Here is a 288,358-nt window from a genome sequence, read left to right on the forward strand (position 1 = left end):
CCATGACGTCACGTGATGAGATGGACCGTTCCGTACCACGACACAATTGGTGGAAATAAGTGCTCGAGTTTAACCCCGTCAGGAAATATCCCTCTCGATCAGGGCGTCCCCACACAGCTAAACCGCCATCATTCATCATCACCTGTTTATCGTTCCTCTTTTTTATTCTCTTTGTTGTAAATTTGTTTTTCCTCTTTATCCATTTATATTTCCTCACATTATTCTACCAAAGTTTACTTTTCCGTTCGTTCTTTTAACATTTTTTACTTTTCGCCCCCTGCGTCCCATTTTTAACATCAACCTTTTTTCCACTTTCCTTTATTTTTCCTTCCCTCCTCTTTCATTCGGTTTTTTTCCCCTATCTCCCGTAGGTTTGTTCGTTCTCGTTGTCATTCGCTGGGCATTCGTTCGTTCGTTCTTGCCGTGTTTTGAATCCGGCATGCGGCGATCTCCTTCCGCTCGTGTGGCGGGCCCCATGTTTGTTGTTTTGACCTGGTTGTCCGGCGTGCGGCCCATGTCGGACGATGTCCTTTTCCACATCAAATGGCCCGGACACACGACGACCCTGGTAGGAGCCGAGGGCGGTTCCGCGTCTCGATCGATTGCTCTTGTGTGTCGTTCTCTGTGGAAGTGGTAATTCTTTGACACGTGAATGAATGAATGAATTATTTATTCGGTAAAAACAGCACGGCGGGATATCGAAGGAGTACGAGGATTCAAGCAGAAAATATGGGAGAATTTATGATAACAATTATATGAAGATAACAAACAGATTCATAGAATAAGAGGTAAACAAGCACAACATTTTTTTAAAAGAAGGATAACCTCAAAAAGGCGAGTACAACCCGAAAAGTGATTAGATCCCTAAAAGGCAATTACATCCCCAAAAAGGCGATTGCATCCCCCAGAAAGGCGATTATATCCACAAAAGGCGATCACATCCCAAAAAGGCGATTATATCTCTTAAAAAGGTGATTACAACCCCAAAAAAGGCAATTACATCCCCAGAAAGGCGATTATATCCCTAAAAAGGTGATTACAACTCCAAAAAGGCAATTACATCCCCCAGAAAGGCGATTAGATCCCTAAAAAGGTGATTACAACCCCCAAAAAGGCAATTACATCCCCAGAAAGGCGATTAGATCCCTAAAAAGGTGATTACAACCCCAAAAAAGGCAATTACATCCCCAGAAAGGCGATTATATCCCTAAAAAGGTGATTACAACCCCCAAAAAGGCAATTACATCCCCAGAAAGGCGATTATATCCTGAAAAAGGTGATTACAACTCCAAAAAGGCAATTACATCCCCAGAAAGGCGATTGGATCCCTAAAAAGGCGATTAGATCCCTAAAAAGGCGATTAGTTCCCCAAAAGGCAATTACATCCCCAGAAAGGCGACGATATCCCTAAAAGGCGATGAGATCCCTAAAAAGGCGATTAGTTCCCTAAAAGGCAATTACATCCCCAGAAAGGCGATTATATCCCTAAAAAGGTGATTACAACTCCAAAAAGGCAATTACATCCCCAGAAAGGCGATTAGATCCCTAAAAAGGTGATTACAACCCCCAAAAAGGCAATTACATCCCCAGAAAGGCGATTAGATCCCTAAAAAGGTGATTACAACCCCAAAAAAGGCAATTACATCCCCAGAAAGGCGATTATATCCCTAAAAAGGTGATTACAACTCCAAAAAGGCAATTACATCCCCAGAAAGGCGATTAGATCCCTAAAAAGGTGATTACAACCCCCAAAAAGGCAATTACATCCCCAGAAAGGCGATTAGATCCCTAAAAAGGTGATTACAACCCCAAAAAAGGCAATTACATCCCCAGAAAGGCGATTATATCCCTAAAAAGGTGATTACAACTCCAAAAAGGCAATTACATCCCCAGAAAGGCGATTAGATCCCTAAAAAGGTGATTACAACCCCCAAAAAGGCAATTACATCCCCAGAAAGGCGATTAGATCCCTAAAAAGGTGATTACAACCCCAAAAAAGGCAATTACATCCCAGAAAGGCGATTATATCCCTAAAAAGGTGATTACAACCCCCAAAAAGGCAATTACATCCCCAGAAAGGCGATTATATCCTGAAAAAGGTGATTACAACTCCAAAAAGGCAATTACATCCCCAGAAAGGCGATTGGATCCCTAAAAAGGCGATTAGATCCCTAAAAAGGCGATTAGTTCCCCAAAAGGCAATTACATCCCCAGAAAGGCGACGATATCCCTAAAAGGCGATGAGATCCCTAAAAAGGCGATTAGTTCCCTAAAAGGCAATTACATCCCCAGAAAGGCGACTATATCCTGAAAAGGCGATTAGATCCCTAAAAAGGCGATTAGTTCCCTAAAAGGCTATTACATCCCCAGAAAGGCGATTATATCCCTAAAAGGCGATCACAACCCCCAAAAAGGTGATTATATCCCTAAAAAGGTGATTCCAACACCAGAAAGGCGATTATATCCCTAAAAAGGTGATTACAACTCCAAAAAGGCGATTATATCCCCAGAAAGGTGATTACACCCCCAAAAAGGCAATTGCATCCCCAGAAAGGCGATTAGATCCCCAGAAAGGTGATTACAACTCCAAAAAGGAAATTACATCCCCAGAAAGGTGATTACAACCCCAAAAAGGCGATTATATGCCCAGAAAGGTGATTACAACCCCAAAAAGGCGATTATATCCCCAGAAAGGTGATTACAACCCCAAAAAGGCGATTATATCCCCAGAAAGGTGATTACAACCCCAAAAAGGCGATTATATCCCCAGAAAGGTGATTACAACCCCAAAAAGGCGATTATATCCCCAGAAAGGTGATTACAACCCCAAAAAGGCGATTATATCCCCAGAAAGGTGATTACAACCCCAAAAAGGCGATTATATCCCCAGAAAGTTGATTACAACCCCAAAAAGGCAATTATATCCCCAGAAAGTTGATTGCAACCCCAAAAAGGCAATTATATCCCCAGAAAGGTGATTACAACCCCAAAAAGGCAATTGTATCCCCAGAAAGGTGATTACAACCCCAAAAAGGCGATTATATCCCCAGAAAGGTGATTACAACCCCAAAAAGGCAATTATATCCCCAGAAAGGTGATTACAACCCCAAAAAGGCGATTATATGCCCAGAAAGGTGATTACAACCCCAAAAAGGCGATTATATGCCCAGAAAGGTGATTACAACCCCCAAAAGGCGATTATATGCCCAGAAAGGTGATTACAACCCCAAAAAGGCGATTATATCCCCAGAAAGGTGATTACAACCCCAAAAAGGCGATTATATCCCCAGAAAGGTGATTACAACCCCAAAAAGGCGATTATATCCCCAGAAAGGTGATTACAACCCCAAAAAGGCGATTATATCCCCAGAAAGGTGATTGCAACCCCAAAAAGGCGATTATATGCCCAGAAAGGTGATTACAACCCCAAAAAGGCGATTATATCCCCAGAAAGGTGATTACAACCCCAAAAAGGCGATTATATCCCCAGAAAGTTTATTACAACCCCAAAAAGGCAATTATATCCCCAGAAAGGTGATTACAACCCCAAAAAGGCGATTATATGCCCAGAAAGGTGATTACAACCCCAAAAAGGCAATTATATCCCCAGAAAGGTGATTACAACCCCAAAAAGGCGATTATATCCCCAGAAAGGTGATTACAACCCCAAAAAGGCAATTATATCCCCAGAAAGGTGATTACAACCCCAAAAAGGCGATTATATCCCCAGAAAGGTGATTACAACCCCAAAAAGGCAATTATATCCCCAGAAAGGTGATTACAACCCCAAAAAGGCGATTATATCCCCAGAAAGTTGATTACAATCCCAAAAAGGCAATTATATCCCCAGAAAGGTGATAACAACCCCAAAAAGGCAATTATATCCCCAGAAAGTTGATTACAACCCCAAAAAGGCGATTATATCCCCAGAAAGTTGATTACAACCCCAAAAAGGCAATTATATCCCCAGAAAGGTGATTACAACCCCAAAAAGGCAATTATATCCCCAGAAAGGTGATTACAACCCCAAAAAGGCGATTATATCCCCAGAAAGTTGATTACAACCCCAAAAAGGCAATTATATCCCCAGAAAGGTGATTACAACCCCAAAAAGGCAATTATATCCCCAGAAAGGTGATTACAACCCCAAAAAGGCGATTATATCCCCAGAAAGGTGATTACAACTCCAAAAAGGCGATTATATGCCCAGAAAGGTGATTACAACCCCAAAAAGGCAATTATATCCCCAGAAAGGTGATTACAACCCCAAAAAGGCGATTATATCCCCAGAAAGTTGATTACAACCCCAAAAAGGCAACTATATCCCCAGAAAGGTGATTACAACCCCAAAAAGGCAATTATATCCCCAGAAAGGTGATTACAACCCCAAAAAGGCGATTATATGCCCAGAAAGGTGATTACAACCCCAAAAAGGCGATTATATCCCCAGAAAGGTGATTACAACTCCAAAAAGGCGATTATATCCCCAGAAAGGTGATTACAACCCCAAAAAGGCGATTATATGCCCAGAAAGGTGATTACAACCCCAAAAAGGCGATTATATCCCCAGAAAGGTGATTACAACCCCAAAAAGGCGATTATATCCCCAGAAAGGTGATTACAACCCCAAAAAGGCGATTATATCCCCAGAAAGGTGATTACAACCCCAAAAAGGCGATTATATCCCCAGAAAGTTGATTACAACCCCAAAAAGGCAATTATATCCCCAGAAAGTTGATTGCAACCCCAAAAAGGCAATTATATCCCCAGAAAGGTGATTACAACCCCAAAAAGGCAATTGTATCCCCAGAAAGGTGATTACAACCCCAAAAAGGCGATTATATCCCCAGAAAGGTGATTACAACCCCAAAAAGGCAATTATATCCCCAGAAAGGTGATTACAACCCCAAAAAGGCGATTATATGCCCAGAAAGGTGATTACAACCCCAAAAAGGCGATTATATGCCCAGAAAGGTGATTACAACCCCAAAAAGGCGATTATATGCCCAGAAAGGTCATTACAACCCCCAAAAGGCGATTATATGCCCAGAAAGGTGATTACAACCCCAAAAAGGCGATTATATCCCCAGAAAGGTGATTACAACCCCAAAAAGGCGATTATATCCCCAGAAAGGTGACTACAACCCCAAAAAGGCGATTATATCCCCAGAAAGGTGATTACAACCCCAAAAAGGCGATTATATCCCCAGAAAGGTGATTGCAACCCCAAAAAGGCGATTATATGCCCAGAAAGGTGATTACAACCCCAAAAAGGCGATTATATCCCCAGAAAGGTGATTACAACCCCAAAAAGGCGATTATATCCCCAGAAAGTTTATTACAACCCCAAAAAGGCAATTATATCCCCAGAAAGGTGATTACAACCCCAAAAAGGCGATTATATGCCCAGAAAGGTAATTACAACCCCAAAAAGGCAATTATATCCCCAGAAAGGTGATTACAACCCCAAAAAGGCGATTATATCCCCAGAAAGGTGATTACAACCCCAAAAAGGCAATTATATCCCCAGAAAGGTGATTACAACCCCAAAAAGGCGATTATATCCCCAGAAAGGTGATTACAACCCCAAAAAGGCAATTATATCCCCAGAAAGGTGATTACAACCCCAAAAAGGCGATTATATCCCCAGAAAGTTGATTACAACTCCAAAAAGGCAATTATATCCCCAGAAAGTTGATTACAACCCCAAAAAGGCAATTGCATCCCCAGAAAGGCGATTAGATCCCTAAAAAGGTGATTACAATCCCAGAAAGGCAATTATATCCCTAAAAGGCGATTGCAACCCCCAAAAAGGCGATTATATCCCTAAAAAGGTGATTACAACACCAGAAAGGCAATTACATCCCCAGAAAGGTGATTACACACCCAGAAAGGCGATTAGATCCCTAAAAAGGTGATTACAACCCCAAAAAGGCAATTATATCCCCAGAAAGTTGATTACAACTCCAAAAAGGCGATTATATCCCCAGAAAGTTGATTACAACCCCAAAAAGGCAATTATATCCCCAGAAAGTTGATTACAACCCCAAAAAGGCGATTAGATACCTAAAAAGTTGATTACAACCCCAAAAAGGCAATTATATCCCCAGAAAGTTCATTACAACTCCAAAAAGGCAATTATATCCCCAGAAAGTTGATTACAACCCCAAAAAGGCAATTATATCCCCAGAAAGGTGAGTACAACCCCAAAAAGGCGATTATATGCCCAGAAAGGTGATTACAACCCCAAAAAGGCGATTATATCCCCAGAAAGTTGATTACAACCCCAAAAAGGCAATTATATCCCCAGAAAGGTGATTACAACCCCAAAAAGGCGATTATATGCCCAGAAAGTTGATTACAACCCCAGAAAGGCGATTAGATCCCTAAAAAGGTGATTACAACCCCAAAAAGGCAATTATATCCCCAGAAAGTTGATTACAACTCCAAAAAGGCAATTATATCCCCAGAAAGTTGATTACAACCCCAAAAAGGCAATTATATCCCCAGAAAGGTGATTACAACCCCAAAAAGGCAATTATATCCCCAGAAAGGTGATTACAACCCCAAAAAGGTGATTATATCCCCAGAAAGTTGATTACAACCCCAAAAAGGCAATTATATCCCCAGAAAGGTGATGACAACTCCAAAAAGGCGATTATATCCCCAGAAAGGTGATTACAACCCCAAAAAGGCGATTATATCCCCAGAAAGGTGATTACAACCCCAAAAAGGCGATTATATGCCCAGAAAGGTGATTACAACCCCAAAAAGGCGATATGCCCAGAAAGGTGATGAAAACCCCAAAAAGGCGATTATATGCCCAGAAAGGTGATTAGAACTCCAGAAAGGCGATTATATCCCCAGAAAGGTGATTACAACCCCAAAAAGGCGATTATATCCCCAGAAAGGTGATTACAACCCCAAAAAGGCGATTATATGCCCAGAAAGGTGATTACAACCCCAAAAAGGCGATTATATCCCCAGAAAGGTGATTACAACCCAAAAAAGGCGATTATATCCCCAGAAAGTTGATTACAACCCCAAAAAGGCAATTATATCCCAGAAAGGTGATTACAACCCCAAAAAGGCAATTATATCCCCAGAAAGGTGATTACAACCCCAAAAAGGCGATTATATCCCCAGAAAGGTGATTACAACCCCAAAAAGGCAATTACATTCCCAGAAAGGTGATTATATCCCCAAAAAGGTGATTACAACTCGAAAAAGGCAATTACATCCCCAGAAAGGCGATGAGATCCCTAAAAAGGCGATTAGATCCCTAAAAAGGCGATTAGATCCTTAAAAAGGCAATTAGATCCCTAAAAAGGCGATTAGATCCCTAAAAAGGCGATTAGTTCCCCAAAAGGCAATTACATCCCCAGAAAGACGATTATATCTCTAAAAGGCGATTACAACCCCCAAAAAGGCGATTAGATCCCTAAAAAGGCGATTAGTTCCCAAAAAGGCAATTGCATCCCCAGAAAGGCGATTATATCCCTAAAAGGCGATTTTTTTTTGTTTGTTTTTTGTTTTTTGTATACATAATCGAGGCTCCTGAAAGAGCTATCATTGATCACAAAAACAAATCAAACAGACAAACAAACAAAGTGGATAAAAAGGGGAGCTGCAGACAAGATGGGGAGAGAAGGGGAAGCACATAAACACAACATTTGTGAAGGGCATCGGGAATGTGTGGGAGGGAGAGGGCTTGGGGGGAGGCGGCGTGGGAAGGGGGGGGGGGGTTGGAGAAGAATAAACACAAGGACTTCCAGGAAAGAAGTTGGTATTTCAAAAAAGAGGATTTGGGGTGAAATTAGCAGGGTAGAACAGATCAAGGTTTTGGATGGGTGAAGATAAGAGATGGTGGTGAACAGCTGTTTTAAAGACCTGGAGGGAAGAGTGGGATTGAAGGGAGTGGGGGAGTTTGTTCCAGAGGTGGGAGAAAAGAGGAATGAAAGAGTGAAGGTGAGCAAAGAGTCTTGATTTTGGCAGTTTATCCATAAGAGGGTTGCAGGCAGATCTTGTGCGACCTTTAGGAATATTTGGGGGACAGAGCCCGGAGAGAGCTGGGGGAGCAAGGCCGGAGAGGAGTCGGTGGAAGACAGAAAGACCACCGACCTGCCTGCGGTGAGTAAGTGAAAGGCCCTCGGAGGTAGCTTAATCACGGGAGATTCCAATGATCCTGAACGCTTTGGTTTCAACAGCGTGAAGACGAGCTAGGTGTGAGGCAGGAGCACCAGCCCAGAGGAGAGAGCAGTATTCCATTGAGCTGTGGATGAAAGCCTTGTATGTGGTGAGATTCCTAAAAAGATTCCTAAAAAGGTGATTAGTTCCCTAAAAGGCAATTACATCCCCAGAAAGGTGGTTATATCCCTAAAAGGCGATCACAACCCCCAAAAAGGTGATTATATCCCTAAAAAGGTGATTACAACACCAGAAAGGCGATTATATCCCTGAAAAGGTGATTACAACTCCAAAAAGGCGATTATATCCCCAGAAAGGTGATTACACCCCCAAAAAGGCAATTGCATCCCCAGAAAGGCGATTAGATCCCCAGAAAGGTGATTACAACTCCAAAAAGGAAACTACATCCCCAGAAAGGTGATTACAACCCCTAAAAGGCGATTACAACCCCTAAAAGGCGATTGCAACCCCAGAAAAGGCGATTAGATCCCTAAAAAGGCGATTAGTTCCTTAAAAGGCAATTACATCCCCAGAAAGGCGATTATATCGCTAAAAAGGCGATTAGTTCCCTAAAAGGCAATTACATCCCCAGAAAGGCGATTATATCCCTAAAAGGCGATCACAACCCCAAAAAAGGCGATTATATCCCTAAAATGGTGATTACAACATCAGAAAGGCGATTATATCCCTAAAAAGGTGATTACAACTCCAAAAAGGCGATTATATCCCCAGAAAGGTGATTACACCCCCAAAAAGGCAATTACATCCCCAGAAAGGTGATTAGATCCCCAGAAAGGTGATTACAACTCCAAAAAGGCTATTAGATCTCTAAAAAGGTGATTACACCCCCAAAACGGCAATTACATCCCCAAAAGGCGATTACAACTCCAAAAAGGCGATTAGATCCCTAAAAAGGTGATTACAACCCCAAAAAGGCAATTACATACCCAGAAAGGCGATTAGATCCCCAAAAAGGCAATTACGTCCCCAAAAAGGCAATTATATCCCCAGAAAGGTGATCACAACTCCAAAAAGGCGATTATATCCCCAAAAAGGCAATTACATCCCCAAAAAGGCAATTATATCCCCAGAAAGGTGATCACAACTCCAAAAAGGCGATTATATCCCCAGAATGTTGATTACAACCGCCAAAAGGCGATTATATCCCCAGAAAGTTGATTACAACCCCCAAAAGGCAATTACATCCCCAGAAAGGCGATTAGATCCCTAAAAAGGTGATTACAACCCCAAAAAGGCAATTACATCCCCAGAAAGGCGATTATATCCCTAAAAAGGTGATTAAAATCCCAGAAAGGCAATTATATCCCTAAAAGGCGATTACAACCCCCAAAAAGGCAATTATATCCCTAAAAGGCGATTATATCCCTAAAAAGGTGATTACAACACCAGAAAGGCAATTATATCCCTAAAAAGGTGATTACAATCCCAAAAAGGCGATTAGATCCCTAAAAAGGTGATTACAATCCCAAAAAGGCGATTATATCCCTAAAAAGGTGATTACAATCCCAGAAAGGCGATTAGATCCCTAAAAAGGTGATTACAATACCAGAAAGGCAATTATATCCCTAAAAAGGCGATTAGATCCCTAAAAAGGCGATTAGATCCTTAAAAAGGCAATTAGATCCCTAAAAAGGCGATTAGATCCCTAAAAAGGCGATTAGTTCCCCAAAAGGCAATTACATCCCCAGAAAGACGATTATATCTCTAAAAGGCGATTACAACCCCCAAAAAGGCGATTAGATCCCTAAAAAGGCGATTAGTTCCCAAAAAGGCAATTGCATCCCCAGAAAGGCGATTATATCCCTAAAAGGCGATTTTTTTTTGTTTGTTTTTTGTTTTTTGTATACATAATCGAGGCTCCTGAAAGAGCTATCATTGATCACAAAAACAAATCAAACAGACAAACAAACAAAGTGGATAAAAAGGGGAGCTGCAGACAAGATGGGGAGAGAAGGGGAAGCACATAAACACAACATTTGTGAAGGGCATCGGGAATGTGTGGGAGGGAGAGGGCTTGGGGGGAGGCGGCGTGGGAAGGGGGGGGGGGGGTTGGAGAAGAATAAACACAAGGACTTCCAGGAAAGAAGTTGGTATTTCAAAAAAGAGGATTTGGGGTGAAATTAGCAGGGTAGAACAGATCAAGGTTTTGGATGGGTGAAGATAAGAGATGGTGGTGAACAGCTGTTTTAAAGACCTGGAGGGAAGAGTGGGATTGAAGGGAGTGGGGGAGTTTGTTCCAGAGGTGGGAGAAAAGAGGAATGAAAGAGTGAAGGTGAGCAAAGAGTCTTGATTTTGGCAGTTTATCCATAAGAGGGTTGCAGGCAGATCTTGTGCGACCTTTAGGAATATTTGGGGGACAGAGCCCGGAGAGAGCTGGGGGAGCAAGGCCGGAGAGGAGTCGGTGGAAGACAGAAAGACCACCGACCTGCCTGCGGTGAGTAAGTGAAAGGCCCTCGGAGGTAGCTTAATCACGGGAGATTCCAATGATCCTGAACGCTTTGGTTTCAACAGCGTGAAGACGAGCTAGGTGTGAGGCAGGAGCACCAGCCCAGAGGAGAGAGCAGTATTCCATTGAGCTGTGGATGAAAGCCTTGTATGTGGTGAGATTCCTAAAAAGATTCCTAAAAAGGTGATTAGTTCCCTAAAAGGCAATTACATCCCCAGAAAGGTGGTTATATCCCTAAAAGGCGATCACAACCCCCAAAAAGGTGATTATATCCCTAAAAAGGTGATTACAACACCAGAAAGGCGATTATATCCCTGAAAAGGTGATTACAACTCCAAAAAGGCGATTATATCCCCAGAAAGGTGATTACACCCCCAAAAAGGCAATTGCATCCCCAGAAAGGCGATTAGATCCCCAGAAAGGTGATTACAACTCCAAAAAGGAAACTACATCCCCAGAAAGGTGATTACAACCCCTAAAAGGCGATTACAACCCCTAAAAGGCGATTGCAACCCCAGAAAAGGCGATTAGATCCCTAAAAAGGCGATTAGTTCCTTAAAAGGCAATTACATCCCCAGAAAGGCGATTATATCGCTAAAAAGGCGATTAGTTCCCTAAAAGGCAATTACATCCCCAGAAAGGCGATTATATCCCTAAAAGGCGATCACAACCCCAAAAAAGGCGATTATATCCCTAAAATGGTGATTACAACATCAGAAAGGCGATTATATCCCTAAAAAGGTGATTACAACTCCAAAAAGGCGATTATATCCCCAGAAAGGTGATTACACCCCCAAAAAGGCAATTACATCCCCAGAAAGGTGATTAGATCCCCAGAAAGGTGATTACAACTCCAAAAAGGCTATTAGATCTCTAAAAAGGTGATTACACCCCCAAAACGGCAATTACATCCCCAAAAGGCGATTACAACTCCAAAAAGGCGATTAGATCCCTAAAAAGGTGATTACAACCCCAAAAAGGCAATTACATACCCAGAAAGGCGATTAGATCCCCAAAAAGGCAATTACGTCCCCAAAAAGGCAATTATATCCCCAGAAAGGTGATCACAACTCCAAAAAGGCGATTATATCCCCAAAAAGGCAATTACATCCCCAAAAAGGCAATTATATCCCCAGAAAGGTGATCACAACTCCAAAAAGGCGATTATATCCCCAGAATGTTGATTACAACCGCCAAAAGGCGATTATATCCCCAGAAAGTTGATTACAACCCCCAAAAGGCAATTACATCCCCAGAAAGGCGATTAGATCCCTAAAAAGGTGATTACAACCCCAAAAAGGCAATTACATCCCCAGAAAGGCGATTATATCCCTAAAAAGGTGATTAAAATCCCAGAAAGGCAATTATATCCCTAAAAGGCGATTACAACCCCCAAAAAGGCAATTATATCCCTAAAAGGCGATTATATCCCTAAAAAGGTGATTACAACACCAGAAAGGCAATTACATCCCCAGAAAGGTGATTACACCCCCAGAAAGGCGATTAGATCCCTAAAAAGGTGATTACAACCCCAAAAAGGCAATTATATCCCTAAAAAGGTGATTACAATCCCAAAAAGGCGATTAGATCCCTAAAAAGGTGATTACAATCCCAAAAAGGCGATTATATCCCTAAAAAGGTGATTACAATCCCAGAAAGGCGATTAGATCCCTAAAAAGGTGATTACAATACCAGAAAGGCAATTATATCCCTAAAAAGGTGATTACAATCCCAGAAAGGCGATTATATCCCTAAAAAGGTGATTACAATCCCAGAAAGGCGATTCTATCCCTAAAAAGGTGATTACAACCCCAAAAAGGCAATTATATCCCTAAAAAGGTGATTACAATCCCAGAAAGGCAATTATATCCCTAAAAAGGTGATTACAATCCCAGAAAGGCAATTATATCCCTAAAAAGGTGATTACAATCCCAGAAAGGCAATTATATCCCTAAAAAGGTGATTACAATCCCAGAAAGGCAATTATATCCCTAAAAAGGTGATTACAATCCCAGAAAGGCAATTATATCCCTAAAAAGGTGATTACAATCCCAGAAAGGCGATTCTATCCCTAAAAAGGTGATTACAACACCAGAAAGGCAATTATATCCCTAAAAAGGTGATTACAACACCAGAAAGGCAATTATATCCCTAAAAAGGTGATTACAATCCCAGAAAGGCAATTATATCCCTAAAAAGGTGATTACAATACCAGAAAGGCAATTATATCCCTAAAAAGGTGATTACAATCCCAGAAAGGCGATTATATCCCTAAAAAGGTGATTACAATCCCAGAAAGGCGATTCTATCCCTAAAAAGGTGATTACAACCCCAAAAAGGCAATTATATCCCTAAAAAGGTGATTACAATCCCAGAAAGGCAATTATATCCCTAAAAAGGTGATTACAATCCCAGAAAGGCAATTATATCCCTAAAAAGGTGATTACAATCCCAGAAAGGCAATTATATCCCTAAAAAGGTGATTACAATCCCAGAAAGGCAATTATATCCCTAAAAAGGTGATTACAATCCCAGAAAGGCAATTATATCCCTAAAAAGGTGATTACAATCCCAGAAAGGCGATTCTATCCCTAAAAAGGTGATTACAACCCCAAAAAGGCGATTATATCCCTAAAAAGGTGATTACAACACCAGAAAGGCAATTATATCCCTAAAAAGGTGATTACAATCCCAGAAAGGCAATTATATCCCTAAAAAGGTGATTACAATCCCAAAAAGGCGATTAGATCCCTAAAAAGGTGATTACAATCCCAAAAAGGCGATTAGATCCCTAAAAAGGTGATTACAATCCCAAAAAGGCGATTATATCCCTAAAAAGGTGATTACAATCCCAGAAAGGCGATTATATCCCTAAAAAGGTGATTACAACACCAGAAAGGCAATTATATCCCTAAAAAGGTGATTACAACACCAGAAAGGCAATTATATCCCTAAAAAGGTGATTACAATCCCAAAAAGGCGATTATATCCCTAAAAAGGTGATTACAATCCCAGAAAGGCGATTATATCCCTAAAAAGGTGATTACAACACCAGAAAGGCAATTATATCCCTAAAAAGGTGATTACAATCCCAAAAAGGCAATTATATCCCTAAAAAGGTGATTACAATCCCAAAAAGGCGATTAGATCCCTAAAAAGGTGATTACAACCCCAAAAAGGCGATTAGATCCCTAAAAAGGTGATTACAACCCCAAAAAGGTGATTAGATCCCTAAAAAGGTGATTACAACCCCAAAAAGGCGATTATATCCCTAAAAAGGTGATTACAATCCCAGAAAGGCGATTATATCCCTAAAAAGGTGATTACAATCCCAAAAAGGCGATTAGATCCCTAAAAAGGTGATTACAACCCCAAAAAGGCAATTATATCCCTAAAAAGGTGATTACAATCCCAAAAAGGCGATTAGATCCCTAAAAAGGTGATTACAACCCCAAAAAGGCGATTATATCCCTAAAAAGGTGATTACAATCCCAGAAAGGCGATTATATCCCTAAAAAGGTGATTGCAACACCAGAAAGGCAATTATATCCCTAAAAAGGTGATTACAATCCCAAAAAGGCTATTAGATCCCTAAAAAGGTGATTACAACCCCAAAAAGGCAATTATATCCCTAAAAAGGTGATTACAATCCCAGAAAGGCGATTAGATCCCTAAAAAGGTGATTACAACCCCAGAAAGGCAATTATATCCCTAAAAAGGTGATTACAATCCCAAAAAGGCGATTACATCCCTAAAAAGGTGATTACAACCCCAAAAAGGCGATTTAACCCCCAAAAAGGCAATTGCATCCCCAGAAAGGCGATTAGATCCCTAAAAAGGTGATTACATCCACAGAAAAGCAATTGCATCCCCAGAAAGGTGATTACACCCGAGAAAGGCGATTAAATCCCCAGAAAGGCGATTAAATCCCCAGAAAGGTGATTACATCCCCAGAAAGGTGATTACATCCCTGACTAGAATGTCGCTCGCCGGAGCACACACTTCCACCAGGCCGAACAGTTTACATTTTGTATCCCAATGATAGACCGAATTTGGGTCTGGAACAACCAAAACGTAATCAATTCTTCCTTCTTACACACCTGAACTGTCCACCAAGTTTAGTCCGAATCCGCCCATAATTTTTTGCGATATCCTGCTCACACACAAACAAACAAACAGACAGACAAGGGTGAAAACATAACCAACCTCCGTCCACCTTCAGTGGTGGAGGTAACTAGAGAGATGATAGAACATGAAACCCTGCACGGTGTTGCAGTACAATATATACTTCAATTATAATAAAATAATGATTTGAAAGATAGTTAAAAATATTCCGGAAGTTTGGCGCTATTGAAGCAGTCTTCTACACCCTTTTAAACCACCCTATACAACATGTCCAAGTACTGCGAAACTGGATGTTCTTGGAAGTATTGTGAATGTGATTTGTGTTTTACAGTATTCAGGCGTTTAATTCAGTTTAAATTAAGGTTTCAATTGGTTTAAAGTTGTATAAATAAACTAATTCCGGATTTTACTGCCGTTTTACCCAGAGTATATTACATCATCCTATCTAACAAGTCACATTCGTCATTTCCCCGTGCGCGAAACTGAAGGCAGGGTTAAGCAATTGGTTCAGGTACCTCCGTCCATCTGCCTGATCAGTTTACTCGAAAATACCACCTGTCGCTTTCCCCACCGGGAATACTTAAAGGGATGGAGGGTTGAGAGAGAACGTTGGAGAGGGAGGGGGGGGGGGGGGGAAGAAGAGAGCGGGGCAAGGGAGGGTCAGGGGGAGAGAGAGGAGGGAAGAGAGAGGGGGGAAGAGAGAGGGGGTGGTGAGAGAGATTAGATTAGAGTAGAGGAGAGGAAAGTAATTCTGGCAGATATAACGTCCAGTTTAACGTCTGCCTGAGGAACAGCACACACGTTGATGAATCACCCTGCCTGTGAAACACTGGGTCGATAGTTTATAACTGGGTTGGGATTCAAACCCAGGCTAGACATTTTAGAGCGAGTGTGCGTACTTCTCGGCCAACCTGCCATGTTGTGGGGGAATCGTTGCTTTCTAGCCACTGAATGAATGAATGAATGAATGAATGATCGTTTTAAGGCCATTTTCCCCGCTAAAGCGGGGGTTAGCCTTGCGGGCCCCGTGACAATCATGGTTCCCTGTTTGAGGCAATGTTTTTATGGCCGGATGCCCTTCCTGACGCCAACCCTTGGTCACGCTCTTACGATGCGCAGGGATACGGTGTACCTATTCCAAACCGGGGTACACACCGGGATCATTCATCCAAGCAAGCTGGTACTCAATTTGCCGACCTTGGAAGGATGACAGGCTGAGTCAACCCCCCTGGCGTTAATTCAGTGATCGACCTGGATTCGAACTCAGGATCCTCGGATCCCAAGCCGGCACCCTAACCGCTAAGCCAACACCAACTAAGCCAACCCCGCCCCACCGAAAACATTTTTCAATTCTCTCCTGAACTTGTAGTTCACTTGTACCGTTGCTTACTTTACTCATTCTAATCCTCTAATTTATTTTGCCTCCTTAACTCCGGGGATGTCCCCACAGAGAACCGAGCTGCGGTGACCACGCCCACTGCTCGCACCATGGGAGCCTTCGCCTGCTTAATTATTTTTGTTGCACTCAATCAAAGGGAGGCGTAGAGCGCCCCTCCCTTTATATAAGGGATCTTTTCTCTGTATGCAACTTTAACATGAGGACTGAAAACACTTACATTTGTGGGGGTAGAGGATGAAATACAATAGTACAGGCAGGCTCATATAGTATTAGCATGGACCGTGGACGCGTAGGAGACATCTCGATGTATTGAGTTGGGAAACTGGAGCTTAAGATTGTTATGTGTCTTCACACGGGGGGTGAAGCTGTGTTAAGTCGATAGGGGTTAAGGTTAGTTTCCCCCCAGTCTGTGATTGCCTCCTGTGGCTTTTCCCGACGTTTTTTTTTTTACAACTACAACAAGGTCGGCCATTAGAACCTCAGTTACAACAACTACAATAACAACTAGGAGCCAGATCAGAATCCGGATCTTCACCAGAATCTAATAATTTCATCCTTGTCACATCCGCTACCTTTGTCACGTGTCACATACACGTGTCACATACACGGCTATGAAAAGCTACCTGGCGTCAGGAAGGGCATCCGGCCATAAAAACATTGCCTCAAACAGGGAACCATGATTGTCATGGGGCCCGCAAGGCTAACCCCTGCTCTAGCGGGGAAAATGGCCTTAAAACGATCATTCATTCATTCATTCACATCCGCTACCTCTCTGCCAAAATTTGTCCGAATCCATCCACACTTTTTGAGGTATGTTGTTCACAAACAAATGGACAAACAGAAAGACAGACTGGTGAAAACATTACCTCCATCCACCTTTGGTGGCGGAGGTAACTGTAACATACTGTGCTTTATGGTATTCAGCAGACATACCTGATCGGGAGCAAGGTTGGGCTTCCGGGAAGGGGCAGGGTGGGGTAGCGGGAGATCGGGTGTGATGGCGGCAGGCTTGTAACGCAACTGTTGAACGGTGATTAAACATTTTGCCTTTACTGGACTGGCCATCACGTGATACACTTCAGTAACAATCGTCCCCTGCAAGCAGGTAGAGCGGTTCGCCAAGTAAACCCTGCCCCACCAACCGAGTAAGGAAAAAGGCCACGCCCCCAGAGTGGTACGGGGGTGTGGAAAAGCCAAACCGGCAGGCTACGCCCCGAGCTTCGTCATTGGTCAAGTAAGACCATGGGGTCATTCGACGGAGCTCGGGCATTGGACAGAGTGACGTCAGAGAGAAGGTTCGAGCAGGAGAGAGGAAGAAGAGTCCCACGCTCTCTCGGTCTCGGCTTTTATGCTGGCTCTTCTGGCTCGGTGCGCTGGTGCTGAGAGAGAGAGCGGTGTGGACTTTTTGCGATCGTGAGGACGAGGTGTTGGTGGCGGTTTGTGGGGCTCTTGGCGCTTCAGACAGAGTGGGGACCGAAAGAGGACCACCCACACAAATGACCTCACGTACCTGGTGCTGTGGAGAGCGACTCCGCACCATTGTTGGCGTGTTTCCTGCGCAAGCGGCTTCGGGCCACTTTGTACTGCCGACTTCATTCAACGATTTCGTTGAGCAAACTGAGTGCCGGCCACCAGAGAAAACAATTTATTTTATTTTATCATTCCCCTGTTGTGTATTTGTGTTTGAGGGAGACGGCTCAAATTAGGATTTAGTTTTACCTTACCTTTCATTTTCACTACTTTCGTATTGCATTTATTTTCATTCAATTCTTGTGTTGCATTTTATTTGCCGTGTGTGTTTATTTGTTCGTGGGTCCGATAATGAACCCGTGTGGCTTCCGTCCAGGTAAGCAACCCCGTTGCCTTCTGTCCCGTGCACGCAATAAAAACCACCGCCATAATTTCGGCTACGTGCCTCGGAATTAAAAACGCTGGGTAATTCGTCACCCAGTGGTCTTAACCGCTCAGCGACAGCACAATACGTTTCTCGGCTTTTACTGGACTAAATCGGCTGCAAATTTCAGAAGTAAATGCTTTGTACATCGAGGCAATATGTTCCAAATTTCAGCAACGTCTGTTTCCGCATTCTTGAGTTTTATTTAGAAAACCCTTGAAATCAAGTTGGTGTCTGGCCGTCCGTCCGTCCGTCCGCCCAAAATGTGTTGGCGCTCTTATCTCAAAGGCTATACATTGAAACAAGCTGAAACTTGGAATATACATTGGCCAATAAGTCGAGTTAATGGATTTCTAAACAAATTCAAAATCTGTGCTCAATTATGGGTCTATGAGGGTGGGGGTGTGTGACCCCCCCCCCCCCCAAAATAGTTATTTGCTCTCTTCTCTGAAACTATACACACGATGTTGCTGAAACTTGGCCACAGGCTTCATATCTGATGCCTAATGAAGGTGTATTGACCACATCAAAATCTGCACTCAATAAGGGGGCGAAGGGAGGGGGGATTTGACCCCCCCAAAATAGCTATTTGCTCTCTTCTCCGAAACTACACACACAATTTTTGATGAAACTTGGCTATAAGCTTCATATCTGATGCATAACGAAGGTGTATTGACCGCGCATCAAAATATGCGCTCATTGTGGGGGTCTATGGGGGTTTTGAACCTTTCCCCCCCCCCCCCCCCCACCCCAAAAATAGGTATTTGCTCTCTTCTCCGAAACTACACACACGATTTTGATGAATCTTGGCTATACGCTTCATATCTGATGCCTAACGAAGGTGTACTATATATAAATACAGATATATACCCACTTTTTACCTCTTATTACAACAAAATGATAATGTGTTGGCCAAATGGCCTCATGGATAAAGCATCAGACTCCCAAGCTGGGGATTGTGGGTTCGAATCCCATCTGAGTTGAATAATGTTTTTTCCCCTTACTTTTTCAAATATTTTACATTATCTTGAATAAAGTAGAAAGAACGAAGAACCTACCTGTAGAAGGAAGTAGAGGACGGGGAAGACCGAGAAAGACTTGGCTAAAGGTGGTGGAAGAAGAAATGCGGGCAAGGGGGTTAACAAGGAGAGATGCAGAAAATAGGGCAAAATGGAGAAGATTGTCATGGGGCCCGCAAGGCTAACCCCCGCTCTAGCAGGGAAAATGGCCTTAAAATGCCTGTTGTTGTGTTGTTGTATCTTGAATAAAGTCTTGTACGATGAACAAATGCATTTTGTTCATATTTAAAATGTATCTTGGGAAAAAATACCAGGGCATAGAAAAGCCCCTTTACATAGTATGTGCCACGTGGCAAACTATAGAAAAAAGGGATTTTTGGGGGAAATGCCAGGGGCAAAAAAGGCCCCTTTATATGGTATGTGCCATGTGGCAAACAAAAGAAAAGACGGGACATTATTGGGAAAAATGCCAGGGGACAGAGAAAAGACCCCTTTATATGGTATGTGCCATGTGGCGAAATACAGAAAAGATGGGACATTCCATTGCTAGTAGAAAATGCCAAAGAATAGAAAATAAGGGACATTCAAAAAATCTCGTGTACATGCCGGACTAACCTTGTGTTCTTAGGAGGAACCAAGTAATGCTCTATAAAAGTTCATATAAAGCGCCAATTTGATTCATCGAGCTGCATGAAGAATCAATCATTTATGTTGGAAATCAGCCAACATTACCGCTTTCCACAAAAAATGTGCAAAAACTGATCCTTGCAACTACAGACCAATCAGCCTGCTCCCAATCATCAGCAACGTCATAGAATCCATTATTGCTTCGGATATCAAATCCTTCCTCTTCTCCAATGGCTTGATCTCCGATCATCAATTTGGATTCAGACCAGGTCACTCTATTCTGGACATGCTGATTCTGCTGTCTCAACAATGGATGGAGGTCCTCAATGCCAAACAGGAAATCAGAGCTGTCTCCCTTGACATATCACGTGCCTTCGATGCGGTCTGGCACCCCGCTCTGCTCACCAAACACTCCTCCTATGGTATCCTTGGAAATCTCCACGCATGGCTTGTGGACTTCCTCTCTGGTCGTAGTCAACATGTGGCCCTGAATGGATTTCTCTCATCTCCCCTTCCTGTTCAGGCTGGAGTTCCCCAAGGCAGTGTTCTGGGCCCTGTGCTTTTTCTGGTCTTCATAAATGATCTCTCCGACTCTCTGGAAAATCCTCTCTATCTATTTGCTGATGACTACACTCTCTGCCACTCCATACCTCATCCCTCAGATTGGCAGTCTGCAGCCTCCTCACTCTCTGCAGACCTGGACAAAATCAAAGACTGGTCAAACAAGTGGAACATGTCTTTCAATCCTGTCAAATTTCACACTCTCACAATGTCTCTCTGAAAAGACAGTCTGGACAACCCTCCCATCTACTTTCTCAACAATCTTCTCCAAGAAGTTCTGTCACTCAAGCTCTTGGGTCTCACAATCTGACATGATCTTTCTTGGGAAAACCACATTTCCAAGCTGGCCTCCAAAGCCAGTCGCCATCTGGGCAACCTCCGTTGTGTGAAGTCCTTCCTTGGCACACCTGAGCTCCTCACCACATACAAGGCTTTCATCCGCAGCTCAATGGAATACTGCTCTCCCCTCTGGGCTGGTGCTCCTGCCTCACACCTAGCTCGGCTTCACGCTATTGAAACCAAAGCTTTCAGAATCATTGGAATCTCCTGAAATGAAGCTAACTCTGAGGACCTTTCACTCACTCACTCACTCACTCACTCACTCACTCACCGCAGGCAGGTTGGTGGTCTTTGTCTTCTACCGACTCCTCTCTGGCCTAGCTCTCCCAGCTCTGTCTGGGCTCTGTCCCCCAAATACCCAAATGTCCTGCAGGTCGCACAAGATCTGCCAGCAACCCTCTTCTGGTGAAACTGCCAAAATCAAGACTCTCTATTCACCTTCACTCTTTCATTCCTCTTTTCTTCCGCCTCTGGAACAAACTCCCTCACTCTCTTCAATCCCACTCCTCCCTCCAGGTCTTTAAAACAGCTGTTCACCACCATCTCTTATCTTCCCCCATCCAAAACCTTGATCTCTTCTACCCCCTCCTCCCCCTAAGCCCCCTCCCTCCCACCGATCTCCCGATGTCTCTGCTCTCAAATGTTGTACTTGTGTGCTTCCCCCTCTCCCCATCTTGTCTCCCGTTCCCTTTATTATGTCCTTTGTGTCCGTTTGTATTTTTGTCATTAATGTTAGCTCTTACACGAGCCTCGATCTTGTATACAAAAAAAAAAAACTTAATGTACTTAACTTTTTAACCCCGAGGGGGGTGGTGCGGGACAGGAGGGGGGAGAGGGAGGAGGAAGGGGGAGGGTGTGAGAGGTGAGGGGAGAGGGAGGGGAAAGATATACTACATATACATATTTGGGGGGGGGGGGGGGGTGGCTTTGATACGCCCCTCCGTTTTGGGGAAGGGCGGATGAGAAGGAGAATTTTTTTTTACTCTTGGGTCATTCCATGTCAAATCATCAAAGAATCTGCCGTCATCTCTCAGATTTTTGTAAAACTTTGGGAACCAATTGGGACCCATGAAAAACAGTTAGAACTCAAATATTTTTGCTAACAGCCTCTTAATTAGTGAGATACAGGTTAACGAACTTTGGACTAATTAGCGCGATGTCGCAAATTCAAATGGCCATATCTCTAAAAGTATAACACCTAGAGAGCTGGTTTTGGTGTCATTTTAAAGGTATTTTCATGCCCTATAAATTTGTCTGGGCAACATTTTCCTACCTCAAATCACAAAAAAGTTATCACAAAATATAAACTTCAATCGTGAATCCAAAAAAAATGTATCCTTCAAATTTCCTCAAAGTCATCCCAGATGTACCTTATGATGTCAAGAAGCTTCCACATAAGTTTTGTGATGGGCACTCCAATAGTTTCTGAGATATGAGCAATAATGTACATGTACGTATGGCATATAGGTTCAAAAATCAGCATTTGTAATGTATTATACAATCATTCTAACCTAGCCATGACAGGGAACACAGGGAACAACCATCAATTGCTTTGAAGTATCATATACTTTCATTTTCAACTGGGCCTGAGGGGAATTCTCATCTGGGGAATTCCAACTGGGATTTCCCATGTGGGTAAGTCGAGGTGATGCAACTTTCACAGTCTAAGATCCCCAGGGAAAGTCCAAGTTGGCTTAGTGTAATGCTTAGGCCTGCCACCAACAGAAATTGGCAGTTCACTTCTGAAGGAGCTGCAGAAAAATGACGACTGCCAAGGAAAAGTTCATCTTGAAGCAGAAATCCTGCTGCAATCCCTTTGGAGCTCATGAAAAACCAAAGTCGTCTGGCTTGAGAGCTGTTAGCCAAAAAGCCATAGCCGCTCATCCAAGCCTCAAACTGCAAAGTGCACAGAAAATCTGTACCCAGTGTCGTAAGAAACTGGCAAAAAGACAACCAGGTGTGGTAGAGACTCAGAGTGAAATACCATTACCAGTGACCAGCAGCGCTATTAGCAGTAGTGAGGACAATGATGGTGGAGGTGAATCACCAATACCAGGCAGTTCAGGGGAGTTTGAATTTCATTCTCCTGAAATGGAACTGAATACACTGAATGAGTCTTTGGGATTGATTAGAGAATCACCTATTCCAAAAAAGAGACTTGCTGCAGATAAATATGTGAAATCCAAAACCAAGAAAATCGGTGACACTGGTTAGTGAACCTAAGTCAGGTTAGTGAACACTGTGTACTTGAACTCACTTATTGATTGTATAATACATTACAAATGCTTATTTTCGAACCTATATGCCATACGTACATGTACATTATTGCTCATATCTCAGAAACTATTGGAGTGCCCATCACAAAATTTATGTGGAAGCTTCTTGACATCATAAGGTACCTCTGGGATGAATGTGAGGAAATTTGAAGGATACATTTTTTGGGGATTCACAATTGAAGTTTATATTTTGTGATAACTTTTTTGTGGTTGGAGGTAGGAAAATGTTGCCCAGACAAATTCATAGGGCATGAAAATACCTTTAAAATGACACCAAAACCAGCTCTCTAGGTGTTATACTTTTAGAGATATGGCCATTTGAATTCGCGACGTCGCGCTAATTAGTCCAAAGTTCGTTAGTCTGTATCTCACTAATTAAGAGGCTGTTAGCAAAAATATTTGAGTTCTTGCCGTTTTTCATGGGTCCCAATTGGTTCCCAAAGTTTTACAAAAATCTGAGAGATGACGGCAGATTCTTTGATGATTTGACATGGAATGGCTGTCTTGTAAAGAGTGCTTCATAACCTCAGTGTTGTCCAGATCAAAAAGAAAGTTGTAATACCCTCTGCCACCATCACCAGGGGGCATTACTTTGTACACATTTACATAGATTATAATCTACGCCCCTCTTCCGGTCCCCCACACCCCTGAATGAGGCCGCGGCCACATAGCTTATGTTACTCCCCAGACAAAGTTGTATTTGTATTTGTACCCCGAGTAAAGTATTGTTACAGACGTGGCTTGGATGTTATTTACCGAGCGGTTTTATGGTATGACCACGTCTGCACAAGTTACCCGATTGTGCCCGAACGTTGACGAAGTCGCGCGATGCTGGCTCAATAAGAAAAAGAAGACACCCGGCTGGATCACAATAACACAATACGACACCAGGGGTTCAGTTCTCAAGACCTCCGGAGGAGGTTATATTAAGGCGGAAGGTTAGATTACAACTACAAGAGGGACAGCATAGAAAGACAAGCACTTAGACACACTCTTATATTAACCCCAACAGACGACAGATAAACGGGACAAAATGCTGACTCACACGGGGATTGATGGCAAGGAAAGGCAGGCAGTCGATGGCTCAAGGTGCACTCTTGGCTCAAGGCAGAATCGACTCGGTCCGGTCCAGAGATGCGGGGAGGTCGCAGCGCTCGGATGGCGTCTTGTCTGCTCAAGCTGGGGGCGCATCTGACTCAGCGCTCGCAGGTGGCTTTCCTTCTCCAAGCTGGGTGCGCATCTCACTCAGCGCTCGCAGGTGGCTTTCCTTCTCCAAGCTGGGTGCGCATCTGACTCACATCCGGCGCGGGGCCGCGTATATCCGGCGGGGAGTGACACGCCCTCGGCTCGTTAGCTCCGCCTCGTGGAATCGGCACGTTGCTTCTCATTGGGTGCGTGCGGGGGGTTTACCAGGCTCCGCCCTTGACGAGGAGCTGACAAGGAGCCCCTTCGTGGTAACCCCGTGGAGCGCATGGTCTGGAGCTAATCGAGCCGGTGTGAGGACGCATCCTCCCCCGCTCCGCCGCCATCTCCTCTGTTGTTGTTGTAATTGTTGGGGAAGAAGATGGAAGGAGGTATGGGAAAGGTCCTAAACTCACTACTGATGCCATATAATCACATTCTGGTGCAACGAAGAGTCATAATTAATGGAGACGAGGCCTTAACTGACATAGAATAAGAATAACTAGGAAGATGTCCGAAAGTTGTCTACGTGTGGTGCGGTGGACCTGGGCACGACATTTAATGGGGGAAGAAGGGGAAGGTCGGCTCTACTGATTGTTATTTACATGCAATGGGACTAGGGAATGGGGGATTGGGGAAAGTTGGGGAGTATTGGAGAAAATAGGGGAATATTTACAAGCGGATATGGAGGCCAAATTCCATATTCGCAACATTGCACCCTTCTCTACCCTCGGGGCGTCCCGACCCGATAAATTTTTACCTACTTTAGTGTGGCACGCAATGTAGTTCCCTCTACTATTAACTCTACCCTGAGTGCGACAGTTTTACAGATATTCACAAATGAGTAAATATGTCCCCCTGCGACGTTGCACCCTTCTCCTCACAGAAACACACCCACAGGATAACCGAATCCGGAAAGAATCCTCAAACTAAACATACAGCCGGTAGGGAGCATTATTTACAAGACTACGCTGCTATTTACACTACGATCCAGGACCTGTTTTTGGAGGAACACATGCAGATGTTATGCATAGAGAGAGAGCGCGCTTGCCAACATCGATACACCAACCCACGAGTGCTCTGTGGCCGACGGCCTTTAATAACGTGCAGAGCACCCTTCCCGAGCATCAAAAGCACCACCCCACCACCAATCGGTGCAGTCACCATTGTTCATTGGAATAAAAATAAATTCGACAACCCCTAACCCTGCAGGTGTCTCTTGCTCTTCTTGTGGTGCACTTGGTGGTAACTAAAAGTGGTTCACCTGTATGGCATAGGTGCCACGTTGACCCATAGGTCCATCCCCGGGTGGTGCTTGGCCGCAAACGAACTGCGGTCCATTGTGGGTGGCCACAAACATTGCGGTCCATATGGTGTATCGATCCCGGCAGCAAACAGCGAAAGTGCAGGCCCACAACTGCGCAGCCAGCACCTCTCTCTCCTCTCTCTCTACCCCAAAGCCAGATCCTCGGAGGTGGGAGACAAAAGAAGAAACAAGTGAGTAAGGTGGTAAGGGCGCAAAAGTGCACGCAATATAAGGTAATGCACACTGGGGGCACATGGGAACCAGGTGAGACAGGTACGTTCCTATCGTACGCCCCCCCCCCCCCCACCAGGTAACCTACATGGCCCCTCCCTTACCCCTTACTGTATCCACACAACACAACACTACCCATAAACATCTACTTTACAAATCAACAAACATCCCTACTGTCTTCCCCGTTCCTCCCATAAACCAAATTCGTCTTCTCTCCCTCCTAACCAATCAAATTTGCCATTTTCAACTCTCATCAAAATTTGCCATCTCCAACTCAACATCAAAATTTGCCATTACCAATTCATCATCAGTCCCTCCTAGGGAGGGAGAGATGGAATCACCCCAATGTCTCATCCACGTCGTGATGCGTCTCACAAATCCACAGCAATTTCATTTCCTGCAACAAAACAAAGAAAACACAGGTGTGGAGTCATCATCATCACCACAGGCAAGTGGCTGCGTATGGTGCGACAGGTTCTTCAATCCTAACTATTTCCTAAATGATTTTAACAACTTTACACTACCCGGGGTCTTTCTCCGGCCAAACCATTGGCCCTCTTACACTATGGGTTCTAAAAACCAATTCCCATTGGCCAAACTGTGGTGCTTTTCAATTTGGGGTCTCACTCCCCCGATTCATCTCCCGGTGCCCTCGCACAATTTCTGGGCTGCGGCGTGTACCTCTCCCAGTGGGTCTACCCACCTGCACACCTCCACCACTGCAGTTGCCTCCGAGCTTACCTGCTCCTTTCCCTAACCTAACTACCTGGGGAAGGCCCTCTGGCACTCTCCCCACTCGGTGCCCTCTCTGGCACTGGGCTACCCGGGTCCGTCCTCCGGATCCTCGGGCCCCATCCACAACTCTACCGGCTCCCAGAGCCCACCTGCGGCCTCACCTGGCCGACATCCTCACAGTGGTGGAGTGCTCAACCAACTACACACACTAACAGGCTACACGCCCAGCCATTTCCACAACACTAATGCACCCATTCACAACACCATTCTGCAACCGCACCACAAATGCCAATATCCAACCACAATTTACCTGCACCCTCTACCTAACACTTACACTACCCGCCCCGGGTACTCGTGAAAGGGGTCCACTCTTCCCCCATCCACACCTTCGCACCATGCACACCACTCCGTACCACTTACTCCAACTCTCTCCACACACCTGTACTTGCACACCTGTGCTCTCACACTTGGTGCCACCTGCACCCTTCTCTCCCCAAGCGCATTCGCGCTGATCCACACACTCACGACTCATACACTGCTCCACACACCTGTCCAATTGCACACCTGTGCAATCACACCTGTTCCATCCTCACACACACGGCATCATCTCAGCTAACTACTCCCTTCTGAAACTTGCGCTTCCCAGTCGTCCCTTTAAACTATTGCGCTCCCACGTCATTATCATCCACACTAATCTACCTGCGTCCCCACTACAGGTATCAGTCACTAACTAACCTTAACGTTACCTAAGGTCATCTTCTCTAGATCCCTACACACAATATCCTAACCCACCCGGGCTAGTTTTCACTGCCATACACCCCATAAGCTATTGCTCCTTTGCCCCCACATGGGAAGGATGGTGGATTTGCCATCCCACCACATCGGGGGTCTCTCACTACCAATTTTGCACATCAAATTGCAACAAATTAAAAATTTGCCAATCATCTGCCAATCACTGTACCATTACCAATCATCACTCTGCCAATCCTTTGCCAATCATCAAATTTTGCTTTTCTCTAATTTTGGGTCCAAAACACTAACCTCATCACCCAGTCGACTCACTAATACCTCTCGGTGCGCCAATTCCTGTCCAAAGCCCGGCTTCGTAAAGCCAAACAATGGATGCTGGTTGTTTTGTGCCAGCGGCTGGATGCGTCCGGCACTCGGTGCAGGGACGGGGGCTTACCCGTGCCGAGATCCCACGCACCACCTCGGCGTGGAGCCATCCAATGCCCCGATCTCGACCTGCCGGCACGTCTCACCAAAAAGTGGTCGCCATGACGACCCTTTCTATCGGGCTGCCAGCTCCGCCTAGTGGAGCCTGGACGCGGCCGTTCAAAGCGAGGCCCGGCACGCACCGAGGGCCCGATTCGGCTATAAGTCGTTCTAAACTCTACCCCGTCTAACGTCGATGCTTCACCTGCATGCTTACATCCCGCAGCCCGTTCCTTGCTCACACATCCAGCTGTGCCCATGCTCCTCGTACCCTTCCTTACACACCCAGGTACCCTCATTCCACTCACAGCCTTGGTCACACACCTGACCACCGAACACTTTGGCACACATTCGTCGCTCGCACACCTCACCAATACACCGCTTCGCACCCCCTCCTCGGTCACCTCCTCTGTGACAATCACAGGTGTGCCCTCATTCGCACACCCAACCACGTGCCTCACCACCAACTCCAGCGTGCATTCCCACTCACGCTCTACCATTCCAGGTGTGCATCCTTCCATCCCAGGTGTACATCCTCGCTCACCTGTCACAACTAACTCACGCTCCATGTCACTCTCACTACTTTCACCTCCATTCCTGACAGCGCACTCACCCTTACTCTTGACAGCACACTCTTTCCCCATGCACCTGTCCGTCACACACCTTTCTCGCGCACACTCTCCCGTTACACCCTCTGTAACACTCACCACAGGTGGACACTCTTCCTTACTTCTGACAGCGCACTCTTTCCTCATGCACCTGTCTGTCACACACCTTTCTCGCGCACACTCCTGCGCACACTCTCCCGTCACACCCTCTGTAACACTCACCACACCACGCTTCCATGTGCTCCCTCGCACACGCGCTACGACCGACTCACTCTCGCCAGCACACTCACTCCTTGGCACGCACTTTTTCCTCACACACCCCAGAGTCGGACTTTCTTGCACACCTCCATTTTCGCACACCAGACCTGTCGCACACTTCACCAACGGCCTCTCACGAACACCCGGGTCTATCTCGACCCCCAAGCTTATTAAATCCCCTGGCGCATCATACGCACGACCATATTGGTCACCACTTACACCGGGTCCTCTTCCTCTTCGCTTCTCCTCCATCACCTGCGAATCCCTCATCCGGTTAATGAGCACATCACGATCCAAACACAGACTTTGGACCAATTCTTTTATCTCCTCTTTTATCTCTTTGTTATCCCCTCTCCGTCGCTTCTTAATTTCGCTCACCCCTTCTTCCACTTCTTCTAATTTGTGCCTCACCTCTTTTATTCCCCGGTACGTCTCCTCAAGCTCATCCTCTAAGGCTACCTTGACCGTTTCCATGTGCGTCCTCACCTGCCGGTCCTTCGTCTCCATTACCTCTATCACCTCGTCCAACCTCGTTGTCAGTCCCTCACGTACCATCTGACATTCCCTCTTCGTCGCTACCAAGTCATCTTTTAGTTCTTTCTGTGTCGCCTTTAAACCTCCTAATACCGCAGTGTTCCTTTGAACCTGCTCCGTTAGTCCTTTTTGTCCCTCCGTCAGCTGTTCCACCTCCTGCGTCAGGACCTCTATGCCCCCTTGTAACTTTACAGTCCCCTTTCTCACCTCCTTCTCCATGTGCTCCTTACAGTGCCTCACCTCCTCGCGCACTCCTCCGACCTCCTCACTCACTCCTCTTCTGATCTCCTCTCCCATCACTTGCATCTCCTGCCCAGATGCCACCCTCATCTGCTCCATTTCCTCCCTGTGAGCATCCAGTTTGGTTTCTACCCCCATTCTGACCCCCTCTATCTGCTGCTCCATTTGTTTAACTTCCCTTTCCGCTTGGTCCCTCATGTCCCTCAATTTGCCTTCCATACTGTTTTCTAACCCCTCTAACCCATTTTTCACTCCCTCTATCTGATTCTCCTGGGCAGCCATTCTATTTTCTACCCCCGTTAACCCATGTTTCACCTCTTTTATCCCGTTGTCTAACCCCTCAAAATTATTGTCTAACTTCCCAATTTTCTTGTCTAACTCCTCAAAATTATTGTCTAACTTCTCAATTTTCTTGTCTAACTCCTCAAAATTATTGTCTAACTTCTCACCGGTACCCCTCATTTGGCCCTCTAATCGCCCACTATCAACCCTCATTTGCTCACTCTGAGCATCCATCCGGTTCCCCATTACCCCCATTTGGTCCTCCAATCGCTCACCCTGAGCATCCATCCGGTTCCCCATTACCCCCAATTGGTTACTCTGCAGTTTGAGGGACGCCTGCATTTGCGCCATAAATTGCTCCATGAGGACCTGCATCTGGGCCATCCCTCCCACTTGTGCAGCGGGTGCGGCCGCCGTAGCTATGTGCGAGGCGCCATTTCGCGCGTCTGCTACCCCCGCTGTTTCGCTCTCCTCATGTCCCTCATTTTGGTCCTGGACCGACCCTGCTTCACTCTCCCCTACCGGACCCCAGCCGTCTTGATCCGCCATAGCGCGACTTGCAAAATTCGAGTTTCGTAAAACAAATACAAATTTCGCCGTTATAATTTCGCGCGGGAAACGCGCTCCGAATCGATTCTACTTGTTACCAATTTGGGCCTAATAAATTTAGTCCCGGGTTCGAATTCCACTCCTCGACACCAATTGTTACCGTACTAACACAATTGGTGTCCAAAATTTGGGCTAAATAAATTTAGTCCCAGGTTCGAATCCAACTCCTGACAACCAATTGTTACAGACGTGGCTTGGATGTTATTTACCGAGCGGTTTTATGGTATGACCACGTCTGCACAAGTTACCCGATTGTGCCCGAACGTTGACGAAGTCGCGCGATGCTGGCTCAATAAGAAAAAGAAGACACCCGGCTGGATCACAATAACACAATACGACACCAGGGGTTCAGTTCTCAAGACCTCCGGAGGAGGTTATATTAAGGCGGAAGGTTAGATTACAACTACAAGAGGGACAGCATAGAAAGACAAGCACTTAGACACACTCTTATATTAACCCCAACAGACGACAGATAAACGGGACAAAATGCTGACTCACACGGGGATTGATGGCAAGGAAAGGCAGGCAGTCGATGGCTCAAGGTGCACTCTTGGCTCAAGGCAGAATCGACTCGGTCCGGTCCAGAGATGCGGGGAGGTCGCAGCGCTCGGATGGCGTCTTGTCTGCTCAAGCTGGGGGCGCATCTGACTCAGCGCTCGCAGGTGGCTTTCCTTCTCCAAGCTGGGTGCGCATCTCACTCAGCGCTCGCAGGTGGCTTTCCTTCTCCAAGCTGGGTGCGCATCTGACTCACATCCGGCGCGGGGCCGCGTATATCCGGCGGGGAGTGACACGCCCTCGGCTCGTTAGCTCCGCCTCGTGGAATCGGCACGTTGCTTCTCATTGGGTGCGTGCGGGGGGTTTACCAGGCTCCGCCCTTGACGAGGAGCTGACAAGGAGCCCCTTCGTGGTAACCCCGTGGAGCGCATGGTCTGGAGCTAATCGAGCCGGTGTGAGGACGCATCCTCCCCCGCTCCGCCGCCATCTCCTCTGTTGTTGTTGTAATTGTTGGGGAAGAAGATGGAAGGAGGTATGGGAAAGGTCCTAAACTCACTACTGATGCCATATAATCACATTCTGGTGCAACGAAGAGTCATAATTAATGGAGACGAGGCCTTAACTGACATAGAATAAGAATAACTAGGAAGATGTCCGAAAGTTGTCTACGTGTGGTGCGGTGGACCTGGGCACGACATTTAATGGGGGAAGAAGGGGAAGGTCGGCTCTACTGATTGTTATTTACATGCAATGGGACTAGGGAATGGGGGATTGGGGAAAGTTGGGGAGTATTGGAGAAAATAGGGGAATATTTACAAGCGGATATGGAGGCCAAATTCCATATTCGCAACAGTATATATAAGCGTTTATATCAGGAGCGGCGTTGCTCAAGCAAAAAAGAAACTGACATCTATCTATAATTCCAGTAATCTCTGTGTGTATGTATGTATGTATGTATGTATGTATGTATGTATGTATGTATGTATGTATGTATGTCTGTGACCGCTGTTTCTCGACAACCACGGGTCCGATATACTTTAAACTTGCCAGGTATATTGCTGGGGACCCGAGGATGTGCCTTTTCAAGGTTTCATATTAATCGGACAAGTAGTTACCGAGCTATGTCCAAAAAACGATTCAACCAATCAGAGAGCAGTGAGCTATCACGTGTGCCGAACGTGGCGAACAGACTCTGCCTCGGACGGCACATTTGAGAGCGTATTCATTTATTTCACGTTGGCAAACTATGTTGCCGCTATGTTGGCGTTAAACTATGTTTTAAAACTAATTAAAACTAATTTGCGATTCTTTCGCTTTCCTGCGCGTTTGTGCACGCTATGGCGATTTCTTTACCAAACTCCGCAAGCCGTTCGCTTTGGACCAAACCATTTCATGTAAATAGAGGGGGGGGATTGTCACCGTACTCGCAAGCCGTTCGCTTTGGACCAAACCATTTCATGTAAATAGAGGGGGGGGGATATAATTTTAGATATAGATATAGTACGGGCACGTCCTAGTATCTATAATGCCAGTAATCTCTGTGTGTATGTTTGTTTGTCTGTGACCGCTGTTTCTCGACAACCACGGGTCCGATATACTTGAAACTTGCCAGGTATATTGCTGGGGACCCGAGGATGTGCCTTTTCAAGGTTTCATATTAATCGGACAAGTAGTTAGCGAGCTATGTCCAAAAAACGATTCAACCAATCAGAGAGCAGCGAGCTATCACGTGTGCCGAACGTGGCGAACAGACTCTGCCTCGGACGGCACATTTGAGAGCGTATTCATTTATTTCACGTTGGCAAACTATGTTGGCGTTAAACTATGTTTTAAAACTAATTTGCGATTCTTTCGCTTTCCTGCGCGTTTGTGCACGCTATGGCGATTTCTTTACCAAACTCTGCAAGCCGTTCGCTTTGGACCAAACCATTTCATGTAAATAGAGGGGGGGGGGGGGGGATTGTCACCGTACTCGCAAGCCGTTCGCTTTGGACCAAACCATTTCATGTAAATAGAGGGGGGGGATTGTCACCGTACTCGCAAGCCGTTCGCTTTGGACCAAACCATTTCATGTAAATAGAGGGGGGGGGGATATAATTTTAGATATATATATAGTACGGGCATGCCCTAGTCTATCTATAATTCCAGTAATCTCTGTGTGTGTGTGTGTGTGTGTATGTGTGTATGTCTGTGTGTTTGTCTGTGACCGCTGTTTCTCGACAACCACGGGTCCGATATACTTGAAACTTGCCAGGTATATTGCTGGGGACCCGAGGATGTGCCTTTTCAAGGTTTCATATTAATCGGACAAGTAGTTACCGAGCTATGTCCAAAAAACGATTCAACCAATCAGAGAGCAGCGAGCTATCACGTGTGCCGAACGTGCCGAACAGACTCTGCCTCGGACGGCACATTTGAGAGCGTATTCATTTATTTCACGTTGGCAAACTATGTTGGCGTTAAACTATGTTTTAAAACTAATTAAAACTAATTTGCGATTCTTTCGCTTTCCTGCGCGTTTGTGCACGCTATGGCGATTTCTTTACCAAACTCCGCAAGCCGTTCGCTTTGGACCAAACCATTTCATGTAAATAGAGGGGGGGGGATTGTCACCGTACTCGCAAGCCGTTCGCTTTGGACCAAACCATTTCATGTAAATAGAGGGGGGGGATTATCACCGTACTCGCAAGCCGTTCGCTTTGGACCAAACCATTTCATGTAAATAGAGGGGGGGGGATATAATTTTAGATATATATATAGTACGGGCATGCCCTAGTCTATCTATAATGCCAGTAATCTCTGTGTGTCTGTGACCGCTGTTTCTCGACAACCACGGGTCCGATATACTTGAAACTTGCCAGGTATATTGCTGGGGACCCGAGGATGTGCCTTTTCAAGGTTTCATATTAATCGGACAAGTAGTTAGCGAGCTATGTCCAAAAAACGATTCAACCAATCAGAGAGCAGCGAGCTATCACGAGTGCCGAACGTGGCGAACAGACTCTGCCTCGGACGGCACATTTGAGAGCGTATTCATTTATTTCACGTTGGCAAACTATGTTGGCGTTAAACTATGTTTTAAAACTAATTAAAACTACTTTGCGATTCTTTCGCTTTCCTGCGCGTTTGTGCACGCTATGGCGATTTCTTTACCAAACTCCGCAAGCCGTTCGCTTTGGACCAAACCATTTCATGTAAATAGAGGGGGGGGATTGTCACCGTACTCGCAAGCCGTTCGCTTTGGACCAAACCATTTCATGTAAATAGAGGGGGGGGGGGTTGTCACCGTACTCGCAAGCCGTTCGCTTTGGACCAAACCATTTCATGTAAATAGAGGGGGGGGGGGGATTGTCACCGTACTCGCAAGCCGTTCGCTTTGGCTTTGCGAATGGACCAAACCATTTCATGTAAATAGAGGGGGGGGGATATAATTTTAGATATATATATAGTACGGGCATGCCCTAGTCTATCTATAATTCCAGTAATCTCTGTGTGTATGTATGTCTGTATGTTTGTCTGTGACCGCTGTTTCTCGACAACCACGGGTCCGATATACTTTAAACTTGCCAGGTATATTGCTGGGGACCCGAGGATGTGCCTTTTCAAGGTTTCATATTAATCGGACAAGTAGTTACCGAGCTATGGCGATTTCTTTACCAAACTCCGCAAGCCGTTCGCTTTGGACCAAACCATTTCATGTAAATAGAGGGGGGGGGATTGTCACCGTACTCGCAAGCCGTTCGCTTTGGACCAAACCATTTCATGTAAATAGAGGGGGGGGATTGTCACCGTACTCGCAAGCCGTTCGCTTTGGCTTTGCGAATGGACCAAACCATTTCATGTAAATAGAGGGGGGGGGATATAATTTTAGATATATATATAGTACGGGCATGCCCTAGTATTTGAAATGAGGGCAAATATTCTGGAAAAGAACTAACATCCAAATCAGAATCCATCACAAATGTCAAATCATCATTTTAACTTTTTGTTGAATATCTGCTGCTGAATGTGCCGTTCATCGCATTTCTGAGCTAAGTATGATGACGTTCAGGAAGAAGAAGAAGAAGGCTGACTACCAACTTCGTACACTTCCGGAATTGTTTTATTATTTGTATTCAAATGTTTGCGAATTGTTTTTAAAAAAATTTATGTAAATGTGTACTTGTATATAATTATAACTGTCATTAATCAAAAAGGTTTAGGCACTATAGAGCAATAAATAAAAAAAATCCAAAAAACGAACCTTTTTTCAACATTTTCTTTTTGGTGTATAACACTCCTAGGCACTCACTGATGAACCTCTGAAAGTTTGACGAAGATCCGTTCAGCTATCTCTGAGAGAAATGGCGACACACACACACACAGACAGACAGACAGACAAATAGCTCTCTTATATCGTAGATTCAATTCGTCGATTTCGTATTTACTGATTAATCAATTCATTATTTTTATTTTTTCGATTAATGACTTATTTAATTAATTTTCAAAAAGTCCAGCTTCGGATGAAACACTGCTGGTTGCGGTATGTTATTAGCCAATTGATCAATTAATTATTTTACGATCATTGTTTATTGATTTTAATTATGCAATTAATCAATCAATTGTTGAACACCTCTCCCTGGAGGAGGTTATTTATTTATTTGGCATGGGGGCGGTGTACTTTGAATCTGTACCTATTTGTCCTTTGATGTGGATAAATGCTGAAGAGAATTGCATTTCTGTGTGTTTCAGCCACTGTCCGGTTCTCTGTACCGGGACGAGGACACGATGATCATGACCACGGCCGATAACGAGCAGTACAAATGTTTGTTACCGTCGGAATCGGCTCAAGGGGTGAGAAGGTCTCTTCACACTGCTTACGATAGCTGTCATTGTTGGTAACCATGGTGACCATGGTGGTAATTGAGCTTTTTTTTCTTCTTTTTTTTGGATACAGAATCGAGGCTCGTGAAAGAGCTAACATTTATCAAACAAACAAATCAAACAGACAAACAAAATATATAAAAAGAGGGAGCGGTAGACAAGATGGGGAGAGAAGGGGAAGCACACAAACACAACATTTGAGAGCAGGGACATCAGGAGATGTGTGGGAGGGAGAGGGCTTGGGGGGAGGAGGCAAGGGAAGGGGGAGCGTATTCCAATGAGCTGCGGATGAAAGCCTTGTATGTGGTGAAGAGCTCAGGTGTGCCAAGGAAGGACTTCGCACGACGGAGAATGCCCAGTCGGCGACTGGCTTTGGAGGCCAGATTTGAAATGTGGTTTTTCCAGGAAAGATCATGGCAGATAGTGAGACCCCAAAGCTTGAGTGACAGAACTTCTTGGAGAGTATTATTCAGAAAATGGATGGGAGGGTTGTCCAGTCGATCTTTTCAGAGAGACATCGTAAGAGTGTGAGATTTGTCAGGATTGAAAGACATGTTCCACTTGTTTGCCCAGTCTGTGATTTTGTCCAGGTCTGCAGAGAGTGAGGAGGCTGCAGACTGCCGATCTGAGGGATGAGGAATGGAGCGACAGAGAGTAGCGTCATCAGCAAAGAGATAGAGAGGATTTTCAAGAGAGTCAGAGAGATCATTGATGAAGACCAGAAAAAGCACAGGGCCCAGAACACTGCCTTGGGGAACTCCAGCCTGAACAGGAAGAGGACATGAGAGAAACCCATTCAGGGCCACACGTTGACGACGACTGGAGAGGAAGTCCGCCAGCCATGCATGGAGATTTCCATGGAAACCAAAGGAGGAGAGTTTGGTGAGCAGAGCGGGGTGCCAGCCCGTATCGAAGGCACGTGATATGTCAAGGGAGACAGCTCTAATTTCCTGTTTGGCATTGAGGACCTCCATCCATTGTTGAGAAAGCAGAAGCAGCATGTCCAGAGTAGAGTGACCTGGTCTGAAACCAAATTGATGATCAGAGATCAAGCCATTGGAGAAGAGGAAAGATTTCATATCTGAAGCAATGATGGATTCCATGACTTTGCTGATAATTGGGAGAAGGCTGATTGGTCTGTAGTTGCTAGGACCTGTTTTTGCACATTTTTTGTGCAAGGCGGTGACGTTGGCTGATTTCCAAGCAGATGGCAGATGACCTTGAGCAAAAGAGAGGGTGAAGAGAACAGAGAGAGGGAGTGAAAGAGTGGAAGAACAGGATTTTAGGACCTGTGGGCTGATGCCGTCAGGTCCAGTTGCAGAATCAGAGTCGAGGGTTGACAGAAACTTTTCCACCTTGTCAGGAGGAAAGGACACAGAGTCCAGGAGCAGCTGTGTACGACTGGGTACGGTGGGTACAGAGAGGGATGGGTTAGGGACACAAGATTTAGAGGCAAACACAAAGTTGAGGCATTCAGCTTTTTCACGTGCGGAGTCAGCTGTGTAGCCATTTGAGATGAGGGAGGGGATGGAGGGGGAACAAACACTAGAAACAGATTTGACCAGACGCCACCAGGATTTGGAAGAGGGGAGACAGATAAGAGAGTTCGGTCTTGAGAACGGAGAGATATTGTTTCCTGGCTCTCCTGAGGGTGGACACACACTTGTTTCGGGCTTTGTGAAAGGAAATGAGATTTCCTTCCATTGGATTTGCTTTCCAGGAGACGAAGGCAAGTTGTTGCTGGGAAACAGCCTCACCACAAGATTCCATGTACCATGGATGGGAGGAAGGGTATGACAACTGAAGATGAGATGGGATAAATCTGTGCATGAGAGAGAGCAATTTACTTGGGAAGAATTCCCAGGATGAGTTGATGTCAGAGGCGGTAGAGATGGGAGACCAGTCCAGATGATTGATAGCTGCTTGAAGACCGTGCCAGTTGGCCTGAGTGAAATGCCAGAAATGCTGCTGATAAAGATGAAGGCACAGCAATAAATGGCTCTGGCACATTTGCACTATATACATAGCTCATATATATATACGTATATACACATATCATACATATATATATATATATATATATATATATATATATACACATATCATACATATATATGTATGTATGTATATATATATATATATATATATATATATATATATATATATATATATATATATATATATATATATATATACACATACATACATATATATATATATATATATATATATATATATATATATATATATATATATATATATATACAGTGGTACCTCGGCTTACGAGTTTAATCCGTTCCGTGACGGAGCTCGTAAGCCAAATCGCTCGTAAGTCAAAGCAAATTTTCCCATTCAAATGCATTGAAATGCTATTAATCCGTTCCAGCCTCAAAAAAAAAACACCAATTTTTTTTGTTAGGTGCTTTTAAATAACAAAAATGTACTTTATAAATAACAAATAATGTATAAACAAGCACGACCTCGTATATACTGTACATAATACAAGAGAATGTAAAGAAATAAACTGGACCTCTATCCATGAAGATATGGAGAAGTTGTTGTTTGTGTGGTTGAAGGAGAAGCAGCTCGCAGGAGATACCGTGACCGAGAGCATCATGTGTTTGAAAAGATTGAAACTCGGATATCGAGCACGGACCACGAGGTGTTTTTTCTTTTTTCTTAATCTCGGTTTCAGTGAACTTTTGCTCTGTGCTCACGTGTACTGTACCTGTACCTGTAATGGTACGTCAGAGGATGGCACCTGTTGTCATCATATTAAGTGCAAGATGTTCTGCATCGTAAGTTGGTACACCGTGGTCTTTCGGCGGTGTTTAAGCCGGCCGTCTTGGCTTCTGTCACCATTGGCATTGAGTCTTTCGATGTAGGTAGGTCGTTGTGTGCCGGTGCCTTGGCCGAATTCCTTCATTGCTGCATTGTTAGCTCACCTGGTTTTTTATACCACATCTTTGGTTATCGGACCAGCGAATGACGTCATCTCCAAAGTATGGCTTATTCTCACTTGTCTTGGACGATCTTCTACTTCTAGCCTTCCACCGTGCATTTGGTGTCCACTGTACTTACTGTACAGTGCCTGGTAAAATTGATGTAATGGGTTTTTGACCGTCAACGCCATGAACCGTCATGAACCGTCAACGCCATGAACCGCTAACACTCAAAAGCCCATTTATCGCGCCTTATAAAGCAAAACGCAAACCGAAAGCCATGCCTCTCAAGCGAGGCGTGCTTCCGTGGTCACGTGATCCACAGGTGTAGCTCATTATACCCGCACGCGCGACACGCTTTGGCGGTCACGTGACCAGCCACTCTGGAGGCGGGGATCCCCGCCGATGACGTCACCGGCTGGAGCAAGGAGATTCCTCGCTAATGTATTTCGACGATTGCGTGTTTTATATCCAAGCAGAGATGCTTTCACGGCAAGATAACCACGTGACCGGAACCGGAAGCCACAACCGGAAAATTCAAAAAAATAAATTTTTTGAGCTCGTACATCGGATCTCGGCTCGTATCCCAAAGCAACAAACCGCCCGAGCGACGGCTCGTATCCCGAAAAACTCGTACGTTGGGGCACTCGTAAGCCGAGGTACCACTGTACATACATACATACATACATATATATATATATATATATATATATACACATATACAGTGAAACCTTGACTTACGAGTGCACCAACTTCCGAGTTTTCAGAGATACGAGCCGTCGCTCGGTCGATTTTTTGCTTTGTGATGCGAGCCGAGATCTGAGTTACGAGTGAGCGAGCTTACGCCACCCGCCACTAGGTGGCCCAGCGAGCGTTCAGTTCACGTGGTTATCTTGCCGTGCAAGCATCCCTGCCGTATCGCTGTTGCTTTGTTTTCGCATTTTGTTTATTTTGGAAAATTTCTTAGTTTTAACCATGGGTCCTAAGAAATTGAGTGCCAAAAATTTCAGAGTTTATTGAAAAGAAACACCCTGAAAAAGTTGCAACAGGTCGTGCGTTGGCGCTGTGTAACGACACTTGCCTCACTCATTTTCGAAACATTTTGAAAGGGAGGAAGAAACAAACCTCCTTGGACAGGTTTTTATTGAAACGCCCTGCAAGTGAAAGCGAGGAAAGTGTGGCGAAAAAGGCAAAAGTTATCTCCTCCACCTCCGCCAGCATCTTCGTCTGATCTTCAAGGTAAATACACTTAATAAAACCAGTTTATTTCTTTACATTCTCTTTTATTATGTACAGTATATACGAGGTCGTGCTTGTTTATACATTATTTGTTATTTATAAAGTACATTTTTCTTATTTAAAAACACGTAACAAAAAAAATTGGTGTGGTTTTTGGGGGGCTGCAACGGATTAATAGCATTTCAATTCATTTTAATGGGGAAATTTAATTTGAGAAACGAGCAAATTGAGTTACGAGCTCGGTCACAGAACGAATTAAACTCGTAAGTCAAGGTTTCACTGTGTATATATATATATATATATATATATATATATATATATATATATATATATATATATACAGTATATATATATATATCATATATATACACAGCTATATATATAGCCCCGGTGTGTACCCCGGTTTAGAATAGGTACACCGTATCCCTGCGTGTCGTAAGAGGCGACTAAAAGGGTTGGCTTCAGGAAGGGCATCCGGCCATAAAAACATTGCCTCAAAAAAAAAAGAGAACCATGACAATTACAACTACATATGGGCAGGGTACAGCCCGAAGTACCCCATGGGGGACCCCATTCCCTCTCGTCAAAACTCAAGGTGGGGAACCCGATCAAAGCAAGGGTGGAAATCACTCCATTTATGACGACGAAACGTCTGATGCCCGACGTGGAGATCGGTTCCTGAGATTTGGGACATGGAATGTAGAGACAATGACAGGGAGATCAGGAGAAGTGGTGGAAGTATTGGTCAGAAGAAGAGTGGACATATGTTGTGTGCAGGAGACGAGATGGAAGGGAACTGGTGTAAGAATGGTGAAGGGTAGGCAGGGACAGAAATACAAGTTTGTGTGGCAAGGGTGCCCGGAGGGCGTTAATGGTGTTGGTGTCCTGTTTTTTGAGGAGTTTGTGGACAGTGTGGTGAGTGTGACTAGAGTGAGTGATCGGTTGATGATGGTGAAAATGATGATTGGAAAGCTCTTGGTGAACGTCATCTCGGGATATGCTCCGCAGGTTGGTCGGAGCGATGAAGAGAAGGACAAGTTCTGGTGTGCGATAGAGAAGCTGATGGAAAACGTGAAAGATGAGGAAGTTGTTGTGGTAGGAGGAGACCTAAATGGACATGTGGGAAGGAGTATGGACGGTTTTGAGGGAGTTCATGGGAGTTACGGATATGGTGTGAGAAAAGGAGAAGGTGAAAAGATTTTGGAGTTTGCTGATGGAGGTGATTTGTTGATTTGTAATACTCCATAAAGAGGATAATAAGCTTGTTACATACACGTCAGGTGGATCGACGACGACCGTTGACTACCTGCTGGTGCGTAGGCGAGATAGGGGGCACCTCCGGGACACAAAGGTGATCCCGCGCGAGGCTGTTTCACAGCACCACTTAGTTGTCTGCGACATAAGGGTGAAAGGTGCGAGGAGAGCCCGGCGTGTGAAGTACCAACCGAGAATGAAGGTGTGGAGGTTGAAAGAGGTGACAGTGAGGGAGGCATTAAAAGAGAGGCTGAGTATGGTAGAGGGTGATGTGGTTGAGCTTGAAATTGGTTGGATGTCAATGAAAGATAGTCTGTTGGGAGCCGTTGGTGAGGTATGTGGATGGACAAAAGGACCACCGAGGCACTCGGAAACATTGTGGTGGGATGATGAAGTTGGAAAGAGGATTGACGAGAAGAGGGAGAAGTTCAATTAGTGGCAGAAGGCGACGGGTACGGGGGCAGAAAAGGCAGAGCATGAAAGTTGTAAGGCAGCCAAGAAGGCTGCAAAGAAAGAGGTCGCAAAGGCGCAGGAGGCATGTAGGAAAATGTTCGGAGAACGCTTGGATTCGGAAGAGGGTCAGAGAGCGGTATTCAAGATTGCAAAGCAGATAGCGAAAGAGAGGTGTGATGTGATGGGGGTGAGTTGCTTGAAGGATGAAGTGGGACAAATCGTTGTGGACCCATATGGAATTAAAGGAAGATGGAAGAGATATATGGAAATGCTGTTGAATGCAGAGAATGAATGGGATGGCAACATCGAGAGTAACCCAGTTTTAGGACCAGCAGAGAAGATAACTGAGAAGGAAGTTGAGGAAGCGATAAAAGCAATGAAGGGTAGAAAAGCGGGAGGGCCGACGGGAGTTGTGGGAGATATGTTGAAGGCAGCGGGAAGTTGGGGGGTGAAGAGAATGACAGAGATCTGTAATCTGGTGGAGAAAGAAGGCCGCATTCCAGTGGATTGGGAACTGAGTACCCTCGTCCCTCGATACAAGCGGAAAGGTGACCCTCTAGACTGTGGCTCATATCGAGTGATAAATTTATTGGAACATGGAATGAAGGTATTTGGAAAGGGTGTTGGAGAGGAGGACAAGGAAGAAAGTGAAGATCGACGAAATGCAGTTTGGATTTATGCCAGGAAGAGGAACGACAGACGTGCTTTTTATTGTAAGGCAGTTGCAGGAGAAGTACATGGAGAAGAGGAAGAAGTTGTTTCTTGGGTTTGTTGATCTGGAGAAAGCATTCGATAGGGTTCCACGCAAAGTAGTGACATGGGCATCGAGGAAGTTAGGAGTGGAGGAATGGTTGATCAGAGTAGTGATGGCAATGTACGAGAGAGCGCGCATAGCTGTAAGGATGAAGGACGGGAACAGTGGTGAGTTTGAGGTGAAGGTGGGAGTGCATCAGGGGTCGATACTAAGTCCACTACTATTTGTAGCTGTGATGGAGGTGCTGGCTCGGAACGTAAAGGAGGGTTTACCGTGGGAGTTGTTGTATGCAGATGATCTGGTGTTGATTGCGGAAAGTATGGATGGACTGAAGGAGAAGATGAACAAGTGGAAGGAATGTATAGAGACAAAAGGTCTGAAGGTGAATATCGGAAAGACGAAGGTGATGGCAAGTGGAAAAGCATGTGGTGAGGTGGAAAGAACTGGGAAGTGGCCATGTGCTGTGTGCAGGAAGGGTGTCGGAGTGTGCTCCATTCAATGTACAATGTGCGCTGAGTGGGTTCATCAAAAATGTCGTGGTTTGAGAGGGTCATTAACCAGTGTGGCAGCTACATTCAAGTGTAAGGTGTGCACAGAGGGAGCTGCAGATGGAAGAAATTTTGAGTTGGATCTTGGAGATGGCGTGAAGCTGGAAGGTGTGAAAACATTTTGCTACCTAGGAGACATGCTGAATGGAGAAGGTGGATCAGACTTGGCAACAGTTGCTCGAGTGAGATGTGCATGGAAGAAGTTTTGGGAACGGAGTGGCGTGCTGACGAGGAGGGGAGTGTCGTTGAAGCTGAAGGGAAAGGTGTATGCTGCATGTGTGAGAAGTGTTATGATTTATGGGAGCAAGACATGGGTAATGAACGTAGAGCAGCAACAAAGGCTGGAAAGGGTGGAAATGTGAATGGTTCGGTGGATGTGCGGAGTATCGTTGAGAGAGAGAGGAAGACAAATGATGAATTGCGAAGGATGATGGGAATAGAGCTTGTGATGGATGCTGTGAAGAGAACAGGTTGAGATGGTTTGGTCATGTGTTGAGGAAGGATGAAAGTGACTGGTTGAGAAGAGTGATGGAAATGAATGTAGAAGGAAGTAGAGGACGGGGAAGACCGAGAAAGACTTGGCTAAAGATGGTGGAAGAAGAAATGCGGGCAAGGGGGTTAACAAGTGGAGATGCAGAAAATAGGGCAAAATGGAGAAGATTGTCATGGGGCCCGCAAGGCTAACCTCCGCTCTAGCAGGGAAAATGGCCTTAAAATGCCTGTTGTTGTTGTTGTTGTTGTATATATACATAGCTATATATACATAGCTCATACGTACACATAAAGCTCTTTCTAACCACTGACTCAGGAACTGATATGAATGCTGAGTGCTTTCTCGGTGTGCAAGAAAGCTGAAATTTCATATAATGATGTAACCCGAAGCGAATATACCAAGATAAATCACAAAACCATCGTCCCAGTTCATTAGGGTTAAAAACACGAACAAACGCCATCTGATGGATGATAACACCGACAATTTGCACCAAACTCCTTTCCATCATTTCCCTGCCTGAGTGTGTGCTTGGTTCCAAGACAGATTAGGAGTCCAGGCTTTATTTTGGCACACATTTGAGGATGGTCCTGATTTGTGGCCTGCAGGATGGTGTCAACGAGATGGCGGATGAAACACCAGACCCAGAAAAACTTCTTGAGCCCTTATTCAGACAGAACAGCTGTTCCTATCGGGTAAGTTTTCATATTTTATACTCTGGGGAATGATTGCATGTGGAAAATTACTTTCCAGGGTCTCGCAAACAATCTTGTTGGAATGTGGCTTTTGCGATCGTCTTTGCAGATTGAACCTTATTGGACATACGAGGTGTGTCACAAACGGCATATCAGACAGTACCACGAGGAAAAAGAGTTTGGCTTGGTGGGTTTTCACTTGATTTCACAAAGTAATTCATTTTAAATCTTTCAATATATCACATGTACATTAATAATATAATAATGTGGTGCGGGAGCACACACGTTGAACAAAGGTAGGCCACAACGCTTTGGTTATTATCGAGCTCTTTATTACTTGCTCACTCATCCGCACTAACGTGCGCGCGGCAGCGAGCCCGCGTATATATCTCCAGGCCACGCCCTACCTGGGGCGTGGCCGCCACCCGCTGGTGCGCGGAATTATGTCTCTGCGCCAGCGAGCCATCGTGTCCGGCCACACGCGCCCCCCCCCAGAATTCCCGCGCACCTGAAGGGTCAGTTTGCGGGGGCAACCGGATGACCCGGCCGAAGCGCCCACGGGCGGCTGGCTGCGTCTGGGATGCCGGGATGCCATCGGGGATGCCTCCGGCGGCATCTGGGATGGGTGCAGGACAGGGGGGTGGCGTGACGGCGGGGTTGGGCGGAGCCGGGGGTCGGGGGGTGGTCCAAGTCGAGGTGGGCCGGCTTGAGGCGGTCCACGGAGACGCGGTCCGGAGCACCGCCGATGTCCAGGGTGAAATGCTTCGCCCCGGTCTCCAGCACGCGGAAGGGCCCGTCGTACGGGGGCCGCAGCGGTGTCCGGTGGGCGTCGTGGCGGACGAAAACGTACTCTGCCGTGCGAAGCTCCGGGGCGACGTGCGTTGGCGGGCAACCGTGGTGCGCCGTCGGCACCGGGGCGAACCTCTGGGCGGTCTCCTGCAGAGCGGAGCGCTGCTGCGCCGCGGTCCATGGTGCTGTGGAGTCGGGGAGGAACTCGCCCGGCACCCGCAGCGGTTGTCCGAAGACCAGCTCCGCCGCGGATGCACGCAGGTCGTCCTTGGGCGCCGTCCTGAGGCCAAGCAGGACCCAGGGGAGACTGTCGACCCAGCCGCCGTCGCGGAGGCTGGCCTGGAGCGTGGCCTTCATGGCACGATGGAAACGCTCGCACAGGCCGTTGGCCTGTGGGTGGTAGGCCGTGGTGCGATGCAGCTGGACGCCGAGCCCCTGCGCCACCGCCCCCCAGAGCTCCAAGGTGAACTGGGGGCCGCGGTCAGACGAGATGTCCGAGGGGGCGCCAAAACGGGCAACCCAAGTGGCGATGAATGCCTGCGTGACGTCCGCCGCCGTCGTTGCTGCCAAAGGCACGGCCTCCGGCCACCGGGTGGTGCGGTCCACCATGGTGAGGACGTGGGTGAAACCCCGCGAGGGGGGCAGATGTCCCACCAAGTCCACGTGAACGTGGTCGAACCGACGTTCGGGCACCGTAAACGGGGCCAGCGGGGCCCGGTTGTGGCGGTGGACCTTCGCGCGCTGGCATCCGAGGCACGTCCTGGCCCAATCCCGGACGGCCTTTCGGAGGCCATGCCAGACGAACTTGTCGGCGACCAGCTTTTGGGAGGCCTTCGTGCCCGGGTGGGACAGGCCGTGGATGGCGTCAAAAACCCGGCGCTGCCAGCCAGCGGGCACGATGGGGCGAGGCCGGCCGAGGGAGACGTCGCACAAGAGGGCCGCGCCCGCACCGTCGAACGGTACCTCGGCGACGCGGAGGCCCGTGACGGTGGTCCGAAAAGCCTGGACGGCGGGGTCGGCGGACTGGTCCGCTGCCATCCGGGCATAGTCGATCCCGAGGTGGACCGCGTGGGCGAGGGCCCGGGAAAGGCAATCCACCACTGGGTTGTCCTTCCCCGCGACGTGCCGGATGTCCGTCGTGTACTCGGACACGGCCGAGAGGTGACGCTGCTGCCGGGCCGACCACGGCTCGGTGACCTTGGCCATCACGAAAACCAGGGGCTTATGGTCGACGAAGGCCGCGAACGGGCGGCCCTCGAGCAGATGGCGGAAGTGCCGGACCGCCAGGTGGAGCCCGAGCAGCTCGCGGTCGAAGGTACTGTACCGCCGTTCGTGCGGGCGGAGCTGCCGGCTAAAGAACGCCAGCGGCTGCCAAGCCCCCTTCACCCATTGCTCGTGCACCGCACCCACCGCTTAGTCTGACGCGTCGGTGGTGAGGGCGATCGGTGCATCGGGCGCCGGGTGCGCGAGCATGGTGGCGTTAGCCAAGGCGAGCTTCGCGCCCGCGAACGCCGCGTCCATCGGCTCGGTCCAGGCAACGTCGCCTTTGCCCGGCTTCCCCCGGAGGGCCTCGTGCAGGGGGCGCAGGAGCTGGGCGATGCAGGGCAGGAAACGGTGATAGAAGTTCACCATGCCCAGGAACTCCTGGAGCCCCTTAATGGTGCGGGGGCGCGGAAAACCCCTGACCGCCTCCACCTTGGCCGGCAAGGGGATGGCCCCGTGCCTGGTGACGCGGTGCCCCAAAAAGTCGATCTCGGTGACGCCGAACCGGCACTTGGCGGGGTTGACGATCAGGCCATGCCGGTTCAGGCGTGAAGAGCGTGCGGAGATGGCGGAAGTGCTCCTCACGGGACGCGCTTGCGACGAGGATGTCGTCCAGGTAGATGTAAACGAAATCCAAGTCGCGCAAGACGCTGTCCATCAGCCGCTGGAACGCCTGGGCAGCATTCTTCAACCCGAAGGGCATCCGCCAAACCTACGCCGTGCTCGGAAGGATCCGAACCACATGCGCCGTGCGCGGCGCCGGGACCCACGACGGCCGTGCTATATGCCGGCCACGCGTCATGGGCTGCGAAGTACTTGTCCGCCTCCCTGGCCAGGGCCCGCGGTTCCGTAATGGTCGACCCTGCCAACGCGAGCCGTACCTGTACAGGCAGCGCGCGGAGGAAGAGAGCACGGAACAGGAAATCCGTGCGGCTGTCGCCGAGCAGGGATAGCATGTAATCCATGTGGGCGGACGGGCGTGTGTCGCCGAGGGCAGGAAGGTCCAAAAGACGGTCGGCGCGGTCGGCCTCTGGGAGGACAAACGTATCGAGGAGCAGCTGCTTGAGCGCCGCGTACTTGCCCTCGTCCGGCGGGTGCCGGAGGAAGGACACGACGTGCGCGGCCGTGCCGGAGCCAAGGGCAGCGACCACGTAGAAGTACCTCGTGTCGTCCGCCGTGACGCCCCGGAGCTGGAATTGGGCCTCGGCTTGAAGAAACCAGGTGTCGGCCTGCGCTTCCCAGAACTCCAGTAGCTTGATCGCGACCGCGTTGATGGCCATTGCGCGTTCGGCGGTTCAACTACGGTTGAACCAGTCGGAGGTCACCAGTGTGGTGCGGGAGCACACACGTTGAACAAAGGTAGGCCACAACGCTTTGGTTATTATCGAGCTCTTTATTACTTGCTCACTCATCTGCACTAACGTGTGCGCGGCAGCGAGCCCGTGTATATATCTCCAGGCCACGCCCTACTTGGGGCGTGGCCGCCACCCGCTGGTGCGCGGAATTATGTGTCTGCGCCAGCAAGCCATCGTGTCCGCCACAATAACATAGGTTCCCTCACAACAGAACTTCAATGCACCAGGAAGCCATAAAGCCCATCAAAGTCTGTGCTATGGTTGTCAACCTATGGTTGTTTGTCCGTGCTCTTTCCTTTTAAATGCTGAGCGTCAAGCAAGGTAGCAGCACGTAAATCATTTTAAAAGTCTTTGGTATGACTCGGCTGGGGTTCGACCCGCCGACCCTCCCAGACTCAGAGCAGACACGAACCATTACGCCACCTAGTCTTGTGTTGGCTTAAGATATTAGGGTCTTGAGTTTGAGCCCCTGTCGTGCCTTTAAATAACACTAGGTGGGTTTAACATGCACGTCTGGAAACATATATAAAGAAATCAGTTGCCAGAACTGACAGGGGATAATCAACAACAACAACAGCAATAACAACCATCTCTTTCACCACCTTAAATGTCCATAAGGTCCATAAAACAATACAGTATCTTACTTCCGTTAACCTTCTTCAAACTCACCACTCTTGCTTGGAGGTTACTGTCTCTTGTTGCTCTCTCACCTTCCCCTCTCCCCTATCTTCTCCCTGCCCTTCTCCTCCCCCCCCGCCCCCCCCACCATTCTACTCCCCCTGCTTCTTCTCCCCCTGCCCTTCTCCTCCCCCACCGCTCTTACCTCCCCCGCCCTTACCCCTCCCCACCACCCCACCCTATGCCTACCCGCACCCTTATCCCTCCCCCGCCCTTATCCTACCCCCACCCTTATCTCACCCCGCCCTTATCCCACCCTCCCCGCCTTTACCCCTCCCCCACCTTTATCCCTCCCCCACCTTTATCCCTACCCCGTCCTTTTTCTCCCCCCGCCCTCTTTCTCCCCCCACCCTTATCCTATCCCCACCCTTATCCTACCCCACCCTTTTCCCACCACCCCCCCCCCCCTGCCCTTATCCTACCTTATCCTACCCTCAACCTCCCCCACCCTTCTCCTCCCACCGCCCTTATCCTACTCCCTCCCCCCCCCCCCCCCGCCCTTATCCTATCCCCACCCCTATCCTACCCTACCCTTTTCCCAGATCCTACCTTATCCTATCCCCGCCCTTATCCTACCCCCGCCCTTATCCTCCTCCAGCCCTTCTCCTCCGCGCCCTTACCCTCCCTGGCCCTTCTCCTCCCCCAGCCCTTCTCCTCACCCCGCCCTTCTCCTCACCCCGCCCTTCTCTTTCCCAGCCCTTCTCCTCCCTCTGCCCTTTTCCTCCCCCAGCTCTTCTCCTCCCACCCACATCTCTCACCTTCAATTTTCTCATTCATTTTCCATGCTGTTTTTACTGATTGTTTCCCCATCACCTCATCACAAGGACGTTGCACTTCTATCCTTTGTCAAATTGTTCTTCCACAAGTTTCAACTTTGAATTAAAAAGAAGATATCTGCATACTTTTCATGAATTGGGAAAATGGACAAATAAACACAGTATATGAGTCAAATGCAGATTCTACCCATGGTCAACAGCTCCATTGCAATGGGGAAATTCCAATGAACTACCAATCTGTGACAGCGATTTAATATGACGGGTTTACACTGGCTCAAAAATGAAATGCTAAATCTATTTTTAAAAAGTAAGTTGGTGACGCACGGCAGTTCCTCCACAGTGAGGAATTGATTGATATCTTGCAAGTGCTATTTTCAAACGGAAACCCACATTGTGAGTATTTGACCAAACCTTAGCCCAACTTCCCCTTTAGTTGAGTATTGTTCTTACACATCTAGAACAAGGTACCTCGCACCCCCTGGTGGACATGCCATTTAAACTGCAAATCAGAACTTGGACGAAAAACAATTGGAGGTGGACATCCATTCAAGAGTTATTGGAACCGAGACACCATTTATTTTATTTTATTAACAAAAACAGCTTCCTTCCCTTATTCCTTGTTCAACCATTAAGAACATCTCATAATCACTTATCAATTGTAAAGTTATTCCTGTCATTCGAAACGCACGTCCTGAGCTTTCTTCCTTGAGATCTCGATGAAGAAATATTGATAAACTGCGTCGAGCTGGAGCAGTATTCCAGTTTGATGGAGTACTGCTCTCCACCTTGGGCTGACTCCCCTGCCTCACAATTTGCTCAGCCTGATGCCATGGAAACAAAGGCCTTCAAGATTATTGGAATCTCCCACCCACACTGAAGCTGAGTCTATGGGCCTCTCACTTTCCTAATCGCAGACAGGAGGATAGGGTTCTACATTAACTCCATCAATACAAACACTGCTCATTCTTCTGGTACATTCTTTGAAGAATTGTCCCTTTTTTCTGCATATCTCTGCATGTGACTGCTTTTCCCCTGGGTGTGTGAAATATGTTCCATTAAAGGGAAGTAGTACCGATACTCTTACACCAATACACCATGATCTTTTATTAGTCCCATACCGGTGTACACCGGAGGGGACTATGGGTTTGTACTCCGTCCCTCCATCTGTCAGTATGTCCGTCCGTCACGCAAAGAACAGTTTTCCGGACTTATTTTCTAAACTCTTAATGCTCATGATTTCAAACTTGGTACATGGTTTCCTCATGATAAGTTACAGATCAAATTCGAACTTCACGACGTTTCGATCATTTTTGACAAAGTTATGGCACTTTGAACTTTGGTAATTTCCCCAACAGTTTTCCGGACGACAGACTGCCGGTAGGGGACATGTATTGCAGCGCAATACTCAGAATGCTTGTTAATTTGTACATGCATGTGAGAAATTGTATGAGGTAGTTGTGATATATTTAATTGTGCATTCTTGCACATCGTTTTTTGTCTGTAGAAAATCACAGTGCAGGAATACTATTTGGGGTATTTTGGCAAAGGTGGTTTGGAGTCCACACAAGGTGAGTATATCCCTTTCATTTTCAATTTTCAACACTCATAAACATGGCCCACTGATACAAAATAAACGAGAACGGCACTCGGTAGAGCGCACACCGCTGCCAGGCTAAACAGTTTACGTTTTGTATCCCACTGATAGACCGGATCCGGATCTGGACCTGAACAAAAATCGAATCGGCTTGTTCTTGTCATCTTGTTGACAGTCAGATACCTAACGGCCGTTCATTGAGGTCATGCGCTCCCCTCCTTATTTTTTTTTCTTTTAGAGAATAACCATTCCTTGGTGTTACGGAGATTCTAAGCATATCAGGATTGCTTAAGCATCCCAGCCTGAATCTTAAGCTCATTTCGCCTGCTACATTACAACATTTTGGGGAAAGCTATTTTGAATGTACACATATTGTATGCAAATGCTTGGATATTATGAATTTCCCTTTCAGTGCTATCTAAAAGATATAGTTTTATCAAGCTTCACATGTCTTTTTAAGGTTTGTGCTTGTCATCCATGTTTCGCTTTTCTATAGGACAAGAGGCAGAGAGTAAAGACACATATTTTGGCAAGCAAAGTTCAAAAAACAAAGAAGACCAGGAAGTGAGTATCCCAAGAAGTCTATAAAAAAATAACAAACACGAAAGGATAACTCAGGCGTTAGACCAAAATGCCCACCCACCCTTTCCCATCTCCAGCAATATTCCCTATTTTATGTTGCACACGGTAATACATTACTCCCTCTTCCACATGAACTTTGCTTTGACAGGGAGACGAGATGAAAATATTCCATTGAGAGCTACAGTACATGTTGGCTACGAGAGTGAGGAAACTCACTAACTTAAGAGTGGAGTTGGCCTTGGATGCAGTAGGCAGAAAGTTTGGAGAGAAAGGTGGGATGCCACACTATCGGAACATCGAGATGGAAGGATTTGATTTCAACTGTGATGATGACCTTGCTGATGATTGGAAGGAAGCTAATAGGTTTATAAGTCTGTAATTAAGGAGATCGGCTTTTTTTTTTCTTTTTCTTTTTTTGTATACTGAATCGAGGCTCGTGAAAGAGGTAACATTTATTTCACAAACAAATCAACCAGGCAAACAAGATATATAAAAAGAGGGAGCGGAAGACAAGATGGGGAGAGAAGGGGAAGCACACAAACATAACATTTGAGAGCAGGGAGATGTGTGGGAGGGAGAGGGCTTGGGGGGAGGAGGCGTGGGAAGGGGGGTGGGGGGGGAGAAGTATAAAACACAAGGACACCAAGGACTTCCAGGACAGAAGTTGGTATTTCAAAAAAGTGGATTTGGGGTGAAATTAGCGGGGGTAGAAAAGATCAAGGTTTTGGATGGGGGAAGATAAGAGATGGTGGTGAACAGCTGTTTTAAAGACCTGGATGGTGGAGTGGGATTGAAGAGAGTGAGGGAGTTTGTTCCAGAGGTGGGCGAAAAGAGGAATGAAGGAGTGAAGGTGAGCAGAGAGTCTTGATTTTGGCAGTTTAACCATAAGAGGGTTGCAGGCAGATCTTGTGCGACCTGTAGGAATATTTGGGGGACAGAGCCCAGAGAGAGCTGGGGGGGGGGGGGGGCAAGGCCAGAGAGGAGTCGGTAGAAGACGGAAAGACCACCAACCTGCCTGCGGTGAGTGAGTGAAAGGCCCTTGGAGTTAGCTTCATCGCAGGAGATTTTTGCACCTTTTATGCAATGCAGTGATGTTGGCTGACTTCCAAGCAGATGGAAAATGACCTCGGGCAAATGATAGCATCCATAGGACAGGGAGAGGATGTGCAAGAACGGCAGAGAAGGTTTTTAGGACACGTGAGCTGATGCCATCCAGTCCTGGTGCAGGATCAGTTGAGGGTTTCCAGCAACTTCTCCACCTTATCAGGTGCTAAATCCACCGAGTTCAGGAGCAGTTGGATGCGACTGGGTAGGGTGGATACAAAGCAGAGCGTGAGGGTTTGGGGACAAAATATTTGAATTGCAAACACAGAATTGACGCATTCGGCCTTCTCACGAGCAGTCGGCTGTGATGCCATTTGAAGATGCTCATTTTTACAAGAGAGGAAAGGGATTGGAAGGGGAGTATTCTCCAGAGACAGGCTTAACAAGGTGCCACCAGGTTTTAGAGGAGGGAGACACGTTTGAAAGTTCAATCTTGAGGTTGGACAGATGTTTTATGGCTCTCCTGAAAGTGGGCACACTTTCCATGGGCTTGGCAGAATAATCTGATGTGCAAAATTCTCATTGTCCCTTTGAATTTTTTTTCTTTTCCAAGGAAACTGGGCCATTGCAATTATTGGATTATCCCCTCCAGGTCTTGATGGCAAAATAAATATTGCATTGCAGTGTATGTCCACACTGCTGATTACTGGAAAGCCGAACATCCCTCTTTGTGCTTTTTTCGTTGATTATTAGCATTGCCATTGCTCTGAAATTCTTTCTTGTTTTCATTTTGTTTCAGGTTGCTACAAAAAACATTGATGGGCAGCAAATGCCCTACTTCCCATTGGAGTTTGGAGAGGGAACAGCATGCAGCCTGCGTGGAAATACGCCACGCCGTGCCATCGTTATGTATGTGTGCCACCCAGGTGCACGTCACGAAGTGTTATCAGTGGCCGAAGTGACGAGTTGTGAATATGAAGTTGTGGTCTTAACACCATTTCTTTGCCGCCACCCAAAGTACAGGTATGCCAGAAATATCAGTTCCATATTGTTTAATAATCTCACCATGCAAGTTCACTTCTAAAAGTTTATAGATACTGTAGCAGTAGAGTCGTAAGGACCAAGTTGCTTTGCCATGTTAAGTTAATGAAGTTATTTTTACAGTGCCTTCAGAAAGTATTCACACCCCTTGACTTTTTTCACATTTTGTTGTGTTGCAGCCTCATTTAAAATGGATTAAATTTAAATTTTTTGTCACTGATCTACACATAATACCCCATAATGTCAAAGTGAAAAAATGTTTTTGAATTTTTTTACAAATGAATTGAAAATGAAATACAGAACATTAACACAAGTATTCAACCCCCTGAGTCAACACTTTGTAGAAGGGCCTTTGGCAGTGATCACAGCCTCGAATCCTCTTGGGTATATCTGTATCATCTTTGCACATCTGGATTTGCGGAGTTTCTCCCATTCTTCCTTGCAGATTTGCTCAAGCTCTGTCAAATTGAATCGGGAGTGTCGGTGAACAGCAATCTTCAAGCCTTTCCACAGATTCGCAATGGGATTCAAGTATGGAATTTGGCTGGGCCACTCAAGGACTTGCACGTTCTTGTTGTGAAGCCATTCCAGTGTTGCTTTGGCTGTATGCTTTGGGTCATTGTCCTGTTGGAATGTAAATCTTCACCGCAGACTAACCTCTTTTGCACTCTGAAGCTGGTTCTCCTCAATGATTTGCCTGTATTTGGCTCCATTCATTGTTCCCCCTATGCTTACAAGTCTCCCAGTCCTTGCTGCTGAAAAGCATCCCCATAGAATGATGCTCCCACCACCTGCTTCACAGTAGGGACGGTGTTAGACTGTTAGATGGCTGATGACCCGAGCTCGTTTCTCCCAGACGTAGAGCTTTGCTTTGCATTCAGGCAAAAGTGTTCAGTTTTCGTCTCATCAGAACACAGGATATTTTGCCTCATGCTCTCAGAATCATTTACATGCGTTTTTTGCAAACTCCAGGCATGCTGTCATGTGCCTTTTCTCAGGAGTGGCTTTTGTCTGGCCACTCTCCCATAAAGCCTAGATTTGTGGAGGACTGCAGAGAGTGTTGTCCTTCTGGCAGGTTCTCCCATCTCAGCCAAGGAACTTTGTAGTTCTGCCAGAGTGGTTATTGGGTTCTTGGTCACCTCCCTGAAAGTGACCAAGGTCCTTCTTGCCCGGTTGCTCAGTTTGTTTGGATGGTCAGCTCTAGGAAGAGTCTGGATAGTTCCATATTCTTTCCATTTCCTAATGATGGAGCTCACTGTGCTCTTGGGAACCTTCAACGCTCTAGAAATTGTTTATACCCATCCCCAGATCTATGCCTCCTCACAATTCTATCTCGGAGTTCTACGGACAGTTCCTTGAACTTCATGGTAGAGTTTCTGCTCTGTCATGCACTGTCTACTGCGGGACCTTATATAGAAAGGTGTGTTTGTTTCTAAATAATGTCCAATCCATCGAATTTGCCACAGGTGGACTCCAATCAAGTTGTAGAGACATCTCAAGGATGATCAAAGGACATTTGATGCACCTGAGCTCAATTTGGAGTGTCATAGCAAAGGGGTGAATACTTGTTGACTCAAGACATTTTCGCTTTTCATTTTTAATTATTTTGTGAAACTTTCCTGGTATTTATCAAGGAAACAAAAGACATATCAAGTCCATCTTATTACCTCCGGCACCAGAGGTGGACAGAGGTTAAGTTTTCACCTGTCTGTCTGTCTGTTGGGACTTTGTAGTTCTGCTGTCTGTGAGCGGGATAGGATATCTCAAAAAATTATCGACGGATTCAGCCAAAATTTGGTGGGCAAGTTGAGTGTGTGACAAGGACGAATTGATTAGATTTTGGTGAAGATCCGAATCCGGATACTAGAAATTTTAAGTGATTCTCCACCATTGAGAGAGGTAGGGCCAAAAACAATATATAGCATGATCTCTCAAAAAGTTATGGATGGATTTGGACGAAACTTGGTGGACAGGTTGGGTGTGTGACGAGGACTAATTGTTTCTTTTTTTTCTTAAGATTTGGATGCAGGTCGGGTCTATCAGTGGGATACAAAACGTAATACTTTTTTTTTTTATGTAGAAGTCTCCAGGCACAGACTATGTCGTCCTCATCGAAGCCAGGCCTAAATAAAAGAGCTGCATTGATGAAAAAGTAAAGAAGGAGAGAATAGTCTTACAGTTTTTGAGAAAGCAGAAAATCTGCTTTTTGAAAAGGGGAAGATCATAAGTGTTTGGAAAGACATGTGAAGGTAAAGAGTTCCAGAGTTTGGCAGTGGAGGGGAAGAAACAAACATCATAACGGCCCACCCTTGAGTTGCCAATGGCCACAATAATCATGAGATGTAGTGGCTTGTCGAGTAATCCGTGGTCTCGCTAATGGCGGAGGTATACAGGCAGCAAGTTCTTGGGAGCAGAAACCGAAGTAATATCTGTAGAAAAGAGAAAGAGAGCCAACTTTTGCGACGTAATTTGAGCGGGTCAAGTTTTGAGTTCAGATTGGGAGAGTTGATAAGTCGAATTACTTTTAATTCAATTCTGTCCAGTAAGTATGTGGAACTATAACCTCCCTAGATGTGAAAGTTGTACTCTATACAAGGCCAAATCAATCCTTTATATAGTTGAAGCAATTGTTGAGAGGAGAATCTTCGACATCTGAACAGGACTCCTAGTTTCTTCGAGGCAGATTTAGCTATTTGTGTAATGTGTGAATTCCCGGATAAATTTGAAGTTAGGGTAATACCTAGTAGGTTTATTGTATCACATGGTGTAATTGTGGCGCTTTCAAAGGGGATTGAAGAGTTGAGAGGAGTTTTAGAGAGAGAGATGGAAAGAAATTTAGTTTTAGAAGCATTAAACTTAACCTGATTACATTTGCCCCACTGGGAAATCTTGTCCAAATCCGAATTTAAAGAGGTGGTTGTGATAAAGCGAGATGCAGATCGATTGAGGGAAGATGGGGCAGATGGGAAAAACATGGAGGAATGCAACGTTGTCATCAGTATATGAGTGCATTTGGTTATTTGTAGAAGAAAGAAAGTCATTGATAAAAAGAAGGAAAAGTGTTGGAGACAGAACAGAACCCTGAAGAACACCGCTGTTGATAGGGAAGGAGGGAGATGTTGAGCCATGGACAATTACGGAGATGGAGCGGTCGGAGAGAAAGCTCGATATGAGAGAGCAGAGCGAAGGAGGAGAGCCGAAAGAGGGAAGCTTGGATATCAGACCCCGATGCCAAACTCTGTCAAAGGCTTTTGAGATATCAAGGCCTACAACAAAGGATTCCCCAAAGTCTCTCAGAGTAAAGGCCCAGACATTCGTAATGTAAGAAAGGATATCACTGGTAGATTCTGCCTTATGAAAGCCATATTGATGGTCATATAGAAGACTGTGGGATTCAAGATGCTTGAGGAAATGGGAATTGAGAAGACATTCAAAGACTTTGGAAATAGTAGAAGTCAGAGCAATAGGATGGTAGTTGGAAGGGTTTGAACGATCACCCTTCTTTAAAATAGGCTGCACTAAGGCATGTTTTCAGGAAAGAGGGAAAGTTTGGGTTTTTAAACAAAAACGAAACAAACGAGCAAGCACAGGTGCAAGTTCTGAAGCACACTCCTTCAAGACACAAGGAGGAATGCCATCTTGTCCATATATGCCTTGCTTGTGTCCAGAGAGAGGAGTACCTTTTTGACTGCATGGAAAGAGATTATAGGGAGGGGCATAGGATTGGTAAGGGGTGAATCAGAGGGAGATGGAATGTTGGAGTCATCCAGAGTGGAATTAGAGGAGAAAAGAGAACCAAAAAGAGTTGCTTTGTCAGTCAGAGAGACAGCAATAGTATAATCGGAACGGAACAGTGAAGGAAATGTAGAGCGACAGAAGTTGTTGGAGATACTTTTAGCTAATGACCAGAAAGATCTATTCGTGGAAGAAGATGAGAGGTTGTCACATTTCTTTTGGATAAAGGAATGCTTCGCCTCACGAATAACATGTTTGCAATGATTTCTAGCATATATGAAGGCTGAATGTGAGTCGGAGGAAGAAGAGTTTTTCCATGTCCGATATGCCGCATCTCGTGCACTAATGGCCGCAGAGCAGGAATTATTGAACCACGAGTTGGTAGGAGAGGTAAACCTGAAAGAGAAGGGGATATAAGCCCTCATTCCTGCAACAATAACCTCAGCTATACGTTCAGCAGAGATAGAGGCATCGGCTGAGGAGAGGCAGTAGTCTTTCCAGGAAAAGTCAGAAAAGAAGTTTCGTAAACCAGTCCAGTCAGCGCTATTGAAATGCCAATACTGGCGTTTAGTCGGAGCAGTCACGAAGGAGTGGTGGTAAGTAAAGTAATATTTACACGATTGTTGTCAGAAGAACCAATTGGAGGTGAAATTGTGTAGTTGTATCGCACCGGATTAGAGGTAAAGAACAAATCCAAAGTATTGGCCGAGTGGTCATGACGATCTGGAATATGGGTAGGGTGGGTGATAATTTGTTCCAAATCATTGAGAATGGAAAATGTAAGAGCTTCAACTCCCCCAACATCTGTGTGGGATGATTTCAACCACTCTCTGTGGTGTACATTGAAGTCTCCTAAATAGAGGAATTCTGCTTGAGGGTGTTTGGATGTCATAGTCTCATGGCAGGAATTAAGATAGTGTTACATATTTATGTGAATGTATGTGAATTACCATTCAGGTCTTTGCTTATCCATGTGTAGTAGATTAAGGGTTGTTGTGGTTGGAGGGTCAGGAGCCCTTCTGAAAAGTGTCCGGAAACGGAAGTGACCGGAAACGGAAGAAGAAAAGACACGAGGAAGAAAAGCGACGAGTATTCTTCTTCCTCGCCCGCTCTGACGAAAGGTGGGATCGACCTTGCGCTGCGTGGAAAAGCGGCGTTCCGAAGCCCGTCTGGCGAGAGGAGTTACCGGGACGTGTACCTACCCGGTGGAGACGTCAAGTTGACGTGGGGCCGTGCATCGACCCCGCGTCTGGCACCGTTCGCGGCACCGTCTAAACAGACGCGTACGGGTCGCACGTTGGGGCCTAACACGCCTTGCAAGCGGCGTGGGGCTTTTGGCTTGCTTTACCGTACCCGCTTCGCGTGGCCACGAGGGGCTGCAGCCGCGGTGCCTGGTACGATACCTGCCCGGTGGAAACACGTCCACCCGGGGTTCGTTCAACCGCCCGAGTGCGGCGACGCCGACCAGCATCTTGGTCAGGAGGGGCCCAGAGACATTGTGAGGGGCAGAGACCAAAAGGGGGTCGTGAGTACAGAAGTGGACACACATATATAAGATGGCCATCTTAATCATATAGGGAATTGATTGTAGATTGGGAATTGTTGATGGTTGTTTGTTGTTGATTGCTCGGGGAATATCCGTGATTGTATCATTGAAATCGTATGATATCCTTACCCTGGAAATATATCATTGAACATCAGTTTCTCTTGGGTGGAATTCATAGGGATTGCGTTGCGAAAGCGCATATATAATACTACTTTCTGGCGAAGGTCCTCTCACGGTCCGGGGGTCACCGAGACCAGGTAGTCACCGAGGGGACCACGTAACAGAATTGGGGGCTCGTCCAAATTACGATTTGCGGATTTGCAATTGGGTCTACGTCCGGGATCTAAAAGTGTATTTGTATAAAATAATAAAATAATATTTTTATTAATTAAAATTTATTAATTAAGTATTAATTGGTAAATTTTTGGGGAAATTGGGGTAAAGTCTTGGGTGAAGGTTAACAGGTGTTAACGATAGTCACCATGGCGTTTGTGGCACAGAACTTTGCGGTAACACCGAGTGAGGCACAGTTCCGAGCGTTACTAAAGTCGGACCTCTTGAAATTGGCCAAACATTTTAACTTGGAGGTCCGAACTAATTTGAGGAAGGCAGAGTTGCAGGCCACGGTGATACAATCTATGGTGGGATTAGGAACATGGGACGAGTTAGCCTGGGAGTGGCTACCCGAAGAACCAGAAGACGTTGAGCTCCGGAAACTGGAGTTGCAATTACGGAGCCAGGAACGGATCAAAGAAGAAGAAAGGAAAGCAGAAAAGGAAAGAGCAGAAGAAGAAAGGAAAGCAGAAAAGGAAAGATCAGAAGAGGAAAGGAAAGCAGAAGAGAGGAGAGAAGAGAAGCAAGCAGAGGAAAGGAGAGTGGAACGAGAACTCCAGGAAAGGTTAGAAGGGAGAAAAGCAGAGGAGAGGAGAGCTGCAAGGGACCTCGAAGCAGAGGAGAGAAAAGCGGAAAGGGAATTAAAGGAACGTGACATGGAGCTTCAGCAAGAAATCAAATTCAAGGAGCTGGAGTTAATGAGAGAACGGGGAGAGGCACCACCCTTGCTGACGGGGTCGACACCTAACCAGAAAACCTGGGATGTGGGCAGACATGTGAGGCTGGTTCCACCGTTCAGTGAAAAGGAAGTCGCGAAATTTTTTCCACACTTTGAGAAAGTGGCTCGACAATTAAACTGGCCGGAGGAGGCCTGGACCATACTCGTGCAAAGTGTGCTGGTGGGAAAAGCTCAAGAGATTTATTCGGCGCTACCAATGGACCAATGTGCAGATTATGAGGTACTGAAGAAACACATCCTCAAAGCCTATGAGTTGGTTCCGGAAGCTTACAGGCAAAAATTCAGGAATGCCAGGAAGAGGGAGAGTGAGACCCATGTGGAATTTGCCAGAGTGAAAGAAAACATGTTTGATCGGTGGTGTGAGTCAAAAGGAGTCGGGAAAGACTTCGAAACATTGCGTGACTTGATCCTGGTGGAGGAATTTCAGCAGTGTGTCCACGAGGACATCAAAGTGTACCTGCAGGAAAAGAAAGTACCAAAGTTGTGGGACGCAGCCACCATGGCAGATGATTATGCCTTAACCCACCGAATAGGGGTCCACGAACCTAACTCCTCGCCTAGATCTCCGCAGGGGAGGTGGGGAACAACAGGTGCGGAGAACGACCATACATGGCGGTGGCCTCGAGAGGATTATGGGGACAACGCGGATACCCCACCTGTTCGAAATCAGAGGGATGCGGGCCCAAGACAAACTTATATTTGGGGGGGCCCGAGGCAGACCACAAGTTTTTCCTCCGGGCCCACTTGCGATTTTTGCAAGAAACCGGGACACTTGATGTCCAGTTGTTACCGCATGAAAAGGGAAGACCCAGAGCGGAGTCCGACTATTACGACTCCAAATGCAATGGCCATTGTGAGAAATCGCCATCAAAAGGGTTACCAACCATTTATTTCAGAGGGGTTTGTGTCACTGGATGGAGCCTCGACTAACCGGAGACCGGTTAGGATATTGAGGGACACAGGAGCACATCAATCTTTAATGCTTGAAGGCATTTTGCCATGGTCCGAGGAGACGGCAACGGGGGATAGTGTTCGTTTACAGGGGATCGGGGGCGGTGTTAGTGCTCCACTTCATGTCATCCATTTGGAGTCCGATTTGGTGTCAGGACCGGTCACCGTCGGTTTACAAGCCACGCTTCCTGTAGAGGGTGTATCTGTGGTTATAGGGAATGATTTGGCCGGGGGTCAAGTTTATGGTAACCTGAGGGTTGGTAAAGAGCCCAGCAAGGAAAATAACACCACACCAGCTCGGGATGGCGACAAAAGTACCAAGTTATTTGTAGGGGGACTGAACTTCAAAACAGAGGAAGAAGTTCTGACCTCTGTCTTCAACAGATATGGGCCGCTGGTGGAAGTGCGGTTGGTAAGAGACAGGGAAACGCAACAGTCAAGAGGGTTCGGCTTTGTCACGTTTGCAAGCACAAAAGACGCCAGAGAGGCAGAGAAGAATTGGAATGGCAAGGATTTGGAGGGTCGGACCATAACAGTAGGGAAGGCATTTCGTAGGCGTCGAGAGGTCTACAGGAGAGGACCACTGGGCGGTAGTTTTGGTGGTGGCCGCAATCAATATTATTATGGAGGCTCCCTGAGTTACGGCAGCTCCCGAAGGAAGGATTGTCAAAGTAGTGGCCGAGAAGGAGACCGCTATTCATGGGACTACAGTGACAAGCGGTCCCACCATAATTATTAGGGAAGTTCTGAAAAGCTGAAGCACTGAATGCGGCGGAGCCGCCGAGCCAAGATTCCTACACGGATTAACCGTGAACGCCACGTTCCTAAAGGCGTCCATGTAGTGAACTTTCATGCACGGACTAACCGTGAACTCCACGTTCCTCAAGGCGCCCATGTAGAGAACTTTCCTGCACGGACTAACCGTGAACTTCACGTTCCTAAAGGCATCCATGTAGTGAATACTCGGCTTGGACTCCCGGAAAAAGTGCTATCGAGTTGCTTAACTTTGGATCTTTGATCAACCCCTTAACCTTCATTCACAAGAAACTGACAGTCAAAGTCAGAGGGTCATGAGATGGAGTTTGGCTTGGTAGGAGTCCAACGGGAAATTGAACATGTAAAGGGCAGGGACAATGTCGTTGCTCGTGCTTTGTCCAGAGTGAATTACCTTTGAAAATCTCTGGGGGTTTTGTGAATTTTGTGGCTTTATTTTTGAGTTGTGATAATTGTTGCCCAGGGGAACTGATGATTTGAGGGTTGAGTTACCTGGTTTGTTTATCCAAATTGGCCGGCAAAGAAAGTTTTCGCTGGGTTCGAACTTTCTTTCTTGAAGGGGGGGGAGTGTTACATATTTATGTGAATGTATGTGAATTACCATTCAGGTCTTTGCTTATCCATGTGTAGTAGATTAAGGGTTGTTGTGGTTGGAGGGTCAGGAGCCCTTCTGAAAAGTGTCCGGAAACGGAAGTGACCGGAAACGGAAGAAGAAAAGACACGAGGAAGAAAAGCGACGAGTATTCTTCTTCCTCGCCCCGCTCCGACGAAAGGTGGGATCGACCTTGCGCTGCGTGGAAAAGCGGCGTTCCGAAGCCCGTCTGGCGAGAGGAGTTACCGGGACGTGTACCTACCCGGTGGAGACGTCAAGTTGACGTGGGGCCGTGCATCGACCCCGCGTCTGGCACCGTTCGCGGCACCGTCTAAACAGACGCGTACGGGTCGCACGTTGGGGCCTAACACGCCTTGCAAGCGGCGTGGGGCTTTTGGCTTGCTTTACCGTACCCACTTCGCGTGGCCACGAGGGGCTGCAGCCGCGGTGCCTGGTACGATACCTGCCCGGTGGAAACACGTCCACCCGGGGTTCGTTCAACCGCCCGAGTGCGGCGACGCCGACCAGCATCTTGGTCAGGAGGGGCCCAGAGACATTGTGAGGGGCAGAGACCAAAAGGGGGTCGTGAGTACAGAAGTGGACACACATATATAAGATGGCCATCTTAATCATATGGGGAATTGATTGTGGATTGGGAATTGTTGATGGTTGTTTGTTGTTGATTGCTCGGGGAATATCCGTGATTGTATCATTGAAATCGTATGATATCCTTACCCTGAAAATATATCATTGAACATCAGTTTCTCTTGGGTGGAATTCATAGGGATTGCGTTGCGAAAGCGCATATATAATACTACTTTCTGGCGAAGGTCCTCTCACGGTCCGGGGGTCACCGAGACCAGGTAGTCACCGAGGGGACCACGTAACAATAGTCATAGAAAGCTGTGAAGTTTGTGGATTTGGGAGAGCAGTAAGTGAAACAGGGAAAAACAGTGATGGTCGGGAGACAAATCTTGAGCCAGGTGACATCAAAGTTTGGAGATTCGTGGTCCGCAAGGCATACAGCAGGCGTGTTGATGTTGGAGTGGACACACAATCCTCCTTTGAAGCGGAATCGTGAGTGAAGGTTGTAGTTTGAAATGCTAAAGGAGTTAAGAAGAACATCGTGTGACAATTGGGTCTCTGAGAGAAGCAATATATTAGGAGAGTAACTTGCAAGATGATATTCAACAGAGGAAAGATTTGAAGAAAGACCACGAATGTTGGTGAAATGAATTGAAAAAGAGTCACGTTCATTCAACAGGCAAGGGTCTTGGGAGGGACCGATACTACTACTGCCTGAGCCCCCCCCCCCTCCCCCCCTCTCGTTCATAGCAGAGACAGGCAGGTCACCGGAGATTCTTCGCACCCCATAGTGCCGGGAACTAGAGGCCATTAACTTTTCAGACTTTTTCATATTTAGTTGGACAATGTGAGGAAATGAGAGGAAAGAGAATTAAAGAAGAGAGGATGTAAAGGTGAGGAGTGAAAATGAGTAAGACAAGTGTTTGAAGAAAAGTGTATGATGTCTGTTTGCAAGAGAGAGAGATTGAAGCTAGCCCGGTAGCTATAGTTTGAGTGAGACAGAAAGAAAATTCAGTAATCCTGACATGGAGAGTGTAAGATGGTTCTGGGCACCACTTTAACGCTCCTAAGTTACTGAAGTTAAGTTACTGAAGGAACCGGTCCAACCGGATGAGTGTTTTTTTGGAGACACCATCTCCTTACTGGATGGCCGTTGGCTCCCAGAGGAAGCTCATCCGCCCTTTGACAGGTATTGTTTTTAGTCCTGTGAGGTGTCACTGTCACCCTCCCCACTGGCGAGCCAGTGAGGGTAGCCAGTTTATTCGCCGACTGCCCGACAAAATGTTCTTCCTGGTGGAGCTATTGAGTGTCGTTCTAGTTTGTCATGTGGACAGAGGTTCCGCTCTGACTTTTTGACCACAGAGTGGTACTCAACTGGGACCGTGACCCTAAGTTTGGTCCACGCAACCATTGTATTTTGGATGGATGGATGTATTGTAGATCCTGTTTCTTTCATAAATGTCCTTTCCCAAACAAACCCAGTTCTCGCTGTTCCACCTTCAATGTAAATCGTTTGTTCCTAATATGTTGTTGGTATGTTTTACTAACCCGAACCATGGGACCCCTAATGTTGAATTACTAACCCAAACCTTAGAACATGTGATCAGGGTTGGTTCAGCTGTTATCAACCTTTGGAGATGAAGGAAAGTGGATACTGCAGATTTATATATGAACAATAACATTGCCAGCAGCTTCAGCAGTTAACTGATATTTCATATCATCAATAGATTATTGTACACCGCCACTCCATATTCCATCTCCAAGCGCTGCACAACGTCATCATCAGGCGTACTCTGTTTTCACTCTATTTGTTTTCTTGCTTTCTAGTTTGTTTGGCCGGGCAATATCTCAGCCATCCTTTGAGCTAGGAAGCTGAAATGTGGGCACAATAGTGAGCACGTGCTTTGGCAAAAAACATATTTTCACCCTGCGCTCGCAAAGCAAAAAGCAGGGTTAAGCATTTGGTTGCCTCCGTCTGTGTGGCGTACGTGCGCGTCTGCATTTTAAAAATTATTTTCTCAGCAACCGTTGATCCGATTGACACAAAATTTTCACCACAGGAGTGCCTCCACCTATAGAATCTTTTTATTCATATGTATGACATCATAGATTACGTGGTGCGAACCACAACTTGGAAACCCGCTCAATGGAAAAAAATGAAACATGGCTCTTTGTCAGGTAATCCCCATGGTGAATAAGATATGTTGATGATGTCATCTGTGCCTTCATTATTACATCTTAATTCGACAAGTACAACACTTCATCCGATCAGTGTGAATCTTTTTTCTCTGCAATTGTTGGTCCGATTGACACGAAATTTTAACCGTAGGAGCGCCTCCTCCTGTGTCATTTTTCGTGAAAATTATGCTGTCATAGGTCACGTGGTACCGGTGCCATATTAGAAAAACTTTACACCTCTATAACTCCGAAACCGCTTCATGAAAAAATTGAAATGTGCCTCATTTTAAAGAACTCCGCATGGGGAATAGGTGTTGTTAACGATGACGTTGCCTTTAGGTCATTGGTGCCTTAATTATGATGTCACAATTTGACAGGGACAACGCTTAGTCTGATCAGTTTGAAATTTCTTGTGCGTGACCTACGCAACACATATATTAGAGAATGTAAATTTATGATGTCATCGCTCACATGGTCTCGCAGCCGTATTGGTCTGGCAGCCATAGAAAAAACCTCTTCAAAAACAGAAGAGTTGGCTCCCACCATGTTGACTGTGGCGCCCACCATGTTGCCAGCATTGCATGGCATAGATATTGTGAAAAAAGCCATATTTTATGACTATCTTGTTTGACTTTGATGAAGATACCTTTACTTGCTTCATTTCATTGAATGGACAGGTTCAAGCCAGCACCTGTAAATGACATCCATTGCCAATCCCTACAAGGCTCACCGGCCCGACCCAAAAGCTTGGATGCGCTCCTGGAGAAGGAGGAAGAGGTAAGTGAAAGTGGAAGTGGCTGTTTGTGTTAGCCACTCCCCCTCAAGTGAACTGCGATCACAGTAGTATTACCAAAAAAAAATTCTGAAAGCAAAAAAGGTTCCAAATAAATTTTACACAAGCTAGGATAAATCAAGAAAATAAAGGGAGGATGTTATTTGTGCTTGACCGGTAGGGAGGGAGAGGTGGTGGAAGGGAGGGAGAGGTGGTGGAAGGGAGAGAGGGAAGGTGTGAAATGGTGGAGTGCTTACTACCAAGTTATAGTTTCTTCTCACTCATTGTGCCTTTTAAAGCACAATGAGAATGGCTCACACCCTCTACCACACCCAATTTTCCTCAGGCCATTTTGTACCCATTTTCACATTGGCAACTTTGGCAAGGGGGAGTGTGTTGAAGCATCAAAGCCTACAGCTTTGCTTCTTGCACAATCAGTCATCTGCCTTCCATACTGCATAATTATCCTGCATCATATGGACTGTTAAGATAAATATTGATAAACATAAGAACATAAGATAAACATTGCAGCCATTAGGATACTACCAAATGCTTGCGATCCTCAAACTCCCAGCAGTGTTTGTCACACATGCGAATGTGAAATTATTTAAGGTTGAAAAATCAAACCATCCAAGGATGCCCTGTTCAAAGTGTTCATCCCTGGGCTCATCATCTTTGAGTTGATTACAAATTGATCTTTTGCTCTGCTTTTTGATGTACGGTATTGCTATTGCGAGAGGAACTCATTTTATTTTAATTGTTGTTTGGCTGTTTTCTTCATTAACTTTTTCCTCTTTGTGTATACTTCTCCATTACACCCAATGAGGTGGGGTTTTCTTTTCCATATGTCATGATCTTGTGGGAATGCTCTGGGAATGCAGAACAAGCGGTCACCCAATCCTCAGTTCCCAGGCGAGTCTCATGTACCAAGCCACAGGCCCTCAAGCAGTCCAATTGCAGGGCAGAAACAGCAGGTTGTGGGCACTCCGCTTATCTCATCACTCACGGATCAACAGCTCGTCCGCGCCTTCCTTGATGGCTCACACTGTGTCCGTGGGGTAAGCTGTGCACATCATCATTAGTCGTAAAGGATGTAATTATACGACCATTAGGATTCTCATCACTGTGAAGCCTCCTCGCTAATATGATCAGATGTGTGTGTATATATATATATATATATATATATATATATATATATATATATATATATATATATATATTGTTACGGATTCGGGGGTCGGCGCTCCCCTTATCAAGGGGGAGTTAATCCCCTTGTCTTTTAAGCTGGCCGTCCCCCAATCCTGGAAATTATGACGCTCCTCCCGGTCGGAATTAGCGAGGGTGATTGGTCAATGAAGTCCCAAATACCTACGTACTAACCCCGACCGCGAGCAGGGAAATAACTCCCGCTCGAACCACGGATAAGATGGAATATTGCCGAGCAGTTAGCATTCCGCGATCCGAGCCGTTAACAAATGACTAAACCCGATCCTGAGCGGTTTCCAAATCGTGCCACAGGTATACAATTGAAAGAAAGGACGGAGGCGATCGAATAAGAGGAAACCAGAGTAAGGGAAGAACAAAGAGTGGGTTTATTAATTATTTACAAGACCCAAAGAAGAGGAAACGAAAGCATGTACAAGGAAGAAGAAGAAACGAAAGGACACAGGGCAAGCTTATCTATACAGTCTTACTTACAACCCCGGACAAACAGACAGACTCACATGGGATGGCAGCTGGTAGGGGGGGAAGGTCCAGGCAGATGGTTCCAGGCGATGGGATCTGGCTCCGGTCCAGGCTCCGGGTCCACGGGCGAAGAACGGTAGGCAGCTTCGCGTATCGTTGGCGCGCGACCGGACCTTACATATGCGAGGGGCTGGAATGCTGCGTGCGTATAGCGTGCCGAACGCTCTCTCTCTCCCGATCAATCAAGGTCCGTATCAAACGGCAGTTCGTATCAAACGATGGTTCCAAGCGATCCTCTGCGCAGTGTTCTTATCATCCGCTGGCTCCGCGCTGTTCTGTACAATAAGCAAGGAGTCCGTGGTGCAGTTCCTTCAATAGCAACGGTCGCCTGCACAGTTTGTTTCATCCGCCGTCTCCGCGTTGTTCTGAAAGCAGTCCTCGCGCTTGCGCTTATATAACGCGCTTTGAAATCAATGCGCGCTTCATAGAGACACGCCCGCCAGTGAGCTCACCTCAGCCCTGGTTGGATAGCAAGGGCTCACCGGCTCCGCCCTTGACGGCTCGTTGACAGGGCCACGCCTCGTTCTTGGCGCTCCACCTCCTTCTTCTCCAAGCTTGACCGTGTGCGTAATGGCGTTTGGAGCGAGGCAGCGAACGCTGCTGGGCGAGCAGAGGCGCGTAACACAATTTGGAGAGAGAGGCTGGCAAAATGGACGGAATGGGGCCTATCTTATTTAATTAATGCAACGCAGATGCAACTATTGGGAACACCGCCTTAACTAGACACATACTAAGGAAATAACTGACAGTGCAATGGTGTCCTACGTGTTGCATATGGACTAACTATGGGTGCGACCTTTGACCTTTTAAATGATGGAATATTTACAAGAAGTGATTATTTATTTACAAAGTGAGGGGTTCTCAAAACTGCAACAATATATATATGTATATGTATATATATATATATATATATATATATATATATATATATATATATATATATATATATACACACATATATATATATATATTGTTGCGGTTTTAGAACCCACACTTGTGTAAATATGACATCATTAAAAGGTTAAAGGTTGCACCCCATAGCTAGGCCACAAGCAACACGTAGGTCACCATAGGACTTCAGTTATTTCATTAGTATGTGTATAGGTAAGGCCATGTTTCCAATAGTTGAATCTGTGTTGTGTCAATCAAATAAGAAGTAGGCCCATTCCGTTCATTTTGGCAGCCTCCCTCTCCAAGCGATGCCATTACGCACCCTCCAGTCTGCCCATGGCCCCTCCCAAATTGGTATGCTCCTCGGCCAGTAGCAGCAACCGTAGCTGCTCGCAACCTCGCTGTGCTTCCGCCCAAACGCCGCCATAAGCCACGAGGTAAGGCCCGAGAAAGGGGGCGGAGCGCCAGGAAGAAGGTGTGGCCACGTCAACCCACCATCAAGGCGTGGCCGGTAAGCGATAACTAGCCAACCAGGGTGAAGTGACATCGCCGGCAGGCGTGGCTTTGGGGTTCGCGGAGTGATCGCTTGGTTGAGTTATAAAAGCGAACGCAAAGCCCTTTTACAGGACTCACTCGCTGGTGCTGTTTGAAGGACTTACTGGGAAACGCGTGTTGCAAAAGGACGGATGAGATATACGGCGCGCTTGATTGGTTGTGAGAGACTTGCCAGAGGACTGCGCGTAGGACTGTCGTGATTGCAAAAACACTTACTGCGTGAGAGAGCTCGCCTTCACTTACTTACTGGGAGAACGCGTGTTGCATTGAAAGAACTGACTGATGGGAGAGAGTGCTGATGGTGACAGAACTTACCTGAGATTGATGCAGTGGCGCTGATGAAAGGAGGACCTTATCAAAGGAGTACATTGGAGAGGGGGCGTTTGGCGCCTTTGTATAGTGCACATATTACGTATGCAGCGTACCAGCTTCCCCCCGTTATAATAATTGTCCGGTCGCGTTCAACTACACGCGGAGCTGCCTGCCGGGTTTCGTCCGCTGGATCGGAGCTTGGACTGGAGCCGACTGGAGCCTGGACCGGAGCCTGGACCCCATCGCCGGACCTTCCACCCTACCATCTACAATCCCCGTGTGAGTGTGTACGTTTGTCCTGCATATTAAGAATAAGACTGTCTAAGACTGCTCTGTGTTCTTCTTCTTCCTCTTCCTATCCTGTACATTCTTTCGTTTCCTTTTCTCCTTCTTGTACAAATTGTAAATAAATTACTTGTTCTTCCTGGTTTTCCTTTTATCCGATCGCATTAGTCTTTTCTTCCATTGGGTAAACGTGGCACGATAGGAACCGCTTATAATTGGGTTTAGTCCCATTGTTAACGGCTCGGATCGCGGATCGCTATCCGCTCGGCGTTTCCACCAATATCCGTGGTTCGAGCGGGAGTTATCTCCTTGCTTTACGGCCGGTGGTAGTACTTAGGTAATTGGACTAAGACTCGACCAACAACCCTATTTACCAACGACCGGAAGGAACGTTATAACCCCCAGGACTCGGGTCGGCCAGATAAAAAGACAAGGGGATTAACCCCCCCTTGATAAGGGGAGAGCCGACGTCCGAGATCCGCAACAATATATATAATTAAATTGCAACCTCTCATCCACATGGGTTTCATAGTGACGATCTCCTCCTGTGTCTGAATTTGCTTGTTTACCCCTTTAACTAGGGTGTTGGTTGGTGGAAGCACGAGTTCTGTTACGGAAGGCATGTCCACCAGTTTCACGAGGTAAACGTCGATGTGAACTTGATTAACCCCCTACTCCTTTCCCCCCGAATTTGATGATGCAATCTGCTGTCTTAGCCAAAGTGATGGGTTATCAATTGAAGGGTACTGGGTGGATAATCTCTTGGATTGGGTTATCTCTTGAAGGAAAAAGATGGATTCAAGAACGTCATCGCAGTTGGAACTTGGAATCTTGAACAGCACAAGGAGTGGGTACAGAAGAATAACCCTCGGACGGTGCTCCACCGACCCGATGGTAGCACGAAAATCAGGTGTGGAACTGTCTTATAGTTTATCACTATCTTACTATAATTCACCAAATGTCTGTCTGTCTGTCTGTTCCCAGGTACTGCAAAAACGGCTGAACTGATCGCAACTAAATTTTGGGTGGGTAGTCCTGGGACCCCCTGGAGTAAAATAGGCTATATTGTTTTTCCAAATTTTTTCCAATTTTCCAATTTTTCCAATTTCCAATTTTCCAGTTTTTCCAAACACGATGGAATAATATTTAGCGATATGAACAGTGATGTGGCTTTTATTGAAATTCTACAAATACTGTTTAGATTTTGATGATTTGCGTGTGATATGATTTAACGGATGTTTATTTAAATCGTTTGAAATAAAAAAGCCTTCAATTTCTGATATTTTGCCTTTGCATTTGGACCTCCCAATTGAAGCCTCGCCCGTTGGGCGGGTACCGTTGCTAGTAAAGATAATTCACTTTTGCTCTAATTTGAATCACTTTTGCACTAATGTAACTTACTTCTATCGAAATAAATCTTATAAACACCATCCCAAAATCATCATTGATTCAGATTGGCCTGTTTGTTGCTTCCATAATGACGCTGGAATTCCAGGTTCAAATCTGGTATATCTACGGTAATCTGCCCAATGTATCCATATTAATTTTGTTGATGTCTTCTCATTTCCGCCTGCATGTGATTTATATACAAGCCCCTCCATGAACCTTGTCTTGCACATTCAGATATCTTTAAAAAAAACTGTCCATTCAAAAGCCATACAATGTTAGTATCATTGCAGTACTTGTGACAAACCACCCAGAAGTGTCTACTTTGCCCTATTTGTAAAATAACAAAGACGACTAAGTCGTGAAAACACAACTATGGAGCAGGAAATAGAGGCCACTACCAGCCTCAATAATTTTTAATTTATGCCTCCGCAGCCAAAGACATTATGTGTTCGGTTTGTCCGTCCGTCCTTGCATGCGTAGCAGATTATCGTTAGTGTGATGACTTGTGAACCACTGAAGGGATTTTGACCAAACTTGGTACAAGTATATGCTATGTTGCAAAGATTAAGTTATTCGATTTTACGTTCAAAAGGTCAAAGGTCTATGGTCATGTGACCTGTAATTGAAAATCCTGTTACCACGTTAGCTTTTGAACCACAGACGGAATTTTCAACCAAACGTGGAACAAATATGGAATGTGATACAAAGATGAATTGATTCAATTTTCGGTTCAACAGGTCAAATGTCTCTCCTCTCTCTCTCTCTCTCTCTCTCTCTCTCTCTCTCTCTCTCTCTCTCTCTCTCTCTCTCTCTCTCTCTCTCTCTCACTCTCTCTCTCTCTCACTCTCTCTCACTCTCACTCTCACTCTCTCTCATTTTTAATTTCACCTTTCAATTGAAATTTTAAAAAATCGTCCTTGTCACACACCTATCCTGTCCACCAAGCTTCGTCCGAATCCATCCATAACTTTTTGAGATACCGTGCTCACAGACAAACAAACAGACGGAAGTAACTATTGGACTAATGTTTCACAAGCATTGGAGTGCGCTGTCCCATCCTTTGCAGATGACGTTAAGCTGGGTTTCTCTGCTATCACACTGTATCTTCCCCTTGCCAAGTTACTGCGAAGAGCAATGACAAACCATCCATTGTATTCACAGCCTTTGTATAGATGTAGAGTAAAATATAGCAGATCCTGTCTGTTTTGGCAATCAGGCATTCATGCTTATGAATCTCATGAGGCTGGGGTTAGCCTCTACCGTTCTCGAAGGGATGGGAGAGGCACTATTATGGTGTGCGTGTGCATGTTCATTTAGTATCCCCTACGACCTCTGGCAAAGTTCAGCAAAGTTGCCAAATTTAACCGCAACATATTTACATCTAATTTACAGGGTGTTTCAAAAAGATTGATACAACTTTGACTTCCTGCCATTTCTTTGTTTTTTGTCCTATACCGTTTTCCTTTGCACGGTTTGGTGGTTTTATCGTGCTATTTGTTCCCTGAGATTTCTAGCTCCGTAGCTCAACTTTGCCATTGACAAAGGAGCAGAAGACAAAAGTGGTGGCTCTGTGGTATGAGACTAAATCATATGTAGACACCCGCCGGAGGTTCTGCCGGGAATACGACCCCAGAACACATGATGGACCCACAAATTGTGCCATTGAACGTATTGTGAAACATTTTGAGCACAAGTGTACAGTGCACAACTAGAGCAAGGGCAACAGTGGCAGGCCAGCATCAGTAACCAAGAGCCAAGCCAACTTCGACGCCGTGCGGGATTCTGCAGTGGACAGTCCAAAGAAGTCCCACCGCCGGCGCTCCCAGGAGCTCCGCATCAAACCAACATCAGTCTGGTGTATCCTCACTAAGGAACTAAAGCTTTTCCCATACATCATCTCTATTAGGAATAAACTGAGTCAAGATGACATGAGGAGACTTGATTTGTGCAATTGGCTCAGTGACACCCAAACTGGATCAACCTGATGTGGTTCAGTGATGAAGCCCATTTCCACTTGAATGGTGCCATCAAAAACCACAACAACATTTTCTGGGGGGCAGAACCACCTGAGGAGATCACTGAGAGGTACATGAAAAAACCGAAGGTCACATGCTTCTGCGCCAGCACACATCGAGAACGTCAATTACAAGAATTTTGCGTAAATGCCAATTTCAGACCTTGGGCTCTCACTAACTCTAGCAGTGACTTACTACAATAGCAATCAGTGATATAAAATACCATTTTTCTGGTCTTCATCAATGATCTCTCTGACTCTCTTGAAAATCCTCTCTTATCTCTTTGCTGATGACTCCACTCTCTGCCGCTCCATTCCTCATCCCTCAGATCGGCAGTCTGCAGCCTCCTCACTCTCTGCAGACCTGGACAAAATCACAGACTGGGCAAACAAGTGGAACATGTCTTTCAATCCTGACAAATCTCACACTCTTACGATGTCTCTCCGAAAAGACCGACTGGACAACCCTCCCATCTACTTTCTGAATAATCCTCTCCAAGAAGTTCTGTCACTCAAGCTTTTGGGTCTCACTATCTGCCATGATCTTTCCTGGGAAAACCACATTTCCAAGCTGGCCTCCAAAGCCAGTCGCCGACTGGGCATCCTCCGTCGTGCGAAGTCCTTCCTTGGCACACCTGAGCTCCTCACCACATACAAGGCTTTCATCCGCAGCTCAATGGAATACTGCTCTCCCCTCTGGGCTGGTGCTCCTGCCTCACACCTAGCTCGTCTTCACGCTGTTGAAACCAAAGCGTTCAGACTCATTGGAATCTCCCGCGATGACGCTATCTTCGAGGGCCTTTCACTTACTCACCGCAGGCAGGTTGGTGGTCTTTCCGTCTTCTACCGACTCCTCTCCGGCCTTGCTCCCCCAGCTCTCTCTGGGCTCCGTCCCCCAAATATTCCTGCAGGTCGCACAAGATCTGCATGCAACCCTCTTATGGTTAAACTGCCAAAATCAAGACTCTCTGCTCACCTTCACTCCTTCATTCCTCTTTTATCCCGCCTCTGGAACAAACTCCCTCACTCTCTTCAATCCCACTCCTCCCTCCAGGTCTTTAAAACGGCTGTTCACCACCATCTCTGATCTTCCCCAATCAAAACCTTGATCTTTTCTACCCCTGCTAATTTCACCCCAAATCCACTTTTTTGAGGTGACTTTTGTCTTCTTTCCTGGAAGTCCTTGGTGTCCTTACGTTTTATACCTATCCTGCCTCCCCCCAGGCCCTCTGCCTCCCACACATCTCCCGATGTCCCTGCCCTCAAATGTTGTGTTTGTGTGCTTCCTCCCCTTCTCTCCCCATGTTGTCGACCGCTCCCATTTTTATATACTTTGTTTACTTGTTTGTTTGATTTGTCTGTTTGATAAATGTTAGCTCTTTCATGAGCCTCGACTCTGTATACAAAAAATAAAAATAAAAAAAATACCATGTCATAACCTTTCAAGAAATGTTTGGTTCACGTTCCTGAGGTTTCTGTTTCTTTGTAAATAAACGTTTAAAGTTGTATCACTCTTTTTAAAACACCCTGTAGATGATGTTGTACAGGGGGTCCTCGCTATACGTCCAAGATACGTTCCAGAAAATTTAGACTTATAACGAAATGACAGATAGTGGGGAGTTTTTCCCCCTTAAATAATTAGTGTAATTAAGGGGGGATGCGTTCCAACACTTAGTTTACGTCTTAAGCAACACCACCCAACAACAAGCCTAACAATGAAAATTAAAATAGTTTGAAACACACAAAAAATAGGGAAAAAAATACAATACATTAAACAATTTTTAAAACCGAAACATCTTTTTATCTCACTATTAAATCACTATTTTTGTAATGATAATTTAGTAGTAGTAGAGATGTCTAATCTCTCATTGTCTCTGTTACGCTGCCTGCATCAGTCCTTCGCCCTCTAAATTATCCTTCCCACTAAGTCACGTACAGGTTCCCTCAGCGGACCCACGCTCCCGTGTTTGTGCCAGCACACACGCTCGTGACGCGACCCTCTGCGGTGTCCACACAGGACCTCACAGAGAGCTTCAGCGGTCGTCACTCCCACTTTGACCTTGCCTGCAGCACGACCGTCGTAGACATTCTTTAAAATAGGTCAAGCAGTCGTCGGCGGCAAACCAAGATAGCGTGTGATATCAGCTGGTCCTGTTAAGCCACATTTACCGTATTCAATTTTTAGCCTTCCCACCCATGAACCTTGATCCTCGTTTGATAAAATTGGATCAAAATTCACACAAACCTATCACATTCCTTCAGAAGAAGCCAATTTTGATGTGATGGGTAAATTTGTAGTTTCCTTTTGCTTCACTTGCTGGCCTGTTGTCTGTCTCCAGGAGCGTCTCGCATTTTTATGGGAATGGAGATGCGTGCGACTTGACGGGAAGTGCGAGAAAGGTGGTGGTGAAACTGAAGTAAGGTTGCTCTTAGGCCATAATGATCGATACATTATCTGATGCACATTTTCACTGCACACCTCGCTATCTGACGTTCTCAAATGATTTCATCGTTAGTAATATTCACCGGAAACGCTTGAAACTTTATTCCGGGCTGTTAAAATGCACATATTCTTGGCAAGATAATCTTGCATTGCACTTATGGAGTTAAGGGATCTGATGATGATTGAAGAAAACTTTTTTGGAGGGGGGTGGAGGTGGGTGGGGTGGGGGCAGAAGGCGATGATAGTAGTAGTACACCCTATGCTAAATCTTGTCATTGTTTTTTATATACATTTTTAATATTTAATATACATGTATAAAGTTCTTACTGCATGGATGGATGAGGAGCTGCTTAAAAGTTTTGTTTAATCTCAGAGAGGCCTAATGAAACCCAACTAATAGTGATGCCTTTGTAAGCAAATTATTGATTAGTCATGGCAGGCATCTGTAGGCCTTTCAAGGCACTCCAATTCTGGGCATTTACAATTTACTAAGTCTATCACCATGGAGTTTTACCTTTGTGTGTAAACAAATGCTCTTTGCACACTTGGTTCTGTGTTAGCGACGGTATCCTCCACAAGGTGGTGTCGATTCTGCAGCAGATTGATACTTGGTTGTGATGGAGTGCGGCGTTAACAAGGCGACCCGGTGGTTTGACTTAACCAGATTTGGTGCAAAACTGTTCGTTTCATTTCCCCCACAGATGCAAAGAGTCTGTGTCGCCGCATGCAGTGACGATCTACATGTTTGAACCGGAGCCTTGTCGCTACATCTTGGTGGTGAGTTTGATGAGCATCTTCGTATTTGTGAAATGTGCGGAGTGTACTCCTTGATGTTTGAATTATTCGGTGGAAATCATTTTTGTATATCCATTGGTTTATCCAAGCCCGGTGTTGGCTTAGTGGTTAGGGTGCAGGCTTGGGATCCTAGGATCCTGAGTTTGAATCCCGGTCGATCGCTGAATTAACACCAGGGGGGTTGACTCAGCCTGTCATCCTTCCGAGGTCGGCAAATTGAGTACCAGCTTGCTGGGATGAATGATCCTGGTGTGTACCCCGGTTAGAATAGGTACACCGTATCCCTGCGCATCGTAAGAGGCGACCAAGGGTTGGCGTCAGGAAAGGCATCCGGCCATAAAACCATTGCCTCAAACAGGGAACCATGATTGTCATGGGGCCCGCAAGGCTAACCCCCGCTCTAGCGGGGAAAATGGCCTTAAAACGATCATTCATTCATTCATTCATTCACTGGTTTCAAAACTCTCGAAGAAAATTGTAAAAAGAAAGTGTGCACAAACAGGGATATGGATAGAGCAGGGTAATGCGACGGTTATACCCCATCGGCTGACATGGTATCATGATGGTGTGTACCACCTTAAAACCTAACCAAAAGTGAAAATTGACAAAGGCAAGTCATTTATTTATTTATCCCAGTGAAAGGTAGGGCCTGTTGTCATTCACAATGGCCTCCATGTACAAGGGAAGAGTCGACCACAATGAGTGAATTGGCGTCACATATCGATCAAACCAGGTGGGTAGTTAGATATCTCATCCTACAGGTTGTTAATGAGACAGCTGAGTTATTTTATTTTTTTAAACAGGTCAAGACTCATAGAATAGCTAAATGACAAGGGGCAGCAGCTTAGACTGACAGTGAGGCAGAGGGGAACAGACGGACAAAAAAAATCAATCTACAGATGCCATACAGTACATGAAGGGGAATGGTGGGGAGGAAAAGGAATTTGGAGCTCAGACAGAAGAGGAGGTGTGGGCAGGGGGGAGAATAGATAGATGTGGAAAGCAGGGCATCCGTTCCACAGACAACAAGAGGAAGCAGGATGAAGGAATGGAGGAGGAAGCAGCATGAAGGAATGGAGGTTACTTTCCACATTCCCACTCCCACACCTTTTGATACTGGCCCATTATCTGAATGTCATTGTCCACACCTGTACTTGCTTGCACCTGGCTCGATTATCAAAAAAATCCTACTGGTACAATTTGCTGCTCATTTTAAAACCCAAACCTGGCCTAATTTAATTTTGGTGAAATATGCTAACGTAGAAAGTTTAACTACTTCCTTGTTTGCGAACTTGGTAGTGCATTAGTAACGGCTCAAGCTGTCATGTCGGTCGATTGTGTTCGGTCCTGAAAATTTCTTCTGTTGTTGCTCTTGATCTGAATGTTATTGGGAGGTAGGGAGCATTAGCGAGAATAAAGGTAAGGTAATTGGGCTAGATGGGATACCTATTGAAGTGTGGAAGGTGAAGAGGGTGTTCACATCTTACTGCAGCTGTTCAGGAACATTTGTGAACAAGAATAAATGCCGAATGAGTGGAGAGAAAGTATTGTAACGGTCGCCGGTATCGGACCAATATCCTGATGAACCAAGGTAGACTGCCGGGTGAACTCGAGGTAGAATCTGCCACCCGCACGATACCCCAATTTAGCCAGGGACCATCTGAAGAGACTATACGTCATCTGCCGGGAAAAGCCAAACCATCTTTACTTCGGTTTTCGGCAGACAGAAAACTCTAACAATGATCTGTCGCTACAACCGGTCCTCGTTGAATAAGATGGGCCAAGCGATTGAAATCAAGATGAACCAGCTGTAGATTTAAGATGGCTTCATAATGTGGTTGGCGCCAAACTCCAAATGGTCGCTTGTTTTATGCATGCCGGATTTATGATGCCAAACAAACGAACCACGTACAGCTAAAGTCACAGGTGATGAGAACACGTTTTACTAGAGCGAAGTTGATAGCGCGCCATCGCAAATCCCCACACCTCACACCTAAATTTAACTTGAAAGATGGCAAAAGTTCCACCAGGAAGGAGCCAATTTCAATTTTTGAGTTAAATAAATTTTTCCGTTTCGACCCCTGTGACCAAAGGTCCCCGCCCCATGGGGCATGAACCGGGAGTCAAATACAAAAAATGTTACATATTGTTATGTAGGTGGGGTAGAGATACTTTAGACCAGGTAGATTTGTGTAGGTAACATGCTCCGGCTGTCGTGAAGAAGAAGAACCACCACCATGTAATAAGTAGAGGACCTGTTTAGCCCAGATGTCGGATTAAGGTGTTTCTTCATCCCCATTACGAGTAATGGGGCATGTTAACTAGTTATAGGGATTATGTCGTTCCCTATGTGATTGATCCTTTGCCCCTTATGGCACCGCAATAGACACTAGTGAGAATGGCCATTAAAGCACATTAAATAATAATAATAAAACCAAACTGAAGCCAGTTCTGAGCACTGCCGATGGGACGGCAACCAACTACATCACCCCAAAGGTCGAGCAGGCCGAGAGCCACGCTGAGAAGGACAGTGGTTGGGCGGGAGTTAACCAACGGGAAGGCCGGGGTAGGAAGGGACTCGCTGATTGGTGAAGGAAGGCCGAGGAGGAAGCAGCGCACTGATTGGCAAGGTACGACCAATGACGTCAGAAGGTGGACTGCGCGCTGATTGGTGGAGAGCTGAGCCTGTGTTGTTGGACTGCGCTGATTGGAGGAGAAGCACCGAGGACGTCACAACCCAATGAATAAAGAAACTCTCAAACCGGCATTTTCCCTCTTGCTCCATTTGCCTTCTGGCTCCATTTTCCCTCTGGCTCCATTGTCGCTCTTGCCCTCCTGGCTTTCTTCTCCCTTTTGTTCTGGACCTCGGGAACGATTGTGCTTGGACCGACTATGTCGAAGACGCCACCGGGAGATGTGCAGAGGCAACAGGAAGAGCCGCGGCCCGGGAACTGCGGTTCTCGTGCGGACGACGCTTGGAGGGGCGTGGCGTGTCCCTGGACAGTAGTGGTCCAGTCATCACTTCGTGTTTTACAGTGTGACAGTATCTTGTCCACAAGGTTATATGTTCTAACACAGCTACAGGCATCGTAATCAACACGAATTTTGCTCGTTGCAACTTTGTTCCCACAGAATAAGCAGTCTGTTGCACTATCGTACGGTCCACTCAAGAGGCGTCGTGCACTTCTCTTGACAGATGTGGTTTGATCTAACTTAGCTTTCTTAGGTTTCTCAATGTTCCTTTTGTTTACGTAATTCATACGGCAAGACCTGTGCACTCCAGTTCCAGCTGCTACACTGCTACAGTGATGTACTTGCCCTGTTTATGCCATCAGCTCCTTTCCTACCAATGTCGACTCTGTCTTCACTCCGTAACTCCTTCTGGTACAAGGGGCAGTTGGTTGCTTGCTCCGCACTTATTTTCACGACCTGAAACAAAAAAGAGGAAGTTTTAGCATCAATGATGTCATGATGTCACATGGGATAGTTTTGTTAGCATCAGGAATTATAAATGTACTGAAATAATGATATGTAGAGATACTTTTTTACACTTAACCCTCTGAGTCATTATTTTTACGATGAAATTGTGATTTTTTTTTTGGGCATTATTTTATTTATAACCCTCGCCAGAAGAGAGGGTATTGCATTTGAGTCAGTTTGTGTGTTTGTCTGTTTGTTTGTCCGCACAGAATAAATATGATTTTCTCTGCAACCGTTGGTCGATTGACAGGAAATTTTCACCATAGGTGCAACTCCACCTGTAAAATCTTTTAATGATAATTATGACGTAATAGGTCACGTGGTTCGGCCGCCATCCTGGAAAAATCGAAAACTTTGCACCTCTATATCTCGGAAAGTGCTGAATAGAAAAAATTGAGATGGCTCATTGTAAAGAACTCTCCATGGAGAATAAAATATGTTAATGATGATGTCATCGGTGCCTCCATTATGACGTCATAATTCGACAAGTACAAAACTTCATCCGATCAAGATGAAATTTCTTGAGCATAATCGAGGAATAAATTAGTTTAGAAAAAAAAATAATGATGACGTCATCGGTCACGTGGTTCGGCCGCCATATTGTTTTAACACAAAAGCCTTAAAAACCACTGAAAATACATCCTGGCGCGGGTTTGCAATCTTTTTGCGAGGCGAGGCATTGCTCTTTTTCTTGTTTAGGATGTATTCAGCTCACTGAAAGTCATATTACTCCCCAAGATTTTAACCTCAAAGGGTTAAAGTGCTTGGAAAGTGTTCAAGTCACCAGATATGAGTAGATATCAGACATGTTCTAACATTGTCTGCCATATTTTTCTAACCTCATATCTAGACCCTTTCTGATAGTCCTTTTTTGGCAACTTTTAATATGTTGTTCTGTAGACCTAATAGAAAAGAAAAATACCATAAAACGTTTTCCTGCAATTTATTTGGGGTATGTGGCAATTTTTCCATATTTTGACTCTGCTATATGGTACAGGGAAGTAGATTGAGATGGTATGAGAAGGGATGAGGAGTATGTGGGCAGAAGGATGATGAGTATGATAACACCTGGAAAGAGACGGCATGGCTGACCAAAGAGATGGAGTGATTATGTGGAAGCGGACATGAAGGAGAAAGGTGTGGATAAAGAATGAGTATACGATCGGCCCAAATGGTGGAGCAGGATCCGTGTCAGCGGCCCCACTTGAACTGCGTTAATAATGCTGCAAGAAGAAGAAGAAGTTATTCTTCATCTTGATGTGTATTGCTTTGAGATGCCAGTTTCTCTGCACACTTTCATCCACTAACCATAATCCCCTTTTGCAACACCTTCCAAAACCCGAAAGTACTTTTTTTGGCAACAGTGATGATTTCGACTTGGTCCGTCAGCACAGGCAGATACATCATCTCCAAGGGGCCACCTTGTTATGTTTTTCGCAAAAGCTGTGTCCTCCCTAGGAGGAATGTCCTCCTCCCCATGGATTGTGGGGATTGTCCGTAATCTAACCTTTTTACCTGTAACGTGTCGTAGGTTTACTAGAGCTCCGCATTGCTTTTGTGGTTCTTGTTGGGGCCGATTTTTGAAATGTGCACCCATTGGTTGGACAGCTGTCGGACCCCACCCACATTTATCGCTTGAATCCACCCAGCATGGCCATGGCCGCCATCCTGGTTTTCTGGTGGGCCTGTAGGCCTCTGCTGGTTTTCTTGTGTTAGATTTCCATTGGCTTTGTTTGGGTCGATATAATCGTGAGGATGGTGATAGGCATAAGAGGTGTCGAGTTAATTTTTTAATAGCACATGAAATGTGTTTCCCAACATTCGGAGTGGACACTGCAATGTTGTCGGTGTTTTGTATACAGCCTGTGGCTGCTGGTCACAGAAGTGCAGCTGTGCCACTGATGCAGCGTCCCAGGTACCTGTAAGCTGGTACTCATTGTGCCGACCTCAGAAGGATGACAGACTGAGTCGACCCACGTGGTGTTATTTCAGTTCAGTGGCCCTAGTTCTCAGGCTAGCAACCTTAATTGTAAAGCCAACACCAGGCTTGGACGCTCTAATCCTTAGACCACAGAGTCTAGTTCTTTGTCGGTCTTGCATTTTTACTCACAATCCAGTAGTGACCTCTTTTTTTTTTTTTTGTATACAAGATATCATCAATCGCAAAAAACAAAAAACAATAACGGACACACAAAACATAAGATAAAGGGAGCGGGAGACGAGATGGGAAGAGAGAGGGAAGCACACAAGTACAACAGCAGAGGACAGGGACATCGGGAGATCTGTGGGAGGGAGAGGGCTTGGAGGGAGGAGGCGTGGGAAGGGAGGGGGGACCTGGCAATTCCCCTGAGACTTGCTTGACTTTCTGAAGATTAAAATCAAAATTTATAATACTACTGCCTCAGCTGGATTTTAATCCACAACATCCACGACCCCAGTCAAGCATCCTCACTAATAGACCTCCCACCCTTGTACAAAAATACTTTGCACAACATGAACAACATACGACCTTGTTTACAGAGACATCAAGTGGCTTTGTTTGCACTCATTCTACCATTACTAACCGTATGTATTTGATGTTGCGTCTCCGTTGTGAGTGCGCAATGATTTGCGCAATGAGTGCGCAATGAGTGCGCAATGTGAGTGCGCAATGTGAGTGCGCAGGGTATCGGTGATTTCAGCACTCAGCCAATGCAAACGATTCCTGGCATGACCCATTGGGGACTCATGTGTTTCAGTCCAAGAACCCTTGTGGGGACGAGCCAGAATCTGCAGGCATTTGTAATGAGTGCCCAGGCCCATGTATCAATCATTGGCTGGAGAAGGGATTGAACAAGTCAAATCCCTCGGCACCGTTCCTCATAAGGCAAAAATATCGTCCATTCATATGACACACACCTGTCGTGCGTTCACCTCGTTTCACGTCTCGTCTGTAGACGTGAGGTCTTGGGCCGGCGGTGAGTGCCAGAAGCACTTGGCTATTCTAATCTGTAAGGCCTGTTCTGTCATGCACCTCGTGGTTCACCTGGAAACGTGAACACCCCATTGGTGACACAAATATGCAGACGTCGCGAGAGTGAGACATTATTTTGCATTTTATTACATGAAAAGTTTTTTAAAGTAAAGGATTCTATGAAAGTACAGATTGATTTCATCAGTTCCTACTTATGCAAGCCTGTTTTTGTGCAAAGGTGGAATCTTCTCTTCTCTGTTCAATCCTGGACACTTCCGATGAGAACGGACTCCTGTCATTGCCCCAGTGACGCGACGTGTGGGCACAACCTCGCGGGCAGCTTCTTTTTTTTTTTACACCTGGTACGACATTGGATGATGGAAACTCCGAGGGCGGAAGCACGTTGGCTTCAGGAAATGCTCTCACTGTTGCAATTGCTGATGAGATGATCACCGCAAATGCTGAACATTCTGATGGTGAATGAGGTTTGATGTTGGTTTAATTTAAATATTTGTGCCACTCTTCCTCAAATCAGATCACAAGTTGTTTCTGGTTTGTTTTGAATGATTTTGACCGCATTGCTCCTTCTTCTTCTTCTTCTTCTTCTTCTTCTTCTTCCACATAAAACACTGGTAAGAGAGAATTCTATTTTACAACTGTGCACCAAGTTGTGCGTAATCTTTGTTCACTACCCTACACTTTCGACTTCTCTCCTTCCTTTCTACCTTCTGCACACCTCAACCCATTCAAGCATGAATTTTTCAATCGTGCTAATAATCAGTTTTGTGATGAGAACACAGCAACAACTAGAACGACACTCGGTAGGGCGCACACCTCCACCAGGCTGAACAGTTTCCGTTTTGTATCCCACCGATAGGTGAGATCTGGATTCGGACCTGAACCAAAATCGAATCGGCTTGTTCTTGTCACCTACCCAACTCATTCACCAAGTTTTGTCCGAATCCGTCCATGCACGAGTATTTTTGACATATCGTGCTATATTTTATATGTCTCAATGGTGAAGAATCACTTAAAAAATTATACTATCTGGATCCAGATCTTCACCAGAATGGAATTAATTTGTCCTGGTCATACACCTTTCTCCACTAACTTTCGTCCGAATCCGTGCATAACTTTTTGAGATACCCTGCTCGTAGACAAACAAACAGGCAGCAGGGGTGGAAACATAACCTTCGGTGGTAGAGATTATTATAATGTTCCTTGAAATACAAGTCAGAAAAAAACATGTCGGGATGGAATTCTGGAAGAAAAAAAACAATCAAACAAGGAAGGAACGAACAACACCATAATCTTTTAACCAATTGTCATGACGAGGTCTTTTCACATTTTCCGTCTCAATTCCATAACAAATAAAATGCACAATTACACAAACCCACACTACAAATGTACAAATCCCTCTCACACATCTTAATACATCTTAATCTTAATACAAAGACATCTTAATACAATTATTGCTATTGCCACAGTCACCTATGACAAAAATGTCAAAAGATGTCGTGATGGCAGTTTTAGCTGCGTTGGGATTCAAACCCAGGATAGAGAGCTTAGAGGCGAATGTGCATCATTCGACACCACCCTGCTAGCCCTCATTGTGCATCATTCTAGGCCACCCTGCTAGCCCTCATTGTGCATCATTCTAGGCCACCCTGCTAGCCCTCATTGTGCATCATTCTAGGCCACCCTGCCAACCCTCATTGTGCATCATTCTAGGCCACCCTGCTAGCCCTCATTGTGCATCATTCTAGGCCACCCTGCTAGCCCTCATTGTCCATCATTCTAGACCACCCTGCTAGCCCTCATTGTGCATCATTCGACACCACCCTGCTAGCCCTCATTGTGCATCATTCTAGGCCACCCTGCTAGCCCTCATTGTGCATCATTCTAGGCCACCCTGCTAGCCCTCATTGTGCATCATTCTAGGCCACCCTGCTAGCCCTCATTGTCCATCATTCTAGACCACCCTGCTAGCCCTCATTGTGCATCATTCTGGACCATCCTGCTCATCCTCATTGTGCATCATTCTAGACCATCCTGCTCGTCCTCATTGTGCATCATTCTAGACCATCCTGCTCGCCCTCATTGTCCATCATTCTAGGCCACCCTGCTCGTCCTCATTGTGCATCATTCTAGACCACCCTGCTAGCCCTCATTGTGCATCATTCTAGGCCACCCTGCTAGCCCTCATTGTGCATCATTCGACACCACCCTGCTAGCCCTCATTGTGCATCATTCTAGACCATCCTTGCAGCCCTCATTGTGCATCATTCTAGACCATCCTTGCAGCACCCATTGTGCATCATTCTAGACCATCATTGCAGCCCTCATTGTGCATCATTCTCGACCACCCTGCTAGCCCTCATTGTGCATCATTCTAAACCATCCTGCTCGGCCTCATTGTGCATCATTCTAGACCATCATTGCAGCCCTCATTGTGCATCATTCTCGACCACCCTGCTAGCCCTCATTGTGCATCATTCTAAACCATCCTGCTCGGCCTCATTGTGCATCATTCTCGACCATCCTGCTAGCCCTCATTGTGCATCATTCTAGACCATCCTTGCAGCCCTCATTGTGCATCATTCTAGACCATCCTTGCAGCACCCATTGTGCATCATTCTAGACCATCATTGCAGCCCTCATTGTGCATCATTCTCGACCACCCTGCTAGCCCTCATTGTGCATCATTCTAAACCATCCTGCTCGCCCTCATTGTGCATCATTCTCGACCATCCTGCTCGTCCTCATTGTGCATCATTCTAGACCACCCTGCTAGCCCTCATTGTGCATCATTCTGGACCATCCTGCTCATCCTCATTGTGCATCATTCTAGACCACCCTGCTAGCCCTCATTGTGCATCATTCTAGACCATCCTGTTAGCCCTCATTGTGCATCATTCTAGACCACCCTGCTAGCCCTCATTGTGCATCATTCTAGACCACCCTGCTAGCCCTCATTGTGCATCATTCTAGACCACCCTGCTAGCCCTCATTGTGCATCATTCTCGACCATCCTGCTAGCCCTCATTGTGCATCATTCTAGACCATCCTGCTCATCCTCATTGTGCATCATTCTAGACCATCCTGTTAGCCCTCATTGTGCATCATTCTAGACCATTATTGCAGCCCTCATTGTGCATCATTCTAGACCATCCTGTTAGCCCTCATTGTGCATCATTCTCGACCATCCTGCTAGTCCTCATTGCATTGTGCATCATTCTAGACCATCCTGCTCATCCTCATTGTGCATCATTCTAGACCATCCTGTTAGCCCTCATTGTCCATCATTCTCGACCATCCTGCTAGGCCTCATTGTGCATCATTCTGGACCATCCTGCTCATCCTCATTGTGCATCATTCGAGACCACCCTGCTAGCCCTCATTGTGCATCATTCTAGACCATCCTTGCAGCCCTCATTGTGCATCATTCTAGACCATCCTTGCAGCCCTCATTGTGCATCATTCTAGACCATCCTTGCAGCCCTCATTGTGCATCATTTTAGACCATCCTTGCAGCCCTCATTGTGCATCATTCTAGACCACCCTGCTAGCCCTCATTGTGCATCATTCTAGACCATCCTTGCAGCCCTCATTGTGCATCATTCTAGACCATCCTTGCAGCCCTCATTGTGCATCATTCTAGACCATCCTTGCAGCTCTCATTGTGCATCATTCTAGACCATCATTGCAGCCCTCATTGTGCATCATTCTAGACCACCCTGCTAGTCCTCATTGTGCATCATTCTAGACCATCATTGCAGCCCTCATTGTGCATCATTCTAGACCACCCTGCTAGCCCTCATTGTGCATCATTCTAGACCATCCTTGCAGCCCTCATTGTGCATCATTCTAGACCATCATTGCAGCCCTCATTGTGCATCATTCTAGACCACCCTGCTAGCCCTCATTGTGCATCATTCTGGACCATCCTTGCAGCCCTCATTGTGCATCATTCTAGACCATCATTGCAGCCCTCATTGTGCATCATTCTAGACCATCCTTGCAGCCCTCATTGTGCATCATTCTAGACTATCCTTGCAGCCCTCATTGTGCATCATTCTAGACCATCATTGCAGCCCTCATTGTGCATCATTCTAGACCATCATTGCAGCCCTCATTGTGCATCATTCTAGACCATCATTGCAGCCCTCATTGTGCATCATTCTAGACCACCCTGCTAGCCCTCATTGTGCATCATTCTAGACCATCATTGCAGCCCTCATTGTGCATCATTCTAGACCATCATTGCAGCCCTCATTGTGCATCATTCTAGACCATCATTGCAGCCCTCATTGTGCATCATTCTAGACCACCCTGCTAGCCCTCATTGTGCATCATTCTAGACTATCCTTGCAGCCCTCATTGTGCATCATTCTAGACCATCATTGCAGCCCTCATTGTGCATCATTCTAGACCATCATTGCAGCCCTCATTGTGCATCATTCTAGACCATCCTTGCAGCCCTCATTGTGCATCATTCTAGACCATCCTTGCAGCCCTCATTGTGCATCATTCTAGACCATCCTTGCAGCCCTCATTGTGCATCATTCTAGACCATCATTGCAGCCCTCATTGTGCATCATTCTAGACCACCCTGCTAGTCCTCATTGTGCATCATTCTAGACCATCATTGCAGCCCTCATTGTGCATCATTCTAGACCACCCTGCTAGCCCTCATTGTGCATCATTCTAGACCATCCTTGCAGCCCTCATTGTGCATCATTCTAGACCATCATTGCAGCCCTCATTGTGCATCATTCTAGACCACCCTGCTAGCCCTCATTGTGCATCATTCTAGACCATCCTTGCAGCCCTCATTGTGCATCATTCTAGACCATCATTGCAGCCCTCATTGTGCATCATTCTAGACCATCCTTGCAGTCCTCATTGTGCATCATTCTAGACTATCCTTGCAGCCCTCATTGTGCATCATTCTAGACCATCATTGCAGCCCTCATTGTGCATCATTCTAGACCATCATTGCAGCCCTCATTGTGCATCATTCTCGACCATCATTGCAGCCCTCATTGTGCATCATTCTAGACCATCATTGCAGCCCTCATTGTGCATCATTCTCGACCATCATTGCAGCCCTCATTGCGCATCATTCTAGACCATCATTGCAGCCCTCATTGTGCATCATTCTCGACCATCATTGCAGCCCTCATTGTGCATCATTCTCGACCATCATTGCAGCCCTCATTGTGCATCATTCTCGACCATCATTGCAGCCCTCATTGTGCATCATTCTCGACCATCATTGCAGCCCTCATTGTGCATCATTCTAGACCGTCATTGCAGCCCTCATTGCGCATCATTCTAGACCGTCATTGCAGCCCTCATTGTGCATCATTCTAGACCATCCTTGCAGCCCTCATTGTGCATCATTCTCGACCATCATTGCAGCCCTCATTGTGCTCGGATGTCTCCTGAAATTGATGAGACAAGAAGTACAATTCAGCGATTTTGCGATCTCCAGATTTGGTACTTTAACGATGAATTGTTAGTTCTGAAAACACTCAAGAATTAAAACTATAACTTTTAAAGACATGACTTTACTCTATGATTTCACTCTGTCGTAGTTTTTCACTGTATCATTTTGTACACATTTCATGGGGCGGCCATTTTTCCCCGTATCATCCCTACATATGGAGTACTACTGTACTCCATGATAAAGCAGGTTTTTTATTGCTTGACGTGACAATTGCATCCCATAGGGTCCCCGGCATGTGCTGTACACATAATGGAATCGTAGACATGGCTTCAACAGACATGGCTCCAACAGACGGCACTCAAACGGAAGGTACCGTTTTGAGTGACTTTCAGATAGTTTTTTTTTTTTTCTACCGAGTGTATAAAAACATTTAGCTCGATATTCTTCAATTAAGACATTTGCAATGCAGGTCTGTTTGCCTTTCTTGAGCCGACATGAAAGGATCCAAGTTGAGTGAAGAAACCCCGTTCTGTTGTGCAAATTTGCAGTGTCCGTCTGATGACATGTTTAGGTTTTGAGTGAACACAAACGTTACAAAAACTTCTCAATCGATGGTAGAATCTCGATTTGGGGAATCTCGACTCATGTTTCGATTCAGGGCTCATGTCACTTATTTTCTAAGGAAACAGATGAGGCTCATGGTAAAAAAAAAAAAAATGGACCATCCACAAAGCCGGAAGAGGGGCGGAGCTTGGATTACATGTCGGCACTTCCGCGTCGGGAATCGAACCAATTGCATTTTGCATTAAGTATTTGTATTCCGTATGCAGAATGGAAAAATTAATATACGAAGGTTCAACAATCACCAAACGGCTACATTGAGTGTAAGTGGTCACCACACGATCCTGTACGACCTCAAACAAGGAAATTAGGCCATTTGGCCCATCATTGCCGTGCCGCACTCTCGGGTTAATTTTTGCTGCAGTTTTCTGAAACATCAATTTTCTTGATGGTTCATTAACGTCTAAATAACCCAAGCCTTGATCAGGTGACACAACTCTGTACATTCAAACTATTCAATGCACTTGCTAAACTTTTACTTCTTTCCTTTACTTCAGATACCACACAAAAACGTACATGAACATTAACATACATGTTACTTGACAATACCCATCCTTTGAGATAAGACCCACACAGCCTGATATTGATCTAGTAAACCATATTTTGTCTACCTAGTCGAGGCTCGTGGAAGAGCTAGTAATACTATACTGAACGGACCATGATGTAAGATTGCAAAAGTAACAGCAGAGAGGGGGACCCCAACAGCAGAGTATTGGGGGCAGGAAAGGACAAGATAAATACATAAGGAAGCTCACAGGAGGGAAGAAATGGAAATTTGGAAGGGGTGTGGTAGAAAAGATCATGGTTTTGGATTTGGGACGATCTGAGATGGTGGTGAACAGCTGTCCAGTGAACCATTTTTTTGTCTATAATATGTCAAAATTCTAATTATCCAGAAACTGACAGGCTCCCACCTTCATGGGATTTGCGTATGCCCGAGAATACATCAGGAATTCCTCAAAAAGGCTGTAAATCCAAATTTTTCCAAAGGAGCAACCCTCCCCTCCACCTCCCACTCCCGCCTCCACACTTTCAAGGACTCGCCGTTTCTATATTGCTGAATAGACCACGATTGTTTACGGAGGTGGTGGTGTGGGGGCGCTCGATTAAACGCCGGGTTTCATGGTTCCAAAAACTTATTGGTTGCAACTGACATGAGTGGAGAACTGGAATTTCGAGGAAGCAAATTTTTCAATTTTTTCCACCAAGGATTATTCAAGTATTTTCTACCTGGCAATACCTGTCAAGGGCAGATCAAGAATTTTTTTCGGGGGAATTCACTTGAGGTTAAGATGTTCACAGATCACAAAATCTACCACCGAGCCTTATTCAAATAAATGTATTCGTCTTTTATTTTTTCACTTGACAATATTTAGCTGAAAGAGAGATAGTGTCCTCAATAGTGATGAATGTAATTTTGTGCCGGACTACTGAGTGAAATGACAGTTTACTATTTGTACGTCGTTAAGTCTTGTAGTCCACTAGCTCTACTTAAGGATGTCCAGAAGCTCCATTCTCCATAGATTTTGCCTTACAACGTCATCAAGGATGCCATTTGTATCTAAATTCACACCATAGTGAATGTACGTTCGTAGCAGTCCATTCATCCGATCTTCACACATTGTTGTCTGCAGACGGCTCAGTGTTCTAAAAGACCGCTCACACTCGCACAATGTTAGTGGAGATGCATCAGGCAGTGGATGCTGGGGAAGAATGATCCGTCTGTCTATTTGAGGGATTCTGCTGCTGTGTTTGGGACCTCTGATGCTGACTTGCCTTCAACTTTATCTGCCAGTTGTTCACCTATGTAACAACTGTTATTGGTGATTGCAGGTCGTATTGGTAGAGATCCATCCGTTCACTGATAACTTCTGTGTCTATTGTCCCAAACGAGCAGATCACAGACTGAATGAGGTGCAGTGCCTGAGTGACCTGGCTTGTGCGCTTGGTTAAGCGGGTCTGTAGTTCAATGAGCAGGTCCTAAGTCACTGGCCAGAGACAGCAGTGGCAGAAGTATCATTGGAGGAGAGGCAACAGATGTGGAGATCTGTTGACGAAGACGATGGTTCCGGGAGCTATTCAGTTTTCAGGGCCGGAAAATATAGCTGGGACTCTGAAGGTTGCGTAGAGGTTGAATTTGTAGCATGTGGCTCGTTTGCCTTCTTGTTGGTGTTTTTGTCCAAAGAGGTAGCTGGCCTGCAATATGCAAAATCAATGCACGTCTTACTTTGAGGAAGCAATTTTTGTTAGTTTGTTACACTATTCAACACACCAAGTGGAAACTCTGCTTTCGTTTGTGATAGACGAGTTGTAAATGATTGATCCATGGATGTTATGAATATTTACATTTGGTAACAAAGAAAATATCTGAAAGTTTGGCTTATCTTGTGAAGTAGTTCAGGGTTGTAGTGTGCTTTGCAGTAGGAGACGATCCAGAAAATGTTGCCTTTTGCTTTGGAGCGAAATCTGGACACTGCGTCTTGGAAATTAACACAGAGCTAGCGACGAAAAGTAGCATGGCTCGGATTAACAGCTGTGTGAAAGCAAAAGACATGCGTGATTGTTGATTGTCCAATGATATCTCGCACGACAATCACATGACAGATGAGAACAGCACTTGGTAGAGCGCATACCTCTGCCAGGCTGAACGGTTTATGTTTTTTATGGGCCAGATCTGGCCCACTAATAGGCCAGATCTGGATCTGGACCTGAACCAGAATCTAATTGGCTTATTCTTGTCACTTAACCAACTCGTCAACCTAGTTTTTTCACAACTCGTCCACAACTTTTTGAAATGTCATGCCACGCACTATATAGTTTTTGACCCTATCTCTCAATGTTGAAGAATCACTTTGAAAAAAACAAAAAAAAATTCTCGTATCTGGATTTGGATTTGGATCTTCACCAAAATGGAATCGATTTGTCCTTGTCACACACCCAACCCGTCCACCAACTTTCCTCGGAATCCATCCATAACTTTTGAGATATCATTCCATATGGTATCATTCCATTCGGGAACTGAGTGGCGTGCTGATGATGAGGGGAGTGTCGTTGAAGCTGAAGGGAAAGGTGTATGCTGCATGTGTGAGAAGTGTTATGATTTATGGGAGCGAGACATGGGTAATGAACGTAGAGCAGCAACGGAGGTTGGAAAGGGTGGAAATGCAAATGGTTCGACGGATGTGCGGAGTATCGTTGAGAGAGAGAGGAAGACAAATGATGAATTGCGAAAGATGATGGGAATAGAGCCTGTGATTGATGCTGTGAAGAGGAACAGGTTGAGATGGTTTGGTCATGTATTGAGGAAGGATGAAAGTGACTGGTTGAGAAGAGTGATGGAAGTTAATGTAGAAGGAAGTAGAGGACGGGGAAGACCGAGAAAGACTTGGCTAAAGATGGTGGAAGAAGAAATGCGGGCAAGGGGGTTAACAAGGAGAGATGCAGAAAATAGGGCAAAATGGAGAAGATTGTCATGGGGACCGCAAGGCTAACCCCCGCTCTAGCAGGGAAAATGGCCTTTAAAATGCATGTTGTTGTATTCCATATGTCGTTTTTGCGCGTTCCCTCGATGGTGAAGAATCACTTAAAAATTCTCAGATCTGGATCCGGATCCGGATCTTCACCAAAATTTAATCAATTCGTCCTTGTCACACACGTAACCTGCCCACCAGATTTCATCCAAATCCCTCAATAACATTTTAAGATATCCTGCATACAAACAAACTGACAGGGGTGAAAACATAACCTCCGTCCATTGCAGATCGTAGGTGCAGAAGGGGGAATGGGGGGTTGACGTACACCTAGCGTACCCCTCCTCCCCCCTTGATCTTCCCCTGCTGGTATAAAATCTTGTATATTGCATGTACCAAACTATATACAGAGGTATTAACAGCAGTAAGTGCGATGCCGAAGTGATGGAAACACTAAAGCATTTAAGGAATAAAGGTAGGAAGTGCATCATGTAAATCCCACCACCAAGCCCCCTCCCTCCTCAACCACCATCCCACCCCACTTTGGTAGTTGTGTTTCATCTTGTGTCTTACTCATCATATATTCCAATTGTATATGCACTCCAATACAACAACAACGACAACTTTGCAACGTCAATTGAGATCCTACGTTGGATGGAGAAATCTGTAATCACATGAGTTAGAAAAAAACGGCAACCAATGGGGGACCGTAGATTGATTTATTTTCTTTCATTTCCACTTATGAAACGTAATGAATATATTTGGTTTTGTTGCTTATTTTACAAGGTCTTGTACATTAATGTGAAAGTTATTGTGATTATATATAACCAGCACATTGGAGAAAGTAATATATTTGTTGTGATTTTATAAATATAAATTTTGCTTTCATTGCTTTGACATTATTATTCATGAATGAAGAGATGACGTCATAAATAAACAGTTGTGCATTTTTATGTGTTGTGTGTGTATAAGATAATGATTTTACTTTTTGTGGATAATTTAGACTCTTATAAGACTGAAGTGATTGGGAAAAAGGGCAATGGACTGACAATAGCGCAAGAGATGGATGCCACAAATAAGGGAATGAAGAAACGGGAAGAGAAAAGGAGTTGTAATGAGGGAAGATTGCAGGTAGAGAATGGGGCACATGTGACGTAATATAGAGGTATACTACCAACCTGAAGCCCTTGAGGGGGTGAGATTGAGTAGCCACAGCTCGACGGTTCCACAAATGGGAGAAAAGTGGAACAAGAATTGAGATGAGCTTAAGCCTGGATTTTTGGAAGTTTAATTTGGAGGGGGTTACCTTAAGAATGCATCCTCGAGTTGTTGGGAAAGGTGGAAGGCTGAAACAGAATATGGAGCTCGACCAAAGGAAGAGGCAGAAAAAGACAGAGAGACCACCAACTTGCCTGCAGCAAACCTTGTGCTTTGGCCTCCTTGCAGGATATTCCAATAATGTTGAGAGATTCAGATTCCACAAAATCTAGGAGAGAATCCAGTCTGGTGCCTGGACTCCAAAATCTAAATGTGTAGTATGGTGACGCTTCAATTTGGCACCAGGGGCGCAAGTCCGATCTGGTGGAACTTAGGAATAAACTTTTAAAGTTGTGAACTGATGATAAAATGGAACCATGCCATTGAGAAATTTGTTCCCGACTGTCTAAATCAAGTGAGCCAAGCTCCCTGTCTAAATGGGTCACTGTTCATATAGAATTTTACTCGGTCTATATGCAGGTCTGCACAGTCAGCTGATGTGGTTCAACAGAAAGAAAACAAAAATGGCAGATCTCAAGCTGGCTCTATCCCAAATACGTGACTTTTGAAAGGACGTATGAATCCTAAACGAGGCCTTTTATACATGCGCTGACCTCTATGTGTCTGTTTGCAGCAACACGGTTCTGCTCGCTGGGTACTTTTGACCTGTCATTGCGAGTGCAAAATGTGTGATTAAAACTGAGAAAAATCCGTGAATGAGAGGAATTGGGTTTGTACCATTTCCTGTTCATTGAAACTAGCAAAGGCAGTGGATATAACACACACACACACACACACGCACGCACGCACGCACGCACGCACGCACACACACACACACACACACACTGATGCAAAATAATTTCACCAATAGATGCAAAATTCTAGTATAATTTGTGGTTCGGCCACCATATTTGTTTTAACACAAAAGCGTTAAAAACCACTGAAAACACGTCCTGGCGAGGGTCTGCAATCTCTGCTCTTTCTTAGTTTCTCTGGTAGCCCCATGGAACCAAACAAAATGTATAAATATATGTATTTATAACGGCACTCACAATCCATACAGTTCCCACTCCCAAACATGATTAATAGTCATTATCATCATTTTAAACTTGCTCTGTGCATTGACAAGCCCCAGACATGACCTTCCCATCGATGTTAAGAAGCAACTAAACCAGATATGGTGTCTCCCTCTGGGAAGTCTACCTGGATGTTGGGAAGGATGGCATCATCTTTTGTATTGCAGATGTCCATTCAATATGTCACCAAGCCTGCCATGTTCACATTGGCTATGTGCACCAACGCCGGATGGCAGTCACCAAGCCTGCCACGTTCACACGAGGTAATCAAAGTCCACTCGCTGACAGAAATTATTCGGGAGGTAAGGTAGAATAGAACACGCCCGGCCACACGCCTTTCAATTCATGGGTTCATGCTGTTGGGAGTTTTTTTGCAGTGTGGACCACAAGATATAAACTTTTTGGACAAGTTGATTAGAAAATTCACCAAATCCTTCGTTGAGCAGAGGCACACCCTTTTCTCACGGATGTGTTTCCAAGTATTTCATCTTATTTTAGAAGCTTTGTGAGCCATTTAATGTTACAATCCTTATCTGGCAAGCACGACATTCAGCTGCCCCGGTGAGTTTTGTTGCTCGGGGTTTCCGTGCATGCGCACCGAGCATTCTGGGTTAGGGCTATTGTAAACGGTGTTTTGCTGTGTCTTATTTTTTGCAGATAATGCTAGTGGAATGGGTGCCGCGCCCCATTATGTGCGGTGTATCAGGCGATGTTGATGCCTTCGGTATACGCACTTGTTCGTTTCATGAATTCCGTGTGTTTTTTTTTTTTTTGGTCGATAAGGTTTCGAACTGTGATGTTTAGCACCAAATTAAAAACTACTTTTTTAAGTGCAATGAAATATTCGCAAAATATCACGGGAAGGGAATGTTGGTTCGGCCAAAGGCCAAAGCACGTGGGTGTATTTTTAATTGTCTGCATGCAACAAAGCGCACATTTCTTCCTCTTGTTCATGAACTTCTTCTTCTTCTTCTTCTTCGCAGAGACTTCTAACAGGTATTATCGCACTGTTATTGGTATTATTATTATTATTAAGTGCGCCTCCCGTCGCTTTGTGGAAGGATTTAATCAAAAGGCAGCACGTTGTAAAAAGTATCTTTTATAACATGTAATTGTGATTGTTGTTGTTGTTTGCGTGATGCTTCCGTGTACTTTTACATATTTTCTATTCCTTGGACAAGTATGTATTTCCTTTTGCATTTTTCTTCCGTCTCCTTGGAAAGGATTCCTGCTTTGGTATAACTAGGACGTGCCCGTACGTGGGTGCCCGTTCCGTGGCCAAAAAAAAAAAAAAAACAATTTCCAAATTTAAATCAAGTGTACCTCCCTGTCTTTGCTAGCCATGACATTCGATGCCATTGACCATTGCCACTCCTACGCCACGGTGAGGCGACAGGGTAGGATTTGTAGGAGACCTGAAAGTGCAGTGTCAGTATGTATTCCATGTTCGAATTGTATTAGTTTTAAAATAGTTAAAAAAAAAAAAGGTTTGCAAAGCATATCAGCAAATTGAAACAGAATTGAAACAGAGCAGAATTCGTTATTATTATTATATCTATTACTACAAATTATTACAAATTATTACATTACAAATGTTATTCGTTAATGTTAATTCCCTGCCATCACCCTCTGCCATCACCCTCTGCCATCACCCTCTGCCATCACCCGCTGCCATCACCCTCTGCCATCACCCTCTGCCATCACCCTCTGCCATCACCCTCTGCCATCACCCTCTGCCATCACCCTCTGCCATCACCCTCTGCCATCACCCTCTGCCATCACCCTCTGCCATCACCCTTCCATCACCCTGCCATCACCCTCCCATCACCCTGCCATCACCCTGCCATCACCCAGCCCCATCACCCTGCCCCATCACCCTGCCCCATCACCCTCCCATCTCCCCCCCATCACCCTCCCATCACCCTCCCATCACCCTGCCATCTCCCTCCCACCACCCTCTGCCACCACCCTTTGCCATCACCCTCTGCCATCACCCTCTGCAATCACCCTCTGCTATCACCCTCTGCCATCACCGTCCCATCACCCAGCCATCACCCTCCCATCACCCTGCCATCACCCTCCCATCACCCTCCCATCACCCTGCCATCTCCCCCCCACCACCCTCTGCCACCACCCTCTGCCATCACCCTGCCATCACCCTGCCACAGCACCCTGCCACATCACCCTCCCATCTTCCCCCCATCACCCTCCCATCACTCTCCCATCACCCTCTGCCATCACCCTCTGCCATCACCCTCCCATCACCCTGCCATCACCCTCCCAACACCCTGCCATCACCCTCCCATCACCCTCCCATCACCCTGCCATCTCCCCCCCACCACCCTCTGCCACCACCCTCTGCCATCACCCTGCCATCACCCTGCCACAGCACCCTGCCACATCACCCTCCCATCTTCCCCCCATCACCCTCCCATCACTCTCCCATCACCCTCTGCCATCACCCTCTGCCATCACCCTCCCATCACCCAGCCATCACCCTCCCATCACCCTGCCATCATCCTCCCATCACCCTGCCCCATCACCCTCCCATCTCCCTCCCAAACAAAGAATAATAAAAATTGTCTACATGTACATTGTACACACCTTTATGTCGTTAGCACCACTTCATAAGGCACCACGTACGGGCTTCTTCTTTGTTTCCTCGTCCTGGGCAAGAATGCGGAGGCTGCTGGAACTGCCAACCCTAGAGGTCGCCACGTAGAACTGGCAATGGCTGAAGAAGGCCCTTGGGCAGAAGATCCCAACATGGTGTAGCGACTGCCAAAAGAAGTTGTGCACTTATTTTGATGAAATCTTTTCGTAACAATTTTTCTTCAAGTAATAAATAAATAATAAGAATTGTCCACATGTACACACCTGTATGTCGTTAGCAGCTCTTCATAAACAACATTGCTGAGGAAACGGCACTTCTCCAGGAGATCCTCACATGGTGTACAACTGGCAAAAGAAGTAGTGCACTTATTTTGATGAAATCTTTTCGTAACAATTTTTCCTCAAGCAAAAAATAAAAAATAAGAATTGTCCACATGTACACACCTGTATGTCGTTAGCAGCTCTTCATAAACAACATTGCTGAGGAAACGGCACTTCTCCAGGAGATCCTCACATGGTGTACAACTGGCAAAAGAAGTAGTGCACTTATTTTGATGAAATCTTTTCGTAACAATTTTTCCTCAAGCAAAAAATAAAAAATAAGAATTGTCCACATGTACACACCTGTATGTCGTTAGCAGCTCTTCATAAACAACATAGCTGAGGAAACGGCACTTCCCCAGGAGATCCTCACATGGTGTACAACTGGCAAAAGAAGTAGTGCACTTATTTTGATGAAATCTTTTCGTAACAATTTTTCCTCAAGCAAAAAATAAAAAATAAGAATTGTCCACATGTACACACCTGTATGTCGTTAGCAGCTCTTCATAAACAACATAGCTGAGGAAACGGCACTTCCCCAGGAGATCCTCACATGGTGTACAACTGGCAAAAGAAGTAGTGCACTTATTTTGATGAAATCTTTTCGTAACAATTTTTCCTCAAGCAAAAAAGAAAAAATAAGAATTGTCCACATGTACACACCTGTATGTCGTTAGCAGCTCTTCATAAACAACATAGCTGAGGAAACGGCACTTCTCCAGGAGATCCTCACATGGTGTACAACTGCCAAAAGAAGTTGTGCACTTATTTTGATGAATTCTTTGCGAAACAATGTTTCTTCAATCAATAAATAAATAATAAGAATTGTCCACATGTACACACCTGTATGTCGTTAGCAGCTCTTCATAAACAACATTGCTGAGGAAACGGCACTTCTCCAGGAGATCCTCACATGGTGTACAACTGCCAAAAGAAGTTGTGCACTTATTTTGATGAATTCTTTGCGAAACAATGTTTCTTCAATCAATAAATAAATAATAAGAATTGTCCACATGTACACACCTGTATGTCGTTAGCAGCTCTTCATAAACAACATTGGTGAGGAAACGGCACCTCTCCAGGAGATCCCAACATGGTGTACGACTGCCAAAAGAAGTTGTGCACTATTTTTGAAGAATTCGTTCGAAACAATTGTTCTTCAATAAATAAATAATAATAAAAATTGCCTACATGGCCATTGTACACACCTTTATCTCGTTAGCACCTCTTCATAAACAACGTTGCTGAGGAAACGGCGCTTCTTCTTTGTTTCCTCGTCCAGGGCAAGAATGCGGAGGCTGCTGGATCTGCCAACCCTACTGGCCGCCACGTAGAACTGACCATGGCTGAAGAAGTCTCGTGAGCAGAAGATCCCAACATGGTGTAGCGACTGTCCTTGGGATTTATTCACAGTCATGGCAAAGCAGGGTCGTACCGGAAACTGCCGACGCCGCAGAGTGAACGGGAACATGTTGTCAGATGGACTCAAGGTTATGCGTGGAATGAGCAATGTGCGTCCAGAATTGACACCCATCACAGATTGTGCAACCAACAGATTTGGAAGGATCTGAAGTATGATGTACCTTGAGCCATTGCAGTGCCCGCTCTGCTGGTCGAAGTTTCGCAGCAGCATGATGACCATACCCACCTTGAGAGAGATACGATGTGGCGGCATACCAGATGGACAGAGGGTGTTCAGGAACTCAGGCGGATACAAATGATCACCCTCAGATTCCGCTGTATCGACGCTACAGCAAACATGTTCCTCCCCTGGAAATATGGTCGTCATGTAGGCATTTACCTGATCGACTTCAGAATTGGTCGGACATAGTATAACACGCTCGCAAAGCCACTTGGGGTTGCTAATGTTGTTATGCAAGTCTTCGTACACCCAAGTGACAATATCCTGAAGTTTTTCACCAGGAAGAATGAGCGGTTCCCTGAGCTCAATAGCAAATTCACCCTCTTCTGGATTGACAGGAATCTTCCCTTCACCCAGATCCAGCAGGAATTTTGCAAAAGCAGATTCGTCCTGTTGTTCTCCAGCACCCTGCATGATCCTCATGTTTACTCTGAGACGAAGAATCTGCACTTTTCTCCACAGGTATGAGCTCTTGAAGCACCTTCCAACTATGTCAATACGGCTACCGTGTGGCACAACAGTAAGGATTTGCCTCCAGTCACCACTGAAAACCATTGCGATGCCGCCAAATGGTTCCTCGGAGCCCCGAAGCCACTGGAATGTTCGATCTGCTGCTTCCAATGCGCGACGATCCATCATTGAAACCTCATCCACCACCATCAGATTAGTCATGCGTATGAGTGCTGCAGTGGTGTCATTTTCACTGATGTTGCAAGTGGACTCATCAGTGAGAATGAGAGGACACTTGGTCCTACTATGGAAGGTGGCCCCTTTAGGCAGCAGCGTAGCTGCAATACCACTTGCAGCAGTTGCAAGAGCCACTTTGCCCATTGCGCGCACTTTGTTGAGTATATGAGACAATGTGAAGGTTTTCCCAGTCCCACCACTTGCATCAACAGCAAGCATGCAGCCATGTCCGTGTTCCACACTCCACATCACTGTATCGACAACAACGCGCTGCTCGTCATTAAGAAGGCACTCTGTTTGAGCGATGTGAGCCTCAAGTTCTCCTATATTGTGCACTGTTTCGTGCTCGATGACGCGCGGAATGCGAGACTGGAAATGAACTGGGTCAGGCTCAGGAAGGCCAAAGGTCCTACTGAGCGAAAAGCCGTGGCACTCAACTTTGTTCCTCAGCTCTAGTAGCACTGCACTCACAATGCGTCCATTTGGAACATTCACACCTGCAGCACGCATGAAGTCCTCGCACAGCACATACTTGTGCCTTTCCCAGAACTGCACGTGGTTGCCTCTGAGAACGAATATGAGCATGTTGGCAAATACTTCGCGGACTGCAGGGCCAAAAGCAATATTTGCAGCCTCTTCCATAACAGAATCCACCTCCTGGTCATTGTCAACGATGCCATATGCAATGCAGGCTGCCAGATAGGTCTCCATGACCCTACCACCAACACGACGGAGATCCAGAAAGCATGTGGGGCCAGGCACGCGGTACAGTAGCATGCGGAGATAGTACAACTCGGCAGTATGGGAGTTGACGGGAATAATGGGGAGCCGCCCAACCGTATCAGCCTTACGGTTATCCTGGAAACTCAGCCTTCTCTTCCGCAATTGAAACCTTTTCCTCAAGTAGGTGAAGTGCTGGAATACATCTGGATATAGAACATGACGCATGTGTGGATGGAGATTCATGGCTTCGAAAAAGGCGGTGAGGGTTGTTGCAGGGGGTCCTGACTCTGCCACGTTCTGTATGGCACCTTCGTCAGTGAACGTGATCACCTGCTCATCCTGTAGATGGAGTGCCAGCATCTCGACTGGTGGGTATTTGCGTTGAATGGGGAAATCGTATATGCGCCAGTATCCCTCAGATGCGGTGATGTAACGCCCTAGTTCGTAGCGTGCCACTTCATCATGTCGTAATGCCTCTCGCATCCTCTCATGAGGCTCTAGTCTGACCAGGCACTGGTCCGGGCCCTTTTCAAGGTATTTGTACAGGTACTTGACACAGGTGACAGCACAGACGATCTCAAGGTTGATGTGAGCATCGTACCTGAGGACAATATATGGATTGTAAGGCACAACCCATGCATTGTTAACTAATACGTTAGCACCGCCTCGTATTGTCTTCATGATGGGATCACCAGGTGCTGCTTCTGCCCGTCTTCTGTACAGGGGATAGGAGTCATCAGAGAAGCTTGTCGTTTGACGTAGGGCTTTGGGATAGTCCTTTGTGCACTTCCGGTCTGCCATGCAAGGGCTCAAGATGTTCCATTCCCCACAGGGGCCGTGAATCATGTGTGATGTCACAATACGGTGTAGTTCCGGATTTGTGAGGCTGTCAGGAATCTCAGCAGAGACCACGCGATCGACATCTGCAGGTGTTCTGGGCTTGTCGCGAGGTACCACGGTCAGGAGCATGTGTATATGGGGAAGGTGACGCTTTTGCGTTTCCTTCACCATCACGTAAGCGTCCACATGCCCCAAGATGTCATGCTTGAGGAGGTCTGCGAGGAGTGCTTCCACCTTCATATGAAACACCCGGGCGATGATATCAGGTCTTGCATTGGGTGGCTGACCCTCAAAAACCGATGCTTTAATTTCTGGCCACTTTGGGTTGCAGGTGAAAGTTAGGAAAAAGTCTGGTTTTCCCTTGACTCGGACTAAAGCCATTGCATCCTGAAACTCTTTGGCATACCAACGTGGCGACCCATAAATTGACGGAGGCAGAATGGTGAGGCGTCCAGGTAGCACCTCAGCATCACTGTTTAACGCATCAACGATGATCTTATACTTTTCTGCCTTAATTGACTTCTGGTTGCAGCGAATCCAAGTGAGACGGTGTGACTCAATTTTTGCCATCATGTCGCATACGTACTGCTGTGTCAACCTTCCACCACGAAGCAGTAGATTGAAGTGATGAGTAGGATCACGTACTTGTAGATGGTAGCGGTAGAAAGTTGTTGGCGTAGTCCCTGCCAACTCAGTGTGGTACCCCTGAGAGCCGCAGGGTAGCAGAAGTATGTATGATAGTGGGTCATACGCTGGATGCATGGCGTCTATTGTCTGTAAACCTCCTCCCCTGAGGTGAACAGCGACTGCCAGCCTTCCAAACTGCTCAGTTGTCATAGCCCCTGGAGCAATGACAGCCACATCGCTGTCTGCTGAGGGAAGGTTGACGGTACCATGATGAAGGTCTCGGCGCCGCGTGCGACCTGTTAACACAATATTCAGTTCATTGGCGCTATCATTATGAACCACATACTCAATGGCTGATTTGAATTGCTGGACGTATGGGTTGCACTCATGAATGGCCTGTTGTGCTCTTAGCAAAAACTGTTCATTCAGGCCACTGTTCGAGGTGTGGGCACGACGATAATCCAGCTCATGGGCTGGATCGTGAAAGTAGATCTGAGCAAAGCGTGGGGTACAACCCAGATCGGCAAGAGGAGCACCAATGTAATGGTAAACCTTACCTTGTATGCGCACTCCAGGATTGAAGCCAGGCATACGTATCTCTCGGACACCGATACTTGCCATTGCCAGCGCGTTGTTGTACTGTTTCGCGTGCTTCACAAAGTCCTGGTTAAGGAAAAGGTTTTTAATAGCATCTGGAGGTTGTGATGGAATTGAACCGGGTTTTGGATTCGTAGGATCATGCATAAGAACGACCTTGCCGTGGTTGCAGCAAAATCCTCTTCTCTCCTCATGCCACACCAAAGCAGCACAATGCGAGCATTTAGGGCATTGAAATATTGAGGTCCTGCTCAACGCGTGCCTGTACTCACCATGAAGGACCTCTCGGAAGAAATGATAAATAAAATGTTGTTGTTCGAACCGCTACATTAAAGTTTTGTGTTCCGCTTCTTCTTCCTCAAACCCAAAGATAAGGCCTTGCTTTTAAAAGAGGCATGCAATGCACACTGATCCCTATACTAACTGGATAGGAAGGGAAGCTCATTTTTTGAAGCCATTTGTCCGCCATCTTTGCTCCCCCACGATTCCCCAAAACGAATGTCATTTACCGATGTAATGTGATTCCTCTTCTTCATTAAAATCGACCGCTGCGGTTGTTATAACCGGAAGCAGCGTACGATGGCATTTCATCAATCCTGTAATAATGCTTTTTCAACCCTGGAACGGATTAAAATCAATTCGGAATGGATTAAAATAAAGTGGGAAGGGGGAATTTTCGTAGGAAATAAATTAAATTAATGGGTAAATAAATTAAATTATATATTAAATTGTGGCGGACACAAGCAAGGTACACGAATTCAGCGCACCAGCAGGTGGCGCGAACGTCCAGGCGGGGAACTGGATTGCATGCCCCGCCTATCAACCGACCGGCCACGCCCGGGGACGAGGCGTGGCCTCGGCACATATATGCGGGCTCTAAGCTCGGGCCCGCTCAGTGCTGCAGTTCGAGCTTTCATAATAAAGACTCTTGGTTTTATCAAACGTGTTGTGGCCTACCTCTTCGGCAAGCAAGTTGTGTGCGCAGCACCACACTTCACTGGTGACCCCGATTGGTTCAGCCGTTGCTGACCACCGAACGCGCCATGGCCAACAACGCCGTCGCGGTAAAACTCCCAGAGTTTTGGGAAGCACAGGCCGATGTGTGGTTCGTGCAGGCCGAAGCGCAATTCCAGCTTCGAGGCATAACGGCGGACGAGACCCGTTACTACCACGTGGTCGCCTCCCTCGGGCCCGGCACTGCCGCCCGGGTCGTGTCCATCCTGTGGCACCCGCCGGCCGACCACAAGTACGGGGCGCTCAAACGTCTCCTCATCGCCACGTTCGGCCTCACGGAGATCGAACGGGCCGACCGCCTCCTGGACCTTCCCGAACTCGGCGACACACGACCATCCGTGCGGATGGATTATATGCTGTCGCTGCTGGGTGACCAAGCCCCGGATTTTTTATTTCGGGCGCTTTTCCTACGCCAGCTACCTCTACAGGTACGTCTCGCGCTGGCCGGTTCCAACATAAAGGAACCCCGTGCCCTGGCCGTAGAGGCCGACAAGTTCTTCACGGCTTGCGACACGCGGGCGAGTTACGGTGCGGCCGTCGTGGTTCCCGAGGCAGATGCTACAGCGTCCCTCGTGGCCGCTGCCACGCCCCGACCACCACCGCCACCACCACCGCCGCCGAGAAAACCGCCGCCGCCCCCGCCGCCACAAGCCTGGTGCTATTTCCATGCCAGGTTCGGCCACAAGGCGAAGAAGTGTTGCCCGCCGTGCTCGTTTGGCAGGTCGGGAAACGACCAAGCCGGCGCTCGGTAGCGGCCCTGAGCGTCGGCCATTCCGGGGCAGCCTCCTCTTTATCACGGACACCTTGTACGGGCGCCGTTTCCTCTGCGATACAGGAGCGCAGGTAAGCGTCATCCCAGCCTACACGTCCGACAAGCGAACCGCAGGCCTGGGCCCCGCTTTGCTTGCCGCCAACGGTACACCCATCCGCACGTTCGGGAAGCGCTGCCTCTCCCTGCGGTTCGGAGGGCAGCGCTTTCAATGGTCGTTCGTGACCGCTAGCGTGCCCATGGCATTGCTCAGTGCGGACTTCCTATGTGCGCACGGATTGTTGGTCGACGTAAAGCGCAGAAACCTTTAGCTTGCTCGCTTGTTCGCTGAGCAGCTCGTTGAGCGGCTCACTGAGCGGCTCACCGAGCGGCTTGCCAAGCGGCTTGCTGGACGGTTCCGTCCCGGTGAGTTTGGTTTGTACGCTTCGGGCAGCGGACGACTTTACCCGCCTCCTCGCCAGTTTCCTGGCCCTCACGCGGCCCACCTTTTCAGCAGTGGCCGTTAAGCATGGGGTGGAGCATCACATCCCCACTGTCGGGCCGCCGGTCTATGCCCGGGCACGCCGGCTCGAGCCCACGAAGCTCGCGGTGGCGAAAGCGGAGTTCGCCACGCTGGAGCGGCTGGGGATCGTGCGGCGCTCCAACAGCACGTGGGCTTCCCCGCTGCACATCGTGCCGAAGCCCGGCGGGGGATGGCGGCCGTGCGGGGACTACCGCCGGCTCAACGATGCCACCACCCCCGACCGCTACCCAGTCCCACACATTCAGGACTTTTCCACCCGGTTGGCCAACACGACCGTGTTTTCTAAGGTGGACCTCATCCGGGGCTACCATCAGGTCCCCGTCCAACCGGACGATGTCCCGAAGACGGCCGTCGACACCCCTTTCGGCCTCTTCGAATTTCTAAGGATGCCCTTCGGGTTGAAGAATGCGGCTCAGGCGTTCCAGCGGCTCAGGCGTTCCAGCGGCTTATGGATAGCGTCTTGCGCGACTTACCTTTCCTGTTCGTCTACCTGGACGACATCCTAGTCGCGAGCGCGTCCCGGTAGGAGCACCTGCTCCACCTCCGCACGCTTTTCGAACGCCTGGGCCAGCATGGCCGAATCATCAACCCTGCCAAGTGCCGTTTCGGTGTCACCACCATCGACTTCTTGGGGCACTGCATCACCGAGCACGGGGCCGTCCCTTTACCGGCCAAGGTGGAGGCGGTCAGGGATTTCCCGTGACCCCGCACGATCAAGGGGCTCCAGGAGTTCCTGGGCATGGTAAACTTTTACCACCGCTTCGTGCCCCACGTCGCCCAGCTCCTCCGCCCCTTGCACGAGGCCCTCCGGGGCAAGCCGGGCAAAGGTGACATCGCATGGTCGGAACCGATGGCCGCGGCGTTCGCGGGCGCAAAACTGGCTCTGGCTGACGCCACCATGCTGGCGCACCCGGCGCCCGACGCACCGATCGCCGTCACCACCGACGTGTCGGATTACGCGGTGGGCGCGGTGCATGAGCAATGGGTGCGTGGCGCTTGGTAACCGCTGGCGTTTTTCAGCCGGCAGCTTCGCCCGCACGAACGCCGGTACAGCACCTTCGACCGCAAGTTGCTCGGACTCCACCTGGCGGTCCGACACTTCCGCCATCTGCTGGAGGGCCGCCCGTTCACGGCCTTCGTTGACCACAAGCCCCTTGTGTTCGCGATGGCCAAGGTTGCCGAGCCATGGTCGGCACGGCAGCAGCGCCACCTCTCTGCCGTGTCCGAGTACACGACGGACATCTGTCACATGGCGGGTAAGGACAACCCCGTGGCGGATTGCCTTTCCCGGTCCGTCGTGCACGCGGTCCACCTCGGGGTCGACTATGCCCGGATGGCGGAGGCCCAGACCGCCGACCCCGGCATCCAGCCCTTGCGGACCGCCGTCACGGGCCTCCGCGTCACCGAGGTGCCGTTCGACGCCGCGGGCACGGCCCTCCTATGCGACGTCTCCCTCGGCCGGCCTCGCCCCATCGTGCACGCTGGCTGGCAGCGCCCCGTTTTCGACGCCATCCACGGCCTGTCCCACCCTGGCGCGAGGGCATCCCAGAAACTCGTCGGGGCAAATTTGGTCTGGCATGGCCTCCGGAAGGACGTCCGCGACTGGGCCAGGACGTGCCTCGCGTGCCAGTGCGCAAAAGTCCACCGCCACACCCAGGCACCGTTGGCCCCGTTTACGGTGCCCGAGCGGCGGTTCGACCACGTGCACGTCGACTTGGTGGGACCTCTGCTTCCCTCGCGAGGGTTCACCCACCTCCTCACCATGGTCGACTGCACCACACGGTGGCCGGAGGCCAACCCATTGGCGGCGACGTCTGCGGCTGAGGTGGCGCAAGCCTTTATCGCCACTTGGGTTGCCCGGTTCGGTGCCCCCTCGGACATCTCGTCCGACCGCGGCCCCCAGTTCACCTCGGAGCTCTGGGCCGCGGTAGCGCAAGGACTCGGGGTGAAGCTACACCACACCACGGCCTACCAGGCCAATGGCCTGTGTGAGCGCTTTCATCGCTCCATGAAGGCCGCGCTCCGGGCCAGCCTCTGCGACGGCGGCTGGGTCGACAGACTCCCCTGGGTCCTGCTGGGCCTCAGGATGGCGCCCAAGGACGACCTGCGCACGTCCTCGGCGGAGCTGGTCTTCGGGCAACCACTGCGGGTACCGGGTGAACATATCCCCGACTCCACGGCTCCTTGGTCCGCGGCACAACAGCGCTCCGCCCTTCAGGAGACCTCCCGGAGGTTCTCCCCAGTGCCAACGGCACACCACGGTTGCCCGCCTTCCCACGTCGCCCCGGAGCTTCGCATGGCAAAGTACGTGTTCATCCGGCACGACGCCCACCGGGCACCGCTGCGGCCCCCGTACGACGGGCCCTTCCGCGTGTTGGAGGCCGGGGACAAGTTTTTCACGGTCGACATCGGCGGTGCCCCGGATCGCATTTCCGTGGGCCGCCTCAAGCCGGCCCACCTCGATCCGGACCACCCCCCCGCCAGCGGCTCTACCTCCGTGTCGAGGCTGCCCCCCGGCGGTCGGACCCCCGGCACCCCCGCCAGCAGCTCTGCCTCCGCGTCGAGGCCGCCCCCCGGCGGTCGGACCCCCGGCGCCCCCCAGCCCTGCCGTCCCGCCACCCCCCAGACCGGCACCCATCACCAGGGGGCGTTTCGGCCGGGTCATCCGGCTTCCCCGCAAACTCACCCTTCAGGTGCGCGGGAATTCTGGGGGGGCGCGTGTGGCGGACACAAGCAAGGTACACGAATTCAGCGCACCAGCAGGTGGCGCGAACGTCCAGGCGGGGGAACTGGAATGCATGCCCCGCCTATCGACCGACCGGCCACGCCCGGGGACAAGGCGTGGCCTCGGCACATATATGCGGGCTCTAAGCTCGGGCCCGTTCAGTGCTGCAGTTCGAGCTTTCATAATAAAGACTTGGTTTTATCAAACGCGTTGTGGCCTACCTCTTTGGCAAGCAAGTTGTGTGCGCAGCCCACCCACACCCCTCCCCCCAAGCACACACCCCTCCAAACACACACACACACACACCACACACCCCCCCCCCACTTACACACACGCATCCCTCCACCCCCACACACACAAACATCCCCCCTACACACACACACACACACACACACACACACACACCCCACATACACACACACACACACACACACACAAGCACACACACACACACACATACACACACACACACACACACATATATACACACACATCCACACACCCACACACAAACACCCCCACACACGCACACACATATGCACACAAACGCACATCCCCTTCCCCCCCCCCCCCCCACCCCCTAAGACACATCCCCACCCACACATCACCCCACCCCCACCCCCAACACACACACACACACACATACACATACACACACACACACACACACACACACACACACACACACACACACACTCCCATACCCCTCCCCACACACAAACACCCCCACACCCCTCCCCCCATACCCACACCCCTCCACACAAACACACATCCCCCCACCCCATCCATTAAAAATATATTTTCGTTTAATTAACGATATCTGCCACCCGTGGAAGAACGTCATGCCGTGGCATGACATCATCTGTGGTCCGTGCCGTATGTCAACGTAAGAACGAAGTATCCCGTCGATCGAACTTGGTCAAATTTTTCATGATTGTCACCAAATTTGTTGTGGTATTTTGTTAACTCATCCGAGGCAATACGACAATCGAAATCCGATTTGAAATCGGAGCAAAATTGACGCCGCAAGATCTGCCTGCACACATGGATATTTTGCCTGAGGAAGAATTCACTTTGGAAATGCGATCCATTTAAAATGTTAGATTTTGAATAATTTCGTCATTTTCAATCGGATTTCCACTAAATAAAGTTCACCATTGCTTGCAGATACCTCTCTTTCTCCTTAAAATTGAAGACAGGATGAACTTCAGAGCGAGAAATAAGCCAATACGGCGGAGAGTTTTACAATGTTATTTTCCAATGTAAATGACAATATCGTGTAGTTTTACGAAAATTCATCTGAATTTGTCCAGATTTGTTGCATTGGAATGTTAACACCCTCTAGCGACTGCCAAATCCGAAGACAATTTAATTTCGAGCTACCCTTAGCTCGTGAGGTGGTTATGTCACATGGCCTGGTCCAAAAGAAAATGGCGGTTCTTCTTCTTCACGCAATAACAACTTCTAGCTTCCAGACCGTACATCCAATCATCTTGAAATTTTGCAGGCTTGTTCCGCTTGATGAGAGCTACATTGCATTCAAAATTCAAGTCGATCCCTCCAGTGGTTCAAGAGTTACAAGCTTTTTAAAATTTAACTTCCATTATTTATTGCGGCCAAACCATGTGACTTATCAAAACGTCTCAAGTAACATTGAAACATCCCCCCATGAGGAACATTTCTGTAAAGTTTCCACTCGATATCTCCACAAATTATGGAGGTGATACCATTTCTAGTTTGAGCTTTAAAACGTCATAACTCTGAAACCATGTGTCGGATGACGTCGTGCTCGCTGACTTTTTTGTTCGTCATGGGTATGCGAATATGCCTGCCAAGTTTGGGCTTGATCCGTTCAGCCGTTGCGGAGAAAAAGGGGTTTTTGTGTTTTTTCACGAAAAACAAGATGGCGGCCGAACCATGTGACGTATGACTTCGAAATTTTTTGCATTCTGAGTTTTTTTTAACTAAGCATTTGGGAAAAAAATCCCATTTTCGGGAGAGAAAATTTTTTGTTTGACGAATTCTAACCTCTTAACGTTAGCATTTTTTATATACTCGATACACATGTATTTTGTTCCCATTGAAGAGTTCTTTAGAATGAGCCATCCCTCAAATTTTTCCATTGAGCCGTTTCGGAGATACAGAGGGGCAAATTTGAATGTGTTTTACAAGATGGCGCCCATACCTCGTGACCTATGACGTCATAATTAGCATTAAAAAATTCTAGGAGCCAAGACGATCATTTGATGAAAATTTCCTGTCAATCCGACCAGCGGTTGCTGAGAACATTAATTATGAAGTTTTCGGAGGTGCAAAATAGGGCGGAAGAATAATAAGAAAAACTCTAGCAGTAATAATAGGTTACTCTCCATTTCATGGAGAGTAAATCTAATTAAATGTTCTTTAAAAATTTTAAGAATAGGAACTAGGACTGCGTTTACTTTTTCATGGCTGATAATATAACATGGGTCTGCAAAATAAATTGGGATGTGAATACTTGTACACGTACCATATTTGTGGTTGAGTGTTGGTTTTGTATTGTTTTGTTTTTTCATTCAACATGGCACAATATTCTTACTGAAGTGAGTACCATTGAAAATAAATTGCATCCATTTATCAAAGAATCAGAATCAGAAGAGTATAGTGAAAACAAACTTCTGAGTTATACTTCTGGGCAGAGAAACATGATGGTCATAGTAAATATTTTTGTTATTCTCCTCCAAGATATGTCAGAATATTGCCAAATTATGATAAATTATAATTACAGAATATAAAATAGCAACATGTGTACACTGTATCATGTGTGTTCTATCATCTCACTGGTGCTTGAACAAAATCAGTTTGGACATCTGCTTCCTGACTTTCTCTCCAGTGATGGCTTCCGTCTCCTTTTTCCCAAGATGAAAGAGTTTGATTCGACAATAACAAGAAGCTGCTATCTTCACGAGGTTGTGAATATGATTACCTTCCACTGCAGTTTCAAACTTGTGTGAGTGCAGTTCAGGAAATAAGTCCGTATGAACAGTATTGCTCATAACAGCCATGGATACTGCAGCTGAAATTCCGGATCCTCGAGGAAGATTCCCATTTGTCGTCTTCAGTCGTCGTTGAAAACGTTCCTCTGTTTCCAAGCATGTGGCAATGATGCTTGATGCTTTCTGGAGGCCCCTGACCCCGTGGTCTTTCATCCTCAAGAAATTATGGCAACTACCATCTGAAGTAGTAAGTGCTATCGCACAAGACATGCAGTCGATTCTCTTCTTCATCTTGCGACTACCTAGCCAGTGATGTAGCCAACAGCCGCCTCTTTGTATTGTGAAACTGTTTCGAAGTTTGGCGTGTCAGCGTAGTCATGGTCATCTTGTGATAGTTGTCTGTCGATGATGTCATATTTGCGTGCAATGTTGATTGTCGATTGTGTAATGTTCTGAACTGGAAGAATGTCAGTGTGATGATCTAAGAGGGAACAGTTTCCAGTACCATTTTTTACATGATGTCGCATTAGGAGGCGCTTGGAGGTCGACTGAAATTGACGAGGCGTAGGATTGTTGTTAAATCCTCCACATGAACGTACTGCTGCGAAGAAAAGTTCCAGATGGTCTTGACTGAATTTGTACGTCAGTAGATACTTCATGGGGGCATCCGCACTGTCTACAAGTTCTGAGAACAATTTTCTCATGCTTTCCATACTCGCCACAAAGCCGATGAAGGCAGTCCTCCTCGGCCCTTGATACATTGGAGTCCCAGCGCCAGCTTTCAAACCAAGAAGGAATTTACTTGTGCGTTGAAGGATACCCTGCCACCTGTCCTTGTTCGTCTTCCTCATGGGTGCCTTGAAAGCATTAGCAAGAGGGTTGCGACTGTTAAGAACATCAAATGCACTATCTACAAGCCTGAGAAATTCAACAGTTGTTTCACAACCTCTGAACCGAGGCAGTTTCAGCTCGCTATTACAATATTCAAGGGCATCTTCAACGCCGGCACTGAAAACTTGGGCAGCAAGATTAACTCTCATCTTCTGCTTCTTCCACTGCATGTGGGCGTTTCTGAGCTTATTTCCAAGTCTCAGTCCTTCTGCGTCCTGAAGCTTGTTGAGTTCCTCGATGTACTGCCATCTTACAGTCTTTCCATCGTGGGTCTTGAACAGTCCTCCATCTGCAAATGAGTTACGAATGAGCTTCAGCATATGGCATACATCAAGAATTACATTAATTATCTGTGTACTATCAGCTGAATGGGGAAAGGACGGGTCCATGCCATTGACGTTCACATTTGCTCCCAAATGGCGCATCATTGTGAAGTGACAGGAAGGTCCATCACAGGTGAGTGAGACTGCACGAACACCTACATCATGCAGCTTGTGAAGACACTGCTGGATCAAATTTTCCCACTCTTCTCCACTCATTCCATTGATGAGGAAGTAGCCAAGGGTGATCTTCCATGATTCGTCCACTGATACTGCCATTAACACTAATGCATCTTTGGCTACTGGTGTTGTGTCATCAGACTTGCCAGTCCCAATGTCGACATATCCATGGAATTGTCCATTTGCATATTCGACATGCTTTCGTACGGCCATTTCATCCAACATCACAGCGCGCACAGTCTCTTTTCCTTTAGCTTGATTGTCCTTAGCCCGTGCGTCAAGAGCAGCAAATGTTGGTTTGGTGAAGCCTGGTTGGCCATCTACACCACTATACCATGCTCTAATTTGACGAGGATGTGGCAAAGCCAGTTCGAATGTCTCTCCAACATATTAACATGTTAATCGTTTTTCTCTTCTTTGCCCGTGCTCATCCCGGTTCGTACATCCATACGCTGTACAGGACGGCATCTTTCCTCACAGCAACTTGCTGTCTAAAGTCAATTTGAATCGAATGTTTTGTTGAAATTTCGATGAAATTATTTTATAAAATATAGCAGGCATTGTCTTTTGATAAAGACAATGAACGGGCGCAGATTTTCTGGGGGAACCAATATGGCGACGAATCTACTTCCGGTGACCTCACAGAATGGACCGATTAGCGTTGATTTTTTGTCGAGCCTCCAATCCAGTTAGTATAGAGATCAGTGGCACTGCACTGCACCACTGCACTGCACCACTGCACTGCACTGCACCACTGCACTGCACTGCACCACTGCACTGCACATGTGGTCAAAGTAACGAATTTTTGTTCCAACTAAATCGATTATTAGCCCCTTTCTTTAACCTAGTTGCGTCCATGGTTGTAACGAACTTGTCCCATTAAAGTGTTACTATTGCCAACCCATGGTTGTTTGTCCGTTCTCCTTTTAAATACTGAGCGTGAAGCAAGGAAGCAGCACGTCGGTACCATTTTTAAAAGGTCTTGGTGTCATGGTGTGACTTGGTCAGAGTTCGAGAGAGTGGACGCCCTAATCATGACACCACCAAGTGTGGTGAAGCGGGATTCGAACCGGCAATCGGACAATCCAAGCACGCACGCTATAACCCACAAACCACCACTCTAAACTACAACAACTGCACGACAACTAGAGGGATAAACCTGGGAAGACCAGAGTTGCGGGATTCCGGAGTTTATTATTTATTAATCCTCCCTCACCTGTTGTTCAAGGCTGGCATTGTTATTACCTCGCGCGTGCGCCAAGTGAAAAGCAAGCGGGGTTAAGCAATCGGGCGCGTACTTATGTGTCTGCATTTTGTTAAGAGCGTGCGTACACTTACGTCAAAAACCGTTCAATGGAGGAAATTTAAACTTCATCATTTACCAGATGTTACATGAGCATTTGATACAGCGCATATTGAGGGAACATCGAAAACCGTTCAACGGAGGAAGTTGAAACTTTACTACATGTTACATGACCATTTGATATAGCGCATATTGAGCCTACATCAAAAACCGTTCAACGGAGGAAATTAAAATTTTACCACATGTTACATGAGCATTTGATACAGCGCATATTGAGGGAACATTGAAAACCGTTCAACGGAGGAAATTTAAATTTTTTTACCACATGTTACATGAGCATTTGATACAGCGCATATTCAGCGTACATCAAAAACCGATCAATGGAGGAAATTTAAACTTTACCACATGTTGCATGAGCATTTGATACAACGCATATTGCGGGAACATCGAAAACCGTTCAACGGAGGAAGTTGAAACTTTACTACGTGTTACATGACCATTTGATATCGCGCATATTGAGCGTACATGGAAAACCGTTTAAAACCCACCTTTAGAGGCCATTTTTCCCCGCAAGCGGGGGTTAGCCTTTTTCGGGAACCGTGGTTGTTGTTGTTTTTTGGTCCCCTTTTTGAAGCAATGTTTTACGGCCGGATGCCCTTCCTGACGCCAACCCTTTTTGCCGCCTTTTACGACAAACAGGGAATTACCAGTGAACTGGTACTCAATTTGCCAACCTCGGAAGGATGACAGGCTGAGTCAACCCCCCTGGCGTTAATTCAGCGATCGACCGGGATTCGAACCCAGGATCCTAGGATCCTAAGCCGGCACCCGAGCCGCTAGCCCAACACCAGTGGAAAACCGTTTAACGAAGGAAATTCAAACTTTTCCACCCTTTTCAGCCTTTTCAGCATTTCCACCCTTTCCAGCCTTCATTGCTGCTCTACGTTCATTACCCATGTCTCGCTCCCATAAATCATAACACCTCTCACACATGCAGCATACACCTTTCCCTTCAGCTTCAACGACACTCCCCTCCTCATCAGCACGCCACTCAGTTCCCGAAACTTCTTCCATACACATCTCACTCTAGCAACCGTTGCCGAGTCTGATCCACCTTCTCCATTCAGCATGTCTCCTAGGCAACAAAATGTTTTCACACCTTCCAGCTTCACGCCGTCTCCAAGATCCAACTCAACATTTCCTCCGCCTGCAGCTCCCTCTGTGCACACCTTACACTTGAATGTAGCTGCCACACTGGTTAGTGGTTAATGACCCTCTCAGACCACTACATTTTTGATGAACCCACTCAGCGCACATTGTACATTGAATTGAGTTCACTCCGACACCCTTCCTGCACACAGCACATGGCCACTTCCCAGTTCTTTCCACCTCACCACATGCTTTACCACTTGCCATCACCTTTGTTTTTCCGATATTCACCTTCAGACCTTTCGTCTCCATACATTGCTTCCACTTGTTCATCTTCTCCTTCAGTCCATCCATACTTTCTGCAATCAACACCAGATCATCTGCATACAACAACTCCCACGGTAAACCCTCCTTTACGTTCCGAGCCAGCACCTCCATCACAGCTACAAATAGTAGTGGACTTAGTATCGACCCCTGATGCACTCCCACCTTCACCTCAAACTCACCACTGTTCCCATCCTTCATCCTTACAGCTATGCGCGCTCTCTCGTACATTGCCATCACTACTCTCATCAACCATTCCTCCACTCCTAACTTCCTCAATGCCCATGTCACTACTTCACGTGGAACCCTATCGAATGCTTTCTCCAGATCAACAAACCCAAGAAACAACTTCTTCCTCTACTCCATGTACTTCTCCTGCAACTGCCTCACAAGAAAAAGCGCGTCTGTCGTTCCTCTTCCTGGCATAAATCCAAACTGCATTTCGTCAATTCTCACTTTCTTCCTTATCCTCCTCTCCAACACCCTTTCCAATACCTTCATTCCATGCTCCAATAACTTTATCGCTCGATACGAGCCACAGTCCAGAGGGTCACCTTTCCCCTTGTATAAAGGGACGAGGGTACGCAGTTCCTAATCCACTGGAATGCAGCCTTCTTTCACCACCAGATTGCAGATCTCTGTCATTCTCTTCACACCCCAATTTCCCGCTGCCTTCAACATATCTCCCACAACTCCCGACGGCCCTTCCGCTTTTCTACTCTTCATTGCTTTAATCGCTTCCTCAACTTCCTTCTCGGTTATCTTCTCTGCCGGTCCTAAAACTTGGTTACCCTCTATGTTGCCATCCCATTCATTCTCTGCATTCAACAGTATTTCCATATATCTCTTCCATCTTCCTTTAATTCCATCTGGGTCCACAACGATTTGTCCCACTTTATCCTTCAAGCAACTCACCCCCATCACATCACACCTCTCTTTCGCTATCTGCTTTGCAATCCTGAATACCGCTCTCTGACCCTCTTCCAAATCCAAGCGTTCTCCGAACATTTTCCGACCTGCCTCCTGCGCCTTTGCTACCTCTTTCTTTGCAGCCTTCTTGGCTGCCTTATAACTTTCATGCTCTTTCTTTTCTGCCCCCGTACCCTTCGCCTTCTGCCACTCCTTGAACTTCTTCCTCTTCTCGTCAATCTTCTTTCCAACTTCATCATCCCACCACCATGTTTCCGAGTGCCTCGGTGGTCCTTTTGTCCATCCACATACCTCACCAACGGCTCCCAACAGACTTTCTTTCATTGACATCCGACCACTTTCAAGCTCAACCACATCACCCTCTACCATACTCAGCCTCTCTTTTAATGCCTCTCTCACTGTCACCTCTTTCAACCTCCACACCTTCATTCTCGGTTGGTACTTCACCGCCGAGCGCTCCTCGCACCTTTCAACCTTATGTCGCAGACAACCAAGTGGTGCTGTGAAACAGCCTCCTCCCCCGGGTGCTGTGAAAGTGGTGCTGTGAAACAGCCTCCTCTCTTTTAATGCCTCTCTCACTGTCACCTCTTTCAACCTCCACACCTTCATTCTCGGTTGGTACTTCACCGCCGAGCGCTCCTCGCACCTTTCAACCTTATGTCGCAGACAACCAAGTGGTGCTGTGAAACAGCCTCCTCCCCCGGGATCACCTTTGTGTCCCGGAAGTGCCCCCTATCTCGCCTACGCACCATCAGGTAGTCAACGGTTGTCGTCGACCCACCTGACGTGTATGTAACAAGCTTATTATCCTCTTTCTGGAACTGAGTATTACAAATCAACAAATCAGCTCCATCAGCGCATGTTGAGGGAATATCGAAAACCATTCAACAGAGGAAATTGAAACTTTACCACATGTTGCATGAGCATTTGTATACAGCGCATATTGAGGGAACATCGAAAACTGTTCAACGGAGGAAATTGAAACTTTACTACATGTTACATGAGCATTTGATATGGCGCATATTGAGGGTACATCGAAAACCGTTTAAAGAAGGAAATTCAAACTTTACCATTTACCAGATGTTACATGACCATTTGATATAATGCATATTGAGCCTACATCAAAAACCGTTCAATGGAGGAAATTGAAACTTTACCACATGTTACATGACCATTTGATATTGCGCACATTGAGGGTACATCGAAAACCGTTAAACCGAGGAAATTGAAACTTTACCACATGTTACATGACCATTTTATATAGCGCATATTCAGCGTACATGGAAAACCGTTCAATAGAGGAAATTGAAACGACCACATGTTGCATGAGCATTTGTATACAGCGCATATTGAGGGGACATCGAAAACCGTTCAACGGAAGAAATTTAAACTTTACTACATGTTACATGAGCATTTGATGTGGTGCATATTGAGGGTACATCAAAAACCGTTCAACAGAGGAAATTGAAACTTTACTACACGTTACATGACCATTTGATATAGCGCATATTGAGCGTACATCAAAAACCGTTTGAAGAAGGAAATTCAAACTTTACCATTTACCAGATGTTACATGACCATTTGATATGGCGCATATTGAGCCTACATCAAAAACTGTTTAACAGAGGAAATTGATACTTTACCACATGTTACATGACTATTTGATATCGCGCATATTGAGCCTACATCGAAAACCTTTCAACCGAGTTAATTGAAACTTTTCCACATGTTACTTGACCATTTGATATAGCGCATATTGCGTGTACATAAAAAAAAACGTTTAAAGGAGGAAATTGAAATTTTACCACGTTACATGACCATTTGATCTAGTGCATATTGAGGGTACATCGAAAACCGTTCAATGGAGGAAATTGAAACCTTACCACATGTTACATGACCATTTGATATAACGCATATTGAGCCTACATTGAAAACCGTTTGACGAAGTTAATTGAAACTTTACCACATGTTACATGACCATTTGATATTGCGCATATTGAGCGTACATTGAAAGCCATTCAACTGATGATATTGAAACTTTACCACATGTTACATGACCATTTGATATTGCGCATATTGAGCGTACATTGAAAGCCATTCAACTGATGATATTGAAACTTTACCACATGTTACATGACCATTTGATATTGCGCATATTGAGCGTACATTGAAAGCCATTCAACTGATGATATTGAAACTTTGCCACATGTTACATGACCATTTGATATGGCGCATATTGAGCCTACATCAAAAACTGTTTAACAGAGGAAATTGATACTTTACCACATGTTACATGACTATTTGATATCGCGCATATTGAGCCTACATCGAAAACCTTTCAACGGAGTTAATTGAAACTTTTCCACATGTTACTTGACCATTTGATATAGCGCATATTGCGTGTACATCAAAAAAAACGTTTAAAGGAGGAAATTAAAATTTTACCACGTTACATGACCATTTGATCTAGTGCATATTGAGGGTACATCGAAAACCGTTCAATGGAGGAAATTGAAACCTTACCACATGTTACATGACCATTTGATATTGCGCATATTGAGCGTACATTGAAAGCCATTCAACTGATGATATTGAAACTTTACCACATGTTACATGACCATTTGATATTGCGCATATTGAGCGTACATTGAAAGCCATTCAACTGATGATATTGAAACTTTACCACATGTTACATGACCATTTGATATTGCGCATATTGAGCGTACATTGAAAGCCATTCAACTGATGATATTGAAACTTTACCACATGTTACATGACCATTTGATATTGCGCATATTGAGTGTACATTGAAAGCCATTCAACTGATGATATTGAAACTTTACCACATGTTACATGACCATTTGATATTGCGCATATTGAGTGTACATTGAAAGCCATTCAATTGATGATATTGAAACTTTACCACATGTTACATGACCATTTGATATTGCGCATATTGAGTGTACATTGAAAGCCATTCAACTGATGATATTGAAACTTTACCACATGTTACATGACCATTTGATATTGCGCATATTGAGCGTACATTGAAAGCCATTCAACTGATGATATTGAAACTTTACCACATGTTACATGACCATTTGATATTGCGCATATTGAGTGTACATTGAAAGCCATTCAACTGATGATATTGAAACTTTGCCACATGTTACATGACCATTTGATATAGCGCATATTGCGTGTACATCAAAAAAAAAAGTTCAACGGAGAAAATTGAAATTTTACCACATGTTACATGACCATTTGATATAGTGATTATTGAGTGTGCATCGAAAACTGTGTGAATTAGAATCATTGTAATCGCCTCAGCCTTTATTGTGCTCGGGTGGTGAAAAAGTGAAGAAGAAGTACAATTTCACTCAATCTCCCAATTTATACTTTAGGGATTCATTCTGGCGTCTTTACCAGCCGCGGGGATTCTTCTTCCTCTTTTTAACTTCAATAAAACCGAAGCTCCACAAGTCGTCCAATGGGATGTTTTTGTTATTTTATTGTTGCCAAACCTCAGGAATTTTTCAAGATATCAGATTGAAACTTATACATCTTATTTATATGTGAAGGTAGTATATGTATATAAAATGTGGTCAAAAGACAAGGTCAATGCCATCCAAAACATGTAAAATACCTATTTGGCGGCAATTAGAAAATGTATCAACCAAATTTGTTATTCACAACATTCCATGATGTAAAATACTTGATTGGTGACATTTTCAGAATTGCCAAATTGTTGTTGCCATGGTAGCTATATTAATTAGCATTTCCTAAGTGTCGGGCTCTGCACGACGTCTTTGTTGTTTGTGTTTTTTGCGTTTTTAAAGGGGCTGTATATGATATTGCGGATAAACATCCGTTGACGAATCACGTTGAGTTCTCGCGGCCGCGGTTTTCCAAACGCGCACATGGATTCCGGGATAGTTGTGCAAAGTGTTTGTGCATCCACGATCCACGTACACGGTCAAGGTGGTCCGGGGTGGTCCTAGGTGATCCAGGGTGGTCCGAGGTGCTCCGGTGTGGTCCGGGGTGGTCCGGTGTGATCCAGGGTGGTCCGAGGTGGTCCTGGGTGGTCCTGGGTGGTCCGAGGTGATCCGGGGTGGTCCGCGTCCTGAGAGCGCCGCGAAGCGAACGTTTGGTTTCTATGTGTGTATAAAGTGCGGTGCGTTGTTATGCGGTGCTCTTTAATGTGGTGTGGTCCCATGTGGTGTGGTCCCATGTGGTGTGGTCCCATGTGGTGTGAAGCGTTGCAGTGTGATGCGGTGTGGTGGTGTGAAGCGTTGCAGTGTGGTGGTGTGTGATGCGGTGTGGTGGTGTGTGATGCGGTGTGGTGGTGTGAAGCGTTGCAGTGTGATGCGGTGTGGTGGTGTGAAGCGTTGCAGTGTGATGCGGTGTGGTGGTGTGTGATGCGGTGTACTGGTGTGTGATGCGGTGTGGTTGTGTGAAGCGTTGCAGTGTGATGCGGTGTGGTGGTGTGTGATGCGGTGTAGTGGTGTGTGATGCGGTGTGGTGGTGTGTGATGCGGTGTGGTGGTGTGTGATGCGGTGTGGTGGTGTGAAGCGTTGCAGTGTGATGCGGTGTGGTGGTGTGTGATGCGGTGTGGTGGTGTGCGGGAGGAAAAGGCTGTGTGGTTGACGGACTCTTCACTTTGAATAAAATGTGGATGAACGGATCGGTTTGTCAGCACAGACGATATTATAACACGTATTAAATTGTCCTACAGTGCAGTGTAATATAATAGCGGTTGAGGGGATTAAGAATGCAGTGTGTGGTTGTGTGATGGATTTAAGAGTGTGGTTGTGTTGAGGCTTTGGAGTGTGGTTGTGTGGTGGATTTAAGAGTGTGGTTGTGTTGAGGATTTGGAGTGTGTTTGTGTGGTGGATTTAAGAGTTCAGAGTGTGGTGGATTTTAGAATGTGGTTTTGTGGTGGATGTGGTGGAGTTGGATGTTGTGTGGTGGAGTGTAGAGTGGGGTTGATTTAAGAATGTGGTTGTGTGACGGATTAAAAGCGCGAAGTGTGGTTGTGTGGTGGATTTAAGAGTGTGGTTGTGTGGTGGATTTAAGAATGTGGTTGTGTGACAGATTAAAACCGTGAAGTGTGGTTGTGTGGTGGATTTATGTGTGGTTTGTGGTGGATTAAGAATGTGGTTGTGTGGTGGATTTAAGAGTGCAGAGTGGGGTTGATTTAAGAATGTGGTTGTGTGACAGATTAAAAGCACGATGTATGGTGGTTTAAGAATGTGGTTGTGTGATGGATTTAAGAGTGCAGAGTGGGGTTGATTTAAGAATGTGGTTGTGTGATGGATTTAAGAGTGCAGAGTGGGGTTGATTTAAGAATGTGGTTGTGTGATGGATTTAAGAGTGCAGAGTGGGGTTGATTTAAGAATGTGGTTGTGTGACAGATTAAAAGCACGATGTATGGTGGTTTAAGAATGTGGTTGTGTGATGGATTTAAGAGTGCAGAGCGTGGTTGTGTGGTGGATTTAAGAATGTGGTTGTGTGGTGGATTTAAGAGTGTGGTTGTGTGGTGGATTTAAGAGTGCAGAGTGTGGTTGTGTGGTAGATTAAGAATGTGGATGTGTTGTGGATTTAAGAGTGCAAAGTGTGGTGGATTTAAGAGTGTGGTTGTGTGGTGGATTAAGAGCGCACAGTGTGGTTGTGTGGTGGATTTAAGAATGTGGTTATGTGGTGGATTAAGAGCGCACAGTGTGGTTGTGTGGTGGATTTAAGAATGCAGAGGGTGGTGGATTTAAGAATGTGGTTGTGTGACGGATTAAGAGTGCACAGTGTGGGTATGTGGTTGATGTAAGAATGTGGTTGTGTGGTGGATTTAAGAATGTGGTTGTGTGACGGATTTAGAGTGCACAGTGTGGTTGTGTGGTTGATGTAAGAATGTGGTTGTGTGGTGGATTTAATAATGTGGTTGTGTGACGGATTTAGAGTGCACAGTGTGGTTGTGTGGTTGATGTAAGAATGTGGTTGTGTGGTGGATTTAAGAATGTGGTTGTGTGACGGATTAAGAGTGCACAGTGTGGTTGTGTGGTTAATGTAAGAATGTGGTTGTGTGGTGGATTTAAGAATGTGGTTGTGTGACGGATTTAGAGTGCACAGTGTGGTTGTGTAGTGGATTAAGAATGTGGTTGTGTGACGGATTAAGTGTACAGTGTGGTTGTGTGGTGGATTTAAGAATGTGGTTGTGTGACGGATTAAGAGTGCACAGTGTGGTTGTGTGGTTGATGTAAGAATGTGGTTGTGTGGTGGATTTAAGAATGTGGTTGTGTGACGGATTAAGTGTACAGTGTGGTTGTGTGGTGGATTTAAGAATGTGGTTGTGTGACAGATAAAGAGTGCACAGTGTGGTTGTGTGGTGGATTTAAGAATGTGGTTGTGTGACGGATTTAGAGTGCACAGTGTGGTTGTGTAGTGGATTAAGAATGTGGTTGTGTGACGGATTAAGTGTACAGTGTGGTTGTGTGGTGGATTTAAGAATGTGATTGTGTGACGGATAAAGAGTGCACAGTGTGGTTGTGTGGTGGATTTAAGAGTGCAGAGTGCAGAATGTGGTTGTGAGAGCAGATGTTCATTGTTGTTGTTATTGTTGTTGTTGTGCTTGATCCGAACACGCGGCTTCGCTGCAGCAGTGCGCGCGTTCGCGGCCTCTCCGGCCTGAACTGGTTGCAACCGGTTCGGGAGTTTGGCGCTCAAGAGAATCATCGCTCGGTCTGTCCACGCAACTCGAACGCGTCCGACGCTGCAGACACGGTCCACAAGGCTCCGATACGTGGCCCCACGACCCTTTATTATTCCCAACGTTGTGGTAGAAGGTCGGAGTTCTGTCGCCTTACGGGATTGTGTTTACCATTGGCGTTCGCTGCCCGGGCTGCTGCTGGATGAAGCGGAGCCCTTGGTGTGGCGCATCATAGGTCGCCTCAAACCTCAAGGCACGTGGAGGACGCGGCAAAGAACGAGGGGACGACGACGAGGTGGCGGTGGTGGTGGTTGCAGCGGTTGCGGTAGTGAAAGTTCGGTCTGGCTCGCTGTTCGGGTTTATTCGACGGACCGCTTGAGGTGAGTGAGGCCTTCACGTGAGTGAGCTAACAACTACCACAACAACCAGCGTGTGATGCGTGCCCTTACCCTGAGTGGTCGCGCCTTTGAAGACCCTCTTATTGGGGTCGCGCCTCAAACGACCCTCTTAATAGGGTCGGGCCTCTAACGACCCTCTTATTAGGGTCACGCCTTTGAAGACCCTCTTATTAGGGTCGGGCCTCTAACGACCCTCTTAATAGGGTCGGGCCTCTAACGACCCTCTTAATAGGGTCGGGCCTCTAACGACCCTCTTAATAGGGTCGGGCTTCTAACGACCCTCTTAATAGGGTCGGGCCTCTAACGACCCTCTTATTATATTAATATTAGGGTCGCACCTCAACAACCCTCTTATTAGGGTCACACCTCAACAACCCTCTTATTAGGGTCGCACCTCCAACAACCCTCTTATTAGGGTCGCACCTCCAACAACCCTCTTATTAGGGTCGCACCTCTAACAACCCTCTTAGTAGGGTCGCACCTCCAACAACCCTCTTATTAGGGTCGCACCTCCAACAACCCTCTTATTAGGGTCGCACCTCTAACAACCCTCTTATTTAGGGTCACACCTCTAACAACCCTCTTATTTAGGGTCACACCTCTAACAACCCTCTTATTTAGGGTCACACCTCTAACAACCCTCTTATTTAGGGTCACACCTCCAACAACCCTCTTATTTAGGGTCACACCTCTAACAACCCTCTTATTTAGGGTCACACCTCTAACAACCCTCTTATTTAGGGTCACACCTCCAACAACCCTCTTATTAGAGTCGCACCTCTAACAACCCTCTTATTAGGGTCGCACCTCTAACAACCCTCTTATTAGGGTCGCACCTCAAACGACCCTCTTATTAGAGTCGCACTTCTAACGACCCTCTTATTACATTAGGGTCGCACCTCTAACGACCCTATTAGGGTCGCACCTCTAACGACCCTCTTATTAGGGTCGCACCTGTAACGACCCTCTTATTAGAGTCGCACCTCTAACGACCCTCTTATTAGAGTCGCACTTATAACGACCCTCTTATTAGGGTCGTCATATCCAACCCCTGTCGGCCCGGCACACAACACGCGGGAAGTGAAAAAGACAAACCTCAGATTAACCACGAAGAAACCGCCACGTTCAAAAGTTTGAATGATATTTGAACATTTGATGTTGTAAATACTAAATGAACCCCGATAGGAAGTGGTTGTATCGTCTTGGATGAGAAATATAAGGATTTTCATTGTGAAGGTTTCGGAGTTTAGGACAAGAAAATCATTTTGGAGCAAATTTGAGGCGGATGGGGAAGACGTGCTGTGCATGCATGGATTGGCTCATGGGGATGAGCATGCATGGATTGGCTCATGAGTATGAGGGGTGCATAGATTGGCTCACGGGGATGAGGCGTGCATGGATTGGCTCACGGGGGTGAGGGGTGCATAGATTGGCTCACGGGGATGAGGCGTGCATGGATTGGCTCACGGGGATGAGGCGTGCATGGATTGGCTCACGGGGATGAGCGTGCATGGATTGGCTCACGGGGATGAGGCGTGCATGGATTGGCTCACGGGGATGAGCGTGCATGGATTGGCTCATGAGGATGAGCTTGCATGGATTGGCTTATGGGGATGAGCTTGCATGGATTGGCTCATGAGTATGAGCTTGCATGGATTGGCTCATGGGGATGAGCATGCATGGATTGGCTCATGGGGATGAGCTTGCATGGATTGGCTCATGGGGATGAGCGTGCATGGATTGGCTCATGGGGATGAGCATGCATGGATTGGCTTATGGGGATGAGCTTGCATGGATTGGCTCATGAGTATGAGGGGTGCATAGATTGGCTCACTGGGATGAGCGTGCATGGATTGGCTCACGGGGATGAGCGTGCATGGATTGGCTCATGGGGATGAGCATGCATGGATTGGCTTATGGGGATGAGCTTGCATGGATTGGCTCATGAGTATGAGGGGTGCATAGATTGGCTCACTGGGATGAGCGTGCATGGATTGGCTCACGGGGATGAGCGTGCATGGATTGGCTCATGAGGATGAGTGGTGCATCGATTGGCTCATGGGGATGAGGCGTGCATGGATTGGCTCACGGGGATGAGCGTGCATGGATTGGCTCACAGGGATGAGCATGCATGGATTGGCTTATGGGGATGAGCTTGCATGGATTGGCTCATGAGTATGAGGGGTGCATATATTGGCTCACGGGGATGAGGCGTGCATGGATTGGCTCGGGGATGAGCGTGCATGGATTGGCTCACGGGGATGAGCGTGCATGGATTGGCTCACGGGGATGAGCGTACATGGATTGGCTCACGGGGATGAGCGTGCATGGATTGGCTCACGGGGATGAGCGTGCATGGATTGGCTCACGGGGATGAGCGTGCATGGATTGGTTCACGGGGATGAGGAGTGCATGGATTGGTTCACGGGGATTAGGCGTGCATGGATTGGCTCACGAGGATGAGGCGTGTATGGATTGGTTCACGGGGATGAGCGTGCATGCTGTCTTGAGGAAGTTGAGCGTGTGCGTGCATCCATGCATGGAGATGCGTGTTATTCGTGCGTGCTGGCTTGGACGTGCGTGCATGCTAGCTTGGACATGCGTGCATGAGGATGCATGCGTGCTGGCTTGGACGTGCGTGCATGAGGATGCGTGCGTGCTGGCTTGGACGTGCGTGCATGAGGATGCGTGCGTGCTGCCTTGGACGTGCGTGCATGAGGATGCGTGCGTGCTGGCTTGGACGTGCGTGCATGAGGATGCGTGCGTGCTGGCTTGGACGTGCGTGCATGAGGATGCATACGTGCTGGCTTGGACGTGCGTGCATGAGGATGCGTGCGTGCTGGCTTGGACATGCGTGCATGAGGATGCGTGCGTGCTGGCTTGGACATGCGTGCATGAGGATGTGTGCGTGTTGGCTTGGACTTGCGTGCTGGCTTGGACGTGCGTGCATGAGGATGCCTGCGTACATGAGGATGCGTGCATGCTGGCTTGGACATGCGTGCGTGCTGGCTTGGACGTGCGTGCGTGCTGGCTTGGACGTGCGTGCGTGTTGGCTTGGACATGCGTGCGTGCTGGCTTGGACGTGCGTGCGTGCTGGCTTGGACGTGCATACATGAGGATGCGTGCATACTGACTTGGACGTGCGTGCATGAGGATGCGTGCGTGCTGGCTTGGACATGCGTGCATGAGGATGCGTGCGTGCTGGCGTGGACATGCGTGCATGAGGATGCGTGCGTGCTGGCTTGGACGTGCGTGCATGAGGATGCATACGTGCTGGCTTGGACGTGCGTGCATGAGGATGCGTGCGTGCTGGCTTGGACATGCGTGCGTGCTGGCTTGGACGTGCGTGCGTGCTGGCTTGGACATGCGTGCGTGCTGGCTTGGACATGCGTGCGTGCTGGCTTGGACGTGCGTGCGTGCTGGCTTGGACGTGCGTGCTGGCTTGGACGTGCGTGCATGAGGATGCATGCATGCTGGCTTGGACGTGCGTGCATGAGGATGCGTGCGTGCTGGCTTGCATGCCTGGAGTCATACATGGTGGGTGGCTTGCATGCCTGGAGTCGTACATGGTGGGCGGCTTGCATGCCTGGAATCATACATGGTGGGTGGCTTGCATGCCTGGAGTCGTACATGGTGGGCGGCTTGCATGCCTGGAATCATACATGGTGGGTGGCTTGCATGCCTGGAATCATACATGGTGGGTGGCTTGCATGCCTGGAGTCGTACATGGTGGGCGGCTTGCATGCCTGGAGTCGTACATGGTGGGTGGCTTGCATGCCTGGAGTTGTACATGGTGGGCGGCTTGCATGCCTGGAGTCGTACATGGTGGGTGGCTTGCATGCCTGGAGTCGTACATGGTGGGTGGCTTGCATGCCTGGAGTCGTACATGGTGGGTGGCTTGCATGCCTGGAGTCGTGCATGGTGGGTGGCTTGCATGCCTGGAGTCGTACATGGTGGGTGGCTTGCATGCCTGGAGTCGTACATGGTGGGTGGCTTGCATGCCTGGAGTCGTACATGGTGGATGGCTTGCATGCCTGGAGTCGTACATGGTGGGCGGCCTGCATGCCTGGAGTTGTACATGGTGGGCGGCTTGCATGCCTGGAGTTGTACATGGTGGGCGGCTTGCATGCCTGCAGTTATACATGGTGGGTGGCTTGCATGCCTGGAGTCGTACATGGTGGGTGGCTTGCATGCCTGGAGTCGTACATGGTGGGCGGCTTGCATGCCTGGAGTTGTACATGGTGGGTGGCTTGCATGCCTGGAGTCGTACATGATGGGTGGCTTGCATGCCTGGAGTCGTACATGATGGGTGGCTTGCATGCCTGGAGTTGTACATGGTGGGTGGCTTGCATGCCTGGAGTTATACATGGTGGGTGGCTTGCATGCCTGGTGTTATACATGGTGGGTGGCTTGCATGCCTGGAGTCGTACATGATGGGTGGCTTGCATGCCTGGAGTTGTACATGGTGGGCGGCTTGCATGCCTGGAGTTGTACATGGTGGGTGGCTTGCATGCCTGGAGTTGTACATGGTGGGTGGCTTGCATGCCTGGAGTTGTACATGGTGGGTGGCTTGCATGCCTGGAGTTGTACATGGTGGGCGGCTTGCATGCCTGGAGTCGTACATGGTGGATGGCTTGCATGCCTGGAGTTGTACATGGGGGGTGGCTTGCATGCCTGGAGTTGTACATGGTGGGTGGCTTGCATGCCTGGAGTCGTACATGGTGGATGGCTTGCATGCCTGGAGTTGTACATGGGGGGTGGCTTGCATGCCTGGAGTTGTACATGGTGGGTGGCTTGCATGCCTGGAATTGTACATGGTGGGTGGCTTGCATGCCTGGAGTTGTACATGATGGGTGGCTTGCATGCCTGGAGTTGTACATGATGGGTGGCTTGCATGCCTGGAGTTGTACATGGTGGGTGGCTTGCATGCCTGGAGTTGTACATGGTGGGTGGCTTGCATGCCTGGAGTTGTACATGGTGGGTGGCTTGCATGCCTGGAGTTGTACATGGTGGGTGGCTTGCATGCCTGGAGTTGTACATGGTGGGTGGCTTGCATGCCTGGAGTTGTACATGGTGGGTGGCTTGCATGCCTGGAGTTGTACATGGTGGGTGGCTTGCATGCCTGGAGTTGTACATGGTGGGTGGCTTGCATGCCTGGAGTTTTACATGGTGGGCGGCTTGCATGCCTGGAGTTGTACATGGTGGGTGGCTTGCATGCCTGGAGTTGTACATGGTGGGCGGCTTGCATGCCTGGAGTCATATGTGCCCTTTTCTCTTTTCTTGCTCATGCTCCCTCGCCACGTGGTACAGCTTTCTCTTTCTGTTATTGTCTCGTCATCCCCGGGATCATCCCTCGTCAATATTCCTTCAGGTCACACAAGATCTGCCAGCAACCCTCTTATGGTTAAACTGCCAAAGTCTAGGCTCTCTGCTCACCTTCACTCTTTCATTCCCCTTTTCTCCCGCCTCTGGAACAAACTCCCCCACTCCCTTCAATCCCACTCCTCCCTCCAGGTCTTTAAAACAGCTGTTCACCACCATCTCTTATCTTCCCCGATCGAAAACCTTGATCTTTTCTACCCCCGGTAATTCACCCCAGAGTCCTTGCAGTGTTCATATGTTTTATTCCTCTCCCACCTCCCCCCAAGTCCTCCCGATGTCCCTGCTCTCAAATGTTGTGTTTGTGTCCTTCCCCCTCTTCCCCCTCTCTTTTGTGTCCTTCCCCCTCTCTCCCCATCTTGTCTGCCGCTCCCCTTGTTTTTTGTGTTTTGTGTGTCGGTTTGTCTTTTTGTGTGATTAATGTTAGCTCTTTCACGAGCCTCGATCTTGTATAAAAAAAAAACCAAAAAAAACCCACTAAGTGAAAAGTGGGGTTAAGCAATTTGTTCACTTGTGTCTGTCTGTCTGCCCATCTACATCCGTCAGCTATTGATTGATGGACAGCTTGATTGAAATTTATATTTTGAACACGAATCGGAAAACAAACCTGCAGTTTAAGAGTACCAGACTGAATTTGTCCAATCGCACATGCGTGGAGTGAGATGTTTTTTTTTTATTTCCTATGTGTGCCTGTCTGGCTGATAAACTCATAGTCGACAATAATACACTACTCACAATAAGTTAGGGATATTGTGGGAGTGAGTTTATTTTTTTTATAGGGGTTAGGGTTAGGGTATTGAAATCAAGAATGCTGTGTTTTTTCACACATTAATAACCATTATATTAGGACCAACAACTTTTTTCAACATAATTAATACACAAAATCAACCACACCGAAGAACCTGCCAATATCCCTAACTTATTGTGAGTAGTGTACATGCTTTCCCGTTTCCCAATCGTCCATCTCCGACACCCCAGTTTCATTATTATTCCGACGAGTCCAAAAGATCAATTTTCTCGTGCTGCCGTCAAGTGAAGGGGGACGCAAGATGAAGCAATCCCGTTAAGTCGGCTTCGTGAAGACTTTTGTATTACAGAAGAACCGTGATAAAGACACAAACTGGATGTTTTTACAGTTTTATTTACATAGATGATACACACTGCAAAGTTCAGGGCTGAGGTTTTTTTTTTTGGTTTTTTTTCTTCACCATTGAGAAATTGGGGCAAAACGATATTTCGCATGATGTTTCAAAAAGTTGAGGATGGATTATGGCAAAACTTGGTGGATGAGTTGGCTAAGTGACAAGAACAAACCAATTAGATTTTGGTTCAGGTCCGGATCCAGATCCGGTCTATCAGTGGGATACAAAACGTAAACTGTTCAGTCTGGCTATCTAACTATCTAAGTGTGCTATCTAACTAGTGTCGTTGTCGTTTATTAAAGTGTTGATCCAGAGAATGTGATTTAAAAAAAAAAAATTCGACTGCTTACCAAAAATGTAAAATGTACCAAAATGTAGCCACAATTAAAAGTCATTTTTAGGGTCAGAAATGGCTAAGGATGGACCCTCTAGGGATCTCCGACATCTGGGGCCAGCCCCAGTACCCAATAACTCCAGCCTGTAGTGGTAGCACCCGAGACCAGCAATATTTAATTTAGACCTGCAAATAAACATACTGTCGCGTGACTACCCTGTGTGGTGAACATCTTAGGGTAGCACGGATGACCAAACGAGCTGTTACTCCGAGGCGTTCAGTTCAAATGGCGGAGAATACGCGTGGGGAAACAAGAGGAAGGGGGAGAAACCAGAGCGCTTACCTTCACGGATCCCACTGGCAGTCCTCAAAGCTGCAATAAATCAACTCAAACCGAGACGTGTTTAAAATATACAAGAAAATGCCGGCTTCATTAAGAAATACCGGTAACTACAGGGTCCGGCTGGGAGATGTGACGATTTTCAGAAAACTCGTACACAGTTATTTTTAGTCGAATTTCAATTTTTATTTTTTTTAAAGACAACATATATAATGCCATGTAATACACTGTAACAAAGACATTTAAAAAATGTAATTCATGTTTGAATTGGGTATAACAATGCAAGTGGGGGGTCTAGCGCATGCGTGATGGCTGTTGGTTACTCGTTAGGCGCCATTTCAGTAGCCATGGAGCTGTGGACGATTGAACATCGCGTCTTTGTTGTTGAGACGTTTATTCAAACGGGTAGTTCGGTGGTGCTTACACAGCGCAGATTTCGTACTCACTTCAATGTTGGTCGACGTGGCGCCGTTCCGTCTCAAAACACAATATTGAAGTGGGTAAAAAACTTCAGGACAACTGGATCTGTGAGGCCGGGAGCAGCTCGGGGAGGTGATCGAACCGTTAGGACCCCGGAAAACATTGAAAGGGTTCGACAAGCTGTGGAGGCCAGCCCTCGTCGGTCAGCGGTACGGCACGCTCGCGCTCTACGGATGTCAGACAGATCAGTTCGTCGAATTTTGCACTTGGACCTTCATTATCACGCGTACAAAATCATGGTGGTTCAAGAACTGCAGCAGAATGATTTCGTACGGCAGTTTACGTTCGCAGAAAGAATGCTGGAACTGCTGAGGGATGCTGCTGTGCTGAGAAATGCTGGAACTTTTCCGCGCGTCTGCAAGAATGCTTGGACAAGAACGGCCGCCATTTAGATGATGTCATTTTTCAAACATGAATTACATTTTTTAAATGTCTTTCTTACAGTGTGTTACATGGCATTAGATATGTAGTCTTTAAAAAACAAGTACAAAAAGTTTTAATTAAAACAAAAGCCGCGTCAATGTTACACAATGCCTAGATGCAGCTGTGCCTATAACGTCGATGTTATAGGCACAGGACATTCCTATTGATTCGATTACTTGATGTTATTTTTGTGCAAAGTGAAAATATATCTCGGCAATTTCCCGTGTGTTGCGACGATTTTTTAATATATCTCGGCATTTTCCTGTCTGTTATTTCAGGCGGTGTATGACTGACCATGCCGCGATTTAAAAAATATATATATCGGCAATTTCCCATATGTGGCGACACGTGAACGAAGCTATGCTCCTCTCTCCACATTATTGTGACGACGTATAAATTAAATATTTCATCGTGACGATTGTCATCAAATGGACGAATTTTTAATATATCTCGGCATTTTCCCGTCTGTTATTTCGAGCGGTGTATGACTGACTATGCCGCGATTTAAACAAAATATATATATATCTCGGCATTTTCCTGTCTGTTATTTCGGGCGGTGTATGACTGACCATGCCGCGATTTAAAAAAAAAAAATCTCAATGGACTTGAAGTTACAGGCCTTTGAGAATTCATTTCGTTCTATAAAGGGCAACTTTCATCGGATTTTCTTCCCGTTGTTTTTCAACCGAGTCTAAAACTATGTTAGCGACTGTGAAAAATGAAATGATATATCGAATTTGATTTGAAATAAAACTGTGTGAGAGAGGAAGACACCACGGGCCTACAAAACAGGCCTCAAAGCTATGCGAGTTAATAAAATGGTGGATATTTGTTTATATAAAGCCTCTCCCACAATGGGTGGAGCTATGGTTCCCAGAATGGGTGGAGCTTTGAGGTTTTGTCTTCTCTGCAAGAACAAGAACAAGAAGAACAACAACAACAACAGCAGAGGGCACTCTATTAGCAGCATCTGTGACGCGGCTAAAAAATTTTTGGAATTCGACTAAAAATAACTGTGTACGAGTTTTCTGAAAATCGTCACACCTCCCTGACGGACCCTGTAAAATAAAACGAGGTCAAATAATAATAAATTCCTAAATTGGAGCTCTCCCAAACAGACCCGAACACAGACAAAGGATAAAATAACTGCAAATAAATAGCGTTTGTGTGCACTTAACTCTGATTGCTGGTGTGGTCTCGTCAGTAATCGTGGAGGTTGTCCGGGGCGTTTGGCGGGAACCGCACGTTCGTTGACGGGAACCCAGGCCTCGCTGTGTGTCGCGCTCCTCCAGGCCTCGTCGTGCTGCGGCGAGCCAGCAGCGCTCATCCACCTGTCGCTCTTGCTTGGAAAGCAGCGGCTCTTCCTCCTCACGACCACCAGCAAGATCTCCAAACGCGGCCGTTCACGATCGCTCCCTTGAGCCCGAGAGCAAAATGCCACCGCTCGTACGAGGTCCAGGCGAGAAAAAGCGCAAGAGGGAATTCGGTCAGAGCGAGGAGCCAAGGAGAAGAGAACAAAATGTCCTCAAGACCGAATAGCCAAGAAGAAGAGAGAGAAATGTCCGCTAGCGCGTTCTTTTATCACCCAGGCTCTGACGTCATCTGGGGTGCTTCACCAATTAGCGAGTCGCTCCCTACCAGTCCTTCCCTGCTCCTATCAGCAAGTCCCATCTTACCCCGGCCTTGTGCCAATCAAAACCCCGACCAATCTGCCCTTCTGGGCATGGCCCTCGGCCCGCCCGTCCTGTGCGCTTCCAAAGTCAATGTCATCAGCCGTAGCGCTCAATGTCCTGGCTTCCGGTAGGTTTTTAATTAGGGTGTTTAAATGCGCGCGATTGACTAGTGTCTATGCTATGGTGTGGTGCCAAAAGGGACAAAGGAAATAAATTAGAGGTAACGTCATACAAGGGATAAATTACCCATAACCCCTGAGCTAATTAACATACCCCACTCCTCGTAATGGGGACGAAGATCCACCTTACACGACATCCGGGCTAATACAAATTCCCTACTTATTACATGGTGGTTCTTCTTCTTCATCGTGACATAAGGAGCATGCTAATTTATGCACGCTACCTGGTCTATGGTATCCCTACCCCCTACAAACATAGCAATACTAAATACATCACTAAATACATTTAGATGTTCGTCGGTGCTCCCACCTCTAGACATGGTGCCGAGCATGCTCGTTATGTTCATTGTGACAGATTGGTGTTTGTTTTAACAACCATTCGGTGCTGATGACGCCGGTGACGTGCTGATGTCTCTCAATGAGTGTGCAAGTTTTCATGCAGATCAACTTTAATGCTGATCATTCGTACAGCTGGTGATTCCACATTTCAAAAAGTGCCAAAAAACCTAAATTCCATTTCATAAAATATATTCCATATCATGTTATTAATGGGAAAAGTGTGCACTGGCATTGGAAAAAACAACATATTTTCCATTTTCTGGTGTAATAACCGCACCTTTTATTGGCAAAAAAGGTTAAAAGTTAGGGTTGTGGTTAATGCACAGATATAGCAAAAAAAGTATGAAAAAAAATGGTATACTAAGTCTAGGCTCATGTAAGGGCTAACACATAGGTCATATAATAAAGGGAGTGGGAGACGAGAGGGGTTGGGGGGGGGGGGGGGGAGAGGGAATCACAACAGTAGGGAACAGGGACATCGGGAGATCTGTGGAAGGGAGAGGTCGTCGTCTGGGTGCACAGGATAAAAAAAAAGATAGACACTACTAGGACTTTCAGGAAATAAAACGGAATTTGAAGGAGGTGGATTTGGGGTGGATTAACAGGGGTATAAAAGATCAAGGTTTTGGAGTAACACTGCGATTAAATTTTCGCACTGACGAACATGAAAACATGTTCGCAATAACACCCGATCCAGCCAGATTGCCTTCCCTGTCCCTCACCTTCCCCTTCCTCAGTTTCTGGAAACCCTTCATGTTCGCGCCATGTGTGTAGGTATGTACTATGTAGTGTTATGTTTCTCATTTTGTAGGTGAATTGTGCGGTTGTAATAAACGTAACCCTTGCAATCATGACTGGAAAGCATCCGTGGAGTAGCAAGGTTGGTAGTGCGAGCAAAATACAGAGGAAGGTCATCCCTATTAAAGTAAAAATGGATGTTTTAGGACAGTATGAAAGAGGTGATCGTACAGGTGACATGAGGACCAGGGAGTGGTTGCTCCATTCAAGGTGTACTATCTTCGAAGAACATTTGTAAATCTGATGGTGATTTCATGATTTGCAGGTGAAATCAGCTGATAATTATCAGATGACTGTAAAAGAATTCTGGAATGCCTTTACAATAAGGGATGCTGTATGTAATGTTGAGTGTTGGATGACACGGCTGACTATGCATTTCCAGTCCTACGCTAAGCTTCACCGGGAGCATTAAAAAAAATTTTTTTTGAGGGTGAAAAACTGGGGCGTGGTTAATACACCAGAAAATATGGTAATTTATTTTATGTGTGCGATTCTCTCTCTGCAGACCTTATTACCACAGCAAAATTATGAAAAGTAGTTTAAAAAAACACCGCAAGTCGATGCCAATACTCATGCATACTTGCGGAAAATTGAACCCTTCCCACCTTAAACTCCTTCGGTTTTCAAAAGTCTTCCACTTTCCATGTTTGGATAACAGTATTTTCCTTAATTTAACTTTCTTGTTAAATTATATACTGTACCGCATCGCCAAAAATATAAAAAAATTGAAACTTTGCATTTTGTCTTCCGGTGTCGTACTGCAGTGAATGAATATGAATGAATGATCGTTTTAAGGCCATTTTTCCCCGCTAGAGCGGGGGTTAGCCTTGCGGGCCCCATGACAATCATGGTTCCCTGTTTGAGGCAATGTTTTTATGGCCGGATGCCCTTCCTGACGCCAACCCTTGGTCACGCTCTTCGATGTGCATAGATAGAGTGTGCCTATTCTGAATCGGGGTACACACCGTGATCATTCATCCCAGCAAGCTGGTACTCAATTTGCCGACCTCGGAAGGATGACAGGCTGTCAACCCCCCTGGCGTTAATTCAGCGATCGATCGGGATTCGAACCCAGGATCCTAGGATCCCAAGCCGGCACCCTAACCGCTAAGCCACTGCAGTGCGGGAAAAAAAATGAACTCAGCCCATCTTAAACTCGTTCGGTTTTCACAAGTTTTTAAACACTTTTAATGAGGATGCAACAGAACAAAAGGACCAGTATAAAGGAACAAAATCATCTTTCTGAAGAAAAACAAGGGTGATAGATTGTGGTGAAGAAGAAGAACCCCGTTTTCATTTTCATCGTTGTGTTGCATCGGGGATTCCTATTGGGGATGCCAGCGACGACGCTTGCAACCGCTGCCAGGCCTCTCCACACACAACAAATACATTATGGAAGAATGCGCGGTCCTGTCTTCACCAAGGCAACATCAAATCATGATAGACGTGAGAGAACTGTGGGTCACTCCTGGGAGATTGATCACGGTACGGTACAGGAACTCTAAGCAGAAAAGCCTTCTTATTGATGGTAAATATTACTTATTTGATCTTATTTTACTTAATTGTTCTTATTTTTCTATTGAAAAAAATTTTTTTTTTTTTTTTGATAATGATTTTTGGACTTAAATTTTTTGCGGTCAAAGAGGATGATATCTGAGCCCTGGAAACCTGAACAGCTTTGGGCATGGAATGCCGAGGAGGCATGGGAATAGAGATTCCTGTAGACTCAGGTACCTAGGAAGAGCACTTGAGGTGATGAGTGCCAAGGATCACAAGATAAACGGCACCAAAGGAGGGCTCCGATAATATATTTGTTAAGAAGTGTGGTGAAACACTCCAGGTAGCCCCAGGGGCTCGTGTGCACCAGTCGGAAATAGCCGGGCAAGGACGCCTGAAAATGGGTGTCACACCTGCCAACCATGAACTGTGTTGTGTGAAGCACTTAGGAAGAAGGAAGAAGTGTGAAGCTGAACGATGGGGGCCACGACCCACGGTCAACTCGCTAGCGCGCTGATCAGGGGATCAAGTGCCATTAGAACAGTTTTGAGAATGACAGATGAAGGAATTTGGTACCTGGTAGATTAGATAGGTGCTATCCGCACCGTAGATGAGTGTACTACCGGCAAGGATAGTTGTACGATTAATAAGTATAGGAATTGAAGGATTGTAAAGATAATGGAGATCACAAATTTTACACTTAGAAAATTTCAGGTTGAATATTTTCCCTGCTAACGACCTGCACAGGTGCGTCACACCTTTTTGTATACACACACCTCGTCCAGACGAGTCAAGCCAGCCGTCCTTCCTGCTGCCAACCAATAACTTGTGAATACTCCCATCGGCTGGTGCCATTGTGACACGTACGATTGAGGCCTTGAATTATTTATTGAAAGGATCTTGCTGTTTTGATCATTGGGCTTTTCACATTCAGTTCGGTAACTTGTATTGTGTACTTTCTGCCCTGGTTTATGTACTCTTTTTGGCGCACCTTATTTTTACCTACGCTACCGAAGGTGGACGGAGGTTGTGTGTGATGCCTTTTATTCCGGTGGTTTCGGGATTGATCGCTTCTCCGTGTGCAAAACATTTCCATGGGGTACATGTGAATTGCGTTCCTTTGTGTGTGCGACAATAGTGAAAATTATCACGTCCCCCAAGCTGCCATTTGAAGCGATACAGCCCACACACTTTATTTTAAAGTCTACATGGTTAGACGCACTTTATTTTAAAGTCTACATGGTTAGACGCACTTTAATTTAAAGTCTACATGGTTAGACGCACTTTAATTTAAAGTCTACATGGTTAGACGCACTTTAATTTAAAGTCTACATGGTTAGACGCACTTTAATTTAAAGTCTACATGGTTAGACGCACTTTAATTTAAAGTCTACATGGTTAGACGCACTTTAATTTAAAGTCTACATGGTTAGACGCACTTTAATTTAAAGTCTACATGGTTAGCCGCACTTTAATTTAAAGTCTACATGTTTAGACGCACTTTAATTTAAAGTCTACATGGTTAGACGCACGTTAATTTAAAGTCTACATGGTTAGACGCACGTTAATTTAAAGTCTACATGGTTAGACGCACTTTAATTTAAAGTCTACATGGTTAGACGCACTTTAATTTAAAGTCTACATGGTTAGACGCACTTTAATTTAAAGTCTACATGGTTAGACGCACTTTAATTTAAAGTCTACATGGTTAGACGCACTTTAATTTAAAGTCTACATGGTTAGACGTACTTTAATTTAAAGTCTACATGGTTAGACGCACTTTAATTTAAAGTCTACGTGGTTAGACGCACTTTAATTTAAAGTCTACGTGGTTAGACGCACTTTAATTTAAAGTCTACATGGTTAGACGCACTTTAATTTAAAGTCTACATGGTTAGACGCACTTTAATTTAAAGTCTACATGGTTAGACGCACTTTCATTTAAAGTCTGTATGGTTAGACGCACTTTCATTTAAAGTCTACATGGTTAGACGCACTTTAATTTAAAGTCTACATGGTTAGACGCACTTTAATTTAAAGTCTACATGGTTAGACGCACTTTAATTTAAAGTCTACGTGGTTAGACGCACTTTAATTTAAAGTCTACGTGGTTAGACGCAGTGTAATTTAAAGTCTACGTGGTTAGACGCACTTTAATTTAAAGTCTACGTGGTTAGACGCACTTTAATTTAAAGTCTACATGGTTAGACGCACTTTAATTTAAAGTCTACATGGTTAGACGCACTTTAATTTAAAGTCTACATGGTTAGACGCACTTTAATTTAAAGTCTCCATGGTTAGACGCACTTTAATTTAAAGTCTACATGGTTAGACGCACTGTAATTTAAAGTCTACATGGTTAGACGCACTTTAATTTAAAGTCTACATGGTTAGACGCACTTTAATTTAAAGTCTACATGGTTAGACGCACTTTAATTTAAAGTCTACATGGTTAGACGCACTTTAATTTAAAGTCTACATGGTTAGATGCGCTTTAATTTAAAGTCTACATGGTTAGACGCACTTTAATTTAAAGTCTACATGGTTAGACGCACTTTAATTTAAAGTCTGCATGGTTAGACGCACTTTAATTTAAAGTCTGCATGGTTAGACGCACTTTAATTTAAAGTCTACATGGTTAGACGCACTTTAATTTAAAGTCTACATGGTTAGACGCACTTTAATTTAAAGTCTACATGGTTAGACGCACTTTAATTTAAAGTCTACATGGTTAGACGCACTTTAATTTAAAGTCTACATGGTTAGACGCACTTTAATTTAAAGTCTACATGGTTAGACGCACTTTAATTTAAAGTCTACATGGTTAGACGCACTTTAATTTAAAGTCTACATGGTTAGACGCACTTTAATTTAAAGTCTACATGGTTAGACGCACTTTAATTTAAAGTCTACATGTTTAGACGCACTTTAATTTAAAGTCTACATGGTTAGACGCACTTTAATTTAAAGTCTACATGGTTAGACGCACTTTAATTTAAAGTCTACATGGTTAGACGCACTTTAATTTAAAGTCTACATGGTTAGACGCACTTTAATTTAAAGTCTACATGGTTAGACGCACTTTAATTTAAAGTCTACATGGTTAGACGCACTTTAATTTAAAGTCTACATGGTTAGACGCACTTTAATTTAAAGTCTACATGGTTAGACGCACTTTCATTTAATGTCAACATGTTTGGACGCACTTTAATTTAAAGTCTACATGGTTAGATGCACTTTAATTTAAAGTCTACATGGTTAGACGCACTTTAATTTAAAGTCTGCATGGTTAGACGCACTTTAATTTAAAGTCTGCATGGTTAGACGCACTTTAATTTAAAGTCTACATGGTTAGACGCACTTTAATTTAAAGTCTACATGGTTAGACGCACTTTAATTTAAAGTCTACATGGTTAGACGCACTTTAATTTAAAGTCTACATGGTTAGACACACTTTAATTTAAAGTCTACATGGTTAGACGCACTTTAATTTAAAGTTTACATGGTTAGACACACTTTAATTTAAAGTCTACATGGTTAGACGCACTTTAATTTAAAGTCTACATGGTTAGACACACTTTAATTTAAAGTCTACATGGTTAGACGCAGTTTAATTTAAAGTCTACATGGTTAGACGGAACTTTAATTTAAAGTCTACATGGTTAGACGCACTTTAATTTAAAGCCTGTATGCTCATGCCATCTTGTGAGGACGGGGTTTTCCAATTGTGCATGTGTGTGCATTTCAACCATAACCTGTTTTTTGCTATTTGAGATTTTGTCATCAATTTTTCAACAAAGCTTTATTATGAGAATATGGAGAACAATAATTAATAAATGTAACGTGTGTATAATTATATTATTTATGCCTCAGCGGCAAAGTTACCAGAGGCATTATCTTTTCGGGCTGTCCGTCCGTCCGTGATAGGTTTTCCTCACCGCAATAACTTAAGCACGGCTGAAGGGATCTAAGTCAAACTTGGTACAAGTATGTATAATGATGTAAAAATTAACGGGTTAGATTATGGGGTCAAGAGGTTAAAGGTCAGAGGTCCTGTTAGATAAATAAATTCTGTTACCATGCTAATGTTTGAACCAGTGATGGGATTTTGATTAAACTTACCATAAGTATAGGTCAGAGGTCATGTCGTGTGAAAAATGTGAAAATTGAGAACAGCTGAAGGAACAGCTGAACTAAATCAAAGTTGGTACAAGTTTGTCTAAACAACCGCCAGTGCGTCCATCTATGATAGATTATGTGTTATTAAAAGGTTTAGGGTCAGAGGTCACATTAAAACTCCTGTAATGTGATACAATTGGCTATCGGATTTGACTAAACTTAGTACAACATGCACCATAATGCATATGTACAGATTAGATATTGAGGCCAAATGTTCTTGAGGTTTTAAGTCAAAGTTAGAGTAAGCAATGACTTAATGTGAGAGGAGGCATATTGGGCGACGTCAACTTATGTCTAGTTTACTGTTGGGTTCGTCAAGTTTAGTTTGAGTACATAGCGGATGCGGACTGTTTGCATTTTGAGATGCTTTCTACTTGACATATGCTTTAATGAGGTACCTTGACTTAAACTGGACACTTTAATTTGTTAATTACAAATGTATCAGATTTTGACGTCAACCTGGCAATAACTGAGCTTGAACATCTTGTTGTGCTATTCTTGCAGACTTCTTATTGGACTGGTAAGCCCAGCATAAAGGTCCATGCCTGCCGCAATGACAATGCTGGCAGATCATGCTGCACGCCAGCTTTTAGATTTCAACCAGAAGTTGGATATCAACCTTCTGGACAATGTGGTCGGCTGCTTGTATCAAGGAGAAGGGCCACAGGTACCCAATGTGATTTGTTGTTTTGGAGGGATGTTTTAATTTTTTTATTCTTTTGGTGACGCGGAGGTTCTTGGAGTGCAAACTCTGTGACAATGTGTGAAATGGTACCCACTTGCCATGTTTTACTGTACTTTATTGATAGCTTGAATAATTAACTTCCTCTGACTTGGTTTGGTTGTGAAGAACAATTGCTGTTGAAATTTAAATACAATGCTCATTCATGCCCCAGGGGTGGGCACTTAGGGTCACAGGAGACAAAGTGGGAAAACTCTTTTTAACTCAAAATTTGGTCGTTCTTAGTGGAACTTTTTGCCATTTTCCAGTTGCTTTAAACCTAATCAGGCCAGAGGGAAGAGGGGGTGGATTCTGCCCCCTGCCTCCGCTTTTTTCACCTTATTGTCACAGAATTTTTTTTTCCATGCTGAGCTTTCATGACTTTTTCTGTTCAAGTCTTGCGCACATTTTTATACTAATTTTATAAAAATCAAATCTACGGTTGCCGCGCAGTGCGCCATTTTTCAGCCCGTGCTGGCGGGTTTCCCATTCGCTTTACACAGCACACATCTTTCCACAGGTAATTTTATGTGCTGCATTCAATATATATATATATATATTACAGTGAAACCTTGACTTACGAGTGCACCAACTTACGAGTTTTCCGAGATACGAGCCGTCGCTCGGGCGGTTTTTTGCTTTGAGATGCGAGCCGAGATCTGAGTTACGAGCTTACGCCACCCGCCACTAGGTGGCCCAACGAGCGTTCCGGTCACGTGGTTATCTTGCCGTGCAAGCATCTCTGCCGTATATCGCTGCTGCTTTGTTTTCGCATGTTGGTTATTTTGGAAAATTTCTTAGTTTTAACCATGGGTCCTAAGAAATTGAGTGCCAAGGGCAGTACTGAGAAGAAGAAGAGGATGATGTGCTTGGATATAAAACACGCAATCGTCGAAAAACATGAGCGAGGTGTGCGTGTTGTCGACTTGGCGAGGCAGTACGATCGTAGCAGTACGATCGAAACATTTTGAAAGGGAGGAAGAAACAAACCTCGTTGGACAGGTTTTTATTGAAACGCCCTGCAAGTGAAAGCGAGGAAAGTGTGGCGAAAAAGGCAAAAGTCATCTCCTCCACCTCCGCCAGCATCTTCGTCTGATCTTCAAGGTAAATACACTTAATAAAACCAGTTTATTTCTTTACATTGTGGCGGACACGGAAGCTCACTGGCGTGGTGACATCATTCCGCGCACCAAGTGGGCGGCGGCCACGCCGAGGGGTAGGCGTGGCCTCAGGATATACACCGGGCGCGCAGCCCGGAGCGCGCCAGTGTTACAGTGAGCTCTTGAATAAAGACTCTTACAAATTACCGCGTTGTCCGCTTCCTCCTTGTTTACAAGCAGCGCGCGTAATGCCGCTTATTATGTACAGTATATACGAGGTCGTGCTTGTTTATACATTATTTGTTATTTATAAAGTACATTTTTCTTATTTAAAAACATGTAACAAAAAAAATTGGTGTGGTTTTTTGGGGGCTGGAACGGATTAATAGCATTTCAATGCATTTTAATGGGGAAATTTAATTTGAGAAACGAGCAAATTGAGTTACGAGCTCGGTCACAGAACGAATTAAACTCGTAAGTCAAGGTTTCACTGTATATATATATATATGTCAGTTTGTCACAATTACACTTTGTCTCGGTCATTATTTAATGCTCCTCTACATGCCCCAGTGTTAGTTTTCATGGTCATCAAGTCAGGGTCACATTAGGTCAAGATCATCAAAAACTTCCCTCCATTAAAATTGTGGCACGTATCTCGCCATTTGTAACATGACAAATGGAACACTAGTTCATATAACCAAATTTGGCACTCAATATTATCTTGTGAGTGTGTATGTATGTGTGTGAGAAGGGCCAAAAGAACCCAGTCTGATTAGGGTTAAGTGTGGGGGATTTGTGATGACGTGCCATCGACTTCACTCTAGTTTATTTTATTTGTTGTGGGATTGAAGCTGAAAAATGTCAAAATATGTTGCTAATGGCAATCCATAAAAGGATCCTCGTTTTGTAAGGTGGTGTCATGCAAAAAAATCCTACTCTCTGGTTGTTTCTTTGGGATTCCATGCGAATGTGTTTTAAAGATTTTAATTTTATTTTTTTTTACGATTTGTATATAATACAACAACAACAACAACAACATGCATTTTAAGGCCATTTTCCCTGCTAGAGCGGGGTTAGCCTTGCGGTCCCCATGACAATCTTCTCCATTTTGCCCTATTTTCTGCATCTCCTTGTTAACCCCCTTGCCCGCATTTCTTCTTCCACCATCTTTAGCCAAGTCTTTCTCGGTCTTCCCCGTCCTCTACTTCCTTCTACATCAATTTCCATCACTCTTCTCAACCAGTCACTTTCATCCTTCCTCAACACATGACCAAACCATCTCAGCCTGTTCCTCTTCACAGCAACAATCACAGGCAATATTCCCATCATCTTTCGCAATTCATCATTTGTCTTCCTCTCTCTCAACGATACTCCGCACATCCATCGAACCATTCGCATTTCCACCCTTTCCAGCCTTCGTTGCTGCTCTACGTTCATTACCCATGTCTCGCTCCCACAAATCACAACACCTCCCACACATGCAGCATACACCTTTCCCTTCAGCTTCAGCGACACTCTCCTCATCAGCACGCCACTCAGCCCCCGAAACCTCTTCCATGCACATCCCACTCGAGCAACCGCTGCCGGGTCCGATCCACCCCCTCCACCCAGCATGTCCCCGAGGCAGCAAAATGTTCCCACACCTTCCAGCCTCACGCCGTCCCCAAGATCCAACTCAACATTTCCTCCATCTGCAGCTCCCTCTGTGCACACCTTACATTTGAATGTAGCGGCCACACTGGTAAATGACCCTCTCAGACCACCACATTTTTGATGAACCCACTCAGCGCACATTGTACATTGAATGGAGTTCACTCCGACACCCCCCCTGCACACAGCATACGGCCACTTCCCAGCCCCCTCCACCCCACCACACGTGGAGTTTGTATATAATAGGATACAATAATTAAGTACAGTGCTCACATGTTGAGGTGCAATACTGGTTGTCACTTTACTGTTATTTTAATGATGTTGCTGTTAATTGTTAATGCCTCCTCTAAATCCATTTCAAAATAAATGGAGTGCAAGGACACTGGTGATGTCATTTATATGCATATTTCGATGATGTGTGGGATTGTAGGCAACGTGTCGCTCGAGTATGACCTGTGTGAAGTAGTTTGGTCGTATTGAATGCATATTAATCTGGGAGTCGGTTGTGGAGTTTGGACCGCATTTGGACCGTATCTAGCGTATGTGACAATACCACTGATGCAGCAACCACTTAGTTGGGGTCAGGAATCAGTAATGCAATCGGCAATCAATCATGTTGAGTCTCCTCGGACAATGATAATGGCATGCCAGACTCCACGATCCTCTATACACGACTTGATGTCTGCAGTGGTCGCAAGTCCTGTGTTCCACCTCAGCTGCTTGACGTATGTCAAGTGACGCCCCCCTCTCGAGGCCTGTCCATGTCCCAGAGCACCAGCTTACTAACTACTTGGTCCTTATGCCGTACGCAGTGTCCTGACATTCGTAGCCTACGAGTCCTGATCTTTTGAGACACACATGGTAGTCCTCTATTCAGCAATTAGTTTAGTGTTCTGGCGATATCTCGCCTAATCTTCATTGAAAGACACTGTCTATCAAGTAATGCTAGCACGGGGGACACCTAGCTTAACATCCTACTGATGGACGACGCTCTTAGTGATATAATTCCCAGTCTACGAAACACCAATCTAATGGTTTACAGTCGTCTTGGGGAACAAACCCAGATAAGAAAACCTCAGACGAAGGTGAGCTACCTCTGCATCATGCTGTCTATGAGGGATTCATCTAGAGAGATAATGATATAGGTTGTCTTTGTATAACCGTTGTAGAGAGTCTTGTTGATGCTCACACAATTGCATTTTGTTTCTACAATTTGAGGCTGTACTGATTCGACTGATTTGAGCTTTGTAATGCAGTAGAGGGAATCTCTAGACGTAGAGCGTCTGCAGCCTCTTATTTTGCTATACTGTATTTCCTTTTAAATTATTAGTTGGATACATTTGGTTTGTTTGGCCTTTATGTGGCATAATGATTGCGAAACCATTGTATGATGCTTATTAGTCCCCTATCGGTTTCACTTGAGTGGACTATAGGCTTGCTTTCCATCTGTCCGTCCCACCTGTGGTTTTGTAGACTTTTCCCATACCATTTTACGTATTGAACTGAAACTTGGTACATGGCATTATTATGATAAGTTACAGTACAAGTTTGAGTTTTGTGGTGTTTCGCCATTTTTTTCAGAGTTATGGCCTTTTTGAACATAGAAAATATTGCATCATTGGGACCGGTAGGGGACATGTATTGCAAAGGAATTCTTCCTCTTGTGTGTTGTTGTTGTTGTTGTTGTTATTCTGTATAGCAACGCATGGCCCAGGAAGTTCTGACACAGCTCAAGGAGCATCCTGATGCTTGGACTCGTGTGGACACCATCCTCGAGTTCTCTCAGAACATGAACACAAAGGTATGTTGTAGGTGTTTAACTGCATTTCGGTGAATATATTTTTGAAGTGTGGTGGGGGGGAGAGCTGGTGTTGTTTAAGTGGAGCTGAATTGAGAAAACTTGGGAAGAAGAGAGAGGAGGGTGTTGGAGGAGTGGAGAGAAAAGGGAAAAGTGGTTGTGCCAGGGTGAGGGCCAGCAACAACCAACTTGCCATTCTGCTACATCAGTGGGTTGGAGTTATACGGGTAGTCCTATTAAGCTTAGTAACTGTTTCAGTGTATGAATCTTATGCATGTTACTCTTTTTGTACATTGTATTCCAAACATTGGTGAACTTTGTTGTGCAAGAATTGCTGCTCTGATGAAGGCCTAGTATAGCTTGGATCTTTATATGAGATCTTTCTGGGTGTTGAGGAAGTCCCCAACTTTTAGTGATGGTTTAACTCCCCACTCGTTTACCTGATTCGTCTTTATGTAACCCGCAAGAACGATATTGTAGTTTGGGTTGCTGTATTTTTTTATGTTTTTGGGTTGTCCATCCGGCTGTCTGTCTGTCTGTGCGTCCGTGATAGATTTTCGTTACCGCAATAATTTGAGAACAGCTGAAGGGATTTAAATCAAACTTAGATCAAGTATACAAGTGTATACTATGATGTATAGATTAACTAATTCGATTTTGGGGTCAAGAGGTCAAAGGTCATAGGCATGTTAGGTGAAAATCCTGGTACTGCAATAATTTGTGAACCAGTGATGGGATTTTCACCAAAGATGGTGCAAGTACTGTATGTATTATGATGCAAAGATGAACTGCTTTGATTTTGAGGTGAAGAGGTCAAAGGTCAGAGTAAGTAATAGATTTTTGTTACCACGATATATTTTGTAAAGGCTGGAGGTAACCAAGTCAAACTTACTACAAGTATGTATAATGATGTAAAGACAAGCGGATTTGATTATGGAGTCAAGAGGTCAAAGTTCAGAGGTCCCGTTAGGTAAAAATTCTGTTACTGCACTAACTTGTGAATCACTGATGGGATTTTGACCAAACTTGGTGTAAGTACATCCTAGTATTATGATGCAAAGGCAAACTGATTAGATTTCAGTACCAGAGTCAGAGGTCATGTCGGGTAAAATTGTGCTATAAGAGAACAGCAGATGGAATTTAAATCAAACTTGGTACAAATATGTATAATGATGTAATAATATGGGTGGAAACCAATTGGTTGACATCACGATGTCAGAGTGCCAGTCTAGTTAATGTTGCAACATTGATTTTTCCTTTTTTTTTTTTTACATTTCCAGTATTATGCATTGCAAATACTCGAGAATGCAATCAAGACTCGTTGGAAGATTTTGCCAAGAAATCAATGTGAAGGTACAAAATGTTGTCTTCCTCTGTAAATAATCGTTATTATCCATTTTCCCAAGACTGTCTCATATTTCAGCATTTTTAATGCAACTCGACTCTGGGAGTCTCTGGGTGTTGTGCACTTTTAATTTCCACAAGATCAAAGCTCATGAAAGAGCAAGGTGACAGAGTGGCGAGAGCATGAGGGCAACTCTTGCACACAATAAGTAAGGGTTTGAAGGAACAGGAAGTGAGAGGAGGGAAGGAAACAACAACCTGCAAGTCAGAGGTTTGGGTTAGATAGGGTTAATTGGGGTAATAATTATTTTTGGGTAGGGATGACGGATGACACGAGATGGTAGTGCACCTGGAAGGGTGCGTGTGATCGTACAGCCTCTGGAAGGTGGTTCTATATTCAAAAGAAGCGATAAACCAAAGAGCCTTGATGTTGGAAGTTTCACCAGGAGTGGGTTACTGAAAGGATACAAGTTAGGTGGGAGAAACACCAGCCACCAAGTTGTCTGCAGAGAGAAGGAAACAGTCCGTTTCGTTATGGGAGATGCCATTGATGTTGAGAGTTTTGTATTTAGCATCGTGTACGACTGAAGTGCAGAGCTGTACTCCATTGACCGGCAGACACGTACCTTGCAAGTGTAAATTCAGACTTGTCCACGAAAGCCTTGGCATGACAAATGATTCCACTATTTTTTTCAACTGAGATGTTGACCAAACTTGGTATAAGTATATATTATGATGAAAAGATGTACTGATTAGATTTCAGCATGAAGAGGTCAAAAGTCAAAGGTCAAAGGACAATTTCTGTAATGGGTTTTTGTTACCGCGATAACTTAAGAACGGCTGAAGGGAACGAAATTAAACTTGGTTACAAGTATTATAATGATGTAAAGATGAACGGATTGATAATGAGGTCAAAGGTCAGAGCTCCCGTTAAGTGAAAATTCTGTTACTGCGCTAACTTGTGAACGAGTGATGTGAATTTTACCAAACTTGGTATAAGTACATGTGATGCAAAGATGAACTGATTCGATTTCAACGTCAAAGGTCAGAGGTCATGTCAGGTAAAATGTGATACTTCAGAGCAGCTGAAGGGATTTAAATCAAACTTGGTACAGGTATGTATAATGATGTAATAATGTGGATGGAGGCATACCAGTCGACGTCGTGAAGTCAAAGAGTGCCGTTCTGATGTTTTTGGCAATAAGTGTGCACTGTTGCAAGTAGCATGAATGCTAAAGACATTACAAGACAATGGACAAATCGACATATAAGACAAGACCATGGCTGACTTCCGGAGGGGTTTGCGTCCGGGGTCCTCCGAATATTTCATTCGATATTACCCTTTGTGTTTTGGTTAACTAAAATACTGACTTTTTGCTTGGCATGTCTACAGGTATTAAGAAATACGTTGTTTACCTCATCATAAAGACTTCACAGGATCCTCAGACAATGGAGGTAAGGAGGTTGCATGCTGAGCTTTGGCATTTTTTTCTATCTCAGTGTTTTTAAGTTGAACAGTGATTGAGGCATGTCTAATTACTGTATCTGTCTTTTTGTGTGGTCTTGGACATTACAGTCAACCCTCGTTAATCCAGACAACTTTGTTCCCAGCACCCAATGTCGGATTAGTGAGATTGTCGGATAAACTATTTTGCGGATTAGAGGAATAAAATGAATGGAAGAAATCTGTTCCTGAATGTTTTGGTCAGATAGCGAGATCTCCAAATTAAACGGGGTCGGATTAACGAGGGTTGACTGTATTATCGAGGCTTGCCTTTGAGTCGACATATTACTGTCACACATATTCAGGAGATTAATCAAGGCATGTTGATTGAATATATGTATTTCTTGGGGCAAAGTGTATTCTGTAATTCTGACTCTTTCTGTTGTGCAGAAAGAGAAAGTTTATCTTGGAAAGCTCAACATGATTTTGGTTCAGGTAAGTGTCTTTGCAAAGGACCAACAACAAACAAAACAACAGGCATTTTAAAGGCCATTCTCCCTGCAAGAGCGGGGGTTAGCCTTGCGGTCCCCATGACAATCTTCTCCATTTTGCCCTATTTTCTGCATCTCCCCTTGTTAACCCCCTTGCCCGCAATTCTTCTTCGACCATCTTTAGCCAAGTCTTTCTCGGTCTGCCCCGTCCTCTACTTCCTTCCACATTCATTTCCATCACTCTTCTCAACCAGTCACTTTCATCCTTCCTCAACACATGACCAAACCATCTCAAACTGTTTCTCTTCACAGCATCCATCACAGGCTCTATTCCCATCATCTTTCGCAATTCATCATTTGGCTTCCTCTCTCTCAACGATACTCCACACATCCACCGAACCATTCGCATTTCCACCCTTTCCAGCCTTCGTTGATGCTCTACGTTCATTACCCATGTCTCGCTCCCATAAATCATAACGCTTCTCACACATGCAGCATACACCTTTCCCTTCAGCTTCAACGACACTCCCCTCCTCGTCAGCACGCCACTCAGTTCCCGAAACTTCTTCCATGCACATCTCACTCGAGCAACCGTTGCCGAGTCTGATCCACCTTCTCCATTCAGCATGTCTCCTAGGTAACAAAATGTTTTCACACCTTCCAGCTTCATGCCGTCTCGAAGATCCAACTCAACATTTCCTCCATCTGCAGCTCCCTCTGTGCACACCTTACACTTGAATGTAGCTGCCACACTGGTTAATGACCCTCTCAAACCACTACATTTTTGATGAACCCACTCAGCGCACATTGTACATTGAATGGAGTTCACTCCGACACCCTTCCTGCACACAGCACATGGCCACTTCCCAGTTCTTTCCACCTCACCACATGCTTTACCACTTGCCATCACCTTTGTTTTTCCGATATTCACCTTAAGACCTTTCGTCTCCATACATTTATTCCACTTGTTCAGCTTCTTCTTCAGTCCATCCATACTTTCTGCAATCAACACCAGATCATCTGCACACAACAACTCCCACGGTAAACCCTCCTTTACGTTCCGAGCCAGCACCTCCATCATAGCTACAAATAGTAGTGGACTTAGTACCGACCCCTGATGCACTCCCACCTTCACCTCAAACTCACCACTGTTTCCGTCCTTTGTCCTTACAGCTGTGCGTGCTCTTTTGTACATTGCCATCACTACTCTGATCAACCATTCCTCCACTCCTAACTTCCTCAATGCCCATGTCACTACTTCACGTGGAACCCTATCGAATGCTTTCTCCAGATCAACAAACCCAAGAAACAACTTCTTCCTCTTCTCCATGTACTTCTCCTGCAACTGCCTCACAATAAAAAGCGCGTCTGTCATTCCTCTTCCTGGCATAAATCCAAACTGCATTTCGTCAATCTTCACTTTCTTCCTTCTCCTCCTCTCCAACACCCTTTCCAATACCTTCATTCCATGCTCCAATAACTTTATCGCCCGATACGAGCCACAGTCCAGAGGGTCACCTTTCCCCTTGTATAGAGGGACGAGGGTACTCAGTTCCCAATCCACTGGAATGCGGCCTTCTTTCACCACCAGATTGCAGATCTCTGTCATTCTCTTCACACCCCAATTTACCGCTGCCTTCAACATATCTCCCACAAGTCACGTCGGCCCTCCCGCTTTTCTACTCTTCATTGCTTTAATCGCTTCCTCAACTTCCTTCTCGGTTATCTTCTCTGCCGGTCCTAAAACGGGGTTACTCTCTATGTTGCCATCCCATTCATTCTCTGCATTCAACAGTATTTCCATATATCTCTTCCATCTTCCTTTAATTCCATCTGGGTCCACAACGATTTGTCCCACTTCATCCTTCAAGCAACTCACCCCCATCACATCACACCTCTCTTTCGCTATCTGCTTTGCAATCCTGAATACCGCTCTCTGACCCTCTTCCAAATCCAAGCGTTCTCCGAACATTTTCCTACATGCCTCCTGCGCCTTTGCTACCTCTTTCTTTGCAGACTTCTTGGCTGCCTTATAACTTTCATGCTCTTCCTTTTCTGCCCACGTACCCTTCGCCTTCTGCCACTCCTTGAACTTCTTCCTCTTCTCGTCAATCTTCTTTCCAACTTCATCATCCCACCACCATGTTTCCGAGTGCCTCGGTGGTCCTTTTGACCATCCACATAACTCACCAACGGCTCCCAACAGACTATCTTTCATTGACATCCAACCACTTTCAAGCTCAACCACATCATCCTCGACCATACTCAGCCTCTCTTTTAATGCCTCCCTCACTGTCACCTCTTTCAACCTCCACACCTTCATTCTCGGTTGGTACTTTACCCGCCGAGCTCTCTTCGCACCTTTCAACCTTATGTCGCAGACAACCAAGTGGTGCTGTGAAACAGCCTCCTCCCCCGGGATCACCTTTGTGTCCCGGAGGTGCCCCCTATCTCGCCTACGCACCATCACGTAGTCAACGGTTGTCGTCGACCCACCTGACGTGTATGTAACAAGCTTATTATAATAATAATAATAATTCATTTATTTTGTATAGCGCTTTTCAAGAAGCCCTCTTTCTGGAACTGAGTATTACAAATCAACAAATCAGCTCCAGCAGCAAACTCCAAAATCCTTTCACCTTCTCCATTTCTCACACCATATCCGTAACCCCCATGAACTCCCTCAAAACCGTCCATACTCCTTCCCACATGTCCATTTAGGTCTCCTCCTACCACAACAACTTCCTCATCTTTCACGTTTTCCATCAGCTTCTCTATTGCACACCAGAACTTGTCCTTCTCTTCATCGCTCCGACCAACCTGCGGAGCATATACCGAGATGACGTTCACCAAGAGCTTTCCAATCATCATTCTCACCATCATCAACCTATCACTCACTCTAGTCATACTCACCACACTGTCTACAAACTCCTCAGAAAACAGGACACCAACACCATTCACGCCTTCTGGACACCCTTGCCACACAAACTTGTATTTCTGTCCCTGCCTACCCTTCACCATTCTCACACCACTTCCCTTCCATCTTGTCTCCTGCACACAACATATGTCCACTCTTCTTCTGACCAATACTTCCACCACTTCTCCTGATCTCCCTGTCATTGTCCCTACATTCCATGTCCCAAACCTCAGAAACCGATCTCCACGTCGGGCATCAGACTTTTTGTCGTCATAAATGGAATGATTTCCACCCTTGCTTCGATCGGGTTCCCCACCTTGAGTTTTGACGAGAGGGAGTGGGGTCCCCCACGGGGTACTTCGGGCTGTACCCTGCCCATATCTAGTTGTCATTGTCATGGTTCTCTTTTTGAGGCAATGTTTTTATGGCCGGATGCCCTTTCTGACGCCAACCCTTTTAGTCGCCTCTTACGACACGCAGGGATACTAGTGTAGCAGCATAGCAAACCTGTTGTGCATTTTGTGATACAAGCACCAAATTTGGCACAAATGTACATTAATATGTTGCGAACATTTTCAGATATTGGGCCACTTGAAATTCCGTAATTTTTTTTTTCAAATTTTTTCAAATTTCGTAATTTCAAATTTTTCGGGTGACACCGTCACAATTTCGGTCTTCGAGGCCGGCCGATATAGTGGGGCGGCTTAGCCCAAATATTCAAAAGAATTGTGCATTTTGTGATACAAGCACCAAATTTGGCACAAATGTACATTAATATGTTGCGAACATTGTGTGGTCAGCAATGAAGACGAGAGTCTGAATTACATGTATGCAAAAGACCTTGTGAACCAGTGAAGCAAATACACGGGTAAGCATGAATTAAATCTAGGGCATGATATAATTTCCATGATGTTTACCTCTACACTCAATGGTGGAAGGAGGTAATGTTTTGATCCCAGCTTGTCTGTATGTCTGTTTGTCTGTTAGTCCACAAAATTCCAGACAAAGCTTGTAGTAGTGGTAGTTGTAGTGGTAGTGGTGATAACAGAAATTGTTATATAGAACTGAACTTATATTATTATTATATGCAGAAAATAACTTCATTTCTATATGCCCTGCAGTGGACAGGTTAATTGGTTTATGCACTGAAGGGGTCACCCTGGTGTGCACTGCTGTGTTCTGCCTCACTGAGTTGTTCAGGTATGATGTACTCAGCACAAGCTTCCGGTCGGCCCGGAGGTGGGGGTGCGGGGCCTGTCACGGAACGTCAAAACAAATGGCCTGCCGGGGCCGCCCAAAAGTCGGGCGTGAGGGGCGCGTCCACTAATGGAACGCCTCTCGCTTCCCAGATCGAGGGCCACGTGGTCAGGAGAACCTCGTCCCTTCCGGTCACACTTTGCCTATCGGCCGGCCTCGAAGACCGAAATTGTGACGGTGTCACCCGAAAAATTTGAAATTACGAAATTTGAAAAAATTTGAAAAAAAAAATTACGGAATTTCAAGTGGCCCAATATCTGAAAATGTTCGCAACATATTCATGTACATTTGTGCCAAATTTGGTGCTTGTATCACAAAATGCACAATTCTTTTGAATATTTGGGCTAAGCCGCCCCACTATACGGTGTACCTATTCTAAACCGGGGTACACACCGGGGCAAAGGACCCTGGTGTTGATTCCTGATGTTTGTTTGTGAATTGTTCTCTTCTAACGAGGAGCATTTTTTACCTTCACCTCATCGCTGTTGATGCCCTTGTAGCCATGTTTACTTTTATTATCCTTTTTGCAAACCTTTTTGCAAGGTGACATTTACTTCATTTTATTTTCATTTTACAAGATGCTGCAATGATGACACATTTCCAACCCTCAAAAAAACTAAACTTGTCACTGTTCCGTGGGCCACCATATAATGTTCTTAGCAACATGTGAATTTATCACAGGTTTTCTTAGTACTTGTATTGATGCAAATTGTTGTGAAAAATGGGATGGCCAATGCAGTTGGGCGGTTTGCTGAGCCGGCTCGCTGAACATGGCCAGCTTGCTGTGAGCCACCAGGGCTGGCTTGCTGACCGCTGCCATGGCCGGCTTGCTAAATGCCGCCATGCCCGGCTTGTTAAATGCCACCATGCCCGGCTTGTTAAATGCCGCCATGCCGGCTTGTTTCCTGACCACTGCCATGGCCGGCTTGTTATATGCCGCTGGGGCTTGCTTGCTGACCACTGCCATGCTCGACTTGTTCAATGCCGCCATGGCTGGCTTGCTAAATGCTGCCAGGGCCTGCTTGCCGACCGCTGCCATGTCCGGCTTGTTAAATGCCGCCAGGGCTTGCTTGTTAAATATCACCAGGGCTTGCTTGCTGACCACTGCCATGCCCGGCTTGTTAAATGCCGCCAGGGTTGCTTGCTGACCGCTGCCATGCCCGGCTTGTTAAATGCCACCAGAGCTTGCTTGCTGACCCCAGCCATGCCCAGCTTGTTAAATACCACCAGGGCTTGCTTGCTAACCGCCACCATGGCTGGCTTGCTAAATGCCGCCTGGGCCTGCTTTGCCGACCGTTGCCATGCCCGGCTTGTTAAATGCTGCCGTGGCTGGCTTGCGAAATGTCACCAAGGCTTGCTTGCTGACCACTACCATGCCGGGCTTGTTAAATGCCGCCATGGCTGGCTTGCTAAATGCCGCCAGGGCTTGCTTGCTAACCACTGCCATGGCCTGCTTGCTGACCACTGCCATGGCCGGCTTTCTAAACGCTGCCGCGTGTTACATTTGCCCATACTGATCGTTAGAGATAATTACACTCAGAGATGCTCTTTGGGGGTTGTGTGGTGGGAGGTGTTCCTGGATAACAAATTTTCCATGACAAAGAATTCACGGAATAATCTTTGTTATAACATGGTTACTAGAGCATCCTGAATGTCAAGTTTTATTTTTATACATGTAAACTATTGAATTTTTACATTATCCAAATAAGTAGGCTTTGTAAGCTCACAGAACTTTTGCTCCTCTCTTTATCCAGATCCTAAAACAGGAGTGGCCCAAAAACTGGCCCACATTCATCAGTGACATTGTTGGTGCAAGCCGTACCAGCGAGTCTCTCTGCCAGAACAATATGGTTATCCTGAAGCTGCTGAGTGAGGAGGTTTTTGATTTCTCCAGCGGTCAGCTCACTCAAGTCAAAGCCAAACATTTAAAAGACAGGTTAGCTCCACATGCTGTGAAACATTCCAGCATCCTTGTGCATCCTTGTGCATCCCAGACATCGATTCACGAGTGAATTTTATCAGCTCGCTTTTCTTTTCCTACCGAATAGAATCTTGTTGACCCTTTTCATTGCCAATTGCAGACAAGTCGGCTCACAATTTTATGTTGGGATGAAAAATAAACATAATTGATGCATAATGTTTCGATATGTGGAATGATTTTCAAAGAATATGCATTTCAAATGAGTTCTGTGATGTTGCCGAATATACAAGGTGTGTCAATGTCTAAAGGGTGTACTCGAAGGTGGAGGGTGGCTTGTGTCACTTCCTGGCAATCGTGCAGAGTGATATCTGCACTTTGTGTTGTGCCTAGGCCTGTACGGACCAATTCAATCAAACGTGGATATTTTTTGAATGTTTTATTTATTTACTTATTTTTAACAAAAATGACCTGACGTCACTTGATAACTTTGAACAGTACAATTTCCAGTTGGGGCTGAGTAATTTAGTTGTTGTTCATGTTGCAGCATGTGCACGGAGTTTTCACAGATTTTCCAGCTTTGCCAGTTCGTCATGGTGAGTTGTGGTTTATTTTGCAACCGCACCGGTACATATCATTATAGCGCTTTCAACTTGCTTTCTTTTTTTCTCATTATCTGAAGTGATGTTCTACCGTCTGGAATTTTAAAACTTTTTCACGTGCTCGGGGGAGTTGGAGAGGTTCGTCCCCAGCAACGTAGGAGTGTAATATTATTTTGTGTATTTTTTTTTTCACTCAGCAGTAGTTTTTCTCCTCTGTTTTCACTATTCCATTGGTGGGAAAGCAAATGTCTGCACACGGTAATCGCTACACAATTTTTAATAAAACTAGAACAGCATTCGGTAGAGAGCACACCTCCACCAGGCTGAACAGTTTACTTTTTGTATCCCACTGATAGGCCGGATCCGAATCCGGACCTGACCCAAGATCTAATCGGCTTGTTTTTGCCACACACCCAAACTTTCACTTTCGCTAGCGGAGGTGAAAAATGACAAGCAATTATTGTGAACACAAACATTTTATAGCCACATGTATGAGAAAGCTCTGTTTTGCACATCAGGAAATGTTCCAGCCTTGGTACATTTTCCAACAGAGATGTGTATTCCCACAGAATTGTCCATCACAAGAGACCCCCTGCATATTTGACATGACGATGTTTCACCTATCTCTTTGGAATGGTGCAGGTCTACAATACGAAACATTTTCCAGTTTTAATGATTATACCTGTGATTATAATTTATTCAAGGCAGCATAGAAATACTGTTGTGGCGTGATAATTGTGGAAACCCTCTGGCTCATCAAGGAATTTGGGGTTGGGGATCAATGTGGTACTGGTCACTCTATTGCATCAGCGGAGAAGCAGGGTTGAGGGAACAATGATCGAAACAAAAATACATCCGGTAGTCACATGACTTGTTGCTCTAAGTTGCCTTGCTGCTCATCCTCAGGCAGAATATTCCTACTTTATACGCACCATACTTTCAGCTTCCATCTCCATAGAAATTAAACTGCCGGTCTGCCTTGATTTCCTCAACCATCTGTTCCAAATCCCTTATAAGACAACACACGCCGGCTAACTGTGTCCCTGACTGTCGTATCTCATTGCAATGTGTTGTGTACACAAACGTAAATGCTTTTTTTGAGGGGAGGTGGGAGGGTTAGGGTTAAGGGTTGTGTTTTTTAAAAAATATTTAAGGTCTTTCCTTTTAACTTTTTAGGAGTCTTCACAGAATGCCCCTTTGGTGGCCGCCACTCTGGAAACTCTGCTCAGGTTCCTGAACTGGATTCCACTGGGATACATCTTTGAGACGAAGCTTATAAGCACCTTGATATACAAAGTAACTTTGACCTTTCCTTTTTCTTGCTTCACATGTTTTACACCATCATCTGATTTCTAACAACATTAAAGATGTTCTTGTATCATTTTGAAACCAAAGATAAAATCAATTTTCCTCACATTCGTTGAGCTGCTGGTGTTCTCATCTGAATCGCTGGCTCATGATGTAGGAAGCCCAGGTTCAAATGGCATGCACCAAACGTGTTTGTCCATTGCCTACTGAAGTACTTGTAATTGAGTTACAAGTACATTACAACAACAACAACAACAACAACAGGCATTTTAAGGCCATTTTCCCTGCTCGAGCGGGGGTTAGCCTTGCGGTCCCCATGACAATCTTCTCCATTTTGCCCTATTTTCTGCATCTCCCCTTGTTAACCCCCTTGCCCGCATTTCTTCTTCCACCAACTTTAGCCAAGTCTTTCTCGGTCTTCCCCGTCCTCTACGTCCTCTACTCCTTCATTTCCATCACTCTTCTCAACCAGTCACTTTCATCCTTCCTCAACACATGACCAAACCATCTCAACCTGTTCCTCTTCACAGCATCAGCATCAATCACAGGCTCTATTCCCATCATCTTTCGTAATTCATCATTCATTCATTCATTCTCTCAACGATACTACACACATCCACCGAACCATTCACGAACCATCCACCGAACCATTACAAGTACATTGATGTCCACGATTGTTTTGTGTCATGCATGTCCATGGTCCACAGAACCTGAGATCAAAAACATGACCACATGACCACAACAAACTGACCACTGTTGTAGAAAAACATGCATGTTCAAATAATAAGTGTCGATATTACAATACATTGCTATGCAGTTGGGAATGAAACAGGAAAACTAACGGGATCATTGCTCCTTCAACCAAAATGTATTATATAATTGTCATGACTTTGCTTTTGAAACCTTTAAACAAGGTGAATAAAAAAAATGTAAAAAACCTTTAGAGGCCATTTTTTCCCTGCAAGCGGGGGTTGGCTCAGGTGAATTGGCTCAGGTGAACATTAAAGGTGAATGTAAAGCAAAATTGAATCCTCAGCTCCGGCTGTGACTGGGCTCAGCTCTCATCGCTGTTTTAAAGAAATTGTCTGTTTTGAAAAATGATTTATGCTGCTTCTTCTTCTTTCGCATTCAGCACAAGGCTGCTGGGTCGTATCCTTGGCTGGGTTGTGGCTATGCCGCTGATGCAATGCCCTCTGGTTTGGGCAGGAAATTTTAATTTGGTCAGGATTCCGGCGATAGCTCACCTTCTCTTTGCGAAAGACACTGTGGGACTCTTCAACGTCCACCAACGAATGCTGGCAGACAAGATGCCTAGTTTAACATCCATCTGAGGGAGGGCACATACACATTGATGAATCACCCTGCCTGCGAAACACCAGGGTGACAGTTAATAGCTGGGTCGGGATTCAAATCCAGCTGAGGCGAATTTTCTTGTCATCCCACCTGACCACAATTTATTTTGATTTGGGATTTTGGGAACATTCGTTTTGGCAAACTCTATGCTGTCCATTCCTCTCTGACATTTATTTAAATTGGACATTATCACGGATTGTGCTTGTAATTCTACTAGCGGAGCCTACTTGTCGTTTCGCTGATGGACCAATGAGTCGTCGTGTTTGCCAAAATTAATTTTCCTGTGCGAAAAGTGCTTTAACCTCAGCGTTGCCCAGGTAAAAATGGTAATTGTAATACCCATTGCCACCACTACCTGGTGGCACTACGCTGTACACATTTACATAGAGAATTTATGAATTTAAGATAAATGGATTACATTATGGGGTCAAGAGGTCAAATGTCGGTCATGCCAGGTAAAAATTACCTCAGATGGACGTATGTGCCCTCCCTCAGATGGAGACTTGAGAACAGCTGAAGGGATTTAAATCAAACTTGGTACAAATATGTATAATGATGTAATAATGTGGGTGGAGGCATATCCGTCGACGTCGCAACGTCAGAGTGCTGTTCTAGTTTTTATTGCAATGGACAATAATTGTTTGTACGCTTGATTTTCATTCATTTTTCGGCAGTTCTTGAATGTCCCGATGTTCCGGAACCTCACTCTGAAGTGCTTGACTGAGATCGCTGGCCTGACAGTCATTCAATATGAGGAGCAGTTCATTACGTTGTTCAGCCTCACCATGCTGCAGCTCAAAACGGTGAGTGACAAACTCATCTGGTGCATATGGCTTGAGGAGGAAGGAGAAAGTTTTGTAAAGCAGCCAGGTTTGTTGCTCCTTTTCTATCCTACATTTTGCATCCAGCTACTTATTCCTGCACCAGAGTCTGTCATCATGATTAAGCAAAGTACTGATGGAAATTACATATAACTGTGTGTCTATTAATAATGAAGAAACCGATGCTTCTAACTGCCATGATATACCTCTGTCAAGGTGTTGGTAACACTTTAACACTGATGCTCCATATTCAATGCAGAAGTGCTTGCTTTTCACGTGCTCGTGCGACATGTTTAAACATGCTTAAAAAAAGAGATCCTTTGCTTATAAATAAAACATGTCATTTTGACCTGTCTCTTATTAAAGGTTATCCGTTTGACTTTATGACTATAGCAATTCTAAAAAATTGTTATGCAGGGTGTCCAGGAAGTCCTTGTGCAAATTTGAACTTTTATAACTTTTGATGGTCACGTGAGGAAATAAACTGTACATGGCATATGAAAGCATAATTCATAAAGTTTTGTTATTAATGTTATTATTGATGTTGTTGTTACTATCCCCACGCTTTTCAAATAAATGGGGTGGATGTTGTAATCGGGACTGTAGATCACGCTATCTCATCTGAAAGGGTTGTCCAGAAATTCACCAAACTAGGTAGGTATGTTCAGCACTTGGCAAAAAGGTGCGAGAGCAGGATCATTTTTAGCCCCAGCTCCTTGGGCCCTGTGGTGGGGTCAAAAGGTGAGATACCATAAAATGCAATTATGGGAACATTTCAAAATATTTTTAATGAAATTTTGTATATGTAATCAACATTGGGGTAGGCATAAAATATGTAACAATTTTGTGGATTTGACCGCTGTGTTTGGGTCACACATGTCAAACGGAAAAAACGTTTTAAACTCAAAATTAGGTATTGCATCATTCCTGGTGGAACTTTTTGCCATCTTTTAAGTTTTCTCAAAGTGGGATGTGTGGTGATTTGTGATGGCGTGGCATCAACTTGGCTTTGGTTGCTGGTGTTAAATCCACAATCCCCCTCGGTTTCTTCATGAGTTGACATTTTCTGATGAGGCAACTTCTACATAAGTGGTAAAGTCAACCAACACAATTAACGCATTTGGTTTCCGAACTACGACGATTAAATATTTCACGTAACCGTCTCACCTTTTACTAGTAGGACTAGGCCCCATGCCCATATGCTTCGAATGTGCGACGGTTCTTGAATGAGGTCTTCCCAGACAAGTGGATCGGTATACGTGGACCAATTGCTTGGACACCTCGTTTGCCTGAATTGTTCCCATTGGACTGCATTCAATGGGGCAATATAAAACTGTTGTTTACTCATCAAAACCACATTCTTTGGATAAACTTTGGACTACGATCACAAGTGCAATTCATGAAATTACTCAGCAGCTACTGGTTCATGGTTTCAACAAGTTGGCAAATCGGATTGAACGGTGTATTCCGAAAGAGAAAGATGGCGGTTATGTTAAAGGTAAATTTTGAATTGTATCGAGTAAAAACTTAATGAATTATTTATATCATGTGTACATCAAAAGTTCTCAAAGTATCACAAGGACTTCATGGACACCCTGTGCACTCGACGTAAATTAAATCAATAGACATTTAAGCAAACCTTGATAAAATAATTAATTAATTAAAACAAACATTCATTTGGCTTAAATTTTATCAAAAACCTTTTGAAGGAGGAAAGATTTACCCGTGCAAAGAGTGCTTTAACCTCAGTGTTGCCCAGGTAAAAAAAAGGAAATTGTAATACCCTCTGCCACAAATTTGTATTTGTACTCTTGAGTAAAGTACAGAAGCGTTTTTAGCTGGAGTGCCCAGCGTTGCTCAAGCAAAAAAGAAACATTAACATATTTGAAATGAGGGCAAATATAATGGAAAAGCAATTGCATCCAAATCAGAATCCTTCACAAATGCCAAATCATCATTTTACCTTTTCGTTCAATATATGCTGGTGAATGTGCCGTTCATCACGTTTCTGAGTTAAGTATGATGACGTTCAGGAAGAAGAAGAAGCCTCACCACCAACTTCGACCGCTTCTGGAATTGTTTTATTATTTGTGTTCAAATGTCTACTGATTGTTTTGTATTCATTTAAGCGAATGTATAGTTGTATATAACTGTCATTAATCAAAAAGGCTTAGGCACTATAGAGCGAATATATATATATATATATATATATATATATATATATCAGTCACTTTGCGATTTCATACCATCAGTGGTGAACCGCCATTAAGGTATCCCATCCAGCTATGCTGTACCTTAATGGGAGCGATAAGTGCCATCTGCCACATGGCACATTACCTCTGGTATCCACTCATTATATGGAATCCCCTGGATGCAGCCGGGAGCAAACCAATCCAAATATATGTGCAGTTCTCCAGCTTTCAATGAGCGCAAGTAATGATGTCACTGCCATGTACATACGCTCTGCCTGTCAAGCTCTCAAGAGAACCCTCTGACAGCAGAATTTTGATCTTAGTTCAGATACTGTCATAAGTGTATGTAAAACTCACAGTTACCGACCTGGTTTCGCCCTTTTGGGGCTCATCAGGGCAACGCAGTGAGTACTGCATACACTTATGACTCTGAAAACCTTTCGGTTATATACCAGTCACTTTGCGATTTCATACCATCAGTGGTGAACCGCCATTAAGGTATCCCATCCAGCTATGCTGTACCTTAATGGGAGCGATAAGTGCCATCTGCCACATGGCACATTACCTCTGGTATCCACTCATTATATGGAATCCCCTGGATGCAGCCGGGAGCAAACCAATCCAAATATATGTGCAGTTCTCCAGCTTTCAATGAGCGCAAGTAATGACGTCACTGCCATCTGAACTAAGATCAAAATTCTGCTCTGTCAGAGGGTTCTCTTGAGAGCTTGACAGGCAGAGCGTATATATATATATATATCCAAATATATGTGCAGTTCTCCAGCGTTTAAATATATATATTTAAACCCTTTGAGTACAGGATATATATTTTTTTTTGATAAAAATACCCCCGGTACGGGATTAATTTGGCATTACGGGAATGCAACCACGTACTGACGATCTATTTATAGGTATCGTTGATGATGTATAGTAACGTCATCCGTACACAAAACTTTTTCGCGGGTTGCGGCGAAACAGACAGACAGACCAACGGCTCTTATGTAGTAGAAGATATTTTAAAAGACCTTATTTTAGAGAATCATTTCAGCATTTTACAATTTCATAAATCAAAAGTAATTTATGTTACAATGCACGGTTTCTGAAGATCATACTGTACTCGGACATGTCGCTCTATATAAAGGAATCGTCATCATTACTGCACCTTACTCATTATAGAGTGTTGGTGAATTAGGATCTTGGGCAAGGGTTAGAGTTAGGGTCATGCCGGGTGGTTTGCCATTGCCTTCACGGTTTTGACTCGGAGCAATCTTACTACAATTCACCAAATGTCCGTCCATCCATCTGTCTGTCTGTCCGTCCGTTTGAAGGTACCGCAAAAACGGCTGAACCGATCGCAACGATATTTTGGGTGGGTAATCCTGGGATCTCCTGGAGTAAAATAGGGTATATTGTTTTTCCAATTTCAGCTTTGGCCTCCAGCATTTTCAGGGTTGGACTCCCGCATCACGTTATTTTCCCGGCTGCACCGATCGCTGCATGGCTGCACCGATCGGACTCGGTGACCTCGGCCAAAGACCTTTTATAAGGACGTGTTGAATCCCTGCTTGAGAGAATGCCAAGCCCCTCCCCGCCATCACTGTCGTCTCTCCAACTCACAATTCCATGAGATATGCGGAAAGGAACCGCCTTTAGAGGCCATTTTTCCCCGCAGAGCAGGGGTTGGCCTCTTTTGGGCTCCATGGTCCCTTTTTGAAGCAATGTTTTATGGCCGGATGCCCTTCCTGCCACCAACCCTGTTAGTCGCCTCTTGCAACACGCAGGGAATTACCAGTGAGCTGGTACCCAATTTGCCGACCTCGGAAGGATGGCAGGCTGAGTCAACCCCCCTGGCATTAATTCAGCGATCGACCAGGATTCAAACCCAGCATCATATGATCCCAAGCCGACACCCTAACCGCTAAGCCAACACCAGGCTCCATATGCGGAAAGGACGACCCAAAACCAATTATCTTCTTTTTGATTCGTATACAAACATCATTAAAAGTAAATAATGACCTCGGCCAAAGTTCAAACGACTTGAGTTTAATCTCTACATGAGAGAATTCCACATAGCTATTTGGGCGGTACACTATACACTAACTTATGCCAGGAAGAGGAACGACAGACGTGCTTTTTATTGTGAGGCAGTTGCAGGAGAAGTAAATGGAGAAGAGGAAAAAGTTGTTTCTTGGGTTTGTTGATCTGGAGAAAGCATTCGATAGGGTTCCACGTGAAGTAGTGACATGGGCATTGAGGAAGTTAGGAGTGGAGGAATGGTTGATCAGAGTAGTGATGGCAATGTACAAAAGAGCGCGCACAGCTGTAAGGACGAAGGACGGGAACAGTGGTGAGTTTGAGGTGAAGGTGGGAGTGCATCAGGGGTTGGTACTAAGTCCACTACTATTTGTAGCTGTGATTGAGGTGCTGGCTCAGAATGTAAAGGAGGGTTCACTGTGGGAGATGTTGTATGCAGATGATTTGGTGTTGATTGCGGAGAGTATGGATGGACTGAAGGAGAAGATGAACAAGTGGAAGGAATGTATGGAGACAAAAGTTCTGAAGGTGAATATCAGAAAAACGAAGGTGATGGCAAGTGGTAAAGCATGTGGTGAGGTGGAAAGAACTGGGAAGTGGCCGTGTGCTGTGTGCAGGAAGGGTGTCGGAGTGAATTCCATTCAATGTACAATGTGCGCTGAGTGGGTTCATCAAAAATGTAGCGGTTTGAGAGGGTCATTAACCAGTGTGGCAGCTACATTCAAGTGTAAGGTGTGCACAGAGGGAGCTGCAGATGGAGGAAATGTTTAGTTGGATCTTGGAGATGGCGTGTAGCTGGAAGGTGTGAAAACATTTTGTTACCTAGGAGACATGCTGAATGGAGAAGATGGATCAGTCTCGGCAACTGTTGCTAGAGTGAGATGTGCATGGAAGAAGTTTCGGGAACTGAGTGGCGTGCTGACGAGGAGGTGTGTCGTTGAAGCTGAAGGGAAAGGTTTATGCTGCATGTGTGAGAAGTGTTGTGATTTATGGGAGCCAGACATGGGTAATGAACGTAGAGCAGCAACGAAGGCTGGAAAGGGTGGAAATGCAAATGGTTCGGTGGATGTGTGGAGTATAGTTGAGAGAGAGTAAGACAAATGATGAATTGCAAAAGATGATGGGAATAGAGCCTGTGATGGATGCTGTGAAGAGAAACAGTTTGAGATGGTTTGGTCATGTGTTGAGGAAGGATGAAAGTGACTGGTTGAGAAGAGTGATGGAAATGAATGTAGAAGGAAGTAGAGGACGGGGAAGACCAAGAAAGACCGCTAAAGGTGGTGGAAGAAGAAATGCGGGCAAGGGGGTTAACAAGGGGAGATGCAGAAAATAGGGCAAAATGGGGAAGATTGTCATGGGGACCGCAAGGCTAACCCCCGCTCTAGCAGGGAAAATGGCCTTAAAATGCCTGTTGTTGTGTTGTATATGCTAACAGATCGCTGTCTCCTTCGATCTTGCCAAGGCCATAACACCTATCGGCTCAAAATCCTTTTAACTGTTGACTTGGTAGTTTTTACAATGAAGGAAACATTAACAATGTTGTTGAAATTTTATTTTGTGAATAATTTGTGATTGGAGTTATGTTGTTTGGATTGAAAAAAGAGATATCGAGTTCAAGTAAATGACGACATGCCGTGATGGTTTCTACTTTCTGAACGTGAACTTCGAGGATGACCATATGCAGATTCGCCACGGACCCACGATCGATGTTTCTATACGTGAACGTACTCGTTTGTTTGCGAACGGGTACGTTTTTCATGGAAGTCCTTCACCAACTTGCTGTCCGTCCATGTCTGACGTGCGATTGAGGGTACTACAGGAATGTGAAATTTATTGGTTTCATGCTTTAGCATTCACCGTATCTGCATTGCCTGTTTGCTTCTGGCCTCCCACCCGTGCTTAGCACGGGTATCTCACTAGTTATTTTTAATTTGTCTCAGGGTGTCGGTGATAGCTCTCCCTGATATGCATCTCTCGTGCCAAAATTACCCCAGATTGGAAATAAGAACTTTGATTTGCTTTCACTTAGCTGTTGATTCTCTGTAAACAGTTTTGTGCAAAAGTCTGGTAGTTTAGATGGACAGTCTGGATTATGTTTCAAAGATGTTGGATTGGTAGGCTCTACAGGTGAGAAGTTGCTGAATAGAACATGCAGTTCATTCACGTTTGGCTCTTCATTCTATAGAAGCAGCTAAAGCGTGTGCACACTCGATTAAGGCCTAAAAGACGAACTTGTCTTCATTTCCAATAAGGAAATCTTGCGTCTTCCGTGAGATTCCTCTCGTAATCGCTCAACACAAAGTAGTTGAGACACATTCTGCTGTGAAGGTGCGTTTGTTCGTTTTCTCCCGTGAAGCCATTGTTTATAACTCGTGGGTCTCTTCACTGGGACCATCATCCCTGCAACGTATTTATTGAATATATAAATGACACCATTTCTGCTAAACGATTGCAGCATTCTGCCACCTATGCACCAATCTTATTGTTTAATTGTAGAGTACTCGCATTGTATCGAATGAAGTAACATCCTGTGGTAAAAAGTACCAAGCATGGTTTAATAGCCCAACCTTTTAAAAAGAACGAAAAACAGATTATTATTATTTTTTTTATTTTTTAGTAATTGTTTTTTTAACAATAAAACTTAATTTATTTGTTTGCACTTGGTCGATAATAATAATTGTTTTTGATGATCTCTGACATAATACCCACTGTAAAACAATTGATAATAAACAACTGTGTTATCATACCTGTTACCTCATGAATTTTGATTTGTTTCTACTGTACTTCCTTATAGATGTTGCCCCTGAGTACAAACATCCGCATTGCATATGCATCGGGCAAGGACGATGAGCAGAACTTTATTCAGAATCTGAGTTTATTCCTCTGTACTCTGCTGAAGGAGCATGGTGGCACCATTGAGAAGCGCCCTGATTTCCGCGAGACGCTCATGGAGGTTAGTACTTGTGTCAGTGAGAGATATTCTGGGATTTTTTTTTTAATGTGTACAACATCGAGGCTCATGTAAGAACAAACATTAATCACAAAAAGACAAACCGACACATAAAACATATGATAAAGGGAGCGGGCGACAAGATGGGGAGAGAGAGGGAAGCAAACAAGTACAACATTTGAGAGCAGGGACATCGGGAGATCTGTGGGAGGGAGAGGGCTTGGGGGAGGAGGCATGGGAAGAGGGGGGTGGGGGGTGGGAGAGGTATAAAACACATGGACACTGCTAGGACTTCCAGGAAAGAAGTCGATATTTCAAAAAAAGTGGATCTGGGGTGAATTAACGGGGGTAGAAAATATCAAGGTTTTGGATGGGCAAAGATAGGAGATAGTGGTGAACAGCTGTTTTAAAGACCTGGAGGGAGGAGTGGGATTGAAGAGAGTGAGGGAGTTTGTTCCAGAGGCGAGAGAAAAGAGGAATGAAAGAGTGGAGGTGCACAGAGAGTCTTGATTTTGGCAGTTTACCCATAAGAGGGTTGCAGGCAGATCTTGTGCGACGTGTAGGAATATTTTGGGGACAGAGCACAGACAGAGATGATATATATACAGACTTGGCATTTAATATTGAATATTTTTTTTTCCTTGACTTGGGTTCACTTTCTTCACTCAGTATATCAATCTGGTGAGTTTCTTTTACACTTTGGTGATTTATTTGTTAAAAGAACCATGTCACTGATTGTCTGTCGCAGCAAGAGGTCAACAACAGGATTATATCACAGGTGGCATGGCAAAATTTACGGACAGGTGCATTCGAAGATTGGCTTCACAGTCGGGTATACAAGGGTTGTTGCGTTCTGTATTAGTGGAAAACAACTGCTGCACGTCTCCAAAAGTTATTGCCGCTTCCTCTGGAGATGGTCCATCAACTCGACAATGCTGTTTGTCATGGAGTGGTGGCTTTACGAAATTACGGCATGAAACAACGTGCTATTGCTCGGCAGTATGGCATCACTCAAGGTCAGGTGTCAAAGATCCTGAAACGAAATGCTCAGAGTGGTGTCCCTACTCCAATACCGAGGCCAGGAGGTTCCCGCAGAACCACAAGGAGGGATGATCGCCAGCTGCACCAGTTAGTGGCCGTACCAAGTCAGCTAATCGGCTTAGGGCTGAGTGGCAGCAACTGACAAATGTGCCTGTATCCAGAAGGCTAGTCAACCAACGACTGGTTCAAGCAGGCTATCGTGCCAGGCGTCCCCTGAGAAAGCCACGCCTGACCAGACAACACCGCCAGCGCCGATTGCAGTGGGCCAGAGAGCACCGTCAATGGCAGCCAGGACACTGGAATCACGTGATCTTCAGTGACGAGTCTAGATTTCTGGTCTATCGTCAAGATGGCCACGTCCGAGTGCGCAGACAAGTGCATGAAGCCTACAACAAAGATTTTATAGTGCCAAGAGTCCAAGTTGGAGGTGGTGGGGTGACCGTTTGGGCTGCTTTTCATGCAGGGGGCAAAACTGACCTGGTTGTTCTGAATGGAAACCTGAACCAGTTCAAGTACAGGGCCATTCTGGAAGAAACATTGCTTCCATTTGCTCGTGCAGCCTTTCGAGGAAACTTTGTCTTCCAAGATGACAATGCACGGCCTCATCCTGCTCGCATGTTCCAACACTTTCTTGCTGACCGTGGTATAGAGCATATGGAGTGGCCTGCCATGTCCCCGGATATGAATCCGATAGAGAACTTGTGGGCAGAATTAACGCGTCAAATCGACCACTTGGACCAGCAACCGACCTCTGTGCGTGAATTGCAGCAGACTATTGTCACTGCATGGCAAGCGATTCCTGTCCAAACCTTGGCAAATCTCGTGAACAGCATGCCTCGACGTGTACGTGCTCTCCTGAATGCTCGTGGGGGTTACACGAAGTACTGAACTGTAATTTTACTGTCCGTAATCCCAGTCGTAATTTAACTTTTGTTTTTGTTAAAAAAAAAATTTGGCTAATGTGCAAAATAAAGAGATACTTCTGGAAAACGTACAGAAGTTTAACACAGTACTGTCCATGAATTGAGTTCAATATCAGTTTACATCACTTTCAAGGATCAATTTATTTGTTTCGAAATGTCTAATGTGGTTTTTGTTTCTTTTAAAGGTCACATTAACAAAATCTAGAATAATTTCAACATAATTCCAATGAACTTTTGGTTCTACGACATTTTGAAAACTAAGTTCACCTCCACAAAAAAAATATTCCATATTAAATGCCAAGTCTGTATATATATATATATATATATATATATATATATATATATATATATATATATATATATATATATATATATATATATATATATATATATATATATAATCTTCACAAGATTGAGGACCATGGTAGAGGAAGACGATACTGATCACGTTTCCATCATGATTGGTGATTTGTGGTGCAATAATGGCTGAGAGTTCTGGCACTTAACACGTCATGGAAAGATGAGAGAAACAAATTTGTCTGAGTTATTGTTACAAAGATTTTTCATTGTCTTTGTATGTTGATCTTCATTCATCACACATCAGTTTTATTAATTGATGTGTTTGCTGATCCATAGTCGGATAGCGCAAGTTTAAATATCATGGCCATTGTTTGTTCACAGAGGTGTATTGCATTTTTGTCATTGATGTGCATTATTTTTGTCCTTTAATAAATGTATGTTAAAGTTAGATTACCCTTATCGAACTGTCGTGTGTGTGTATTTGTTTGTTTGTTTGTGTATATATATATATATATATATATATATATATATATATATATATATATATATATATATATACATATATATACATATACACATCATTTTTTTTATTGCGTACGTCTAGAACAGCGTTTGTCTGTCCGAATGTCTCCACAAACGTACGCCAATCAGAGCTGAGGATCTGGTCACATGACATGGGGACAGCATTTCATAACCATTACAGTTGCATATTTTAGTAAAAGTAAATATAATAACCTTTTGTGGAACGTTTTGGGGTCCCAGCAAGTGTCGTAACATAGGTAGGATGTGTCAGAAATTCCTCAATACAATTATGATTTTGAAATGTGATCGACACTTAACTTGCTTCCAAATCTGGAAGTGAACAGATGATGACGGTCGCTGGTTTGATAATATCTCGATTCAATCGTGATTTAACATTTATATTTTGATATATCAATATTATGGTATTAATTTGTAATTGGAATGATGAATGATGCTGTTTGGAATGAAAATGTAGAGAAGGTGTTGTCAATATCTGACGTTTGACTGAAGGTGGCACAGGAATGTGAAATTTATGGGTTCATCATTTGGCATTCGCCGCTTTTAAAAATTTTGTTTTGCCCAAGTCATTCACGAACCGGATGTCCATGCCTGAAGTCAAAATAATTTAATACTTACATTATTTGCTAACTGGTATCCCCACCCAGGTCATACTATCCTCTTCAACTAAAACATCAAACAAGCCCGGCTACACCGCTGTTACACTATCATCGGTCTTGTTTTTTTTTGGATTTCTTTGTTTACTGTGGTACTCCATTTTTTTCTGGTTTTGTTTGAGACTTTGCTATTCGAATGTCCTCCAGAAAATGTATATTGTGCATTCAGGCTTTGCACTACATGGTTCTCATTTCGGAAGTGGACGAGACCGAGATTTTTAAGATATGTTTGGAATACTGGAACCACTTGGCATCGGAGCTGTATCGTGAAAACCCCATGCCTTCCGCTCCTTCACCGCTGCTTCTCGGGAACCACCACACGGAAGTGCCTCCTCGCCGACAGATCTATCTACCTGTACTCTCTAAGGTTCGCGCATCTGCACTTTGTCATCATCATCACCTCTGCTGTCATTTTTCTTTTCATCCAGCTGCATCTGTTACCGACACGTTACACACATTACACACAATTTAAAACTGTTTTTTATGTTTGGGAAGCAGAAAAGTAATAAATACAGCTCATTTAGAATGGAAATCTGTTGTCAATTTTGTGGGAGACATGGACATAACCAAAACCTTTTCTGGTACATCGTGGATTATCCACCGGTTGAGTAAACCATGTGCTCCAGAAGTCTCGTTAGCCCATCCTCCGCGTAGCGGAACATGGGTTTTCACAATCGTGCTCGTGCCTTTGTTGTAATGGCCCATTCCCCTCACCAGACAATCCAGAGACAATCCTGCATGGGTTTACTGGTACAGGTGTAGCACATCTGATCGATATATATGTTATCTGCTCTTCAGTCTGTTCTTGAGAAATTACCTTGATGGCTCTAATAAATATGCAAACCTGTTGCTTGAGCAGGCCAAGGAAGATGTTTTACTTCAATCGTATCTTATTGGAACCTGGATTTAATATTTGTAGTGTAGCAGTGTGTATTGGAGTGTTATCTTAGAAAATGCCACCTCCTTCAGGAGATAATTTTTGTGTCATGGGATGTAAATGGTCACTAACGATTGTTTCATAGTCATTGGCAGTTACTCAGCCAGGTACTGTAATAATTGGGCCTAAAGATTTCCATGAGATTGTTGCTCAAATCATTGCAGAACCTCCTCCGTGCTTGCCTGTTGGTAGAAGACAGTTAGTAGGCGTCCTTGGGCTGTCTCCAATCGTACCATCTACCACTTGTGGACATAGGGTGAACGGGACTCATCTGACCATATTACATTTCTCCACTGCTCCAAAGTCCAGTCCTGGTGTTCCATGCACCACCTTTTGCGGGCCAACACATTTATTCTCATCATCAAGGGTTTGCATATGGCAGCTCTGCCATGAAACTCAATTTTGTGCAACTCACGATGAGTTGTTTTGATAGACATTGATCGGGTTTGGTGTGTTTTCGGTTCTGTAATCACTTTGGACCTGTTTTCCTGGGATTTTTACTTTTAATTCTTGACAACACGCATCTGTCCCAATTATCCAGCTTGCACTTCAGACCACTGTTGGGCTAGCTTGTAGTTTTTTTTATTTTTTATTTTACTTTTTTCCCAAGCTGCCATTCCTTCGGAGACTGTTCCTCTCAATACCTTATGAGGTTTTGAGGTTTTGGTCACAACCCCCAGCCCTACGAGCTCCAACAATGTCCCCTTTCAAAGTCACAAAGGAATTTATTTAAGAGCGAAATTACAAATTTGATTAAAGACAAACATTGTAGTAGGATTGCGTCAGGATGGTTGTGGGAGTGAAGAGGGTAGAAAGAAGGAGAATGGATGAACTGAGGGAGGAGATTGTTTTGCAGATGAGCTTGACAGGGAGATCGGTGAAATCCCGGCTGAGATGGGCTGGAGACTTGGTGTGGATGGAGAAAGAGAGAATGGCAAAGAGCGGATAAGTTGAGGGATCAAGGTAGGAGGAAAACAGGGTAGACCACGGTTTTGAAGGGAGGATTGTGTGAAGAGAGATATCGGTGACGTGGGGGTGGTTGGCGAGTGGAGAGAGTTGAGGACAGGTGGAAGTGGAGAAGTATCATGGTCAAGGGAGGACTGAAGCTTGGTGCCATCAGACTTCACTCCTTGTAAAGGGAAGAGGACAAGAAGATGTACTCCATCGTGTCCATCATAGTCACCCACTTTGAATACAACAACTTTGGACATATATCGGGGCAAATCCTTCACAAAACACTCCCATCCAACATTCATTAATTAGATTGTAATACAAGTCTATTATTGGGCAAAGTTCCAGCAACATTGGGGCGAATTAACTGTGATTCACACCGACCGGACCTCAATATATGGCTGGCTCCCTATTCAACTGAGGTAGTTGATGATGGACGTTGTGTGACCGTACCAGGTTCGTCTGACAATGGTGAGCCGTATGGCAAAGCCAGAGGAGGTGTTGGTGGTGGAAAATGAACAAGGCGAGGTCGTCCGCGAGTTCATGAAGGACACAGATTCCATCAACCTTTACAAGAACATGAGGGAGACCTTGGGTATGGAGGTGACATGTTTGCTTTCCTGTCAGGTGTGCAGTGATGCGTGCTCATAAAAGAGTTCTTCCAGCCAAAGCTGTTTTATTTTTCAACGGCATGTTACTTTTCCAGTTGCAATAATTGATTATATAGTTGAAAGCGATCTGCAAATAATCAATCCAATATCAGGGATTGATTTCTCAAACTTAATTGTTAAAAAAAATATTCCTCCAAGTTATTCTTGACTTTCCCCCGCTCACCCAGTGTATCTTACCCATTTGGACTATGCGGATACGGAGCGTATCATGACGGAGAAGCTACATGCACAAGTCAACGGACTTGAGTGGTCATGGAAGAACTTGAACACACTTTGTTGGGCCATTGGATCAATCAGTGGTGCCATGCATGAGGAAGATGAGAAGCGGTTTCTGGTTACAGTCATCAAGGTAAGGTCGTCAACACTTTAAACCAATTAGCACTGCGTGTATCGTCAGCAGTTTATTTGAGCAAATTGGAGACGACGTTACTCTGGTTTAGTTTTGTGTTTCGTTTTATCTTTGTGTTATTGTCTCCATTATGCTGACATGTATTCTGCACTTTGAGTCAAGTGCCATCCCAGACCTCGCTGAATGCTTGATATCTCCAATATTTCTTTCACTAACTATTGTCAGCGTTTCTTAGATGCTGCAAGCAAACTACCTCTTAAACCACAATTAAACCCAGCAATAAATTAACACTCACTTAAACGGATATTTAAATATATTTTGTCCAAACGTGCACAAAACATTTTCAGCAATGCTCCAAGTAGAACAGAAATTTTAACAAAAAGTTCTGTTTCGAAGAGATACCTTGTAACACCGTGCATCGGTGGAAGCGCTTTTGGAAGTGCCGTCACAGCGCCAGTAGATTGTTACTAATCCGCCGCATTGGAACACAGCTCGCCGTAGCAATGGATCTTTATGCTGGACAAGAACCATATTCTTTCAAACCCGAATACATTGAAGAACAGCTAAAGAATGTTGAAACTGCGTCTACTTTGGAGGAACCAAGTGACAATGATAGTGACAGCATTGAGGAGAATGTGTGCAGGGAAGGCTTGGAGTGGTAAGAATGCCAACATTGTGAAGACATGCTTGCAGCACATGAATGTGCACGTTGCCAGGACTGGGATTGGCTATATGATGAATTGAATAAAAACGACTGTTCTTGTGTAACTCTAGTTTCTGGGGCCGAGAATATGGCGAACCCGGACGTTTTAGTTATCCTTTTCATTCATTTTTTACTGATTTTATTTTTTATTCATTTTTTACTTATTCATTTTCTTTTTTCTTTTTTTCTTTTTTTTTGCCGTCCTCCAAACAGTGATGACTCCATTTACATCTCCATGTCTGACAACATGGACCAACTTCTATCCACTCATCCCAACTCTCTCTTCCTCATATGTGGCGACTTCAATTGTCATCATGCCAGCTGGCTGGGTGTGGGTTCCTCTCACACCAGCCACGGCACCTCAGCAAAGGACTTCTGCAACTCACTGGGACTGACACAATCTGTCAATTTCCCAACCTGGATCTCAGTCAATGGAGTATCTTCTCTTCTCGACTTGGTTATGACTAACGTCCCTGCAAATGTCTGCTGCTCTTATTCTGCTCCAATCGGTTCTTCTGATCATTTCCTTGTTAAAGTGGGCATCTCTCTGGCCATTCTCAGAGAGCCTCCTCAGCACCGACGAGTCTGGCATTTCACTCAGGCCGACTGGCATGGTCTTCAAGCAGCCATCAATCATCTGGACTGGTCTCCCATCTCTACTGCCTCTGACATCAACTCTTCCTGGGAATTCTTCCAAAGTAAACTGCTCTCTCTCATGCACAGATTTATCCCATCTCGTCTTCAGTTGTCGTACCCCTCTTCCCATCCATGGTACACTGAAGTTTGTGGTGAGGCAGTTGCCATGAAGCAACTTGCCTTCACCTCGTGGAAGGCTAGTCCAACTGAAGGCAATCTCAGCTCCTTTCACAAAGCTCGGAGCAAGTGTGTGTCTACCCTCACGAGAGCCAGGAAACAATATATCTCCACTCTCAAGACTGAAATCTCAAACCTGTCCCCCTCCTCCAAGTCCTGGTGGTGTCTGGTCAGATCTGTTTCTGGTGTTTGTTCCCCTTCCATCCCCTCCCACACCTCAAACGGCTACACAGCTGAAACCGCACGCGAAAAAGCCGAATGCCTCAACTCTGTGTTTGCCTCAAAATCTTGTGTCCCGAACCCACCTCTCTCTCTGTACCCACCTTTCCCAGTCGAACCCAGCTGCTCCTGGACTCTGTGTCTTTCTCTCTTGACAAGGTGGAGAAGTTTTTGTCAAACTTCGACTCTGATTCCGCAACTGGACCAGACGGCATCAGCCCACGGGTCCTAAAATCCTGCTCTGCTGCTCTATCTCACCCTCTCTCTGTTCTATTCTCCCTCTCTTTTCCTCAAGGTCATCTGCCATTTGCTTGGAAATCAGCCAACATTACCACTTTACACAAAAAATGTGCAAAACCGATCCTTGCAACTACAGACCAATCAGCCTGCTCCCAATAATCAGCAAGGTCATTGAATCAATCATCACTTCTGCATCAAATCCTTCCTCTTCTCCAATGGCTTGATCTCTGATCATCAATTTGGATTCAGACCAGGTCATTCTACTCTGGACATGCTGCTTCTGCTGTCTCAACAATGGATGGAGGTCCTTAATGCCAAACAGGAAATCAGAGCTGTATCCCTTGACATATCATGTGCCTTCGATACCATCTGGCACCCCGCTCTGCTCACCATACTCTCCTCCTATGGTATCAATGTAAATCTCCACGCATGGCTTACGGACTTCCTCTCTGGTCGTAGTCAACGTGTGGCCCTGAATGGTTTTCTCTCATCTCCCCTTCCTGTTCAGGCTGGAGTTCCCCAAGGCAGTGTTCTGGGCCCTGTGCTTTTTCTGATCTTCATCAATGATCTTTCCGACTCTCTGGAAAATCCTCTCTATCTCTCTGCGGACGACTCCACTCTCTGCCGCTCTTTACCTCATCCCTCAGCTCGGCAGTCTGCAGCCTCCTCACTCTCTGCAGACCTGGACAAAATCACAGACTGGTCAAACAAGTGGAACATGTCCTTCAATCCTGACAAATCTCACACTCTTACTATGTCTCTCCGAAAAGACCGACTGGATAACCCTCCTATCTACTTTCTGAACAACCCTCTCCAAGAAGTTCTCTCACTCAAGCTTTTGGGTCTCCTTATCTGCCATGATCTTTCCTGGGAAAACCACATTTCCAAGCTGGTCTCCAAAGCCAGTCGCCGACTGGGTATCCTCCATCGTGCGAAGTCTTTCCTTGGCACACCTGAGCTCCTCATCATATACAAGGTGTTCATCCGCAGCTCCCATCCCCCCCCCCCCCTCCCTCTTCCCATGCCTCCCCCCCCCCCCAAGCCCTCTCCCTCCCACAGATCTCCCGAAGTCCCTGCTCCCAAATGTTGTACTTGTGTGCTTCCCCCTCCTGCTCCCTTTGTCAATGTTTTATGTTGTGTCAGTTTGTCTTTTTGTGGTCAATGTTAGCTCTTACACGAGCCTCAATCTTGTATACAAAAAACAACAAAAACAAGTACACATACATTCAAAGTACACCGCCCCATGCCAAATAATTAAATATGCTGCAGCGCGGCATTGCCGGGGCGCCTCCGGCGCCCGGCAATACCGCAGTGCAGCTCATTGAGGCTGCATTGGGAGGGAGAGGTGTACACTAATTGATTGATTAATTGTATAATTAAAATCAATAAAAGATTATCACAAAATATTTTCATAATCAATTGGCTAATCGCATAACTAAACCAGTAGTGCTTCATCCGAAGATGTATCTTTTAGAAATTTAATTAAATAAGTCATTTATAAAAAATTAAATAATTAATTGATTACTCAATAAATAATTAATCGATTAATCAATAAATACTTAATAGATGAAATGATTAATCAATAAATCAAAAATATCCTTGATAGCCACATCACTTGGTCACTCATGTCCAAATATTAGCTTCCCAGCTCAAAAGGTGCCTGAGATATTGGCCAAATGAGAAAGAAAATAAATAAATGATTAATAATGAAAATAAATAAATAATAATCATAAAAAAATTAAATTATTAATCAATTTGGTCAGAGAACACATAAACTACCACTATTTCATCAGAATCTGTAACTTAAAAAAAAAAAAATTTTTTGTCATTAATCGAATAATTAAATAATTAATCGATTAATTGATTAATTAATAAATCAAAAATATCCTTTGCAGCCAAATCACCTGGTCATTGGCATGTCCAAATATCAGCTTCCTAACTCAAAAGGTGCCTGAGTTAATAATGGTCAGAAGATAAATGAAATTTAATTAATTAAATAAGTACTTAATTAAACGCTAATAATTAAATAACTCCTCAATTAATTGATTATTCAAAAAACAAAAAATACCGTATTTGACAAAGGACTTGCTCACTACTGTGCCGAAATTTCAGCTTCCTAGCTCAAAGGATGGCTGAGATATCGTCCGGACAACCAAGAAAGAAAACAAACAAACAAGAAAACAAGTACACATACATTCAAAGTACACCGCCCCCATGCCAAAAAATTAAATATCCTACAGAGCGGCATTGTCGGGGCGCCCGGCAATACCGCAGTGCAGCTCATTGAGGCTGCATTGGGAGGGAGAGGTGTACACTAATTGATTGATTAATTGTATAATTAAAATCAATAAAAGATTTTCACAAAATATTTTCATAATCAATTGGCTAATCGCATAACTAAACCACTAGTGCTTCATCCGAAGATGTATCTTTTAGAAATTTAATTGAATAAGTCATTTATAAAAAAAAAAATAATTAATTGATTACTCCATAAATAATTAATCGATTAATCAATAAATAATTAATAGATGAAATGATTAATCAATAAATCAAAAATATCCTTGATAGCCACATCACTTGGTCACTCATGTCCAAATATTAGCTTCCCAGCTCAAAAGGTGCCTGAGATATTGGCCAAATGAGAAAGAAAATAAATAAATGATTAATAATGAAAATAAATAAATAATAATCATAAAAAAATTAAATTATTAATCAATTTGGTCAGAGAACACATAAACTACCACTATTTCATCAGAATCTGTAACTTAAAAAAAAAAAATTTTTTGGTCATTAATCGAATAATTAAATAATTAATCGATTAATTGATTAATTAATAAATCAAAAATATCCTTTGCAGCCAAATCACCTGGTCATTGGCATGTCCAAATATCAGATTCCTAACTCAAAAGGTGCCTGAGTTAATGGTCAGAAGAGAAAGGAAATTTGATTAATTAAATAAGTACTTAATTAATCGCTAATAATTAAATAACTCCTCAATTTTATTGATTAATCAAAAAAAAAAAATACCGTTTTTGAGAAAGGACTTGCTCACTATTGTGCCAAAATTTCAGCTTCCTAGCTCAAAGGATGGCTGAGATATCGCCCGGACAACCAAGAAAGAAAACAAACAAGTACACATACATTCAAAGTACACCGCCCCATGCCAAATAATTAAATATGCTGCAGCGCGGCATTGCCGGGGCGCCTCCGGCGCCCGGCAATACCGCAGTGCAGCTCATTAAGGCTGCATTGGGAGGGAGAGGTGTACACTAATTGATTGATTAATTGTATAATTAAAATCAATAAAAGATTATCACAAAATATTTTCATAATCAATTGGCTAATCGCATAACTAAACCACTAGTGCTTCATCCGAAGATGTATCTTTTAGAAATTTAATTAAATAAGTCATTTATAAAAAATTAAATAATTAATTGATTACTCAATAAATAATTAATCGATTAATCAATAAATAATTAATAGATGAAATGATTAATCAATAAATCAAAAATATCCTTGATAGCCACATCACTTGGTCACTTATGTCCAAATATTAGCTTCCCAGCTCAAAAGGTGCCTGAGATATTGGCCAAATGAGAAAGAAAATAAATAAATGATTAATAATGAAAATAAATAAATAATAATCATAAAAAAATTAAATTATTAATCAATTTGGTCAGAGAACACATAAACTACCACTATTTCATCAGAATCTGTAACTTAAAAAAAAAATTTTTTTGGGTCATTAATCGAATAATTAAATAATTAATCGATTAATTGATTAATTAATAAATCAAAAATATCCTTTGCAGCCAAATCACCTGGTCATTGGCATGTCCAAATATCAGCTTCCTAACTCAAAAGGTGCCTGAGTTAATAATGGTCAGAAGAGAAATGAAATTTAATTAATTAAATAAGTACTTAATTAAACGCTAATAATTAAATAACTCCTCAATTAATTGATTATTCAAAAAACAAAAAATACCGTATTTGACAAAGGACTTGCTCACGACTGTGCCGAAATTTCAGCTTCCTAGCTCAAAGGATGGCTGAGATATCGTCCGGACAACCAAGAAAGAAAACAAACAAGAAAGAAAACAAACAAGTACACATACATTCAAAGTACACCGCCCCATGCCAAATAATTAAATATGCTGCAGCGCGGCATTGCCGGGGCGCCTCTGGCGCCCGGCAATACCGCAGTGCAGCTCATTGAGGCTGCATTGAGAGGGAGAGGTGTACACTAATTGATTGATTAATTGTATAATTAAAATCAATAAAAGATTATCACAAAATATTTTCATAATCAATTGGCGAATCGCATAACTAAACCACTAGTGCTTCATCCGAAGATGTATCTTTTAGAAATTTAATTAAATAAGTCATTTATAAAAAATTAAATAATTAATTGATTACTCAATAAATAATTAATCGATTAATCAATAAATAATTAATAGATGAAATGATTAATCAATAAATCAAAAATATCCTTGATAGCCACATCACTTGGTCACTCATGTCCAAATATTAGCTTCCCAGCTCAAAAGGTGCCTGAGATATTGGCCAAATGAGAAAGAAAATAAATAAATGATTAATAATGAAAATAAATAAATAATAATCATAAAAAAATTAAATTATTAATCAATTTGGTCAGAGAACACATAAACTACCACTATTTCATCAGAATCTGTAACTTTAAAAAAAAAAATTTTTTTGTCATTAATCGAATAATTAAATAATTAATCGATTAATTGATTAATTAATAAATCAAAAATATCCTTTGCAGCCAAATCACCTGGTCATTGGCATGTCCAAATATCAGCTTCCTAACTCAAAAGGTGCCTGAGTTAATAATGGTCAGAAGATAAATGAAATTTAATTAATTAAATAAGTACTTAATTAAACGCTAATAATTAAATAACTCCTCAATTAATTGATTATTCAAAAAACAAAAAATACCGTATTTGACAAAGGACTTGCTCACTACTGTGCCGAAATTTCAGCTTCCTAGCTCAAAGGATGGCTGAGATATCGTCCGGACAACCAAGAAAGAAAACAAACAAACAAGAAAACAAACAAGTACACATACATTCAAAGTACACCGCCCCATGCCAAATAATTAAATATGCTGCAGCGCGGCATTGCCGGGGCGCCTCTGGCGCCCGGCAATACCGCAGTGCAGCTCATTGAGGCTGCATTGGGAGGGAGAGGTGTACACTAATTGATTGATTAATTGTATAATTAAAATCAATAAAAGATTATCACAAAATATTTTCATAATCAATTGGCTAATCGCATAACTAAACCAGTAGTGCTTCATCCGAAGATGTATCTTTTAGAAATTTAATTAAATAAGTCATTTATAAAAAATTAAATAATTAATTGATTACTCAATAAATAATTAATCGATTAATCAATAAATAATTAATAGATGAAATGATTAATCAATAAACCAAAAATATCCTTGATAGCCACATCACTTGGTCACTCGTGTCCAAATATTAGCTTCCCAGCTCAAAAGGTGCCTGAGATATTGGCCAAATGAGAAAGAAAATAAATAAATGATTAATAATGAAAATAAATAAATAATAATCATAAAAAAATTAAATTATTAATCAATTTGGTCAGAGAACACATAAACTACCACTATTTCATCAGAATCTGTAACTTTAAAAAAAAAAATTTTTTTGTCATTAATCGAATAATTAAATAATTAATCGATTAATTGATTAATTAATAAATCAAAAATATTCTTTGCAGCCAAATCACCTGGTCATTGGCATGTCCAAATATCAGCTTCCTAACTCAAAAGGTGCCTGAGTTAATAATGGTCAGAAGATAAATGAAATTTAATTAATTAAATAAGTACTTAATTAAACGCTAATAATTAAATAACTCCTCAATTAATTGATTATTCAAAAAACAAAAAATACCGTATTTGACAAAGGACTTGCTCACTACTGTGCCGAAATTTCAGCTTCCTAGCTCAAAGGATGGCTGAGATATCGCCCGGACAACCAAGAAAACAAGAAAGAAAGCAAGAAAGCAAGAAACCAGAGTGAAAACTGAGTACTCTCTTTCAGCGTGCGTCACTGCCGAGCCCCCTTTGGTGGCCGGCAATGACGATTTGCAATGCCTGGAGATGGCATAGGAAAGGAGCGGTGTACAACAAACAACCAGAGTGAAAACTGAGTACTCTCTTTCAGCGTGCGTCACTGCCGAGCCCCCTTTGGTGCCCGGCAATGACGATTTGCAATGCCTGGAGATGGCATAGGAAAGGAGCGGTGTACAACAAGTACACATACATTCAAAGTACACCGCCCCATGCCAAATAATTAAATATGCTGCAGCGCGGCATTGCCGGGGCGCCTCTGGCGCCCGGCAATACCGCAGTGCAGCTCATTGAGGCTGCATTGGGAGGGAGAGGTGTACACTAATTGATTGATTAATTGTATAATTAAAATCAATAAAAGATTATCACAAAATATTTTCATAATCAATTGGCTAATCGCATAACTAAACCAGTAGTGCTTCATCCGAAGATGTATCTTTTAGAAATTTAATTAAATAAGTCATTTATAAAAAATTAAATAATTAATTGATTACTCAATAAATAATTAATCGATTAATCAATAAATAATTAATAGATGAAATGATTAATCAATAAACCAAAAATATCCTTGATAGCCACATCACTTGGTCACTCGTGTCCAAATATTAGCTTCCCAGCTCAAAAGGTGCCTGAGATATTGGCCAAATGAGAAAGAAAATAAATAAATGATTAATAATGAAAATAAATAAATAATAATCATAAAAAAATTAAATTATTAATCAATTTGGTCAGAGAACACATAAACTACCACTATTTCATCAGAATCTGTAACTTTAAAAAAAAATTTTTTTTTGTCATTAATCGAATAATTAAATAATTAATCGATTAATTGATTAATTAATAAATCAAAAATATTCTTTGCAGCCAAATCACCTGGTCATTGGCATGTCCAAATATCAGCTTCCTAACTCAAAAGGTGCCTGAGTTAATAATGGTCAGAAGATAAATGAAATTTAATTAATTAAATAAGTACTTAATTAAACGCTAATAATTAAATAACTCCTCAATTAATTGATTATTCAAAAAACAAAAAATACCGTATTTGACAAAGGACTTGCTCACTACTGTGCCGAAATTTCAGCTTCCTAGCTCAAAGGATGGCTGAGATATCGCCCGGACAACCAAGAAAACAAGAAAGAAAGCAAGAAAGCAAGAAACCAGAGTGAAAACTGAGTACTCTCTTTCAGCGTGCGTCACTGCCGAGCCCCCTTTGGTGCCCGGCAATGACGATTTGCAATGCCTGGAGATGGCATAGGAAAGGAGCGGTGTACAACAAGAAACCAGAGTGAAAACTGAGTACTCTCTTTCAGCGTGCGTCACTGCCGAGCCCCCTTTGGTGCCCGGCAATGACGATTTGCAATGCCTGGAGATGGCATAGGAAAGGAGCGGTGTACAACAAACAAGAAACCAGAGTGAAAACTGAGTACTCTCTTTCAGCGTGCGTCACTGCCGAGCCCCCTTTGGTGCCCGGCAATGACGATTTGCAATGCCTGGAGATGGCATAGGAAAGGAGCGGTGTACAACAAGTACACATACATTCAAAGTACACCGCCCCATGCCAAATAATTAAATATGCTGCAGCGCGGCATTGCCGGGGCGCCTCTGGCGCCCGGCAATACCGCAGTGCAGCTCATTGAGGCTGCATTGGGAGGGAGAGGTGTACACTAATTGATTGATTAATTGTATAATTAAAATCAATAAAAGATTATCACAAAATATTTTCATAATCAATTGGCTAATCGCATAACTAAACCAGTAGTGCTTCATCCGAAGATGTATCTTTTAGAAATTTAATTAAATAAGTCATTTATAAAAAATTAAATAATTAATTGATTACTCAATAAATAATTAATCGATTAATCAATAAATAATTAATAGATGAAATGATTAATCAATAAACCAAAAATATCCTTGATAGCCACATCACTTGGTCACTCGTGTCCAAATATTAGCTTCCCAGCTCAAAAGGTGCCTGAGATATTGGCCAAATGAGAAAGAAAATAAATAAATGATTAATAATGAAAATAAATAAATAATAATCATAAAAAAATTAAATTATTAATCAATTTGGTCAGAGAACACATAAACTACCACTATTTCATCAGAATCTGTAACTTTAAAAAAAATTTTTTTTTTGTCATTAATCGAATAATTAAATAATTAATCGATTAATTGATTAATTAATAAATCAAAAATATTCTTTGCAGCCAAATCACCTGGTCATTGGCATGTCCAAATATCAGCTTCCTAACTCAAAAGGTGCCTGAGTTAATAATGGTCAGAAGATAAATGAAATTTAATTAATTAAATAAGTACTTAATTAAACGCTAATAATTAAATAACTCCTCAATTAATTGATTATTCAAAAAACAAAAAATACCGTATTTGACAAAGGACTTGCTCACTACTGTGCCGAAATTTCAGCTTCCTAGCTCAAAGGATGGCTGAGATATCGCCCGGACAACCAAGAAAACAAGAAAGAAAGCAAGAAAGCAAGAAACCAGAGTGAAAACTGAGTACTCTCTTTCAGCGTGCGTCACTGCCGAGCCCCCTTTGGTGCCCGGCAATGACGATTTGCAATGCCTGGAGATGGCATAGGAAAGGAGCGGTGTACAACAAGAAACCAGAGTGAAAACTGAGTACTCTCTTTCAGCGTGCGTCACTGCCGAGCCCCCTTTGGTGCCCGGCAATGACGATTTGCAATGCCTGGAGATGGCATAGGAAAGGAGCGGTGTACAACAAACAAGAAACCAGAGTGAAAACTGAGTACTCTCTTTCAGCGTGCGTCACTGCCGAGCCCCCTTTGGTGCCCGGCAATGACGATTTGCAATGCCTGGAGATGGCATAGGAAAGGAGCGGTGTACAACAAGTACAAATACATTCAAAGTACACCGCCCCATGCCAAATAATTAAATATGCTGCAGCGCGGCATTGCCGGGGCGCCTCAGGCACCCGGCAATACCGCAGTGCAGCTCATTGAGGCTGCATTGGGAGGGAGAGGTGTACACTAATTGATTGATTAATTGTATAATTAAAATCAATAAAAGATTATCACAAAATATTTTCATAATCAATTGGCTAATCGCAAAACTAAACCACTAGTGCTTCATCCGAAGATGTATCTTTTAGAAATTTAATTAAATAAGTCATTTATAAAAAATTAAATAATTAATTGATTACTCAATAAATAATTAATCGATTAATCAATAAATAATTAATAGATGAAATGATTAATCAATAAATCAAAAATATCCTTGATAGCCACATCACTTGGTCACTCATGTCCAAATATTAGCTTCCCAGCTCAAAAGGTGCCTGAGATATTGGCCAAATGAGAAAGAAAATAAATAAATGATTAATAATGAAAATAAATAAATAATAATCATAAAAAAATTAAATTATTAATCAATTTGGTCAGAGAACACATAAACTACCACTATTTCATCAGAATCTGTAACTAAAAAAAAATTTTTTTTTTCTCATTAATCGAATAATTAAATAATTAATCGATTAATTGATTAATTAATAAATCAAAAATATCCTTTGCAGCCAAATCACCTGGTCATTGGCATGTCCAAATATCAGCTTCCTAACTCAAAAGGTGCCTGAGTTAATGGTCAGAAGAGAAAGGAAATTTGATTAATTAAATAAGTACTTAATTAATCGCTAATAATTAAATAACTCCTCAATTTAATGATTAATCAAAAAACAAAAAATACCGTTTTTGACAAAGGACTTGCTCACTATTGTGCCGAAATTTCAGCTTCCTAGCTCAAAGGATGGCTGAGATATCGCCCGGACAAACAAACAAACAAGAAAGAAAGAAAGAAAACAAGTACACATACATTCAAAGTACACCGCCCCATGCCAAATAATTAAATATGCTGCAGCGCGGCATTGCCGGGGCGCCTCCGGCGCCCGGCAATACCGCAGTGCAGCTCATTGAGGCTGCATTGGGAGGGAGAGGTGTACACTAATTGATTGATTAATTGTATAATTAAAATCAATAAAAGATTATCACAAAATATTTTCATAATCAATTGGCTAATCGCATAACTAAACCAGTAGTGCTTCATCCGAAGATGTATCTTTTAGAAATTTAATTAAATAAGTCATTTATAAAAAATTAAATAATTAATTGATTACTCAATAAATAATTAATCGATTAATCAATAAATACTTAATAGATGAAATGATTAATCAATAAATCAAAAATATCCTTGATAGCCACATCACTTGGTCACTCATGTCCAAATATTAGCTTCCCAGCTCAAAAGGTGCCTGAGATATTGGCCAAATGAGAAAGAAAATAAATAAATGATTAATAATGAAAATAAATAAATAATAATCATAAAAAAATTAAATTATTAATCAATTTGGTCAGAGAACACATAAACTACCACTATTTCATCAGAATCTGTAACTTAAAAAAAAAAAATTTTTTTGTCATTAATCGAATAATTAAATAATTAATCGATTAATTGATTAATTAATAAATCAAAAATATCCTTTGCAGCCAAATCACCTGGTCATTGGCATGTCCAAATATCAGCTTCCTAACTCAAAAGGTGCCTGAGTTAATAATGGTCAGAAGATAAATGAAATTTAATTAATTAAATAAGTACTTAATTAAACGCTAATAATTAAATAACTCCTCAATTAATTGATTATTCAAAAAACAAAAAATACCGTATTTGACAAAGGACTTGCTCACTACTGTGCCGAAATTTCAGCTTCCTAGCTCAAAGGATGGCTGAGATATCGTCCGGACAACCAAGAAAGCAAACAAGAAAGAAAACAAACAAGAAAACAAACAAACAAGAAAGAAACCAGAGTGAAAACTGAGTACTCTCTTTCAGCGTGCGTCACTGCCGAGCCCCCTTTGGTGCCCGGCAATGACGATTTGCAATGCCTGGAGATGGCATAGGAAAGGAGCGGTGTACAACAAACAAACAAACAACCATAGTGGAAACTGAGTACTCTCTTTCAGCGTGCGTCACTGCCGAGCCCCCTTCGGTGCCCAGCAATGACGATTTGCAATGCCTGGAGATATGGCATAGGAAAGGAGCGGTGTACAACATTTCTTGTTGTGGAATGGGTCGCGCGAGGCAGCGCCTGATACTTTCCAGAACGGGTATTGGTCCATATGTTTTTTTACGTTGATACTTGAATCATCACTAAAACAAAGGCTTGTAAAAACTTGTGTGTAACTTGTCTGGTGTGTGGCTGTCCCCTTGTGTATACAGAACGTCCAAGAAAACACCCTCCGTTACGTTGTTTACCTTTTTCAAGTCACGTTTAACAGCTCTTGCCTCTCAGCTCTTGTCAGTTTTCGGAGCTTTATGTTGAAAAATGGTTGGATACGCATCTTGTAGCAGTGTTTTATTTTTCATGTGGTATCCTAATAGATCGGCCTGTCTTTGTTGCTCTGTTTGAAAACACTGAGGCTTCAAGTGGTCTTTGAAACTTTATTTTACACCTTCCGAAATCAAATTCGTCAACTGTATGACCGACCAGTTCCTATATTGTGAAGCCACTTCATCTCTTCATTGCTAACTTTCTCTCTCTCTCTTCTCTGGATATTTATCCCCATTTGGGATCTGGAAAAATATTTTACTGCACTTTCCTCTCTCATTGACACAGCCATACGCCTGGCACTCCGACATCGTGCTTTCAGTACCAGCGCTGTGACGTCACATTTTCACAAAATCGCGCTATCACAATAGCCCAATGGTGGCGAACAGTGTGTCTGGATTCGCGAGCTTTATTGTTCAATATTTCTTAAAATACAATGATATTAAAAGCCAAATTTCGCAGAAAATTTAAGTTCTCTTTCTCCAATGCTTTGGGTATAATTGCGCTTTAATGTCAAATATCACGAGGCTCTTTATCGCTGCTTTTGCATCTCCATAATCTCGCAAAAGACATAGTGGATCATTTCCATGGCTTGAGTGACTAACATGTTTGTGCGAATGATTTCAGGACCTTTTGGGACTTTGCGAACAGAAGAGAGGAAAGGACAACAAAGCAATCATTGCTTCCAACATAATGTACATCGTGGGTCAGTACCCACGCTTCCTGCGGGCACACTGGAAATTCCTGAAGACTGTGGTGAACAAGCTCTTCGAGTTTATGCACGGTGAGGATAGATTTTATTTTATTTTCCTTATGAAAATAATTGTTTTATATTATACACTCTCTGGAATAAAAATACCAAACATGTAGAATTGATAATGTAATTGTTGAAGGACTGTTAGTGTTTCATCACCTCCGCCACCTAAGGTGGGTGGTGGTTATGTTTTCACCCCTATCGGTCTTTCTGTCTGTCTGTTTATCTGTGAACAGGATATCTTCAAAAATTATGGACAGATTGGGATGAATCTTGGTGGAGAGGTTTGGTGTGTAACAATGACAAAATGATTACAATTTGGTGAAGATCTGGATCCAGATCCGGATACTAGAATTTTTGAAGCGATTCTCCACCATTGAGAGATTGGGATAAAAACGATGTATAGCAGGATATCTCAAAATGTTATGGACGGATTTGGATGAAACTTGATGTTGATGGGGAGGTTTGGTGTGTGACAAGGACGAATCAATTCGATTTTGGTGAAGAGCCAGATCTGCATCCTTGACTTTTTACGTGATTCTTCACCATTGAGTGATAGTGCTAAAAATGATATGTATAACGATATCGCAAAACGTTATGGACGGATACCCCAGACTCAGAGTGGATGCTGTTAACTATTACACCACCAGTCTGGTTATAATTATACATGTATGAAGTATTTTATAACTATGTTCATTCCAGGTACCTTTTTGGCACGAGGGATTTGCAGAACACATGATTTCAAGTTTCCATGGAATCTATACATTATTACACAATGCTTGCATAATATACACTTTATTTGTCATTTGCAGAAACTCACGATGGTGTCCAAGACATGGCTTGTGACACGTTCATCAAGATTGCACAAAAGTGCCGGAGGCATTTTGTACAGGTGCAAGTGGGTGAAGTAATGCCTTTTATCGACGAGATCCTCACTAACATAAACACTATCATTTGTGACCTGCAGCCTCAGCAGGTGAGTGTCTGTTGTGATAGTCTTCCTGCATGATCTGAGAAAAAGAAAGAATTACACATACAATGAGAAGTGCTTTGACAGTGCGTGCTGAAAAAGTTACATTGAAAAAGAAATAGATTCATTGTTCATTGTGAATAGAGAGCCTTAAAACAGCATTTGGTGATGAAATGAGAAAACGAAATGAGTGGCATGCTTTAAAATATTCATAATCATGCTTTAGAGTTTAGATGCTCACAAAACTTTAGACAGATTCATTGAAGGTGCAGATTGCAATTGGGTAAAAGCTGCCATGCAAGCGATTACAGTTGGTTTTGATGGTGCGATGACGTTTACCCGAATGAAGAAGTTGAAAAATGTCATGCGCTGGGTGGAACTCATATCGATGATAGCTTTTGCACTTTTTGCTACTCGACTGAAGTATAGGCTCTCGTTGGAAGGCAGATCACACCCAATAATTTTACAAGCAGTCTTTGCTATCCTGTTGAGTTGGGATTGGCCATCCCGTGATGAACTGCCATACCAAACAGTGAAAAACGGTGAAAAAAACCCAAAAACAGTACACACTATCACTGCATTGTAGAACTTGATCATCACAGGACATCCGACACCAAAACTTTTCAACCTTCTAAAAAAGAACAACCGTTGCTGAGCCTTTTTCACACAGTGAAGGGTGTTTTTAATACAACATGCATTTTAAGGCCATGTTCCCTGCTAGAGCGGGGGTTAGCCTTGCGGTCCCCATGACAATCTTCTCCATTTTGCCCTATTTTCTGCATCTCTCCTTGTTAACCCCCTTGCCCGCATTTCTTCTTCCACCATCTTAAGCCAAGTCTTTCTCGGTCTTCCCCGTCCTCTACTTCCTTCGACATTAACTTCCATCACTCTTCTCAACCAGTCACTTTCATCCTTCCTCAATACATGACCAAACCATCTCAACCTGTTCCTCTTCACAGCATCAATCACAGGCAATATTCCCATCATCTTTCGCAATTCATCATTTGTCTTCCTCTCTCTCAACGATACTCCGCACATCCATCGAACCATTCGCATTTCCACCCTTTCCAGCCTTCGTTGCTGCTCTACGTTCATTACCCATGTCTCGCTCCCATAAATCATAACACTTCTCACACATGCAGCATACACCTTTCCCTTCAGCTTCAGCGACACTCTCCTCCTCATCAGCACGCCACTCAGTTCCCGAAACTTCTTCCATGCACATCTCACTCGAGCAACCGTTGCCGAGTCTGATCCACCTTCTCCATTCAGCATGTCTCCGAGGTAGCAAAATGTTTTCACACCTTCCAGCTTCACGCCGTCTCCAAGATCCAACTCAACATTTCCTCCATCTGCAGCTCCCTCTGTGCACACCTTACATTTGAATGTAGCTGCCACACTGGTTAATGACCCTCTCAGACCACTACATTTTTGATGAACCCACTCAGCACACATTGTACATTGAATGGAGTTCACTCCGACACCCTTCCTACACACAGCACACGGCCACTTCCCAGTTCTTTCCACCTCACCACATGCTTTACCACTTGCCATCACCTTTGTCTTTCCGATATTCACCTTCAGACCTTTTGTCTCCATACATTCCTTCCACTTGTTCATCTTTTCCTTCAGTCCATCCATACTTTCCGCAATCAACACCAGATCATCTGCATACAACAACTCCCACGGTAAACCCTCCTTTACGGTCTGAGCCAGCACCTCCATCACAGCTACAAATAGTAGTGGACTTAGTACCGACCCCTGATGCACTCCCACCTTCACCTCAAACTCACCACTGTTCCCGTCCTTCGTCCTTACAGCTGTGCGTGCTCTTTTGTACATTGCCATCACTACTCTGATCAACCATTCCTCCACTCCTAACTTCCTCAATGCCCATGTCAATACTTTGCGTGGAACCCTATCGAATGCTTTCTCCAGATCAACAAACCCAAAAAACAACTTCTTCCTCTTATCCATGTACTTCTCCTGCAACTGCCTCACAATGAAAAGCGCACCTGTCGTTCCTCTTCCTGGCATAAATCCAAACTGCATTTCGTCGATCTTCACTTTCTTCCTTATCCTCCTCTCCAACACCCTTTCCAATACCTTCATTCCATGCTCCAATAACTTTATCGCTCGGTACGAGCCACACTCCAGAGGGTCACCTTTCCCCTTGTATAGAGGGACAACGGTACTCAGTTCCCAATCCACTGGAATGCGGCCTTCTTTCACCACCAAATTACAGATCTCTGTCATTCTCATCACACCCCAACTTCCTGCTGCCTTCAACATATCTCCCACAACTCCCGTCGGCCCTCCCGCTTTTCCACTCTTCATTGCTTTTATCGCTTCCTCAACTTCCTTCTCAGTTATCTTCTCTGCCGGTCCTAAAACTGGGTTACTCTCTATGTTGCCATCCCATTCATTCTCTGTATTCAACAGCATTTCCATATATCTTTTCCATCTTCCTTTAATTCCATCTGGGTCGACAACGATTTGTCCCACTTCATCCTTCAAGCAACTCACCCCCATCACATCACACCTCTCTTTCGCTATCTGCTTTGCAATCCTGAATACTGCTTTCTGACCCTCTTCCGAATCCAAGCGTTCTCCGAACATTTTCCTACATGCCTCCTGCGCCTTTGCTACCTCTTTCTTTGCAGCCTTCCTGGCTGCCTTATAACTTTCATGCTCTGCTGTTTCTGCTCCCGTACCCTTCGCCTTCTGCCACTCCTTGAACTTCTTCCTCTTCTCGTCAATCCTCTTTCCAACCTCAACATCCCACCACCATGTTTCCGAGTGCCTCGGTGGTCCTTTTGTCCATCCACATACCTCACCAACGGCTCCCAACAAACTAGCTTTCATTGACATCCAACCACTTTCAAGCTCAACCACATCATCCTCTACCCTACTCAGCCTCTCTTTTAATGCCTCCCTTACTGTCACCTCTTTCAACCTCCACACCTTCATTCTCGGTTGGTACTTCACCCGCCGAGCTCTCCTCGCACCTTTCACCCTTATGTCGCAGACAACCAAGTGGTGCTGTGAAACAATCTCCTCCTTTGTGTCCCAGGTGCCCCCTATCTCGCCGACGCACCATCAGGTAGTCAACGGTTGTCGTCGACCCACCTGACGTGTATGTAACAAGCTTATTGTCCTCTTACTGGAACTGAGTATTACAAATCAACAAATCAGCTCCATCAGCAAACTCCAAAATCCTTTCCCCTTCTCCATTTCTCACACCATATCCGTAACCCCCATGAACTCCCTCAAAACCATCCATACTCCTTCCCACATGTCCATTCAGGTCTCCTCCCACCACAACAACTTCCTCATCTTTCACGTTTTCCATCAGCTTCTCTATCGCACACCAGAACTTGTCCTTCTCTTCATCGCTTCGACCAACCTGCGGAGCATATCCCGAGATGACGTTCACCAAGAGCTTTCCAATCATCATTTTCACCATCATCAACCTATCACTCACTCTAGTTACACTCACCACACTGTCTACAAACTCCTCAGAAAACAGGACACCAACACCATTCACGCCCTCCGGGCACCCTTGCCACACAAACTTGTATTTCTGTCCCTGCCTACCCTTCACCATTCTCACACCACTTCCCTTCCATCTCGTCTCTTGCACACAACATATGTCCACTCTTCTTCTGACCAATACTTCCACCACTTCTCCTGATCTCCCTGTCATTGTCCCCACATTGTCAGTTTTTAATAAGGTGTCCAATTAGATCTTTAATTACCCTCGCCAGAGGGGAGGGTATTGTTTGATGTATTTTGCCTTCCTAATTCTGGAGATTTCCCCCACAAAGTACTCGGGCGCGACTGCCGAAGCCTTCACGTCGATCCTGCTGGTTAATTACTTTCATTTTACTCAACAAAGTTACACTTTGGGCACATTCATTAATGTTTTCTTCACTCAATATAATATTGTTGGAACAGCTTTGAAAAAGTTCTGTTTAATGCTTTGGCAATATGGAGAAGGAGGAAGGACAGCCCTGCTTAAAGCTTAGTTAAAGATATACACTTAGTTATGAGAATTGCTGATGTCTTAAATTTTTCAGATTTCACTTCAGATTGCGATACTTATGTAGTCTTCGGGATCCCATCCTCAAATCCAGATTTTGATTATATGCTTTAATTTGTCTTTGAGAGGTCATTGTGGTTCCAGGGCAAGGCACTGTTGAATGGCCTGGAACAAAATTCCAGCTTTAGAACCCAGCGATATGACAGGGGGCTGACCAAGATGGCGCACTGCCATTTTGGTCAGGTATATATATATATATATATATATATATATATATATATATATATATATATATATATATATATATGTATAGATATATATATATGTATAGATATATATATATGTATAGATATATATATATGTATAGATATATATATATGTATAGATATATATATATGTATAGATATATATATATATATATAGATATATATATATATAGATATATATATATATATATATAGATATATATATATATATAGATATACTGAAACGCAAAAGAAACTTACCACCTTTGAAACCTTTAAATAATCAACAATAACACTGCGTGTAGTAAATGTGTGAACTTATTTGTGGACAATAGTGTCCTCACTGTCAGACAAAACGGTCACGGATGGTCACTTGAACCTTCAATGGTCACTTCATAGCACAGCTGTTGAACAGCCGTTTTGACTGTCAGTGATTAGCCAAGGGGTATGGGATGATTTTAATGAGCTGCACGTGATGTCTTGATATTGGCTTTAAAAAGGCCAGTGCAAAATGGGCATTTCAATCAACATGCCACGATTGTCAAGGGATCAACGGCAGCGTGCCCTGGGCATGCTGCAAGGTGGACTGAGCTACCGTGAGGTGGCACGTCGCCTTGGCTGTTCACACCAGACGATATCAGCCTTGACTCATCGCTTGACTCATCGCTGAAACAGAACCTTGACTCATCACTGAAAGCGACCTCGTTCCACTGCGCCAAGGTCCACCGCTGATGCTGCTGGCACCATCTCTGTCGGTTGCGGCGATGGGCAGCCGTCATCACGGGGCCTCTGTATGGTCTTCTGGCAGTCAGACCATAGTCATGCAGTCGTCTTCGTGCAGTATCATTGGAGATCCGTGGGTTTGCATGCCCCGGAGTTTCTGCCGCAGTGCGGGATGCTGGACGGAATCGATCCCGCAGGTGACTTCGGACCATCTGCCTGTCCTGCTTGCAGTGGTGACTCTTGGCCTCCCTGATCGAGGTCTGTCATCTGCAGAGTTGTGGAGGGTGTCTCTGTCCACCAGGGCCGATATCGTCTGGTGTGAACAGCCAAGGCGACGTGCCACCTCAAGGTAGCTCAGTCCGCCTTGCAGCATGCCCAGGGCACGCTGCCGTTGATCCCTTGACAATCGTGGCATGTTGATTGAAATGCCCATTTTGCACTGGCCTTTTTAAAGCCAATATCAAGACATCACGTGCAGCTCATTAAAATCATCCCGTACCCCTTGGCTAATCACTGACAGTCAAAACGGCTGTTCAACAGCTGTGCTATGAAGTGACCATTGAAGGTTCAAGTGACCATCCGTGACCGTTTTGTCTGACAGTGAGGACACTATTGTCCACAAATAAGTTCACACATTTACTATACGCAGTGTTATTGTTGATATTTAAAGGTTTCAAAGGTGGTAAGTTTCTTTTGCGTTTCAGTATATATATATATGTATATAGATATATATATGTATATAGATATATATATGTATATATATGTATATATATATATATATATGTATATATATATGTATATTGTTGTGGATATGAGGATTGTGTTTTTTATTGTGTTTTTTTATTATTGCTTTATTCTGGACCCTCCTGCCTCCAGTCTGTGTATAAAGGTCAAAGGGCGTTCCCGTAGTTAATTCCATAAAACATACACGAAGGACACCATATATCCCTGTTTAGTAGTTATATCCTTATTATGTGTATTAGTGTAAGGCTGTGTCTTCCATTAATTGACACTCCATTGCACTGCATTAAATAAAGTAGATCCCTCCGACATGGTATCTTCAAAGTGCCAGGTTTGCCAGGTTTGCTGCAATTGCCAACTGCATTTGGGCGGTTTTCTTCGTTCGCCATTGCTGCCCTTTGGCTGGGGCTAGCTCGAATCGCCCCAAAACCACCATTGGCCACGAGGTAAGGTCGGGGAAGAAGGGCGTGTCTCCACCTCGTCATAGAGGGGAGGAGTGAACCAGCCCTTGCCGACCAACCCAGAACGAGGGGTTGGCTTTAGAGGGCGGAGAGAGAACGGTTGGGGGAGGTTCGCAAAAGGGTCATGGGTGAGGCTTATATAACCCGCGGGAGACGCCCCCAGGAGAGTCGAGGAGGGAGGAGATCAGAACACAGACAAGCCTGAAGAGAGTCCTGGAGTTTGTGAGAGAGGGAGAGAGAGAACCCGTCACGCCAGACCCCCCACCAGCAGCGTTGGCTCCACCAAGCAGCTCCGACCCGTTACCCCGCGCACCCGACAGGATCGGTGGCATCGGCGGCCGTTGAGGTCCAGCCCGACGTCCCGTGCGGGATCAAGCTCCAGCCAGCTCCGTGCCTTCCTCCCCCTCCAGCCACCCACCTCCTTCCAGCCAATCCACTCTGCAATTCCCCGTGTGAGTCCGTCTTTGTTTGTTCTGTCCAGGGTATTAATTAAGCCTGTTTAGATAAGCTAGCGATTTTCACTGTGTCTCTGATTTCTTCTGTAAATTATTTTATTATCCTTCCTTCTTCCTTGGTTTCTTTTGGTCCTGTAAATAGAAATAAATTATATTCGTATTCCCTACTTCTGTCTTCCTCGTCTTCACATCCGTGTCGCCTTAGTCTTTTCCCCATTGAATATCTGTGGCGCGATTCGGCCAACGTTCAGGAATCGGGTTAGTCGGGGTAACTGTTCGGGCGCGGCGGCCATCCGCTCGGCAAACAACATCCTCGCCGCGGTCCCGTAACAATTGGTGCCAGGAGCGAGAACGGACCTGAAGCGCTTAGTGCGCTCAAATTACGAGTGGGCCGAAATTTGTTTTATAAAAACTTAAATTTGAAAATTGTGCCATGGACAATCAAGGCAATCGGATGCAGGTGGTGGCAATAGAAGAAGGGTTAGGGGTAACCCAGGACCACAGGGAGGAAATGGAGGAGGTGGTTGAGGAGGTATCAGGTGCACAAAATGGTGCCCTCGCGCACATGGTTGTTGCGGCACCAAATTTAGCCGCGCCCGTAGTCGCGGCAGCCGAGCCAGAGATGCCGGAGTACATGCGATTTTTTTTGGACCAAATAATGGCCAAATTCGAAGAAATGAGGACTGATGGTGAGCGATTGGGAGGCCAAATTGAAGCAATAACGAACGACATGAGGGCCGATAATGAGGGACTGGTGAGGGACAGAGCCGCATACGAGGTAAGGGAGGCTGAGAAGGAGGTTAACCGCAGGTTGGGCGAGCAGGTCCCAGGGGTGCACGAGGAGGTAACGCGGTTTGAGAAGCGCTGGTTGAGCGAGGTGGAGAAAAGCGCGGGTACAATGACGGGTGTAGAGATCGCGACCCGGGGTTTGGGGCAGCCGGCGACCGCTGAGGTAGAGGGAATTTTACTAAAGCCAGCGGTCGTCGAGGTGAACAAAGAAATTATGGGAATTGAAATTGGTGAGACCGGGGGCTTAGAAAAGCACTCGCGGCAGGGAGGAATGGATTGTGCACAAAGTCTAAGTTCACATCCTGATGCCGTACTTGCTAATCCTTATAAAGATTTGCAGGTGCGCGTGGAGAAGGGAATCCCCCAGGTGAGTCGTGCTGTGTATTGTGCGGGGAGATTTTGCAGGAGGATGTTTGACGACAAGAGAATTGTCGCGCGATTGGGATCGAGGAAGCACCCGGGTGTTGGTGAAGGGTCCCGTGTGAGTGGAAATGGCACGCGTGTGAAAAAAAAGTGTGCGTCAAGGGGTGAGCGTGTTACGAAGCGCGAGAGTGATACCGAGTGCGAGCGAGAATGCACGTCGGGGTGTACGGAGTGTGACACAGGGAGTGAGAGCAATACGGAGTGTACGTGCGAGGGTGAGTGTGACACGGAGAGTAAGGTGGTGGTGGAACGTGTGCGAGGAAGCACACCTGAGTTGGTCGTGGCGCGGGTGTGGGAGAGCCCATCTGAGCGCGTTAGTGGGAGGATGCAAGAGTGCACGCCCATGGTGAGTGGTACGGGGTACGTACCGAGGGGGGAGAGTGCGCAAGACGGTGCGCGAGGTGTGTTAAGGGAGTGTGCGAATGGCGAGTGTGCGCGAGAGGTGTGGTGTGTAACAGGGAGTGCGGTGGTGGAATGGACGGAGTGTGGGGGATGCACTGGAGGCGTTGGAACGCCAGGTTTTGTGAGTGTCAAAAGGGTCGCGTGTGCGTGTGGGCATGAGTAAAGCATCGACATTGGACGGGTTAGCGTTTAGGGCGACGGATAGCCGATGCGAGCACTCGGGGTGCGGTGCGCTTTGTTGGATGCCAGGCCCGGCATGGATCGATGCTGCGCCGCTTCTCTTCGAAGCGTCGTTGCCGATTCGGGCTTGGCCCCGCCCCGCACGGTCGAGTCCAGGCCTTGTCGGGCGAGGCGACCGGTCCGGTTCAAGGGCGAGTGGGAGGAAGCGGAACGGAGCCCCCTGGTGGGGACGGGGTTCCGACCGGGCGAGCCTCAGTCATCGGGCCCGGGACCGCAAGGTACCGCGCCGAGATGGTGCGTGGAATCTCGGCCCGACCAAACCACCTCCCTTGAACCGAAAGCCGGGCGGATCCAACTGCAGGCGACCAAACCACCCGAATTCATTGCTCGGCTTTACGAAGCCGAGTTTAATGATGTCATGACGCACCGAGGCTAGGATATAGCGGACTGTGATGATGGTGATAGTGTTTTTGATCCGAAATTTAGAAAAGTGAATAGAATTGGCAGATAATTGGCAAATTTTTGATTTGTTGAATTTGGACGAGCAAAATTTATAGTGAAAGATGCCCGATGTGGTGGGATGGCAACTTTGCCATCTCTCACAGCGGGGGCAAAGGAGCACTAGTTTTATGGGGTTTATGGCAGTGAAAACTAGCCCGGGAGGGTTAGGATATAATGATAGGGACCTAGAGATGACCTTAGGTAACGTTAAGGTTAGGTAGTGACAATGATACCTGTAGTGGGGACGCAGGTAGATTAGTTTGGATGATAATGACGTGGTATGTGCTTAGTTTAAAGGGAAGACGGGGAGAACTAAGTTAGCAGGGCAACAGGTAGATGAGATGATGCCATGTGTTTGAGGATCGAAAGTGTATTGAGCAGGGTATGAGTAAATGATTGTGAGTGTGAGTTGTATTGAGATTGCACAGGTGTGCAACTGGATAGGTGGATGGAGCAGTGTATGAGGGAGTGATGGTGATGTGTGTTGTGTCGACCAATGGTCCAGGAAGGAAGGAGGGTGCAGGTGGCACCAGGTGATTGCACAGGTGTGCAACTACAGGTGAATGGAGAATGGTTGTATGGAATAAATGGTCTGGAGTCTATGGAGTATTGGAATGGATGGTCGTGGAGTGAGTATGGTGGAAACTGTGGAGTGGAGTGAATGGTGCGAAGGTGTGAATGGGGGAAGGATGGACCCCCATCACGAATACCCGGGGAGGGTAGTGTAAGTGTTAGGTAGAGGGTATAGGTAAATTGTGGTTGGATATTGGCATCTGTGGTGCGTGGTGAAAGAATGGTATTTGGATGGGTGCATTAGTGTTGTGGAAATGGCTGGGCGTGTAGCCTGTTAGTGTGTGTGTAGTTAAATGGGCACTCCACCACTGTGAGGGTGTCGGCCAGGTGAGGCCGCAGGTGGGCTCTGGGAGCCGGTAGAGTTGTTGTGGATGGGGCCCGAGGATCCGGAGGACGGACCCGGGTAGCCCAGTGCCAGAGGGCACCAAGGGGTGACAGAGCCAGGAGGGGCCTTCCCCAATTAGATAGGTTAGGGTGAGGAGCAGGTAAGCTCGGGTGGCAACTACAGTGGTGGAGGTGTGCAGGTGGGTAGACCTGCTGGGAGAGCTGCACGACCCAGCCCGGAAATTGTGCAAGGGCACAGGGAGTTGCATCGGGGGAGTGAGACCCCAAATTGAGAAGCACCACAGTTTGGTCAATGGGAATTGGTTTTTAGAACCCATCGTGTAAGTTGGCCAATGGATTGGCAGGGAAAGACCCCGGGTAGTGTAAAGTGTGTTAATGTCATTTAGAAAGTAGTGAGGATGAAAATCTCCTCGCACCATCTACATCCACTCACCTGAGGTGATGTAACTCCACACCATGCCATGTTTTATTATTTTTATTGTGCAGATGTTTGGATTGTGAGACGCATCATGATGTGGGTGTGACATTGTGCTTGTTGTTCCATCTCTCCCTCCTTATGAGGATTGATGATGAATTGGGTGATGGCAAATTTTGGTTAGAGGGATTGTGGAGACGAATTTGGTGTAGGAGATATGGGGAGACGTGACAGTAGTGACGAATTTGTAAAGGTGTAGATTTTGTAAATATGGGGTAAGGGCAAGGGTAGAGTAGGTGACAGGGGGGGGGTGACGTACGGTAGGGACGAGCTTTTCTCACTTCGCTCTCCGTACGCACTTCGCCTTGCATTGCCTTTATTGATGTGTACCCTTGTGACCTTACCCCTCGCTCATCTGTCTTTTCCCCCCTTGTCTCCCACATGAGGACTGGGCGCCACTGGGCGCCGAGGGGAGCGTGCGTGAGTCCGCCATTGGGCGCCCGAACCTCTCGCAACCACAGCTGTCTGCATCGATGCGCCACCTTATGGACCACATGTCTGTGGCTGAGCACCACTGATGGACCCCATGGGTTGGGGCATGGCCCCTCTGCTGGAACCGGCCATGAAGGCCCGAGATCTTGCTGGCGGACCTTGGTCACAGGGCACCTATGCCCCACAGGTGAACCACACTAGTCGGCCCTGTGGGCCATAAATAAATAAAAATGGACACGTTGGGTGCATTTTATTATTGCAAATAGGCCGCCAGCAAAGAAGATGACAACCACAGGAAAATAACAATAGCCAGCAGAGGGAGCCGAAGAGAAAGACCAGCACCAGGGTTTGTTGTTTTTATTTTTATTCATGAACAGTGATGACTGTGTACCGATTGGTGCTTGAGGGTGCTTTGGTGCATTTTTGGGTGCTTTCATGGTGCATCGATGCAGGGCAGACTGTCTCCCCCCCCCCCCCCCCCCCCCCAAAAGAATGATCACAGGTCCTGGGTTAGTTTTGTAAATAAAGTAGTCATTGTAAATAATGCGCCCCCCACCGTAAATGTGTAGTTTGAAGACCATTGCGCAATTCGGTTAGTTGTGGGCGTGAATCTGTTAGGCAGGGTGCAATGGAGCAGCGGGACATATTTATTTATGTTTTAAAACTGTCGCACTCAGGGTCAGGTTAAATGTAGAGGGAACTACACCTACGTGCCACACTAAAAGTTGAGGTAAGAGGCCCGGGACGTGCCTAAGAGGAGGAGGGTGCAGTGTTGTGGATATGAGGATTGTGTTTTTTATTGTGTTTTTTTTATTATTGCTTTATTCTGGACCCTCCTGCCTCCAGTCTGTGTATAAAGGTCAAAGGGCGTTCCCGTAGTTAATTCCATAAAACATACACGAAGGACACCATATATCCCTGTTCAGTAGTTATATCCTTATTATGTGTATTAGTGTAAGGCTGTGTCTTCCATTAATTGACACTCCATTGCACTGCATTAAATAAAGTAGATCCCTCCGACATGGCATCTTCAAAGTGCCAGGTTTGCCAGGTTTGCTGCAATTGCCAACTGCATTTGGGCGGTTTTCTTCGTTCGCCATTGCTGCCCTTTGGCTGGGGCTAGCTCGAATCGCCCCAAAACCACCATTGGCCACGAGGTAAGGTCGGGGAAGAAGGGCGTGTCTCCACCTCGTCATAGAGGGGAGGAGTGAACCAGCCCTTGCCGACCAACCCAGAACGAGGGGTTGGCTTTAGAGGGCGGAGAGAGAACGGTTGGGGGAGGTTCGCAAAAGGGCAAGGGTGAGGCTTATATAACCCGCGGGAGACGCCCCCAGGAGAGTCGAGGAGGGAGGAGATCAGAACACAGACAAGCCTGAAGAGAGTCCTGGAGTTTGTGAGAGAGGGATAGAGAACCCGTCACGCCAGACCCCCCACCAGCAGCGTTGGCTCCACCAAGCAGCTCCGACCCGTTACCCCACGCACACGACAGGATCGGTGGCATCGGCGGCCGTTGAGGTCCAGCCCGACGTCCCGTGCGGGATCAAGCTCCAGCCAGCTCCGTGCCTTCCTCCCCCTCCAGCCACCCACCCAGCCACGATTCGGCCAACGTTCAGGAATCGGGTTAGTCGGGGTAACTGGTCGGGCGCGGCGGCCATCCGCTCGGCAAACAACATCCTCGCCGCGGTCCCGTAACAAAAAAAATAAATATATATATATATATATAAGCTCCAGCATATATATATATATATATATATATATATATATATATATATATATATATATATATATATATATATAGATACATACATACATACATACATACATACATACATACATACATATATATATATATATATATATATATATATATATATATATATATATCTAAAAATATATATAATATATCTAAAAATATATATATAATATATATAAAAAAATATATATATTTATTTTGTTACGTGGTCCTCCCGGTGACTACCTGGTCTCGGTGACCCCCGGACCGTGAGAGTAACTCCGCCAGAAAGATTTATTATGTATGCGCTTTCGTAACGCAATCAATATGAATTCCAACCAAGAAAAAACCCCACACCAAGGATCCGGAATAATCAATGATATATTCCCCGAGCAATCAACAATCAGCAATCAATAGTACAAAGATGTAAACTCATCTACATTAACTCTAAGATGGCCATCTTATACATTCCTCACGTGAGCCCCACTCCCGACTCCCTCCGTGGTCAATGTCTCTCACAATGTCTCCGTACTCCTGTAGTTCGATCTCCGCACGTGGGCGGTTGAACGGACCCTTCCTGACGTGCTTTCACCGGGCACGTCCCGTACCGGGAACAACGGCTGCAGCGCGCACCTCCTGGCCAAGCAAAGCGGGTAATATAAAGCAGGCAAAGCAACACGCGGCTTGCCCAGCGCGCGCGGCCCCAGGTGCGACCCGTACGCGGCCTTGTAGACGGCGAGGCGAACTGTGCCAGCTGCTTGGTTTCGTGCACGAACCCACAGTGAGTTGACGTGTCAAAGGGTAGTTACACGTCCCGGTAACTCCTCTCGCCAGACGGGCTTTGAAACGCCGATTCTCTTACGTTGCTCAATCGACACCCCTCGCGTCCGAGCTCGGCGAGGAAGAAGAAGAATCGTCGCGTCTCCAGGACCTCGTGTCTCTTTTCTTCTTCCGTTTCCGGTCTCCTTTTTCTCAGAAGGGCTCCTGACCCTTTAATCACAACAACCTTTAATCGACTACACATTGATAAGCAAAGCCCGGAATAGTAATTCACATACATTCACATATATATATATATATATACACAAAGAATTAAGTTAAGCACCCCTACACAAAGAATTAAGTTAAGCACCCCCTAATCCTGTCCTGAACCTGAACCCCCTCGAGCACGTTTGGGACATGTTGGGACGACAAATTGCGAAGATGGTCCCTCCAATAGCCAATCTGGATGAATTGGAACGTGCATTACATCAGGAATGGAACAACCTGCCACAGCAACGCATACGACGGCTTACAGGGTCTATGAGACGTAGGGTTGAGTCAGTGATCCGATCACGTGGGTCCTACACACGTTATTGACGCAAAGATCGCTAGAGATCTTCTCAGAACAATGACTGTACGTTAGAAAACATAAACGTCATCCACACTGTCCGTGATGGACCTATAGCTCCATACTTAAATTGAGGTGAAAATATGCCTAAAATTCCCAAAAAATTTCACCTTAAATTATTCAGAATAAAATATTGAAAACGGCATGATTGTTATGTTTTTATGTGACCATAATATCACTTCTCCAGAAAATATAGCAATATCATGGGTATATTACACTGTTTTGACGACAACAAACTTGTAATGTGCGAGGTTGTAAAAAAACGGGGGGGGGGTGCTTAACTTAATTCTTTGTGTATATATATATATATATATATATATATACACACACACACACACACACACACACACACACACACACACACACACACACACACACACACACACACACACACACACACACACACACACACACACACACACACACACACATATATATATATATATATATTGTTACAGACGCGGTTGTGGATGTTGGTTTACCGAGCGGTTTGGTATGACCGCGTCTGCACGTTTACCCGATTATACTCGAACGTTGGCCGAGTCGCGCTACGCTAAATCAATTGAGGAAAGGACACAACGGCTGGGTTAAAATGACACGACACCAAGGGTTCAGTTCTCAAGACCTCCGGAGGAGGTTATATTAGTTCGGAACGTTTAGATTACAGGGATGAGAGGTACAGCATAGTAAGATAGGCACTTAATTACGGTCTTATAATAGCCCCGACAGACGACAGATAAACAGGACAAAACTGACTCACACGGGGATTGATGGCAAGGAAAGCGGGTAGTCGATGGCTCAAGGTGCACCTTGGCTCAGGGACAGAATCGACCCGGTCCGGTCCAGTAGATGCGGGGAGGTCGCTCAGCGCTCGGAGGTCGCGACTTGTCTCTTCTTCAAGCTCGGGGCGCATCTGACGTCACGTCCGGTAAGTGGCTGCGTATATCCGGCGGGGAGTGACACGCCCTCGGCTCGTTAGCTCCGCCCCAGATGGAATCGGCCCGTTGCTTCTCATTGGGTGCGGGGGGGGGGGGGTTACCGGGCTCCGCCCTTGACGAGGAGCTGACAGCCAGCCCCTTCGTGGTAACCCCGTAACCTGGAGCACATGGGCCATGGCGGCTAACCGAGCCGGAGTGAGGACGCCCACTCCCCGCACCGCGGCCGCGCCGCCCCCGCTTTGGTTGTAGTTGTTGTTGTTCCATGAGATGATGGGAGGATGCGGAAATGAGGTTGGGGGGAGGTATTGGGAGGTCCTAAACTCACTACTGGTGCCATACAATCACATTCTGGTGCAACGAAGAGTCAGAATTAATGGAAACGAGTCCTTAACTGACATAGACTAAGAATAACTAGCAAGAGGTCCGAAAGTTGTCTACGTGAGATGCGGTGGACCTGGGCACGACATTTAATGGGGGAAGAAGGGGAAGGTCGGTTCTACAGAGTGTTGTTTACAGACAATGGGACTAGGGAATGGGGGATTGGGGATAGTTGGGGAGTATTGGGGAAATAGGGGAATATTTACAAGCGGATATGGAGGCCAAATCCCATATCCGCAACATTGCACCCTTCTCTACCCTCGGGGCGTCCCGACCCGATAAATTTTTACCTATTTTAGTGTGGCACTCAGATGTAGTTCCCTCTACTATTAACTCTACCCTGAGTGCGACAGTTTTACAGATATTCACAAATGAGTAAATATGTCCCCCTGCGACATTGCACCCTTCTCCTCACAGAAACACACCCACAGGATAACCGAATTGCGGAAAGAATTCGCAAACTAAACATACAGCCGGTAGGGAGCATTATTTACAAGACTACGCTGATATTTACACTACGATCCAGGACCTGTTTTTGGAGGAACACATGCAGATGTTATGCATAGAGAGAGCACGCATGCCAGCATCGATACACCAACCCACGAGTGCTCTGTGGCCTTACGGCCTTTAATAATGTGCAGAGCACCCCATCCAAGCACCAAAAGCACCACCCCAAGCACCAATCGGTGCAGTCACCATTGTTCATTAAAATAAAAACAACAACCCCTAACCCTGCAGGTGTCTCTTGCTCTTCGTGTGGTGCACTTGGCCTTCTGGCTTCCCTAGAAATAAAGAAAGGCGCCAACCGCGTCCATTTCTTTATTGTGGCCGTCAGGGGGCCAACTATTAGTGGTTCACCTGTTTGGCATAGGTGCCACGTTGACCCAGAGGTCCATCAATGGGTGGTGCTTGGCCACAAAAGAACTGCGGTCCATGGTGGGCGGCCACAAACATTGCGGTCCATATGGTGTATCGATCCAGGCAGCAAGCAGCGAAAGTGCAGGCCCACAACTGCGGAGCCAGCCCCTCTCTCTCCTCTCTCTCTGCCCCAAAGCCAGATCCTCGGAGGTGGGAGACAAAAGAAAACAAGTGAGCAAGGTGGTAAGGGCGCAAAAGTGCACGCAATATAAGGTAATGCACACTGGGGGCACATGGGAACCAGGTGAGACAGGTACGTTCCTACCGTACGCCCCCCCCCCCCCCCCACCAGGTAACCTACATGGCCCCTCCCTTACCCCTTACTGTATCCACAAAACACAACACTACCCATAAACATCTACTTTACAAATCAACAAACGTCCCTACTGTCTTCCCCGTTCCTCCCATAAACCAAATTCGTCTTCTCTCCCTCCTAACCAATCAAATTTGCCATTTTCAACTCTCATCAAAATTTGCCATCTCCAACTGAACATCAAAATTTGCCATTACCAATTCATCATCAGTCCCTCCTAAGGAAGGAGAGATGGAATCACCCCAATGTCTCATCCACGTCGTGATGCGTCTCACAAATCCAACAGCAATCCTTACTTCCTGCACACAGAACAAAGAAAACACAGGTGTGGAGTCATCATCACCACAGGTAAGTGGCTGCGTATGGTGCGACAGGTTCATCAATCCTAACTATTTCCTAAATGACTTTAACAACTTTACACTACCCGGGGTCTTTCCCTGCCAATCCATTGGCCAACTTACACTATGGGTTCTAAAAACCAATTCCCATTGACCAAACTGTGGTGCTTTTCAATTTGGGGTCTCACTCCCCCGATTCATCTCCCGGTGCCCTCGCACAATTTCTGGGCTGTGGCGTGTACCTCTCCCAGCGGGTCTACCCACCTGTACACCTCCACCACTGCAGTTGCCTCCGAGCTTACCTGCTCCTCACCCTATCCTAACTCTGGGGAAGGCCCTCTGGCGCTCTCCCCACTCGGTGCCCTCTCTGGCACTGGGCTGCCCGATCCACACCCGGGATCCTCAGGCACCCACTGACACTAACGGCTCCCAGAGCCCACCTGCGGCCTCACCTGGCCGACATCCTCACAGTGGTGGAGTGCCCAACCAACTACACACACTAACAGGCTACACGCCCAGCCATTTCCACAACACTAATGCACCCATCCACAATACCATTCTGTCACCCGCACCACAGATGCCAATATCCAACCACAATTTACCTATACCCTCTACCTAATACTTACACTACCCGCCCCGGGTACTCGTGAAAGGGGTCCACTCTTCCCCCATCCACACCTTCGCACCATGCACACCACTCCGTACCACTTACTCCAACTCTCTCCACACACCTGCACTTGCACACCTGTGCTCTCACACCTGGTGCCACCTGCACCCTTCTCTCCCCAAGCGCATTCGCGCTGATCCACAACACTCACTACTCATACACTGCTCCACACACCTGTCCAGTTGCACACCTGTGCAATTCTCACACAGCATCATCTCATCTAACTACTCCCCTCTGAAACTTGCGCTTCCCAGTCGTCCCTTTAAACTATTGCGCTCCCACGTCATTATCATCCACACTAATCTACCTGCGTCCCCACTACAGGTATCAGTCACTAACTAAACTTAACGTTACCTAATGTCATCTTCGCTAGATCCCTATCAATATCCTAACCCACCCGGGCTAGTTTTCACTGCCATCAACCCCATAAGCTATTGCTCCTTTGCCCCACTTTTGTGAGGGATGACAGAGTTGCCATCCCACCACATCGGGCATCTCCCACTACCAATTTTGCACATCAAATTTCAACAAATCAAAAATTTGCCAATCACTACCCATCATCTGCCAATCATTACTGCCAATCCTTTGCCAATCATCAAATTTTGTTTTTCTCTAATTTGGGGCCAAAACACTATCCTCATCATCCAGTCTACTCACTACTGCCTCTCGGTGCGCCAATTCCTGTCCAAAGCCCGGCTTCGTAAAGCCGAGCAATGAATGCGGGTTGTTTGGTGCCAGCGGCTGGATACGTCCGGCACTCGGTGCAGGGACGGGGGCTTACCCGTGCCGATATCCCACGCACCATCTCGGCACGGAGCCATCCCATGTCCCGCTCTCGACCTGCCGGCACGTCTCACCAAAAAGTGGTCGCCATGACGACCCTTTCTATCGGGCTGCCAGCTCCGCCTAGTGGAGCACGGACGCGGCCGTTCAAAGCGAGGCCCAGCACGCACCGAGGGCCCGCTTCGGCTAAAAGTCGCTCTAACCTCTAACCCGTTTAACGTCGATGCTTCACCTGCATGCTTACACCCCGCAGCCCGTTCCTTGCTCACACATCCAGCCGTCTCCATGCTCCTCGTACCTTTCCTTACACACCCAGGTACCCTCATTCCACTCACAGCCTTGGTCACACACCTGACCACCGAACACTTTGGCACACATTCGTTGGTCGCACACCTCACCAACACACCTCTTCGCGCCCCCTCCTCGGTCACCTCCTCTGTGACAATCACAGGTGTGCTCTCATTCGCACACCCAACCACGTGCCTCACCACCAACTCCAGCGTGCATTCCCACTCACGCTCTACCATTCCAGGTGTGCATCCTTTCTCACCTGTCACAACCAACTCACGCTCCGTGTCACTCTTACTACTCTCACCTCCACTCTTGACAGCGCACTCACCCTTACTCCCGACAGCGCACTCTTTCCTCATGCACCTGTCCGTTACACACCTTTCCCGCGCACACTCTCCCGTTACACCCTCTGTAACACTCACCACAGGTGGACACACTTCCTTACTTTTGACAGCGCACTCTTTCCCCATGCACCTGTCCGTCACACACCTCTCTCGCGCACACTCTTGCGCACACTCTCCCGTCACACCCTCTGTAACACTTACCACACCGCGCTTCCATGTGCTCCCTCGCACACGCGCTACGACCGACTCACTCTCGCCAACACACTCACTGGTCGGCACGCACTTTTTCCTCACACACCCCAGAGTCGGACTTTCTCGCACACCTCCTTTTTCGCACACCAGACCTGTCGCACACTTCACCAACGGCCTCTCACGAACACCCGGGTCCATCTCGACCCCCAAGCTTCTTAAATCCCCTGGCGCATCATACGCACGACCATATTGGTCACCACTTACACCGGGTCCTCTTTCTCTTCGCTTCTCCTCCATCACCTGCGAATCCCTCATCCGGTTAATGAGCACATCATCACGATCCGAACACAGACTTCGGACCAATTCTTTTATCTCCTCTTTTATCTCTTTCTTATCCCCTCTCCGTCGCTTCTTAATTTCGCTCACCCCTTCTTCCACTTCTTCTAATTTCTGCTTCACCTCTTTTATTCCCCGGTACGTCTCCTCAAGCTCGTCCTCCAAGGCTACCTTGACCGTTTCCATGTGCGTCCTCACCTGCCGGTCCTTCGTCTCCATTACCTCTATCACCTCGTCCAACCTCGTTGTCAGTCCCTCACGTACCATCTGACATTCCCTCTTCGTTGCTACCAAGTCATCTTTTAGTTCTTTCTGTGTCGCCTTTAACCCTCCTAATACCGCAGTGTTCCTTTGAACCTGCTCCGTTAGTCCTTTTTGTCCCTCCGTCAGCTGTTCCACCTCCTGCGTCAGGTCCTCTATGCCCCCTTGTAACTTTACAGTCCCCTTTCTCACCTCCTTCTCCATGTGCTCCTTACAGTGCCTCACCTCCTCGCGCACTCCTCCGACCTCCTCACTCACACCTCTTCTGATCTCCTCTCCCATCACTTGCATCTCCTGCCCAGATGCCACCCTCATCTGCTCCATTTCCTCCCTGTGAGCATCCAGTTTGGTTTCTACCCCCATTCTGACCCCCTCTATCTGCTGCCCCATTTGTTTAACTTCCCTTTCCGCTTGGTCCCTCATGTCCCTCAATTTGCCTTCCATACTGTTTTCTAACCCCTCTAACCCCTTTTGCATCCCTTCCATTTGATTCTCTTGAGCGGCCATTCTGTTTTCTACCCCCATTAACCCCTCCTGTATTTCCCCTAATCTATTGTCTAATCCCTCTATTCTACTTCCTAACCCATGTTTCACCCCTTCTATCCCATTGTCTAACCCCTCTAATTTCTTGTCTAATCCCTCACCGGTACCCCTCGCTTCGTCCCTCATTACCCCCATTTGGTTTCCCATTACCCCCATTTGGTTTCCCAACCGCTCACTATCAGCCCTCATTCCCACCATTTGGTCTCCCATTTGTTCCATAAGGGCCCTCATTTGCAGGAGGAAAAGGTTCGAATCCACCAGGGGCGCTGCCACGGTCGCGGGCGCGGTCGCCGTGACCAGCGAGGCGCCATTTTGCGCGCCCGCAACGTCGGGCGCAACGACGCTATTTTGTGCGTCTGCTACCCTCCCTGCTTCGCTCTCCTTATGTCCCTCATTTTGGTCCTGGACCGACCCTGCCTCACTCTCCTCTACCGGACCCCAGCCGACTTGGTCTGCCATAGCGCGACTTTCAAAATTCGGGTTTTTATATTTTGTAAAACACAATCAAATTTCGCCGTTATAATTTCGAGCGCGGGAAACGCGCTCCGGATCGAATTCTACCTCCCAACACCAATTGTTACCCTAGTGGTACAATTGGTGTTCCAAAATTTGGGCCTAATAAATTTAGTCCCAGGTCCGAATCCGACACTCCTGACACCAATTGTTACAGACGCGGTTGTGGATGTTGGTTTACCGAGCGGTTTGGTATGACCGCGTCTGCACGTTTACCCGATTATACTCGAACGTTGGCCGAGTCGCGCTACGCTAAATCAATTGAGGAAAGGACACAACGGCTGGGTTAAAATGACACGACACCAAGGGTTCAGTTCTCAAGACCTCCGGAGGAGGTTATATTAGTTCGGAACGTTTAGAGTACAGGGATGAGAGGTACAGCATAGTAAGATAGGCACTTAATTACGGTCTTATAATAGCCCCGACAGACGACAGATAAACAGGACAAAACTGACTCACACGGGGATTGATGGCAAGGAAAGCGGGTAGTCGATGGCTCAAGGTGCACCTTGGCTCAGGGACAGAATCGACCCGGTCCGGTCCAGTAGATGCGGGGAGGTCGCTCAGCGCTCGGAGGTCGCGACTTGTCTCTTCTTCAAGCTCGGGGCGCATCTGACGTCACGTCCGGTAAGTGGCTGCGTATATCCGGCGGGGAGTGACACGCCCTCGGCTCGTTAGCTCCGCCCCAGATGGAATCGGCCCGTTGCTTCTCATTGGGTGCGGGGGGGGGGGGGGGTTACCGGGCTCCGCCCTTGACGAGGAGCTGACAGCCAGCCCCTTCGTGGTAACCCCGTAACCTGGAGCACATGGGCCATGGCGGCTAACCGAGCCGGAGTGAGGACGCCCACTCCCCGCACCGCGGCCGCGCCGCCCCCGCTTTGGTTGTAGTTGTTGTTGTTCCATGAGATGATGGGAGGATGCGGAGATGAGGTTGGGGGGAGGTATTGGGAGGTCCTAAACTCACTACTGGTGCCATACAATCACATTCTGGTGCAACGAAGAGTCAGAATTAATGGAAACGAGTCCTTAACTGACATAGACTAAGAATAACTAGCAAGAGGTCCGAAAGTTGTCTACGTGAGATGCGGTGGACCTGGGCACGACATTTAATGGGGGAAGAAGGGGAAGGTCGGTTCTACAGAGTGTTGTTTACAGACAATGGGACTAGGGAATGGGGGATTGGGGATAGTTGGGGAGTATTGGGGAAATAGGGGAATATTTACAAGCGGATATGGAGGCCAAATCCCATATCCGCAACAATATATATATATATATATATATATATATATATATATATATATATATATATATATATATATATATATATATATATATATATATATATATATATACATATATATATATATATATATATATATATATATATATATATATATACATATATATATATATATATATATATATATATATATATATATATATATATATACATACATATATATATATATATATATATATATATATACTGTATACATATACATATACATATATATATATTGTGATGAGCACCCCCTGAATTATCTTCAAAAGGGGTGTTTAAATATACCCAAACACCCAGTTTTCATTTGTGCACTCCTTTGGAGTTCGATCAGTATGCATGCAAAGTTTGAGGCTGCTAGATTTCATGGTTTTGGAGTTATGGAGGAGACCCACACACTAACTGACGGGCACACACTCTCTTATAATTATAGACTAGATTATGTCATAACATCAAATACAGTTGGTTCTTTATATTACAGAGATTTTAATTTAGTAATAAATTCCGGAATAACAATGTGAATGAGCGAGTCGACAATACAGTTTCCTGTCTCACAGGTGCACACATTTTACGAGGCCGTGGGTTACATGATCAGTGCACAGACTGACCCGCTGGTCCAAGAACAGCTTATTGAGAAATACATGCTGCTGCCCAACCAGGTGTGGGAGAACGTCATCCAGCAGGCTACAAAGGTGAGTCGAGAAGAGTGTTTTATCTGTGCTGCAGCATCTAGTTGCTTGTGGACCATGGGCCTTCAATGCACTTTTCACATGAGAAACAACAAAAGTTGAAGATAAAACGAACAAAACATAAAAAACTGAATTAACAATCTGTCCCACATGACTTCTTCCACAGCCTTTTTTGAGGCAAGTTCATTGCTCGGGTTATTGGTTTTAAGGAGAAGAATTGTTTTAAAGATTCAGCATCTATTTTTACATCCTCTGTGATATTTTGGGAAAAAGCGTAACTCACCAGGTAACTGTCCCACCCATTGAGGTGTGTGTAATGGCAAATAGACACATGTTAAAATTAAAGCAACAACAAAATAATACGACAACTTTTCTATCAAAAGTTAAATTACAGGCACCTTTCTTTACATTTTTAATGAAACTTTGGGGGATGCATCAAATATGCAATGATTTCTTAGATTTGAACCTAGTTCCATACTGGGGGGAGGGGGGGGGACACTTGGGTTAAAAAATGAGATTTTTTAAACTCAAAATTTAGCAACTCATTCCTGGTGGAACTTTTTGCCAGCATTGCCATCATATGGCGGGGTACAGGGGATAAACAAGATGGACACTACAGGGGATTTCAGGAAAGAAAACAGGGAATTTGAGGGAGGTGGGTTTTGGGTGGATTAACGGGGGTAGAAAAAAATCAAGGTTTTGGATGGGGGAGGATATGAGATGGTGGTCAACAGCTGTTTTGAAGACCTGGAGGGAGGAGTGGGATTGAAGAGAATGCAAGAGTTTGTTCCAAAGGTGGGGAAAAAGAGGAATTAAAGAGTGAAGGTGAGTAGAGAGTGTTGATTTTGGCAGTTTCATGAGAAGAGGGTTTCTGGCAGACCTTGTGGATTCTGCAGGAATATTTGTGGGACACAGCACAGACAGAACAGGGGGTGCAAGGCCAGAGAGGAGGGAGTTGGTAGAAGATAGAAAGACCACCAACCTGCCTGCGGTGAAAGTGAAAGGCGCTCAGAATCGGCTTCATTGCGGATGATAGCAATGATTCTAAAAGCCTTGGTTTCTACAGCGTGAAGCCGAGCTTGGTGTGAGGCAGGTGCACCAGCCCAGAGGGGAGAGCAGTATTCCATCAAACTGTGGATGAACGCCTTGTATGTGGTGAGGAGCTCTGACGTGCCAAGAAAGGACTTCACATGACGGAGGATGCCCAGACTGCGACTGGCTTTGGAGGCCAGCTTGGAAATGTTGTTTTTCCAGGAAAGATCATGGCAGCAAGTGAGCCAAAAGCTTGAGTGACAGAACTTCTTTGAGAGGATTGTTGAGAAAGTAGATTGGAGGGTTTTCCAGATGGTCTTTTCGGAGAGACATAGTAAGAGTGTGAGATTTGTCAGGATTGAAAGACATGTGCCACTTGTTTGACCACTCTGTGCTTTTATCCAGGACTGCAGAGAGTAAAGAGGCTGCTGCCTGCCGATCTGAGGGTTGAGATATGGAGCGGCAGAGAGTGGAGTCATCAGCAAAAATATCGAGGATTTTCCAGAGAGTCGGAGAGATCATTGATGAAGACCAGAAAAAGCATAGGGCCCAGAACACTGCCTTGGGGAACTCCAGCCTGGACAGGAAGAGGAGATTAGAGAATTCCATTTCGAGCCACACGATGACTACGACAGGAGAGGAAGTCTGCGAGCCATGAGTGGAGGTTTCCATGGATACCATAAGAGGAGAGTTTGGTGAGCAGGTTGGGGTGCCAGACCGTATTGAAGGCACGAGATATGTCAAGGGAGACGGCTCTGATTTCCTGTTTGGTGCTGAGGACCTCCATCCATTGTTGATACAGCAGAAGCAGCATGTCCAGAGTAGAGTGACCTGGTCTGAATCCAAATTGATGATCAGAGATCAAGCCATTGGAGAAGAGGAAGGATTTAATTTCTGAAGTGATGATTGATTCAATGACCTTGCTGATGATTGGGAGCAGGTGATTGGTCAATAATTGCAAGGATCTGTTTTTGCACCTTTTTTGTGTAAAGCGATAATGTTGGTTGATTTACAACCAGATGGCAGATGACCTTGAGCAAAAGAGAGGGTGAAGAGAACCGAGAGAGGTTGTGAAAGAACGGCACAGCAGTATTTTAGGACCCGTGGGATGAAACCCTTTTTGAAACCCTTTTCACAATCTGTTTTCCTTTAATAAAACCAAAACCACATTCAAAGCAAAATATGTTCATGTTCTTTAATGTCGAGTGGGGGAAAAAAAAATGTTCACTGAATTGCAGAACGTAGACATTCTAAAGGATGCTGAGACGGTGAAACAACTTGGGAATATCTTGAAGACAAACGTACGTGCATGCCGTGCTGTTGGACATCCATTTGTGACACAACTTGGTGGAATCTACCTTGATATGCTCAACGTGTACAAATGTTTGAGTGAGAACATTTCAGCAGCCATCCTTGCCAATGGTATGTCTGTGTACTCTCTCATGTTGCTCTCTAAATCCTCGTGTTTCAATGAATCTCGTTTTTATTTATAGAATTATGTCACCGTGGAAATGTCAATGCAGGAAAAGGAAATTCTGCCCAACACACCCCAGCGCTAGAGCACATCGATCGTGGTCACATAAAGGTCGTGACAGCAGTTGACAACATAAGTTAAGAGACATCCATGGTTGCTTGAGAGGGAAGTTTGCTGGAGTTATCCTGTCCTCGCAGCGGGAGACGAGGTTTTGCAATCACCATTGTGTATCTGTCCAGGCTGGGACTTTTTAACCATTTGAGCTTTCGTTATCAAATTTTCAACAAACCTTAATTTTGAGAATACAGAGATGACAAACTGTTAATTTGGTCAAAAGGTCATTGTCATATAAAACCATCAAGTTTCATCCAATTGACCTGAAATTTTAAGAATTTGCATATTTGGTCACTGACTTGGTTCACCAATCAAAAGCTAGAAGCCTTTTTTTTTTTTTTTTTTAAATGTCAAAGGGCAAGGTTGCATAAAATCGTCAATTTTCATCCGATTGACCTGAAATTTGAGCAGGATTTGCATATTGGGCCACTGAAGCCCATTGTTTTGAGGTCAAAAGGGCAAGTTTATTTAAAATTTTCAAAACATTTTATTTTATTTTAGCTGTTTTCATCATGTTTAGCATATGGAAGAAGAAGAAGAATAAATCTGAATAGAAAGCGAGCACGGATGGGCTTTGCATTTTCAGATGGTTTCCAGTTTTTATTGCAAGATTACGGCTCATTGAAAAACAAAATGAGGTGACTGGTTAAAAAGGCAATGAAGGCGCTCGAGTTCTTTAGCAATCGGAATTTTGTGCAGCGTGTGTTCAGGGTGTAATGTAACTTGTGGTTCAGATAGTCGAACGTCCCCGGGAATGTTATAACTTGTTTCTGTAGGTTGGTTCTTCGTCGGATCTGTTGCATTGATAACCAGCGGTATCACGGCAGTCTGGCACTTCCCTTGTCCATTTCCTTTCCATCTGTAATGAATGTGGTATTCATTAATTGACCAAACGGACACATCATACTATGTGGGCTATGGTTCACCTGGAGTGTACGTGTAGTTCCGTCATCGGCTAAATCTCTATTGCACACCTTTGCGAATATCAACATTATTTAATTGTCTGACTTCATCTACTGCCGGAAGTGGGGCTTTTTTGAAGAGTACCCACAGGAACTTTGAGCTTCTTTATGATTTGTAAGCTTAAAGGCTGGCCGAAATTACTGGTCATCTGGTGAGCGTCATTATGTTTGTATCTGATACCTTGGGTCAAAAATTGCATTCCAAAGAGGGACAAACTACGGTTGCGTAATAACGTTGCATTTGAAAATCACTTGATGTCACGAGCTCGTAAAATGTTTTGAATGTTTTTCTAATTTATCGTTTGCACAGGTGAGGTGGTGACGAGGCAACCCTTGATCAGAAGTATGAGGACCGTGAAGAAGGAAACATTGAAGCTTATTTCTGATTGGGTCAGCCGTTCCAACGACTCAAAGCTGGTATGGTTTGTTCTTGATCTGTCCAGAAAAGGTTGTTCTTTGTCATTTGCACTCGATTCGCTGTCGTTGTCACTGCCTGAGTAGTAGGGCAGTTCTTAGCTTCATAAGTCTAAATTTTTTTTAAATTGTTTTACTCCTAACCATTAATTTTTTTTGTTATTGAGGTACACCTTCTGCCTGTGAAATATTTTTTTAATACATCAAGTTTTAGGGGTGGCACAGTGACTCATTGTTGCCAGCCACTCGATGTTTGTGCCCGATAAGCGTTGATTTCCTGCAATCGGGAAACCTCCTGCGATGTTCTGTCAACTTGAAGCGGCTACTGGGTTTGCTGTTCATCCCTCGTCAGGAGACAATTGTACTTTTCAATGAGAGCAACTGCATACACCAGAGTACAGCTGTACTGTATTCAATTAACTTAAAAACAATTTTAAAATGTGCAGTACATAGCAAGGTCAACTGTAATGGTCAAAATCATAAGTATAGCAGTGGAGAATAAATAATCAACTCCAAACATTTATGTGAGCCAAATATGTGAAATTACAAACTCCGTGTGCAACCCCTAAATTTAGTCCAAATGGCTTAAAATTTCACTATAAGGGTTTATTTTTATTATTTTGTATTTTTTATTATTCTATTATTTTATTTTTATTTTTTTCATACATACAAAAAAATTTATGTGCTAGAAGCATGACTTTTCTAACTTTCTTTTTTAAGAACCACCCTCCTGAGTAAGGTATGGGTGGGCAGAAATAAACAAGAGAGGGAAACTGGAGCCTTGTCACAACAGGGAATTTCATTCTGCGAAACCATTCACATCTTTTCCATATTTCCACAACCACTTGTACATATGACAGTCAAGGAAATCCAGCACATACGGACAACTGGTTCTATCACCCCCTTTGCATGTCAGATCGTTTGTTTAGTCGAGCTGTACTTTGTATTGCTTTTCAGGTCTCCGAAAACTTTGTGCCTCCTCTCCTGGACGCCGTTCTTATCGACTACCAGCGCAATGTGGCAGGAGCGCGGGAGCCTGAAGTATTGAGCACCATGGCAACAATAGTCAACAAGCTAGGCAGCCATATAACCATGAGCATTCCACAGATATTTGATGCTGTGTTTGAATGCACCTTGGAGATGATCAACAAGGTGCGTTTGAATTTCCATTGTGGAAGTTTTGCACGTGGTTTGTCTCAGCACACCTGCTCAACACGATAAGCCGATAATTGAGTTTGATAATTGAGCATGTTGTGCGAAGCGTGTCTCTTCCGGCTCTTTACAGCTCTTCACTCTGAACGCTCATGCAGCTGAGCCTCACCCTCTGTACCAGGGCTCAAAATGGTATTTTTTTCCTGAGGGGTACTTTTTGATTTAGGGGTGGGGGTGGGCTCCTTTTCATATTCACTAGCTCTTTGTTAGGTGATGCAGTCATTTTTTAACTTTACCTTCTGTATGTGTTAAATTATTTTTTAGGGGTTTCTTCTTTTTCTTGACTTTTTTTGCAGTTTCACAAATGGATAGCAATGACATTCAATGGCTTTTATGGCAGTGTATTTATCGTGCTTTCATTGGAAACGGACTTCTTCTTCTTCTTTGTAGACATTGTAGATGTACGTCTCCTTGTTTCAGAAGATGTGCTGGAAGGTGTTTGTGAAGTTTCTGTAGTGCTGCTGGGTTGCGGAAGTTTCAGTCGAATCAGAAAGTTCGGTGTATACGAACCAAGTTCCATCCTGATACCAATTCCAGCCTGTTCCATGCTGCAATCTAATATGTGAGACACCATATAGTAACCCACGACCAGCCTGCTGTGCTCCAGGGCCACGCAGCGAGAGACCGTAGCAAGATGGCCTTTTTCACCGGCAAAGCTGCAAAGTGCTCGTGCGCGACTATTTATTGTTTATGCCCAGTGTGATAAATAATCAACGTGGCGGCGTCCGTCGACAGATCGCTAGCAGTAGTTTGTGGAGTAGTGTACGGAAAATAACTCGGAGATGTAGTAAACTTGTTTGGATGATTTTCAACTTGCCATGATGCATGCTGGTATTTACGGGAGCAACTTTTCTCTCTATTTCAAATTTTTTGGGCACGTCCGATTTATTTATTTATTTATTTTGGGTTTTTTTGAGGGCTTTAAGCTTTTTTTTAGGCTTTTTTTGGAGCTTCCTAGGGCAAATTTTCCTGCCGTCTCCATACATTTGGAGCCCTGCTCTGTACCATTACCCTTTGACCATTGTGGTCGAAGTCATTTACCATTTTCCCAAAGGTTCAAACGAGTCGCGATGGAATAGAACGCATCGGATTTTTTATGACGCCAAATGTATGGTACATGATGTGTTATGAGATCGTATACACCGGTCAACTTTACCAACTGCAAAATAAAACTTGTTTCGTACAACAAATTTTGCAAAAGTTCAGACAGCATGTTCCCAACTTCATAGCGATAACAAGCAAGTGACTTGCCAAATAGTTTCATAGTGCGTTGTGTGAAGGTTTTGGTGTTCTCCTTCAGGCTGATAACTCTCGCCATCTTGAATACCAAAAGGCTCATCGGATGTCTTTTGTTTCGCAACTTTGACCAACATGGGTTCCCTCATTCAGGGCAGTACAGTTACGCTGTCCTGGAGTCGATGATTATGGTGATGTGTTGCTGTTTGGCGGAAGGATATATTTTGACCCACATGCACTTGCTTTTCCTTCAGGACTTTGAAGAATTTCCTGAACACCGGACAAACTTCTTCCTTCTCCTGCAAGCTGTGAATTCCAACTGCTTCCCAGCCTTCCTCAACATTCCTCCGGCTCAGTTCAAGCTTGTTCTGGACTCGATTATTTGGGCTTTCAAACACACCATGCGCAACGTGGCCGACACTGGTAAGTGCTGCACACAGGTGTTGGTCGATACCTTGTCTTTGCTTGATATAAGCAAAGATAGAAAATGCATTTTGGGAGAGTTTGGTATTTCCAGTTGATAACTCCACGCATGTTGCTGTGATCGCACGTTCAACTTGTCCCTCGGTCCTTTGTGTTCATATCCAAGGGCGCTGATGTCTCCTATTATTGTTGTCCTGCATTTGATTAGTGTATCAGATCCTCCATGAGACGTGGTAATATCTTTTCTTTGTCTCCAGGTTTGTCCATCTTGTATGCACTGCTGCAGAACGTGGCCCAAGAAACGGCGGCTGCGCAAAGCTTTTACCAGACGTACTTTTGTGAGATTCTTCAACACATATTCTCTGTGGTTACAGACACTTCTCACACCGCAGGTGAAATTCAACGTCAGACACTTCTTGCTTCTAATCATCCATTTGTGTGTACATCCCCAGTATACGAAACATTAACCTGGATTTCCAACCTCTCCGACCTTGTCCTATCAACAGCCTGCATTTCACACATCACCCACTTCCTCAAAGCACCATGTGGCACGTGCTGATAAAGATGCCAAATTTATTAGTCTTGCCCTGAAGGGGATGCAAGACTATTTCAAAGCCCCCATCTGTGTTTGCTTGCATCCATATATTTTCACTTTAAAAATGTTTTTCTCTGCAACTGCTTAGCCAATCAATGTGAAACTTTAAACATAGGAGGGACTCCCACAACAACAAACAACATGCATTTTAAGGCCATTTTCCCTGCTAGAGCAGGGGTTAGCCTTGGGGTCCCCATGACAATCTTCTCCATTTTGCCCTATTTTCTGCATCTCTCCTTGTTAACCCCCTTGCCCGCATTTCTTCTTCCACCATCTTTAGCCAAGTCTTTCCATGACAATCTTCCCCGTCCTCTACTTCCTTTTACATTCATTTCCATCACTCTTCTCAACCAGACACTTTCATCCTTCCTCAACACATGACCAACCCATCCAAACCTGTTCCTCTTCACAGCATCAATCACAGGCTCTATTCCCATCATCTTTCGCAATTCATCATTTGTCTTCCTCTCTCTCAACGATACTCCGCACATCCACCGAACCATTCGCATTTCCACCCTTTCCAGCCTTCGTTGCTGCTCTACCTTCATGACCCATGTCTCGCTCCCATAAATCATAACACTTCTCACACATGCAGCATACACCTTTCCCTTCAGCTTCAACGACACTCCCCTCCTCATCAGCACGCCACTCAGTTCCCGAAACTTCTTCCATGCACATCTCACTCTAGCATCCGTTGCCGAGTCTGATCCACCTTCTCCATTCAGCATGTCTCCGAGGTAGCAAAATGTTTTCACACCTTCCAGCTTCACGCCGTCTCCAAGATCCAACTCAACATTTCCTCCATCTGCAGCTCCCTCTGTGCACACCTTCCATTTGAATGTAGCTGCCACACTGGTTAATGACCCTCTCAGACCACTACATTTTTGATGAACCCACTCAGCGCACATTGTACATTGAATGGAGTTCACTCCGACACCATTCCTGCACACAGCACATGGCCACTTCCCAGTTCTTTCCACCTCACCACATGCTTTACCACTTGCCATCACCTTCGTCTTTCCTATATTCACCTTCAGACCTTTTGTCTCCATACATTCTTTCCATGTGTTCATATTTTCCTTCAGTCCATCCATACTTTCCGCAATCAACACCAGATCATCTGCATACAACAACTCCCATGGTAAGCCCTCCTTTACGTTCTGAGCCAGCACCTCCATCACAGCTACAAATAGTAGTGGACTTAGTACCGACCCCTGATGCACTCCCACCTTCACCTCAAACTCACCACTGTTCCCGTCCTTTGTCCTTACAGCTGTGCGCGCTCTTTTGTACATTGCCATCACTACTCTGATCAACCATTCCTCCACTTCTAACTTCCTCAATGCCCATGTCAATACTTCGCGTGGAACCCTATCGAATGCTTTCTCCAGATCAACAAACCCAAGAAACAACTTCTTCCTCTTCTCCATGGACTTCTCCTGCAACTGCCTCACAATAAAGAGCGTGTCTGTCATTCCTCTTCCTGGCATAAATCCAGACTGCATTTCATCGATCTTCACCTTCTTCCTTATCCTCCTCTCCAACACCCTTTCCAATACCTTAATTCCATGCTCCAATAACTTTATCGCTCGGTACGAGCCACACTCCAGAGGGTCACCTTTCCCCTTGTATAGAGTGACGAGGGTACTCAGTTCCCAATGCACTGGAATGCGGCCTTCTTTCACCACCAGATTACAGATCTCTGTCATTCTCTTCACACCCCAACTTCCTGCTCCTTCAACATATCTCCCACAACTCCCGTCGGCCCTCCCGCTTTTCTACTCTTCATTGCTTTTATCACTTCCTCAACTTCCTTCTCAGTTGTCTTCTCTGCCGGTCCTAAAACTGGGTTACTCTCTATGTTGCCATCCCATTCATGTATTCTCTGTATTCAACTGTATTCAACAGCATTTCCATATATCTTTTCCATCTTCCTTTAATTCCATCTGGGTCCACAACGATTTGTCCCACTTCATCCTTCAAGCAACTCACCCCCATCACATCACACCTCTCTTTCGCTATCTGCTTTGCAATCCTGAATACCGCTCTCTGACCCTCTTCCGAAACCAAGCGTTCTCTGAACATTTTCCTACATTTTCCTACATTCTCTGAACATTTTCCTTTGCTACCTCTTTCTTTGCAGCCTTATTGGCTGCCTTATAACTTTCATGCTCTGCTTTTTCTGCTCCCGTACCCTTCGCCTTCTGCCACTCCTTGAACTTCTTCCTCTTCTCGTCAATCCTCTTTCCAACTTCATCATCCTACCACCATGTTTACGAGTGCCTCGGTGGTCCTTTTGTCCATCCACATACCTCACCAACAGCTCCCAACAGACTATCTTTCATTGACATCCAACCACGTTCAAGCTCAACCACATCATCCTCTGCCCTACTCAGCCTCTCTTTTAATGCCTCCCTTACTGTCACCTCTTTCAACCTCCACACCTTCATTCTCGGTTGGTACTTCACCCGCCGAGCTCTCCTCGCACCTTTCACCCTTATGTCGCAGACAACCAAGTGGTGCTGTGAAACAGCCTCCTCCCCCGGGATCACCTTTGTGTCCTGGAGGTACCCCCTATCTCGCCTACGCACCATCAGGTAGTCAACGGTTGTCGTCGACCCACCTGACGTGTATGTAACAAGCTTATTATCCCCTTTCTGGAACTGAGTATTACAAATCAACAAATCAGCTCCATCAGCAAACTCCAAAATCCTTTCACCTTCTCCATTTCTCACACCATATCCGTAACCCCCATGAACTCCCTCAAAACCGTCCATACTCCTTCCCACATGTCCATTTAGGTCTCCTCCTACCACAACAACTTCCTCATCTTTCACGTTTTCCATCAGCTTCTCTATCGCACACCAGAACTTGTCCTTCTCTTCATCGCTCCGACCAATCTGCGGAGCATATCCCGAGATGACGTTCACCAAGAACTTTCCAATCATTTTCACCATCATCAACCTATCACTCACTCTTGTCACACTCACCACACTGTCTACAAACTCCTCAGAAAACAGGACACCAACACCATTCACGCCCTCCGGGCACCCTTGCCACACAAACTTGTATTTCTGTCCCTGCCTACCCTTCACCATTCTCACACCACTTCCCTTCCATCTCGTCTCTTGCACACAACATATGTCCACTCTTCTTCTGATCAATACTTCCACCACTTCTCCTGATCTCCCTGTTATTGTCCCTACATTCCATGTCCCAAACCTCAGAAACCGATCTCCACTTCGGGCTGTACCCTGCCCATATGTAGTTGTAATTGTCATGGTTCTCTTTTTGAGGCAATGTTTTTATGGCCGGATGCCCTTCCTGACGCCAACCCTCTTTGTCACCTCTTACGACACGCAGGGATACGGTGTACCTATTCTAACCAGGGTACACACCGGGAGAACATAGGAGGGACTCCCCATGGAGAATATTTTATTGCCAACTCTGACGTCATAGATCACAGGATATTGTAGCCAATTTTATTGTAGCCATAAAATTAAAGGGAAGAAATTGACATCATTTTCTCCACAACCGCTCAATGAAAAAAAATTAAAATTGGCATGTCATCAACTTCCCATGGGGTTATTCGGGTGATAATGATGGCGTCATCGGTAAAGTGGTATTCCAGCTATAATTGGTTGAATTGAAATCCATCATACTAAAATACGCAATTTGGCATCTCTGTCTGATGAATTTTTGACCGCGATACAATCCGTCGTTACTTATCCAATCTCAACCAAGCTTGACAGAATGACTTAGGGTTACATAATGAGGGTTGCAGCGCATTCATTTGCCCCCCTCCCCAAGGGGGTTTTCTCCCCCATTGCCGTCAATGGGGTTGCGTGTTGAGGTGTTTATCGATGTTAAGTTAGCTTTATCGTGGCGTTTTTCCAAGGCCGCTTCTAATAGCAAAATTAACGATAATAGCATAATATTAATTTTTATTACAAAACATAATTAATACCAATAATATCCCACCTCCCCAAGGGATTTTTGCTCCTTGAACAAACGTCGAGTCAACGTTTATAAATAGCTTATCATGGTGTTTTTGTGGGAGCAACGGCCCAACGGCCTCTACCCGAGGTAAAAATATTATAAACCACAAACACGTATGATTAGCTTTTTAAACAGTCGCTAATGCTGTTTATAACACGAAATAAAGAAATTCGGAGGAATCCCGACATCCATGAGGTAGTAAGTCTTTCCCTCGTGGTCCCCCTGTGCTGCCTTTGTCTTTCCCTCGTGGTCCCCCTCTGCTGTCTTTGTCTTTCCCTCGTGGTCCCCATGTGCTGTCTTTGTCTTTCCCTCGTGGTCCCCCTGTGCTGTCTTTCCCTCGCGGTTGTCAGCTCTTTCACGAGCCTCGATTCAGTATAGAAAAAAAAAAAAAAAAAAAATTTTTTACTTACAGAACTGAGTGAAGATCTACTGTACTCTATATACCCCACAAGTGTGGGGTTAATAACAAGACACTTACTGCCGATACTGTGGCGTTTTTAGTAGCAAACTTTTGAAACTCTCCTGTTTAACACGAAATTGAAAGGGAGGAAGCCTGTGATGTGCAACATTTACCAAGCAGCTAGCTAGCATTTGCCAAGCCAGCCATTCCTTAACGGTTTTGAATGGAGTGCTTGCTCGAATGCTTAAACCACTTGGGGATCTCTCCACAAGAAACTTGGTAAATGAACACACCCAATGTTCTTGAGACCAGACCATAGATCGACTGTAATCTATTTACCCCAAAGAGGAATGACCCTTCCTGCTGCTCCCTTAGTGAGCTGGTGTACGAGTATGTGAAAAATCTGAAACTTCATGTTTCTTATCTGTGACCCGGTGTGAGTGAAGAATTAAGTTTACATGTCACATGGTATGGCAGCCATATTAAATGAAAGGAATAAAATTGGACATAATTTTCTGTGAACCACACAGTGAAAAAAATTGAAACTTGGCATATGTCATCAGCTCCCCATGTGGTTATTAGGGTGATAACGATGACGTCATCGGTGAAGTGGTATTCCAGCTATAATTGATTGAATTGAAATCACAAAAAAGTGGGGATGAGCAATGGTTCACTTTACCTGTCTGTCTGTGTGTCTACAAACGTCAATTTATGATCGAGGATCTGCTTTATTATTTCAATTGAATGTTATACTTTCAACATGAATCTGAAAGCGAACTTGTAGTTTCACAGTACGTTGGTTTGAATTTGTTTCGATCGCACATACACAGAGATGAGTAGCCTGGTGTTGGCTTAGTGGTTAGGGTGTCGGCTTGGGATCTTAGGATCCTGGGTTTGAATTCCGGTCAATTGCTGAATTAATGCCAGGGGGGTTGACTCAGCCTGTCATTCTTCCGAGGTCAGCAAATTGAGTACCAGTTCACTGGTAATTCCCTGTGTGTCGCAAGAGGTGACCAACAGGGTTGGCAGCAGGAAGGGCATCCGGCCATAAAACATTGCTTCAAAAAAGGGGACGAATGTGCCTGAAAAAGGCCAACCCCTGCTCTGCGGGGAAAAATGGCTTCCAAAGGTGGTTCTTCTATACATAGAGATGAGTGAGAGTGAGTTTTTTTTACTCTGCCTGTCTCATATATATATATATATATATATATATATATATATATATATATATATATATATATATATATATATATATATATATATATATATATATATATATATTGAAACCTTAACTTACGAGTTTAATTCGTTCTGTGACCGAGCTCGTAACTCAATTTGCTTGTTTCTCAAATTAAATTTCCCCATTAAAATGCATTGAAATGCTATTAATCCGTTCCAGCCCCCAAAAAACCACACCAATTTTTTTTGTTACGTGTTTTTAAATAAGAAAAATGTACTTTATAAATAACAAATAATGTATAAACAAGCACGACCTCATATATACTGTACATAATAAGCGGCGTTACGCGCGCTGCTTGTAAACAAGGAGGAAGCGGACAACGCGGTAATTTGTAAGAGTCTTTATTCAAGAGCTCACTGTAACACTGGCGCGCTCCGGGCTGCGCGCCCGGTGTATATCCTGAGGCCACGCCTACCCCTCGGCGTGGCCGCCGCCCACTTGGTGCGCGGAATGATGTCACCACGCCAGTGAGCTTCCGTGTCCGCCACAATGTAAAGAAATAAACTGGTTTTATTAAGTGTATTTACCTTGAAGATCAGACGAAGATGCTGGCGGAGGTGGAGGAGATGACTTTTGCCTTTTTTGCCACACTTTCCTCGCTTTCACTTGCAGGGCGTTTCAATAAAAACCTGTCCAACGAGGTTTGTTTCTTCCTCCCTTTCAAAATGTTTCGATCGTACTGCTACGATCGTACTGCCTCGCCAAGTCGACAACACGCACACCTCGCTCATGTTTTTCGACGATTGCGTGTTTTATATCCAAGCACATCATCCTCTTCTTCTTCTTCTCAGTACTGCCCTTGGCACTCAATTTCTTAGGACCCATGGTTAAAACTAAGAAATTTTCCAAAATAACCAACATGCGAAAACAAAGCAGCAATACGGCAGAGATGCTTGCACGGCAAGATAACCACGTGACCGGAACACTCGTTGGGCCACCTAGTGGCGGGTGGGTAAGCTCGCAACTCAGATCTCGGCTCGCATCTCAAAGCAAAAAACCGCCCGAGCGACGGCTCGTATCTCGGAAAACTCGTAAGTTGGTGCACTCGTAAGTCAAGGTTTCACTGTATATATATACACATACATACATATACATATACAGTAATACCCCGGCCTACGTCATTAATTGGTTCCATAAGCCGTGACGTAACTCGGTTTTTGACATAAACCGGGCGTAATGCCTTAAAAATGCCTTAAAATGAAGACAAACACCGTAAAACTAGAGTAAAGAACTCGCGAAAGTATATAACTATCGCTAAACCTTAAAGAACACTAAAAACACATTTTGGTCATATTTTTTAATGAGTAATGAACACAATTAATAAATGAATTTGTAAAGAATAATAAATAAAATTAATAAGATTATGTTATTCACCTTAAACATGGCGTCTCTTCTGAACACAAACACACATTTTAGCAGTCTTAGCTGGCGGCGCTTTTTCAGTGACGTATGCGAGAATACGTTCCCTGTCATGAATGATGGTCGATACCGTCGACCGTGGCAGTCCTAAGGCATAGACCTTATTGCGAATCGGTAAATATCAACAGAGGGCGCTCCATCGCAAAGCATGATGGGATCGAAAAGGGGGCAAACGTAAACACGAACCCAGAAGAGGAAGCGTCTGTCTACAATCGACGCTGTGTTTACGGAAAGGAAGATGGCTAATGTGAAAGAAATTCAGCGTTTTTTGGCATTAAAATCCAGCGATTTAAAGAAATATTTGAGGGAAAGGGGGGTTCCCATTGGAGAAGAGAAACAACCTGCTTATGCAAGAACAGTTCCTGAATGTTGAAACCTCGATCGGCCATACAAATATCGCCGGGCTGGAACTTGTCTGCAACGTTCGTCATCTTTACAATTTTTTTTGTCCGACGTGTTTCCTCCTGTAGGTTTGGAAATGTATGAAATTGTTCCGCTAGGTGTAATACCAACAAGGCACTTGAGAGTAGGTCTTGACTTATATTGGCTGTACACTTGCGAACAAAACTTGGGAGATGGTGCTTTGTCCTAATCCAAAGCGAAATGCGAGGTCCTAGTCAGGTTCACTGTTTTTTCGTTCAAAATCATGGTAGATTAGCAAACCTATACATTTTTGGAAACGTTATTACATGGAAAATCTGAAAATCAATGTTTACATTTGCCAATTCCGACCAATTCGATTCGACCAATTCGACCAATCGACCAATTCCATTCGACCAATTCGACCAATCGCTTCGATCGACCATTCGACCAATTCGATCGATTCGATTCGATTCATCGAATTCGATTCGATCGACCATTCGACCAATTCGATTTGCCAATCAATTTGACCGACCTTTGCTTGTGTGGAACGGACTGTGAAAACGATGCGGACTATATTGTCGGATACGACACACAGGACAGTGATGACGAACTCTAAATGGCATATTCTGTAATCGTGTATGTTTGATGCCATTGACTGCCTGTGTATATTTTGTCATTTACTGCCTGTGTAGATGTGAAGTTATACTGACTGCATGTGTATATATGATTTTGCTGACTGTGTATGTTTGGTGATATGAATTATTGTGACACATTTTGATGTTATTAACTGCCTGTACAAAATGATAACATGTATTTGATTATGCAACTTATTGTGAATATAAAGACAGTATTTTGCAATTCAAAACCTTTTATTCGTGTCTTACCATTCCCCATAGCACTAATTTGATACTTTCATTGGATTCCTTGTCCCTGAAAATATAGGTTTAGTATATTTTAAAAAGTTTTTAGGGTAATTAGAGGCAGAAATAGAACAAATATGTATTTTACAGTGGCCATTTTGAAAATCCTAAATGGCCGCCATACAGGTATCTCTCCAAATGTAAACATTGATTTTTAGTTTCCTTATGCTATAACCTTTCCAAAAATGTATAGGTTTGCTAATCTACCATGATTTTGAACGAAATATAATTTATTGACATAGTGAACCTGACTATCCTCCTCGCGAAGATTAAGCCGAAGCTTCATGAGTGTCATGAGTAGTTGATCCTCTAAAGATTGAGATCGCTTAACTCCGAGTTTTGTAGTATTGTTTATTTGCCAGGTCTTGTCTTGCATTGATAATTTCCCCTTATAATAATGAAGGTTCTGTGCATGAGGGGATACTTCTGCTAATAACCACTTAAACAGGTCATAACTAGGTAAACCTGTATAAAGTTTCACAAGTTCATCACAGTTTGCTATGTCCGAAACAGTAAGCTTCTTGTTACATACTGCAATGGAGGCTTTCAGTTTTGCGACGGTGTCCTTGGCTTGCAAATACTGGCTCATGAGCTGATCACAGTTAATTTGTTAATTTGTCACAGTAAAAATGTCCTAAAAGTAGTTTAAAGTGGTAAGGATCACGTAGTGTGTCAATGTAAACAAGCAGTCTGTCAAAGTGACAGTGACTGCCGGCGGCGCTATTGCCCCTTTCAGATCCCATGACGCATTGCGGTTCCGATTCGCGATAAGGTCTATGCGCTATCACCGACACTTTTTCACCTTTTTCATACCTTTTAATCAGATTTAACTTATCTTCCATCGTAACCACATTACGCTTGGAAACACTAGCACTATCCTTCTTAGGACCCATGGCTAACACAGACACAGTAAAGGAATACTGTACGTCGCCTCTGTTTTGAATGAGAACCAGCAGCTGCATGTACGTACAGTATACTGTATATACTTTTTTTTTTTATGTGCTTTTTATTGTATTTTAAATTGTTTTTTTAGCTTCTTTTATTGTTAATTTATGTACTATTTTATTTATTTTAAATATATTTTTAAGGAAAAATTAATTTTTTTCACGTCCGTAGGAGTGACGTAAAGTCGCACATAATGACGTTCGCTGAACTGAAATTTACTCTAGAAGAGTGGCGTAAAGTCGGATTTGACGTAGGTCGAAATGGCGTAAAACGGGGTATGACTATATATGACTATATATTATATATATATATATATATATATATATATATATATATATATATATATATATATATATATATATATATATATATATATATATATATATATATATATATATATAAGGTGTTTTATGAACTCTCTTGTTGCTGCTGTGGTTGTTTTATGGTCTTTCCATGCACTGCACTGTTATGTACTTTTTGTTAGTTTTGAGAAGTATTACTACACATATATCGTTTTGTGTGCTCGTCAAATATATTATTATTATATTATATTATAATATATTATATTATAATATATTACTATTACTACACATATGGCCGTCACGCTTTATTCTGAAGGGTTCCTGCTGTTCTGCCTTTGGAACCGCTCCATTAAAGTTTCTCCAAGTCCTGCTTCTTTCTCTTTCCACCCGGAAAGGAGAGCTTTTGTTATGATTAATTGGACACTAATTTTTGTTCCAAGCAAATCGATTATTAGCTTTCCAATGGTACTAGTTTTATGATTGTACGACAGGAGAGGCCCTTTGGAATAAAGCGTGACGGACACAGGAATGGATGCTTCTCTTTTTTTGGTAATTAAATACCCTATTCTTGTATATTCAGATTTATTGGTGACCTGTTTGCCCAGCTTTGTGGGCCTTTCCCTTCTCAGACCCATAAAAATGGTTCTGGCCTCATGGATCTTTTTCTTTGGTGGAGAGAGGGGAAGAGGAAGTTTGTCGTTGCTCAAATGTTGATTGTTCATTCGTTGTTCCTGATTGCTATGTGGTGATGTTACATGTGTTGTTTCACATAGGTCTTTCAATGCACGCCACCATTCTGGCATACATGTTCAGCCTGGTAGAGGAGAACCGCGTGACTTCTCCACTTAACCCGACCAACCCCACCATCAACAACCAAGCGTTCGTGCAAGAGTATATTGCAAACCTTCTGAAATCTGCATTCCCGCACTTGCAGGAGTAAGGCCCGAGTCATAATGTTTTTTTTGTTAGTAATGGCATCCATATTATCTTGAGAATGGAAACGGTAGTTGGGGGGGGGGGGGGGTGGGTGAGGGGATGGGTTGGTGTTGTTCATCGTAATGACAAATTTTTGTTTTTAGTAAATACACAATAACAGGGTCTTCGTTCTGAAGTGAAAGCAATTCTAGTTTGGCCTGCAATCTCGCCCTCCAAGTTTACCTTCGAGCTATTTCGGTCAATGCACAGAATTAGCTTCACCGTGATTTGCTTTTATCTTTGCAGTGCCCAAGTGAAGGTGTTTGTGACTGGCTTGTTCAGCTTAAACCAGGACATTCCTGCCTTCAAGGAACATTTGAGGGACTTCCTGGTACAGATCAAAGTAAGTGCACAGAGCTTCGTGTGTGATCTCACGCCTTGTTTGCATAAAACGAAATCAAAGAAACAACAATGTTGTCTTATTCTTCTTAAGTGCTGAAGCTTAAGAATGTTAAAGCAAGCCCAGCGTGCCGAAGCGGTTGCCGGGACACCACACCGCCGTCCTTTCTGCTCTTCTAGTGAGAATCATCATTCGTGTCCAATTGATATGGCTCCACCAATTGATATGAATCCTCTTCCATATCCATTTATCCAAATTATTTACTGTACTCGAAGCATGACGGCCCATAATACTCTCGATTTACCAAACCGTTTTTCGTTGTGCGTACGAAATCGCGAATTGCCGATGCGGAATTTTTAACATAGTATATAACAAGATCTACCTCCGATGACGTCATCGTTATGGGCAGGGAATCTTTCCACGGTGTTTTGAAGCGATACAGTTTTATTTCATTTTTTAAATTTATTTATTGTTTCTTCGTCTGCGACAGTCAAGATGAGCTGGTAGAGCCAGGACGATATCCTTCAGTCCGTCCTTGATTCCATCAGGCAGTCAGTGGCTCAATTAACATTTGTTTTTCGTACTCCTCCGAGGCAGCTCAACGAATCATTTTGAAACTCGGCATGATGATTCTTGATGTCGATGCACAAAAAGTAATGGAGAATGTTTTTGTTTTAAATTTCCATCCAGGTGATGAGATAATGAGCTAATTAACTCATAATGTAATCAATATTTGTATGTCCATCACATATTGTGTGATTCCATCATCGATGTTTCCTCATTATTTAATTTGACCTCTTCAATTAATATGATCTTTATCATTATTTAATTAAATATTGACATTAAATTTTAACCCTGTGATGTCATTACTGCCGTCGTGCTTTGAAGAAGGGGAGGAGGGGAGGACAGAGTTGTGGGGGGAGGAAGGGGGGAGCATAGAGGAGACGGTGCTTTTTATAATCGTTTTGTCTTTTTAAGACCCTTTTGACACTTTGGACCGCTTAACAACCCCCAGGAACACTACAACCCCCTAGAATCCTAAGAACTACTTTATCACCGAATGCAGCCCGACTGCGACCGCCCTCTATAGGGAGATGAGCGTCTGCCCCACTTGGGACAAAGTTCCAGAAGTGCTATTCATTATTAATTATCTCCACCACCAAAGGTGGACGGAGATTGTTTTCGCCCCTGTCTGTCTGCTTGTCTATTTGTCTGTGAGCAGAATACAGTATCTGAAAAGGTTATGGACGGATTCGGACAAAATTTGGTGGACAGGTTGGGTGTTTGACAAGGAAGAATCGATTTCATTTCGGGGAAGATCCGGATCCAGATACGAGAATTTAAGTGATTCTTCACCATTGAGAGATAGGGCCAAAAACTATATATAATACGATATCTCAAAAAGTTATGGACGGGTTATGACAAAACTTGGGGGACGTGTTGGTTAGGTGACAAGGACAAGCCGATTAGATTTTGGTTCAGGTCCGAATCCAGATCCGGCCTATCAGTGGGATACAAAACAAACAGTTCAGCCTGGTTGAGGTATGCTCTCGGTCGAGTGCTGTTCTAGTTTATTTACTTATTTTGCACCAAATGAATAAATAATTCATTCGTTCACCAAAGAAGAAAAAGAGGGTTTAAACGTTGTGGTAAGAGACTTGAAAGTGATATTTGACAAAACAGCATTCTGTAGGGGGACACAATGTATTCCTGTTTCTCAATCTTTGTTACAGGAATTTGCAGGTGAGGACACGACTGACTTGTACCTGGAAGAGCGAGAGTTATCACTGCGACAGGCACATGATGAGAAACGCAAGATTCAGCTGTCTGTTCCTGGTATCCTGAACCCTCACGAAATGCCGGAGGAGATGTGTGACTAAGCCTAGCATCTCTCGGAATTCTATGGTTCTTGGAGGTGAGACCCACAAGGTCCATGTCTGCGTCTGAGGTGAAGATCAATGGCTGCTCGATGGTTGCTAACAAGTTAGGTTTTTCCGTGATGGACTGCCTGTGTGATTGAAGTGCCTGAGTTTTTAAATGAACACTTATATCCTCAAACCCCATCCCCCCAGGCAGCAAAATTCATTTTCATGTTTTCTTTTCCCCTTCCTCGTCGCTTACTCAACTTCGCCGATACCGCATTTACTGTAACAGCACCGATTTGTTTATTTTGGTGGAACGTCACGTGACCCACACCATGAGCCGCGTATCGTCGTCGTCGTCGATGCTCGCGTGTGGGCAACGGGAGTTGTAAAGCAAGAAAGGTTACAGATGGATGGATATCCATTCTGAATTGCAAATCTGATTTTCTAACAAAGTAGAATACAAGCAACTCTAGCCCAGGTGCATTGAGACTTGCTCTCTCCAGGTGTTGTTGTTATTTGCAGGCTCTTCATCCACATTGATTCCACCTTCCTGTGTATTCAGAATGATGTAAATGTTGTGCAGGAAAGGAGGTAGTCGTTTGTTTGAATTGCATACTGGCCATATTGTTGTCGTTCATATTGATGGTATAGACGATATGGCTGAGTGCGGTTTGTTTCCTCCTCTTCTTCCTTTGATCTTGCATCCAAAGATGTAATCGGTTTGTGCTTTGATTGACTGCCCTTTTTCAACGGTCACTTCGACCGCAATGATCGCCAGTCGCTAAAAACGTCATTGCAAAGTTCCAGAAAAAGTTTTAATTCTCCGGCGGCTCGTTATCATTTTGTACAAGACGACGCATTTCCCATGCACGTTACTCGTCCTCCATACGTTCGGTTTTCCACATGCTGGCGTGGCGTGTCGACTGCGGGGTCGCACTCGATGCGCCGCTCAAACGGGCTAGCTTTTACATCGCTGTGGTACTCTATAATATATGCTTTACCCTCAGATGTATTTATTTTGCCCATTTCTTTTTCTTTCTTTTTTACACATGATTTTGACGTGATCCTGGAATGTTTTGAATGTACGCTCGTGACCTCCAGTGTTGAAGCTGGTACAGCATTTCAGTATTTGCAGCATATACAAATGTGGAAATGTTCTTTTGTGATTGGGTTTCTGCTTGGAATGGAGTTGTGGCCTGGTTTCTTGCTGGGGCTGTAGATACGAGGTCACCGTGCTGGGAGAGGGATGGGTAGCATTGAAGTAGTGCTAAGTTTGTAAACTTCAGTACATATCCCGTTTGAGGGATCTCAATAAAAACTGTAAAACTTTTGTTTTGATTCGGTGCAAACATAAACGATTTTGTAAACATGATGCATTGTTTAAAGCTTTAAAAATAGTTCCTACCCTTTTTTTACACTGCTGTGAGCTGCAGGCTTGAATTGTGAATTACACCTTTTCCACTGTCTGAAGGGCTATTCTCCTACACATGTACAAGCTCCTTTGCAAGGCTTGACAGGAGCGGGGGATGGAGGAAAGGGTTTCGTGTATTATCTAAAGTAAAGATGGTTTGCTTTGTATTGAGAGATTTCGGTTATGAGATTTGTTTACTGGAACTTGGAGAGTGTGTTTGTCGAGGCGCCACCCCTCAACAGGAATGACCACCTGACGAACTCTGACAATCACAGGAAAGCTTATTGAAGATTTACATGTACATGGGAGAAGTGGTGAATAATCGAGTTGCACTCAGTTATCCAACAAAGCTTCTTCTCAGCTTACACACAGCCAGCTGGAGTTTATATAGCAACATCAAAGCATGTGAAAGGGAGAGATAAGAATGGTGGCTGCTTCGTAAGGAGAAAGCTATTTCCCCACCCATGCAATTTTGCCCAAGGTTGCTTGAAACCTCAATGATAGGATATGTTTATGAGGTCAGTTAAAGGAAAATCATCCCTGCTGCCCTGTTTTCCCATTCTTCCCAGAATGCACAGCAGTTGCTTAGCAATGGACCCAAATGTATGAAATCCTCGACAACTCCACCATTTTGTTAATAAAACACCCAAATCAAGAGTTTCATTACCAATTTGTAAAACTCGGGATTGCATAAATGTACTTGCTCATTATCTTCAATCCATATTATACTCCATAGGTTGAGTGAAGTTTCCTTGCTGAAGGGAAATCAATCTTGCTCTGTTTGGGGTGAAGTAAGTCCCGTCCTATGGAGTGGGGGCACTGAATCGTAGACGATAAGCAAGTACCTCTATGCACCCTGTCCCATCATTATTTTAAGGTTTTAAACCGCAGCAGAAAGAAAGAAAAAGAAAAATTTAAGAACGTTTCTCCCTTACAGAACAACATTAAACGCTCAACTTTGTTATACCAAGCATACTTGTCAGCCTCCATAGTTTACAGTGCATTCAGAAAGTATTCAGACCCCTTCACTTTTTTCACATTTTGATATATTGCAGCCTTATGCTGAAATCGTTTAAATTCATTTTTCCCCTCATCAATCTACACTCAATACCCCATAATGACAGAGAAAACAGGATTTTGGAAAGTTTTGCAAATTTATTAAAAAGAAAAAACTGAAATATCACATTGACATAAGTATTCAGACCCTTTGCTATGACACTTGAAATTTAGCTCAGGTGCCTCCCATTTCTCTTGATCATCTTTGAGATGTTTTGACACCTTGATTGGAGTCCACCTGTGCTAAATTCAATTGATTGGACATGATTTGGAAAGGCACACACCTGTCTATATAAGGTCTCACAGCTGACTGCATATCTGAGAAAAAACCAAGCCATGAGGTCGAAGGAACTGCCTGCAGAGCTCAGAGACAGGATCGTGTCGAGGCACAGATCTGGGGAACCCGACAAAAAAAATTCTGCTGCATTGAAGGTTCCCAAGAGCACAGTGGCCTCCATAATTCTTAAATGGAAGAAGTTTGGAACAACCAGGACTCTTCCTCGAGCTGGCCGCCCAGCCAAACTGAGCAATTGGGGGAGAAGGGCCTTGGTAAGAGAGGTGACCAAAGTAGATGTATACGGTAGGTTCCAGACCAGGCCAGACCCAAACCACATTCCCCACATCCTCCTTGCCCCAAACCGAAACTGACAACTCAAAAACAGGAAGTGACACCACAAACCGGAAGTGACCAATTAATTATTTATTTTTCAGATTTTCTCGATTTCCCAAATTTTAAGATTTCACGATTTTCAAAAAATAATAAACTTGATTTTCAAAATTTCTGATTTGTCAGATTTCACGATTTTCTCGAATTTCCCAAAATTTCCAAAATTTCGCTAAAATAATCATGAAACTAAAAAATTGATTTTTAGTTTAACAGGATGAGAATTATAATACAAATGAATAACTTAAATGAAAAAAATAGATATTATTAACATTGATAATGAAATAATTTATAAATTTAACATGGAATTTGATGTACTTCATGGAAAATTAAATAGGATAAAACATTAAATTGTAACTTATAATGAAACGTCAGTTGATATTAAAACAAATATTGCAAATATTGAACAAACATTACAGAATATGAATCAGGATAAAATGTTCTACATTGTGAGGACAGGATTATTGATACATGAATATAAATCAATTTTATCTAAACCATTATCACCGATGAATACACATAATCCAATCTTTAAAAAGAAAAGAAAAATGAAAATTTTAAAAGAAGAAATTGGATGATATTTCTCATTTAGAACAAGCGCTAATTTCTGATTTTAAAACTATACTATGAAAAACATGATAAAGCTAAGGCTGAAGCACTAGATAGAAAAAAAATTCAGAATATGCAATATTTATTATTTCAGTTATTGCATAAACATAATCATATATGTAATCTTGAAGATTTTACTGGTTTAAAAACAATTGAGCATAAACAATTTCATGATAAGATTTGTCATAACTTATTTAACACATTGGGGTGGACATTTACACCAACATTTTAATTTTATTCATTTTATGTTGTGGGAAAAAATTGATTTTTAGTTTAAAGAACTTTCTCTTCTATAAAATGAACAATATGAGGACATATAAAAAGCAGGTCACAACATATTGTAATGTTTGTGATCGCGATTATAAAAACAATTATAAACAACACCTTCAATCCAACAAAGCCAAACTTTCATAGATGATGGCTCCACTTGAACAAGAAAAACGAAAAACATGGTATTGTGATGTTTGTAAACGTGATTATACAAGTGAACGTAAAAGACATCTTAAATCCCAAAAACATACACTCAAACTTTTACATATGGTAGCTCCACCTGAAAGAGAAACAAAATATTGTCACGTTTGTGATAAGACGGTCTTGAAGAGGAGCTTTCCGACTCATCTTAAATCACAAAAACACATAAAGTTGTTGGGGTACACGATTAAGGACTGTGACGGGGCATTTATTGGACATATTAAAATAAGGATTTTTAATTTACCACCCCCAGAACCAAAATCAATAGCTGAGGTGGTTGAAACAGTCAAACCTGCCGTTGAAAACTATGTGAAGAATGTTTTGGATGAGATTAAACCTCTTAAATTTTATATGGGAGTAAAAATGGAATTGAAAAAACCAAATACTGAAATAGGGGATCTTATTATAAAACGTTATATGAGAAAGGGGAAAGGTGACCCTCTGGAGTGTGGCTCGTACCGAGCGATAAAGTTATTGGAGCATGGAATGAAGGTATTGGAAAGGGTGTTGGAGAGGAGGATAAGGAAGAAGGTGAAGATCAACGAAATGCAGTTTGGATTTATGCCAGGAAGAGGAACGACAGACGTGCTCTTTATTGTGAGGCAGTTGCAGGAGAAGTACATGGAGAAGAGGAAGAAGTTGTTTCTTGGGTTTGTTGATCTGGAGAAAGCATTCAATAGGGTTCCACGCGAAGTATTGACATGGGCATTGAGGAAGTTAGGAGTGGAGGAATCGTTGATCAGAGTAGTGATGGCAATGTACAAAAGAGCGCGCGCAGCTGTAAGGACGAAGGATGGGAACGTTGGTGAGTTTGAGGTGAGGGTGGGAGTGCATCAGGGGTCGGTACTAAGTCCACTACTATTTGTAGCTGTGATGCAGGTGCTGGCTCAGAACGTAAAGGAGGGTTTACCATGGGAGTTGTATGCAGATGATCTGGTTTTGATTGCGGAAAGTATGGATGGACTGAAGGAAAAGATGAACAAGTGGAAGGAATGTATGGAGACAAAAGGTCTTAAGGTGAATATCGGAAAGACGAAGGTGATGGCAAGTGGTAAAGCATGTGGTGAGGTGGAAAGAACTGGGAAGTGGCCATGTGCTGTGTGCAGGAAGGGTGTCGGAGTGAACTCCATTCAATGTACAATGTGCGCTGAGTGGGTTCATTTAAAATGTTGTGGTCTGAGAGGGTCATTAACCAGTGTGGCAGCTACATTCAAATGTAAGGTGTGCACAGAGGGAGCTGCAGATGGAGGAAATGTTGAGTTGGATCTTGGAGACGGCGTGAAGCTGGAAGGTGTGAAAACATTTTGCTACCTCGGAGATATGCTGAATGGAGAAGGTGGATCAGACTCGGCAACGGTTGCTCGAGTGAGATGTGCATGGAAGAAGTTTCGGGAACTGAGTGGTGTGCTGATGATGAGGGAAGTGTCGTTGAAGCTGAAGGGAAAGGTGTATGCTGCATGTGTGAGAAGTGTTATGATTTATGGGAGCGAGACATGGGTAATGAACGTAGAGCAGCAACGAAGGCTGGAAAGGGTGGAAATGCGAATGGTTCGGTGGATGTGCGGAGTATCGTTGAGAGAGAGGAAGACAAATGATGAATTGCGAAAGATGATGGGAATAGAGCCTGTGATTGATGCTGTGAAGAGGAACAGGTTGAGATGGTTTGGTCATGTGTTGAGGAAGGATGAAAGTGACTGGTTGAGAAGAGTGATGGAAATGAATGTAGAAGGAAGTAGAGGACGGGGAAGACCAAGAAAGATTTGGCTAAAGATGGTGGAAGAAGAAATGCGGGCAAGGGGGTTAACAAGGAGAGATGCAGAAAATAGGGCAAAAAGGAGAAGATTGTCAAGGGGACCGCAAGGCTAACCCCTGCTCTCGCAGGGAGAATGGCCTTAAAATGCATGTTGTTGTTGTTGTATATGAGAACAAAACCTTACTTTATCGCATCACTCCAGGGATTCTTATTAACGGGCGTTTATGATAAACTTATAGAACAAGAAGAACAGGTGGATCATTCGCTTGTGGGTAGTGGATTTACCATTACTAGAATACTTTTCATCGATATACATGTTCTAAAATCAAACCCCCTAAAAGATTCTTCTTGTATTGAATTGCCGACGGTTATAAAAAATAAAACGGTGATTATTAATATTCAAAACAAAGATCATAAATGTTTTCTATGGTCTGTTATTGCACGCTTACATCCTGCTGAACATCATGTTCAAAGGGTATCACATTATGAGAAATATGAAAATGAGTTAAATGTTACTGGTTTACTATTTCCCATGTCCATGAAAGATATTCCTAAATTTGAGAAAATGAATAATCTATCTATTAATGTTTATGGTCTAACGGATAAAAACAAAGTTCAGGTTTTACAAACTTCTGATGACTATAAAAATGATGAAATTCATATTGACCTTCTATATTATAATTTGGAAGAAAATTCACATTATGCTTACATCAAAAATTTGTCAAGATTAGTTTCTTCACAAATAAACAAACACGAGGCTAAAAAATACATCTGGAAGCGATGTCTCAACTTCTGTAATAGTCAAGAAAGATTAGACAAACACATAATACTGTGTCATACATAAAGCCACCATAATTAATATGCCAGCAGAAGGTTCAAACATATCATTCAAAGATTTCGATAAAACTATAAAACACCCCTTTGTGATATATGCTGACTTTGAATGTATTCTTGAAAAGATAAACGACACTTCTTCAAAACCAAACGAAACATCCTCGAATAAATATCAAAAACATACTCCTTGTGGGTTTTGTTATTATATTAAATCATCCGTTGGCGACAAATACAACAAACAAGAACTTTATAGAGGAGAAGATGTGTCTTCTGAGTTTATAAAACGATTAGAAGAGGACTGTATGCTTACGAAAGATAATGAGATTAACCAATAAACCGGTGAACCCCCTAACAAAAGCAGAAGAAACAGAATTTAAGCAGCTAAATAACATCTGTCATATCTGTCGGAAGAAAATTGATGGGAAGGAAAATACTGGGGGACCAACGGTTAGAGACCATTGTCATCTCACTGGGCAATATAGAGGTCCGGCCAATAATGAATGTGATCTGAATTATAAAACCCCAAATTTCATTCCGGTCTTTCTTCACAACAACGCCCATTATGATACACATCTATTTATTAAGCAGCTTTCAAAAACATATGAAAACATTTCAGCAATTCCTACCACAGATCAGGATTACATTTCATTCTTAAAAACAATACGTACAAAAATAGGATTTAACAAAGAAAAAGGTAAAGATATATATGATATGACCCACATCAGGTTTTTTGACTCATTTAAATTTATGGCAAGTCCATTATCTACCCTGGCATCAAATATTAAAAACTTTCCATGTCTTTCAGAGTATATATCAGATAAAAAAGAAATTGAACTCTTATCACACAAGGGAATATGCCCGTATGATTACATGGATTCATTTGGGAGATTTAAAGAAACACAACTTCCCCCTCAAGAATGTTTCTATAAAAAGGTAAATAAATGTCATATAACCGATAAAGAATGTACTCAAGCACAAAATATTTGGAAAACGTTTAACATAAAGAACCTTGGAGAGTATCATGATTTGTATTTTAAAACCGACGTCTTACTACTAGCCGACGTCTTTGAAACCTTTAGAACAGTTTGTCATAATAAACAATCATATTAGGCTATGAGCCGAGGGGTCGACCATGCTCAATCAGAGGGAGGATGGCTAACAGTTATTTTTGGCAAGGCCAAGGTCCCTAGTGCTGAAAAAAATGTGATAGCAGTGTGAAACTCTTAGCCGTATCTGTGTTATCATCACATTTGTCAGATCACCCATTTATCGCTTTTCGGGTCATTATTCCCGCTTAAGATTTAGGGGGTGGGGTTAGTTTTTTGGCTCTCAAATAATATCACGTGTATATATCAGCTAGTGTGGTATATCAGGTAAAAGGTTATTGAATTACCTTTCAAATGATGTATAGAAAGTGCCTGTGTGATCTATAGTAACCTCTTTATAATGATTATTAAAACATAATTATTTCCACCAACTCTCAAAACTTCATCACAAAATCCCCAATTTTAGGAACAAAAATAGGCAAAAATCAAAAGGTATGTAAAAGGTATGTTTCGATTTGAGACACACATACAGTATAATTCGAGTCAATATCCTCACACATATGATCATGATGTGCTATGAAATTCAATGCAATATGTGTAGACATGCTAATACGAATGTTGTCATCAATGTCAATATTTTCATTATATTTTAGGTGATTTGCAACCATGACAGCGGTGCACGACATCTAATGTATTTCTCTTTGTAGATTTGTTGGTGCAGAATACATTTTTAAGCAACTATAGCAACTGATGCTAATTTGTAGTAGTGGTGGTGGTGGTGGTCTCATTCGATATTATGTGTCTTTCCAGGTGAGACGGTGGTGGTGATATTGGTGGTGGTGAAACAGAGTGTACCGCAGATAGACAATTGAACAAATACTTGCAATGGAGATTGCGATCACTCAGAAAGTTCCCAAGGACGTTTGTATCATTCATAAGCTATCGTTAGATGTCAAACCAGAAGATCCGCTCATAAGCCCTCAAACATTCGATTCGTGGACTACATTGCTGGATGCGGCCAAAATACGGAACCATGCACCCATTCTCGACCTTGCTCAGTCGCTGCCAGAGAAGGAGATTCCCCGAGTATTCTACCACAGGCAGTGCAGGAGCGTGTTCACCATGAAGCGAGATTTGGAAGCACTGAAACGAAAAGCTGAATCCAATTTAACCGACGATGCTGCTGCAACATGTTCAGCGAGCAAGAGACAAGCCAGAAGGGCATCTTCGGAATCACGCATCTATGAACCGGACAAACTTCAAGATTGAGCGACTTGAGAGCAACCCACCAATCAAGAAATTCCACGACCCTTTGCAACTGAACAAGCTGAAGACTTTCAGCAACCTCACTAAGAAGAAGGAATGCAGAAGCAATGGCAGGGCAGTAATTCTTCAAGCAGACAGAGCTCTATTTGGTAGAATTATCGTGATGGCACAGGGCCAAGATCTTCACATGGCAGAGGTGCTATCTCATCCTCTAGGTCCCTTGCCATGGGCCCTGGCGACACCCGAAGGCCTTCTACGGAAAACCAACAAAGCTGCCCTAGCCACGGCCTTGCAAAGGACTGTGACCCCGGCTGAAAGGATACCCGACAATTCGGCAACAATTATTGACGGGATGCTCCTTATACAGAAGGTGGCAGGTGATCAAACTACATTTGCCGAAGTGGCCATGATTGTCCTATCCATGGCCCTGAAGGATGGATGCAGTAGCCAGAGGATCGATGTCGTCTTTGACACCTACAAGGAGACTTCCATCAAAAACAGCGAACGGTTAACCAGGGGGGAAGAACTTGGACTTGAGCTGAAAAACATCACGGCATCTCAAATTGTAAGGCAATGGCGCAAGTTTCTCAGCTATGTTGGGAACAAGTCAAGTCTTATCATGTTCCTGGTCGAAGAGTGGAAGAAACCAGAGTACATCAGACGCCTACAGGGAAAGGTTCTCTTTGTAACATGCGATGACAAGTGTTATCAGATCACATCTGATGCTAGCCAAGAAGTAGTGGCCCTGGAAAGCACACACGAGGAAGCAGATGGTCGTCTGTTCTTGCATGCTGCCCATGCTGCCGCACATGGATACCAGTCTGTGCTTATTAGCTCAGATGACACCGACGTACTTGTCATTGGCTTGGCATTTCATACCAAGATTCATGCCAAGTTGTTTCAGAAATGTGGCACCAAAGCAAGGGCTAAAATCCTAGACATAGGGAAAATAGGAAAGTCAGTCGGCACAAATGTATGTCAGGCCCTAATTGGAATGCATGCCTATACCGGATGCGACACAGTCAGCACGTTCGCTGGACGAGGAAAACTGACTGCACTAAAACTCATCAGAACCAACAAAGATGTGCAGGATGCATGTACACAGCTGGGAGAGGACTGGGACGTCAGTGAGGAACTGATGGATAAATTGGAGAACTTCACTTGTCTCATGTACGCACCGAAGTCGGGGACAGTGAAGGTGAATGACTTGAGATATCACCTGTTCTGTGCCAAGAGGGGAGAGATCGACAGTCACCAGCTACCTCCGTGCAAAGACTGCTTAACCAAACATGCACAGCGAGCCAACTATCAAGCCGCTATTTGGAAGAGGAGTCTCAAGATGGATCCAGCAGTACCGAGTCCAATCGGGAAAGGATGGCACTGGGATACCCAGGATGGTCGCGTGAAGCTGGCAGTCGACTGGATGCAAGGACAGCCCGCACCACAGGCGGTTCTGGATTTACTGGCATGCACCTGTTCGAAAAGATGCACACTACCCATGTGTGTCTGCATGGCCAGTGGTTTGAAGTGCACAGACATGTGCAAACTCACCACATGTGACAACCAGAGAGTGTATGGTGAGAGTGATGACAGTTCGGCAGAAGACGATGAAGAAGACGACGACGATGACGAGGATAACTTCTGAATTGTAGAACTATATGGAGAAAGATCATGTACATACGTATGTGTAACAAATATGGTGTACGCTGAATTGGTAACTCGTGTACTTTATGGTATGATGTCTATAAATATATGTTGCTTAAATAGAAAGTACATTGTTTTCCTTTGGTTTACTTTATGTATAGCTGGTAATATAAGAGAACCATACAACACTACAAGACTAAAAACGTTTGCATGAATATGATGTAAATTATCTCGCCAAGTTAGGGTACATCAGGATACATACATATACATGGAGTAGGTTAATCATCACATGCATCATACGTCTGTGGTATATTCAAGAACACCACATACAGTTTGGTCATAATGCCTTCATATTTTTAGAATTAGACATTTCTGACACCAATTTCAGTACTTTTTGGCCTATATATGGCTGACATCCCAATATTATATATACTATTTTTAGACCAATAATGGTATACAAACTATATACATGCTGTCGGTCAAAAATCGTAAAATGTAAATCAATATATCATAAGAGCGGAAAGATATACATTTATGGATTTTAGGTCATGGTTACAGCAACTACTGTATATTGGATTTTCTCATCTTTATCAAGGTGTATGAGATTTAAGGCCCAAATTTGACTTTAATCATACTGTGTGTTTCTCAAATTCAAAAATTCATTTAATATCCGCCAAACTGAATTTTTGCCTAATTTTGTTTTCATTGGGGATTTTGTGATACATTTTTGAGGGTTGGCGGAAATAATTATGTTTTAATGATCATAAAGAGGTTACTATATATCACACAGGCACTTTCTATACATCATGTGAAAGATAATTCAATTACCTTTCACCTGGTATACAACACTAACTCATACATATAGGAGATATTATTTGAAAGCCCCAAAACGAACCCTACCCCCTAAATCTTAGGCGGAAAAATTACCGAAAGCGTTATTGGGGTGGTCTGACAAATGTGATGATAACACAGATACGGCTAAGAGTTTCACACTGCTATCACATTTTTTTCAGCACTAGGGTCCCTGGCCTTGCCAAAAATAACTGTTAGCCATCCTCCCTCTGATTGGGCATAATGTCGAAAATTTGAGGGTCTGGCTCATAGCCTATATGGGTTAGATCCCGTCCACTACTACACAGCCCCCGGATTAGCTCGGAGTGCCATGCTAAAAATGACGAAACAGAAGCTGGATTTAATCAGTGATGTGGTTATGCTTTTGGTGATAGAAGAGGCTAAAAGAGGGGGAATATCACAAGTATGTTCTAAGAGATATGCTAAGGCTAACAATAAGTATCTTCCTAATTATGATGATACTAAAGATAGTTCTTACCTGATGTATTACGATGCTAATAATTTGTATGGACGGGCTATGTCTCAAGCTCTTCCTTATGGAGGACTCAAATGGGTTGAAGAGCAAGATTATGAAAAGGTTTTACAAAACATTGTCACATCCTCACAACAAGAATTGGATGATTTGGAAGTTGGACATTATTTTGAGGTTGATTTGAAATATCCTGAAGAACTCCATAATAAACACGACGACCTACCATATGCCCCTGCCAAAGAATGTCCGAAAGAAGAATGGCTAAGGGATTATCACCGAACATTTAATATAAAAGGTAAACCAACAGAAAAATATGATAAAGAAAATTATGTTTTACACCAAACGAACTTGAAGCAATATGTATCGGCGAGATTGATAGTAAAGAAGGTCCATAGAGTTATACAGTTTAACCAGTCATTGGATGAAGGAGTATATTGATTTTAATACTCAAAGGAGAACCGAAGCCAAAACTGATTTTGAGAAAGACTTTTATAAATTGATGAATAATTCTGTATTTGAAAAGACGATGGAAAATCTTAGGAATAGAGAAAACATAAGACTTACTACATCTTTAGAGCAAGCAGAAAAACTATTTAATAAACCTAGTTTTCAAAGAGAAGTGGTGTTTTCAGAGAACTTTGTTTCTATTCATTTGCAAAAAGAGAGTATTAAAATGGATAAACCCATTTATATAGGAACGACGGTTCTTGATTTATCAAAATTACTAATGTATGATTACCTTTACAATAACTTGAAGAAGAAATATCAAAATAATGTTTCTCTACTTTATACGGATACGGATAGTTTCATTTTAGAAATTAAGACGGAAGATGTTTATTCAGATATGCTTGAGGATAGTGACTCGTATGATACGAGCAATTATAAGCCAACTGATAAGTTGTTTTCCTCAAAGAATAAAAAGGTTATTGGAAAGTTTAAGGATGAATTAGGAGCAAAGGTAATGACTGAATATGTTGGATTGAGAGCTAAGGCTTATGCTTATAAAGATATTGATGATAATAATATGGAAAGATGTGATAAGAAGTTAAAAGGAATAAAGAAAGGTGTTATCAAAGAAGAAATAGAGTTTAAACATTATTATAATTGTTTAACTTTAAAGAAAGAGGAGTTTAGAAAAATGAATACGATAAGAAGTTATGCACATCAATTATATACGGAGGAGGTGAACAAGAAAGCTCTTGAGGCTTCTGATGACAAAAGGTTTATTTTAAACAATGGAATTGATTGTCACTCTAATGGGAACATGTACATAATAAATAAATAAAAAATTAATGTAATAATAAAATGAGTTATTGTATCAAGTGCAAAAAGAAAACCAAAACTAAAAATATCTCCTACGGTATAAATAAAAAGAATAGAGTTTATGAAAAGGGAGAATGTGTAACATGCGTGACTAAAAAGTGTCGATTCATCTCATCTAAAAGTGGGGGTGATATACAAAAATTTATATCAGGGACTAAATTTACAACCACGGGGATTCCAGGGGAACTGCATCTACCGGGTTATTCCTTCTGCGGTCCTGGAACAAACTTGAAAAAAAGACTAGATGAGGATGGCAACCCTAAACCTTGGTCTAAACCTAAAAACAGGGTTGATGAGGTGTGTATGAAGCATGACATTGATTATGGTAATGTCACCACGTTGGATGAAAAACATGAAGCTGATAGAGAAATGCTGTATAACTTTGTCTCTGATCCAAAATCCAACGTTGAGAGAGAAAGTTGATAGGTTTATCGTGAAGAAGATGATAGGTGCTAAATTGAGATTAGGGCTTGGAATTACCCTTCAAAAAAACTACTAAACTCCAAGGATGACATTAAGAAGGAGGAACGAGTCATTTTAGCTAATGAGTTACACAAACCTATGATCACATAGTTTAAACGAAGGAAGGTTTATTCCAAAGTCATTGATTACATCTGGTCTACCGATTTAATTGAACTCAATAATGATAGGGGGTACAAGTATGCTTTAACCGTTATTGATTTGAGGAGTAGATTTGCCTGGGTTGTTGTCCCCCGTCGCACCGCGGAGCGAAAGGGGGACTATGGTTTTCCCCTCCGTCCGTCTGTCCGTCCCTCCGTGCGTACGTGCGTGCGTAAGCGAAGGACCGCATTTGAATTTGGTGTGCGGGTGCAACCCACGTCAAAATCCAAGATGGCCGCCACCATGTATGTCTGATGCCATGTATGTCTGAACCTTGTGAGAGGAATATCTTGAAAAATAAGCGAAGTACCAACTTTTAATCTGGTGTGTGGGTGTATGTAGGCATAAGGAAGAACGCTATTGAAATTTGGGTCGCCACGTCAAAATCCAAGATGGCCACCGCCATGTATGTCTGAACCTTGTGAGCGGAATATCTTGAAAAATAAGCGAAGTACCAACTTCTAATCTGGTGTGTGGGTGTATCTAGGCATAAGGAAGAACGCTATTGAAAAGTGGGTCGCCACGTCAAAATCCAAAATGGCCGCCACCATATATATGTCTGAAACTTGTGAGCGAAATATCTTGAAAAATAAACGAATTACTAACTTCTAATCTGGTGTGTGGGTGTATCTAGGCATAAGGAAGAACGCTATTGAAAATTGGGTCGCCATGTCAAAATCCAAGATGGCCGCCGCCATGTATGTCTGAACCACAGAACTCAAATAGACGTAGAAGAACTATGCAGGCCGCTGTGTGGCCCCTCCGCCGCAACGCGGCAGCCATTTTAGTTAGCGCAAGACACCTCCACTTTCTGCGTACAGATAGGCCTATTGTTAACATGAGCAGTGTGAATGTTCAACAAATATCAGCAATATGCCTTCTTGTGCTGCAATAAACTGTACAAATCGACTTGTGAAAGGTTCTGGGAAAACATTCCACAGGTAAGTAATTTATTTTTCTTAATTATGAAGAGTTTACTCGCCAAACTCTAGTTAAACTTTCACGTTATGCACAGATGTAGTTTTTCGTTTATGTAGTCCCATCTGTTAGTTTGTGTGTGTTTGTGTGTGTGTGTGTGTTTGCGGATTTGTCAGTGCATTTTGACTTGAACCAAAGGCCGTGCCTTTGCTTGAACTTAAGGACTCTAGCTCTTAATCTCTTCTCTCCCAATTTTGTTGAGCCACACACAATTTTGGGCTGTTAGGAGATGCATAAACATGTTCAGTTATCAAGGATCTAGGTTAACATTTGTCGTCTAATTAGACTAATAGGGTTGTATTTTGTAATCGCTTTCTTTATCGTTAGTAATTGTTACTTTGTGGAAAATATTGGTGTGACGCGTGAGTGAGTGCAATCTGTGCCCATTTGCCCTAGTTAATCATAATGTAGGGTGAGAGCCAAGATAACATTACGAGTTTAACTGATAAAAGAAATAAAGCTTGATAAAGTATTTCCCTTGCTGTGTGTACAATGTCGCCAAGCAAAAAATATTGGGGGCTAGAGTATGGTCTAGTGATTGAATTTTCGGACACTGTACCGTATATAGAGTGTAGAAAACATGTGGGGGGCAGGCGCGTAGGAAGCAGTTTTGGTTGGGGGGGGGGGCAAAGACCCAAGGGGGCTCACAAATTTTGTCTTTTCTTTTGAATATAGATTTCCCAAGGATGGTTCAACCCTTCAGAAAGAATGGCTCGTAAAGATGAGGAGGGACAAGTGGACACCCAGCAAGTATGCCAGCCTATGCTCGGATCATTTTGATGCTGAGTGCTTTGACCGTACTGGCCTGATAACCAGACTTCGCCAAGGTACAATTCCAACCATTTTCAACTTCCCAAATCATCTCCAAAAGGTAAGACGCTAAGTAAGACGGGCCAGACGCTAAGTACAAGTGTTGCAGATGCCATCAAGTTCTTAAGAGATCAAGGCCTTCCACAATTTAAGGGATGTGAAGCTACAGTGAAATTCATATGCAGAATAGACATTTTGTTTGATGTCTTGAACTCCCGCAACCCAATAGCTCGTGGTTTTAAAGGACCACTTAGGCAGTCCAATCACCATCTTTGGCAACCGTTCTTGTCCGATGCATATGATTACATTGCCAACCTAACAGATGCAGGCGGCAGGAAAATGCTTTCCACTCCACGGAAAACCCCGATCATTGGGTTTTTAGCTGGCATCAGGAGTGTCCAGAACATGTATGAGAAGCTAGTTGCAGCGGATCAACCCAGACTCAAATATCTGCTCACCTACAAGATGAGTCAGGATCATCTTGAACTTTTCTTCTGTGCTATGCGGTCATCCTTAGGGAGGAATAACAATCCAACCGCCAGAGAATTCTCAACATTGTACAGGAAGATGCTCGTCCGGCATGACATTGAAGGCGTCAATGGAAACTGCCTAGCACAAGACAAGACAAGCATACTTAATGTTTCCAGTGCAATAACAACAGCTGCTGATGTTAACAATGATGATGACATGCTTCTGATGAGGAAGTATGACTTGACTTTGAGGAGCCCAGCAATGACAGATCATGATTATGCGGATGTGCCGAATGTTTCTACACTTTCAGAGTACAAGAACTCCGTGATAGGTTATGTTGCTGGATATGTTGTGAAGATGACTGAAAAACATCTCTCTTGCGAAGAGTGTATTGCTTCGTTAACCACTGGAGAAGTGATGGTCGGCAGCTTACTGGAAAAGAAGAACAGAGGTGGTCTAGTGAGGCCTTCTCCAGACGTGGTGAAAGTCTGTAAAACAACAGAGAGGTGTTTCCAGAGGATGCTAAGTGTGACTGGAGGTGAACTCCCTCAAGCGTCTCGTCTTACTCAGGCCATTTCATCTGCTGTTCTTGCCGAAGTGAATTGCCACACCATTTTTGGTTCCCTGTCCGATCATATGTTTGATTGCGAGGCAGATAAGAATCATGTGTACATTCTCATAAAGCGTATTGCTTCATCGTACGTCAAGATCCGAATGCATCATCTTGCCCGATTGAAGAATGAGAAGTTGAGTGGACCATTTGTAAGAAAACAATTATCAAAATTTATCTTGTTCAAACACCAGTGAGCTTTTATACAGAGATTTCTTCGGATGGCTTGTGAAAATGACATTCACATGTTGTAATGGCATCATTATTGTTTGTAACACTTACAATGTAACACTTACATTACAATGTAACACACATTGTAATGGCATATGTTTTTAATGCTTTTTCTACGGGAAATATATATATCTGTATTGTATTTTGACTGAATGGAAATATTGGAAAATACATTACTAGAAAACTAAGAAAAATATTCATGTTTGTTCTTGTGTTTTAACGTGCATATTAAATTGCATTCATCATTATAGATTCATAGAATAGATTTAAAGAATTAACAAATAGTAGAAAGAGAGAGGGAGAGAGCATAGAAAACAGAGGGGGGGGGGGGGGGGTTGTGTGTTTGTTTTTAGAGCTGGAGAGACAATTATGTTGAGAACTGGAAAATAATAGAGGAAGAGAGGAGCAGGAAAGAGAAGGAGGGAGAGAGTGGTAAAAAGTACATGAGAAAGGAGCAATAGGCAGAAAGAGAAAGAGAGGGAGATGGGGTACAAGAACCAGCAAATAGTAAGGAGTGAGAGATTAGCAGCTAGAGATGAAATGGAAAACTACCGGGGAATTCGGATAAACTATGTCAAGATGCCAGGAAAATGCTTCGACAGAGATTTAAATTATGAATAGAATTCATAAAATAGTGTTTAAAAGCAACACAACACCGTCCAATATAAAAATTCACGTCCACTCATCCACTTCCACTAGGCCTAGCTAGCGCACACGTTCGCCTATTCAGTTCTTGCGCTAACTAAAATGGCGGCGTGAGCGCGCGAGCGGGGCCACCGCTGTGTGTGTGTCGTGAACGGGCATAGTTCTTCTACGTCTATTTGAGTTCTGTGGTCTGAACCTTGTGAGCAGAATATCTTGAAAAATAAGCGAAGTACCAACTTCTAATCTGGTGTGTGGGTGTATCTAGGCATAAGGAAGAAAGTTATTGAAAATTGGGTCGCGACGTCAAAATCCAAGATGGCCGCCACCATATATATTTCTGAACCTTGTGAGCGAAATATCTTGAAAAATAAGCGAAGTACCAACTTCTAATCTTGTGTGTGCGTGTATCTAGGCATAAGGAAGAACGCTATTGAAAATTAAGTCGCCACGTCAAAATCCAAGATGGCCGCCACCATGTATGTCAACCTTGTGAGCGAAATATCATATCATAGCATGTTTTCTGCGTCTTCCACTTTGTCAACTCACATCACTTCCCCGACAGGGGACCTAGGCGTATCGCTTGTTCCCCTGAAAAACAAGAGAGGTAATACTCTGATGTTAGCCTCCCAACAGATATTTAATAAAAGTAAGAGAACGCCTAAGAAGCTGTGGACCGACGAGGGGATGGAGTTTTACAACAGCATATTCATGAAGTTTCTTAAAGAGCATGGTATTACATTATACAGTACATTTAATGAAGGAAAAGCAGTTGTCATTGAGCGTTTTAATCGTCCTTTGAAAGAGAGGCTGTATAAAAAATTCACACGTCGGTTCTCAACAATGGGTATCAGAAATTCAGGATATTGTTGATAATTATAACAATGGTACATTCATCTACAAAAGAAAAACCGTCAGAAACAGTTACAAAATTACAATCTGAAAAGAAGGTTAATTTGAGAAAACCAAAGTTCAAAGTTGGCGATGTTGTCAGAATATACAGGTGGAAAAGTCATTTTGAGAAGGGCTATACAAAGAGATGGACTAATGAACTTTTAAAAATCGTTGAGATAACGGATACAGTACCTTGGACTTATAAGTTATATGAGTTACATGAAGAAGAAATCTTAGTAGTGGGGCGGCTTAGCCCAAATATTCAAAAGAATTGTGCATTTTGTGATACAAGCACCAAATTTGGCACAAATGTACATTAATATGTTGCGAACATTTTCAGATATTGGGCCACTTGAAATTCCGTAATTTTTATTTTCAAATTTTTTCAAATTTCGTAATTTCAAATTTTTCGGGTGACACCGTCACAATTTCGGTCTTCGAGGCCGGCCGATAGGCAAAGTGTGACCGGAAGGGACGAGGTTCTCCTGACCACGTGGCCCTCGATCTGGTAAGCGAGAGGCGTTCCATTAGTGGACGCGCCCCTCACGCCCGACTTTTGGGCGGCCCCGGCAGGCCGTTTGTTTTGACGTTCCGTGACAGGCCCCGCACCCCCACCTCCGGGCCGACCGGAAGCTTGTGCTGAGTACATCATACCTGAACAACTCAGTGAGGCAGAACACAGCAGTGCACACCAGGGTGACCCCTTCAGTGCATAAACCAATTAACCTGTCCACTGCAGGGCATATAGAAATGAAGTTATTTTCTGCATATAATAATAATATAAGTTCAGTTCTATATAACAATTTCTGTTATCACCACTACCACTACAACTACCACTACTACAAGCTTTGTCTGGAATTTTGTGGACTAACAGACAAACAGACATACAGACAAGCTGGGATCAAAACATTACCTCCTTCCACCATTGAGTGTAGAGGTAAACATCATGGAAATTATATCATGCCCTAGATTTAATTCATGCTTACCCGTGTATTTGCTTCACTGGTTCACAAGGTCTTTTGCATACATGTAATTCAGACTCTCGTCTTCATTGCTGACCACACAATGTTCGCAACATATTAATGTACATTTGTGCCAAATTTGGTGCTTGTATCACAAAATGCACAATTCTTTTGAATATTTGGGCTAAGCCGCCCCACTATATCGGCCGGCCTCGAAGACCGAAATTGTGACGGTGTCACCCGAAAAATTTGAAATTACGAAATTTGAAAAAATTTGAAAATAAAAATTACGGAATTTCAAGTGGCCCAATATCTGAAAATGTTCGCAACATATTAATGTACATTTGTGCCAAATTTGGTGCTTGTATCACAAAATGCACAACAGGTTTGCTATGCTGCTACACTATATAAAGAAACATTGCGTTATTAAAATAAGTAGTGCATTTTTACGCTCGATCAAAACATTCAAACAAGTTTAAAGCCCTGCTTGAATTGTTATATAATAACATGAATACCGTTTGTTTCACGATAACTACCGAAGGTTTACATCTTGAAACGTATACGACGCAAAACATACTGATCAAAGTTATATTACCCCGCGATTGTTTTGAGGAATATTATTACAACCATACGGATATGCTTCACATTGGACTTGGATTACACATAAACAGTTTTTCAAATGTATCAAAAGTAAAGCAGAGCTCGTTTTTAATATGGAAACAACCCTTGAATTTATCGTTAATGTGAAGTCTTTGGTCGATAATTCTAGCATGTGGCTTGGGAATAATATAGAATCTGTTCAAAATATAATTCCCATAAATATTAATAATAATAATAATAATGCATTTATTTTATATAGCGCTTTTCAGGAAGCCCAAAGACGCTTTGACAGAGTGCAAAACATAATGCATAGCAAAACATAAAGACAATTGCAAAAAAAAGAAGAATCAATAGGGAAATATTCAAAGCACAAAGGAGGGAGAAGGAGAGGAGATAGTCAGGGGTTAGATGCTGTGGGTTAAATGTTGAATGCAGTGTTGAACAGGTGGGTCTTGAGTGATGTTTTGAATGTGGTGAGTGAGGAGGAGTCTCTGATGGTGTGAGGTAGCGAGTTCCAGAGGGTGAGAGCAGCGATGGAGAAGGCCCTGTCCCCCCAGGATCTAAATTTGGTCCGGATGGGGGGGGGGGTCAGGAGGTTGGTACCAGCAGAGCGGAGGTTGCGGGTGGGAGTGTGTCTGGAGAGGAGGTCAGCCAGGTAGGATGGGGCCAGGTTATGGAGGGCTTTGTATGTCAAGAGGAGGATTTTGTACTGGATTCTCTGGGAGATGGGGAGCCAGTGAAGCTTGTAAAGGACGGGGGTGATGTGGTCACGGGTCCGGGAATAGGTGAGTAGACGGGCAGCGGAGTTCTGAATGTATTGGAGTTTATTGGTGATTGTTGAGGGTGAACCATAAAGGAGGCTATTGCAGTAGTCCAGACGGGAAGTGATGAAGGCGTGGATGAGGGTTTCTGCAGCCACGGAGGAGAGGGATGGACGGAGACGGGCGATGTTTTTCAGGTGAAAGAAGGCTGTCTTTGTGATCTGTTTAGTGTATTTGTCGAAGGAGAGGGTTTGGTCAAAGATGATGCCAAGATTCCGGATGTGAGGGGAGGTGGATACTGGGAAACCGTCGATGTTGAGGGCAAAGTTATGGGTGGACTTGGTGAGCGTTTTTGGGCCAATGATGATTATTTCAGATTTATCACAGTTAAGTTTGAGGAAGTTGATTTGAAGCCAGGATTTTATTTCAGTGATGCAGTTTGTCAGGATAGAGTGGGTGGCGGTGGAGATGGACTTGGTGGAGATGAAAAGCTGGATGTCATCGGCGAAGCAGTGGAATTGGAGACCATGACGGCGGATTAAGTGACCGAGGGGGGACAGGTAAAGGATGAAGAGGAGGGGGCCAAGAACTTAACCTTGGGGGACACCTTGGGGGAGGGGAGCAGTGGGGGATTTGCAGTTATTGATGGAGATGAACTGCGGTCTGTCAGATAGGTATGATTTAATCCAAGAGAGGGCAGTGCCGGTAATGTTAAAGGTGGTTTCAGGTCGGGTGAGGAGGATGGTGTGATCGATGGTGTCAAAGGCGGCGCTGAGGTCGAGGAGGATGAGAATGTTGAGGTTGCCAGCGTCAGAGGAGAGGAGAAGGTCGTTGGTGATTTTGAGGAGAGCAGTTTCAGTACTGTGGTTGGAGCGGAATCCGGATTGGAATGTTTCATACAGGTTATTGGCAGAGAGGTGATGTTTGAGTTGAGTGGCTACAGCGCGTTCCAAAACCTTTGACAGAAAGGGTAGGTTGGAGATGGGTCTGAAGTTATTTAGGGTGTCAGGGTTTAGTCCAGGTTTTTTCAGAATGGGGGTAACAGCAGCAATTTTGAGGGATGGTGGGACGATGCCTGTATGGACGATATTCAAACGTATCAAACGGCTCCAACCCAACTCCAACCTCCAATCCAACCCAAACTCTATCCAACCCCGATTTCACCATCAAGTTTTAATTCGCTTTGTCAATCATTTAAAATGCCAACCACAACAACACACAACATGCATTTTAAGCATGTTTTAATTCCTTATGAATTGGAACATAAACAGGGAAAGTTTGTAATCAAGGATTGGCCATATACAGATATTGTAAAACCTACGAGAGATCTGCTTAAAATATTAAATAAAAATGAACTTCTCAGGGTTATGAAATATAAAGGTCTTTTAGAAGATGTTAACAAATCCTATTGGTTTCCCTGCTAGAGCGGGGGTTAGCCATTTAAAATGCCAACCATCGAAATGAAATGTAATAATAATACTCTTTCTTTTATTTTTGAGATGGCACATATGGTAAAAAAAGATTGTTTCTTTCACTAATTCAGAAACAGAAATAGAGGAGGATGAGGAGGGGATAACTAATAAATTAGATTACCACGGTTATTTTAAAGCAGAACAATTTACGCGTATTGGGAAACTTGGTTCTATTTCGAGTAATCCTATTACAATTAATACAGAAATGAATGAGAATAATATTCCCAAACCATTATTTTTATGTTGTAATAGCGTTATAGGCACGGTAAAAATGTTGATTAACCCGATTGAAGATAATTAATAATTTTTTCTATTAAAATGGCAAGAAAACTGCTTCAGGAGAATTTTATTTTTGTATTCAAGGATTTTGTATTCAAGAGGCTAACCCCCGCTCTGGCAGGGAAAATGGCCTTAAAATGCATGTTGTTGTTGTTGTTGTGTATTCAAGGATACTTGCAAGAAAAGGGAGAAACACTTTTAATTCCTTATGAATTGGAACATAAACAGGGAAAGTTTGTAATCAAGGATTGGCCATATACAGATATTGTAAAACCTACGAGAGATCTGCTTAAAATATTAAATAAAAATGAACTTCTCAGGGTTATGAAATATAAAGGTCTTTTAGAAGATGTTAACAAATCCTATTGGTACCCTATTGTGAGAAAAATAATTATAAATACAAGATTAGCTCAAAATCCAGATGATTTTATGTATGATGTACTCTGGGGAGATGCCCGAAGGGTAAAAAGGGAGGAGGAAGAGAGGGAGAAGGAGGAGAAGGAAGAGAGGGAGAAGGAGGAAAGGGAACGGGAGGAATGGAAGAAGATGAAGGAGGAATTGGAGAAGATGAAGGGGGAATGGGAGAAGATAAAGGAGGAAACAAGAGTAGCAGGGGTAACAGAGGAAGAGGAGGAAGTAGAGGCAACAAAGGAAGGTGTAGCAAAAGTATGGGCTGAGGCAGTTAAAGCAAGAGCAGAGGCAGCAAAGGAAAAATGGGAAGCAATAAGTGCAAGGGAAATAAGGGAAGCAGAAGCAAGGGAAGAGGAGGAAGTAGAGACAACAATAGAAGAGGTGGTAATGGCAGCAAGGGATGAGGAGGAAGGGAAAACGGGGAGTAGAAGAAAGGGAAAAATGGGAAGCAATAAGAGTGGGGTTGGAAGCAAGGAGAGCAAGGGAAATAAGGGAAGCAAAAAGCAAGGGAAGAGGAGAAGAGGGAAGCAGAAGCAAGAGAAGAGGCAAAGAGGGTAGCAGAGGAAATAAGGGTCGCAAAAGCAAAGAGAGGTAATGAGGTCACTTTATACAATACCAATCTAGAGCATATTATATAAAACTAATTTGAAATTATTTAATTTCAAATTAAATAACCATTTATGTTTTTGAAATATACATGAGATTAATACTATGACAGGTAATACCATTCCATCTTCCCACCACCAAATCTCTTTGTATTCCCTGACTTTGTATAGTTATATGATTGTCTTGACTCTTTGTCATACAAACCATCGCTATGCTGCCGGATAAGTTTTTACTTCCTAACTCATGTATTAGTTGGCTACTAATTGTGTTTCCACATACCGCATTATGGTCACCAACGGGGTAATATTCGCCTTTATGGGACCAAATAAAATCTTGTAGGTCTTCCAAGGTTATTGAAAAGAACCAATTATACCCTAAATCAGGCATATTATACCCCCATTTATCAATTACCATATTAACAATATCCCCCTCTTTATAAAGTTTGATTGTAAGTGGTACGTTAAATTTAATGTGAAAAGGGGTATGATCTGGAGAACCGGGCGTTGTGACTGTAAATTCTACTTGTTTATCATAACGTGCTGTTGCCTCTAGGGATATATACCGCATTACATCACCCAATCTCACCAAGTCATTGTCACCCGTGGGACTCTGATAAATTGATTAATTTATAACTATTTTTCATGTTAAGATTTTTAGTTATATCATATTTCTGTCGTTCAACCTGTGCCTTTGTTTAATAATTGGATAAATCAACAGTCGTCTCTTGAGATCCTCTAAAGATAGAACCGTCTTTTCCAACATAGGTCATTTTAAATAAGAGTAAAAATAATATCAGAAAAACTTTCATTATTGTTGAGGTGAAATAATACGTATAAACATAATTGACCACGACATTTAGAATTTACTTCTTGGACTTGAAACGTTTGACAAACACTCTCCCCCTTCGGTAGGAAGTGAATTACTTCAAGAGGTGGTGGAAACCCATAGCTATCAAAATAGTATTTATCCCCACCATTATAAATACAAGTCCAATGTGACCCATTCCCATTTTTTTTTTTTTTTTTTTTTGTATACTGAATCGAGGCTCGTGAAAGAGCTGACATTTACTTCACAAACAAATCAACCAGACAAACAAAATATATAAAAAGAGGGAGCAGAAGACAAGATGGGGAGAGAAGGGGAAGCACACAAACACTTGAGAGCACACAACATTTGAGAGCAGGGAGATGTGTGGGAGGGAGAGGGCTTGGGGGGAGGAGGTGTGGGAAGGGGGGGGGGGGGTGGTGGGAGAAGTATAAAACACAAGGACACCAAGGACTTCCAGGACAGAAGTTGGTATTTCAAAAAAGTGGAATTGGGGTGAAATTAGCGGGGGTAGAAAAGATCAAGGTTTTGGATGGGGGAAGATAAGAGATGGTGGTGAACAGCTGTTTTAAAGACCTGGAGGGTGGAGTGGGATTGAAGAGAGTGAGGGAGTTTGTTCCAGAGGTGGGAGAAAAGAGGCATGAAGGAGGGAAGGTGAGCAGAGAGTCTTGATTTTGGCAGTTTAACCATAAGAGGGTTGCAGGCAGATCTTGTGCGACCTGCAGGAATATTTGCGGGACAGAGCCCAGAGAGAGCTGGGGGGGCAAGGCCAGAGAGGAGTCGGTAGAAGACGGAAAGACCACCAAAGACCCATTATTATCTTCTAAATTCATTATAATATCCTTTGTATTTTTAGGCAACTTTGGTAATTCATCCCTCATACAAATACTTACGTTATTGAGGTTTAGCTGTTTGCAATATTTACCGAGTTCTATATTTGACGTTGTATTCTTTCCAAAATGTTTAAACCACTCCTCCATTTTATTTTCGAAAATAAATTTTCTTTTTATTTAGGAGAAAGATATAATCCATTACCCCTTTTAGTTAGTTTTACACCTGCCTGTGCGATAGAAGAAAGCATATCTCCGACTAACGATCTCGCCCTATCAGGCAGATTTTCAAGCCTTTCAGCAAAATCTACAATTACACCGCTTCCACTAACTTCTTTCTCCAATGCCTTGTTATGTCTTTCCAATTCTTTTTGCGCTGCTAGTTGAGCTTTCCTTTCGTTCGCGGCTTTTACCACTGCTGAAATACCACCCGTCGCCGCCCCCGCTGCCCCTACATTGCACCGGCAATTAAGGGGATTGGGGCTAGAAGCGGAAGAAATCCTCCTGTTATTTCCTTTAGTGAATATTTCTTCAACATAGGTTTTAACATTTTTAAACTAAGCGAACCGGCGCTATTTAGTTTTTCTTCCTGCACTTTTGTGAGTAAAACACTAATTCTCATATCATCCTTTCTTTGAATTGTACGAACATTAATCGTACAAGGTTTTGGATTTTGGATACAAGATGATAGTTTATCACGATTGATTTGATTAATATATACGTTAGTTGTTACTTTACTCATTTTATTATGAAAAGATTTTTTTCCTAGTTATTACTTATATGATATTGGTCATAACCCCATTATCCGTATTGTTCTGTAGTTCTGTTTCTTCCAAGAGTAAACAATACGCATCAACTTCTTCATTCTCTTCTCTTTCGATGTATAGGGAAGTATCCACTCTATTGGACCTTATAGTTTCCTTTTGAGCACTCAGGTCAATCGCGTAGATTGTATATATGTCTTTAAACGCAACCATATCCAAAATGGGCTCTTGATTACCATTGCTTTCACACACCTTTAGGTAAGACTTATAGGCTTCAGCATAATCATTGGTTTTCCAATTAATTTCCAATCGATCTCGAGGATAAAATGTTCCATCTGGAGAAACCCGAAGTTGTTTTATAGTAGCATTATCACACAACGCGTTATTCTTATCAGTAGCAGTACCTCCATCGGGTTTCTTAAAAATATGCCATAGGTACCGAGGCTTTCCTTCCAGAACACCTACATTCCAAGTGTAGGTAGTATGTTCCAATTTAACATGTTGACATCTTCTTTTAAGGTAGGATACATTTAGTGGGGTCTTTGTGTTAAGCCTTCTATTCAACATCTCTTCCGTTTTAAGACTAGGAGTATATTCACTAATATACCAACACAGATCATTAACAACAAATTTATTGTTAGCACCGAAAACATTAGCTTCCCAAAAAAACAATCTGTTTTCATTAGTATTCCTTTGTAGTTGAAATCTAATTTTAAGGCCGTACAGAACTTTATCATAATCACAATATCCAAATATACCTTTAAGGGGCACAGCTACGGTAAAACTATTCACTGGTTTTCTCTCATCATTATACATTCCCTTCCTTTGTTTATAGCCAGGGTTATCGACCTTTCCTGTTTTCATATCAGAAATAAAACCTTCAACACACCCCTTACCCACCCTATCACGAGGCGAATATAGCATAAACTTCATCATTTCAGCTGTCGCAGAGACATAATCAATCGCTTCAACTTCTTGCGTTCCAATATACAAATGAATACTATCAAACATTTTCCAGAATAAATCATTTGTGAGTGTAGCGTTTGTGTTATTCACCCCTTTGGTGAATTTAAATTTACATAACAAGAAACTATCGGCTATGTTCAAGCAAGTTTGTTGATTATTTATCTCAAAACTTTTTGTTCCAGTCGTATTCCAATCTGTTCCTGTTACGGCATTTACCTTATAATAATCTTCTTTTTTAGTTGTTTGAGATGATAATCGTATCATCCAAATCATACATAGTATCAATTGCCTCCATTCTTTTTATACAACAATAAAAATATAATAAATAAATTTATTATATTTACGTGTGATATTAATAAAATATTAAAAACTTTTGAAAACCCGACCCAAGTACTTCAATTATTCTTTGTCGTTCTTGTGGAGTTAGTTCAGTTTTACCTTTTCTAGCTTCTTTGGTCGCTTGTAATTTATGAGACTCCTTTTGAGCGTCTTTTATACTCTTTACAGCACCCGCTACATTTCCCACGGCAGAAGCGGTTGAACCAATTAAGTCTTTATGTTTAAGAATAGTTGAACCGATACCCATTAGAGTATCAATTCGCCCATCTCCTTTATTTCTAAATTTATCTCCTACACCACGTTCTCTCGTAGGCTTATAGTATCCTCTCCCAAGAAACATACCTTCCCCCTTATAGTATGGCGAAAGATACATACCCTGGCCCTTATAGTGTGGTGAAAGATGCATACCTTCCCCAATCCCATTCCCAGCTGTTTTACTAACACCTTTTGTATCTTTCGTAATGATTTTATATTTTCTTAACTCATGTTTTCTTACAGCAACCATCTTGTTTTTATTCTACATAGAATAAAAAACTTTTAGCATTTTATTTTTTCAATTTATCCGCTTTGATTTTTCGTTCTAGTCGTGAATAATTAGTGTGTGGCGGCCAAAACAATTTTTCAAAACATAATTTATCCTTCATTGAAAATTTTGACAATTAAAAATTCTCCGCTCGACGTTAACATAACCTCTCCTCTTTCCCGAGTCTTGGTAAGTTTTCTTTTTATCTTGATCACTCGTGTTAAAACTACATTCTAGAAAAAACAGTTGGATGTTCATTTATTAATTAGTTTATAGTTATTATATAATTTTTCCAATTACTTGTTGAAGAACTTCACGTAGGTGATCTTCAGTTGATTGTTGAACAACTTCACGTAGGTGAATTCTGATGGATATAATTTCACCATTGAAGGAAACCATATGGTGATCCTGATCAGTTATCTTAAAATTTACTTTAGAAATGGTTTTTCCTGACAGTTAAATAGGTGAGATTCTTTGGCTCCATATTGAATTTATAACCTATTGGAGTTGAATAAGCACTGAAAGAAAATATTGTATTTGTTTTTACTCCATCGGCATAAGCAGCATCAACCAAATCACAGTGAATTAATATTGAATTTATATCTGAGGATATGTCAACGACATTATCACTGACAAACGTATTATTATCCTCAAGCTTTTTTGCGGAGAAACCTAACATCTCGCGGAATGAATTAGTAATCGTGAAATCTATTTTATAATTATTTTTAAGTCTAATGGTTGATTTTGATGTATGTTTTTGAGTATCTATTTCGATATTTATTGGTTCATCACCTTTTTCTTTCATAACGCGAGAAATTTCTGAACATAGTACAGGTATCTCGTAAGCCCCGGGGGGTACTTCTATAGTTTTATATCCAATTCCCGGATCATAACTAAACTTGTTATTCTCTTCTGTGATATGAAACAAGGTATTATAGGCTTCCATAGACAATAACGCCGCTTCATATTCTTTTGTTGGATCAAGTTGTATCGGGTATGGAAATTAAGCCGTGTGATCACTCATTGTAAAATCAAATCTAAGAGTTGTGTTTCTCATTTTATTGTATGTGAGATAAAAGATCTTTGTATTGACATTTATTAATTATTTTCCTATTCATCAACTGATCTAGAATAGCTGATATTTCATTAAAACAATTGTTGTTTCCCGCCTCCTTACTACTTAACAGCAGTAATAGCCTATTAACTAATTGTGGTGAGTCGCTCGGAAGAAAACTAACACCGGAGCCCGACCTCAGTCCAAGTTTATCTAAAGCATGTTTAATATGTTTTTCCTTCTCAGTCTTACTACATTTACCCCTAATATATCCCTCATAATCAATCGCATTTAGCAACTCAATATGCTCTCTATCTTCCTCTCTTTCCATATCAAGTGGGGCATCAAAATATTTTGACCCACTGAGCCCCGTTTTTTTGAGAAGAAACAGTAATCTAGTTGTTAATTTAACATTTGGGTGAGTATAACTCAAAAACATTAACTCATCATTAAATGTATATACCCCCTCGTTAAGAAGAATATACTCTCCTGGTTTTCCTGCTGAAATGAGTCCCGTTTTGGTTAATGTTATCTCCCTTCTATATTCATTGTCTTCAAAAGCTTCCACAACATGATAAGAAAGTTTATTTGTCTCCCCAAAGTCTCGGGATGATTGTGTTGTTTCTATATTTGTAAGTTCTTGATTCCCTAGTTCATCCAACTCTCGCAACTCCTGTTGTTGTTTGGAAGTATATGTTATCGTGGGAACTTGATCTGATAGGTTAATCAAATCAGGCACTTCCTGTTTTTGGGCTGGGGTATATTCTATCGCAGGAAGTTGAATCGAAACCCCCTTTTGCTCAGAAGACTTTAAAAGAGGCTTAAAAAACATCTTGTTTTCTTTCAAATACGTCTTCACCTAATAGCTTTTGTCTCCGTTTCTTCTTTATTCCCTCCTGTTGTTTAACAACTTTTGAAAGTAATTGTTGATGTTCCTTAAATTTTCTTACTCGTTCTTCAGCATTCATTTTGTTTATGTAAAGAAATTATTAGTTATTATATCATCTTCTTTAACAACGATATATTTATATTTTTCAGTCGTATGTTTCATATGGTCCTCAAATTCCTTTTTACTACATAATGTAGAACAATTATCTCTCCAAAAATTGGTTATATCTAATGCATTTAGTTTGAATAAAATAAAAGTATTAGCATTGTTTCTTATTGAGCGACGAGGGAGGTGAAAGTATGATTGACTAAGATAAATACAATTACAAGAAGAATGTCGCCCCCTTGTATCGTAGCTGTCCATAACCGTTTGATTTTTCTCATTAACAAAATCATCAAAGATAACAAGGTTCTTTTTTGTTTCATCTAAATCTCGGGGTGAAGGTAAATCATCCGTATTATCAGTGAGAGTTCAAGTTATGGTTGTAGGTGATGTGGGTTTTCATTTCTTTTTCCATTTTTGTGGAGTATCACAAAATAGTTGTATTACATCTTCAATGTTGTGCTCATTTAGTTTACTGTTGAAGCTTAAATAGCCCGATTATATATTCTTTTTGAAGGCCGGCATTAAAACCTTGTGATAGTAGTTGGTACTCTGGCTGAAAACCTGACTTTGTGAAAATTATTACATTTTCATAATTTAAAAATTTTGGAGTAAGGAGCATCTTTAAAAGCAAACAGGTTTTTCCACATCCACTTGACCCGACTATTAGGCATCTTAATGAATTTGGGAGGTTCTTATGATTATTAAATTTTATCTAACTTTCCCACACGGGTAAAAAATCATCCATTTTATATAAGGCTGAAAATATATGGCGGGTAATCATTCATCCTGTGTGTTGTTATCCTATTTGTATTATAATTGTGTATGCATACTAGAAGCGATTCAACCAACCGCCTAATTATGTTAAATATATCTTGAAATATTTTGAAAATGGGTTCGTCCATTTTATATACCCTGACAATTTTTTTTGGGGAAAATCGTGAAAATGACAAATCAGGAAATTCGAGAAAATCGTGAAATCTGACAAATCAGAAATTTAAAAAATCAATTTATTTTTCTTTTTTGAAAATTGTGAAATCTGAAAATTTGGAAATTTGGGAAAATCGAGAAAATGTAAAAATTGGAAAATAAATAATTAATTGGTCTCTTCCGGTTTTGGGGCAAGGAGGATGTGGGGAATGTGGCCTGGGTCTGGGTCTGGCCTGGAACCTACCGTATACATCTACTGACTAAGAACCCGATGGTCACTCTGGCTGAGCTCCAGAGATCTTGTGTGGAGATGGGAGAAACTTCCAGAAGGACAACCATCACTGCAACACTCCACCGATCTGGGCTTTATGGCAAAGTGGCCAGACGGAAGCCTCTCCTCAGTGAAAGACACATGAAAGCCTGCTTGGAGTTTGCAAAAATGCACCGAAAGGACTCTCAGACTGTGAGAAACAAGATTCTGTGGTCTGATGAAACCAAGATTGAGCTGTTTGGCCACAATTATAAGCGACATGCCTGGAGGAAACCAGGCACCGCTCATCACCTGCCCAATACCATCCCAACGGTGAAGCATGGTGGTGGCAGCATCATGCTGTGAGGGTGTTTTTCAGCAGCAGGGACTGGGGGACTGGTCAGGGTTGAGGGAACAATGAACGGAGCAAAGTAGAGACATATCCTTAATGAAAACTTGAAACAGAGCGCTCAGGACCTCAGACTGGGCCGAAGGTTCACCTTCCAACAGGACAATGACCCTAAGCACACAGCCAAGACAATGCAGGAGTGGCTTAGGGACAACTCTGTGGAGGTCCTTGAGTGGCCCAGCCAGAGCCCTGACTTGAACCCAATCGAACATCTCCGGAGAGACCTGAAAATGGCTGTCCACCGACGCTCCCCATCGAACCTGACAGAGCTTGAGAGGATCTGCAGAGAAGAATAGCAGAAAATCCCCAAATCCAGGTGTGCAAAGCTTGTCGTGTCATACCCAAGAAGACTCGAGGCTGTAATCGCTGCCAAAGGTGCTTCAACTAAGTACTGAGTTAAGGGTCTGAATACTTATGTCAATGTGATATTTAAGTTTTTTCTTTTTAATAAATTTGTAAAACTTTCTAAAATCCTGTTTTGTCTTTGTCATTATGGGGTATTGAGTGTAGATTGATGAGGGAAAAAATGAATTTAAACGATTTCAGCCTAAGGCTGCAACATAACAAAATGTGAAAAAAGTGAAGGGGTCTGAATACTTTCTGATTGCACTGTAAATTGAGGCTAAGTAAGAGTTTAAAAAGACAGAATGTTCCTCAAAAGCAAAGTTTAATTGCAAAGCATTAGGGTGGACTAAATTCCACTTTATAAGAAGCAAGAAGCAGCCAGAGACCCCTAACAGTAACAGACACGGTCTCTAAAACTTAATATATTATGCAATTGAAAGAAAATGCTAGTAATATCAGTTGATTTTAAAAGGCATTATAATGCATTAAGTCACAGTGGCGTCCAGCAGCGCCTTTATTAAAAGAAGACGATTCCTCTCAATATTCCCTTCTAGGATTCACGTGGGTTAACCTCTTCCGGCACGATTTTCCCCATTCTTCGCAACTCGCCCTCTTCTGCTTCCAACGTGTCGGACTCGTCAGTCTCCTCCAGGACCACGTCTATCTCGTTCATGGTTAAATGCATCAGCTCCCTAATATATGCTATCGAGCCGGCTGTGCAAGGTTTAATAAAAAGGGGGGGGGGGGGGTAAGGTCTGGTGTCGGCGCGATATGGGAGTAAGAAGGTGGCGGTTCTCGTACAGGGGTGTCTCGTTCATCCTCCTCCTTTTCCCGGATCTGCTCACACCTGTATCGCAAAACGTTCTGATACACACTCCAATCAAAACTTTTAGGCATCCAATAACAAGTATGATCGTTATTAGGATTGCCACTGCAACCATCAGCCAGTGCACTAGCTTGCCCCCCCCCCCCCCCCAACCTCCGAAGATGCTTTCCAACCAGGACCCTATTCCCCACTTATCTCTGTCCAATCTTTCATCCTCCAAGTTGGAACTTATCTCCCTCATCTTATCGCTGGCCACCTGCATCCCTTCTGTTGGATCTGGGATCCAAGTGCAACATTTCCCTTCAGCAATACCGCAAACTTCCCCCTTGTCTGCCAAAAGGAGGTCTCGGGCCACTCTATTTTGCATTATCATTGTCCTCATTTCCACCACAGTGTTCAGTTATGCCAGATCTGCCTTCATTGACTCATTGGCAACCTTCTCTAATACAAACGCCAATTTATCTAGTCGATACCCATTCATCACTTTACCTGCCGCTGGAAAGAAAAAATACTCGCTGCCTTTTCCCATCCTGCTCCATACAATGTCGCTTACCTTCACACTTGACCGCTGTATGTGATACAAGGAGTACCTGGTGCGGCCCCGTCCACCTGGGCTGCAGCGCCGTGGTCCGCCTCCAGTCTTTCACCAGTACCAAGTCACTGGTTGAAAAGGGGTGTCACTGCTCTGTTGCAGGTTCAGGCATTGCTTCTTTAACCTGTGTGTGGAAACCTTTTGCAACTTTCATTGGGGCTTTACAAACTTCCAACACTGTTCCATTCATAAAGTGTCACCATTAATGCTAACGGGACTGCCTCGGGCCATTTGAGGCCTGTTTCCTCACATAGTTTCGTGATCCTACTCTTGAGGACTCCGTTCCGCCTCTCCACCACCCCTGCCTTCTATTTTACCTGGCTCTTACCTGGGTTTTGCTTCTGGCATATCCTTGCTTCTAGCATTAAAAAAAAAACTTTTCCACTACTATGTCTGAAAAACTGTCTTCACCATCTCCCCCTTGCATGTATGACCATGTCCATGAGTCAAACATGCAAGCTACGGCAAAACCCCTTTTTGGGGCAACCATTTTGCCCTGTCTCCCAATGGTGAAAAATCACTTTTAAAATTCTAATATCCGGATCGGGATCCTCACCACAATTCAAATGAATTCATCCTTGTCACACACCCAACCTGTCAACCGGGTTTCGTCCGAATCTGTCCATAACTTTTTGAGATGTTCTGCTCACAGACAGACAGACAAACAGACAGACAGGGGGGAAACCATAGCATCCATTCACCTTCAGTGGTGGAGGCAAAAATTGCAACACACCGACAGTGGGGGCTACATCCCACACGAGGCCGTGGCGGCCCGAACGACCCCTCCCTCTCGTGCAGCAGTAACGTTTCATGGTTGTTTCATTGTTGTTTCTGAAGAAACAAAGGGCTGCCACGGTGGCCGAAAGGCATGCACACCTGCTTCCGAGCAATCCAGCTTGGGTTTGAATCCCGACCCCATTCTCAACTGTCATCCCGATGTTTCACAGGCATGGTGATTCAACAATGTGTGAGCCATCCCTCGGATAGACGTTAAACAGGCATCCCCTTTTTGTCCTGCTCCCACACGAGGCCGTGGTGTCCCTCAAAGATCCCACGGTGTCCCTCGCAAAGATTAGCCGAGCCATCGCCGGCGCCCTGGTACAAATTGCAAATTCCCGCCCTAACCGAGGGCACTGCATCAGCGGCACAGCAGCACTCTCAGCTAATGATGCTACCCCACAGCCTTGTGCTGCATATAAAACTCAAGATTGCAGAAACGTACTTCCAGTCCCCATGTTAAAGCTGCAAACAGAGAAACGATCCCTTATATAAAGGGAGGGGCGCTTTGCACTTGGTGCGCACGACACTTAATGACTGCAACCTCCAAGGGGAGCATTGTAGCTGCTAACAATTCCTGGACGAGTTCCCCATTCCTAATGAGGATTCCTGCGGATGTTAAGAATGCTAAAGAATCAAAGGGGACACACCTTCATACCAGTCCCTGTTTACCTACCCACAGTGATGTCAGGTGTAAGTCAAGTCGTACCTGGTTCCCAGCTGTGGAGAGTCCTCCTCCGTGGAGCACGTGCCTTCGCTTGTGACCACTTGCTCATTCCTGTATCTCAGGGACGTCATGCATCAGCCACATAAATATCTCACTCAAAATTTCGAACACAGATAGATCATAAAGTTTCCATTGATGCACCACAGGTTCAGCAGTCACCTCCACTTGCACCTCCAATGACAATTATGAAGTCTTTGGTCCCATGGCCCGGCGTAGCGGCCATGATTCTCCTGAACATCATGTCTCCAAAATTCCAAAACCAAAATCTCCAAAACCTACCTCACGTTTAATTTGATTGCCCGATCCGACTGCATCCCCGGTCACTGTCATCCAAAGTTAGTATATTTGTGTCCAGCAGTTTCAATACACCGTTGTTTGAAGAAGAAGAAACTCTATGATGCTATTGAAGCACGCGGTGCTACGCGCGTGACTTGCTACCAAAGAGGAAGCGGACAACGCGGTGAGTTTATAGTTCTTTATTCCAAAGAGGTCACTGTAGCACTGGCGCGCTCCGGGCTGCGCGCCCGGTGTATATCCTGAGGCCACGCCTACCCCTCGGGCGTGGCCGCCGCCCACTTGGTGCGCGGAATGATGTCACCACGCCAGTGGGCTTTCGTGTACGCCACACTATCTTCTCCAGCCATGCGATCCCTAAATATCTCCCAGAGATTGGCATCCCTCTGACAAATTGGAACATTCGAATGCCCAACTGAAACCGCACTGCACCTAGTCGTCCAGACCTCTGTTCGTCACCTGGCCTTGCTCAACATTTGAGCCATCCCTCACGCAAAGCGATCCAACGTAATGACGTCATCCCCCTTCGAACTCGGCGCACGCGCCCTCACCTTACCAGGCACGTGTACTCAGCACACATCCCTAGTGCACGCGACGAATCTCTCAGCACAGGTAATTCGCAGGTCTGGACCCCAAAGTCCGCACGTCACCATTTTAACCCCCTTCACACACCGTGCCCGCCAAACACCCTGGTACACGTGCGCCACGACCCCAGGTGTGTGTTCCGCACCTATATTTCGTCATGATACCGAGTCCCACATTTCCAAATGACGACTCTCAAAACCACAATCACGGTTCGTAAAAGAATCATCGTTTTTTATTTGATTATTTAAAGAAAACGTCGAATACTCTCTCGCCAAAAACGCACAAAATACCTGATCCCATGATGCATTACGTCATCACTTTGCACATCGTCCGACTTCCCTTTTCAGCGTGAACCACCTGAAGGCGACTTTGAATTTTGTTTAGGTTGTTCGCGTCACCTCCACCAGCTCTTCGTGCCGAGGTGACACCTGAGAGTGAAGGATGTTTACAATTCACAGACACGAGTCAAAATTTCCAATCAACAAATGACGTCAAACCAACCTTTATCTCCGAAACATGAACACCAATAGGTATACAACAACTACACCTCCCGTCACTCCAAGGGGCTACAGGTCCAACCCCAGGCTGCACAGCTCAGAGGCGAGCGGGCACAATAAGCGCGCCATCCTGCTCGCCGAGTTGGCACAGCGGAGGGATGCCGCATCCTGGAGCATGCCAATCGCACATTATCCCTATGTCCCGGTGGCTGAGGCCGTGACTAATACCCTAGCAAGCTAACCTCTCCCTAATAGTCAGGGGGAAATCCAGTTGAACCCCTTCAAAAAACTAGTCATAGAGGTTTTTGTATTTTTGGCATCCTTGGGACTCCTAGTCAACATTTCTGGATGATAACATTAAATTTAGGCGGTGGCATTTTTTAAATTTGCGTATTTTCAAAATGGCTGCCACCCGCATCTAGCAAAAACAACCACTCGCACATCTCAGCAACTAATGGGTTGATTTTGTTGGTTTTACTATCAAATTATAGGTTTCCTAGGTTGCTGAATCGATTTGTGAGGTGACCGAAGCATTTCAAGGTCAAGATCACATGGTCAATGTGATATGTGACCCCAAAAAGATGAAAAATAGAAGGTTTCAGCATTTGATAGGTCAGTTCTGATGATTTTTTTTACCAGATATTAGGTCTATGGGCATATAAGTAGATTAACCAGGGTGTTTTTAGTGACTTGAAGTCAAGGTCAAATATTAATGGTCAATTTCAAAGCCTGTTTGGTTTCATATTGGGCCACAGAAGACATGACACGGAAATATCAAATCTCAAATTTAATGTAAACACTTACAAAAGAGGTAATATAGCGACCACTTTACTATTCTACAAATGTATGCCACAATTGTTAATAGATGTTGTACTGATATTAGTTTATGAGTCTATACTGGCATCATCACCATCCTCATCACCCTCATCTTCTATGTTTGATCTCTTGGTCAGTGGATTGAGACACAGTTGGCCAGCTTCACAGGCACAGAACACTGTGCAACCGATGAGGCTACATTTGCAATTTCCACCCTTACAAGCAGATTTTTGACATCCACACCGTACCATTTCAAGGATCTCATCAGGGGCCAGTTTTGTTCCTTGTGTGATGGTGCAGGGTTTCAGGACAGAGCCGTCTTGCTCCCATCCATGGTCTTTTGGACTGAGTTGTGGTGGTATGCCGGACATGGCTGTCAGCCAGTGCGCCACTTGGTAGTGCGCTCTCTTGATATTTTCTGTTACTGCTTCAGTTGTAGGTGGTAGACTACACAACTTGATAGATGTGCCAGCTCCTGTTTTATTCTTCCACATTTTGAGGCGGCACTCAGTCATTGATTTACATTCAGCATATGTCGTGCCAAAGCAGGCAATCAGGAAGGCAGTTGCTGAGCTGCAGATCTCAATAAGATTGGCTTGAGGATCGCCAACGATGGACAAACTCTGTGGGTCAATTGTTTGAAGGGCCTTGAGTGCCACCTTTTTACCTATGTTGTAGGTTGCTGCGACAGTATCAATCCCTGTTAACGCATGCATTACAAGAATGGCCCTTGCCCTGTCCTTGTTCTTCTCGGCAGTGGCTCTTAGATCTACAATCGAACGATCTGCACGAGGAGAGCTCATGAATAGAGGACTTGTACACTTGTGGGAGACATAGAAATGGAGGAGAAGAATGAATACATCTGTGTCATCTGAGATAACTTGAACGTTCTCCCCCATCGCACACCGTGATATGGCATGTTGAACGAGGATGGGATCAGCTTCTTCATGGCTTGATGAGAGATCTGTACGCTCCCGACATATCCCCATCATAATCTCTAGAGGCACATCACCTACACCTGCGAGAGTCAAACTACGTCCATTCTGTGTGGCGGGTTTGCAGAAGTCAGGATCCAGCAGGGCTTCAGCAACCATTCTGTTTAGCTGCATCTTGTTTTTGCAGACACCAAGGATTGCACTCTTAGGTGGTGTGGGCATGTCTGGTTTAAGTATGTGGATTCGGCTGGTTCCCTGCTTCTCCTGTCGGAGCAGGCGACAGTATGCCTTTGTACTGTTATCAAAGTATCTATCAAAGACAAACACGACATTTCCAGCCACCAATGCCTGCTTGACAAAGACCTTGAGTGCATCGATATACAACTGGAGTGCACCAGTTGGCCAGTTAATGGTCCACAGCAGAGCAGACACATCGTACACAGCAGTGTCAGCAGCAGAGATTGAACGCTTTGAAGTTGTGATTTGGAAAGCAGTTTTCAGGTTTGACTTTTGTGATACTCGCATCATTCCAGCTGAGTCGAATAGCGCCGGAGGATAGGCAGCAAGCTCCGTGCTCAGACAGGCATCTATGGGTACTGATCGGTTGCTTGACATCAGACCTATGATCCTCGCATAGATCATTTCCTGATCATACAACTTCTTGCCACCCAATGTTATATGTTTCTTCTTGTCATGCATAGTTACAATGGGCTTTGATAATTTATCATAGAAACCTGAAGGCCAGCTTTTCCTGAACTCTTTAACCATTGTTTGGCCAATGTCCACAGCATTGTGTGCATTTATGTCTTCATGTGCCATCTCACCTGTGACAATGTTCAATAGTTTACCATTTGGATGTTGGTCGGGATCCAGTGGATCAATAGCTAATGCAAGAGTCCTCTGTATACTCGCCCTGTCCTCCTTATCAGCTGCAATTCTCTTTGCTGATTCCTCTTTGTGAAATTTAGCTATGGGAGGCTCATTATCTGACATTCTGTTGAGACTTGCACAGACCTCGCCACAAATGGCAAAGCTGAGTGCCCACTTTGTCATCTGAGTATCATTTACAGCAAGGCCTGTAGCTCCTCCTGGCCCATGGCCGAGATGCATATATGTGGACTCTATGAACTGATCTGTGAAAATTGAGTTGTTGAACCCCGGGATGAGACGAAGACCACAGTCATTCTTGAGCTCTTTCAGGCGTTCTGCAGGGAGCGACTCCATGTGGTGGATGTAGAACGAGCCATATCTCAGGTAATTGTAACAGCCTGCAGCTGCAAAATAGGGCAACATAGCTTGTACTGCTGCCAGCTGAAGTGGGAAGTCTTGCTCATGCACTCCTCGAACGAATGCAGTCATAATAAACATTCCTTTTATCAGAGTGTCACTCCACAGCTTTGTGGTCTTGCTGCGTTTAGACCGTTCATTGAGGCAGTTGAGTAGGTCAACCATGCTTATTATTCCTGGATTCTGCTGTAGAAGATTCTGGAGCATCTCCTCTGTAAGCATTCGTAGAGCCCTGAAATTTTGAGGGTACTTTTTCCCGCTCATCATTTTGTCCACGCTGCCAAATGTTGCAGAAAGAATTGATTTCAGGGCAAGAGAGAGGATGATGCGAACGGCATGAATAAAAGCCATGAGAGTGTGCATACCACCAAGTAGAGGGATGGTATTCCTGAAGTAAGAAGGAGAATGAAACAGTATGTCTACCGTGACCTTGTATAGTTGCTGATCTACAGTAAATATTAGGACCTTCTGTCCCGTCCCTGATTCGCTGATCAGAGTGAGGCCTTTCTCGATTGCTGTTAGTATAGTTGAGGGGGATGCAGGAACTTTGTCGATCAAAGGGAGGTAGACCAATTTTGCCTTGGGCTTAATCACCATACCCGATTTCCGAGCTAGTTGTGTATTGTACCCACTCCTCTCTGGACATGATTCAACTGTCAGTATGTCCTTCATGAATTGGTAGTCCAGTTCATTGCAGCGCTGAACGGATATTACCTGGGAACAGAGGAATGAAAGGGGTGGAATTTGATATAAGGCTTTGTCTGGTGGCATAGGCGGGTTCTTTGGGCCATCATATAGGATCCCAGGCACTTCAAAGTCCACAGATTTGTGCCGGTCCTCTATTTTCTGGCGTAAAATGGTTTGACGTTCCCCTGCAACTGGGTCTGAGCTGACAGAGTCCTCAGTTTGAGCAAGGACCATGGCCAAAGAATGGCAGAGTTTATTACAGTTTTGAGATGAGATCTCACAGTCAAAATTGTCTGCACAGCAGTGGATCAAACTGTCTCCATTAAACCTAAATTCCTCCATTTCTTCTGCCACTGCAACAGCTGCTGAGTATTTAAACAATGTCACCTCATCATAGGAACAGCACACACCAAACTTATGGAGAAGAGTTGTAAGACTTTTATTTCTCCCCATTGCCACTCCAAGAGAAATCTGGAGATCAGTTGGAGACTTGTGGACCATTCCGGAAATCATATTATTATTATTATTACAAACAAATTATTATTATTACAAACCCATTCATTGATTGATGCCGTTTTTTGTTTCCAGGTTATAAAATGACCTTGACCTCAACACTATGACCTTGACCATGAATTGCATCAGTGAAGTGGGAAATGAACGCAACACCCTAAAACATAAACTTAAGTAGCAATTGAGTTAATCAAAATTTAAAAATAACTGGCCATGTCATTTTATTGGTTTGGGGGTCAAAATTGACATAAACATTGACCTTGTACAAGTGACCTTGACCTTGAAATGCTTCGGTCACCTCACAAATCGATTCAGCAACCTAGGAAACCTATAATTTGATAGTAAAACCAACAAAATCAACCCATTAGTTGCTGAGATGTGCTAGTGGTTGTTTTTGCTAGATGCGGGTGGCAGCCATTTTGAAAATACGCAAATAAAAAAAATGCCACCGCCTAAATTTAATGTTATCATCCAGAAATGTTGACTAGGGGTCCCAAGGATGCCAAAAATAGAAAAACCTCTATGACTTGTTTTTTGAAGGGGTTTAGTTGGATTTTGCATGTTTTCCCCCTGACTATAACCTGGTTCGGCTCCTTTAACAGGGGCTTCAGAGTTATTCCATAGCGGTAAACTCGCTTTCCTTCCATGGTACACGCACTAAACGCGGGATCTGGGTGCCCACCTTGGTTGGGTCTGGTCTCATCCCTATTTCGCGCGCTGGCATAGTTCGTAGAGGAGGGGGTTCCTCCATAGATCTTACGTCTGCCATTCCCATCTGGACCCCTATTAATGAGGGATACATACTGGATGGATTACCAAATGGGTTGGTGGGGGAAAAGGCTAACCACTAACCAGGGGGGAGGGGGGTGGGGGGGGGGGGGTGCAGACGGGAGGGGGCGTGGTCCAGACGGGAGGGGGCGTGGTCCAGACTTCGGCCACCGGTGCTGCGGCTGGTATTGCCGGTACCGGTGCTGCGGCTGGTATTGCCGGTACCGGTGCTGCGGCCCGTATTGCCGGTACCGGTGCTGCGGCCCGTATTGCCGGTACCGGTGCTGCGGCCCGTATTGCCGGTACCGGTGCTGCGGCCGGTATTGCCGGTACCGGTGCTGCGGCCGGTATTGCCGGTACCGGTGCTGCGGCCGGTATTGCCGGTACCGGTGCTGCGGCCGGTATTGCCGGTACCGGTGCTGCGGCCGGTATTGCCGGTACCGGTGCTGCGGCCGGTATTGCCGGTACCGGTGCTGCGGCCCGTATTGCCGGTACCGCTGCTGCGGCCGGTATTGCCGGTACCGCTGCTGCCGGGGCTCCTGGTTCGGACCGTCTTCCCGCTGGCCCCGCTAATTGTCCCAGGTCTGCAATCAGGGTTCGGTACGGGTTCCCAGCCGCCCTGGTGCCAGTGCCTCCCCCGCCCCAGGTCCCACTCCCTGTTGGGGAAGTCCTGTTATAACTACCTGTCGTACTGCCGGCAGCATCTTTTGCACTTCCCCTTATCCTTCCTGCGCAATTTGAAGGCTTCCCCTGAAGTTGGCCTTCACAGATCGATCCTCTCGACAGAAACATTCCTCAGGCCATAGGCCGAATGGCTCCTCATGTACCTTAGATCTAGTTGACATTTTCTTCTCCTTTCGTTGCACTTCACGCCCACTTCACGTAAATTCTCAATGCATTCGCGCTTAAACGTTCCCGCCATTGGGAACACAAATGTGCTCTTTTTGCTTTTCCGCGTCTGTAATGAAGAAGCATCAAGACCTCACTTCAAGATACGAGGCTCCATTGAAATCGATCTTTGCATCCGACACAAAAAGGCAATAATCTCATTAGTCCTACAAAGCAAATGAAAACATTATAAAGCGTGTATAAACGGGTCAAGCATCCTAAAACATGAATCATCGATCCCAGTCTCGTCTTACCAAGAAGAACCAGCGCACATCTCAGTATAACTCATTCAGCAGGTAAGAAACTGCCTCTCTCGCACCGAGCTCTCAGTATAACTCATTCAGCAGGTAAGAAACTGCCTCTCTCGCACCGAGCTCTCAGTATAACTCATTCAGCAGCTAAGAAACTGCCTCTCGCGCACCGAGCTCTCAGTATAACTCATTCAGCAGGTAAGAAACTGCCTCTCGCGCACCGAGCTCTCAGTATAACTCATTCAGCAGGTAAGAAACTGCCTCTCGCGCACCGAGCGTTCGCCCATAATTCGGCAGGTACGAAGCTTCATACATACGAATGCCCTTCTTCTTCATCATTCTCACGACAGCGTCCATGCGCTCCACATCCCTCACTGCTTTCTCCCCATGTTTTTTAAACATGGACTCCATGTCTGGTCCCTCCAGGCTACCTGGTCTTCCTTGTCCATTACCCATTTTTGTCCCCTGTCGCACTGCGGAGCGAAAGGGGGACGGACTATGGTTTTCCCGTCCGTGCGTGTGTGCGTGCGTACGTAAGCGAAGGACCGAATTCTAATTTGGTGTGTGGGTGCAACCCACGTCAAAATCCAAGATGGCCGCCGCCATGTATGTCTGAACCTTGTGAGCGGAATATCTTGAAAAATAAACCAACTACCAACTTCTAATCTGGTGTGTGGGTGTATCTTGGCACAAGGAAGAACGCTATTGAAAATTGGGTCGCCACGTCAAAATCCAAGATGGCCGCCTTGCGTCTTCCACTTTGTCAACTCACATCACTTCACCGAAGGGGGACCTAGACGTAGCGCTTGTCTGATTTTAATTTCCCTGCTGCGTTATTCGCAACCCGTTAGTCTTCAGGTGGGCGTCCCTTATCTGCCTCCCCCCTCCCCCCGCTGACGGGTGCACGGCATCACCCGTAAAAACAATTTAGCTCAAATGAAAGAATGGAGTTTGGGCAATGCAATTTGAATGCCTGCGATAACTCGCCTACTCCTGGCCTGTAGAGGTTTTATAATTCTACAACTCCTACCCCTATCTTTAACAAATCTTCCCACACAGTTTGTTCCCTGTTACCTTTTCAGTTCAGATCCGCGCAGGTGCTCAGGCCGAGGCAAAGCCATTCACTCGACGACGGCAAGACACCAATCTACCGAGAAAGCCCTCACCTGTTTACTTGGCACCTGGTGATCTTTCCGCCCCCCAGCAGTGAATTCTTTTTTTTTGGAAAATCAAGTTTGATTTTTCAGGATTTCAATTCAACCAATTATGGCTTGAATACCATTTCACCAATGACATCATAATTTTCAACCTATGTAATGCCAAGTTTCAATTTTTTGTAATTGAGCGGTTTCCATGTCCAATTTTTTTCCCTTCAACCAATGTTGTCCACGTCGAATTATGACATCATAATTAAGGCACCAATGAGTTAACAACACTTATTCCCCATGGGGAGTGTTTGACAATTTTTCACCCATGTTTCAATTTTTTCCATTGAGCGGTTTCAGAGAGAGGTGCGAAGTTCTTCTAAGATGGCAACCGTACCACTTTACCAATGACGTCATAATTATCACTAAGATTCTACAAGCGGACGCACTCCAATGGTGAAATTTTTTGTCAATCGGACCAACTATCGCAGAAAAAAAAAAATTCATACTGATCGGATCAAGCGTTGTACTTGTCGAATTATGACGTCATAATGAAGCACTGATTACATAATCATTAACCTATCTTATTCCCCATGGGGAGTACTTGACAATGAGCCATGTTTCAATTTTTTCCATTGAGCGGTTTCAGAGAGAGGTGCGAAATTCTTCTAAGATGGCAACCGTACCACTTTACCAATGACGTCATAATTATCACTAAGATTCTACAAGCGGACGCACTCCTATGGTGAAATTTTTTGTCAATCGGACCAACTATCGCAGAAAAAAAAAATTCATACTGATCGGATCAAGCGTTGTACTTGTCGAATTATGACGTCATAATGAAGCACTGATTACATAATCATTAACATATCTTATTCCCCATGGGGAGTACTTGACAATGAGCCATGTTTCCATTTTCTCCATGGAGCGGTTTCAGAGATGGAGGTGCGAAGTTCTTCCAAGATGGCGCCCATACCACGTGACCTATGACGTCATAATTATTTAAATGTTCTACAGAGGGAGTTTCACCCATGTTGAAATTTCCCTGTCAATCGGACCAACGGTTGCAGAGAAAATCGTATTTGTTCTGTGCGGACAAACGGACAGACAGACAGACAAATGCAATACTCTCACTTCTGGCGAGGGTAATAAACAGAGCAACATACTTTACATAGTTGTACTTGTAAACAATTTTAAAAAACATTAGTTCATTATTAGAATTAAAATAATTAGTTAATTGAAATTGTTTAGATTATAGATGACGTGATCTATATCATATTTAAACATATTTCGGAAAACTTGAACAGTAGCATAATTGTCTAATTCGCAGATAAATTATAAGACTTCCAATTCCAAGTCCTCGGACTCGGTGGACTCGACTACAACATGGGACAAAGCGCTTCAGAGAGGGAGGAAACACTAACAGCAAGGACATCAAGGACAAACAATAGGTGTGGGGTGGAATTGAGGAGCAGGAGAAAAGGGGAAACTGGACATTTGGAAGGAAGAGGAATTGGGTTGGGGTAAGGGGAGGAGGGGTTAGCGAGGGTAGAAAAGATCATGGGTTTGGATAGGGGACGACCTGAAATGGTGGTTAACAGTTGTCTTGAAGACCTGGAGAGAAGAATGGAATCGAAGAGAATGTTGAAGGTGGGAAAAAGCGAGGAACGAATGAGTGGAGGTGAGCAGTGATCCTGGGTTTGGGTAGTTTGACGAGAATGGGGTTGATGGTGGACCGCGTGAGCCCTACAGAAGACCGGGGCGACAAAGCATAGGAAGAGCAGAGTGTGCAAGACCAAGAAGGAGGCGAAGAAGACGGAGAGACCATAGACCTGTCTGCGACGGTGAAGTGACAGGCCCAAAGAATCACCTTAACCTGCCCTCGTCGACGTGTAAAGGTTTCTTTGCGATGTAAACGCTTGTGATTTGGCTTTGTTTTAACGGGGTGAAGGCGGCAATGCTTTTTAGAGGTGGCAACCCGTGGGGCCACCCTTGGGAAAGGTGTACGACCCCAATTTTTGCCTCACGATCAGGGTTACCTGAAGCCATGGGGAGCAGATGGTGGATGACTGTGCAGGCAGCAAGCACATATTGCTAGTAATGTCCGCATGGCCTTGATGGCAGACAGAGGATTGTCTTATGGAGAACAATGGTTAGGATCACTCATCTCGTAAAGACAATGGCGGAAGAAGGCAATGGATGCCAATAAAACTAGAACGGCACTCGGTAGAGCGCACACCTCCGCCAGGCTGAACAAGCTGTTTTGTATCCCAATGATAGACCGGATCTGGATTCGGACCTGAACCAAAATCTAATCGGCTTGTTCAGGTCACCGAGCCAACTCATCCACCAAGTTGTCATAAGTCGTCCACAACTTTTTGAGATATCCTGCTATGTATCGTTTTAGCCCGATCTCCCAAAGGTCAAGAATCACTTAAAAAATTAAATAATTATCATATCCGAATCCATATTCAGATCTTCACCAAAATCGAATCGATTTGTCCTTGTCAGACACCCAACCGGTCCACCAAGTTTCGTCCAAATCCATCCATAACTTTTTGAGATATCCCGCTATGTATCGTTTTAGCCCGATCTCCCAAAGGTAAAGAATCACTTAAAAAATTAAATAATTCTCATATCCGAATCCATATTCAGATCTTCACCAAAATCGAATCGATTTGTCCTTGTCAGACACCCAACCGGTCCACCAAGTTTCGTCCAAATCCGTCCACAACTTTTTGAGATATCCTGCTATGTATCGTTTTTGGCCCGATCTCCCAAAGGTAAAGAATCACTTAAAAATTAAATAATTCTCATATCCGAATCCATATTCAGATCTTCACCAAAATCGAATCGATTTGTCCTCGTCATAAACACTACCTCTCTGCCACATTTCGTCCGAATCCGTCCACAACTTTTTGATATATCTTGTTCACAGACAGACAGGCAGGGGTGAAAACAACGTCTATCCACCTTTGGTGGCGGATGTAACAATCATGATCAGAATTCTAAGAGATACGTTATGGTGCCAGATGATGGGTCCTCTCGATTTAAAAGGACCCACATGGCTACTGGAGAAGAGCAAAGAGCTTTCATGAGTCGGACTGGTTGTTGATGGCAGATCTGGTTTGGGGAAGTTTCAATCTGACGATTACAAAGCGTTCTTTTCTGGTTACGAAACAAGAAAAAAATGGAGTTGGCATCGATTTGGAATACGAGAGCAGCGGCAATACTGGGATACAACCCAGCCGATGATAGGTGAATATCATTGACGTTGACAGGACATCCGGTGAACACCTTCATCGTTCATATGTATGTCCCGACTTCTGCAGCAGATGAAGAAAATGTGGAGGAGTTTTATGGAAAGTTGTAGGAACTGGTAGAACAGGTGCCCAAAAAGACGTTTTGATTATTATGAGAGACTGGAATGCAAAAATAGGAGAAGCAGGAGCACCAGGGATTGCAGGAAAGCACGGACATTGTATCCATGTGCTGGATGGATGGGGTAAAGGTCGCAACCCCAGCTGTCTCTGCTCGAGCTTCGGGAAGCAGCTCACGATGATCGGGATGTTTGGAGACGTCTGATGATGAATGTCACCGAGTTAATGGAACTGAAAAACTAGACGAGTTCATAGAGCACGATACACCGCACAGTGTTCAGGGACATACTTCAATTTAAATAAATTAATAATTTTAAAGATCATTACAAAACACATAGGGGCAATATACCCCAATACCCCTGGCACTCACCTGGTACAATAAACAGTATACTACACTGACTAAAGGTATTTTAAACCAATATCAATGGATGCTAGAACACAGGGCAGCATGTAGAATCATACTAACATAATCATAAGACTTTAAACAAAGAAAAAAAATACCTATTTTGGGGGGCAACCCCCACACCCCACCCCATATACATCCTCAGACCCCAATTTTTCTAAGGCTTTCAACAAACATTGGTATATTGTGGGTGATTAAGGTTGTGTTGAAGTTTCATTGAAATTGTGTGTAGTTTCAGAGAAAAGAGCAAATACCTACTTTGGGATGGGGGGGGGGGGGAATATGCCCCCCCCCCCCCATAGACCGCCTTAGACCCCGATTTTTTTAAATGCCGGAAACAAACGTTGGTACAAACCGAACGTTGTGGTCAAATTTCATTGGAATTGTATGTATAGTTTCTTAGAAGAAAACAAATACCAATTTTGGTGGGCAACCATCCCCCGAAGACCACTAATGGGGCAGATTTTTTAATACCTTGAACAAACCTTGGTGCATCACGGGTGGTGAAGATTGTGGTCAAATTTCATCGAGAGTGTTTGTGGTTTCAGAGAAGAAAGCAAATACCTATTTTGGGGGCTCAAACCTGGATTTTTTTTTTGTATACAGAGTCGAGGCTCGTGAAAGAGCTAACATTTATCAAACAAACAAATCAAACAAACAAGTAAACAAAGTATATAAAAATGGGAGCGGTCGACAAGATGGGGAGAGAAGGGGAGGAAGCACACAAACACAACATTTGAGGGCAGGGACATCGGGAGATGTGTGGGAGGCAGAGGGCCTGGGGGGAGGCAGGATAGGTATAAGACGGATCCACTTTGAACCCCGATAAAACCCCTTAGACCCCGATTTTTTTTTTTAACGACGTGAACAAACTTTAGTCACAACACGACAAATACGAATTCTTTGCTGACGACTCTACTCTCTGTCGCTCCATTCTTCATCCCTCAGATCGGCAGTCTGCAGCCTCCTCACTCTCTGCAGACCTGGACAAAATCACAGACTGGGCAAACAAGTGGAACATGTCTTTCAATCCTGACAAATCTCACACTCTTACGATGTCTCTCCGAAAAGACCGACTGGACAACCCTCCCATCCACTTTCTGAATAATCCTCTCCAAGAAGTTCTGTCACTCAAGCTTTTGGGTCTCACTATCTGCCATGATCTTTCCTGGGAAAACCACATTTCAAATCTGGCCTCCAAAGACAGTCGCCGACTGGGCATCCTCCATCGTGCGAAGTCCTTCCTTGGCACACCTGAGCTCCTCACCACATACAAGGCTTTCATCCGCAGCTCTATGGAATACTGCTCTCCCCTCTGGGCTGGTGCTCCTGCCTCACACCTAGCTCGGCTTCACGCTGTTGAAACCAAAGCGTTCAGAATCATTGGAATCTCCCGCGATGAAGCTAACTCCAAGGGCCTCTCACTCACTCACCGCAGGCAGGTTGGGGGTCTTTCCGTCTTCTACCGACTCCTCTCTGGCCTTGCCCCCCCAGCTCTCTCTGGGCTCTGTCCCGCAAATATTCCTACAGGTCGCACAAGATCTGCCTGCAACCCTCTTATGGTTAAACTGCCAAAATCAAGACTCTCTGCTCACCTTCACTCCTCTTTTCTCCCACCTCTGGAACAAACTCCCTCACTCTCTTCAATCCCACTCCACCCTCCAAGTCTTTAAAACAGCTGTTCACCACCATCTCTTATCTTCCCACATCCAAAACCTTGATCTTTTCTACCCCCGCTAATTTCACCCCAATTCCACTTTTTTGAAATACAAACTTCTGTCCAGGAAGTCCTTGGTGTCCTTGTGTTTTATACTTCTCCGTCCCCCCCCCCCCCCCCTTCCCATGCCTCCTCCCCCCGGGCCCTCTCCCTTCCACACATCTCCCTGCTCTCGGATGTTGTGTTTGTGTGCTTCCCCTTCTCTCCCCATCTTGTCTTCCGCTCCCTCTTTTTGGGTATTTTGTTTGTCTGGTTGATTTGTTTGTGAAGTAAATGTTAGCTCTTTCACGAGCCTCGATTCAGTACACAAAAAAAATAAAAATAAAATAAAATAAAATAATTTGAGCCAAATTTGGTCACAATCCCATCAGCGGTTTCAGAGAAGAAGTTTCAAGTGTTTACGGATGGACGGACGGACGGACAATGTGCCATCGCATAAGCTCCCCTGAAGTTCGTTCCAGGTGAGCTAAAAATCTGAAAGCGTTTCGCCGTTTAAATTCTAACATTAATTCTTCGTGCCTGTTTGTGTCCCATACAACGTCCTTATAAAAACAGTAAAGTTCCTATTTGGAATGATTTTTTATTTTGTTCGATTGCCAGACAGACAGAATAAAAAATATTCTCATTCCTCTCTGTACATGAGCGATTGGGGCAAAGTCAACATCGGTAAAGGAACAAACTTGTTTTCCTATCCATGTTCAAAATAACATTTTAACCTTCGGTACCAAAAGTGGAAGGAAGTTATGTTTTCACCCCTGTCTGTCTGTGAACAAGATATCTCAAAAAGTTGTGGACAGATTCAGACGAAATTTGGCAGAGCGTGGTGTGATTGTAAGTGACAAGTACGAAATGATTAGATTTTGGTGAAGATCCGGATCAGAGAATTTTGAGTGATTCTTCACCATTGAGAGATGGGCACAAAAACGGGAGACAAAACGTAAACTGTCCACCTGGTGGCGGAGGTATGCTCTCCACCGAGTGCTGTTCTAATTAACCCTGCGCTCACGAAGCGAAAATGAGGGATAGGCATTCGGTTGTGTACGTGTCTGCATTTTTAAAATTCATTTTCTCGGCAAGCGTTGGTCCGATGACACGAAATTTTACCAGAGAAGGCTCCTGTAGAATATTTAAATATTTATGACGTCATAAATCACATGGTACAGGCACCATCTTGGAAAAAATGAAAAACGTTACACCTCTATCTGCAAAACTGCTCCATGGAAAAAATTGAAACGGGGCTCATTGTAAAGAACTCCACCTGGGGAATAAGAGTTAATGATGTCATAATTCAACAGGGACAACACTTAGTCTGATATTTATTGAACGTGATCTACCCAACAATTATATTAGAGAATGTAAATTGATGACGTAATCACTCACGTGGTCGGGCAGCCATATTGGATCCCCAAAAAAACAAAACAAAAAAACAGAAGAGTTAGCGCGCACCAAGTTGAAGGTGCAGGATAAGTATTCCATGAATACCATGTAGTTTAAATAAGTTTTTCCTCAATTGTGAACCGACGAACATAAAGTGGTAAGACACATGAACCAATTGCTTCACCTCTCTTCACTTCACGTGCACAGGGTAATTGTTAGGTATGACATTGTAATGACATCATTACAACATGTATTTTATTTCAAAGAACAAAAAAAGTGATATCACCATTGAAATCCTTGGCCACAAAAACAGGGATAATAATTTACAACTCACTTTATGGCATTTAAAGTTTGAAATTACACAACTTTTTTTTTGAAAGACAATAAAGAGTTGCTGCCATAATGATGTCAGGACACACAACGGATTGGTTTAATTGAAAATTTGGATATAAACAATGAATTCCTTAACGATAAACACATTAACTTAGTAATTTAAAATCTCACCATAGCATATTACAGATTAAACTACCGTATTTTTAAAGGTAATTACAAGATGACGTCATAGTATAGGCCCTTCCTGTTATCCAATCGCCACTTTTTTAAAAATGTCTAAGCCCATGTGGTGCTTTGGTGAAAAAGAAAATGGCACCTTTGTCCACCGTGTAACAATCCCATCATGTAGCCAACTCACGGAAAATAAATAGTAGAAAAGAGAGCTGAGGGAAACACACTAATAGCAGCGTTGAGGGACAAAATAGAGAGAGAGATGAGAAATGACGCATATGGGGAAGAATGGGGGTGAGGGGAAGACACAGGGGATGGATAAGATGGATGCAGCCACAAATTCCCAGGAAGGAGTGACCTGGTCTGAAACCAAATTGATGATCTGAGATGAGGCCTTTGGAGAAAAGGAAAGATTAGTTTTCAAAATGGTGCCACAAAATATTTCCAAACAATGGTGCCACAAACGGTTTTATTTTTTAAATTTTTTATCTTGCAAAGTGGAATTGTCAGACATGACGATATATTAAAACTAAATGCACAACAGAAATTTTACACGCAAGTTACGGCTGCAGGGAAGACACCTTTTATCGCAACATACAATTAGTTGTTACGAGCATTTCCTATGATCATGAGGATGTAAATGAAGATGTTGATGATGTCTGTGTAGAGGTTCAGTGCTGCAAACACGTACTCCTCTGGGCTCAGAGACAGTTCATGTTTTCCCAGGAGTAGTTGTGTGTCTACTGCCAAGAACTGGGGGGTGGGGAGAGGGGGGGGGGGGGAAATTATTTCAGCGATCAACAAAAACTCACCCAGACAAACACCCAAATAACAGTGCACGAATAACAAGAAGCGTGAAAATTAATCACTTACTACAGTGAAGAGCAAAGCCCCAAGTGATCCGTAAACGATGTTCATGATCCTGTTCCGGATAATGATGCAGAGCATTCCGAAGAAGAAAAGAACCACAAGACACACGAGCAGGACACCATTGCACGATGTGAAATCGTACTTTGTCTGCATACGAAAGGTCACACAAAAACAACAATGACAACATCCCTCAAGTGGGTATTGTGTGAAATTTTAAATCTCTGGACGGCCCATAAAAAAGACAATCATCCTCAACCTTCAACTGCATTACAGCAACTCCGCAGCACTGCAAAGCCTGGACATACCGAACAGGAAAACAAACATCCATATGTATGTGCAGGTGGGTACAATAGTACGAGTACAATAGGAAATTTATTAATCGAGATAAAATAAATAAATAGTTGTAATACGAAGCCAAAAGGACTTGAGGGATTTCCATGAACTCTTAAAGATTTAACACTAATAAGAAAAATCAAACCTGTCTTTACGTATAATAATAAAATTTTTTACAGCTTAGCCCATAGGGCAAAGCTGTCCAGAACAGTGTTTGTCTGTCCGTATGTATGTATAATAATAATAATAATAATACATTTATTTTATATAGCGCTTTTCAAGAAGCCCAAAGACGCTTTGACAAAGTACAAAAAAACAAGTGCAAAAAGACAAAAATCAACAGTTAAATAATCAAAGCAAAAGGAAGGAGAAGGAGAAGAGATAGTCAGGGGTTAAATGTTGAATGCAGTGTTGAACAGGTCGGTCTTGAGTGATGTTTTGAATGTGGTGAGTGAGGAGGAGTCTCTGATGGTGTGAGGTAGTGAGTTCCAGAGGGTGGGAGCAGCGATGGAGAAGGCCCCGTCATCCCAGTATCTGAATTTGGTTCACATGGGGGGGGGGGGGGGGGGGGGTCAGGAGGTTGGTACCAGCAGAGCGGAGGTTGCGGGTGGGAGTGTGTCTGGAGAGGAGGTCAGTCAGGTAGGATGGGGCCAGGTTATGGAGGGCTTTGTAGGTCAAGAGGAGGATTTTGTACTAGATTCTCTGGGGGATGGGGAGCCAGTGAAGCTTGTAAAGGACGGGGGGTGATGTGGTCACGGGTCCGGGAATGGGTGAGTAGACGGGCAGCGGAGTTCTGAATGTATTTGAGTTTATTGATGATTATTGAGGGTGAACCAAAGAGGAGGCTGTTGCAGTAGTCCAGATGGGAGGTGATGAAGGCGTGTCCCCTCAAACACCAGCAGAGCTGAGGATATGGTCACATGACAGGGGTGATGTGATGTCATGACGGCAGTACGACGGCCGACTCTGCACACCACCATGTTGATTTCTATCCCGTTCTGGCTGAACATATTGCAGAACTTGTCATATATCACAATCGCCATGCTCTACCTTTACCTTTTTCATTTGTTGTTAAAATGATCATCAAATATCGAAAGCATCGGCGTTACGGATCTTCCAACGACACAGTACATATAAGCCTTAGGCTTCATACCTTCATGGCTCACCTTCAGGCCGCTTTGGACAAATTAGCCCAAGTTTCTGAAAACAGTAGTATTGTTTTCATAATAATAATAATAGCGTTAATACTAATAATATCGTAAATATAATCGTAATACTGCAATCTCTTTGTCGTTATTGCAACGTTTCTAGATTGAAGCGGTGTATGGTTGGTTCATTGTTGACTCAAAACATAAAATAAACGAATAGTCGTATTGTTTTCGTAATAGTAATAATAGGGTTAATACTAATAATATAGTAAATATAATCGTAACACACTGCAATCACTGGCGTTATTGCAAAGTTTCTAGATTGAAGATGAAAACTTGCAAAGATTTGCAATAAGAAAATTTTAATACTTACATTATCTGCTAACTGGTATCCCAACCCTGGATATACTATCCTCTTCAACTAAAAATTCAAACAAGCCCAGCTACGCCGATGTTAGACTTTCGGTCTTGTTACATGTTGAAGGCACCGCTCAGACTATATAGTCCTCAGAGGCCAGGCCTTAAATAAAAGAGCTGCATTGATAGAAAAGTGAAGAAAGAGAGAATAATCTAAGTTTTCGAGGAAGTAATAATGCCTCAAAATCTTGTGTCCCAAACCCATCTCTCTCTGTACCCACCTTACCCAGTCGAACCCAGCTGCTCCTGGAATCTGTGTCCTTTTCTCCTGACAAGGTGGAGAAGTTTCGGTCAAACCTCAACTCTGATTCTGCAGCTGGACCAGACAGCATCAGCCCACGGGTCCTAAAATCCTGCTCTGCCGCTCTATCTCACCATCTCTCCGTTCTCTTCACCCTCTCTTTTGCTCAAGGTCATCTGCCATCAGCTTGGAAATCAGCCAACATTACCGATTTACACAAAAAGGTGCAAAACAGATCCTTGCAACTACAGACCAATCAGCCTGCTCCCAATTATCAGCAAAGTCATGGAATCCATCATTGCTTCGGATATCAAATCCTTCCTCTTCTCCAATGGCTTGATCTCCGATTATCAATTTTGATTCAGACCAGGCCATTCCACTCTGGCCTTGCTGCTTCTGCCGTCTCAACAATGGATGGAGGTCCTCAATGTCAAACATGAAATCAGAGCCGTCTCCCGTGACATATCACGTGCCTTCGATACGGTCTGCCACCCCACTCTGCTCACCAAACTCTCCTCCAATGGTATCCATGGAAATTTCCATGCATGGCTTGCAGACCTCCTCTCTGGTCGTAGTCAACGTGTGGCCCTGAATGGATTTCTCTCATCTCCCCCTTCTTGTTCAGGCTGGAGTTCCCCAAGGCAGTGTTCTGAGCCCTGTGCTTTTTCTGGTCTTCATCAATGATCTCTCAAACATGGTGGTGGGATGATGAAGTTGGAAAGAGGATTGACGAGAAGAGGAAGAAGTTCAAGGAGTGGCAGAAGGCGAAGGGTACGGGAGCAGAAACAGCAGAGCATGAAAGTTATAAGGCAGCCAGGAAGGCTGCAAAGAAAGAGGGAGCAAAGGCACAGGAGGCATGTAGGAAAATGTTCGGAGAACGCTTGGATTCGGCAGAGGGTCAGAAAGCAGTATTCAGGATTGCAAAGCAGATAGCGAAAGAGAGGTGTGATGTGATGGGGGTGAGCTGCTTGAAGGATGAAGTGGGACAAATCGTTGTCGACCCAGATGGAATTAAAGGAAGATGGAAAAGATATATGGAAATGCTGTTGAATACAGAGAATGAATGGGATAGCAACATAGAGAGTAACCCAGTTTTAGGACCGGCAGAGAAGATAACTGAGAAGGAAGTTGAGGAAGCGATAAAAGCAATGAAGGGTAGAAAAGCGGGAGGGCCGACGGGAGTTGTGGGAGATATGTTGAAGGCAGCAGGAAGTTGGGGGTGTGAAGAGAATGACAGAGATCTGTAATCTGGTTGTGAAAGAAGGCCGCATTCCAGTGGATTGGGAACTGAGTACCCTCGTCCCTCTATACAAGGGGAAAGGTGACCCTCTGGAGTGTGGCTCGTACCGAGCGATAAAGTTATTGGAGCATGGAATGAAGGTATTGGAAAGGGTGTTGGAGAGGAGGATAAGGAAGATTTAGCTCTTTCACGAGCCTCGATTCAGTATACAAAAAAAAAAGAAAAAAAAAGAAAAAAAAAGAAAAAAAGAAAAAAGTGAAGATCGATGAAATGCAGTTTGGATTCATGCCAGGAAGAGGAACGACAGACGCGCTTTTCATTGTGGGGCAGTTGCAGGAGAAGTACATGGAGAAGAGGAAGAAGTTGTTTCTTGGGTTTGTTGATCTGGAGAAAGCATTCGATCGGGTTCCACGCAAAGTATTGACATGGGCATTGAGGAAGTTAGGAGTGGAGGAATGGTTGATCAGAGTAGTGATGGCAATGTACAAAAGAGCGCGCACAGCTGTAAGGACGAAGGACGGGAACAGTGGTGAGTTTGAGGTGAAGGTGGGAGCGCATCAGGGGTCGGTACTAAGTCCACTACTATTTGTAGCTGTGATGGAGGTGCTGGCTCAGAACATAAAGGAGGGTTTACCGTGGGAGTTGTTGTATGCAGATGATCTGGTGTTGATTGCGGAAAGTATGGATGGACTGAAGGAAAAGATGAACACGTGGAAGGAATGTATGGAGACAAAAGGTCTGAAGGTGAACATCGGAAAGACAAAGGTGATGGCAAGTGGTAAAGCATGTGGTGAGGTGGAAAAAACTGGGAAGTGGCCCTGTGCTGTGTGTAGGAAGGGTGTCGGAGTGAACTCCATTCAGTGCACAATGTGCGCCGAGTGGGTTCATCAAAAATGTAGTGGTCTGAGAGGGTCATTAACCAGTGTGGCAGCTACATTCAAATGTAAGGTGTGCACAGAGGGAGCTGCAGATGGAGGAAATGTTGAGTTGGATCTTGGAGACGGCGTGAAGCTGGAAGGTGTGAAAACATTTTGCTACCTCGGAGACATGCTGAATGGAGAAGGTGGATCAGACTCCACAACGGTTGCTCGAGTGAGATGTGCATGGAAGAAGTTTTCGCGAATTGAGTGGCGTGCTGATGATGAGGGGTGTCGTTGAAGCTGAAGGGAAAGGTGTATGCTGCATGTGTGAGAAGTGTTATGATTTATGGGAGCGAGACATGGGTAATGAACGTAGAGCAGCAACGAAGGTTGGAAAGGGTGGAAATGCGAATGGTTCGACGGATGTGCGGAGTATCGTTGAGAGAGAGGAAGACAAATGATGAATTGCGAAAGATGATGGGAATAGAGCCTGTGATTGATGCTGTGAAGAGGAACAGTTTGAGATGGTTTGGTCATGTGTTGAGGAAGGATGAAAGTGACTGGTTGAGAAGAGTGATGGAAATGAATGTAGAAGGAAGTAGAAGATGGGGAAGACCGAGAAAGACTTGGCTAAAGATGGTGGAAGAAGAAATGCGGGCAAGGGGGTTAACAAGGAGAGATGCAGAAAATAGGGCAAAATGGAGAAGATTGTCATGGGGACCGCAAGGCTAGCCCCCGCTCTAGCAGGGAAAATGGCCTTTAAAATGCATATTGTTACCTTCGCAAAAGCGGAAGGTTATGTTTTGATCGCTGTGTATTTATTTGTATGTCTGTCTGTGTGTGTGTATGTTATTCGCATAACTCAAAAAGTATTCAACCGAATTGCATGAAATTTGGTGGGATGATTGGTTATTATACGGGACACATTTGATTAGATTTTGGGAGCAATCGGGTCAAAGGTCAAGGTCACGAAAAGGTCAAAATCGTATTTTTACCAAGTACAGAACAGTAGCTGCGGCGAAGGTATGCGCTCTACCGAGTGCCCGTTCTAGTTACCTAGGCGGGTGCGGGGTAGTGGGCCTAGGATATCCATGGCCACCCGCTCTAGGGGGGCCCCCACCTGGTGTAATTGAAGGGGGGCCCTCATCCTCCGTGCTGGTCCCTTTAAGTTCTTCCTCTAACTCCACTTTATTTTTTTCTATGTGCTCCCGCACTAGAACGGGCATGCCTCGGTAGAGCGCATACCTTCGCCGCAGCTACTGTTCTGTACTTGGCATGGGAGTGTAGGGAACAGAACAGTGAACAGTTTGGTGCTGATTTCATGCAAATCGGATAAGAATTGACCGAGTTATGACAAAAAACGCACATTTTGCAAGGTCGTGACCCCCCTGACCTTTGACCCCCAACCGCTAATAAGGGTAATGTCTTCACTGGGTCATGTCGTATATCACAAGATCGGGCATTGAATTCTGAACATTTTGGCATTAGTTGCATGCCAATTGGATAAAAATTGACCGCGCTATGGTAAAAATACGATTTTGACCTTTTCGTGACCTTGACCTTTGACCCGATTGCTCCCAAAATCTAATCAAATGTGTCCCGTATAATAACCAATCATCCCACCAAATTTCATGCAATTCGGTTGAATACTTTTTGAGTTATGCGAATAACATACACACACACACACACACAGACATACAAATAAATACACAGCGATCACATATCACATAAATACATACACAGTTGTTGTATCAATGATCTCTCCGACTCTGGAAAATCCTCTCTATCTCTTTGCTGATGACTCCACTCTCTGCCGCTCCATACCTCATCCCTCAGATCGGCAGTCTGCAGCCTCCTCACTCTCTGCAGACCTGGACAAAATCACAGACTGGTCAAACAAGTGGAACATGTCTTTCAATCTTGACAAATCTCACACTCTTACTTTGTCTCTCCGAAAAGACCGACTGGACAACCCTCCCATCTACTTTCTCAACAATCCTCTCCAAGAAGTTCTGTCACTGAAGCTTTTGGGTCTCACTATCTGCCATGATCTTTCCTGGGAAAACCACATTTCCAAGCTGGCCTCCAAAGCCAGTCGCTGACTGGGCATCCTCCGTCGTGTGAAGTCCTTCCTTGACATACCTGAGCTCCTCACCACATACAAGGCTTTCATTCACAACTCTATGGAATGCTGCTCTCCCCTCTGGGCTGGTTCTCCTGCCTCACACCTAGCTCGGCTTCACGCTGTTGAAACCAAAGCTTTCAGAATCATTGGTATCTCCCGCGATGAAGCAGATTCTGAGGGCCTTTCACTCTCTCACCGCAGGCAGGCAAGCGGTCTTTCTGTCTTCTACAGACTCCTATCCGGCCGAGCTCCCCCAGCTCTAACTGTGCTCTGTCCCCCAAATATTCCTACAGGTCGCACAAGATCTGCCAGAAACCCTCTTATGGTGAAATTGCCAAAATCAAGACTCTCTATTCACCTTCACTCTTTCATTCTTCTTTTCTCCCACCTCTGGAACAAACTCCCACACTCTCTTCAATCCCACTCGTCCTCCAGGTCTTTAAAACAGCTGTTCACCACCATCTCTTATCTTCCCCCGTCCAAAACCTTCATCTTTTCTACCCCGGTTAATTCAGCCCAGATCCACTTTCTTGAAATACCGACTTCTTTCCTGGAAGTCCTAGGAGTGTCCATGTGTTTTATACCTCCTCCTCCCCCCCTCCTTTCCCATGCCTGCTCCCCCCCCCCCCCCCAAGCCCTCTCCCTCCCACAGATCTCCCGATGTCCCTGTTCTCTACTATTGTATTTGTGTGCTTCCCTCTCTCTCCCCATCTTGTCTCCCGCTCCCTTTATTATTTGTTTTATGTGTCCGTATTTTTTTGTTGTGATATTACACGAGCCTATACAATAAAGAAAAAAAAGGAAAAAAAATCCGCTCTTTGAAAATAGGAAGATCGTAAATGATTGGAAATAAATGGGAAGGCAAAGAGTTCCATTTTTTGGCAGTGGAGGGGAAGAAACAAGCATCATAACAGCCCACC

General features: G+C 44.4%; 3 protein-coding genes and 2 long non-coding RNA genes across 23 annotated transcripts in view; 3 read left to right on the plus strand and 2 right to left on the minus strand.

The window, feature by feature from the left end:
• Nucleotides 1-289: 289 nt before the first annotated feature.
• ERLEC1 (endoplasmic reticulum lectin 1) lies at nucleotides 290-92,513 on the plus strand. 4 transcript variants are annotated; one of them, XM_068128364.2, is made up of 14 exons: nucleotides 290-568; nucleotides 35,321-35,422; nucleotides 43,741-43,827; nucleotides 43,937-44,014; nucleotides 50,193-50,256; nucleotides 50,779-50,846; nucleotides 52,708-52,931; nucleotides 65,060-65,159; nucleotides 66,036-66,212; nucleotides 69,525-69,584; nucleotides 69,729-69,853; nucleotides 74,686-74,763; nucleotides 75,491-75,566; nucleotides 82,256-92,513. In XM_068128364.2, the coding sequence occupies exons 1-14, from the start codon at nucleotides 440-442 to the stop codon at nucleotides 82,325-82,327; spliced, it is 1,440 nt and encodes a 479-aa protein (XP_067984465.1). In that variant the 5' UTR covers nucleotides 290-439; the 3' UTR covers nucleotides 82,328-92,513. The 4 variants fall into 4 exon arrangements, with proteins under 4 accessions (XP_067984465.1, XP_078640950.1, XP_067984466.1 ...); XM_078784824.1 differs by having other exon boundaries at nucleotides 35,321-35,430; nucleotides 82,256-83,685; XM_068128365.2 differs by lacking the exons at nucleotides 74,686-74,763; nucleotides 75,491-75,566; nucleotides 82,256-92,513 and adding an exon at nucleotides 69,928-70,223.
• Nucleotides 92,514-121,689: 29,176 nt separating this feature from the next.
• Nucleotides 121,690-230,593, plus strand: XPO1 (exportin 1). The gene is made up of 25 exons (XM_068128363.2): nucleotides 121,690-122,126; nucleotides 139,412-139,574; nucleotides 144,078-144,179; nucleotides 145,457-145,529; nucleotides 146,914-146,975; nucleotides 147,415-147,459; nucleotides 153,384-153,565; nucleotides 154,095-154,143; nucleotides 155,326-155,445; nucleotides 157,485-157,613; nucleotides 164,652-164,810; nucleotides 168,437-168,634; nucleotides 170,612-170,750; nucleotides 170,994-171,175; nucleotides 185,245-185,401; nucleotides 186,184-186,347; nucleotides 208,902-209,036; nucleotides 211,304-211,487; nucleotides 212,926-213,032; nucleotides 213,987-214,181; nucleotides 215,732-215,900; nucleotides 216,158-216,292; nucleotides 226,857-227,019; nucleotides 227,305-227,401; nucleotides 229,132-230,593. Exons 2-25 carry the CDS (start codon nucleotides 139,449-139,451, stop codon nucleotides 229,276-229,278), a joined length of 3,219 nt encoding a protein of 1,072 aa, XP_067984464.1. The 5' UTR covers nucleotides 121,690-122,126; nucleotides 139,412-139,448; the 3' UTR covers nucleotides 229,279-230,593.
• Nucleotides 156,216-158,955, minus strand: LOC144893662 (uncharacterized). The gene is made up of 3 exons (XR_013624599.1): nucleotides 158,799-158,955; nucleotides 157,314-158,354; nucleotides 156,216-156,784 (listed from the first exon to the last, which is right to left on the minus strand). It is a non-coding gene; the product is annotated as an uncharacterized LOC144893662 (long non-coding RNA).
• Nucleotides 230,594-244,000: 13,407 nt separating the features above from the next.
• LOC137434653 (uncharacterized) lies at nucleotides 244,001-245,031 on the plus strand. The gene is made up of 2 exons (XR_010985899.2): nucleotides 244,001-244,226; nucleotides 244,939-245,031. It is a non-coding gene; the product is annotated as an uncharacterized LOC137434653 (long non-coding RNA).
• A 34,591-nt stretch (nucleotides 245,032-279,622) lies between these two features.
• LOC137435016 (protein lifeguard 1) overlaps nucleotides 279,623-288,358 on the minus strand; it is a 41,791-nt gene continuing 33,055 nt past the window's right edge. For 11 of the 16 annotated variants that reach the window (XM_068128351.2, XM_078784831.1, XM_078784826.1 and 8 more), the window contains 2 exons: nucleotides 281,078-281,221; nucleotides 279,623-280,957 (listed from right to left, as the gene is read on the minus strand). In XM_068128351.2, the coding sequence (XP_067984452.2) occupies nucleotides 280,805-280,957; nucleotides 281,078-281,221 (297 nt within the window). In that variant the 3' untranslated portion in view covers nucleotides 279,623-280,804. The remainder of the gene's footprint in view (nucleotides 280,958-281,077; nucleotides 281,222-288,358) is intronic. The other 5 variants (XM_078784834.1, XM_078784828.1, XM_078784825.1 and 2 more) reach the window with 2 other exon arrangements.

Source organism: Myxine glutinosa, chromosome 9, assembly GCF_964187855.1.
Source record: "Myxine glutinosa chromosome 9, kmMyxGlut1.1, whole genome shotgun sequence".
NCBI lineage: Eukaryota > Metazoa > Chordata > Myxini > Myxiniformes > Myxinidae > Myxine > Myxine glutinosa.

Excerpts from the sequence above, each read along its gene's own strand:
- ERLEC1 (XM_068128364.2), top strand. The coding sequence starts at position 440 with ATGCGGCGATCTCCTTCCGCTCGTGTGGCGGGCCCCATGTTTGTTGTT. Across the intron at positions 52,932-65,059 it reads TGCCGCCACCCAAAGTACAG|GTTCAAGCCAGCACCTGTAA; the intron begins GTATGCCAGAAA and ends TTGAATGGACAG. Across the intron at positions 69,854-74,685 it reads GATGGTAGCACGAAAATCAG|GAGCGTCTCGCATTTTTATG; the intron begins GTGTGGAACTGT and ends GTCTGTCTCCAG.
- XPO1 (XM_068128363.2), top strand. The coding sequence starts at position 139,449 with ATGCCTGCCGCAATGACAATGCTGGCAGATCATGCTGCACGCCAGCTT. Across the intron at positions 154,144-155,325 it reads AGCTTTGCCAGTTCGTCATG|GAGTCTTCACAGAATGCCCC; the intron begins GTGAGTTGTGGT and ends TTAACTTTTTAG. Across the intron at positions 227,020-227,304 it reads GCATTCCCGCACTTGCAGGA|TGCCCAAGTGAAGGTGTTTG; the intron begins GTAAGGCCCGAG and ends TTATCTTTGCAG.